Here is a 285,157-nt window from a genome sequence, read left to right on the forward strand (position 1 = left end):
TTGATGGAGAACTGTTGAAACCTCCACCAATCACATTACTGCCACTCCTCTATGACGTTTCCTGGTTGTTCACCTAAACCAGGCATGGGCAAACTTGGCTCTCCAGCAATCCCACAATGCATTGCAGGAGTCTGACAGTCATGACTCATAAAGGCAAATGCATTGCGGGAAATTCCGTAACAGCTGGAGGGCCGAGTTTGCCCATGCCTGACCTAAACCATAACACTAGTATGATACTAGTGCTGAATTAGGGATGGTCAATGAGATGCAAATGATTGAGTTGATGCAGGATTATGCAAATTTTGCATGCAAATTTATGCAGCTTGAAAATGGACCAATCGAATTTTACCTCAGCAGGATTTGATTGGTTCATATTCAAACTGCATACATTTGCATGATGCTACATCAACTCCAAATTATTTGCATCTCATTGACCATCCCCAGTTTGAACCCAGCATTTGATGTGGACACAGACATTCTGCTGGATGCAGCGTTGCCAAATCACCCCTTTGAACACTGACACATTTAAGTTATGCAGGTTCTGGGGCTACTTACAGGTGATCAGTGCCTAAACTGCATCTAGTTAGCCACAAGACCTGTATAATTCATATAGGTCAATAATTCGAGGAATGAGCTGACAACAGTGGCTGGATAATAGGGGGAGAAGCAGGAAGCGTATCCGCCTGATAGCTGGGATAATTAATGAGATGCAAATAATTCAGAGTTTATGCAGTATTATGCAAATTATGTGGGCAAATCAATGCAGCTTGAAAATGGACCAATTGAATTCCACTTTGTCAGAATCCATTTGATCCATTTTTAAGGTGCATACATTTGCATACAAAACGTGCATAATCCTGCATCAAGTCTGAAATCTGCTCCAAAAACCGCTTGCGTTTTGAGGATCTGCTAGCGGTTTTTGTGTGCACTGGGCCAAAGAGACAGAAGACCAGGTTTTCATTATATGCTATGCAAGACTGATTCCAGAAGAGACTATGGAGCAGCTGGTGTGGAACTGTACGTCCAATTGCAAGAAAACCGGTCGTGCCAACACTACAACCGTAATAAAGACTGACGCAGAACAGTGGTCATAAGGCTTTAATATATCTGATATGTACAGGATTTACAAGAGAGATCAAAGTGTTTTATTGTGCGATTTTTCTCATGATAGAGGCAACAAACAAAGGGTGTGCAGCATAAAATCTTTGTTCCATTAAGTGACAGACAGAGGGAAAGACATGAATAGTGATGCATGTCAGACAGAGATCTACCATAAGACAAACATATTAAGGGCTAGTGTACATGGACTTTTGTGTGCGTTTCAGTTGCCTTTCCAAAGCTCTCCAAATTAATCTGAAAGGCCAGTTCACATGGGCATGCAGCAGTAGTGGTGTTGGTCTCATGTGCTGTCCATTCAAATGAATGGAACCACTTTTTAAACTATGGTTATGGCTTTTTTGTGTCATTTGTGTAAATGCAGCGCTAGATCCAGAGGTCTCGTTCTGCTACCAGTTAAGTTCGCCCATTCTGTGTTGACACCTTAGGAGGCTCAAAACCAGGGCTGTGGAGTCAGAGTTGGAGCAATCTAGGGTACCTGGAATTGGAGTCGGAGGTTTCATAAACTGAGCAGTCGGAGTCAGATGATTTTTGTACAGACTCCACAGCCCTGCTCAAAACACAACGCAACATTGAAACCAATGACAAACGTTTTTCTCCTAGCTTGCAGTAAAAGCATTTAGCATTGGCTAAAAGAGACGCCCACAGAAGCCCATGTGCACTGGCCTTTAGAGTGCATACACACATCCATTTTTGATTGGTCAATCACTGGCCAATTTTACCACCCCCGTGTAGTATGAGTGCCAACAGATTTTTAATACTTTAATGTAGTATGAGAGCTTACCTACACAATCCCAAAGCGGTATAATTGGCCAATCAAAACTGGATGTGTGTACCAGGCTTTAGGGGGTTTTGATTGGCGAATGATTAGATCATTTTACCCCCCCCCCCCCATATAGTAAGAGGGCCAACAGATATTCGATACTATGAGCAGATTGTGTAGGTGAGCTCTTATACTACATGGAGGCGGTAAAATTGGCCAATCAAAATGGTTTGTATGTACACACCCTTCAACACAGTACTTGAACTGTAAATGAGATCTTAACCCTCCTGGCGGTCTATTAAAAACCGCCAGGGGGCAGCGCAGCAGTGTTTGTTTGTTTTTAAATCATGTACATGATAGCCGCTGTCCAGCGGCATCCCCCCACCCGCTTCGATCGCCTCCAGCAATCTGTGATTCCTGGAGGGCTTCCCCCGTCACCATGGCGACTGGCGGGATGACATCACCGATGTCGTGACGCCAAAGGGAGTCCCGATCCACCCCTCAGCGCTGCCTGGCTCTGATTGGCCAGGCAGCGCATGGGGTCTGGGGGAGGGGGGGCGGCGTGGCGGCTAATCGGCGCGGAGTGGCGGCGATTGGAGTGCACATGCAGCTAGCAAAGTGCTAGCTGCGTGTTGCAAAAAAAAAATAAAATTATGCAAATCGGCCCAGCAGGGCCTGAGAAATCCTCCTACGCGGCTTACCCTGAACGTTACCGCCAGGAGGGTTAAAGGACAACTGTAGTGAGAGGTATATGGAGGCTGCCATGTTTATTTCCTTTTAAGCAATACCAGTTGCCTGGCTGTCCTGCTGATCCTCTGCCTCTAATACTTTAAGCTTAAACCCATGAACAAGCATGCAGCAGAACAGGGGTTTCTGACATTTTTGTCAAATCTGACAAGATTAGCTGCATGCTTGTTACTGGTGTGATTTGGACACTACTGCAGGCAAATAGCTCAGCAGGATAGCCAGGCAACTGGTATTGCTTAAAAGGAAATCAATATGGCAGCTTCCATATACATCTCATTACAGTTGTCCTTTAAGGAGGAGTGTTTGCCTGAGCCTAAAATGCTTTTGGGGGTTGCATTTAGCATAAGTTGCTCCATTTCGAGTCTGTTCCTGATTGCATTTTGCGTACAAACATCCAACTTTAATTGGAAATTGTAGGACCTCTGTAGTATGAGGGCCTACAGACTTTGAATATTATGAACAGATTGTGTAGGTAAGTGTAGGTAAGCTCTCCTACTACATGGAGGTGGTAAAATTGGCCAATTAAAATTGTATGCGTGTATGCACCTTCAGAAAATCGTTTACAGGTTGGCTTAGATTAATAATTTCCTGTATGCATCCCCAATGTGATGCCTTTTGGAAACATTTGTGCTTTTATCACCACGCAACATAAAAAGCCAAACATACAACAAAGTTTGAGCACGGTTTTTACATACAGCTAACAGAACATTATTTGATGTGATTTGTGCGTTCATTTTTTTTTTCCAATTTCTAGAATGAAAAAGGAAATATACCAGAGGCACCAATTCATAGATAGACACCACATCCTCCTCCTCCTCAGCAGCCTCCTGATGCCTGAGCACACTCCTGTAGTAAGTATGAAGCCACACCTCTAAAGACTGACAACTGCAGAAAGGCGTGGCTTCATCTAAACTCTCCGCCCTACAGGACTATGTGACAGAGGGGGAGTGTTAAGACTGACTAGGTGTAAGCAGGCAGCGGTGGGTCTAGAAGGAAGAGAAGTCGATATATGAACTAATGTAGCAGGTATTTTGCTTGTTTATTTTGTGAAACATTTAACTTTTTTTGTACATAAACATTTTATAGATAATTAAGTTAAAAACACAGTTCTATGAAATGTCATATAAAAAAACTGCATCTAACTGGGGCTATAATTTGTCTGCCCACCTAAGATCTTACGGTGGCCAAACATCACGCCATTTTGACGGCTAAACGACTAAGAGACAGATCTCGCTCTGATCGAACCTGATTGGAGAGCGAGGTTGGCTGCTCATACACCGCAGGCCAATTCCTGTTCAATTTCACCATGAAATCTTTCAGGAATAGTCTTCTGACGCTTCCCCGTCACCTTGTTGACCCCTGGCCACTGTCCCCCTAATGTTAGCTTGACCCCCCCCCCCCCCCCAGTGCCCGTACATAATACTTTCCCTGTCTGCTATCCCCAGAGTGTCCGCACTCTCCTTCCTCATTGGTTCAAGTGGTTGCTGGCATATTGCACATGGGGTAAACCTTGGCGCCACATGGAGCGCTAATGAGGAAGAAGAGTGCAGAACCAGCAGCAGACACTCGGGGGAGGTTACGTGACACAAGTAAAGTATTCATGTACGGGAACCAGGGGGGGGGGGGGGATGTGGCTAGGGATTTGTGATTACCGCATGCCTTTACCTCCACACACCCAATCGAGCACGTGGGTCCATGATTTTCCAGCATGCCTGATAAGAACACGCAACCAATTTAGGCTTAAAATTGGTTGAATCGTCAATGGGGCATGCTCGGTGCAGCACCGATTTAGGCAGAGTTGTGTCTCCTGGCCGCCCATGTGATCCCTCCCGAATCCCTCAATTCTATAAAGCTTGCTGTCTTCCTGCTGCTCAGAGTTTTGTCTGAAATATCATTAGGACAGCATGACTCACTGGAAGGGGAGGAGCCTGTAAATCCACTAATGCAATAGTTGGATGTCACTGCAGTTTTGCTGGGGCTTTAACAAATGTAGGAAGTGATTATTGAGGAAAAAAACATAAACTAAGCTTTCATTACATATCAATTGGAGGTTATAATATCGGGTATCAAGGACAAAAAAAAAAAAAAAAAATCAACTAACAGTATAAATATTGTGACCTATTGTCGATCATTGACCGTCAAAAAGATGCCTTTAGAGAAGTCATGAATCTGACATTTAAGAATTTCAAAGATTCACATTCGCTCCGTATTATTGAACAGACTGGGCTCAGTTTACTAAGATACTCCTGGAGAACCATGAATGGGGAGCATTAGGGTCCAGCCAGCCTGGACTTTGTGGTAATAGGAGGCAAAAAGGAGGCATACTGAGAATGGATTGGCTAGAGGAACCGTTGTCACTCCCCTGGTCTTATAAGCTCTCCAGTAAATTCCAGCACCTGAGAACCTTAGCAAATAAGTCCCAATGGGTTGAATGATCATGCTGATGTTCTGCTCACTGTCATTTAAGGTTGGGGTAGAGGGGTAACACTGCTTGGATTGTGATCTTCACAAACATAATCTACATCTTGATGAATAAGGCTTACAAGTTCATCTTGAACGTGTGTTGGCTTGACCATACCCAGGATAGAAGGCTGAGCAGATCTAGGCACTGAGGCTTCCTATGGAGTAACAGTCGGTAGCAGAATCATGAATGAAGAATCAACAAGTTCTACAGAAATCATACAGGTGCAACATGACTGCAGCTTTCAGAATGCTGGGTAGAGCTCCTCCAGATTGTCCATATCCCACCACAAAAGGTATTCCAGAATAGCAGCGACTACATGTGCCAGGATCAGACCTGCTGTGACCACAGGAACCGTTCACATCTCTCCAGCATCGACTGAATTAAGGCTCTAAGGAAAAAAAAAAAAAGTAGGAACATTGTGTTAGGGCTGGTGCACACCGAGCGGCTTTTTGGGCGTTTTCAGATCCGCTTGCGGCTGCGGATCTGCTTGGTCAATGTATCTCAATGGGGTGGTGCACACCAGAGCGGGAGGCGTTTTGCAGAAACGAAAAATGCCTGGGTGAGGCATTTTTTGGATTGCGGATGCGTTTCTGCCTCAATGTTAAGTATAGGAAAAACGCAAACCGCTCTGAAAAACGGCACTTCAGAGCGGTTTGCCAGGCGGTTTTTGTTACAGTAGCTGTTCAGTAACAGCTTTACTGTAACAATACAGGAAATCTACTACACCAAAACCGCTAGACAAAACCGCAAAACGCTAGCTGAAACGCTACACAAAAAGAAGAAAAAGCGTTTCAAAATCTGCTAGCATTTTGCGGATCTGCTAGCGGGTTTTGGTGTGCACCAGCCCTTATTCAGGGCTGCATAAGTAGGTTTGATTCCCTCCAGAGATGTCGAACTCCAGTCCATGGTGACCCCAGTTTTCAATTAAAAGGTGGTCATTAAGTACAATTATTAGTGAACAATCCCAATTTCAATCAGAGAACTCTATAAACTATATATTATATAAGCACAAAGAAACTTGTGGGCCCATTTGATCCAAAATAATCGCATTATCAGTCATTTCCTTAAAGGAAACATCGGAGGTCACCACAAAAAATATTAGATCTACTTACCCGGGGCTTCCACCAGCCCCTGGCAGCTGACATGCCCCTTGCCGCAGTTCTTGTGTCCCGGGATTTCCTCAGTTTCAGATGGCGACCTCGCCAGGTCGGCCTTTACTGTGCCTGTGCGAACGCCGCTGTCAATCACTCTCACCTGGTCTGGAGTGTTCTGCGGAGTAACTCTGTGTGCAGGCGCAGTAGAGGCTGACCTGGCGAGGTCGCCATCTGAAAAGGAGATCCCGGGACACCCGGAGATGTGGCGAGGGACAGGTTTGCTGCCAGGGGCTGGAGGAAGCCCCGGGTAAATAGATTTAATTTTTTTTGCAATATCGGATGCTTCCTTTAAAGAAATGGTCAATCAGTGTGGCAGATTTCTCATAGATAGGATCGTAAATCGGTTTTGTTAATGCTGTGAATCAATTAACTACAATTCTTTTCTTTTCGATTAACTCATTGAAAATATGATCGTTGGCTAAAATTTGCACCATTTACAGACACCTTAAAGTGGGATGAAACTCCATATTAGCTGAAAACAGTAATCCAGTAAGAAATTCCTTATTTAGTTTACCTATCCTGTTTTTAGTGTTCACTGTCGGATGGGAGAAACGGGATATGAAAAAATAAATATTTTTCTACCGGTTTCTACCTTTATTGTTTACCTGCTGCCATAGCTTACTATCCCTCCCACAGTAATCATCACCTAGACAACAGGCTTACATCACTGAGTAAACTCTTCAGAGGGAGGGGGATTAAATTACCTTCTGGTCATAGTGTCCTTACCTTATCCAACATAGGAAGCTTTAGGTTATTTGCATGCTGAGATAAGCTTGTTTGTGTAGTTAAAAAAAACAAACAAGCAAACTACAAAGTTCTCAGAATCCAGCTGACACTGCACAGTTCCTGCAGTTAGGCAAAGGCCACCAGACCAGATAGAAAGAAAAACGGGTGGAACTATAGGGTGCTACTTTAGAAAAAAAAAAAGAAATAAAAAAAGAAGTTTACTGCATTTGCCGCCCTATAAGATGCACTTTTCTCCCCAAAAAATGGGCAGAAAAAGTCCCTGTATTTCATACGGCGAAAGCAGAGAATCCCCGACTTACGAACGCCCGCCGTTACAAACCGCCGGGGATTCCCTGCATAGTCTGCCTTCCCCTGCGTAGTCTGCCTTCTGTCCCTGTGTGTACGCTCTACCCTCAATCCCTCCTCTGTGTCTCTGTTTCCCCCCAGTCTCCTTCCAGTGTTTCTAACCCCCCCACCCCCGCTCTCTCCCGTGTCTCCCCCCCCCCCCCCCCCCCCGTGTACACAGTGCAGTGTAGCGGCATGTCTTACCTAATCCACCATGCCCTCAGGGATCGCCAACCTCTACACTTCCATGCGGCTCCCCCTAGTGGACAGCTTGTGCTGATCGCATCAGCAAAAGCCGTTCACTAGATTGAGTCACACAGAAGGGAAGAGGTCGGAGATCCCCGCCTAGTTCTCATGTGTAGTTAAAGCAGAAAGATAATAATAATGAAAATAAATGTGAGTAAGAGGGGGCACTATGCATTTCATTGACTTCCTCAGGAGCCCAGCGTGACTGCACAAGCATTACATACAGATCTTTAGTGTTGTAATATTTTTAAGTAGCTACGTCCCCCTATTTGGCAAAATTTAACTCATTTCCATTTTGGTGACCTGGACAGGATCTGCTGGCCATCCCTACCCCAGCATACCTTTGTCTTTTCTCTGCGACCTTCATCACTTCACAGATCTTGTTATATCGCTCACCGATGTTCTCAGTCAAGCCCAACTCCTCCAAGTATGGCAGAGCCCGATCAGGACCAATCACTCTGGCCAGGAGGAGAGCCACGTTCTCCACAGTAATGCAGGTCGTCCAATCAGAATGTCCATTGGTGAGGGCATCGCCATTGGTGACGCTGTGGTGCTGGTGGTCAGTGGAGCAGGTCTGCGCTAAAAGCAGAATACTCTTCCACTCCTCCATTGTCTTCGGCAACAAACCTGAAAAGTGACACAAGAAGCAGCTCTAGGTCTTGTTATACGGTGAGCACATGGTCAGACCCCCCTGGAATGAGGTAGGGTCTGGTTTTGTAGGCAAAGTCCAGACATTTTTTCTGATGCTCATCAGGTCAACATAAATAAGGAATGAAGCGCTTATTACTTTGGCTGATATCGTTGCTGGCACTGTAATTGGCCTGAGGAAGTGGGCTTGCACCCAGGGGTACTTTTACCATCTTGTCTGATTTATCCCTCACCTTTTTATGACAGCGCTTTTTGGGCTCCCGTTGGCTCATACATTTACTCTTCACTGGGGATGAGGTCATGGAGATTCAAATAATTGATGCATAATTATGCAAATTTTTGTACGTACAAATGTATGCAGTTTCAGAATAGACCAAACAAATCCCACCTTGACTTTTCATTGGTCCAAGTTCTGCATAAATATTCAGCATTAATTATTTGAACTTTACTGGCCATACCCAACAATCACTGCTAACCTCAGTTACAACACCTTCTAAGAGGTAAAAGAAAGAAAGTCATTCCAGTACATCCTAATTATTACTCCGCACTAAACAGCAGAGCAGAGAAAACTGAATACAGTTTATATCACTCTGGCCCCCTACCTTTCGTGTCTCTACCTCTCCTAGATTGTAAGCCATTGGGCAGGGTCCTCCTCCTTTTGTGTCCTACCTGATCATGCACCTCCATTACTGTGCACCCATGTTATGCATCTGAGTGAACCTAACTTGCCTGATCTCCATGCTCCCCTCCAGTGACTAAGCATTACCTTGTACTCATACTGTGCTGTGTGATCTCCATGCTCCCCTCCAGTGACTGAGCATTACCTTGTACTCATACTGTGCTGTGTGATCTCCATGCTCCCCTCCAGTGACTAAGCATTACCTTGTACTCATACTGTGCTGTGTGATCTCCATGCTCCCCTCCAGTGACTAAGCATTACCTTGTACTCATACTGTGCTGTGTGATCTCCATGCTCCCATCCAGTGACTGACTAAGCATTACCTTGTACTCATACTGTGCTGCGTGATCTCCATGCTCCCATCCAGTGACTAAGCATTACCTTGTACTCATACTGTGCTGTGTGATCTCCATGCTCCATCCAGTGACTAAGCATTACCTTGTACTCGTACTGTGCTGTGTGATCTCCATGCTCCATCCAGTGACTAAGCATTACCTTGTACTCGTACTGTGCTGTGTGATCTGGTCTTTCTTGTATTCCTGTATTGTCATATTGCTGTATGTCACCCCTAAATATTGTCTGTAACCTAAATTAATGTTCTGCACTGCGTAATATGTTGGCGCTTTATAAATACAATAGATAAAAATAATATCACAAATGCAGAAAGCTAAATGCATTTTATGCCATAAATTCCAACCCTTAGATCCGCAAAATCTAATAATATGGTCAATCCCCAAATCCACCTGAAAACCTTTGGTACTGAAGTCTTTAGTCATGCTGCTTCTAAATTAAGGAACTCCTTACCACACTTTCAGGACAGCTCATCCCTGGAGATGTTTAAATCCAAGACCAGTCTGGCATTTCCTGGAAAGTTCTTCTTCCCTTCATTCTGCCACTAAGCTGACACATGCTTTATAATTGAAGACCTCCGGCATCTAATGATACCAGAGGACTTCTACTGTATATGACATTTCCCCACATGACAGAGTAGAGACCAGGGCCCATATGCAAGTCACTTTTTCTCCTGAGTTTTCTCCTAGGTGATACATTCGAAACTTGTCATAAAAGCCTTTTAAGCCACCAGCAAGGTAGAAAATGCTCAAAATTTAGATAGTACTTTTTCACCAACTTTTGGGTATTTTTCACAATTTCACTTCCAAAGAAAATATTTATAATTTTTGGAATAAAGCGATTGCTTTGAGAATTTGCCTTCTTTATGGGATTATCTGGCTTTTAATGCCTTCTGTATAAACCAGCAGATCACAGAATAAGCAAATAGCCACATCGGCCCGATTTACTAACCCTTCTCCTCGTCAATCAGACCCATGTCATCCAGATAGACGATATTGGTCAGAGCTTCCATCCGTCGGTCCAGCTGCAGGCAAAGTGTGATATATCCTGGCCAGTATCTGCACCAGGAAACATACTAGGATTAGGACTAGACTTTATTTATTAAGTGACAACACCAGCAGAAATGAAAAATACAAAAATAGAGATGGCAATTATGTAAGCCTAAAAACAAATTCCTATAAACCCCTAGTCCTGCCTCCTGTAAATTCCTATATAGGCAGCACGGTGGCCTAGTGTGTAGCGCGCTCGCCTGGCAGCGCTGGGTCCCAGTTTTCAATCCCAGCCAGGGCACTATCTGCAAGGAGTTTGTATGTTCTTCCCGTGTATGAGTGGGTTTCCTCTGGGCACTCTGGTTTCCTCCCACATCCCGAAAACTTACATATGAGTTATAATTGGCTTCCTCCTAAAATTGGCCCTAGACTACAATACATGCACTACACGATACATACACTACATATGACTATAGTAGGGACTAGATTGTGAGCTCCTCTGAGGAACAGTTATGTGACAATACAATATACTCTGTACAGCGCTGTGGAAGATGTCAGCACTATATAAATACTAAATATATTATACAATTACTAGGTGACCTAAGCCCGTTTAAAAACGTGCTCTAGGTCTGTGTGGAATCCCCATCCCCTCTCCTCCCACCTCCCCTCTCCCCACCTCACACTGTCCGCCGCAGTGTCACCGCGCATGCACGCACCCGCTGCGCGCGCACGTGCACACACTGCGCAGGCCGCCCGATGACCCGCCGCAAACCCGGCTGCCCGCTGACCAGCCGCCCACTCGGCTCCCTGGTCCCACGCTATCTCTGTATAGCGTTGTCCGTGCTGCGCAGTGCGCACAACGGTTCAGTACGGAGGACAACGCTACACAGGGACAGCGCACAGACAGGGGTTTTATTATAGAGGATTTTATTATAAAAGCATTGATACTTACCTGGGGCTCCCTCTCCCCCGGGCCGCTCCGACCCTCTGCTAGCCGGCATGGTAACTTTGTTCAGGCTCTACTGCACATGTGGGGAGTATGGGGGACTGAATAAAGTTACAGGGTCGGCTAGTGGAGGATTGGAGCCCGGGAGGACTATGGGGGAGCCCACTGCTTACATGTTCAACTGAACCCAGCTGCTAAAAGTAATATATATACACACACACACACACACACACACACACACACACAATATATTCCTAAATCACACTTGAAGGGTCCAAGAAAAGTTCAGAAAACCTCTGTATGGGAGTGTACTCTTTCCTCTCCCCCTCACAGCTGCCTGTTCCCATTTCTGGGATGTGTTCATCAAATTTGACCTCTTGATCCACCCTGTTCCTTCATCAAGAGGATGGAAATTCTACAAGGGAAAAATGCTCCCCCTGACTGGATCACAGTATCACCTTTCTGGATCTAGTGATTATAGCTGTGCAAGTCCTTCAAAGTAAGGAAATCACCCAATCCACTTAATTGTAGATATACAGTTTGCCTCATGGTAGTTGCTTCTTGTGTAAAGATAATCCACATCTCATTCTTCCACCTGTTTAGAAAGATCCCCTTTGTGAGCATGACATAGAATCTCCTTTCCTCCATACACAATTCATATCCTCATGTGCTTTGTGCACACTTGGGATAAAAAGATTTTAGATTTCCCTTAGGTGTATTTATGCATATTAACCACTTAAGGACTGCAGTCATAAAACCCCTTAAGGACCAGAGCCTTTTTTTCCATTCGGACCACTGCAGCTTTCACGGTTTATTGCTCAGTCATACAACCTACCACCTAAATGAATTCTACCTCCTTTTCTTGTCACTAATACAGCTTTCTTTCGGTGCTATTTGATTGCTGCTGCGAGTTTTAGTTTTTATTATATTCATCAAAAAAGACATGAATTTTGTCAAAAAAATGACTTTAACTTTCTGTGCTGACATTTTTCAAATAAAGTAAAATTTCCTATACATTTGAGCGCGAAAGTTATTCTGCTACATGTCTTTGATAAAAAAAAACCCATTCAGTGTATATTTATTGGATTGGGTAAAAGTTATAGCGTTTACAAACTATGGTGCCAAAAGTGAATTTTCCCATTTTCAAGCATCTCTGACTTTTCTGCGCACCTGTCAGGTTTCATGAGGGGCTAAAATTCCAGGATAGTACAAATCCCCCCCCAAATGACCCCATTTTGGAAAGAAGACATCCCAAAGTATTCAGTGAGAGGCATGGTGAGTTCATAGAAGATTTTATTTTTTGTCACAAGTTAGCGGAAAATGACACTTTGTAACAAAAAAAAAAAAAAAAAGTTTCCATTTCTTCTAACTTGCGACAAAAAAAAAAATGAAATCTGCCACGGACTCACTATGCTACTCTCTGAATACCTTGAAGTGTCTACTTTCCAAAATGGGGTCATTTGTGGGGTGTGTTCACTGTCCTGGCATTTTGGGGGGTGCCTAATTGTAAGCACCCCTGTAAAGCCTAAAGATGCTCATTGGACTTTGGGCCCCTTAGCGCAGTTAGGCTGCAAAAAAGTGCCACACATGTGGTATTGCCGTACTCAGGAGAAGTAGTATAATGTGTTTTGGGGTGTATTTTTACACATACCCATGCTGGGTGGGAGAAATATCTCCGTAAATGACAATTGTTTTCTTTTTTTAACACACAATTGTCAATTTATAGAGATATTTCTCCCACTCAGCATGGGTATGTGGAAAAATACACCCCAAAACACATTATACTACTTCTCCTGAGTACGGCGATACCACGTGTGGCACTTTTTTGCACCCTAACTGCGCTAAGGGGCCCAAAGTCCAATGAGTACCTTTAGGATTTCACAGGTCATTTTGAGAAATTTCGTTTCAAGACTGCTCCTCACGGTTTAGGGCCCCTAAAATGCCAGGACAGTATAGGAATCCCACAAATTACCCCATTTTAGAAAGAAGACACCCCAAGGTATTCCATTAGGAGGATGGTGAGTTCATAGAAGATTTTTTTTTTTTTGTCACAAGTTAGCGGAAATTGATTTTAATTGTTTTTTTTCACAAAGTGTCATTTTCTGCTAACTTGTGACAAAAATAAAATCTTCTATGAACTCACCATACTCCTAACGGAATACCTTGGGGTGTCTTCTTTCTAAAATGGGGTCATTTGTGGGGTTCCTATACTGCCCTGGCATTTTAGGGGCCCTAAACCGTGAGGAGTAGTCTTGAAACCAAATGTCGCAAAATGACCTGTGAAATCCTAAAGGTACTCATTGGACTTTGGGCCCCTTAGCGCACTTAGGGTGCAAGAAAGTGCCACACATGTGGTACCGCCGTACTCAGGAGAAGTAGTATAATGTGTTTTGGGGTGTATTTTTACACATACAGATGCTAGGTGGGAGAAATATCTCTGTAAATGACAATTATTTGATTTTTTTTACACACAATTGTCCATTTACAGAGAGATTTCTCCCACCCAGCATGGGTATGTATAAAAATACACCTCAAAACACATTATACTACTTCTTCTGAGTACGGCGATACCACATGTGTGACACTTTTTTGCAACCTAGGTGCGCTAAGGGGCCTAACGTCCTATTCACAGGTCATTTTGAGGCATTTGGATTCTAGACTACTCCTCACGGTTTAGGGCCCCTAAAATGCAAGGGCAGTATAGGAACCCCACAAGTGACCCAATTTTAGAATGAAGACACCCCAAGGTATTCCGTTAGGGGTATGGTGAGTTCATAGAAGATTTTTTTTTTGTCACAAGTTAGCGGAAAATGACACTTTGTGAAAAAAAAAAAACAATACATATCAATTTCCGCTAACTTGTGACAAAAAATAAAATCTTCTATGAACTCACCATACTCCTAACGGAATACCTTGGGGTGTCTTCTTTCTAGAATGGGGTCATTTGTGGGGTTCCAATACTGCCCTGGCATTTTAGGGGCCCTAAATCGTGAGTAGTCGTCTTGAACCCAAATGTCTCAAAATGACCTGTGAAATCCTAAAGGTACTCATTGGACTTTGGGCCCCTTAGCACAGTTAGGCTGCAAAAAAGTGTCACACATGTGGTATCGCCGTACTCAGAAGAAGTAGTATAATGTGTTTTGTGGTGTATTTTTACATATAACCATGCTGGGTGGGAGAAATATCTCTGTAAATGACACATTTTTGATTTTTTTTACACACAATTGTCCATTTACAGAGAGATTTCTCCCACCCAGCATGGGTATGTGTAAAAATACACCACAAAACACATTATACTACTTCTCCTGAGTATGGCGATACTACATGTGTGACACTTTTTTGCAGCCTAGGTGCGCTAAGGGGCCTAACGTCCTATTCACAGGTCATTTTGAGGCATTTGTTTTCTAGACTACTCCCCACGGTTTAGGGCCCCTAAAATGCCAGGGCAGTATAGGAACCCCACAAGTGACCCCATTTTAGAAAGACGACACCCCAAGGTATTCCGTTAGGGGTATGGTGAGTTCATAGAAGATTTTATTTTTTGTCACAAGTTAGTGAAAAATGACACTTTGTGAAAAAAACAATAAAAATCCAATTTCCGCTAACTTTTGACAAAAAATAAAATCTTCTATGAACTCATCATACACCTAACAGAATACCTTGGGGTGTCTTCTTTCTAAAATGGGGTCACTTGTGGGGTTCCTATACTGCCCTGGCATTTTACGGGCCCAAAACTGTGAGTAGTCTGGAAACCAAATTTCTCAAAATGACTGTTCAGGGGTATAAGCATCTGCAAATTTTGATGACAGGTGGTCTATGAGAGGGCAAATTTTGTGGAAACGGTCATAAGCAGGGTGGCCTCTTAGATGACAGGATGTATTGGGCCTGATCTGATGGATAGGAGTGCTAGGGGGGTGACAGGAGGTGATTGATGGGTGTCTCAGGGGGCGGTTAGAGGGGAAAATAGATGCAATCAATGCACTGGGGAGGTGATCGGAAGGGGGTCTGAGGGGGATCTGAGGGTTTGGCCGAGTGATCAGGAGCCCACACGGGGCAAATTAGGGCCTGATCTGATGGGTAGGTGTGCTAGGGGGTGACAGGAGGTGATTTATGGGTGTCTCAAGGTGTGATTAGAGGGGGGAAATAGATGCAAGCAATGCACTAGCGAGGTGATCAGGGCTGGGGTCTGAGGGCGTTCTGAGGTGTGGGCGGGTGATTGGGTGCCCGCAAGGGGCAGATTAGGGTCTAATCTGATGGGTAACAGTGACAGGTGGTGATAGGGGGTGATTGATGGGTAATTAGTGGGTGTTTAGAGGAGAGAATAGATGTAAACGATGGATTTGGGAGGTGATCTGATGTCGGATCTGCGGGCGATCTATTGGTGTGGGTGGGTGATCAGATTGCCCGCAAGGGGCAGGTTAGGGGCTGATTGATGGGTGGCAGTGACAGGGGGTGATTGATGGGTGGCAGTGACAGGGGGTGATTGACAGGTGATCAGTGGGTTATTACAGGGAAGAACGGATGTAAATAATGCACTGGCGAATCGATAAGGGGGGGGTTGAGGGCAATCTGAGTGTGTGGGCGGGCGATTGGGTGCCCGCAAGGGTCTAATCTGATGGGTAACAGTGACAGGTGGTGATAGGGGGTGATTGATGGGTGATTGATGGGTAATTAGTGGGTGTTTAGAGGAGAGAATAGATGTAAACGATGGATTTGGGAGGTGATCTGATGTCGGATCTGCGGGCGATCTATTGGTGTGGGTGGGTGATCAGATTGCCCGCAAGGGGCAGGTTAGGGGCTGATTGATGGGTGGCAGTGACAGGGGGTGATTGACAGGTGATTGACAGGTGATTGACAGTTGATCAGGGGGGATAGATGCATACAGTACGCAGGGGGGGGGGGGGGGAGGGTCTGGGGGGGTCTGGGGAGAATCTGAGGGGTGGGGGGGGTGATCAGGAGGGAGCAGGGGGCAGTTTAGGGACTAAAAAAAAATATAGCGTTGACAGATAGTGACAGGGAGTGATTGATGGGTGATTAGGGGGGTGATTGTGTGCAAATGGTGGTCTGGGGGGTGGGCAGGGGGGGGTCTGAGGGGTACTGTGGGCGATCAGGGGGCAGGGGGGGGCAGATCAGTGTGTTTGGGTGCAGACTAGGGTGGCTGCAGCCTGCCCTGGTGGTCCCTCGGACACTGGGACCACCAGGGCAGGAGGCAGCCTGTATAATACACTTTGTATACATTACAAAGTGTATTATACACTTTGTAGCGGCGATCGCGGGGTTAACAACCCGCCGGCGCTGCCGATTGGCCGGCGGGTTGACGTCGCGGGTGGGCGGAGCCTATTGCCGGTGGATGCGCGCGCATCCCAGCGCGCGATCCCCGGCCAGAGAGTGCCCCAGGACCTGACGCCAATCTGCGTTACGTGGTCCTGAGGCTGCCACTTTGCCGCCGCCAATATGAAGTAGGCGGTCGGCAAGTGGTTAAAAGGAAACCTAAACTGAGAAGGATATGGATTTTTGCCCAACTCTCCTGCTGATCCGGTGTCTCTAATACTTTTAGCCACAGCCCCTGAACAAGCATGCAGATCAGGTGCTCTGACTGAAGTCAGACTGGATTAGCTGCATGCTTGTTTCAGATGTGTGATTCAGCCACTACTGCGGCCAAAGAGGTCAGCAAGACTGCCAAGCAACTGATATTGTTTAACCTTTTGGGGACCGTCGCAAGTAAATCCTACGCCGCATTTGTGGCTGTCCAACTCTGATGCGGTGTAGGATTTACGCCACCTGCTGCTTCTGCTCCGGACTCCATCGTGCGCACCCGAGAGGAGAGATTAAGCTTTCATATGACAGCTGACATCTCCCCTCAATGATCAGGAGCCATTGCGATTGGTTCCTGAGCACTACGATCTCTGGCCAATCGTAGTGATCACTACAAGAGCAGCGGCGGTAGGAGGGGAAGAAGAGGATCCACTCACCTTCTTGACGTTCCCTCGACGCTCCCCTCCGCTCTGGCCGGCATCCCCGCTCACTCTGCCTTAAAGAGAACCTGAACTGAAAATAAAAAGTGAAAATAACCTTACACAGGTCATACTTACCTCCTGTGTAGTCTACTCCTCAATCTCTTTCTCCTCTCCTGCATCCCATTTGTCCACTGTGATCAATGGAATTATCTGTCCTCAATTTTAAAAATGGCCATTACCCCATAACAGCTTCCTGTTCAGCACACTGTTAAACTGTAATATCACCCACTTGAGCCATAGGGAAACATGGACATTACCTTGCACATTCAGTTGTAACTGACAGCTGCTGATATACAACTGACAGCAACTGGTACATTTCAGTTCTGACAAAATATTGTCAGAACTGGAAGGGATCACTGTAAGAAGAAAATAGTGAGCTTCTGAGAGGAACTGACAGGTGAGGTTAGTATGTAATATTCATTTGCAGCTATGTCATGTGTTTATTTTAAATAATTTTACTCGCTTCAGATTCCCTTTTAGTGTCGGGTTCTGGCTTGATGACATCATCAAGCCGTGACCTGGAACTTAAAGGCAGTGCGAGCAGGGATGCTGGCCAGAGTGGAGGGCGCTAGAGCTGCTCATCGCTGGAGCCTTGGAGGGGAGTAAAGGCTGCTGGCAATACGGGAGACACCTGGCCACACTGGGGACACCATGCCTACCTAGCCATACTTAGGATTTGGCTGCCTGACCCCCCAAACGAAGGCCGCAATAGCAGCATAGGGGGAAATATTGTGGCTGGGAACGCGAAGAATCACTCGCGTTCCCAGCCCGTCGGGTCCTGACGGCGAAACCGGAAGTGGTCGCCGGCGGGGACGGGAGGATCAGAGAGACACGGCGAGGGCACCGATCAGCTGCAGGGGGCTGAGGGAAGCTCCAGGTGAGTAAAACTTTTTTTTTTTCTCACTTAAGTGCCTCTTTAAGAGGGGTTAGGCAGTCGGTCCCCAGAGGGTTAAAAGGAAACATCCATATCCCCCTCAGTTAAGGTTCCCTTTAAGGAGAACCCGAGGCGGGGTTCTGACAATGCAATCCACGTACAGAGGCTGGGTCTGCCTATACTGCCCAGCCTCTGTTGCTATTTAAATCCCCCCTAAGTTCCCCCTGTGCTCTGCAATCCCTCATAAATTACAGCCGCACTGTGCGGGCTGTGTTTACCTTTGTACTGTCAGTCTCGCTGCTCCCCCCGCCTCCTGCATAGCTCCGGTCCTGACAGCTTCCCTACCCTTCAATCAGCGGGGAGGGAAGGGACGCGGGCGGGGACCGGAGCTATGCAGGGGGGGGGGGGGGGGGGGGCAGACTGACAGTACAGAGGTAAACACAGCCCGCTGTGACACGCTGCGTGACGGCAGCGTGGCTGTGATTTATGGGTGATTGCAGAGCGCTGGGGGGGGCTTAGGGGGGATTGAAATAGCAACAGAGGTTGGGCAGTATAGGCAGACCCAGCCTCTGTATGTGGATTGCATTGTCAGAACCCCACCTCGGGTTCCCTTTAAGTAGATCACCTATGACCATCCAGGTTTTTTTTGCCCTGATCATCATGAAGTGATATTTAGGCTCTTACCGGCATGTGACCCCACCATTTCTCCTCACACATAAGCAGGCTCTAGACTTTCAGTGCTCACGTAGATGGCCATGTAGATATATATGTATACAGTATACCTCTGAAGAAGAGACCTTCTGTGGCCATGAAACGCATCAGCCCACGCTTGAACGATACCACCGTTACACATTGACTACTTGTCTTATACGTACACGGCCCATACCACTGCCACTCCTCCCTCTTTGTAGAACGATTTAGCATTTAGCAAAATCTATCCCATCCCTGGTATTATATTTTTTACTTGTTTTGTGAAAGAACAAAAAAACAGCAGAACACTGTCCCTTCTCCAGGGCCATTGTCCCACTTCCTGGTACGTTGCACGTCGCTCTGCCACGGACACAGCCAAGATACCTGGACTTATGTTGATCACTAGGGATGGTCAACGAGGTGCAAATAATAAAATAATAAGTTGATGCAGCAATTATGCAATTTTTTAAGCAAATGTACGCAGCTAGAACATGAACCAATCAAATCCTGCTGAGGTCAAATTCGTTTGGTCCTGCATAAATTTGCATTCAAACTTTGCAAAATCCTGCACCAACTCCAAATTATTTGCATCTCATTGACCATCCCTATTACATTTCAGGAGTCTGGTTGTAAGGCCACATTGCCATGTTCCTGTCTAGCCAGCAGCAAACGTTTCATTTAGCCACACAGAACACAGGTGACCCGGCTCCTTACCCAGCTGTCCTGCAGATATTCAGCATCTTCTCCTTAGTGGGGAAGTCAGATGGAAGTTTAATTAGAAGCATTATGAGATGTCCGTAGCCCCAAGTGAACAAATGTGAGCGAGGTCTGCAGGAAAAGGAAGACATAGAACATGGTCACAGCTCTACAGGGCTGGTTCTAGCTACAATGGACCCGAGGCAAAGGTAATTTGGGGGCCCCCCTAGCAATGCACCCCCCCAGTTTCCAAGTCGACTCCCAGGACCCATCCCACCACACTCCCAGCCACACAAAATCATTAGATGTTCATCACATGTCCCTAAAAGCCTTGATGGCGATCCCACTATTCCCCTCCTCTGTTCCCTTACAAATCCAGACTGTATACACATTGGGGTCTTACCTAATCCAGGCAGGACACAGGAAGTAGCACCGTGCTCTACTCTCTGGACTTCTCCCCACGGCGCCTCTCTTTATTGTTCCCCTGCAGGCATGTAAGGTGTTATCCTAGCTGGAGGGGCGGGGACACACATTGGGGTCTCACCTAATCCAGGCAGGACACATGAGGCAGCACCGTACTCTACACTCCGGACTTCTCCTCGCGGCACCTCTCTTCCTCGTTCCCTACAGGCATGTATGGGGTCACCATAGCTGGAGGGGCCACACATTGGGGTCTCACCTAATCCAGGCAGGACACAGGAGGCAGCACCGTACTCTACACTTCGGACTTCTTCTCACGGCGCCTCTCTTCCTCGTTCCCTACAGGCATGTATGGGGTCACCATGGCTGGAGGGAAGGGGGCACACACCTTGGGGGGCCCTACAGACTGGGGCAATTGCCCCACTTTGCCTCAACAGAAGCACCGGCCCTGCAGCTCTAAAATGCTAAAACAACACAGCGAAACAGGAAAATAATTTAGGGAGCTGTGCCCAGGGCTGTGGAGTTGGTACAAAAATTATCCAACTCCCGATTCCTCAGTTCATGAATCCAAAAACTCCGACTACAGGTGCCAAAAATTTCTCCAAACCTCTACTCCGACTTCTTAGTCTAATACTTACCAAGTTTGTGGAGTTGGTACAAAAATCACCCGACGCCTCAGTTTATGAAACCATTAGTTCTTCCATTAGTCAGAATGGAGCCAGCAGCTGCTGACAGGTGAAATCTGATTGGTTGCTGTATCTCAACACATATCACCCTCATTTTCCACTCAGTTTGATTGGCTAGTCTCAAGATAGCATGTCAAGAGGTCGTACCACTCACCTGGGTTTCCCATCTTTGTCAACTGTGCTTGAGGGGTGTGGTGCATCATGGGAGACTGCCAGTAGCAGCCAATCCAGTTTCAAGGACTCAGGTTGGGCGAGGGATTGAAGCATAGGTAACCTAAAATTACGAAACAGAGGATCCCACTTTGGTTTTATACAACCAGACAGGCAGACATCAGTATCTAAGTTAGTCTAACGCCATCCAAAATAGTTACACTCAACAGGATACTAGACAGTGAGAGGTGAAGAATTCTGTCTCGCATGCAAATTGAATGCAGCTTTAAATTGGGCCTATCAAATGCAGCAGGAAATGCATAGGGGTGGTCAATGAGATGCAAATAATTTCAAGTTGATGCAGGGTTATACAAATGTATGCAAATTTATGCAACTTGAAAATGGACCAATGAAATTGAACCTCAGCAGGGTTTGAGAGGTTCATTTTCAAGCTGCATAACATTTGCATACAAAATTTGCATAATGCTGCATCATCTCAAAATTCTTTGCATCTCATTGACCATCCCTAGAAATTGATTGGTCCATGTCCAAGCTGCATACAATCCTAAATAAATATACATGCATGGCAGCAGATTTTGCATCACACTGACTAAGGTGGCCATACATTAGGCGAGTGACTCCAGATCAACTGCCAGATCCCTCTCTCGATTAAATCTGATCAGAGAGGGATATATTGTCCTAGCGCTGCTGCCCTCCCCCCCCCCCCCCCCCGCCCCAGTGCTCATGGTGAGTGGTGCAGATTAATCTGCAATGACAGCGCCACTCCTTGCCTCCTCCGGTGCCGGCACCTTTTTGAATTGCCACTGGGAGCGTCTGAGCCATAGGACACAACCACATGTAGTGACGTCAGTACATGTACCCAAACAAGCCCTTGCAACTGAGATTTTCCACTAGGCCGATCCATCTTCTCAACCAGTTTTGCCCAGAAATCAATCAAAAGAATGATCAATATCTGCCAGATTCGATCATTATCATGGAAAAAGGCCAGATATCGATGTCAAAATGTCAATGTATGGGCACCTTTATTACGCAGACACTAAACCATTCCCATCAAACCCTGACCTAAGGATAATGTGCGGCACCAACAGGTCTGTTCCAAGATGGAGAGTAAGGGAAAAAAAATGGAAACCGCTGACCAGTCCAATCGGAGAAACACTTCCAGGTCTTCCACCTACCTGTGATTTTCAGGTTTGGTCTTGAGGAGGTTGTCCAGATAGGCCAGGAAGTGCTGTGGGTTACCCCGGCAGAGCTGGGCCACATCTGCGGGTAACACAGACGGGAAGAACCTGGAGAAGGACCTGGCAGCCAACTCACCGAACTTCTCATAAACCCTGCATGGAATCAACAGGACTTTAGGAAACCGCTGTCATTTACATCAACAATTAAAATGTATCCTATATAATAATTAGCAAGTGTCCCTGCGTCCTGTCTGTGTGTCAGTGCTTTTGCGCTACTGTGCATGTCCTACACTGACAGCCGTTGGGACAGGGCGCAGGACAGGGCCAGGTGGCACGCATGCGCGCTGTGATGCTGCGGCGAGGACTGACCTAGAGCCCGTTTTTAAACTGGCTTAGGTCACTAGTAAGCTATATATAGCCAGCAGGTCTGGATGTCTGTCTGGCTTTCAAGGGCAGAAAGAGATGATCTTCATATTCAGAAGTGATGCATCGTGGGAAACCACAGTTGCTCACTTAAAGCTAAATTATCTCAACTACCTTCTGTTCTAAGAAGGCAAAATTATATTTAGCATTATATTAACACTTAAGAGGCCCGATCCAATTCACTATTTCTTCTGCCATTTTACTACAGTGTTTCTCTAATATTTAAAATCTGTTGGCCCGCATACTACATGGAAGTGGTAAGATTGGCCAATTACGATTGGATGAGTGTACACACCTCATACACGAGTCGATTGCCCCACCAGATCGACCAGCAGATAGATCCCTCTGTGATCGAATCTGATCAATGAGAGATCTATTGGCTGCCTACAGTGCAAACAGATTATGAATGGAGTTCACTATGAAACCGATTCACAATCTGTGGAGCTGCCGCCCCCCTGCATACATTACCTGATCCGGTCGGCGCAAGTCCCCCAGTCTCCGCTGTCTCTTCTCCGCTCTGGCCTCCTCCAGGGTCGCAGCTTCACTTTACTTCCTGTCGGGGGAAGTTTAGACAGTAGAGGGCGCTCTACTGTTTAAATTTCCTGTCCAGACAGGAAGAAGTGAAGCCAGCCGGAGCCCAGCGGAAAAGGAGCATCAGTGACAGTGGGGATACGCGTCGGTGGAACAGGTTATGTATTGCCGCTAGCGTCAGTCGTCGGACATTCGAACGCCGCTATCGACGCACTCCCGGGCCCGCCGGTGATCAAGCAATATCTTCCTTGCGGACAGATAGATGGGAACGATCGATTTCGGACAGAAATTGATCGTTGGGTCATCGTTTGCGCAATGATTTCACAGCAGATTCGATCAGTGATCGAATCTGCTGTATATCAGCGAGAAATCGTGTAAGTTACTTGAAGAGATGAGAGCAGCTGGGCACATCCAGTAAAAAACACCTTTATTAGAACAAATTAAGATCAAACGTGAAGTTGTCAACAGCTGTTTCGCACTCAACTATAGAGTGCTTCCTCAGGACAAAAGAGCCCCCCGTAGTCACCCCTTAGTGTACTCACTTGTTTACAGATCGATGAGGGAGGACGCCAAACCCAGCACACCATCAAAACGCCGCTGTGACATCTTCACATGTTTTGTCCCTCTTTCTCAGAATCAGATTTTATTTCGCCAAGTGCAGCAGTTGCCACACTCGGAATTGTTTGTGGTACACATCAGCATAGAGCATAGTACATCAAAGCATGCAATGACGAGCAGACAAAGACATTAAACGAGGTAGTGCAAGAAACATGTGCGGTTCACAAGAATTAAGGTATGTTAAAGCAAAGACTACCTGCGGTACTCCACAGGATAAGTACATATTTATTTAGGCCTGGGTCCCAGATGTGCTATTTAGTTATTCTGTGTGTGAGATTTGAGTTCAGAAGGCTCACTGCTTGGGGGAAAAAGGAGTTCCTGTGCCTGGAGGTTTTGGTGGAAATAGCCCTGTAACGGTATTCTGAGCGCATGCGGTTGAAGAAGCGGCTGCCGGGATGGAGCCGGTCATTCGTGATCCTGTCTGCCCTTGTTCTCAGTCTGGATGCGTGGAGGAGGTCCAGAGGTGGCAGGGGGGAACCAATGATTTTTTCCGCTGTATTTATTACTCTTTGCAGTCTGTACCGGTCGCTAGACGTGGCTCCACCATACCACACGATGATAGAGGAGCACAGGATTGACTCGATGGTGGCAGTGTAGAAGCTAGACAGCAGCTCCTGCGGCATACCAAACTTCCTGAGTTGTCTTAGGAAGAACAGCCGTTGCTGCGCCTTCTTTTGGCATTTAATGGTGTTTACACTCCATCTCAAGTCGTTGGTGATAGTAGTGCCCAGAAACCGAACGCGAGATACTCTGGTGACTTCCGTGCCTTCAATGAGTACCGGGCTGAGTGTGTGTGGGGGGGGGAGGGGGCATTTCCTGAAGTCGATAACCAACTCAACATTCTTACCAGCGTTTAGGACAAGCATGTTGTCCTTGCACCCTTGCACCAGTTGCAGATCCGCTCGATCTAGCTGCGGTAGGTGCGTTCGTCCTCCTCACTGATGAGACCCAGGATGGTGGTGTCGTCCGCAAATGTAATTACCTTAACGCAGTCGGCAGTGGAGGTGCATCTGTTTGTATACAGGGAAAACAGGATCGGAGACAGTACACAGCCTTGGGGGGGGCGCCAGTATTTTTGGTCCTCAATTTGGAGAGGCAGCTGCCAAGTTTACAACCAAGCAGTCCACAGCGCTCAATCCACGAGGAAATATATGTTAGTTCTAGCCTCCAGTGCATGCAGCTCCAAAGTCTTGTGGGAAAAAACAAGCGTATGTCTAAAAAGTAAGCAAAAAGTAGGAGCGCTCTCTGGTGCATTAAACTTTTTAATCACTTCGCAAACGAGATAAAATCTACTTACAAAATAAAAATCACTTTCAGGCATATAACTGAGATCACCAAGGACTCCGACTCCTTTGGCACACCGATCGAGGAACCACCCACCCCCTGCCCAGACACCGCCGGCACACGGAGCATTAACCCTCGCTACTGGCCGCAGTGAGGTTGCAACGTGAGGTGACACTGCTATACGGAGGTTGGAGTCGGAATCCTTGGTGATCTCAGTTATATGCCTGAAAGTGATTTTATTTTGTAAGTAGATTTTATCTTGTTTGCGAAGTGATTAAAAAGTTTAATGCACCAGAGAGAGCTGCCAAGTTTAACCTGTTGCGTCCTGTTTGTGAGGAAGTCCTTGATCCAGTTGCAGAGATTTACGTCAAGCCCTATTTGCGCTAAGTTGTTATACAGGATGTTCGGGCAGATCGTATTTCTCCTGGTAGACTGATGCCGTTACTTGGAATTTGATTTTAATTTGTTCTAGTAAAGGCGTTTTTTACTGGATGTGCCCAGCTGCTCTCATCTCTTCAAGTAACTGGTCTGGTGGAACTATTTTTGGGCTTGGAGCACTCCGGGGAAGCCTGCTGTGGTTGGTCCTGTGCACCTTTTCTTCATAATACTGCTGGACATTGCATCTTGTCTCTTGGGTAGCACGGACATACCTTGGATTGCTACAAAATAGTGCATATCCATCGAATGGCACAGTCTGCTTTAAAGGAAGGCCGCCGGGATGTGGAAATTTTCCCCAAGGAGGATGATAATTTAGCCCCTTGTTCCCAGGAAATAAGAGGCCTGGAGAATAGTTTATACAACATTATGGAAAGAGAGGTTCGAAAGTATTGGACTATTGTAACTTTGAAAAAGTACAAACATGTGAAGAGAGCTCCGAGAGGAGTTAGATTTTATAAGCAACTGATACAAGCAAAAACACGTCCTTCTGCTAAAGAAAAATGTGACAATTTATTTAAGAATGTATTAGCATTCCTTGATGTTGTAATAGAAGAGAACGAAATTGACTATGCTGAAATCACTGATGAAATTGCTAAAGTGAAAGCTATCATCTCTGCTGTCTCCAGTGAGGAACATTTACAGGAAATGGTGGACTGTATTGAGCTAAAATTGGTTCCTATCCAAGAACGAGTGAAAAAAGAAAAAAATGAGAAATTTATTAGGGATCGCTTGGATTATGAGCAAGAAAAGGTTTTTGCATGGAGAAGTCGTTATGGAAATGGTGGTGAAGGTAACAAAAAGAGGAACAAGAGACGTAGACGTAATTCCAAAAATCATGGATCTTCAGATCCCGACACCTCAGTAGGCTCCGCAGGTGGGGCTTTGGCCTCAGGTAGAGAAACTCATAGCTCTTCTGATGATGAACTCCCTTTGGGAGAAGGAAAACAAGGAGGGGCAAGAAGAAGTACAAAAGGTATCCTCAAGCAGATCAGTTGGAACAAGGCTCAACTCAGGAGGTCCGAACGCAATCAGAAGAAATAAAAATTTATAATTTGTCTGGTGTCAATCTGGATCCAGCCTGTCTCTCTCTGTTGGCAAAAGGCATGACATTCTGTCCTTCTACGTCCTTTGAGATTATAAAATTTGAGCAAGAATTGTTCCTCAATGCAAGAAAGCTGACCCTTCATCGTTTCTTTCAAAGTAAAAAAAAAAACAGAGACCCAAAAGGCTCCCAATTTCATCACTGTGCCTCCTCTATTGGGAAATTCCTGGAATTATTGGGACACTGAGGCCCTGCAGAATTTGTGTGAACTAACTGATGAGGTGGAGCCCAATCGGGTTGATATTAATCGACCGGTGCCGTTTCATATAGGCACGCGTTCTGTGTTTAATCCACCCTCCATCCCAGGTGGTTCAGTGGAACTTTTTGTAAAGAGTGTGATGGAAGATTGCAGGGCATTGATTTACCCGACTGCTCCTAAGAATCTTTACGATTTGGAGACACAAGCCTTAAAATGATTAAAAGATAATAAAGATCTAACCATACGGGAAGCTGATAAGGGAGGGGGGGGGGGTGGCCATGGATACTAAGGACTATCAGGCTGAGTGCCTTAGACAATTAAATGATAGATCCACCTATACGAAATTGCCTTGTGACCCTACCCCCAATTACACTTTGGAACTTAAGAACCTCCTGTCAAAAGCAGTAATGAATGGGACCTTGGATAGGACTTTGGCCAATAAATTGGTACCACAACATCCTAGAAGTCCAGTGTGGTATGCCATCCCAAAAATTCACAAATCTACAGATAAACCGCCTGGGAGGCCAATCGTTTCTGCAATTGGCTCCCTGACGGAGTCCCTTTCCCAATTTTTGGACTTTAAATTAAGACCCCTCTTGAGATCGTTACCATAATATGTGGGGAATACTGTAGAGGTGTTGAACATTTTGAATTCTTTTGAATGGCACTCTTCATATCATTTAGCCACGATAGATGTTGTTGCATTGTATAGTAGGATCTGCCATGCAGATGGTCTTCAGGCCATATCACATTTTTCTTCCAGCTTTACAATATTCAGATGAAAAACAGTGGTTCCTTCTGGTGGATCTGGAGTTTGTCCTCACCAGGAATGCGTTCCTGTTTGACCGCCAGTGGTACCGTCAGGAGGTCGGCACAGCAATGGGGAGCCCGGTGGCCCCCACCTATGCCGGCCTCTTCATGGGCCACTGGGAGGTCAACCACATCTTTTCGATGGGGAACGCGTACCTGAGGAGGATCAAACTCTGGATCCGTTTCCTAGACGACATTCTACTCATATGGGATGGAGATGCTGGATCCTTTGAGGAATTTATGACGAGTATAAATGACAACGATGTTAATATGGCCTTTATTCATACCTAGGGTGAGGAATCCATTGAATTTTTAGATTTGAATATTGATGTCAGTAGGGGAGCATTGATCACTAAGACATACAGAAAGCCCACAGCGGTTAATTCAATTCTACATTCCTCCAGCTACCATCCCCCTTCCACTATCTGGTCTCTCCCTTTTGGCCAGTTCCTCCGACTTAGGAGGAACGCGAACACAATGGAAGACTTCCTGGAACAGGCGGAACAGCTGAGGGATAGACTCCAAGCCAGGGGTTACAAAGAGGAAATTATCTTTGAGGCCTTTCAAAAAGCTGCCAACAAGGATAAACAGTCATTGTTGATTCCCAAAATAAAAAGACAACAGAATAGATTCTTTATGCACTTTACCGATTCCCCCCTATTTGAGAAGATCAAGAAATCGATTAATAATAACTGGTGGATATTACAGGAGGACAAACTCCTTGAAGACCCCTTGTATATATTATAAAAAGGTTCCCAACCTTAAGGATCAGTTGTCCCATAGTGAATTTGTGAGCAGCAATACCTCTAATTGGCTGGGTGGAAGTAGACCTCCCGGTAATTACAGATGTAACTCCTGTTCCTGTTGAAATTTCCTAATCACTGGTAGACAATTTAGCAGATTTGGAAAAACAGTGAAATTTCGGCAGTTTATAAATTGTAAGACTAAGGGAATTATATATGCCCTGATCTGCCCCTGTGAATTTAAGTCAGGAGTGTGGAGGTAGATCTGTGCGTCATCTGCATACAGATGATAGATAAAACCCATGGAGGAGATATCCTCAATTGGCAAGGTTCTCTGTTGAGTGTATACGCCACTCGAGATCTGTAGGGGGCGGTTTCTAGTTTGGGCGGTCTTGGCCATTCACAAGGGCCGGAGCTTGGTATGCTCTGGACCCTCAGCTCTGATTGGTCTTCTGCTGCGGGTGACCACTTCCGGGGATGCCGCTTCCGCCTCCTGGAACGCAGTTTCTGTCCGGGAAGTGCTGGTGCGGCGTTTTGATGGTGTGCTGGGTTTGGCGTCCTCCCTCATCGATCTGTAAACAAGTGAGTACACTAAGGGGTGACTACGGGGGGCTCTTTTGTCCTGAGGAAGCACTCTATAGTTGAGTGCGAAACAGCTGTTGACATCTTCACATGTTTTGTCCCTCTTTCTCCTGGTAGACTGATGCCGTTACTTGGAATTTGATTTTAATTTGTTCTAATAAAGGCATTTTTTACTGGATGTGCCCAGCTGCTCTCATCTCTTCAAGTAACTGGTCTGGTGGAACTATTTTTGGGCTTAGAGCACTCCAGGGAAGCCTGCTGTGGTTGGTCCTGTGCACCTTTTCTTCATAATACTGCTAGAAATCGTGTAAGTGTATGGGCCCCTTTAGATTTACTAGGTGAATGTAACACTTTTTGAAAAAAATCTCTCGGGCCTCCCACGTTTTGATGCATATGATGTAAGCAATATTTAAATGTTTTGGGCATTGCATATGTGTAGTTTTTACAGTAAGTATTTATAAAGTACCTGGCTGACTGGCTTCTGTAACTAGGTTTCGTATATTTAGACAATTCTGTAATTTTACTGGAGAGAAATCTATGGAGACTCCTCTCCCTATTCCATCATCACTCGCTTGAGGTAGTCACGGGGCAGGGATGCTGGGAGGGGCCAGCAGTCAGCCTTTCCCTGTTAGCAGAGATCACCTGACCTCCTCTGAGCTCAGCTCTCTGCTGGTTAGATATTCTTTGCAGCCAGCACTTACAGCTGAGTAGATTCTGTGAGACTTTGCTGAACTGCAGTGCTGGCAACAAGGTGTTAATCTCTAAGCAGCAGAGGGAGGAGGTGGGCAGGATGAACATGCTTAGCAGAGAGAAGTAGTCTCTAGCTGAGAAATGCCCACTGTCTGGATGGTCATATGACTTCCCAAATAGTAACAGCAAAGTTCTTCTAATCAATGTGTGTGTGTGCGTGTGTAGGTGTGTGTGTGTAGGTGTATAAGTGTAGGTGTGTGTGTAGTTGTGTGTACGTGTGTGTGTAGGTGTGTGTGTGTGTGTGTGTGTGTAGGTGTGTGTGTGTGTGTGTAGGTGTGTGTGTGTGTGTAGGTGTGTGTGTGTGTGTAGGTGTGTGTGTGTGTGTGTGTGTAGGTGTGTAGGTGTAGGTGTGTAGGTGTAGGTGTGTGGGTGTAGGTGTAGGTGTGTAGGTGTGTGTGTAGTTGTGTGTACGTGTGTGTGGGTGTAGGTGTGTAGGTGTGTAGGTGTGTGTAGGTGTAGGTGTAGGTGTGTAGGTGTAGGTGTAGGTGTGTAGGTGTGTGTGTAGTTGTGTGTACGTGTGTGTGGGTGTAGGTGTGTAGGTGTGTAGGTGTGTGTAGGTGTAGGTGTAGGTGTGTAGGTGTAGGTGTGTAGGTGTGTGTGTAGTTGTGTGTACGTGTGTGTGTGTACGTGTATGTGTGTGTACGTGTATGTGTGTATGTGTGTGTAGGTGTGTGTGTGTAGGTGTAGGTGTGTAGGTGTAGGTGTGTGTGTGTAGGTGTGTGTAGGTGTAGGTGTGTGTGTGTAGGTGTGTGTGTGTAGGTGTAGGTGTGTAGGTGTAGGTGTGTAGGTGTAGGTGTGTAGGTGTGTAGGTGTAGGTGTGTAGGTGTAGGTGTAGGTGTGTAGGTGTAGGTGTGTGCGTGCGTGTATGGAGGTGTGTAGGTGTGTGTGTGTGTGTGTGTGTGTGTGTGTGTGTAGGTGTGTGTGTGTGTGTGTGTGTAGGTGTGTAGGTGTAGGTGTAGGTGTGTAGGTGTAGGTGTGTGGGTGTAGGTGTAGGTGTGTAGGTGTGTGTGTAGTTGTGTGTACGTGTGTGTGGGTGTAGGTGTGTAGGTGTGTGTAGGTGTAGGTGTAGGTGTGTAGGTGTAGGTGTAGGTGTGTAGGTGTGTGTGTAGTTGTGTGTACGTGTGTGTGGGTGTAGGTGTGTAGGTGTGTAGGTGTGTGTAGGTGTAGGTGTAGGTGTGTAGGTGTAGGTGTAGGTGTGTAGGTGTGTGTGTAGTTGTGTGTACGTGTGTGTGTGTACGTGTATGTGTGTGTACGTGTATGTGTGTATGTGTGTGTAGGTGTGTGTGTGTAGGTGTAGGTGTGTAGGTGTGTAGGTGTAGGTGTGTAGGTGTAGGTGTGTGCGTGCGTGCGTGTATGGAGGTGTGTGTGTGTGTGTGTGTGTGTGTGTGTGTGTGTGTGTGTGTGTGTGTGTGTGTGTGTGTGTGTGTAGGGGCGCAAAAACAGGACTTTAAACTAACTCCAGACCTAGACATAGGTCAGTAATTCTTTCCATGTAGAGATATTGAAATCCAATAATCTACTCAAACATTCTGCAAAAATAAAAGATACCTGTATTTAAATAAAACCTGAAATGAGAAGTACATGGAGGCATGTAATGTTAAACCATTGCAGTTGCCTGGCTGTCATGCTGATCCATTGCCTCTAATGATTTTAGTCATAAACCCTGAACAAGCATACAGCAGATCAGAGGTTTCTGGCAAAAATCTGACTGAATTAGCCACATGCTTGTTTCAGGTGTGTGATTCAGGCACTACTGCAGCCAAATTGATCAGTCAGCAGGATTGCCAGGCAACTGGTATTGTTTAGAAGGAAATAAATATGGCAGCCTCCATATACCTCTCGCTTCAGGTTCCCTAAAAGCTACAATTCTCAATTAAATGTTTTCTGCTTGGAATTTGAGAACAGCTGTAGGCATAGTGTACAGTATAATAAAGTTGTTGTAAAAAAAAGAAAAAGAAATTTTTTTAAAGGCTATGAAAATTAGTTATACCACATCGGGGCATACAAGGCGATACCTGGAGACGTAGGCGAGCAGCAGTGGGCTGTCCCATGGCTCCATATCGGTCAGTTTTTGTACAGCGTCCACCAGATCTCCTCGTTCTATTGCCGAAGCCACAGGACCCGGACCGGCCAGATCTGTGAGACAAGACCAGCTACAATCAGATTAAAGGATACCCGAAGTGACGTGTGACATGCTGATAGACATGTGAATGTACTGTGCCTAGCACACAAATAACTATGCCGTGTTCCTTTTTTTCTTTCTCTGCCTGAAAGAGTTAAATATCAGGTATGTAAGTGCCTGACTCAGTCCTGACTCAGACAGGAAGTGACTACAGTGTGAAACTCACTGATAAGAAATTCAACAATAAAACGCTTCCCTATCAGAAAATGGCTTCTGAGAGCAGGAAAGAAATAAAAAGGGTCAATAGTTCATAGATTTTAGCTCTGGCATACTTCAATGAATGGGTCATTGAGCAAAAACAATAAAACTGTTAAAACTTAAAAAATAGATATAAACATAAAATAAAACTGTGGAATATCTTAAAAAGTCATTTTTAGGAGAAGGAAGATAGATGCAACAGTTTATTTCATTCGTTTATTTTCGCTTTGGGTGTCCTTTAAAGAACATATTTAAAGGGACACTTAAAGAGAACCCGAGGTGGCATTGTATTACGTTAGTGGGGCACAGAGGCTGGTTGGTCACACTAACACCAGCCTCTGTTGCCCCATCGTGTGTCTCAAAGACCCCCCTGCTCGCCGCTATACCCCCACAGTGCTGGCGACACGCAGCGTGTCGCCAGCACAATGTTTACTCTAGCGCTGTCTGTCAGCGCCGCTCCGCCGCCTCCTCCGCATCGCCGCTACCCGCCCTCATCCCTTCCCTCCCGCTGATTGGAGGGAAGGGACGAGGGCGGGTAGCGGCGATGCGGAGGAGGCGGGGGAGCGGCGCTGACAGACAGCGCTAGAGTAAACATTGTGCTGGCGACACGCTGCGTGTCGCCAGCACTGCGGGGGTATAGCGGCGAGCAGGGGGGTCTTTGAGACACACGATGGGGCAACAGAGGCTGGTGTTAGTGTGACCAACCAGCCTCTGTGCCCCACTAACGTAATACAATGCCACCTCGGGTTCTCTTTAAGTCAAACAAAAAAAAAAAAATTAGTTTTACTCACCTGGGGCTTCCAATAGCCCCCTGCAGCTGTCCGGTGCCCTCGCCGTCTCCTTCCGATCCTCCTGGCTCCGCCGGCAGCCACTTCTCCGGCTCCCAAGGACTTCCGAAGTCCCCTCGGCGTGGGATGAGAACGGAGGAGCCAGCGCAGCACCGAGGGCACCGGGAGAGGAGAGGGAAGGCTCATTAGGACCCAGAGCTTTCCCTCTCCTTAGGTGAGTATCTGCCTTTTTTTTTTTTTAAAACAGGGGTTACATTAGCTTTAAAGCAAACCTGAAGTGAAAATAAACGTATGAAATAATGAACTGTATGTGTAGCACAGCTAAGAAATACAACACTAGTAGCACAGAAAACAGTCTGATATGGTTTCCAGTACAGGATTGTTAAGAAACTTCAGTTATCTTTGCAAAAGAGCTTCTTTGAGCAATTTGATCCACTGGGTGGAATACAGTCCTGTTTACTGAACCTCTTAAACAGCCAAGAAACAGCGAGAGACAGCTTGAGATAAGGTTTTACTGCAGGAAGGTTCAAAGGGTCATTATTTCTGCTTTGTTTTATAGCTGAAAAGACACGGTGTGGTTTTAAAATGGCAACTGTGACCGAATGATGCAATGTTCTAAAAAAAAAAAAATAAAAAAGAAAGCTATATAACTGATAATAAAAATATGAGAGTCTTTTCTTTGCTACTAATGTTCTATTCATTATTCCTACAAACACATACACAACATTTATTTAAAAGGTTTTTTTCACTTCAGGTTTGCTTTAAGGGAAACAAATGTCAACATTTATTCATTCAAAATTAAACTTTTAAAATAATTTTCGCATTTTAGAATGGAAGTCCAAACAGATTTGCGCCACCAGACAGCGATTTTCCACTTGTATTCCACGGCAAGAGGAGGCCTCTATCACACCCTTATAGTGGGACACTGATTGTCTTCTCACCCTTAGGAAAATGGGTCAATATACACTTTTGGGGCAGTTTTTAGGGTTTCCTGTCACCACTGGAATATTCTCTTTTCTCTATATAGGGTTCAAACAACAGCCAATCCTTATTGGACTGCAGTACACCTCAAGAAAACTACTATCTCCAAACAGTGTGAAATTCCATTTAATTCCAATTTAATTCCATTTAATTAAAATATTAAAAAGCAATTCCATAATTAAATGAAAAGTTTTTTTTTTTTTTTAAGAGCACAACCTCATTGTCTGTAATCTTAACTAATGTCCAGCGCTGTGTAATATGTTGGCGCTTTATAAATACAATAAATAATAAATACATTTGTTGGCTGCTGGCTGGCACTCGTAGACTTGCGTATGACCTCAGAGTGCTCTCAGGGTATGAAATGGTAGAGAAAAGCATCTCTATCCAGGACAGATCTCACCTTATGTAGTGTGGCTGTGCTTAGAGACCAGCCAGTAGACGCTTGTGTCCCTCTTAAAGAGGAACTCCAGTGAAAATAATGTAGTAAAAAAAGTGCTTAATTTTTTACCATAATTATGTATAAATGATTTAGTCAGTGTTTGCTCATTGTAAAATCTTTCCTCTCCCAGATTCACATTCTGACATGTATTACATGGTGACATTGTTACTGTGGGCAGGTTATGTAGCTGCTCCTAGCTGTTCTGGCTTTACAGACAGCTGTAAACAGCTAATTCCTGTCTGTGAACATTGTTACATTGTGGCAGTTTGCACAGAGTACCGCGATACTCAGAGCTTCTTGTGGGAGGGGTTTCAGCACAAAATCAGTCACACAGCGCCCCCTGATGGTCTGTTTGAGAAAATCATTATATTTCTCATGTAAAAGGGGGTATCAGCTACTGATTGGGATAAAGTTCAATTCTAGGTTGGAGTTTCTCTTTAATCCCCTTGGCGTTATGATTCTTACTGGATTATAGGGTCTAAAAACGGTGCAATTGTTTTGCACCCTTTCAGACCCTCAAACCTGGAAAAAAAAAATCATGCTGCCAGGGAGATCTGCAGCAGTTCTGCAATCACTCACCTCCCTTGCTGCAGTTATGCCTCCATCCTCCGGTTGGCGCTGCAACTCTAAAGTGAAATTGCTGGCTGTCGTCATGATGACAGCCGGCGAACTCACCAACTGGAAGCAGACCCTCGGAGGAGAGGAAGAAGAATGGCGGCCGACGTCAGGATCCCCCCAGAGGTAGGTAAAACCGCCCGCTGTACGCTATACTCTGCACACAGCCTCCGGCAGCTACCGCGAGCAGAGGTCGGGATTACCGCTCTTAGCTGCGGTTTTCTGCCCCGACCCTAGCTCGGGTTTACCGCCAAGGAGGTTAACGGCGGGGACCAGGCTCACGATCAGGAATGGAGTGCTGAGGCTTCCCAGGTGGTATCTCCAGGACAGGCGGTGATTTCTGAAGTTGTAGCAGCCATATGTTCTCCTCAGAGCCCACACACTGTCACACTACAGAAGTAAGCATAGGCACGAGGGAGGTGGATGCTGCTTTGCTGAAGAGCCACATCACAGCTAACTAGCTGTGCGATCAAGCAACCAAGCCGGCAAACAGCACGGGCAAGCAGGGAAGGTAAAGATCAAGTTATTTTATTCCAGACAACGAGTTTCTCGGAAGTCTCTGCTCCATTTCATCAGGCCACCTACCTTGTGCCTATGCTCCCTTCTGTAGCGGGAGAGTGTGTGGGCACTTCTGGAGATACCACCTGGGTAGCCTCAGCACTCTGGATCCACTAAAATGCAAAAAACACAATAAAAGAGCAACCATTCCTGGTCGTGAGCCTGGTCCCCGGCCGTTAAGAGGGACACAAACATCTACTTGCTGATCTCTAAGCGCAGCCACACTACATGTGTCCTTAGGGTCACAACCTAGGGAGAGTGGTCCTGATGCGCAGATCTTGTTGGGCTCTGAGAACAAACCCCCAGTGCACCAATTCACAGGAGAGTCCGACCCAAACCAAGTAAAAAGGGGGACTTACCAGCCCATAACATAAATCATAAGGTAATATAAACAACGAGTAAGCAGGTCCATAAGCCTCCAGATGGAGAACAGCTCAGATGGAAACAAATGAACAAACAGAGTAGCTCAGTGTAGGCTGCTGTAATGTGCAATTTTCCACAAACAAGTAAAAAATGTAATTAAATCACACTTACCTGACTATTTTGCACAGGGGATCCCGTGATACCAGTGTGCGAAACCGGTCGGGTAGGAGATGGGTGGCTCCTCTACCTATGTAATGTAATCTAGATACAGCATGGAGTGCGATTTTATTCCGGGAAACCCAAATGAATTGGCCCAGTATGTGAGTCCAATTTTATGACATTTTAAACTTGTTTTTGCAGAGAATTGCGAAAAACTATTCTCAGAGACTTATTCACCTTGCGCTGAATTTGTAGCTTACAATTTATTTTGGACTTTGGGATTTGTCTATATTAAAGCAGTGGTTACTATTCCAATCTGTTGGTTGGTGCCTATTCCTTTCTTTTAGCTTTCCTATAATGTATTTTTTGTGTCCTTAACCATTTCAGCCTGCGGGTATTTTTCACATTCTACATCTATGCAATTTTCACCTCCCATTCATTCGCTAATAACTTTATTACTAATTATCACAATAAATTGATCTATATCTTGTTTTTTTCCGCCACCAATTAGGCTTTCTGTGGGTGGTATATTTTGCTAAGAATTTTTTTTTTCCCCAATAAGTTTTTATTGTTTTTTTTTTAAATTTGACATAGAAACAGATTATCAAAGTTAAATGTATTATTCCAAGTACTGTTTGACATTAACAGACATTGCTTCTAGAAAGTATTATAGTCTAGACTCTAGATAATATCAATGAATTAGAAATCAGACATAGCAAGTATCTTCATTAACAGTGTAAAGGTGCATACACACATCAGACTATAGTCTTTGGAAAATGAAAGATCACAGACCAATCTTACCACCCTACATGTAGTATGAGAGCCATACTCTACACAGTCTATTCTATGGAGCTGAACTCCACATCAGAAAAAAAATCTTTGCAAGATGCTGCACACAAACATGCTGCACACATTAAAAAGATCAGTATCTGCAAAAGATCTGTTCCTGCCAAAAATCCATTCCTGCAAATTGCAATGATAGTCTATGATATCTGCAGATCATCATACACACATGATTTAACTGACATTCATCTGCAGATCAGATCCACCAGGATGGATTTTCAGATCTGCGGATGATTGCTTGATCTGCAGATGAAGGTCAGTTAAATCATGTGTGTATGATTATCTGCAGATCTCATAGACTATCATGGCAATTTGCAGGTATGGATTTTTGGCAGGAACAGATCTTTTGCAGATACTGATCTTTTGTGTCTGTACAGCATCTGTGTGTGCAGCATCTTGCAAAGATTTCTATCTGATGGGGAGTTCAGCTCCATAGAATAGACTGTGAAGGTATGGCTCTCATACTACATGGAAGGGGGTAAGATTGGTCTGTGATCTTTCATTTTCCAAAGACTATAGTCTGATGTGTGTATGAGCCTTTAGTATAGTTTGGGTATTGCTAGGTATGAGGACTACACCCAGTCAATTGCTAACCAAAAATTTTAACTGACTGGTTAGTGACTCAGTTCCTAGTTAATGTAATCGGTTGACGCAGTGGTCAGAATTATTTTTTTCTAAATGCATTTTCACGGGAATATTAAGAAAAAAAAATGGAAAAAATTCATTATTTCTGTTTTCGGTCATTATAGCTTTAAAATAATACATGCTACCATAATTAAAACCTATGCATTTTATTTGCCCATTTGTCTTGGTCATTTCACCATTTAAATTATGTCCCTATCACAATGTATGACACCAATATTTTATTTGGAAATAAAGGTGTATTTTTTCAGTTTTGCGTCCATCACTATTTACAAGCTTATAATTTAAAAAAATTTCATAATATAACCTCTTCACATGCGTATTAAAAAAGTTCAGACCCTTGGGTAAACTATTTATGGGGTTTTTTTTTATTGTAATTTTTTTTTTTCATTAAAAAATTTATTTGGGTAATTTTTGGTGTGGAAGTAAACCGTTAATTTGAAATGTTATGATGTGTATTTATTTCATAAAAAATGTATGTAGATGTAGTTTTACTATTTGGCCACAGTGAGTTTTTTTCCTCAAGTCCCGAAAGCGAGAGCTCACTTCCAGGAACTACAAGGAGGTCAGGAAACTTTTTTTCAGAAAGACCGCGGCCTCTGAAAAGAAGCCCTTGGTTTTTCTGCTGGAAACTTAGATCAATGAATGGGAAGTATGTTCCCATTCATTGATCTCCGGGCTAATGGGGGACACCACATGCGCGATCGTACATAGAAGCGCGCATCAGCCGCCTGGTCGGGATTGTCACGTCCAGGCGGCATAAATATTTAAAGGACCACTATCATGAAAAATTGTAAAAATGTAAAATGCGTGTAAACATATAGAAATAAGAATTATTTTTCTTGCAGAGTAAAATAAGCCATAAATTACTTTTCTCCTATGCTTCTGTCACTTACAGGAGGTAGTAGAAATCTGACAGAACCAACAGGTTTTGGACTAGTCCATCTCTTCATGATGGATTCTCAGCTAGGCTTTTATTCTATATAAAGACATTCCCTGAAAAGGATTAATACAATGATGCTGGCCAGCTTTCCTGCTCCCTTTTTTGGCAGTTGGACAGAACAACTGCCAACTACTAAGTGCATTTGAAAATAAACAAAACCCTGAGAATCCCCTATGAGGAGATAGGCTAGTCGAAAACCCGTTGGATCTGTCAGATTTCTACTACCTACTGTAAGTGACAGCAACATAGGAGAAAAGTAATTTAGGGCTCATTTTACTCTGGAATAAACATACTTCTTATTTGTATGCGTTCACATATATTTTAAATTTTACGATTTTAACGACAGTGGTTCTTTAAACTGGTTTATGTTTGGTTTTTTTTTTACAATTTTTATTGAAGAGGAAGCAAAACAAGCAAGTAACATATCAAATCACAATTACAATGAGAGGAAAGCAATCACACTGAACTAGTAACATAGTAACAGCAAGAAAATGATATCAACCAATAGACAAAAATGTAAACATTCTGAAAGGGACCATTAAAGGGATACTGTAGGGGGGGGGGGGGGGGGGTAAATGAGTTGAAGTTACCCGGGGCTTCTAATGGTCCCCCGCAGACATCCTGTGCCCGCGCAGGCACTCACCGAGGCTCCGCCCCGCCTCTGGTTCACTTCTGGAATTTCAGACTTTAAAGTCTGAAAACCACTGCGCCTGCGTTACCGTGGCCTCGCTTCCCCTGATGTCACCAGGAGTGCACGGGACGGCCACAGACCATACTGGGCCTGCGCAGTACACTCATGGTGACATCAGCGGGAGCGAGGACACGGCAACGCAGGCGCAGTGGTTTTCAGACTTTAAAGTCTGAAATCCCAGAAGTGAACCGGAGGCGGGGCCGGAGCATCAGTGAGCGGCTGCACGGGCACAGGATGCCTGCAGGGGACCATTAGAAGCCCCGGGTAACTTCAACTCATTTTCCCCTGACCCCCTAACAGTATTCCTTTAAGTGCAGCAATGCTAACTGCAAGTCCCATCAAGGAGTGGATAATTCAAATCTTTTGGTTTACAAAATGGTACTTAGAAAGAGACGTGCTGAATGACCCGCCTGTAATTATAAGAGAACCTATGTCCACCTGAAACTTGTTTGTGTTTTAATAAAGCTTGGCATTTTGAGATCTAGTTCCCCGGTTCCTCTCTCTAGGTTGTTGTGTTATGCAGAAATGTCGACCCCTATCTGCTATCTTACCTCACCTGTGAATGTTTGTGGTTTTCAGCAAAACATGCACTGTTGGGGCTACTTGAGGACCGAGTGGAGAAACACTGCTATACCTTTCAACCCTTTGATGTAAGTATCCCACACGCTGGCGTCGTCCTGGTAACGGAGCGCTAGGCATCGCTTTAACCTCTTTAGGTCCAGAAGAAAAAAGTACTTTTGGATGAAGCGACAGGTACTCAAGTTCCCATCTAGACAAGCCCGCTTGGAGAATACATTGAACTGGAGGCACGCCATGGCTAAATGAGTCAGATCCTGGTGCAGGCCTTCCTCTAGGAAACACGGTGCATGCAATCTGAAGACCGCCTCTTCCTCCACCTGACGACAGACAGCAACTCTTTCCTCAGCCTCCTGCGCTCTGAAAACCGCCACTTCCTCCACCTGGCAACAGACAGCCGTTCCTTCCTCAGTGTCCTCTGTGGTCTCTAGTCCTCCCTGACCAGAGTCTGACTCCCCTGAGGGGTCAGAGTGTCTTCCAGTGGTACTGGTGCGGTCCTGACGACTGAGTGTTCTCTCCAAGCAGGCCAGCCAATCTTGTAAGACCTTCTCCACTTTCTCTACATTACACACCACCTGAGGGTCCTGAAGTTTATGTCTAGAAAAAAAAAAAATCAGGATAAATAGACAACCTCAAATATTATAATTGATAAATATGCATATAAGTGGGTAAATGGTTCCACATCCTAATGCGCAAAAAAAAAAACGGTTTGAAGCCAGGGGTGTAACAACAGCCATAGCACATGGCAGCAGAACGTTATAATTACCTGCTCCTGGTGGCGATACAGATACTCTTCACCTCCCTTCAGTGTGTAAATTCCGTACAGCCAGCCAATCAATCAACCAACCAGCGGCTTCTGACCCCGATCACATGACATGGGAGTGGAGCTGTACATTGATTGGCTGCACGGCATTTGCAAATTGAATAGGAAGAGAAGAAGGACCTGTACCGCCGGGGGGAGTAGATAACACATATAGGGCCAGGACCAGGCCCCCTCAGCTCAAGCGTCCCCCCCATCCCGTGATGGAGGTTGGGGGGGGGGGGGTAGCCGATAGATCACTGCAGGGGGTTCGGTCCATGCAGTTAGACCCCTTATTGCAAGATAAAAAAAAAAAAAAAAAAAAAAACAATCGCCTCTAGGGTGCAGGGCTGCATCGGAACTGGATATAATCATGAACTCCATTGGCAAAGAAATATTTTTGTGCACACAGGAACTAATGTTGGCAGTATCAACAGAATTACCTAAACAACAGTATAGTAAAGAAACCACAAGATGTCACTGTGTATGTAAAGTGCTGCAATGATCTCTATGGTATTGTGATTTCCTGTATTCTCTCTGTGTTCCTCCCTGCTCTAAGTAAGCTGCATTTCCTGATGGTGGTGTATGATATCTCTGCAGGCTTTTCTTTAGTAAAGAGTTCTAACTTGTTATACTGGGCGCCTATCTGCGTGTACAGATCACTCTGTTCCATCAACTAATGCCTCTTGACCGTGTCCGCATGTGTTAAAAAGTTTGCATTCAAAAATGAATTCAAAAATGGCATTTCAGTGTATGTTCCACAAGTTGTTTTTAGAAACCCCAGTTTCTAAAATTCTAATATAATGCCATTTAAAGTGGACCTGAACTCTTGCACAGGACTGAAGATATACACAGAGAAATGCACCCTGTGTGTATTTAGAGAGTTTAGCCTGTTTAATTCCCCCTCATTTGTGTCTAATCACTAGTTGTCATCTGATCTCTCCCCGTGTCGCATGACTGGCATGGCAGAGATGGCAGATAAGGCCATTTGAAAACACTGGAGGTAAACCATATGTCTGCTTTCATGAATCAGAAAGTAGAAACAGTGCAGATTTAGTTCAGGATTTGTATCAGGTGTAACAAACCAAATATTTTAGTTTTAAAGGTTATTATGCTGTTGCGTATCTTTTAGAGCAGAGAGGACATTCTGAGTTCAGGTCCATTTTAAGCAGAAAGTACTAAGGAGAATTTTGGCAGTACGTTTCCACCTACGTTTTGGTACTATTTTTCATTTGCAGAGGGCTGTAAAGCTATTTTTTGAAAAGAAGATTAAAAATTATCTCCTAGGAGAAACTGTGATTTGAATAAGGGGGTGATTGTTACTTACAGTGCCTCTGAAGTAGCAGATTTCAGGTCTCCCAGGAGAAATTCCTCCACAGCTGGCTGCGGCGGGAGAGGTGAATCAGTCCTGCGGAATAGATTTATGGATTGTTAAAAGGACCACCACAATGAAAAAAAAAATCGTAAAAATACATATACAATGTATATTTCTCCCTGAGTAAAATGCACTGTAAATAACCCTTCTTCCTATGCTGTGGTCACTCACAGTGGGTAGTAAAGTTTTGACAGATCTGTCATTTTTGGACTAGTCCATCTTCTCATAGGAGATTCTCCGTTTTATTTTTATTCTTTACAATGGTTAAATAATGTGCTGGACAACACGAAGACAAACCCTGCCAGATTTTGGATAGGGTTTATTCAAGCACAATTAAATAAATTAATCATGCTTGAATAAATCCTTTCCAAACAAGGAAAACCCCCTTTGATGTTTTGTCACCTGGAGAGATAAGATACCTCTATTACCCTTTTGTTATATAGAATTTGCACACCTTGAGTTTTTGGGGCACCTCCATCTTCCCCTATGGGGAAAGAAGCCGTGAACAAGTGACTCCGCACTATTCTGCAGTAGCAGAGAGGAGAGGGGGCCGCAAGCAATATCTCACATCAATGTCAAACTTTGTAAAAGGGGTCCCAACACAGAAACATATGGGCTTTGGAAGACTAGGACCAGCCTGAGTCTTCCCCCTGCTATGGCAAGTAAACATATTTTCATTAAACTTCAGGTACCCTTTATTGTGTAATGTTGTCCAGTTTCTGGAGCTCTGCACATCCATGCACATAGATCATTCGGGTATAGCCTCTGTATGAAAGTGCTGCCATGTCTCCCGCTGTAAAAATTGAACCTAAGTATACCTGTGGCTAGCTGCATTCATTGCTTCAATCTGTATTCAAAATCTTTTAGATTAGAATTAGTACATAATTGCATCTGTTTTGCATTCAAGGCATGTACAGTATTTAGCCCCAGTGGGGCATTGCAGGCCTGTGTTGGTCTTCATTTCAGTTGCAGCCTTGAGCGCTGTCATTTGTCTGCCTGCTTTATCTTACCTGGTCCTCTCTTCTTCTGGTTGGGCAAAGCCAACCGCAGGAACCTCAGCAGGTCTTTCCTCCTCCCTGGTCTCCTGCTTCCTCCTGATCTCTGGGCTCATGTGCAGAGTTCCGATCTTCTCTGTGGTTTTTCTAACGAAACTTGAAACACTGGAACCAGACAACAATTAACAATGAATATTATATATACAGTAAAAAAAAAAAGAGAATATCTTGCATTTATTTCAGTAAATCAACTTAAAAGGTAAAACTAATATACGAAAAAGAGTAATTGCTTGCAAAGCGAGATATTTCAAGCTTTTATGTTATAATTTTGAGGATAATGGCTGTTGTAAACATTTGTGGCAGCAGACATGTTGTTACAGTATATATATATATTTTATAATTACATTGTATACTATACTATATGTACCATTGATATACGGACTGTGCCTACAATAATATGAAACTGATAAGGACAATTTTGGGGTATGTCCATTGACCTTTCAATATGTTTTTGGCACAGGAGAGGAAACCAGAGTACCCGAAGGAATTCCAAACAAACAATGTATTACAAAGTATAAGCCTTTCATAGAACATCCTCCACAGCTAATCAAGCATATAGTGGCAAAACGCAATGTAATGATTCTGTCTGCTGGTAGTGGTCTCAGATCTCTGATTCTGCTGCCTCTCCAGGGAATAACACACCGCCCACTACAACTGGGAGGGAGAAGGCGCCCCCAAAAATAGGTGGTAGTGGATGAACGGTATATCTATATTATGTGACTAAAAATAATAAAAAAAAAAAATTGCTTACCTCAAAAAGAAGGGGCAATTTAAAACAAAAGATTTATTATTCAGACACTATAAAATAGAACTCGTTTCGTGGAGCGCATTCAGCTTCCTCAGATCAAATACAAAACAGTGTCTTCACATTGTAGACAGTTTGGAGCGCCAAAACCCGAAGGAATCCCAAGCAAAACAGTGGGGAAAAAAAGTATTAGCATTTCACAGACCATCCCCCATAGCTAATCAAGTATATAATGGCAAAGTGCCATTAAAAGTCGATTCTGTCTGCAGGAGGCGGTCTCAGATCTCTTTGCCTCGTGTCTGGTGATTGTCCTGCCTCTCCGGAGGCTCATACACCACTCGCCAGCCTCGGACAGGCCCACCGAACCAACCGATGGTCCCATCGGTGGGCCCCGGCCGTCCCGCCTCCTGGGGGCCCCAGTGCTAAAAAGGAGGGGGGCTAAGCGCAGGAAGGGGGGACATTGTGCACAGATCGGCGGGGAGGGGCGGAAGCCTCCCCCCCCCTCCCTCACCTAGGGGCCCCCCTTCCGCGCTCCCCCCCTCTCCAGAATTGTAGCCAGCGGCAGCAGCGGGGATGAATCACTTAACGGCATGACACGGAGATCCATAGCTCTGCGTGCCGCTGGCTGGTCTGGTCTCTCTCTGGCTCCTGAACTGACTGTCCAATCACGCTCTCGCAGGAAGTACTGCGAGAGCGTGATTGGACAGTCAGTTCAGGAAACAGAGAGAGGCCAGACCAGCCAGCGGCACGCAGAGCTATGGATCTCCAGTCGTCATGCTGGTAAGTGATTCATCCCCGCTGCTGCCGCTGGCTACAATTCTGGAGGGGGGGCCCCTAGGTGAGGGAGGGGGGTTTCTGGTGCCTGCTGCCCACATTACGATTTTCAGGTGTCTGCTGCCCACATTACGATTTTCAGGTGTCTGCTGCCCACATTACGATTTTCAGGTGTCTGCTGCCCACATTACGATTTTCTGGTCACTGCTGCCCTCATTGCGATTTTCAGGTGTCTGCTGCCCACATTACGATTTTCTGGTCACTGCTGCCCACATTACGATTTTCTGATCACTGCTGCCCACATTGCGATTTTCTGATCACTGCTGCCCACATTGCGATTTTCTGGTGACTGCTGCCCACATTACGATTTTCAGGTGTCTGCTGCCCACATTGCGATTTTCAGGTGTCTGCTGCCCACATTACGATTTTCTGGTCACTGCTGCCCACATTACGATTTTCTGATCACTGCTGCCCACATTGCGATTTTCAGGTGTCTGCTGCCCACATTACGATTTTCTGGTCACTGCTGCCCACATTACGATTTCAGGTGTCTGCTGCCCACATTGCGATTTTCAGGTGTCTGCTGCCCACATTACGATTTTCTGGTCACTGCTGCCCACATTACGATTTTCTGATCACTGCTGCCCACATTGCGATTTTCAGGTGTCTGCTGCCCACATTACGATTTTCTGGTCACTGCTGCCCACATTACGATTTTCAGGGTGTCTGCTGCCCACATTGCGATTTTCAGGTGTCTGCTGCCCACATTGCGATTTTCAGGTGTCTGCTGCCCACATTACGATTTTCTGGTGACTGCTGCCCCACATTGCGATTTTCTGGTGCCTGCTGCCCACATTGCGATTTTCTGGTGCCTGCTGCCCACATTGCGATTTTCTGGTGTCTGCTGCCCACATTGCGATTTTCTGGTAACTGCTGCCCACATTGCGATTTTCTGGTGTCTGCTGCCCACATTGTGATTTTCAGGTGTCTGCTGCACACATTGTGATTTTCAGGTCTCTGCTGCCCACATTACGATTTTCTGGTCACTGCTGCCCACATTGCGATTTTCAGGTGTCTGCTGCCCACATTACGATTTTCTGGTCACTGCTGCCCACTTTTGGGGGGGGGGGTATCTGCCACCAACCTGATTGCATTTTGGGGGGGTATCTGCCGCCAATTTGATTGCATTTTGTGGGGGTATCTGCCGCCAACCTGATTGCATTTTGTGGGGGTATCTGCCGCCTACCTGATTGCATGTTGTGGGGGTATCTGCCGCCAACCTGATTGCATTTTGTCGGAAAATCTGCTGCGATTTGACTACTTGATGAATTATCATGAGGCATGTAACTACTTGAATATTTTATCTAAAATGTATCTGGTCGGACCTAATCTCTGTGAATAAACACCGCTACTTATGTTGTGTTTTTTTTTTTTTAAGTCTGCCCATGACTCATCGTGACCACGCCGATGTTCCAGTGCGTGGTGACACCCATTTACTTTCGCTGCGGCGCGCTGCGCGCGCCGCATGTGGACATATCCCTATTGGAGACTGTCCTCAGAAGTGCTCACAATCTTTTCCCTACCATAAACTCATGCAAAATTTCTAGAGTACATGTGTATGTGAGCCCAAAATGGGGGGGGGGGGGGGGGGGGGGGCGAGGAGGAGGGGATCGGGGGGGGGGGGGGGCCCCGGGCTGAAACTTCCTTGGTGGGCCCTTAGTGTCCCAGTCCGACCCTGCCACTCGCTGTGCTACAGATCAATAAACTATGCTCTATAAATAAATAATAATGCATTATATAAACAAGACAGGATGTTATCGATCAGAGGATTGGTTTATGACCCCCTTCAAAGGCAGCACCATTGCCAGATACCGGGCAGTGAGGACAAAAGATCTAGCAGAGATCTGCTTGTCACCTGCCAATATATGCTGGTGTGTTGTAGCTGTGGTGTCCTGCATAGGAGAAGCAGGCAATTTGGGCGTCAGTGGCACTGCGGTAAAAAGGGTCGCCATACACTGCAATGTTAATTGTGGTTATAGCGTCACCCACAGGTCAACGTGCCAGCAGCACCTCATAAATATCAGGATTAGGTAGTTGGCACCTGATAAACAGCAGAAGAGTAGGCAAATTTAACAGCGAGAATTTGAGCCCCAGGGAAGGGGGTGAAATGGATCGGCAAGGGACAGCATCAGTGTGAGTAGGTTAAGCAGCAGATATCAGTGAAAATTACAGTGTGTTTGTTGGGGGGGGGGGGGGGGGCGGGGGGAGGGAGGGTCAGTTAGGGATTGGTAGAGTGAGGGCTCATGTGAGAACAGGGTTAGAGCGGATCCGAGATAAGAAGCTAACTATAACAAGTAACTTGTCTATATATCTTATCTAAAGTTCAGATATTTTACAAAGCATATCTAGCTGCAAACAGCTTCAAAAGTTTATGATTATTTATTCCTGTGATACAATGAGGGCAGCCATATTCTGTTTGTCACATTGTCACAGGCTGAGGGCTGGAGATGCTATCAGCTTGCCTGTGTGTAAATTCAGTCCCCTCTCCTCCTCCCCTCTGCCTCTGAAATCAATGGCTAGTAACCTCCTCCTCCTGCCCAGACTGAGCTTCCATAAGTCCTTGCTACAGGCACTATGAAAACCTGTGGGCGTGGTTTGTTTAGTTTATAGGGAATTAGAGTATTTAAACAAAACAAGAAAAGTATTTGGCTTGAGGAATGCCCTATAAACTATATGAAAGGAACACAATTATGCAATGAGTAAAAGTTTATCTCAGATCCACTTTAACCACTTGCCAACCGCCCCCAGCCGATGGGCGGCGGCAAAGACTGGGCCTAAACGACCGCAATACGCCCATCGGCGGAGGCAGCGGCGGGCGTGGTTATGCGGCGATCGCGTCATTCGTGACGCGATCAGCCGCCGGTGACTGGCTCCGCCCCCTCACGCTGTAACCCGCCGGCCGTTCGGAAGCGCCCGGATTGCCGCATGGATTAGGGACCACCAGGGCAGGCTGCAGCCACCCTATGTCGCACCCAAGCACACTGATTTCCCCCCCCCCCTGCCCCCTGATTGCCCACAGCACCCCTCAGACCCCACCCTGCCCACCCCCCAGACCACTGTTTGCACCCAGTCACCCCCCTAATCACCCATCAATCACTCTCTGTCACCGCTATTTTTTTTTAACCCTAAACTGCCCCCTGCTCTCTCCTGATCACCCCCCACCCCTCAGATTCTCCCCAGACCCCCCCCCTCCAAATCCCCCCCCCCCCCCCCGTGTACTGTATGCCTCTATCCCCCCTGTAATAACCCACTGATCACCTGTCAATCACCTCTCAATCACCCCCTGTCACTGCAACCCATCAATCAGCCCCTAACCTGCCCCTTGCAGGCAATCTGATCACCCACCCACACCAATAGATCGCCCGCAGATCCGACATCAGATCACCTCCCAAGTGCAGTGTTTACATCTGTTCTCTCCTCTAAACACCCACTAATTACCCATCAATCATCCCCTACCACCACCTGTCACTGTTACCCATCAGATTAGACCCTAATCTGCCCCTAGGGCACCCAATCACCTGCCCACACCCTCAGAACGCCCTCAGACCCCAGCCCTGACCACCTCGCCAGTGCATTGCTTGCATCTATTTCCCCCCCTCTAATCACACCTTGTTGAGACACCCATCAATCACCTCCTGTCACCCCCTAGCACACCTACCCATTAGATCAGGCCCTAATTTGCCCCGTGTGGGCTCCTGATCACTCGGCCAAACCCTCAGATCCCCCTCAGACCCCCTTCTGATCACCTCCCCAGTGCATTCATTGCATCTATTTTCCCCTCTAACCACCCCCTGAGACACCCATCAATCACCTCCTGTCACCCCCCTAGCACTCCTATCCATCAGATCAGGCCCAATACAACCTGTCATCTAAGATGCCACCCTGCTTATGACCGGTTCCACAAAATTTGCCCCCTCATAGACCACCTGTCATCAAAATTTGCAGATGCTTATACCCCTGAACAGTCATTTTGAGAAATTTGGTTTCCAGACTACTCACGGTTTTGGGCCCGTAAAATGCCAGGGCGGTATAGGAACCCCACAAGTGACCCCATTTTAGAAAAAAAGACACCCAAGGTATTCTGTTAGGTGTATGACGAGTTCATAAAAGATTTTATTTTTTGTCAAAAGTTAGCGTAAATTAATTTTTATTGTTTTTTTCACAAAGTGTCATTTTTCACTAACTTGTGACAAAAAATAAAATCTTCTATGAACTCACCATACACCTAACAGAATACCTTGGGGTGTCTTCTTTCTAAAATGGGGTCACTTGTGGGGTTCCTATACTGCCCTGGCATTTTACGGGCCCTAAACCGTGAGGAGTAGTCTAGAAAACAAATGCCTCAAAATGACCTGTGAATAGGATGTTGAATCCTAAAGGTACTCATTGGACTTTGGGCCCCTTAGCGCACCTAGGCTGCAAAAAAGTGTCACACATGTGGTATCGCCGTACTCAAGAGAAGTAGTATAATGTGTTTTGTGGTGTATTTTTACAAATACCCATGCTGGGTGGGAGAAATCTCTCTGTAAATGGACAATTGTGTGTAAAAAAATCAAAAATGTGTCATTTACAGAGATATTTCTCCCACCAAGCATGGTTATATGTAAAAATACACCACAAAACACATTATACTACTTCTCCTGAGTACGGTGATACCACGTGTGACACTTTTTTGCACCCTAAGTGCGCTAAGGGGCCTAAAGTCCAATGAGTACCTTTAGGATTTCACAGGTCATTTTGCGACATTTTGTTTCAAGACTACTCCTCACGGTTTAGGGCCCCTAAAATTCCAGGACAGTATAGGAACCCCACAAATTACCCCATTCTAGAAAGAAGACACCCAAAGGTATTCCGTTAGGAGTATGGCGAGTTCATAGAAGATTTTATTTTTTGTCACAAGTTAGCAGAAAATGACACTTTGTGAAAAAAAACAATTAAAATCAATTTCCGCTAACTTGTGACAAAAAAAAAAAAAAAAAATCTTCTATGAACTCACCATACTCCTAACGGAATACCTTGGGGTGTCTTCTTTCTAAAATGGGGTCATTTGTGGGGTTCCTATACTGCCCTGGCATTTTAGGGGCCCTAAACCGTGAGAAGTAGTCTTGAAACCAAATGTCGCAAAATGACCCATGAAATCCTAAAGGTACTCATTGGACTTTGGGCCCCTTAGCGCAGTTAGGGTGCAAAAGAGTGCCACACATGTGGTATTGCCGTACTCAGGAGAAGTAGTATAATGTGTTTTGGGGTGTATTTTTACACATACCCATGCTGAGTGGGAGAAATATCTCTGTAAATAGACAATTGTGTGTAAAAAAAATAAAACAATTGTCATTTACGGAGATATTTCTCCCACCCAGCATGGGTATGTGTAAAAATACACCCCAAAACACATTATACTACTTCTCCTGAGTACGGCAATACCACATGTGTGGCACTTTTTTGCAGCCTAACTGCGCTAAGGGGCCCAAAGTCCAATGAGCATCTTTAGGCTTTACAGGGGTGCTTACAATTAGGCACCCCCCAAAATGCCAGGACAATGAACACACCCCACTAATGACCCCATTTTGGAAAGTAGACACTTCAAGGTATTCAGAGAGGAGCATAGTGAGTCCGTGGCAGATTTCATTTTTTTTTTGTCGCAAGTTAGAAGAAATGGAAACTTTTTTTTCTTGTCACAATCTGTCATTTTCCGCTAACTTGTGACAAAAAATAAAATCTTCTATGAACTCACCATGCCTCTTTGTGAATACTTTGGGATGTCTTCTTTACAAAATGGGGTCATTTGGGGGGTATTTATACTATCCTGGAATTTTAGCACCTCATGAAACATGACAGGTGGTCAGAAAGTCAGAGATTCTTCAAAATGGGAAAATTCACTTTTGGCACCACAGTTCGTAAACGCTATAACTTTTACCCAATCCAATAAATATACACTGAATGTTTTTTTTTTTTATCAAAGACATGTAGCAGAATAACTTTCGTGCTCAAATGTATAGGAAATTTTACTTTATTTGAAAAATGTCAGTACAGAAAGTTAAAAAAAGTTTTTTTGACAAAAGGCATGTCTTTTTTGATGAATATAATAAAAAGTAAAATTCGCAGCAGCAATCAAATAGCACCAAAAGAAAGCTGTATTAGTGACAAGAAAAGGAGGTAAAATTCATTTAGGTGGTAGGTTGTATGACCGAGCAATAAACCGTGAAAGCTGCAGTGGTCTGAATGGAAAAAAAGGCTCTGGTCCTTAAGGGGCGAAAAGACTGTGGTCCTCAAGTGGTTAACCCATTCGCGTTCCGTCGTTTTCACTTGAGAAATGTTCACCTCCCATTCATTAGCCTATATCTTTATCACTACTTATCACAATGAACTGATCTATAGCTTGTTTTTTCCGCCACCAATTAGGCTTTCTTTGGGGGGTACATTTTGCTAAGAGCCACTTTACTGTAAATGCATTTTAACAGGAAGAATAACAAAAAAAACGGAAAAAATTGATTATTTCTCAGTTTTCAGCCATTATAGTTTTAAAATAATACATGCCTCCATAATTAAAACTCACGTATTGTATTTGCCCATATGTCCCGGTTATTACACCGTTAAAATTATGTCCCTATCACAATGTATGGCGACAATATTTTATTTGGAAATAAAGGTGCATTTTTTCCGTTTTACATCTATCACTATTTACAAGTTTAAAATAAAAAAAAATATAGAAATATTTCATCTTTACACTGATATTTAAAAAGTTTAGACCCTTAGGTAAATTTTTACATGTTTTTTTTTTTATTGTAATTTTTTTTTTTTATAGTAAACATTTTATTTGGGTAGTTTTGGGAGGGTGGGAGGTAAACAATAGGTTTATAATGTAAATGTGTGTTGATTTTCATTTTTTTTTACTTTTAGTTGTAGTATTACTTTTTGGCTACAAGATGGCGGCCATGAGTTTGTTTACATGACGTCACTCTAAGCGTAACACACGCTTAGAGCGACGCATGGGGGAGGTAACAGCCAGAAAAGGCGCAGCTTCCGAGAGAAGCTGTCGCTTTTTCAGCGGGGGAGAGGAATCAGTGATCGGGCACCGTAGCCCGATTCACTGATTGCCTGGCTAACGAACCGCGGGCCGGGAGCGCGTGTGCACACGCAGGATCGGCCGCGGGAGCGCGCGGTAGCGCACATGGTTCCTGGACGTAGTTTCTACGTCCAGGAACCAAAATAGGTTAAGTTAGGTGTTAGTTACATATCTGTAAATAATTACCAATATTTTAGAGAATTAGACACTGACTAATGAGGAATATCAGTTTTAGTCAGTACTCTGTAAAGTGCTGCAGAAGATGTTGGTGCTGTATAAATACAGAATAATAATAATAATAATAATAATAATATGGTTGGACATTAAACTATGACCGTGGTAGGGACTAGATTGTAAACTCTTCTGAGGACAGTCAGTGACATGGCTAAGTACTCTGTAAAGTGCTGCAGAAGATGTCAGTGCTATATAAATATATAATAACATGATAGGACGTTAGACTATGACTATGGTAGGATTAGATTGTGAGCTCCTCTGAGGACAGTCAGTGACATGACTATGTACTCTGTAAAGTGCTGTGGAAGAGGTCACTGCTATTTACAATAAATACATAATAATGATAATAATATTATAGTAGCACATTACCCGTGGTAGGATTAGATTTTGTAAAAATCATTTGCGCTCCTCTGAGGACAGTCAGTGACATGGCTATGTATTCTGTAAAGTGCTGCAGAAGATGTCACTGCTATATTATAATAATAATAAAATGTATACTATGGTAGGACAGACTATGACTATGGTAGGATTAGACTGTAAACTCCTCTGAGGACGGTCAGTAACATGACTATGTACTCTGTAAAATGCTGCAGAAGATATCAGTGCTATATAAATACAGAATAATAATAATAATATGACAGGACATTAGCCTATGACTATGGTAGCATTAGATTGTGAGCTCCTCTGAGGACAGCCAGTGACATGACTATGTACTTTGTAAAGCACTGCGGAAGATATGGTGTTGTATAAGTACTCAATAATACTGCTGCACCAATATGTAGGGCTACTTGAATTACTTTTTGGCATGGTAATTACAGCAAGTCAGATTTCCTCCCCCCCAAATCATCCTGGCAGTATGAATCAGCTGTACGGGTGACTCTTTACCTCTCTTTGACGGCCTGCAGAGACACGCGGGGTGAGGTGGAGCGGAATGGCAGCGAGATGTTGAATGGGAGGATGGGCTCGGACCGGTCACTCTCCATCGTCCCAGAGGAATGAGAGATGGTGTCTGATGAGTACAATGCACATGATAAAATGTAAAGGAAAAAAGGGGAAATAAAATAAATGAATATGTAGAGGATGGTATAAAGGTACACATAACACACATTCACAGCACAGTGATAGCGGAGGGCATGGTACTGTGAGCAGCTGTTTCAGCTACCCACAATTCCCTGCAGGACATAGCATGCGACATCAGCTACCTACAATGCCCTGCAGGAAATAATATGTGACCTCATCTCCCATCTGTAGCCAAGAAAATTGCAAGCCAGGCAAGTTCTCTTGAATTTTTGGTCTAAGTGGGGGAAGGGATTTGTTTTAGTTCTGGGGCCCAGTAGAAATCGCAAAACGCAACCGCTAAGAGCTTTTGTGGCATTTTCTGAAGCGATTTCTGATAATTTTATGGTGCCTGGGACCCACCAGCGGCATTTTAAAGACATTTGTGTTTGCCAGCGATCAGGTAAGCGCTACACTTGGGAGGGGCTGCAACAGTGGGAGGGCATCCATAGCGCAAGTCGGTCGCTGTAATATCGAACACCATTACCAACGCACACTGAAACAAGCACTTTGAACTGAGATCTTCCAACCAATTGAAAGCAATACATTTGACAGATAACGACCGGAAATTGATCAAATCATCGATCAACCGGACACGTCCGCAAAATAACTTTTAAGCCGCCAGCATGAAAATATTCAGAATAATTTTGACAGTACCCTTTCCCATCTACTTTTTTGGCACTTTTTCAATTTCAGAGTGCTAAAACGTTATTGTAAACAGAAGATGAAGAATTATCTCCTAGGAGAAAACTTAGGAGAAAACGTATGAATTGAATGAGGACCCTTGTGTGGCTTTGAAACAACTGTCTGATTGTAGATGGAGCACATTATAAATAAACTAAACATTTGTATGTGAGACTGTGTGCTGACCCACTTGGACTTAACGGTGATCAGGGGAAACGCATCATCTGAAGCAATAGTAAAGGTACCCAAAAATCTTACAGGAATGACATTGCAGGGTCCTAACCTAATAGTGCTACTAGAGTAAAAGTAGCCATACATCTAGCAATGATGGGCAGATTCGACCAAGAGACTAATCTCTCTCAATCGAATCTGATTAGAGAGATCTGTTGTCTGCCCATACACCGCAGGCCGATTCCCGATTTCAGGGCGCATTTTGGACACTTAGGCCCGATTCACATTAGCGTTCTGAGCCAAAAGGATCCGGTGAGCGGATCCAGTCTCCGCTTCACCGGATCTGGGTGGCTCAGTCCATGGTCCATGGCAATGATTGATCGGATCAGTTTTATCTCAGCATATACATACCAAATTTTCAGTAGTAGCCGGTGGTAGAGGCTTCCTCTTCTTCCACTGTGACAATACAGCGCGTCATGTGACTAGTCACATGACACATAGTCACATGACACATAGTCACATGACGCGGAAGACGACGGAAGCCTCTGCCGCCGGCTACTACTGAAAATTAGGTATGTATTTATCCCTCCCTCACCCACCCGCCTGACTGCTGCACCCTCCCGTCGCTCAATTCGCGTCAGCACATGCCCCCATCCCCGTGGAACCCCATCCCCTAGTGTGAAAAAAAAGTTCAGTTTCCCATTGCCCCAATGCTGCAGTATTTTTTGTCCGGATCCGTTCCGCTGGGCAGAACGGTCTGGAAAATTAGGGCCTGCAGCATTTTTTATATCCATGGACCGGAACGTATCCATACCAACGGACGCATGTGAATGGATCCATAGGTTAACATTGGATCCATTAACATCCGTTCCGTTTGTACAGTACACGTTCCAGTTCCGATCCACAAAAAAACGCTAATTTGAACCGGGCCTAAAATAGGATTTCAATATATTGTAAATATACACCATTTGCTGTATACAGTGGGGAAGAGAAATATTAAATTCTGGAAACTCTCCATACTCTTAAATAGCCAGTAACCAGCTGCATTTGATGATCGCCAGGATTAGAATTAGTCTGGAGGTAGGCTGCATTTACTGAATCGATACACGTTAACCTCTCATGTTTAATTAGAGTCCGCATTTGATGTATTGATAGTCCCGCGGCCGGAGTATACAGCGTGCTGAGCAGTTACCGGGCTCCGGGTGCTCGTCCTCTGCAGGCGCTGACAGTTCCCGCAGCCTCTCGTCCTCGGACAGCGTCTGGCTGTGCAGGGATCCAGAGTCCTCGTCAGACTGGCTGTTCCTGCGACTGATCACTCTGTAGATGCCACCCTCCAGAACGCTGAAACTCTCCTGCAACACAACATGGTGGGGGGTGTTAGAATTTAAGTAGGCCTCAGTTATTTGGACTGAGTTAGTCAAAAAAGGCTTGGGGTGCAGACTTGCCCTTTAAGGGGATTTTCTCTTAGAGAGAAAAACTACAATTCTGTCAGCAGAACTAGGACATACCAAGAAGCTGTTCTATGGACAAGGCCACAGGTCTCACTGACCTCAACATGTACACCACAAGAACAGTAAACACAGCCATGTTTAATCAATATCAAATTCCTTGCAACTAGGGCAAGTGATTCATAGAATATTAATCAAGTAGGTGTGTATCATGACATCACAAGGGATCTGAACCAATCCTAGGTTTAGGGGGAGGGTTCAGATGATGACACAGTTAACTGTTTCCTGATCAGTATTAAAGGTCATGAGTTGCCAACGGAGGGCACTCTTGCTTTCTATCTACTGGCTAGAACCCTTTTCTTATATATATTTATTTATGTCTCGTTGGTTTATCTTGTATGCTGTATATATTTAGTTTAGACACAACTTAGTATAGAAAGAAGATAACCTGACTAACATTCAGGAGGAAGGTTAGTCAAGAGCTTGTAACGCAAATGCACTTAAAGAACGATTGCTTCGCTAAGATGTACTGACATGTAGAGATGAGTATCTGTATATCTGTGTACTTAACTCCATCAAACTTTGAAGACGCCTAAGAAAGTCTATCTCCTGCTTGCTGTGATGAGTCGTGTTTGCAACTCTTGCTGATGAGTTTGCTGGTGCCGGAGCAAAAGGTGATTTATAACAGGGGGAATCAGGCATTTGCCTATGGGCATCAAACACCCACTTAGCACCCTAACTCACACTCTTATGGTTTAAATGCATGGGACAGTAACATTCCATTAATTAGCAATACACACTGATTTGTGTGCTGCATGTTCTGTACATTCTGCAATAAATATACGTAAAATACCTGGCTGACTACATCATATCTTCACAACTGGAGGAAAAGGGATGTGTAGGCCCCTCCCACTGTGTAGCCCGCACAAAGCGCAGCACCCCTGCACGCGGTGTGCTGTAACACTTAGGAGGAACTATAAGCAGCGAGTAACGGGGGCAGAGAGAACAGGAAGAGAGGAGGAAGAACGGACACTTAAAAGGGACTCAGAGAAGTGCCCGAATTTAAAAGAATACACTTACCTGGGGCTTCTTCCAGCTCACTGTAGGCGGCGAGGTCCCCCGGGTGTCCTCCTGGCTCCTCTCCTTCAGCCTCCGCCGGCCCCAGTTACCGGCGTCACCCGAGCCGGGTGTCGAGCTGGCTCTTCCTGGTTAATGGCGCAATGCATCATCACGCCGGCCGGCATGCACGGAAAACTTGCACATGCGCAGACCTGTCACGCCGGCCGCCGGGATGACGCATTGCGTCATCAACCAGGAAGAACCCGGGTGTCGCCAGTAACGGAAGCAGGCGGGGGCTGAAGGAGAGGACGCATGGGGGACCTCGCCGCCTACCCTGAGCTGGAAGAACCCCCAGGTAAGCGTATTCTTTTACATTCGGGCACTTCTCGGAGTCCCTTTAAGCCCGTTCCCATCTGAGCGCTTAGCGGTTGATTCCCGCTAATCACTAAAGCACTAGCGCTTTTTAAAGAGCTAGTGCTATTTCACCCTATGGCAGTGATCTCACTGCCACGATTGATGGTGATCGCGGCCATTTTGCGATTAGCGCTAATCGCAAAATGCGTTACATGCAGCATGTTTACCGCGATTCTGGACCAATCGCGGTACAGTGCTTAATAAAGTGCTGATCGTGATTGCTCTAAATTCCAGAAGTGTCCAGTGATTTTACAATGCTAATATCACTTGCGCAAAACGTTTGCGCTTTTCAGATGTGAACGGGACCTCACTCCCTGCCTATCAACGAGCTCTGCATTACGGCTTAGCAGAGCGGGGGACACAGGGGGCGCTAAAGGGGAGGATGGTGCTGTCCTGTGACTCATGTCTCAGCACCACAAATAAAAAAGCATTAAAAATATAGGATTTAAAACAAGTTCAGAGCTACAATAAGGAGAAAGATAGGAACAAGCCAAAAAAAAAAAAAAAAGGGAAGACCTTGTAGTTTTGTAAAAATGCAAAGTTAAAACTATTTAAACTCAGAAAAATTACAGTTTAAAAAACAATTTTCCTTTGAATATTTAAAGAGACTCTGAAGCGAGAATAAAACTCGCTTCAGAGCTTATATTCAGCAGGGGCATGTGTGTCCCTGCTAAAACGCCACTATCCCGCGGCTGAACGGGGGTCCCTTACCCCCCAAACCCCCCTTGCAAAATCTACGACCAACTTGGTCGTAGATTTTGCTGCTGTTGAGGCAGGGCTAACAGCTGCAGCCCTGCCTCTCAGCGCCGTCTATCAGCGGTGGATCCTCGCCTCTCCCCCGCCCCTCTCAGTGAAGGAAGACTGAGAGGGGCGGGCGAGAGGCGGAGATACGCGCTGACAGACGCGTGTGAGGCAGGGCTGCGGCCATTAGCCCTGCCTCACCAGGAAGAGATCCCCGCAAAGAACAAAGGGGATTTGTGAGGTAAGGGACCCCCGTTCAGCGGCGGGGTAGCAGTGTTTTAGCAAGGGCACACATGCCCCTGCTAAATATAAGAGCTGAAGCGAGTTTTATTCTCGCTTCAGACTCTCTTTAAAATCAATTTTCTTTAAAACTACAAAGCCTTTTTGTAAAATTCTTCAGCCTTGTTCCCAACTCTTCATACAAAACAATTTTGGTGATCAAAAAATGTACGGGGGATATGCTATTGAACCGCTAAAGTCAGCAAAAATTATGCGAAAATTACTCAAAACTACGATTCCTGATTACGTTTACAAATGAAATTACTATTTTACCTGAAATTTTGCAAAATTATTGCAATTTTCAATGAGAAATTAAGTTTATGGGAAACTGGTGCTCATCGCTGGTAATCAGTAGTTTTATGTTCTGAGCTCTCCCTGCCCAATATTAACACCCCAGTAACAGCCATATTCTTGTCTGAGAAATGAAGGAGCTTTGATTGTTGCACTCAGTCCCAGGACTGACAGCTCGGGGCCAAGTGCCATACAGATGCATCGCTACACTACTGCGAGCAACCAAGGAAGTCCCGCTGCACCAAAAAGTAGGGTGAAGTAGAAAAAAAAAAAATCTTCATTCTTAAAGCGGATCCGAGATGAAAAACAAACTATAACAAGTAACTTGTCTATATATCTTATCTAAAGTTTAGATAGTTTACACAACAAATCTAGCTGCAAACAGCTTTAATAGAATATGATTATTTTTTCCTGTGATACAAAGACAGCAGCCATGTTGTTTGTAAACATTACACAGAGGCAGGCTTATCTGCTTCTTGAGCAAAAAAAAAACCTAACCCCCCCTCATCCTCCCTCCTCCCCTCTGCCTCTGAAATCTCTGGCTAGTAATACCTCCCCCTTCTCCTGCCCAGACTGAGCTCCCAAGAGCCCTTGCTACTGTCTGAAAGTGCCTTGGCTCTCTGAAAACCTGTGGGCGTCTTTAGTTTATAGGGAATTAGAGTATTAAAACAAAAACAAAAAAGTATTTGGCTTGAGGAATGCCCTATAAACAATAGGAAAGGAACAATTATGCAATGAGTAAAAGTTCATCTCGGATCCACTTTAATACATCATCATCATCATCAGTGTTACAGATACAAAAGATCACGCGTATCGGAGCGATAAATGGCTCCTTAATCATAGCTTACCAATACAGGTGTTATACAGGTTATATAGGATACAAGGCCACACCCCTAGAGGTGTGTCTTAGCCTTAAGGGTACATACATCATAGACTAAAAGTGGAGTGAACCACTGCAATACATATAAAAGATCCATTAAAAAAACACAGACTACTGCATCAGATTATAGCAACCTGTCATCCACAGACATAATAATGGCATAGAATATCTAGACAAAATAAATGACTGTTTATCTTGGAGGAAGCAAGGAAAGGAAACAGGGAAGAAGGGGGAAGAGGGAAAGGAAGGGAAGAGGGAGGGGAGGAATAAAAGGGAAGGGAGAGGAAGGGAAAGGAGGAAGGGGGAAAATGGATGAGGAAAAACAGGCCAGAATTAGGGACATATATAAGTGGCACAAAAGTACAGTTCCTTATTTATCATAAATATATGTAGATCTAGTCTGGAATGTAATCCTAAGGGGGAACAAGTCGCCAGTTTCCAGATCCAGAAGGCCTCCCGTTTCAGTAACTTATTATGTAAATCTCCTCCCCTTACTGCGTTGTGATGAATTCTGTTGCTATGAAGAGGGGGGGGGGGGTGATGGAACAGCGTATGTTTGAGGAAAACAGATGTGATGTTTGTTATGAATGGTTCGGGGGGCCTTTTAAGATACCCTAATAAATTAATCAAGGGGCAGCTGCACTGAGCCTTCCATCCAGGTCTAGCCGCAGACTAACAAGCCACCAGGGACAAGGAATATTATTTCCATCAACCTGTGCTGAGGATGTTGGGCAATTCATGTATGAGGATGGACAGCCAGAGACACCAACACAGAACTGATGATCAGCAGCAACCAAACTCTTCAGGGCTGTAAATCCCGGGAATGTACTCACATGTGAGGAGTTGCTGTTCCTTCTGCTGCTGCAGGCAGAATCCACCGGCTCCACCCGCGACAGGACCTCCTCCATCTCTCTGACGAGATCCGCCTGCAGAACCAGGTCCAGCTGAGACTTCACATGTTCCAGCTTCTCCAGAGGAAGCACTTTCCTCGCCTGGAAGACAGGTCAATGAAAAAAATACAGATTAAAATCCAACAACTATAAACACAAATTGTATACTTTTTTTTTCCATAATATTTTCAAAACGTTTTTTTCAAAATACTTTACAACAATTCAATACAATATCTCCATTAAGTCCAAATCTATATTATATTACCAGCAACAAAAAGGCCATCCAATAAAAAATGCTCAGTTTCTTTACCAGTCCAATACCCAGGTCAATAATTATCCCCAATCCATTGCATTTCCAATGGTCCACCAAAGTGACCATAGCATTATTGTAACCTAACCCACACACCCTACCAGACCCCTTACTCTTCAAAAATGCTGCCTTGTCTGATGCCCCCTCCCTTCTCACTCGTTTACTAAGAGAGGGCTCCAGGCTCTTAAACTCTGACAAAAGTCCATGATCAACCATCATTCTTACCCACTCACACCATTTATAAACAATCCCAGACAACCCCATCAGATGGCCACGAATCAAGGGAGAAAAACAAACAAAACAAAATAAAAAACACACAAGAAACACCCCCTCTCCCCCCTCCAGGATGTCCCAGTCCAAGTGATCTGTCCCCATGATTCACTCCTTTACAAGGAGAAAAAGGTTGGTCTATAAATCTACGAAGGTAATGGTAAGAGATACAATTTAGCGGGCAACTCCATACAGTTCTTGGCCTCATTCTATGATCTGGTTTATCTTTTGAGGCAGTGGTATCCCGGACAGCCTGAAGAAACCAATGCTGATTGTTGTATTATGTTTACCATCAAACCGTATATATTACAATATTTCAAGTCAGGTATACTTTAATGGAAAAAAAAAAAAAAAAAAAAAGAGTTATTATGCAACAAAACACGTTTCATGGACCAACTCCACTTCATCAGGTGATAGTGCCCATGCATAAAACACATGCATAGTGACAGGTAACCCCACTTCATAATAACAGAATGACTAACTATATATCTTTCTATCGATGTATGTAAAGAATCAGGATATGACGTTTTACTTTTTCACAAATTTCTTGTATTCATTGAATAGAAGTGTTATTTTTTATGACAGGCTGGCGGTACTGATAGTACAGTGGTCTACCTATACAATAGATAAATACAAATAAAAAACACAACTACAATAACTGCAGTTTAATAAAACCCATGAATCAAACATTACACCTTAAAATAAAATCCAGGTGTAAAAATGTAATTTAAAGTGAACCAGAGACGAAGCACCCTCATGTATTTTACCATATATACCAGTGGGAACATTAGAGAAAACACCTACCCTGCTCTCTGTTTCATTCTTCACTGCTCTGCTTGCTTATTAGCAGCCCTGATAAAAATCCCCGACTGAGCATTCCGTCTGGCTTTGCTCAGGAATCATTATAGCTGAGTCTGTCTTCTCTGATGTCTTTTCAAGCCCAAGCCTGCCCCCTTCTGGCTCTGCTATAATAATTCATGAGCATGACATCACACTGTGCGAGGGTTTTCACCACAACATCAGCCATACAGACCCCCCCCTGATGACTCGTTTGAGAAAAGGAAAATACTTCTCATGGGAAAGGGGGTATCGGCTACTGATTGGGATGAAGTTTAATCCTGGGTTAAAGTTACCGTTTTTTAGCAACATTGCATTCAACTCACTTTGGCAGAAACAATGACGTTCTGGAAAAGGTGACAGAGTTTTGCCGCCGGACCCCACAGACTTCGTTTAATCAGCCTCTCCACGCATCTGTCCACGGACAGCAAAGAGAAGTGTGAGATCCTTCCATCCACATGCAGACAGAACATCTCGTTCTTGTGTACGCACATGTCCTGGACTCCTGCGGAAACACAGAATAAGGGCGTCACCCTCCAGTCACCTGACCACAACCGCTACAGCTTCGGTAAACAAGGGCACCGACCTTTCACCGGATTCCAGAGCAGGTCCTGAGAGCCCTGAAGCATAAATACATAAATCCCTCTGTCTGTCCACGTCACAATGCTGTGTTCACTGATGGAGGAAGGAAATAAAAGCATTAATCGGATCTGCCTTCCTACATGGGACTCTACGGGAGGAAGAGAAAAACAGTTTCCTACCTGAAAAACAGAAGTTTCCCAAAGGCCAGAGATTGGGGTGGTCCGGGGTTTGGGTCGTACTGTGGCTCCGACCTACAGCAACAAATGCAAATTCTTCAGGGGATCAGCGTTTGATTATAGGGTAGTTTTCTTCAGAGAAAGAGTTGTACACCATACAGCAACTCAAGCTGCTGGACCAAAACTTCCTCAAGGCAAAGAATCCAAAGGTCCATGCGTGGTCAGTTTCGGGGCCACGGTGGGTCCCCTTTGTCAAGGCATAGAACAGAATTATGTCATTCTGTTCTATGCCTTGACAAAGGGTACCCGCCGTGGCCCCGAAATGGTCATTGGTGACTGGAATGGATACCTGGTGTGTTTTGTGAATAAACCAGGTTATACTTTCATGAAATGTGCGTACCTTTGGATTTTTTGCCTTGATTATAGGGTAGAACATTATGACTTGATGTTATGTGTAGTGCTCAAGTAAGAGATGGTCAATGTGATGCCAAGAGTCTTGAGCTAAAGGGTACCTGAACTGCCCAATGACATTCCTGCATACATCTACACTGTGTTCTTTTATTCCTTTTCCTCACTGTAAGGGTTAAGAATTAAGAATTCAGGCGTGCAAATAATGGTTTCTCTCTAGCCGGCACTACAGCATAACTCTCAATGATAACACATAACAAGCCATAAAACTGTTGCCTGGCATGTTTGAGTGCAGGGAATAGATTGAAAGAAAAAAAAATAGTTTGCTACCGGTAATTGTAGCACTGGAAACACTAAAAGACTGTCATTCAACTGAGAGAATAAAATTATGAATTTGAAGGAAAAAAAAAAAAAGGAAACAAACAAAAACGGTGGGATTCTAAAAAAAAAATAAATATATATATATATATATATAAAAAAATAAATAAAAAAAAAAGTCATATTTGGAGTAAAAGTGTAGTAGTTTACCTCAGTTTGTTTTTCAGTTCAGGTTTGCCAGAATGCGCATTTTATTTAGCCTGGAATATAATCATTGTCTGTTTCACATTTTAGTGTTTTATTTAAAAAGTATAGTACAAAAAAAATAAAATAAATAAATAAATCTTCAGTGAGTGCAGCTGCGCAGAACTAGGGCTCCTCCCACCGCGTCCTCGCTACAGGCTGTCTCCTGTGCGTAGATCGGGGGGGGGGGGGGGGGGGGGGGAGAGGAACTGCACTCGCATATATGTGGACTGCGCAGCCGCGGCAAGCGCCGGCGACCATTATACCTGTGGCATGAGAGCCCGACCCGAGCGGTGGGGTCGGGAGCCGCCCGGGGGTCTGGCAAAGAGCGGTGAACCCGGAGGAAGTAAATGGAGGGTGCGCATGGCATCCTCCGTGCATACAGAATAAAGACAGGTACTGAATTTTTATTTTTTTTTTTATTTTTTTTTACGAATGTCACCTCGTAAGTCTTTTAAGCAAATCAGGAGGTAAATAGATAAATGTACAGTTCTTGGAACAATAGTGCTATCTTAAAGGATACCTGAGGTGACATGATGAGATAGACATGGGTATGTACAGTGCTAGCACACAAATAACTAGGCTGTGTTCCTTTTTTCATTTCTCTGCCTGAAAGAGTTAAATATCAGATATGTAAGTGGCTGACTCAGTCCTGACTCAAACAGGAAGTGACTACAGTGTGACCCTCACTGATAAGAAATTCCAACATTAAACCATTTCCTAGCAGAAAATGGCTTCTGAGAGCAGGAAAGAGATAAAAATAGTTCATAGATTTTAGCTCTGGCATACTTCAATGAATGTGTCATTGAGCAAAAACAAAACAGTTAAAACTTAAAAAGAAGATTTAAACATAAAATAAAACTGTGGAATATATTAAACAGTCATTTTTAGCAGAAGAAAGATAGAAACAAATCGTTTATTTCATTAATTTTCGCCTCGGGTGTCCTTTAAAAAAAACATTGCTAACAATGCAGAGCTATAAAAATAAAATATCTTCTAAGAACAGCCTTTTAAACTCTCTCCACAGTACAGTTTGTCAGAACAAAGAAATGTATGTGGTACAGTCTTTCAAAGTTTATTATAACCAAAGGATAAAGGAATTCAAAAATGAACTGATGGAAGTACTGTGGGTGGATCCTGCTATCTGACACACCCTGGCAGAGCCGGGACAAGGTCCTCCAGCACCCAAGGCTGAGACACCAAAATGCGCCCCTCCATCCCTCCCACCCCAGCCGTCACACACTGATTGCTATTAGACTAAGAGGCCCCCATGGGCCCACAACCTCCCCAACACCTTAATATCTAGTTATCTGGCTTGCAGTCACTGCCATGTATCTCCTTTTCTTATTTCTTTCTGCTTCAAACACAATTAGGAATGGCAGCTGAATGAATTCTGCGCCCCCTCCTACACTGCGCCCTGAGGCTGGAGCCTCTCCAGCCTATGCCTCGGCCCGGCCCTGCACCCTGGAGTTGTCCTTTGAGGAACAGGAAGTAGACGCAGCCTACCTTGTGTTAATGATAGGTAGAGGTGGCTTGGACAGGAGCTGTTTGAACTGGTGTGTGCTCAGCACCTCTCCTTCAAAGTTCACCTCCCACATCCGGGACCCAGGACGGGAGCAGTAAATTAGCGGCTGCTGTGCGCCAGAGCTCCGCCCAGCTGGGAAGAAACAGGCACCGTATTCTCCATCTCTTTCCTTGTTACCAATTTTCCAAAACTTCTCCCTGGAAAGGGAGACCAGTAACATGGGAGGAAAAAAAAGGGTAGGGTGACAATTACATTACAGGATAAAAAGATGCTTAAAACTTTGTACAGGTACTTACTAAAGTAAAGTGCTGACAAGCATATCAAGGATTTATACTTCCTCCATCCCCAGCAGTGGATTCTGCTTTCCATCCGGGTTTCAGGCCATGGCATACGACGAATGCTCCCAGACACAGGTGCAATGCTGGGTGGGGAAGAGAGCTGGGACCACGCATGCACAGTGGCACACTGCAAGGGAACAGAGGAGGCCAGAGGGACATAGAGGGGGGGGGGCTGGAAGAAACCCCAGGTAAGTATAAATCCTTTTGATATATGTTTGTCTTAGGTACACTTATTTTCTAAAAAAATGAAAATCTTAAAGAAAAAACAAAAATCACTGTATTGTGTTAAAGTTATGTCTATACAGGGAGCGCAGAATTATTAGGCAAGTGGTATTTTTGAGGAATAATTTTATTATTGAACCACCATGTTCTCAATGAACCCAAAAAAACTCAATATCAAAGCTGAATATTTTTGAAAGTAGTTTTTAGTTTGTTTTTAGTTTTAGCTATTTTAGGGGGATATCTGTGTGTGCAGGTGACTATTACTGTGCATAATTATAAGGCAACTTAACAAAAACAAATATATACCCATTTCAATTATTTATTTTTACCAGTGAAACCAATATAACATCTCAACATTCACAAATATACATTTCTGACATTCAAAAACAAAACAAAAACAAATCTGTACCAATATAGCCACCTTTCTTTGCAAGGACACTCAAAAGCCTGCCATCCATGGATTCTGCCAGTGTTTTGATCTGTTCACCATTAACATTGCGTGCAGCAGCAACCACAGCCTCCCAGACACTGTTCAGAGAGGTGTACTGTTTTCCCTCCTTGTAAATCTCACACTTTATAATGGACAACAGGTTCTCAATGGGGTTCAGATCGGGTGAACAAGGAGGCCATGTAATTAGTTTTTCTTCTTTTATACCCTTTTTTGCCAGCCACGCTATGGAGTACTTGGACTCGTGTGATGGAGCATTGTCCTGCATGAAAATCATGTTTTTCTTGAAGGACGCAGACTTCTTCCTGTATCACTGCTTGAAGAAGGTGTCTTCCAGAAACTGGCAGTAGGACTGGGAGTTGAGCTTGACTCCATCCTCAATCCGAAAAGGCCCCACAAGCTCATCTTTGATGATACCAGCCCAAACCAGTACTCAGGCCCATCAAGACTCACTCTCATTTCATCAGTCCATAAAACCTTAGAAAAATCAGTCTTGAGATATGTCTTGGCCCAGTCTTGACGTTTCAGCTTGTGTGTCTTGTTCAGTGGTGGTCGTCTTTCAGCCTCTCTTACCTTGACCATGTCTCTGAGTATTGCACACCTTGTGCTTTTGGGTACTCCAGTGATGTTGCGGCTCTGAAATATGGCCAAACTGGTGGCAAGTGGCATCTTGGCACCTGCACGCTTGACTTTTCTCAGTTTATGGGCAGTTATTTTGCGCATTGGTTTTTCCACACGCTTCTTGCGACCCTGTTGACTATTTTGAATGAAACACTTGATTGTTCGATGATCACGCTTCAGAAGCTTTGCAATTTTAAGAGTGCTGCATCCCTCTGCAAGATATCTCACTCTTTTTGACTTTTCTGAGCATGTCAAGTCCTTCTTTTGACCCATTTTGCCAAAGGAAAGGAAGTTGCCTAATAATTATGCACACCTGATATAGGGTGTTGATGTCATTAGACCACACCCCTTCTCATTACAGAGATGCACATCACCTAATATGCTTAATTGGTAGTAGGCTTTCGAGCCTATACAGCTTGGAGTAAGACAACATGCATAAAGAGGATGATGTGGTCAAAATACTCATTTGCCTAATAATTCTGCACTCCCTGTAAGACCCTGCCCTACAATCATTTTTAGTTAATTGTTCAAGTGTACAAAACATTTTGCACTACATTTTATACTGGTTCTTTTTTTTGCCATTTCCGTTAGGGCTTGTTCACACCTAGAGCGTTTTGGTGATTTTTTTTTTTTAAGCGCCGGTGTTTTTGAAAATCGCCCTAAAAGCGCTTGTGCAATGATTCCCTATGTGAGTGTTCACATGTGAGCGGTTCGATTCCGATCCACTCACCAAAGCGCTGCCTGTACCATTTGTGGGGCAATTTGCCTATAATGGAAGGTACAGTGAGATCACAAAGTGCTTGAAAAAGCGCTTTGTGTAGCGATTATTTCCCAAGCGCTTTCATGAATAAATATTCACTATCGTATTTATTCATTTCCGGGTGAAAAAGAGTTCATTTCCTGACTGACGTCAGGAAGTGAAAAAAAAATCCCTCTGCAAAAGCGCTTACAAAAAGCGCTTTATACAGTGCAGGAAAAGGCAATTTTAAAAATCGAAAATAATTGCTCAGTGCTTGAAAAAGAGCTGTCGATTTATGAAGTGAACATGGCCTAAAGGCTGATATTACAGTCACTGCAGGTAGGAAGCAATCTCAAGCAGGGCCAACCTGATAGAATCTTATTTTAAAGGGACTCCGAGCAGTAACTAAAATCAAAATCTGAACTTACCTGGGGATTTCTCCAGCCCACCGTAGGTCGGGAGATACCTCGGCGTCCATCTGGCTCTTCTCCCAGGCCCTGGTCAGAAATGGCTCCCCGGCGGCTCCAGGCGGTTTAATCACGCATGTGCCGTACTGTCACGCCGGCCGCCGTGATGGCGCGAGGCGGCCGGAGTGGTGACGACTGACGTCACCTTTCAGGAAGGAGCCCGACACTCGGGCCCAGTGTCGCCGGGAGCCATTTCTGGCCAGGGCCTGGGAGAAGAGCCAGATGGACGCCGAGGAACCTCCCGACCTATGGTGGGCTGGAGAAAGCACCAGGTAAGTTCAGATTTTGATTTTAGTCACTGCTCGGAGTCCCTTTAAGGAGTCGGCAGGAATGGCCCCATTTTGTAGTTTGAAAACATCACCAATAAATACGCCGCTTCCTCCCTGCAGTGACTTTCTACAATACAGTATCTTATCAGCGTGCTTTGGATAACAGCCTCGTTGGCAAAGGCAAAAGAAAAAAAAAAAATACAGTATAATGCTAGGAACATACTCACTAAAGGGTGCTTAGTGTTAGCACGGCAGTGAAAAGCCGCTTTGCACTTGCAAACTACTTAGCACCCTAGTTAGCACGTGCAAAGCCTTTACACTCGAGTTAGGACATGCAAAGCCTTTACACGTGATAACTGAGTTATGTTTTAGTGAATCAAGCCCATTGATTTTAAGGCTTTGCACGTGCTAACTAGGGTGCTAAGTAGTTTGCACGTGCTAACTAGGGTGCTAAGTAGTTTGCACGTGCTAACTAGGGTGCTAAGTAGTTTGCACTCTAACAAATAATCGATCTTAGAGTAAATGTGACAGAAGATCAGATTTAAAAAAAAAAAAAAAAAAAAATGTATTGCAATGGTGGGACTTCTAGATATTACTTAACACAATAAAGCGTTTTTTAGGTTTTCACTTTTTTAGCGTGGTGTAAGAAAACTTATCAGTCTAAATAATGTAAAGCATTTGATTGGCTTTTGTAAATACTCCAATCCCCATCTTATTATATAATAAAAGGAGTGACTCTAGTCAAGGAGTACTTACCTTTCAGTGTCACACAAATAGGTGCGAGTGAGGGAGGAGATCAGAAGCCGCCCATCTATGTAGTCCAGTTGTACCACCCGGGAGTCCACGCTGGTGATTATCTGAACCGGGAACATTACAAAGGCAGCAGCAGCCTGCCACGGACAAAAAGTCAAGTACATTTACATTTATAGGCTAAGTGCCTCAACCTTCAAGCAAAAAGAAGAAGTAGCGCACTGCCCCCAGGGCCCGTCCAAGCAAAAAAGGGGCCGGGCCAAGCAAGAAAAAGCAGTATCGCCCTGCCCCCAGGGGCGGTCCTACACGTGGCGCCGAGCTGGAGGGGGTAGCGGGCAGGAAGGGGGTATTGCGCACCACACACACCTCTTCCGCGTTCCAGCGTGCATTCCACTTACAATACAGTGGGCGGCAGGAAGTGACGACAGTGGAATGCACGCTGGAACCCGGAAGAGGAGAGTCCTCCCCACCCATTGCCTCTTACTAATAGCGGTGGCTGCTGCTCACCTTAAACTAGATGGGGAGCGCAGATGGGGGACCCAGGTGAGGGAGGGGGGGGGTCCGAACCCCTCCCCGCCGCTGTGCCCAATACCCCCTTCCTGCCCGCTACCCGCTTATACGGCGTATGCTACGGTGCGGGTCAGCTAGTTCATTGTATTCAACTCATGACTGACTCGGGACACAGTAGAAGTGGACAGCGCCACCACTAGCAAAGGTTGCAAGAGGAACTGCAACTTACTCACTTGTGTCTGGAGGCTGCCATATAAGTTTGCTTGTAAACAATGCCAGTTGCCTGGCAGACCTGTTGACCTTTAGACATAAGTAGTATCTGAATCAAAACCCTGGAACACGCAAATGGCTAATCTAGTAAAACCTGAGTCAGAGCACCTAATCTGCTGCATGCCTGTTCAGGATCTACGGCTAAAGGTTTTAGAGACTTAGGATCAGCAGGCCTGCCAGGCAACTGATATGGTTTAAAAGGAAATAAATATGGCAGGCCTCCATATCCCTCTCACCTTGGGTTCCCTTTAAAAAGTGTACCAGAGACATAGAATAAGAAAGATTTGATACTTACCTGGGGCTTCCTCCAGCCCCATAAGCACTTCTGAGGGCACAGAAGATCCCGACTGACGCGACTGAGCCTGTTACCAGGGGCGGATTGTGGTTAAACGGCAGACCGCCTGAGGATGGCGATGGACTTGGACGTGCTCATGGGGCTGGAGGAAGCCCCGGGTAAGTATCAAATCTTTCTTTCATTACATCTCTGGTTTCCTTAGGACAACTGAAGTGAGAGGTATATGGAGTCTGCCATATTTATCTCCTTTTAAAGAGACTCTGTAACATCAAAAAGAACCCCTGGGGGTACTCACCTCGGGTGGGGGAAGCCTCCGGATCCTAATGAGGCTTCCCACGCCGTCCTCTGTCCCACAGGGGTCTCGCTGCAGCCCTCCGAACAGCCGGCGACAGACCCGACTGTCAGTTCAATATTTACCTTTGCAGGCTCCAGCGGGGGCGCTGTGGCTGCTCTCGGCTCCGAACTACACGGAAATACCCGATCTCAGTCGGGTCCGCTCTACTGCGCAGGCGCCGGAAACTTGCGCCTGCGCAGTAGAGCAGACCCGACGGCGATCGGGTATTTCCGCCTACTTCGGAGCCGACAGCCGTCAGAGCGCCTGCGCAGGAGCCAGGAAGGTAAATATTGACATCTTTCTCGGAGGGCTGCAGCAAGACCCCTGAGGGACGGAGGACGGCGTGGGAAGCCTCATTAGGATCCGGAGGCTTCCCCCACCCGAGGTGAGTACCCCCCAGGGGATATTTTGACGTTACAGATCCTCTTTAAACAATACCAGTTGCCTGGCAGCCCTGCTGCTCCTCTGCCTCTAATACTTAGTCATAGACCCTGAACAAGCATGCAGCAGATCAGACTGGATTAGCTGCATGCTTGTTTCAGATGTCTTTCAAGGAAACTCAAAAGATATATTACAAGCACCCCCCCCCTCCCCCGCCAAACAAAAGGAATGAAAAAAAAACTGGAGGGAGTAACTGAGAATGGAGGAGGCACCCAATAAAATGGTGTTTATTTCAAAATTGTCTGAGAGTAGAAGTAAGAACTCCTCTAAATAAGATAAGAAAAAAAACACCACATTCTTTTGTTGAATATCTTCACAGTTCCTTGCCTGGATCTTCAGGTCAACTAATCAGTGCCTTAAAGGGGCACTATGGCGAAAAACTGTAAAATTTAAAATATGTGCAAACATACAAATAAGAAGTACATTTTTTCCAGAGTATAATGAGCCATAAATTACTTTTTTCCTATGTTGCTGTCACTTACAGTAGGTAGTAGAAATCTGACAGAAGTGACAGGTTTTGGACTAGTCCATCTCTTCATAGGGGATTCTCAGGGAATTTATTTATTTTCAAAAGCACTTAGTGAATGGCAGTTGCTCTGTCCAACTGCCAAAAAACTGTGTAACGAGCAGGGAGGCTGGCCAGAATCATTGTTTATATACTTTTTTTAGGGAATATCTTTATAAAGAATAAAAGCCTTGCTGACAATCCCATATAAAGATATGGACTAGTCCAAAACCTGTCACTTCTGTCAGATTTCTACTACCTACTGTAAGTGACAGCAACATAGGAGAAAAGTAATTTATTGCTCATTTTACTCTGAAAAAACAAAAACAAAACAAACAAAAAAAAACACATACTTGTTTGTTTTCACATATTTTAAAATGTTTCGCCATTGTGCCCCTATAAGAAACAAACTCTGCAACTACGAGCGCCTGTAAAGAGGGATTATTTGACCTGAGGAAGAGGGCAGGGATCTGTAAAACACTTTGTCTTTGTAAGGTGAACATATTTAGATTTTTTTTTAAACATTTATAAGAACTATTCTTTCTACTCTCAGACAATTTTGAAGTAATTGAACCCAATTTTATGGGGGGGGGGGCGCCTTCTCCATACATTTGTAAAATAATCCAGTGCAAAAAAAAATAAATGGGATTGGAATGGTTCATTAGGCCTCCCTCAAGCATCTGCCTAGGTCACCCATGCTGGAAAAGGGGCCCGAACTAGCAAACTATCAGCCTGAGCTCTGCCACATCCAATTCCAAAGTCAAACTCTTACAATTTTAGACCAATCTCATTTTATATTCCAGCCACTTCCTTACCTTTCCTTGCTTAGAAGAGTTCAGTTTGATGGCAGAGACTTTGCCCATGTGATCCCCAACAAAGACCCGCAGTACTGTGGTGTCCCAGCAGAGGGCGGTCACCTTCTTGCCTTTGTGCTCGGAAGAGACGTAGATCCGCTCAGGCTTTCCCCTGCGCTCTTGGTGCAGTTCCCAGACCACGACTATGCCTTGGCTGCACAACACAGAATAACACATCACCAACAAGCAAGAGCAATAAGCTCAGAGATGGTCAAAGACATGAAACGCATGGAAGCAGAGGACTGCAACAACTATTGTCAGGGAAAGGGATTGATGAGGTAATAGGAGAAACATTAAAGAGGAACTCCAGTGAAAATAATGTAGTAAAAAAAGTGCTTCATTTTTTACCATAATTATGTATAAATGATTTAGTCAGTGTTTGCTCATTGTAAAATGTTTCCTCTCCCCGATTTACATTCTGACATTTATTACATGGTGACATTTTTACTGTGGGCAGGTTATGTAGCTGCTCCTAGCTGTTTTGGCTGTTAGAGACAGCTGTAAACAGCTAATTCCTGTCTGTGAACCTTGTTACATTGTGGCAGTTTGCCCAGAGTACCGCGGTCCCAGAGCTTCTTGTGGGAGGGGTTTCAGCACAAAATCAGTCATACAGCGCCCCCTGATGGTCTGTTTGTGAAAATCATTATATTTCTCATGTAAAAGGGGGCATCAGCTACTGATTGGGATAAAGTTCAATTCTAGGTTGGAGTTTCTCTTTAACAGCATAACCAGGGCTCGATTTCTGGAAAGGTCATATACCTGTTGATCTGTCACCAGATCGACCATCAGATTCCTCTTTGACTGAATCTACAGAGGAATCTATTGCCTACACACACAACTGCTTTTTGATACATTTCAGCACAAAATATTTTGGAAATAGTCCTAGCCTCCGCTTGCCCCCCAAGTGTACGTGTCCCCCCTCCAGGTCCGGGGTGGGTGTTGAAGGCTCACCTGTCACGCTGGCACAAATACTCGCTTCCTCCGGTGTCACCCCGAGCTCCATTACCATGCGTCACTGGTGCATGCATCAACGTTACGGCGCTGTCATGTGGTAGAGGCGCTCCCGGTGAACAGAATAACGCTGGACACCGAGGGAGGTGAGGACTACTGCCAGAGTGACAGGTGAGCACGCAACACTCACTAGGGATGGGAAGCGTACACTTTTTTTTTGGGGGGGGGGGGGGGGGGGAAGGGGGGGCATTGGGGGGTTGTGCAGCTCACCCAACTGAGCCGTGGCAAACCAAGATATTCCAACATCCCTGAATGATCCGTTCAACCAATTTCGATCAGAAATCGATCGGGAGGCCATGTTTCAGCATTGACATCTGCTAGATTCACAAGTGGGTAAGGGATGCACACAAAAAAAATTAAGATAAAAACGACTAAAATATAAAGGGAAGAGGTGACTTTCCTCAACAGATGACACTAGGTTAACCCTTTCACAGCCAATTTATTTAGAGGCTTGTAAGTGCTCCGGGCCAATTTAGTTTAGCACATTTTTTTTTATTTCTAATTTCTTACATTTCCCCGATTCTAATTAGTACTGCTGTAATGTGTATTTATGGAAACTTGTCACTAGGGGGCAGTGTGAGACAATAACACAGGGCTTCGGCTTTCAGTTTCTATATTTTCTGCTAGTAGAGAGAGGTCAAAGCATTCCAATAATTTACAGCACGAGTTCTGCTGAGTGGAAGTCTGAAGCAGTGCACCGTCTCAAATGAGATAACTCTATTGAAGCTGTTAATGGTTTAAAGACAAAGTCTATTAAACACTGGCGATGCATTTCGTTGCGCACTTCCTATAGCACCTAGGTTCTCAACGCGTGGTATGCGTACCCCAGGGGGTACTTCTGATGGTTTCAGGGGGTACTCAGGCTTAATATACTTAATCAAGCTGTAATGATCCGCTCAGCTGGCTGCACAGGCAGACAGCTGTTTGACCATTCCTCAAGACTGTGGGCTGCAGGTCTCTGGAAGAGAGACCTGTCTTCACTTTGCAAGTTTCAGACCTGCTCTGCTGCTGAACAATTTGCATACATTTGTCATGCAAATTATCTAGCCGCCTCCTTTGAAGGCTTGCAGCATAAATACCATCTGATCCCACAATCCTTTGCTGGTCATGATGGTTTGTTAATACACTCCTGGAGTGTCAGCCTTGCTATTGTTTGCTAAAGATTATCTTAGAGTATTACTGGGGACTGCACTAAGCATTCTCATTAGTGCAGTCAGGTTGTATTATCTGTATTGCCTGTCTTGTCCTTGCGATTGCACTGTCGCCAGCGGTTGGTGATGGTGAATCGTTTGGTCCAGTACCTGGATCGCACTTGCCCTAGCGGTAGTGGCAGTGGATCTCTGTAGTCTATGTCTTGGAGTTTTACCGTAGCTGCGGTTGCTACTGGTTACTCCTTCTGTCTGTCTTGCCATGTGGATCGCACTCGCTCTGGCGGTAAGAGCAGTGGATCCTGCTAACACTGTTGCTGTACTTGGATCACACTTGCTCTGGTGGAAAAGAGCAGTGAATCCTGCTAACTCTGTTGCTCTACTTGGATCACACTTGCTCTGGTGGAAAAGAGCAGTGGATCCTGCAAGCTCTGTTTCTCTACTTGGATCACACTTGCTCTAGTGGTAAAGAGCAGTGGATCCTGCTAGCTCTGTTTCTCTACTTGGATCACACTTGCTCTGGCGATAGGAGAAGTGGATCCTTTCTGTCCTATCCCTGAACCCGGATCGCACTCGCTCTGGCGGAAGAGCGGTGGATCTTATCTGACCTATTCCTGTTGACCGTTTGTCTATCTGTCTGGAGCAAACACTTGCGGTTGCCTGTGGTAAACAGTTTAGCAAGCGTTCCTGTTATTTGTTCATTTGTCTGTCATTGGTTAGTCAGGGTGGCGTGCTTGTCTCTGTTGCGCTTATCGTGCGGAGACCGCGCCGTAAACACGTTCGATGTTGCGAATGAGTGCGGTGTTCGCGTTTAGCTAGCGTCTGTTATTTTCTTCACCTTCTGATTGTTGCTTGCTGTGCCTTTGCTACTCTCGTGCTCTGTTCTGTTCTGCCTTGTGTCTCTTCTGGCAATCGCCTCTCTCCTGTGATTGCGTTCCCGCTTTGTTTCTGCGGATGTGTGTTCGCCATCGCCGTGTGGCGACTAGATTGGGGAACACACATTTTGTCTGTCTCTGTGCTCTCTCTCTTTAAGGGCTAACTTGTCCTGCTTTGCTGCCCCATTACGTACAATCATTTACTGGCATCTGTGGCTGTGCAGAGGTTCTGTTCCTCTGCACTCCACAGCTCCATCTGCCGGCAGGAATTCCCCCCTACAGGTGCATAGCACCATTGCTGGGTTCTCTCAGACTATACGCTTGTGGAGGATTTCCGCAGTGTCGGCGCGCATCCTGTGCGCTGACCACGGAAATAGTTACACAATCGTTACACAAGCATAACAAAATGTAGAGTTTTAGAAAATGATAAAACTTACTTCAACAAAACCAAATTAGTATTTTAGCTAATTAAAAACAATAGTAAATGCTTGGAAATTGTTTAGACAATTATCATGTACTACAATTAAATATATATATTTGTCAAGGGGTTCTTGTGATAATGTTTACTATGCTAGGGGGAACTTGGCAAGTACAGGGTTTTAAAAGGGGTACATACCAATAGAATGTTGAGAAACACTGCTGTAGCAGATCTATGTAAACTCAAAGTGCCTCTTCTCAATCTGCCAGATTCGTTCATTATGATAAAATATGAGTAATATATGGGCATCCTCACACAGGCCTGAGCATGTCCAACCGGGGAAGCATTGCAGGTTTCTTACCTGGTTGCCACGGCCACATAATCGTCATCGTGAGGACAGCAGGCCACCCTGGAAATGGCTCCCTCCTGTGGCCAAAATAAACGCCCAGGACACAAATTTAAAAATTGACTTTGGTTTTCAAATGGGGTGGATAAAAAAAAAAAAAAAGTAATCTTACCTTAAAATATATAAAAATTAAACTCAAACTCAGTGGACAGAGATGTAAGTAATAGAGGTGTAAATGTGTGTAATATGACTGCACAGTATGGCTGTAAAGAGTTATAAACACATTATGTAGACAGTATACACATGACATCCTAATTACTGCTCACATTTGTTTTGCCATTGATGCGAATAATACTTTGAATGGATGAAAGACTCCAAAATGAAGCCATTGTCCCCCTATTCTGGGCAGTGGAAATTACCACTTTAGCCAGATCTGCCAAGAAATTCCACAAATCTATCCTATCCTTGCGGCCCTTCCTCTCCAGCCCTGTATCCATAAAATATGGTGCGCCCCAGGGCACAAAATTATTCACTTTGCTGCTCACCATATACATGCTGCCACTTGGAAAAATCATCAAAAAAAAATGGCCTGACATACCACTGATGCTGATGACACCCAGCTATATTTATAAGTCAAACCTGGCATCAAAGACCCTACTCCACTAATAAACACATGCTTAGCAGAGTTTCAGTAGCGAATAAATGATAACTGGCTAAAATTAAATGCTAACAAAACTGAGGTTCTTGTTGTCGGAGGTCAGTGCTTAGCAGCAAAGCAGCTCCAGACTCAGTCAGCACCACTGAGGGTAGGAAGCTCGGACCTTAGTAGCTCTGACTCTGTGCACAGCTTGGGTGAACTGATTGACGGGGAATTAAACTTCAGAAATCAAATCTCAGCGGTTATGAAACATTCCTTCTTTCACCTAAGAAACATTGCAGAAATTAAGCACCTCATACCTCCAGCAGATCTTCCAACAAACCAGTTCATGCCATCATCAAATCGAGGCTGGACTACTGCAATGTTCTCTATATAGGCCTTACAAACAAAGACCTGCACCACCTGCAATTTGTACAGAATGCACCTGCAAGGCTGTTAAGCCAACCCCGCCATTGCCACATAAAACTGATCCTTCCGATAAAATGGAGAATTCTATACAAGATTTGTCCGATTTTCAAATAGTGAACAATTATCTAGAAGAGTTTATGGGTTTAATAAAAACATATATAAAATGTTCTTTATAGAATATAACCTTCTAGGATATTAGGAGTACATGATTTATATAAGATGCATGCACGATCTATTAAAAGGTTATAAGGAATAAGTATTTTTATTCTTGTTTTTTAAACAATTTAATGCTGAGTAGTCTGAATCAAGGAAATTTAGACTAATTACTATTTTGTTCAGAGAGGAGGGTTTGTATACCAGATAACTGATTCAGGTGTGTGTAACTACCGGTCACGATCTCTGCTGTAGCATGTTCTGTCGCTTGCAGTGGAGCTGCAACTGGGCAGTTCTGATTTATCTGCTTGCATTCGGTTGTGCATTCGCAATGAGCCTCATTGTCATTTGCGATCGCTCTGCAGTTCAGGGCAGCTTAGGATGCGGTCATCATTCCACCTATTGCTTGCTGCAGCTGAGCTGCGGCCGGATAGCCCTCGATTTCCTACATGCATGTTGTTACATAATACTGCATGTATTTCTTATGAAAGTCCTTTGCATTCACAGTCAGCTAGCAGATCAGACCAGCTCAGGATTGAGCGATTACCATTCAGCTGTGTGGGAATTTGCATGCCTGTACTTATTGGCTGAGGTCCACATAAAAAAGTTTGCCACCCATTTTAGACCCCACCCGACATAGCGGTCAGTACGCTGGTCTGCTGGGCACTTTGTTACTCTGTGTAGATTTGTTATTGTAGTTCAATGCGACCTTATTACTTGTGCTTTAGCTAGTTTCTTGATATATATATATATATATATATATATATATATATATATATATATATATATATATATATATATATATATATACACAGACTTGCTAATATATATATATATATATATATATATATATATATATATATATATATATATATATATATATATATATATATATATATATATATATATATATATATATATATATATATATATATATATATATATATATATATATATATATATATATATTTATCCGTTAGTTGAGGCCGTTTGTTATTTTTCTGTATTATTGTGTATTGCCTTGTTTCCATGCCTGATGGACGATCGCTGCATCCGCGGTGGGTCAGTGAAGTCCACTATCCTGATAGCTTGGATTCTGCCATCACCACGTTAGTGACTGGTAGTATTGCTGCTACTCTAGTTTCTGGGAACGTAACTATAGGCTGTGGTTGCTATTAGTTACATTTTTTCCTGTAGTCTTGCCTGTGTGGATGCTTGCTGGTGACTGGTTGTTAACCTGCTTGCTCTGCTTCTGTGGACGTGACTGTGAGCTGCGGTTGCTACTAGTTACACTCCAATCTATAGTCTTGTACCTGTCTGAATGCTTGCTATCGCTAGGGCAGCGCTTAGTTTTGCAAACATTGTCTGTCTTTCGGTTATCTGTCTCGTTACTTAGCCAGAGGCTCAGATGGCATCCACCCTGGGCAACAGTCAGTCAGTCTGTTCGTTCTTTGTCTGGTTACTCAGACCATAGGCAGCGCAACATCGCACTGCGCTGCCATTGTGTCTTATTTGTAGCGATATCAGAAGCCCAGAGCTGCAGTTGCTCTGGGCAACCTGTGTAGCTTCTTCCATTATTCAGCCACTAGCCTTGTTGCTCTGGGTGGTCAAAGTCAAAGTATAACCCCCAGGCATCACACTACCGTTAAATCTTAAAGGATTATATGATCCCAGTTGTTTTCAGTCCAAAGTATAAAGGACAGAATGTGCAGGCTGAATAGAGACAGCTTAAAGCTTGAATGTGATTAGAGGTATATTTCTTATATGAATTTTCTTTCATATTAAGACATTATACGGTACCTAGTGCGTCATATACAGTGATAGGATAACTTTATTTTCATTTACAGGTTTTTACAAGTTTTTTTTATATAGGTCTTTAACTCATGATGTTTACTGTGATAATTTGTGGCATAGCCCCTATGTATACTACATATAGTATTGTTGTTTTTTACAGTGCTCCTTGTTTTATATTGCCTGAGGAAGCGGGCTTGGACCCGTGAAACGCGTTGCAAAATTGTTGGAGTAAGAATAAAACTTGTTTTTGTTTTGACGGTACTATTGTGTCCTTATTGGGGAGGTAAGTCATCCATTGCCCCCCATTTTAGAAATTTTAAAGTATTTTATCCTGTTTGGCGCCTCTGTTATCCAAATTGATTCTATGTCCACTTGTTCGATGGGTGTGACCACCTTTTTCTGTTTACGGAGAGCGACATCTTAGCCTGAGTGGGGACAGGCCTAATATCCCCTCAAGTGTTACCAGTGGTTGCCTACAATCGGCAACCCATGTTTGTGAGTATATTTTTATACAATTTATAATACGCAATTGCCAATCAACAATAATACACTATTGGGGCTCTCGATTTTCTTTTCCTTTCTTCCAAAAACAGTACAAGGGCAGACAGTTTGTATATTACAAGTCAAGGACATTATAAGTATAGTGGCAGTAAGCAATGTGAGAATAGTTAATTTTCAGTTCTGTGCTGATTACTTTCAAGTCCTAGCAGCTCTAGCGTAGTTCAGCATTAAGTATGGCTACCGCTTGAGGAAAAAAGCTGTTCCTGTGTCTAGAGGTTTTGGTAGCGATTGACCGGAATCTTACTCCTGAAGGCATGCACTGGAAGATGGAGTGAGCTGGGTGAGAGGGGTCAGAGGCAATTTTGGTCACTCTCTTTCTGCACCTGCTAGCGTAAAGATCCTGCAGGGAAGGTAAGCTACAGCCAATTATCCTTTCCGCTGATCGGATGATGCGCTGCAGCCTCCCATTTTCTAATGCTGAGCAGGAGCCGAACCATACAGTCATAGATGAGGTTATGGTGGATTCGATGATTGCAGTGTAGAACTGCACCATTAGATTTTGAGGTAGGCCAAACTTTTTCAGCTGCCGTAGATGGTACATCATCTGTTGTGCTTTCTTGACAATAGTGGCAGTGTTGTCCCATTTTAGGTCGTTTGAGATCGTGGACCCAAGAAACTTGAATGATTCTACCTGGGTTATTGTGGATCCATTTATGGTTAAGGGGAGGTGCTTGGGGGGAGATCTCCTAAAGTCTATTATCATCTCCATAGTTTTGAGAGCGTTTATTTCCAAGTTGTTGCTGCTGCACCAGGAGGAAAGCTGTCCCACCACATGCTTGTATGCAGACTCGGCCCCGTTTTGTATGAGACCAACTACTGTTGTGTCGTCTGCAAACTTCAGAACCTTAACAGATGGATCTGTGGAGATGCAGTCATTGGTGTAAAGTGAGTAGAGCAGTGGGGAAAGCACACAGCCCTGGGGTGCACAAGTACTGACTGTCAGAGAGCTTGATGTGAGTTTACCAAGTCTAACACGCTGTCTTCTGTCGGTTAAGAAATTGGTTATCCATTCAGATGGATTCAGGTATGTGTAGCTGGGAGAGCTTGCTGTGCAGCAGTGATGGAATTATGGTATGAAATGCAGAGCTGAAATCTATAAATAAAAATCCTGGTGTAGGTTCCTGAGGTGTCTAGATGCTGTAGTACATAATGCATACACATGTATCAAAAATACGTGTAAATAGCCCAACAGATTGGCTAATTGACATTTAATTCCTTGCACAATCTGGGCCCTGGATACCTGAAGGATTTGTTGCAACGGCATCACATCCCCCCACAATCTTAGATCAAAAGGATCTTGGTCAATTCGAGAGTCCATCTCAAAAATTTTTAAGCCAGAGCCTTGTCATGCTGCCCCTACATTTTGGAACTCCCTGCCACACCTAATCAGGACATCTCCATCCTTTGAAGCATTTAAAGGGATACTGTGGGGATGGGGGGGGGGAAATGAGCTGAACTTCCCCGGGGCTTCTAATGGTCCCCCGCAGACATCCTGTGTTGGCGCAGCCACTCACTGATGCTCCGGCTCCGCCTCCAGTTCACTTCTGGAATTTCTGACTTGAAAGTCAGAAAACCACTGCGCCTGCACGCCCGTGTCCTCGCTCCCGCTGATGTCACCAGGAGTGTACTGCGCAGACACAGACCATACTGGGCCTGCGCTGTGCGCTCTTGACATCAGCGGGATCGAGGACACGGCAACGCAGGCGCAGTGGTTTTTAGACTTTAAAGTCTGAAATTCCAGAAGTGAACCGGAGGCGGGGCCGGAGCATCGATCAGTGGCTGCGCCAACACAGGATGTCTGCGGGGGAGCGTTAGAAGCCCCGGGTAAGTTCAACTCATTTTCCCCTGACCCCCCTACAGTATCCCTTTAAGTACAATTTGATTAGCCACCTGCTTAGCATGGAATTTATGAACACTTGAATATTTCCTCTGTAACGCAGTCCAGCCTGCAACCCTGTATTGATCTGAGACATACAGTGCTGCCCATAATTATTCATACCCCTGGCAAATTTTGACTTAAGTTACTTTTATTCAACAGCAAGTCATTTTTTGATGGGAAATGACATAGGTGTCTCCCAAAAGATAAAATAAGACGATGTACAAGAGGCATTATTGTGGGGGAAAAAAACATTAAAAAACATTTCTTGGCTTGTATTTACATTTGAGCAAAAAGTGTCCAGTCCAAATTTATTCAGACCTTTCTCAATAATCAATAGACAAGCCTCTATTGGCTATTACAGCAATCAAACGCTTCCTATAATTGCATGTCTCCACAGGTATTTTTGCCCATTCATAATTAGCAATGAGCTCCAAATCTTTCAGGTTGGAGGGTCTTCTTGCCATCACCCTGATCTTTAGCTCCCTCCACAGATTCTCAAATGGATTCAAGTGAAGACTCTAGCTGGGCCACTCCAAAACGTTAATGTTGTTGTCTGCTAACAATTTCTTCACCACTTTTGCTGTGTGTTTTGGGTCATTGTCATGTCCACTGGTGCCCAAGGCCAAGTTTCTCTGCAGACTGCCTGAAGTTGTCTTTGAGAATCATCATGCATTGCTCTTTTTTCATGGTACCATTTACTGTGATTAGGTTTCGTGGTCCATAGGCTGAAAAATATCACCAAAGCATTAGGTTCCCACCACCATGTTTGAATGTTTGACAGTGGAGATGGTGTTCTATGGTTTGAAGGCATCTCTCCTTCTCTGGAGAAGTGGCGTCCACCTTGGTCTGCATCCATGGAACCCAGCAGTGAACAGTGTCCATTGGATTGTCTGCCTTGACACATTGCCACCAGCAGAGCCCAGATTCACCAGCATGATCTTGGTGGTGATCCTTGGATTCTTTTTCACCTCTTTCACTATCCTCCTGGCCAGCACATGGGTCACTTTTGGCTTCCGACCACAGCCTCTGAGATCTTTCACAGTGCGGAACATCTTGTATTTTTTAATAATACTTTGCACTGTAGCCACTTGAACTTGAAAACATTTAGAAATGGCCTTGTAGCCCTTTCCTGACTTGTGAGCAGCCACAATGCGCAGCCGCAGGTCCTCACTGGAGCTCCTTTGTCTTAGCCATGACAGTCCACAAAACAACTGCAGAGAGCTGCTGTTTTTAACCTACTGAGTTGATGAAAACAGCTGTTCCCAATTAATCAGGGTAATTAGGATGCTTTAGAACAGCTTGGACTATTTGGAATGGTATAGAACTTTGGATTTTCCCACAGACTGTAACAGTTTGGGAAGGGTATGAATAATTTTGGACTGGACACCTTTTGCTCAAATGTAAATAAAAGCTGAGAAATGTTTTTTTCCCCCCACAATAATGCCTCTTGTACATCGTCTTATCTTTTGGGAGACACCTATGTCACTTCCCATCAAAAAAATTACTTGCTGGTTAAATAAAAGTAACTTTAAGTCAAAATTTACCAGGGATATGAATAATTATGGGCAGCACTGTATCTATGGGCTTTGAGTCCTATGTGAGATAAGAAGTTTGCAAATGTTAACGTATAGTATAAGTATTGACTTATTAGAAAATAATGGGAGCCATTTGTTACCAACGTGAAGCTGAATACAAGCAAGGTCTTCTGATTCACTAGGGCAAAACTTGTACTTATAATCTGGCCATCATTTTTTCTATCACATTTTAGGAGAAAAGTGGTGAAGGTTACCTTGTGTGTCAGGATGAGTCGGTGCTTCCAGCCATCTCTCTGGATGAGATTCAGACCCCCTCCAGAGCTGCCCAGCGCCAGCCATCTCCGAGAGACCCCCACACAGGTGCACTGAGGATACAAACAGCAATACAAATGATGTAAAACTGCATAAAGGGGGCTAATAATGATCACAGTTAAAGACTAAGTTAACTGATTAGGGACGGTAGGATCTGGCCCCACTTAAAGGTAACCTTAAGTCTCCCAAAAAAATGACTTTTACTCACCTGGGGCTTCCCTCAGCCCCCTGCAGCCGATCGGTGCAGTCGCCGTGTCTCAGAGATTCTCCCGTCCTCGACGGCGACCACTTCTGGTTTCACCGTCAGGACCCGACAGGCATGGAAACGCGAGTGATTCTTCACGTTCCCAGCCACAATATCGCCCCCTATGCTGCTGTTTACAGCTGTTTCCAACTGCCAAAAAAGCATGCAGCAACTACATCACCTGCCAACAGTAAAAATGTCCCCATGTAATAAATGTCAGAATGTAAATCAGGGATTTAAAAGATTTTACAATGGGCAAACACTGGCTAAATCATTTATACATAATTATTGTAAAAATAGAAGCACTTTTTTACTACATTATTTTCACTGGAGTTCCTCTTTAAGATCCCACTAAAGGGTAAAAATCAGGGCTGTGGAGTCGGCCCAAAAATCCACCGACTCCGACTCCTCAGTTTAGGATTCCACCGACTCCGACTCCTCGACTCCGACTCCTCTAATTTGCATATTACAATTTTGTTGATTAAAAGTATGTAACATGAAATTCGTCTCTTAACTGCCAACTGAAGTGAGAAGGATATGTAGACTACTATATTTATTCCCTTTAGACTAAAACTAGTCCTTCGTAAGAGTATTTGTAAAAGGTGCAAACTGGAACAAAGAACATCTATCAGGCCCTAGGCAATGTAAGTGTAGGTACATGTAAGAATGATGTGCAGGTACTCTACAGGGGAATGAGGAGATTGTAAACAGACAACACCTCTGTGTTCAATGTGCACAGCATTCTCAGTGGATTCCCTGCAGCTCTGTGGGGAGTGCATATGTAGAGTATAGTACTACTGTGTAACAAAGTAAACCTGAGACAGATGAAATTAAAGTTTTATACATACCTGGGGCTTCCTCCAGCCGCCTTCAGGATAATCAGTCCCTCGTTGTCCTCCTCCACCACCTGGATCTTCTGCTATGAGTCCAGGTACTTGAGCCAGTCGGGCATAGTGCGCATGCACACACTTCGCCGCCAGGAGCATACTACACCTGTGCAGCACTATTGCGCAGGTGCAGAATGTTCCTGGCTGTGGGAGCGGCATGCGGCCGGACAGCGCTGACTGGCTGAATTACCAGGACTCATAGCAGAAGATCCGGGTGGTGGAGGACAGCGAGGGACTGATTAGCCTAAAGGGGGCTGGAGGAAGCCCCAGGTATGTATAAAACTTTACTTTTCATCCGTCTCAGTTACCCTTTAATTTGTAGTCACCAAACCAAATTTTAACAACATATCAAATTATTTGATTTCATCAGCAAAGGGAGTGCATACATTTGCATAAATCAGCATCAATGCAGAATTATTTCCATCTCGTTGACCATCTCTATTAGTGACAAAGCTACACATCAGGCTTAATTCTTACAGCATAGATGTTGTTTAGTATATATAAGAGATTCCTGTGTACACATCATATATACAGTCACAATCAGATATGTATATCTGACCTTAAAAATACGGGGACTGCTTTATTGAAGCAGCACAAGTAACTAATTTTGATTGGTTTATTTCATTTTTGTGGACTAAGCACAGCTATTACTGTATATATACACATTATTTTTAATGACTATTATCTGAGAAATAGAACATTTTATCATATTTTCTATTTTGATTACAGTTACAAATTCATTAGGAGTCGGAGTCGGTGCATTTTTTTCCCGACTCCGAGCACCCAAAATTGCCCGACTCCACGACTCCGACTCCACAGCCCTGAAAACCCTGGAACCTGGAGAGGTTAAGGACTGGTATGGTCACCTAGTGTGTGTACGAGGCTCTAGAAGCAAAGCTGTAAATGTGAGTCAGTGTATAATAAAGCAGGAAGCCTACATACAGTAGATATGATTGGACAGCACATGGAACAAACCTTCAGCCTGCTGGAATCCAGGCGTAGTGCAGACAGCAACGGATCCAGGGAGTCAAACTCTGCCAGCACATGGGTGGAGGATTCGGGCAACACAGATGCCATGGAGGAAGAGGGAGGAGCCAGCTGCTATTTACATTTATATTACATCGCCTAGAAAGACAAGGGGCAGGAGAGATTAGTGCAGGGAAAGAAAAATTACAGACTAGAGATCAGCCACACGCCACTAAGTATGACGCAGGATAGGGCTGCACGATTTTGGGTAAAAATCGAAATTGCGATTTTTCTCTTTGAAATTGAGATTTCGATTTATTCACAATTTTTTTCTCAAAACAAGCTTTAGCGGGGGGCGGGGTCAGGAGCCTGGCGGGCTCTGTGTCAGAAAATTTTGATGAGAATTCGCATTGCATTTCAGGCAATGCACATTTGTAAAGCCTGAAGCCCTCTATGATGACCCCTCGGCTTAATGTGCGTGCGGTAGTACTAATGTGCGGCGTACGGGACTCTTATGAGCCGGGCAGCGAGGGGCGGATCCACTGACAGAAGCAGTGCATATTCATGAATGCTAATGAGCCGGGCGGCGAGTCCAGTCCGGAGCGGCACACACAGCTTCACCAATCACTGGATAGCGATGGTATGACGGCAGCGGCAGGCGGAGCTGTACAGAGCGCACAGCTCCGCCTACGTCATTCCATTGCTTTCCAGTGATTGGAGAAGCTCTGTGCCGCTCTGGACTGGACTCTCTCTCCCTCCCCCCCCCCCCCCCGGCTCATTAGCATTCATGAATATGCTCTGCTTCTGTCAGTGGATCCGCCCCTTGCTGCCCGGCTCATAAGAGTCCCGTACGCCGCACATTAGTACTACCGCACGCACATTGTTAAGCCCCCCCCCCCGGCTCATTAACATATGGAATATGCACTACGGCGTCTCTCCTCGGCGCGTAGCGGTAGGCGGACCATGCGGCCAAGCACGGGCACTAAACAACGAAAACCGCCGGACACTGACGATCCCCAGATCGTCTTCACAGGAACCGCGGTTTCGGTTTAAAACCGGAAAATCGTGCAGCCCTAACGCAGGAGTACAGAAAGCCAATCAGATACACAATGCAATACACTGCCTGATAAAAAGGCCACACACACAGTGTAGTGATGAAGATCTCACAATCTAATCCTACCATAGTCATAGTCTAATGTCCTACCATATTATTATTATGTATTTATATAGCGCTGACATCTCCTCCAGCACTTTACAGAGTACATAGTCACATCATTGACTGTCCTCAGAGGAGCTCACAATCTAATCCCTATTATAGTCAGTCTAATATCCTACTATACTATTACATATTTATATAGCACTGACATCTTCTGCAGCACTTTACAGAGGACATAGTCATGTCAAAGGAGCTCTAAATCTAATCCTACCATAGTCTCAAGGAGGCCACACGTTACAATTTTGTTATTTTTATTAGATTCAATGAAACTAATCCAATTTATCAATTTTTAAAATGAACAGTGGTGCTCATCCGAACTACCCAGATAAGCCAAACTTTTTCCACTATCCGAACCTTGAATAGCAATTAGGATATTTTTTTAAAATCTCAATAGCACTATCCGACAAACTCGGATTTCCCATCTGAAATCCGAAATCCGGGCGGATAGTTAGTTCAGATATCCGAGCAGAAGCCAAAATCACCTTCAATGGCAAAAATCCCTTTCGAAGGCATCCAGGGAGAGGGAGACCTCCGAAAGGGTTTTTTGCCATTTGAAGAGAGTGTTGGAATAATTTTAAGCCATTTTCAGGTCACTTCCGGTTTGCTATCCGGATATCCGAATCCGGACGGATATTGGGTTCGGATATTCGAATTTACTCGGATACCAAAAAGTTCGGATTTGGATATCCGGATCAATTCGGATTTTGAAAAGGGGTATCCGAGCAGCACTAAAAATGAATACCTTCTTCAATGTGGAGTTCTCAGATGTAACATCTCTGGACATCAATATCTCCTGCCATCATCATTCTTAGCATTACAATCACCACATTGCTACTTACAGGGGAATGTAACATCTCTGTACATCTATCCATATCTCCTGCTACATATACATATATACATACATACATATATACACACACATATACACACACACACACACACACACAGTGGGTTGCAAAAGTATTCGGCCCCCTTGAAGCTTTCCACATTTTGTCACATTACTGCCACAAACATGAATCAATGTTATTGGAATTCCACGTGAAAGACCAATACAAAGTGGTGTACACGTGAGAAATGGATCGAAAAATCATACATCATTCCAAACATTTTTTACAAATCAATAACTGCAAAGTGGGGTGTGCGTAATTATTCAGCCCCCTGTGCCAATACTTTGTACAACCACCTTTTTCTGAAATTACAGCTGCCAGTCTTTTAGGGTATGTCTAGGGTATGAAATCCTTGCCCATTCATCTTAGCAAAACAGCTCCAGCTCAGACAGATTAGATGGACAGCATTTGTGAACAGCAGTTTTCAGATCTTGCCACAGATTCTCGATTGGATTTAGATCTGGACTTTGACTGGGCCATTCTAACACATGGATATGTTTTGTTTTAAACCATTCCATTGTTGCCCTGGCTTTATGTTTAGGGTCATTGTCCTGCTGGAAGGTGAACCTACACCCCAGTCTCAAGTCTTTTGCAGTCTCCAAGAGGTTTTCTTCCAAGTTTGCCCTGTATTTGGCTCCATCCATCTTCACATCAACTCTGACCAGCTTCCCTGTCCCTGCTGAAGAGATGCACCCCCCGAGCATGATGCTGCCACCACCATATTTGACAGTGGGGATGGTGTGTTCAGAGTGATGTGCAGTGTTAGTTTTCTGCCACACATAGCGTTTTGCATTTTGGCCAAAACGTTCCATTTTGGTCTCATCTGACCAAAGCACCTTCTTCCACATGGTTGCTGTGTCCCCCACATGGCTTGTGGCAAACTGCAAATGGGACTTCTTATGCTTTCTGTCAACAATGGCTTTCTTCTTGCCACTCTTCCATAAAGGCCAACTTTGTGTAGTGCATGACTAATAGTTGTCCTACGGACAGAGTCTCCCACCTGAGCTGTAGATCTCTGCAGCTCGTCCAGAGTCACCATGGGACTCTTGACTGCATTTCTGATCAGCACTCTCCTTGTTCGGCCTGTGAGTTTAGGTACACGTCCTTGTCTTGGTAGGTTTACAGTTGTGCCATACTCCTATTTCTGAATGATCGCTTGAACAGTGCTCCGTGGGATGTTCAAGGCTTTGGAAATCTTTTTGTAGCCTAAAGCCCCATCTACACGATACGATTCTTTGTACGATTCAATTACGATTCTATTTACGATCCGATTAAATCCGACATGTCCGATCATGATTCGATTTGATTCAATTCGATTTGCCATTGTTTTGCAAAGGCAGATCGAATTGAATCGAATCATTATCGGACATGTCGGATTTAATCGAATCGTAAATAGAATCGTAATTGAATCGTACAAAGAATCGTATCGTGTAGATGGGGCTTTAAAGCCTGCTTTAAATTTCTCAATAACTTGATCCCTGACCTGTCTTGTGTGTTCTTTGGACTTCATGGTGTTGTTGCTCCCAATATTCTCTTAGACAACCTCTGAGGCCCTCACAGAGCAGCTGTATTTGTACTGACAGATTACACACAGGTGCACTCTATTTAGTCATTAGCACTCATCAGGCAATGTCTATAGGCAACTGACTGCACTCAGATCAAAGGGGGCCAAATAATTACGCACACACCACTTTGCGGTTATTTATTTGTAAAAAATGTTTGGAATCATGTATGACTTTCGTTCCACTTCTCATGTGTACACCACTTTGTGTTGGTCTTTCATGTGGAATTCCAATAAAATTGATTCATGTTTGTGGCAGTAATGTGACAAAATATGGAAAACTTCAAGGGGGCCGAATACTTTTGCAACCCACTGTATACACATATACACACTCTCTTTCATAGTGTTATCTTTTTTGTTGTTTATACCAACAATAAAGTTTGGTATGGACTGAATCGTTACATACAGTTTATTCAGGTTGAATGCACGCACGCACACACACACTGTATACACACACACACACACACACACACACACACACACACACACACACACACACACACACACACACACACACACACACACACACACACACACACACACACACACACACACACACACACACACACACACACACACACACACACACACACACACACACACACACACACACACACACACACACTCCTTGGGAAAGTTGGTCTGAATTCTCCGACACGTTCAATCTTGGAGGGGAAAATAACAAAAACACAACTTTCTTTCTTAAACAGAAAAATGTTACTCTCTCTGTGGCCACCTTTAGTCACCATACAATAAAACAATCTAATTTTACAGCAATTCTATAAAAACGATCTGTTGTATAGAAAAAAGAAAAAAAAAAGTTTTTTGTTGTTGTTGTTTTCCTTCATGCGTTTGAGAAATCTGATCGAATTTCCAGTTTTGGATAAAAGAAGATCAGGAGTGTTGGCTTTTCCGGATCAATTTGTATGAAAATTGAATGGTGTAGGGTAGATTTCTTGATGTACATACCCTAGCAATTTTTTTAAATCAATTATTTTTTTCATATTTGGGGAAAAATTGAAAAATACGTGCGTAGTACATTGGTCAGATTTTTTAAATGTTACAATCAGTCAAAAAATTGATTGCAATTCTTGAATTGAAGAGATTTTTAGATTTTTTAAAAATTGTATGGTGTGTAGCCACCTTAAAAGGTTCCCAGTAATGGTGCAATTTTTAGTGAACCATCGTATTCAATCGCCTCAGGCGTCATTTACCGTATTTAGCATCCGTAAAATGATCCATTAATGGCATCTTTCTACACAAGTTCCCCTGTGCCTCAGGTGGCCCTGACATCACCCTGCGCTGATAACCGCCCCCCCCCCCCCCCTCCTCCTCGTGTGGTTTCCACTAGAGCTTTGCCCAGCCACAAATGCTCCTGCTGTCTCCATACTGTCACTGGCCGGTCCCGGGAGATGCAGTCTCCGGCACATGAGAGAGGATGAGGTCTTACAGTAACGGCATCTCTCAGAGTCATGTTACCACTCCTCTCCTCTTCCAGTATTGATCTCAGGAAGAGACTCATCTTCTGAAGGTCATTAGTGAGAACACAACAGACGCCAATCTCAGCTATTCTCTCCTGTTTTCTGCATCTTCAGATTTCTGCAAACCTCGAGCAATTCTGGGGGATATTTAAAGCCTCATCTACACGCGTATGATGAGGCTCCGATGTGTGTTATCAATCGAGCTGCTGATGCGGCTCGATTGAAAAGATCCGACAGGTCGGATCTTGCTACCGCCGATTCCCTGCTCGTTCCCCGCGAGGGGACAATGGCAGGGAATCGAGTGGAAGATAAGCGGCGGGGACGAGCGGGTATCAAATCCGGCGAGGGCGAGCAGGGACGCGGAAGAGGCGATCCGGCGGCTAATCAAGCCGCCGGATCGGAGCCTCATCTACGTGTGTAGATGAGGCTTAAAGGGGGGCCCTAGTCTGATGAACAGCTGTCGATGGATGGTGGTACACACAAGCCAGTGCTTACTCACGATTGATGAGTGATCCACTCAAAATGACCAGATTGTCCATTGAGTGGAAGCAAACTTTTCAGCAGACCGATAGGAAACAAACAGTAAGGCCTTGAATAATTCTGCATTACAACTCACTGCCCATACAATTCTATGGGGCTGTTCACAGGGCCGCGTTGTAATGGATCGAGTTATTCTAACTTACTTCATGCAGGATTTGCAGTAATGTCTATGGCCAGTCTCCATTGCAGTTCACACATTATGCAACTGACCACTGTGAATCCACAATTGTATTCTTGCTCACTGATTGGACCCTCCTATAAATCTCAGTCAGTCTCATGCAAGTTGCTCTGTAGTCATGGTAGCCCAAGTGAACATCCTTGGAACAAAGGATTGGTTGGAAAGGCAATCATACATGTGGACGCTGTCTAGCTGTTTCAGCTGAACAACCACCAATTGGCAAAATCGAAAAAGGTTGCCCATGGAACGGCTTCATGCGTACCTCCCGATACACTACACTTGAACTGAGAGGGATAATGGAGGCTGCCATATTTATTTCCCTTTAAACAATACCAGTGGCCTGGCTGGCCTGCTGATCTCTTTGGCTGCAGTAATGTCTTAATCACACACCTGAAACAAGCATGCAGCTAATCCAGTCAGACATCAGTCAAACACCAGATCTGCTGCATGCTTGTTCAGGGGTTATGGCTAAAAGTATTAGAGGCAGAAGATCAGCAGGACAGCCAGGAAATCGGCAGGGTTAAAAAAGTAAATAAAATATATGTCAGCCTCCACTTATCAATCAGTTCATGGGCACCTTCTGCTAACTTTACAATTTTTCCATCAGACTCGATCCTTCAATGCTATTTTTATGATCAAATTGTACAGAAAACTACACCGTGTGTGGTGCAAATTGATGTGAAATGATTCTATTGGTTGATTTGAAAAGGAAAAAAATATTTATCCGAAAGTTGGATTTGATGATCAAATTGAAATATAAAAAAAACTTCTTAAATCGTTCCATTAATGGGAACAATCAATAATTGCCTTCTGATTAGTTTTGATCGTTCATCGATAAATCGAATCTGAAGGAAAAATTGTACCATTACTGGGCACCTTTTAAAAGGCACCATTCATTATGAAGGATCAATATCAGGTACTACCTGATAAAGAGAATTTATCAGCTTGTCACTTGATATTAGATTAGTTATCAACAGAGATAGGATGTAATCAGGGCTGTAGAGTCGGTACAAAAATTATCTGACTCCGACTCCTCAATTTATGAAACCACCAACTCTGACTCCAGGTACCCAAAATGTCTCCGACTCTGACTCCATAGTCTAATACTTACCAGGGCTGTGGATTTGGTACAAAAATCATCCGACTCCTCAGTTTATGCAATCACTGACTGACTCCAACTCCGACTCCAGGTACCCAAAATGGCTCCGACTCCTCGACTCAGACTCCAACTCCACAGCCCTGGATGTAATATTGAGTGGACTGCCACAGCTACTGTAGCTCTTTTCTACCCAAGGCAGTGCAAAGCAAACACACATGTCCATCATGTAGCCCTCCGCAGATATTAGTTACATGACAATATCCTGCCTCCAGCCTTGTAAATACGGTATGCTTGATGAATGTAGTGCGTGTATCCTGCTACACTCAGCTGACCGCAAGCCAAGACACTGTTCTTCTACTCACCCCTACATAGCAACAGAACAGGTCACTAGTCTGCAAGCTAGCATTGCATCTGTACAGCTCGTCCCTGAACTGTCACCAGAGGGAATGAGTCCCAATCCCTGATGGGCGATAGTCCTTGTACAAGATTTTCCCGTCTATAAGGGGGCACAGACTGAAAGCAGGAAGGACTACATCCTACAGTTACAGAAATCTGCATTTTAACCTCTTATATTTGTTTATATCAAATGATTTGCATTTTTAACCACTTCCCTTTATCACTACTTATCACACCTAAATGATTTATTTATTGTTTTTTAGCAGGACAATCTAGGCTTTCTTTGTGGTACTTTTTACTAAGAATTATTGTATTTTTAATGCATTTTACAGGGAATCAGAAAAAAAAATCATCACTGTATTTCTCAGTTTTCACCCATTATAGTTTGAAAATAAAAAGCACTACTGTAGATAAAACCCACACATTTTATTTGCCCTGGCTATAACAAAATTTAAATTATGTCCCTAGTATAATGTATGGAGACAATATTTTATTTGGAAATAAAGACTCATTTTTCCTGCTTTGTGTGTTTATACTATTTCACCACTGTTACCAGTGTTCTCCCCAGGCTCTTTTAGCCGGGTGCTCCACCCGGCTAATTTTGGTGACCACCCGGCTGTCATCGGCTCACCTCCTCCTATACTGTAAGCATAATTGCTCACAGAAGCACCAGCCCTGCATTTCTCATATTGCCCCACCCGGCTACTTTTTCATGCCACCCGGCTACTATTTCATGCCACCCAGCTGGAAAAAAATTCTGGGGAGAACACTGGTTACCATTAATAATTACAAGCTCTTATTTGCAAAAATAATGTGAAGTTTTCAGGGGTATATATATATATAAGATGCAGGGTTCCGGAACTTGTAAAGCACTTTAGATGGATCTTAACAGCAGTTGGATTTTTCAGTGAAAGCCGATCGAAAATATTGTTTCCGTACATTTGTATTCTGTCTGCCTTGCATTCTGTCTCTTCCAATCATAATCTGACCCGATCTTCTTTGCATAAACCCCTTCCCTGATTCTATTATATTCAGAGCTGCCCGAAAACAAATGGCTATTCATACCACAAATGAACTGTAAATGACCGTGTACACCAGCAGTAATACTTATGTATTCAGCAAATCAAAACATTACTCGATTTGTGCCATCGATCTCTGGCAGATTTGATCTTTATGATCAACTAGCCGACCCGCGTCGTAGCATACGCCGCATCTATCTATCTAATAGAGTACGTGCCTCAACCTTGAAGCAAGAAGAAGTAGGCTTTCCATGAGAAAATGTATGCGTGCTCAAACACCAAGTTTAACCCTAGCAAGTCTGGCTTTGCAAATCCGGCCTAATTGGCTATTCATGAGGCAATGCTCATGCAAATATGCATTTGCTTTCGCATGCCAAACTATGCAGGGTCCAAAAACCAATACCGCAAAGCGATCGCCCTGCGGGTATTAGTTCATGCTACATTAGCACTATCCAGGAGCGCCACGGGGAGGATTCTGAATGCCCCCATACAACCGGGGGACTGCGGGGTCCCAGGCTCTCTTACTGCCTGGGAACCACAGCGGCACCCCGGTGGGGGAGGCTGGGTGGCGCAGCTGCACCCCCCCCAAGTGTGGTCAGCGCCGGGGTGAGCCACCCGCACCCACCTCCCCATATTAAACACAGGCACTTACCTTAACGTCCATTGCGTTCTGCAACATGCACATTAACTTGGGGGCACCACATGAGAAAGGAGTGAAGCATGGGTCACCCCGAGCTTTAGAGCTCAGGGCTGGCTCACATACAACACTCCGGGGTGGGGGGAGGACAGGCGCAGACAACTCACTCCAGGGTTCACACCACCAGAGCAAGCCATCCACCACCTGCCTCCAAAGGATACAACTGCAAAAAATGCTTTCCATGAGAAAAATTTTGCGTGCTCAAACACCAAGTTTAACCCTAGCAAGTCTGGCTTTCCAAATCTGGCCTAATTGGCTATTCATGAGGCAATGCTCATGCAAATATGCATTTGCTTTCGCATGCCAAACTATGCAGGGTCAAAAAAACAATACTGCAAAGTGCTCTCTCGCTGCCTGGGAACCACAGCGGCACCCCGGAGTGGGAGGCTGGGTGGCGCAGCCGCCCCCCCCCCCCCCCCCCAAGCGTGGCCAGCGCTGGGGAGAGCCGTCCGCACCCACCTCCTAATATTAAAAACAGCCACTTACCTTAACGTCCATTGGGTTCTGCTACATGCGCATTCATTTTCTCATGGAAAGCATTTTGTGCAGTTTGTATCCTTTGGAGGCAGGTGGTGGATGGCTTGCTCCGGTGGTGTGAACCCTGGAGTGAGTGCGCCTGTCCTCCCCCCCCCCCCCCCCGGAGTGCTGTATGTGAGTCAGCCCTGAGCTCTAAAGCTCGGGGTGTCCCATGCTTCTCTCCTTTCTCATGTGGTGCCCCCAAATTAATGCGCATGTAGCAGAATGCAATGGACGTTAAGGTAAGTGCCTGTTTTTAATATTGGGAGGTGGGTGCAGACGGCTCTCCCCGGCGCTGGCCACACTTGGGGGGGGGGGGGGGGGGCGGGGGTCGTCCACGCCACCCAGCCTCCCCCTCCGGGGTGCCGCTGTGGTTTCCAGGCAGTGAGAGAGCCTGGGACCCTGCGGTCCCCCCAGTTGTATAAAAAGGGGGCATTGGGAATCCTCCCCGTGGTGCTTCTGGAGGCCTGGAGCACACCAAAAACTGCTAGCAGATCCGCAAAATGCTAGCAGATTTTGCTGTAGCATTTCACCTAGCATTTTGCGGTTTTGTAAAGCGTTTTTGGTGTAGTAGATTTCATATATTGTTACAGTAAAGCTGTTACTGAACAGCTTCTGTAACAAAAACGCCTGCAAAACCGCTCTGAACTGCCGTTTTTCAGAGCGGTTTGCGTTTTTCCTATACTTTACATTGGAGGCAGAAACGCCTCCGCAATCAAAAAAAATGCCTCACCTTCGGAGTATGCGTTTCAGCAAAACGCCTCCTGCTCTGGTGTGCACCAGCCCATTGAAATACATTACCTAAGCGTATCCGCAGCCGCAAGTGGATCGCAAAACGCTGCCGAACTTCTCTGGTGTGCACTAAGCCGGATAGTGCTAATGTAGCATGTAGCAGGGTGACTGCTTTGTGGTATTGGTTTGTGCATGCATTTGCATGAGCATTGCCTCATGAATAGCCAATTAGGCCAGATTTGCAATGTCAGACTTGCTAGGGTAAGGCCTCTTTTCCATGGACTGTGAATAGGCAGTGAAATGGCTCTCAAACTCTCACAACTGCTCGCTGCTTGCTGCCTGGTAACTGCTCGCTGCTTGCTGCCTGGTAACTGCTCGCTGCTTGCTGCCTGGTAACTGCTCGCTGCTTGCTGCCTGGTAACTGCTCGCTGCTTGCTGCCTGGTAACTGCTCGCTGCTTGCTGCCTGGTAACTGCTCGCTGCTTGCTGCCTGGTAACTGCTCGCTGCTTGCTGCCTGGTAACTGCTCGCTGCTTGCTGCCTGGTAACTGCTCGCTGCTTGCTGCCTGGTAACTGCTCGCTGCTCGCTGCCTGGTAACTGCTCGCTGCCTGGTAACTGCTCGCTGCCTGGTAACTGCTCGCTGCCTGGTAACTGCTCGCTGCCTGGTAACTGCTCGCTGCCTGGTAACTGCTCGCTGCCTGGTAACTGCTCGCTGCCTGGTAACTGCTTGCTGCCTGGTAACTGCTCGCTGCTTGCTGCCTGGTAACTGCTCGCTGCTTGCTGCCTGGTAACTGCTCGCTGCTTGCTGCCTGGTAACTGCTCGCTGCTTGCTGCCTGGTAACTGCTCGCTGCTTGCTGCCTGGTAACTGCTCGCTGCTTGCTGCCTGGTAACTGCTCGCTGCTTGCTGCCTGGTAACTGCTCGCTGCTTGCTGCCTGGTAACTGCTCGCTGCTTGCTGCCTGGTAACTGCTCGCTGCTTGCTGCCTGGTAACTGCTCGCTGCTTGCTGCCTGGTAACTGCTCGCTGCTTGCTGCCTGGTAACTGCTCGCTGCTTGCTGCCTGGTAACTGCTCGCTGCTGCCTGGTAACTGCTCGCTGCTGCCTGGTAACTGCTCGCTGCTGCCTGGTAACTGCTCGCTGCTGCCTGGTAACTGCTCGCTGCTGCCTGGTAACTGCTCGCTGCTGCCTGGTAACTGCTCGCTGCTGCCTGGTATCTGCTCGCTGCTGCCTGGTATCTGCTCGCTGCTGCCTAGTAACTGCTCGTTGCTGCCTGGTAACTGCTCGCTGCTGCCTGGTAACTGCTTGCTGCTGCCTGGTAACTGCTCGCTGCTGCCTGGTAACTGCTCGCTGCTGCCTGGTAACTGCTTGCTGCTGCCTGGTAACTGCTTGCTGCTGCCTGGTAACTGCTCGCTGCTGCCTGGTAACTGCTTGCTGCTGCCTGGTAACTGCTTGCTGCTGCCTGGTAACTGCTTGCTGCTGCCTGGTAACTGCTCACTGCTGCCTGGTAACTGCTTGCTGAGCACACAGCTCAACAGTCCGTGGAAAAGAGGCCTTAAACTTGGTGTTTGAGCACACATAAATTTTCTCATGCAAAGTACTTCTTCTTCTTGTTTGAAGGTTGAGGCACTTAGTCTAATATATATATATATACTGCAACGTGGCTGGCTGATAGTAACTTCAATCGTTTTTTTCTGTCCGAAAATCAATATTATCTACACGGCCTGTTGAAAAGAAGATCTGGCTCGAGAGTGGATGTTTGGGTGTGCGGTGATAGCGGGGTTCGATTTCTGGGTGACCTACAAACCCCCGGCTGGTCTCCCCCCTCCCATTTATAAGGTGCCCTCCCCGGGCTCGTGGTGAGTGTTCTAGCAAAGCTTACTCTCACCTGTCCGCCAGCGTGCTCCACCTATGTCCCCTCGCCAATTAATTTGATTGGCTCATTTTAAAACTACATACATGTGCGCTGCAGTCTATGCATTTCAGCAATGCTTATTTATTTATATAGCGCCGACATCTTCAGCAGCACTGTACAGAGTACAGTGTTCTCCCCAGGCTCTTTTAGGCGGGTGCTCCACCCGGCTATTTTTTATGACAACCCGGCTGTTATATGCTCACCTCCTCCTCTGCTGTAGGCAGAGAAGCACCAGCCCTGCATTCTCTCATCTCGCCCCACCTGGCTATTTTTTCATACCACCCGGCTGGAAAAAAATTCTGGGGAGAAAACCGGAGAATATTGTCTTGTCACTAACCGTCCCTCAGAGGGGCTCACAATCTAATCCCTACCACAGTCATAAGTCTATGTATGTGTCGTGTAGTGTATGTATCATAGTCTATGGCCAATTTAGGGGGAAGCCAATTAACGTATCTGTAAGCTTTTGGGGAAACCAGAGTGCCTGGGGACACCCATGCAGACCAGTAGAGAACATACAAACTCCTTGCAGATAGTGCCCTGGCTGGCTTTCGGACCTGCAAGGTGAGAGCAATAAAAACTATGCCACCATGCTTCCCACATATGCAAGATCAGAAGTGCATAGACTGCACTGTGTGACGTTCACACTTCATGCGTTGCTCTGCAGGACGCTGGGATATCACACTGCTGCATACATTTTTGGCAAATAACACAGCGCTGGCCCATTCATTGTAGTGAAAAGAATCAGCAGCCCAAGGGGCGGCAAAGCAGATGGTGTGCGATCACGAGTATCGCATTTGAAACAGGTGTGTAGTGTGAACAAGGCTGAGGGCGGTAGGTTTTCTAAATTTTAGTCCAGCAGAGCCGAGTTTCCTTTGAATGATAAAGTGAAATGCAACTTTAAAACCTGAGTTACGCAACCCTTTTCTAGCAGCCCAGCAGAGCGCAAACAGGAACATTAATGTCCTTACTCAACAGTTCCCAGAATCTCGAGTGTTTACCCTCTTCATACTCTCACTTTTTAAGGTCATTCTTAAAGAGTTTAATCATTTACATTCAAGTGTAGAAAGTCAAATCAGCGAAACACAAACACCGGAGCTACAATGAACACACACTAGATGTCTGTCACCTAAAGCAGCCAATCAACGGAGTGTGCCTACATATGTCCCTTCCCCCAACAACTGAAGCCCCCATCACGGTCATGTCTAGGAGAAGAGAATTCACGGAGAAGCATGTGATTGGTTTGATCAGCTGATAGATTTGCAAAGCTCTGGTTTGCTGTGAACACAATCCTGCTTTATCACATGATCATGACTAGCAAATCAGAGACTTACATATCTATCAACAAACCAAACTGATCACATGCTTCTCCATGAGTTCTCCTAGACATGACCTTCACTACCTATCAGTGGATTGCCGGCCACTATTGTATTCCCCACTGTGAGCTGCTTCAGTACGTCTTACCCCTCCCCTCTGCATAGAGCAGAACAGGTCACGTCTGTATGCTGGTTGGTGGAAGTAAACGGACGCTCCAAGTTTTCATGACTGTTCAATAAAAATGAAAATGAACACGGAGCAATAACATGTAAAAATCCCAGTAAGGCAGGATTTTGAAGATGGGCGATTCTATACTGCGCATGTGTGAGTGCGCGAGAGAGCATGCAGGCGCAGTACGGAGCCGTCTGTCTTCAGGAGCACTCAGGCTCCTGAACACTTCCGTAGCCTCCTGCGGTGGAAGAGAGCAGTCTCTGATCGGTTAGAGACTGCTAATGGGGGGACAGGAGAGGAATGCGAAGGCTCTATAGGACAGAGCCTTCCCTCTCCTAAGGAAAGTATCTGTTGTGGGTTTTTTTTTCCCCCTTTTACTTGACATTCACTTAAACAGGAAATAAATATGGCAGCCTCCATACCCCTCTTTCCTCAATTGTCCTGCAATCCTGTAAATAACACCATAAAGGAGTCATCAGGGGAAATATACTAAAATAAGTGGTACTTACCGGGGGCTTCCTCCAGCTTCCAGGACGTCCCTCGCCGCAGCTCTGCCTGCAGCCGTTCGCCGCAGGTCCGTCCCGGTCCCAGACGAAGTCAGAGCAACCTCCAGGTCGCTCTGTACTGCGCCTGCACAGGCGGCGCTATCACCGCCATGTGGGCCGAAGCGGACTGCAGTAGTACTGTGCCTACGCAGTTCAGATAATTCTGACAAGATTAGCGGACTGCGCTACGCCCTCTGTGCCGTTACGCCGGGTCCCCGCCGCTCAATAGCTCCCCCGAACGGCTCCCGACCGCACAAAGATGGCCGCGGCTGCGCAGCTCTAGGGCCAACCTCCCGATCCACGATACAGGAAATGCGGATCAGGGGTTGGCCCTAGAGCTGCGCAGCCACACTCGCAGCTATGCGGAGCAGCCGCGGCCAGCTCCGGCGGCCATCTTTATACAGTCAGGAGAGCCGACCCGGACCGTGCGGTCGGGAGCCATTCGGGGGAGCTATTGAGCGTGGGGACCCGGCGGAACGGCACGGAGGGAGCGGACGGCGACCTCCGTGTCTTCCAGACTGATGCAGGTATCTAACTTATTTTTTTTTTCTAAATTTGGCCTCGGAAGCCCTTTAAAAACCAGTACTAAAATAATCTAAAGGTGGCCATACACTGGTGAATTTGCCATCAGATCGACCAACAGATAGATCCCTTTCTGATCGAATCTGATCAGAGAGGGATCGTATGGCTGCCTTTACTGCAAACAGATTGTGAATCGATTTCAGCATGAAACCAATCACAATCTGTGGAGCTGGAGCTGCCGCCCCCCGCCAGCTATACATTACCTGATCCAGCCGGCGTGAGTCCCCCTCTGTCCCCGCTGCTCCTTCTCCTGCTGAGTTCCGGGTTCCGGCTGGCTTCACTTCTTTCTGTCCGGGGAAGTTTAACCTACCAGGCATTCAATTTTCCCAGGATTTCTGCGATAAAAAAATTTTTTAATTTTTTTTTCCTGTAACTTGCCAAAATGTGTCAAACAAAAGTCTAGTATACAGTGCAGGAGAGTATTGATGTGTATGCATGTTTATACTGTTCACAGCATGGTTTTATGGATGGATATATCTGTCCATACCGCTAGGGAGGTTAAACAGTAGAGGGCGCTCTACTGTTTAAACTTCCTGTCAGGACAGGAAGTAAGTGAAGCCAGCCGAAACTCGGAACTCAGCGGAAAAGGACACAGGGGGACTCGCGCCGGCCGGATCAGGTAATGTATTGCGTTGTTCAATCGGGCATTCGAACGCCGCTATTGACGCACTCCCGACCCTTCCGCACGGATCAACAGGCACGATTGATTTTGGATGAAAATTGATCATTCAGCGTTTGCGCAACGATTTCACAGCAGATTCGATCACAGTGATCAAATCTGCTGTATATCGGCGGGAAAAATCGTTAGGTGTATGGGCCGCTTAATGCTGGGTACAGACTAGGAGATTTGCTTTCCGATCGATTTCTGTGCACTTTAATAGGAAATCAATCGGAAATCGATCAGAAAGCAAATTGGATATGTTGGAAATAATCGATCTGACAGTAAATTGGCCAGAAAATCTCATAGTGTGTACCTAGCATAATGCTGGGCATACACGGCTCGATTTTGAGCCATTAACACGGCTCGATAGATAATTTCGGACACGTCCGATTTCCCGCCCGATCATTTCGCTGCTCGATTCCGCATTGAGGACAATGTAAAACGATAAGAAAAACGAGCGGAAGATAAGAGAATCGCCTGTGGAATCGAGCGGTAAAAATCGAGCTGTGTATGCCCAGCATTACAGAAAATCTAATGCTGGGAATACACGGTTCGTTTGTGAGGTGATTAGATGGCTCGATAGATCATTTCCGGCATGTCCGATCTTCCTTTCAATCCTTTCACTGCTCGATTTCTGATAGAAGTGAATAGAAAAAGATAAGAAAAACGAGCGGAAGATAAGAAAATCGACTGCAGAATCGAGCGGCAAAAACAATCGAGAGGAAAGTCGTGCGCCAGAAACAAACCGTGTATTCCCAGCATAAGAGAAAAATCTGACAGAAAAAAATTGTATGGTGTGTACTAGGCATTAAAGGCAGAGGATCAGCAGGACAGCCAGGCAACTGGTATTGCATAAAAGGAAATAAATATGGCAGACTCCATATCCCTCTCACTTCAAGTCCACCTTAAGCCGGCACTTGTAACTGAAGGACAGGGACGGATCTAGGGGGGGGGCAAGCGGGTCTCTTGCCCCAGGCGCAGTTTGTTGAATTCTTAAAGAGGCGGCAAAATTTGGATGGGGAATGGCAGTTTAGGCGCCAAAACCTGACCTTGCCCCAGGCGCAACTTGGGGCAACTTGATCTAGATCCGTCCCTGCTGAAGGATAACATTACATTCCCATAAAGGCTCGTGCAGCACAGATCTATGTATACAGCAGCCAGTGGAATCTCCCTTGAAGCGGGGAATAACGTACTCTTTGTACTCTTCTCTCATGCAGAAACGTCAGGAAAGTTGCATAACCGTTGCTAAACCACAATTATCAGTGCCCTATTTATGGATGTTCTACATTCCACGGTGAGGAGAGAGGCAGAATCTATCATCTCTCCCTGACACAGCAACCATTGCACAGACATGAACTCCAAGGCAGGGTCCGCACACATCTGACGGTAAACAAACATTTCAGATACGGTCAGATGTCTATACGTGTATGATGGGACAATAAACGGACATCTGACCATTAACCAACAATCGTTTTCCCTAGCCTTGACAAAGGGAACCAGAGAGTCCCTGAAACGATCGTCGGTTTACGGTCAGATGTCTGTATGTGTACAATGGGACAATAAACACTGTGCCTAAAGTAGGCCTTTGTGTGAACCCCCTCCTTCAATATGCCTTAGGGCAGTGGCGTAGCTAAGGAGCTGTGGGCCCAGATGCAAGTTTTACAATGGGACCCCCCAAGCACTCTATATATAACAATTGATGCGGCGCACCAAAACCTGCCAATGGTAACTACAATGTCAGAGGTGCAAGAAGGTGATGGGGAGCAGTGTGTTAATGATTACCACTATTCAAAGCATCTATAGAAGTCATTATTACCAGCACAGGACCAATAGAGAGCTAATAATGCAGTTGAGGGAGGGCCCCTCTGGCCCAAGGGCCCCGATGTGGTGGCTACCTCTGCAACCCCTATTGCTACGCCCCTGCCTTAGGGATCCAGCGCCAGCAACCACTCTCTATAGGTGTGCGATTCTTATTTGCATGGATTCAGAGGAGTAGCTAAGGAGTTTGGGGCCCCAGTGCAAGTTTTACATGGGGCCCCCAAGCACTCTATTGATATGGAGTCCCACAACATAATACGGACAGCTGCAGTGTCATAGAGGCGTATTTAGAGTAAGGAAACAGGATTACTACTATGCAATGCAAATATAGAGGTGTTTATTACCAGCAGAGCACCAATGAAAAGCTAATGAGATGGGTGAAGGAGGGCCCCTAGTGGGCCCCACTGGTCCAGGGGCCCCAGTGTGGTCTCAACCACTACATCCGCTATACAGCCGGGCGGATCGCTCAAACTCACTCTTATCAAGCGAACGACAGTCTGTACACACGCCCGATTTAGCGGGCGAACGACGGGACGTTCAAACGACCCGTCGTTCACGGAAATCCGACGTGTGTATGGGCCTTAATTCCCACAGCTTTTCATACTGTTTTTGCTTTCAGAGTTTGATATTTGCTTTCTGTAGTCTGATATGCAACTCTGGCTGTGCATTGAAGCAGACACCCCTTCTGCAATTGATTTGTCCCAATATAGCTAAATCCTACCCTCAGTAAATTACAGCTTTTGCCTCTGATATTTAACATGAAAAGTAGGAAAATGTTTACACAGCTACTTAGACATTATTTGCACACTGTCATTTTAGAACACTTGGATATCGATAGTATTCCTTTAAGGTGCGTACACACGTCCAACTTTTTTGAACAACTTGTCATCTGACTTGTCGTTTGAACTACTTGGAGTGCAAACAAGTCGTTCAGATGTCATGTGCACACTGACCAACAAAGCGGTTTATATGCTAATTTACATGTCATTTAATTAACTTGATAATGGACAAATAGACTGGATAGAACAATGGACTAGATGAAATGACTGATCAAACGACTTGTTGTTTGAACATCTATTAGTTGGACAAACGACTAAAGATGGCCATACACTGGTCGATTTGCCATCAGATTGACCAACAGATAGATCCCTCTCTGATCAGAGAGGGATCGTATGGCTGCCTTTACTGCAAACAGATTGTGAATCGATTTCAGCATGAAACCGATCACAATCTGTGGAGCTGCCACCCCCCCGCATACATACTGATCCGGCCGGCGCGTGTCGCCTGGTCTCCGCTGTCTTCTTCTCCGCTCTGGGCTCCGAGTCCGGCAGGCTTCACTGAACTTCCTGTCCGGGGGAAGTTTAACCTCCTGAGCGGTATGGACGAGCTCAGCTCGTCCATCACCGCCGGAGGCTGCCGCTCAGGCCCTGCTGGGCCAATTTGCACCAAATAAAGAGCAGCACACGCAGCCGGCACTTTGCCAGCCGCGTGTGCTGCCCGATCGCCGCCGCTCTGCGGCGATCCGCCGCGAGCAGCGGCGAAAGAGGGTCCCCCCAGCCGCCTGAGCCCAGCGTAGCCGGAACAAAAAGTTCCGGCCAGCGCTAAGGGCTGGATCGGAGGCGGCTGACGTCAGCACGTCGGCTGACGTCCATGACGTCACTCCGCTCGTCGCTATGGCGACGATCTAAGCAAAACAAGGAAGGCCGCTCATTGCGGCCTTCCTTGTTTATTCTGGGCGCCGGAGGCGATCGGAAGAACGCCTCCGGAGCGCCCTCTAGTGGGCTTTCATGCAGCCAACTTTCAGTTGGCTGCATGAAATAGTTTTTTTTTAATTAAAAAAAAACCCTCCCGCAGCCTCCCTGGCGATCTCAATAGAACGCCGGGGAGGTTAAACAGTAGAGGGCACTTTACTGTTTAAACTTCCTGCCGGGACAGGAAGTTCAGTGAAGCCTGCCGGACTTGGAGCCCAGCACAGAGAAGTGGACAGCGGAGAGAGCGGGGACTTGCGCCGCTGGAGCAGGTAATGTATTGCGTCGGGCATTTGAATGCCGCTATCGACGCACTCCCGACCCGCCGGCGATCGAGCAAAATCTTCTGCACGAACGGATCGACGGGAATGATTTCGGACGGAAATCGATCGTTCTGTCAGAGTTTGCGCAACGATTTCACAGCAGATTTGACCACAGTGATCGAATCTGCTGTATATCGGCGGTAAAATCGTGTATGGGCCCCTCAAGAGTCATTTGTACACATGTACGGACCTAACAGTCATTCGAAGGGCAGTTGGTCCAATGGATTGGGCAAACCAGCTGCGATCAGTTGCTCGTGAGCGCGTACACATGTCCAATTCGTCATTCAAACGACAAGTTGGACGTGCGTATGTACCTTTAAACAAGGGGTGTATGAGATCTGCAGATACTTCTTAACTTTTAAATGCACAGGCATTCGTGAAAAAGAAGGAATGAAATAGAATAGGAAAGCATATTGCAGAAACTGATGTTTTGCAGATACTGATCTTTTGTATGCGTTTAGCATCTTTAGAACAATCAGTCCTTCAACCCTCCCTGACGTGACAGATTAATTCCTCAGTTTGCAAAGATTTTTATCTGATGGGTGTACTCAGCTTAATAGGATAGACTGTGTAGGTGTGCTCTCATACTACATGGAGGGAGAACAATTGGCCTGAAGCCCCATACACACGCTCAACAGCGGTCTTTTATGCAGCACAATTGTTGAACAACTTTTGTTGTGAAACAAGTTGAAATCCAGCAGTTGGAGTGACTTCTTATCAGCTTTTTGAACAATAGCAAAATACTTTTTTTTTGCTGTTTCAACTTGTTTTACAACAAAAGTTGTTTGATAATTGTGCTGCATAAAAAAAACGCTCATGTAAGCCAAGGTGGATTGCTCAGCCCCTGGAGGGTCTTTTCTCTTACTTTTTTTTGCAGAACATGTAGCTAGCACTCTCGCGGGATCTCGGACGCGTAAGTATGGCCGGCGGGGATTGGGTGGGTGAATGCGGAGGACATGGCGTACTGCTGTAGCTAGCGTATTGCTTATGTACGCATTACCCAGAACGCCAGGGAGGTTAAAGGTGGGTACACACATCAGATAAAAGTCTTTGGAAAATGAAAGATCACAGACCAATTTTACCCCCTTCCATGTAGTATGAGAGCCATACTCTACACAGTCTATTCTATGGAGCTGAACTCCCCATCAGAAAGAAAAATCTTTGCAAGATGCTGCACACAAAGATGCTGTACACATTCAACAGATCAGTATCTGCAAAAGATCTGTTCCTGCAAAATGCATTCTTATGCTGAATTCACACGATGCGTTTTTGCGTTCGTTTTTGCGGTCGATTCGCATTGATTTGATTATTTCCAACATGCTCGATTCGGATTTCGATCGTTTTTGCCGTCGATTTGCATGTTAATGATGCCAAATCAACGGCAAAAACGATCGAAATCCGAATCGAGCATGTTGGAAATAATCGAATCGAACGCAAAAACGCATCGTGTGTATTCAGCAATAGTCTATTATATCTGCAGATCCTCATACACACCTTGTTTAACAGACATTCTCTGCAGATCCATCGATACATCCTGGTGGGTCTGATCTGCAGATGAATGTCTGTTAAACAAGGTGTGTATGTTGATCTGCAGATCTCATAGACTATGAATGCATTTTGCAGGAACGGATCTTTTGCAAGAAGTGATCTTCTGCAGATACTGATCTGTTGAATGTCTACAGCATCTGTGTGTGCAGCATCTTGCAAAGATTTCTGTCTGATGGAGAGTTCAGCTCCATAGAATAGACTGTGTAGAGCAGCCTTTCTCAACCATTTTACCATGGAGGAACCCTGCAAATAACTTTTGGATCTCAAGGAACCCCTGCAAACAATGTTTTGATCTCGAGGAACCCCTGCATTTATTTTGCTGAAGGCATGGTCTTTAAAAGTAGGTTAGGCTATTTATTTCACTACCCCCTATTACACTGCCACTCATTATACTGTCTCCTTACCCCCAATTTAGTGCTTCTTTTTACAGTACCACCTATTATAATGTGCTCTATTATACATCCCCCACAATGGGGGAAAATGCCAAGGAACCCCTACAGAGTTCTCAAGGAACCCTGGTTGAGAAAGCCTGGTGTAGAGTATGGCTCTCATACTACATGGAAGGGGGTAACATTGGTCTGTGATCTTTAATTCTCCAAAGACTTAATACCTCAGGGCTCTTTCACATTAGGGCAGATTTTCTGCGTTTCAACGCAAAGGATAAAGTTTGCGTTACCCAAGGTGAAATGAAAGTCCATAGACTTTCATTTTAGCTTTCACATATAACGCAGCCTTTTTGTGCGTTGCGTTCCACTGCACCCAGGCGCAGTTTTTCGGCCGACGCTAGCTTTATGCGTTACAATGTAAGTCAATGTAAAACGCACACTATGCGCGTTTTTAATCCGTTAACGCAGGCAATCAGTCCCAGAATGCAACAGAGGAACAATGTAGAAAGTTGAAAACTAAAAGAAAAAATAATTACCTGCGTTTTTCTATGTGCTGTAACGCATTGAAAACGGATTTAAAACGCACACTCACTGCAGTGCAACGCATATCAAAACGCATTAAAACGCATACAACAAAACGTATGCTTTGAGCGTTCTCCAACGCAAGCTCTGATGTGAAAGAGCCCTCATGTGTGTACCTAGCATTATGCTGCTCTTAAAAAGGTCCAATCCAGGGAAAAAAGTATGTCGTTAAAATCTGACAGAACCGCCAGGTTTTGGTCTAGTCCATCTCTGGTTAGCTCAGTTGGTGAGAGCGTGGTGCTAATAACACCAAGGTCAGGGGTTCGATCCCCGTACGGTCCGCAGGTGTGCGGTTAGACTTTCGGGCAGCACGGTGGCGTAGTGGTTAGTGCTCTCGCCTTGCAGCGCTGGATTCCCAGTTTGAATCCCAGCCAGATCAGATCAACATCTGCAAGGAGTTTGTATGCTCTCCCTGTGTCTGCGTGGGTTTCCTCCGGGTACTCCGGTTTCCTCCAACATCCCAAAAAAATACAGATAAGTTATTTGTCCCAAGTGTGAATGGCGATTTTTGGCATTAATCGCCAAAAATCGCCACAGCAAAACACTAGCAAAATCGCTGCTCGGTTATAGAATATGCTGTTTTACGGAGAGGGGAGAAAGCCGCTCGAGACGTTGAACTGGGCTCACTCACTTGTGATAAAACCAATAGATTAAATGATTTCTCAGCACTCAACAATTTCTGCAAATCACTTGTGTCTCCTAACAATACAAAAAGGATTCCAGAATAGTATTTGTTTTATGTTTGTAGGTGACACAGGTATTGCGCATACATTGTTCAGCAAAGAGGAGTACTTTATTTAGGGCAATTATGAGTATTTGAGATCAACCAACACACACAGCAGGATTGAACACAATTTAACCCCTTGCAGGAGAGACTGCACTGAAGTGCATTGGCCAATCGTTAGCATGTACAGGACTGATGTACTATGCCTAAAGCCTGCTACACATTTTCAATTAGGATTGGCAAATTACTGACCAATTCTACCATCTCCATGTAGTATGAGGGTCAACAGATAGTGAATACGATAAGCAAATTGTGTAGGTAAGCCCTCATACTACGGCATGGAAAGGATAAAATTGGTCAATCATAATTGAAAGTGTGTAGAAGTCTTTATAGACAAGTCTACATCTAATGAATCAAAACTCAATTCTCAGCCTAATGCTAGCTACACACTATGAGATTTTCTGGCAGATTTACTGTCAGATCGATTATTTCCAATGTGTCCAATCTGATTTCCGAATGTTTTCTGTTCACTCCTACCGTATCAGAAATCGATCGGAAATCAGATCAGACATGTTGGAAATAATCGAGCTGACAGTAAATCTGCCAGAAAAATCTCATAGGCCCCATTCACACTTGCAAAACGCTAGCGCTTTTGCTAGCGTTTTGGCGATTATTGCCATTCACACTTGGGGTGATTTGCCGCGATTGCGATTAGCGCTTCTTTAGCACTAACGCGATCGCTGGGAAAGTGCCTGAAAATGGTGCAGGATATAAATGCACCATTGTTTTTGGGCGATTTGCGTTAATCGCCAGCGATTAACGCAAATCGCCCAAGTGAGAACGGGCCCATAGGTTTCTATTGCACTAGTACTTTCAAAGGCACGAGTGTTTTGCCGAAATCGCCGGTACACTAGCATGAAGCCTGGTACACACTTTAGATTGGCTGATGGCTGACCAATTTTTCCACCTCCATGTAACATGAGGGCTGAGATTTAGAATACTTGCTACATATTGTTTAGGTAAGCTTTCATACTACATGGAAGAGGAAAATTGGCAATTAGCTAATTAAATTTGAAGGTATACCAGGCTTAACTAATCAATAACAGTTATACAGATAAGCAGAGTACCCAGATAGCTCATGGCATCCCAAACCCACTAGGCGACATCGCTAGTCTAGTTTCAGGGACCCAACAGGAAACTTCGTAAACAGTTCTCCAATCATCGCACCCTCCATAGCATAAAGCATTGTGATTGGCTAAATAGTGTGGCTGGAGTTTACTACAATCTTTTGGAAACCTGGCAGTTTGAGACGGTGCTGTCCACCCAATCACGTTAGCTGAATTTCCATATAAGGTTTTTCTGCTGGGTCCCCTAAAGTAGACTAGCACATAATGGGCTTACCAAAAAGCCTTCTTACTAAAAAAGCAACACTAAATATAATTTAAGAAGGCAAAATTATATTATACAGATAAGTTCATTGCTCAAATTGTATTTGAGACCGATTGGTCGAATACTGCTCTCTGCCACCGCAGGAGTCTTCGGGAGCCCATGTGCTCCCAAAGATGGGCGGCTCTGTACTGCGCCTGCGTGACCGCGCAAGAGAGCGTGCTCGCACAGGCGCAGTATGGAGCCGCACATCTTTGGGAGCTTTCCGAAGCCTCCCCCCTGGCGGCACAGAGCAGTATTACACCAGTCGGATACGGGAGAGGAATGGTAAGGCTCTATAGCACAATTGAGCCTTCTCCCTCTTTTTAAAGTGATCACATGCTGAAAGCTTGGAATCGAAATCAGATAGATACTTACCTTTGGAGAGGGAGGCCTCGGGATCCCATTGAGCCTTCCCTCACTACTCTGTTGTCTCCCGATTGCTGAGAGCCACATCGGTGCCACGCAGCTCCTCCTCCTGAAGCGTAGTGGCACAAGCCCGCCCACGCATGCACAGTACTATGGAGCCAGGGTTACTGCGCATGTGCGGGCATGCTCAATCGGCTATTGTGCGACCACACTGCAGGAAGAAGAGCTGCACAGCCCCAATATGATTAGCCACAATGCCTTGACGCTAATCTTCTGGGGGGCCGCGCTCAGCTACGGGAGACATCAGTGCAGAGAGGGAAGCCTCAATAGGATCCTGAGGCTTCCCTCTCTTCCGGTAAGTATCTAATTTTGTACCCGAGCTTCAGCTTGGGTACTCTTAACTACTATCAGACCGCTCCATGCCAATTGGCATGAACGGCCTTTTATAGGGCTAGCCGGAGATCGCGCGCGCTGATGGGAGATCGCCGTGATTGGCTGGCTGGGGGGGAGGGAGGGAGGGGTTTCAGGGGAAAAAATAAATAAATAAAATATTTATAAGGCTATATTTACAGTGGGACGTTCGTTTTTTTAATGCGACGTTAAAGTCATAACGTGTCTGCGTTAAGAGAAAATGCGCTGCAAGCAGTGAGTTACCACAACGCAACATTTTGTAATGCGACTTTAACGTTGTGAAAGGCCTATAGCATTAGCATTGCAGTGCGGTAAGCTGCGTTGTAAGGCTTTATAACGTGCAACCATAACGTCCCACTGTAAATGCGACCGACCTAAAATAAATAAACAAATAAAGCGATCAGACCCCACCAACAGAGAGCTCTGTTGGTGGGGAGAAAGGGGGGAAATCGCTTGTGTGCTGAGTTGTGCGGCCCTGCAGCGAGGCCTGAATGCTGCAGTGGCCTATTAACAGAAAAATGCCCTGGTCTTTTTTTTTTTTGGGGGGGGGGGGGGGGGGGTGTTTAACAATGCAGTCCTCAAGTGGTTAAAATAAGGTTTTTCTTTTTTCAATTTATATTGGCTTTAAGTGACTAACGCCGAAAGTAGATTGTGAGCCCTCTGGAGACTATATACTCTGTAAAACTGCTGACAAAGCTATTAGCACTATATAAATAATAATCATAATAATAACAACAAATCAGCACTTTTCCCTGACAACCAGATCCAATTATAGACAAAGAACTCTTTCAGCACAAAATAAACAAAAACACCAAAACAAATAAAAACAAGAAAATCACTCCCCCAATACAGCAGCTAATAGCAAATGTAGAGAGATTTGCCTACAATGCAGATCCCCCCCTGCAAGCTGCTCAGAGTCACCACATAAAGCAATCAGAGCTGTTAATTAAAGTACAAGTATGGAGAACTTCACAAACAGCCACCAAGCAGCCCTGATCCGCAGAGCTTGCACTCTAGCAGAGCAGAGAGCTGTACTTACTGTCAGATCTCTTCCTGGAAGTGGACTGGACACACTGTTACAATCACATCACAAGCTCAAGAACTCTGTCTGCTAGGAGGGAGGGAGAGAGAGAGGAGCTCCCTGATTGGCTGACAGGGAAGCTGCCGGAGTCATGCGGCCTGTGATTGGTTGGCTGGTGGGGCAGGGAGGGGCAGACATAATAGGAGTCTCACTGGTATGTCACATGCCTGTAGTTACTGCATGAGAGCAGCCTGTGTCACTCCTGTGTGCACCCAGGGGTGACAGGCAAATAACTCTACAGGAAAGTCCCTGCTTTCTGCTAGGGGGGTGCAGAGACCCACCCAGAGAAAAGTTTAAAAGTGCCAGAGAAGGGAGATAGGAGGAGAGCCTCCCACCCTCACAGTCACAGGAACCATTGCTCCTTCACCCTAAACTTAACCCTTGCTAGAACCATAAAGGCAATTACACCAAGCTTTGCTTTTTTAGTAGGAGGGCTTTTTGGTTCCTTTTATCCCCCTATACCTTCCTAGTAGTTTGGGTCACCCTGAGCTGCTTGGTTACTCTGTAGAACCATAAACTACTTTGGTTAGATACAGTCATATGTAGAGGGAAGGGTCTGACTGGCATAGCTCTCAACTGTCCCTATTTTGGAAGGAAAGTCCCTCTTTGGGAACCAAATCCTTCTGTAGGGGGCTGGTGCACACCAGAGCGGTTCTGGAGCGTTTTTTAAAAACGCTAGCGGTTTGAAAACTGCTTGGGTAATGTATTTCAATGGGCTTGTGCACACCAGAGCGATTCGTTTTTTCCACAAATGCAAACTCGGGGGCTGCAGCATTTTGCACGCCCCGTTCACACTGCACGCGTTTCGGGAAGGCGTGCAGGAGGCCGACACGCAGGACATCAGAAAGTGCATAGACTGCACTGTCTGATGTTCACACTGCATGCGTTCCAGTCCAGTGCGGTCCGGGAACGAATGCTGCACGCATTTTTTGCCAAAATGCTCGGTTGACCCATTCACTTCAGTGAATGGGATCAGTCACGCAACGCATAGAAACGCAGATGGCCATCCGTGTTTCATAATGTGAACGTGGCCTTGGATTTCTGAGGTGTTTCTGCCTCCATGTTAAAGTATAGGAAAGTGGAAAACCGCTCTGAAAAACGCTAGATCCGAGCGGTTTTCCAGGCGTTTCGTTACAGAAGCGGTTTGTAAGCGATTTCATGAGCGTTTTCAGTAGCGATTTTAAAAAGTGTCATCAATTTGTCAGCGGTTGTGTAGCGTTCTTAATTCTGATTGGTCCTTTCAATTAATTTTAATTTTGTTACAGTGTGCAGTAATGTAAAAACGCTAGCAAAATCACTCTGTGTAGGTTTTGACGAGCGATTACGCCGGCATTTATATACTTTACATTGCAGAAACATTAACGCTAACGCTCAAAAATGCTGCATGTCCTGCGTTTGCGATTTTGGTAATTGCAACCGCTCCAGTGGAATTTGGCCCATCCATTAACATTAGCTGAGCGTTTAGGGAAATCGCTAGCGGTTTGAATCGCTCTAGTGGGTTCCAGCCCTAAACATGCCTAGAATCGCCTTGAAAATCTGCTTCAAAAACCTCTAGCATTTTGCGAATCTGCTAGAGGTTTTTGGTGTGCGCTGGGCCGTACCTCTTTCCTCCTCAATCCCTCTTACAGGAGTCATGTTGCACAGATCTATGTAAATATATGTATTTTTCTACTGGAAAATGTGCTCAAACCTAAATAATAATAAAAAAAACACCCCTGCAGCTGACTGTGCCGCGATCCTCCAATCCCCGCAGCTCCCTTCTTTCGGCCAGGCGTCTTGGCGAGTTGACAGCCACTGAGCTGTATTTCAGTACGCTCCCGGTGATGTCAGCAGGAGTGATTACGTGGCTTGTGCAGGCACAGAGGTTTGTGACTTTAAAGGGACACTTAAGTCAAACAAAAAAATGAGTTTTACTCATCTAGGGCTTCCAATAGCCCCCTTTAGCTGTCCGGTGCCCTCGCCGCCTCCCTCCGATCCTCCTGGCCCCGCCGGCAGCCACTTCCTGTTTCGGTGACAGGAGCTGACAGGCTGGGGACGCGAGTGATTCTTCGCGTTCCCAGACACATTAGCACCCTCTATGCTGCTATATGGTATATGATATATGCTATAGCAGCATAGATGGCGCTATTGTGGCCAGGAACGCGAAGAATCACTCGCGTCCCCAGCCTGTCAGCTCCTGTCACCGAAACAGGAAGTGGCTGCCGGCGGGGACAGGGGGATCGGAGGGAGACGGTGAGGGCACCGGACAGCTGCAGGGGGCTATTGGAATCCCTAGGTGAGTATAACTAATTTTTTTTTGTTTGACTTAAGTGTCCCTTTAAAGTCGCAAATTCCAGATGTGAACCGGAGGCGGGGCCGGAGCATCGGTGAGTGGCTGCGAGGGCACAGGAGGTCTGAGGGGACCATTAGAAGCCACAGGTAACTTCAACTCTTTTTCTCCCTACCCCCTTACAGTATTCCTTTAAAGAGGAGCTGTAACTTAAAAAATTCCCCTGAAGGGTACTCACCTCGGGTGGGGGAAGCCTCCGGATCCTATCGAGGCTTCCCCTGTCCTCCTGTGTCCCCCGGTGGTCTCGCTGTGCCCCTCCGAACAGTGGGCATGTAAATATTTACCTTCCCGGCTCACGCGCAGTAGCAGCTCTCCGCTCGGAAATAGGCGGAAATAGCCGATCGCTGTCGGGCCGCTCTACTGTGCAGGCGCAAGTCTCCTGTGCCTGCGCAGTAGAGCGGACCCGACTGAAATCAGCTATTTCCGCCTATTTCCATGCCAAGAGCTGCAACAGCGCCCCCGCTGGAACAGGGAAGGTAAATATTGCACAGCCTGACAAATTGTCGGCTCTGCGTTCCGTGGGCTGCAGCGAGAGCACTGTGGGACACAGGAGGACGGGGGAAGCCTCGATAAACCAGAGGCGCGTACGAGAGAGTACGGCGCCGGAGACTTGGGCGCAGGACACAGCCGGAAACACTCGTCTGGAACTGAGTGACTTTTTAGTGACTGGGATTTTGAGAGGTTGTGTGGCAAGTGCAGTTTGTCCTCGTTTATAACATCTGAAGTCAGTGTGGGTTCTACAGGAAGGGGAAGTCATTGGGAGTGCTGGAGGAGGGAGGTCACTGGGGGTGTTGGAGGAGGGAGAGGTCAGTTTAGATGCTGAGGGAGGTCACTGCTGCTCAGGGAAGGAAGGGTGCCATTGGGAAAGGTCAATGTGAGTGCTGGGGAGGGAGAGGTTACTGTGGGTGCTGGGGGAGGCAGGACCACTGCACTGCTAATGCTGCCAAGGGAGAGGTCAGTATGGGTCCTAGGTGGAGGGAGAGGTCACTGTGGGTGCAAGGTTGAGGGAGAGGCAATTCTGAATTCTGGGGGAGGGAGAGGTCACTGCTTTCAGGGAGACACCATCTTACCTGCTCCCACACGGCTGTGGGAAGTTACACTATGAATCCTGTATAGGACCTCTCACTCCAAAGTGTCCCAGATGGGAGGAGCTTTCTGCATGTGGCAGGTGGGGCTTCTTTCACACAGTGGGCAGGATTATCTAAGTCAGGGCGGGGATTATTTTCTCAGCCAAAGGGGCCTTTTTATAGATATTTTAAAAGGGGGGGTTGTTTATGCACCCAGAGCCCCCCCCCCCCCCCCCCCCCCATCCTCTGCGCATGCCTGGCCATTGTAATGCCTTTTTTGTGAAACTGATTCAGGCCTGGTGCACACCAAAACCCGCTAGCAGATCCGCAAAATGCTAGCAGATTTTGAAACGCTTTTTCTTCTTTTTCCGTTGCGTTTCAGCTAGCGTTTTGCGTAGCAGTTTTGGTGTAGTAGATTTCATATATTGTTACAGTAAAGCTGTTACTGAACAGCTTCTGTAACAAAAACGCCGGCAAAACCGCTCTGAACAGGCGTTTTCTCAGAGCGGTTTGCATTTTTCCTATACTTAACATTGAGGCAGAAACGCATCCGAAATCCAAAAAATGCCTCACCCCGGGAGGATTTGTTTCTGCAAAACGCCTCCCGCTCTGGTGTGACCCACCCCATTGAGATACATTGACCAAGCGGATCCGCAGCCGCAAGCGGCTGCAGAAACGCTGAAAAAGCCGCTCGGTGTGCTCCAGCCCTCATTGAGTGTTTACTCATCCCTACCCATTTTTACACCGGCATGGAAGCCCTTTCCATAGCAAAAGTAGTGTTGGCTCCAGCTTCAGGGTCCAGTATCTGGTAGTGGAGTAATAGTGGGGCTCTTCTTCACAGTTTGATCGAGGATCCTTCTTAGTAGTGACAGGAAAGCCTGAGGGTTCAGCACGCTTGACATCAGGAGCTCACAATGAAGCCCCCATAATAGTCAGTCGTTGTTTTGTGTTCCTATCTCCAATACGACTAATTTCAGGCTGAAATTGGTTGAATGTATTGATCTGCAAGATGTAAGATGTAGAGCCAACATGCTTGATCGGGTGCGCGGCAGTAACAGCGTGATATCGGGACAAGCGATGAACATGAAAGAACCCTCGGGACAGTCCCACCTAGTGTAAAATGTGCCCCACGCATGCATACGTTACCTATCAGTGTTTGCTGCTAGCTCCAGGCTCTGTCCACATACACATGCCCCGCGTGGTTGGAGGGGGCAGCAGACGGAGTAGCGCGGAATGACATTGAGGGATCAGGAGGACTTCAATGGACTGGAAGAAACCCCAGGTAAGTTACACTGCCCACTTTTATTACACTTTAGGTTTCCTTTAAAATAACTTAGCAAAAAGTAGGTTAAAAATTACCGTCAAATTTATTCTTAGTATCTTCATGTTTGCTGGTAGCTTATCCACTTCTGTACCAGCAGTCTCTGCCCCCTTAAAGAGGAACTGTCACGAAAATCTTAAAATTTAAAACACATACAAATAAGAAGTACATTCTTTCCAGAGAAATATGAGCCATAAATTACTTCTCTCCTATGTTGCTGTCACTTACAGTAGGTAGGAGAAATCTGACATTACCGTCAGGTTTTCGGTTAGTCCATCTCTTTATGGGGGTTTCTCAGCATGGCCTTTATTCTTTATAAAGACATTCCTTGAAAAAGATTTATACAATGATGCTGGCCAGCCTCCCTGCTCACTTTACTCTTCTTTGGCAGTTGGACAGAGCAACTGCCATTCACTAAGCGCTTTTAAAAATAAAGAAAACCCTAAGAACCCCCTATGAGAAGATGGGCTAGTCCAAAATCTGTTGGTAATATCAGATTTCTACTACCTACTGTGAGTGACAGCAACATAGGAGAAAAGTCATTTATGGCTCATTTAACTCTAGAAGAAATGTACTTCTTATTTGTATATGTTAACATGTATTTTAAATTTTAAGATTTTCGCGAGAGGTCCTTTAAGGACCAGAGACTGCTGGTACCAAAAACCGCAGCTTACCGACGAATCGTCGAACATACCCGCCGCTCTTCTGCGCATGCATGGTGGGGCCAAGCATGCGCAGAAGAGCCGACTGGCACGATTGAGCAGGGTTACCGTGACCGATACCACGCGAACGGAGGTGCGAGGGAGGCCTGCGAGGGACGCATCGGTGCTCATGGGGCTGGAGGAAGCCCCAGGTGAGTATAAAATCTTTTTAATCGGAGATCTCAGGTTTACTTTAACCTCTTGAGGACCGCAGTGTTAAACCCCGCCTAAAGACCAGGCCAATTTTTGGTTAATTGGCCTCTGCAGCTTTAAGGCCTCGCTGCAGGGCCGCACAACTCACGAGTGATTTCCCCCCCATTTTGTACCCACCAACAGAGCTCTCTGTTGGTGGGGTCTGATCGCTCGCCCAATGTTTATTTTTTTTATACAAATATTTATTTTTATATTTATCTAATAAATGTCCCCTTTTTTTGTTTTTGTTTTTTTCCCCAGTCCCTCCCTCCCCCCACCAGCCTATCACTGTGATCGGCTGTCATAGGCTTCAGGCTGAGACTCTGGAGGGGACAGCCATGTCACATAGCTGTACCCAGTAAAGCGCTGCTGCAGAACGCAGAGCTATACACAGTAAATAGACGGCGGTTTCACTGTCTAACAGTCTCCTAGCGGCGATCGCCACTGGGAGACTGAAGGCGGAGCAGAGTTCCGCCATACAAGCAGGGATGCGCACACTCGATGCGCGCGCGGTCCCCTGCAGTCCTCGCCCCAAGGACCTTACGCCGATTGACGTTAGGCGGTCCTGGGGCTGCAGCCGCAGCCACTCCCAGAGGCGTGACACGGTCGGCAATAGGTTGAAAGGCATTTTATTGATTAGATGTGAAAATACCACCTAGAACAGGGTTGTCCAAACTTTTTAGGCCAAGGGCCATATTGCCATTCTTGAGAATACTAAGGGCCCCAAACTACAGAAATTAAACACAACTTTTGCTGATTGCTGTTAGGAACACTATAACAAGGCAGAGTGGCAACACAAGGTGGCCCCTGCATGTGGCATCGCAGCTATGGCCTTCGGGCCGCATGGAATTAACTACTGTAGAGATCTCTGAGGGCCACTCGGGCCAGACTTTGGACATGGGTGACCTAGGAGAAAGCTTAGGAGAAAAATGAATAAAGGGCCTTGAAGTGAGAAAACTAATTTCAGCTCCGATCAGTAGAGGGAAGGCTCTGGAGGGCATAGAACCTTCTCCTTCCTCCGTCCATCTGGTCATCCCAACGCAGTCTTATGCGACCTGCTGGCTCTTTGGAACTACTTGTGCCCCTGAGTAGATTATGAGGACGAGCAGATCCCTAGTGGGCATGTGTGGACCAAACTTGTGCATGCATCGTAAGGAAGTGCTTGTCCTCAGAACTACTCTGGACTACACACAGGGACAGCAATGGAACGACGGGCCAGACAGAGGTACAGGAAGGATCTATGCTATACAGAGCCTCCCCTCTACTAAGGAAAGTATCAAACCTGAAGTGTGTGGAATTTTCTTCATATCTCAGTTTTCATATGTGTCTGTGTGTAGAGCATACATGTAAAACTCTGGACCACAGCCAAAGTTGGCTCGCAGAGCCTTTACATTTTCATAAACCCCCCCAAGTGGTTTCCCCACTTGGCATTATGTTTGGCCCACTCTAGACCACCCGGGAAGCTATATCGGAGGTAGGTGAAGCCCTAAAACACCAGGGAAGCCATATGGAGGAGGGGGAAGCCTCTACATACTAGGAAACTGTATAGGGGGGGCACTAGACATCAGAAAACTATATAGGAGAGGTGGGCTGCAAGACACCAGGGGGAAGGAGGACCATTAAACACTAGGAGGGTGGAGGCATTAGATACCTGGGAACCATATAAAGGAGGGAGGGAGATTGGCCACTAGTCATCAGGGAACTGAATAGGGGAGATGGGGGGGGGGGGCAAGAGAAACCAGTGTAGGGGGGTGGGGGGCATAATAAGACACCAGGGAATTGTATAGGGGTGGGAGGAGGCCCAATAGACATTGAGGTTGGCCCGTGACTTAGTCCCAGTGTTTAATTTCGGCCCAGTTTGTGAGTTTGACACACCTGGCCTGGGGCTATTATTATCACTTCCTATCAAATTCCTCCCAACAGACAGTAGTAGAGATGGTCACCAAGATGTTAATAATTCCACCTCACATGCAAATCATACGCCGCTTGGTCTGAGGCCAGTCAAAGGCAGCAGGAAGTGCATTGGATTTCCCCATTTCCAACACTGCCTACAATGTGGATGCCAGGCAGAATGCGTTGCATCTCACTGACCCTCTGTGACAGCAATAGAAGAATTGGAACCATCAGGCTTATCAGTGATTCTGGCGCTGCATGAAAACTTCATTGTGGTGGATGAATTAGCATTTGAGCCTTGCCGCACACCGTTCTTTTTTCACTTCCTGTGCAGACAGGAAAGGGTGTGTTAAACAGCCCAATAGGAACCTCTAATAACAAATAAAGAGTTTTGTAGAGTAGGAAAACGTTAGAAGCTCTTAACGAGTAACTATCAGGCATAAGATCAAAAATCAATTTTATTATATATTTTTATCTGGTAAATAATAAGGATGCTAACCAGGCAATCCAAACGTTAAAAATCACTCTTATTTTTCTTCTCTCTAAAACCTCATTCCCCAGTATCCGTGGCTCATAAAGGAAGTTGCAGGGCATGCTGGGTTTTCTTTTTTTTCTTCTTTACTTTACCCTCAGACTTAACTAATGCAGCCTGATTGGCTGAAGCCTCTTTTACTCCTGTTTCCCCCTCCCACACCTCTGCTCCTCTCTGATTGGCCAATATTTATCAGTGCACTTTCCTCTGCAGAGCTGGGTGGGAGTCTGAAGACTTGGAGGGGGCAGGCAATGATACAAAGACAAAGAAAGGGCAAGTGCACACCAAAAAACGCTAGAGTAAAAGCAAATGCTTAGCGCTTTTTGAGATGATTTTTCTAGGCGATTCTAGGCATGTGCAGAGCGATTTTCTAAGCATGCCTAGTGATTTTGGCGTAGCACTTTTTATATTTTCCACAGGCATCGTGCTGGCCACATTATACTACTCACTACTGCTCTGACTCCTTCCAGCCAACACAATTTTATGCATGTAACACTTAAAATAGTACGCGTAAAAAGCCTGCACACTAAAAATTGTACGCATGAAAAAATTGCCACTTTGACGATTAGGAAATCGTTTTGACGCAAATCGTGAATCGTGATTTAAAAAATATATCGTGCAGCCCTACTACACCCTGTGAAAAGAGATGTAATTTGATCCAGGCAGGCAGGGGAGGGAGGGCACCAGGCCGAAGGGAAGGACACCATGCTGAGGGTGTAATTGCAAGGCATCAGCGTGAGGTGAAAGATGAAAGAGCTACTACAGATATCATTTTTAGACTGTTCTATTCACTACGAAGTGTCAGATGTAAACTTTTTATGTGCCTCTAACTGTACACAGTGCATAGACCATTCAAACCTTTTTTTTGACCGAAGCATCATTAAAAGGAGGATTCAAGCTAGAATAGGGTCAGGTTAGGCGATGTTTTACTATCAGAATTAGCTAGAGCCGAATAGCAAAATATTGGTAGTTTAAAGATGGTCTACTAGTGGCTATCCATTGCGCCCAAATTACCGGGGCATCCTTTTTCGATGTACTCTGCTAGACTTCGTCAGCATCAGTCCTGGTGTTTTTTTTTTTCTTTATTTTTAGCTTATGCCAATGTCGTAGATTTGCTTCTTCTGTAAAGGAGACAACAGGAAGCATTGGTGTGCAGGATAGGCATAAAAAAAAAAAATCTGTCACACTGGTGCCTCCACCAATAGGTACCTTATAACCTTCCACTGTCCTCAGGATCATATGCATATTGCAGATATATAAAGATATCCTGTGTATAGAAATGTTAATTCTGGTGTGATTAATACTATGCGGTCACATGTAAGGAACTGATCTATATGCACTGCAAGAGATGGAGCGCACAGAGCTGCACTGCTGGAGCACAGAGTTGCGCTCCATTTACCTCGGAAACATGGGTGTGGGTATCAGTTACTATGGCGACATCCAAGACGTCAGCAAGGTGGCGGCAACTACGCACTAAAATGCATAAGTTGGAGCGCATGGGGACCTGCCGGTAGAAACCGGAAGTTACCAGAGCAGCACTTGGGTGCCAGAGTGGACCGAGCAAATGAGGGAACAGTAAGTTATTTTAAAATTATTATAGAAGGGCCTTCGCTCCCTCACTCAGCACCCCTGATGAAGGCAGGATGCCGAAACCGGTTGAGCTGAGAGCGGTCATTACTGACTATTTGGATGACCTGTACTCTAGTTCCACTGACGTGAAAAGCGCTATTTGCCGGTGAGCCCTAAATGGTTTAGGATCCACCGAAGTGACAGTACCTTTTTTGTACTTTTAACTGCAATTCACTTTAAAGCACAAATGACTTTTATTCAACACTGAGGGAGTCCCTTTCTCTCCATAAATGCTTTGCATACCTTCCGAGCTTAAAGATATCTACACGAGAGGCAAGGGAGATGTCCTGAGGACAGTGGAAGGATATACTGTACCTAATGGTGGAGGCACCAGCGTGACAGATTGTGTGAAGAGACAGTGCATGGGATTTGGTCTTTCTGAATGTTGCTGTGGTGTTTTGATATTCCAATAGAGGGTGCCTGGACTCGTATATACTTCTGTTTTTTTGGGAACAGGGAGAAATTGGCAGGGGGCTCTGCACACCTCTGTTAATAGTCATTTCAAATACAGCCCGATTAGGAGTGCTGCTAATTTCTCCCAGTTTCCCCCCCAACAAAATGTGTACTCCATTTTATGGCCAACTTCCCCCAGGCTCACACTATGTTTTTTGTTAATTAGAGGTTAGGGTCTCTTCCACGAGAATACCTCGACGTGGTGGAGGAGTCTAGTATGGAACACTCTGTGCGTAAACTGTTTTCGGAAGCCAACATTCTCCAATTTGTTGCATCTGATTTGAATGCAAGTTGTGTAACCTGCCTATATTTAAGGAGACACTGAAGTCTCTTAAAAATCATCTTTTTATTATAAAATCCTGTGTAATATGATAGTCCTACCTTAACTGCTGCATCCCCACCGCTGAAATCTATCTAAATCCCCCCTAACTCCCCCGCAAAATCCACGACTTTCTTGGTCGTGGATTTTGCTGCCCTGTACACTTCCGTGTGCAGCTCATAGCTCTGCCTCCAAACGCGTCTGTCAGCGGCGGATCTCCGCCTCTCCCCGCCCCTCTCAGTGAAGGAAGACAGAGGAGCGGGGGACGGCGATCCGGGCTTACAGACGCTCTGAGAGGCAGAGCTGCCGCTCATAGCTCTGCCTCTCACGGAAGCGCTGCCCGGATTACCCCCCCCCCCCCCCCCGGGAGTTTGGGGGGATTTAGATAGATTACTGCGGCGGGGATGCGGCGGTTTAGGTAGGGCCATCATATTACACAGGATTTTATAATAAAAAAAAAGATGATTTTTTAAAAGACTTCAGAGTCTCTTTAGGCTCTGCACATATATGCAGTTGGTCATTCAGATGCAGCCTGTCTTTTGAAGCACGGCCACCTCCTCCTGCTGTATGCTTCTATCTGTGCAGGATAGGCATGTCTGTGCACAAAGAACATGTCCAATAAAACAAATATACATCTATATTTAGAAAAACCTCTTTTATAGTATTAACGAAAACAGAAGCCAAAGATATCTGTTGAAGTCCATCTCCACTTGTTACAACTGCATAGATAAAGCTTGTTGGAGAGATCGCAATATACAAACAGTTTTGCAACTATAAAACATTTTTTCTTTTCAGTTAAACTTTATCGCCTCTCCTGTAATACAAGACACAGTCTCCGAAATATGAACAGAATCAGTTTTATGGCACAGGTTCAGCAACAACCTCTAACCCACTCCTTTCTCATCGCGATCCTCGCTCGCAAATGATTATCCAGTCGCCAACTATACCCTAACAGTCAAAAGGAGAATGGAAAACTTTTTTTTTTTGTTTCCTCATAGACAGCACATTTAACGAGGAGAAACCTCTTTGACATCTATTTGCAAACTTCTCCCAACCGTCAACAGTGTAGCAGTTAGCGACATTTAAAATGCTCGCGATTCTGTCCGATAGGAAGTTTTTGAAAATATATTAAGAGTCCGCGGCAGTCCAGTGCAAATAATCCACTTCTCCTTGGGAGTTCAAGATACAGAGCAAAAAAAAAGAAAAAAAAAAAAAACACAAATTGTTTTGTTGAGTAATTTAAATAAAGTTCTACAGTTAAGAAGAGGGAAAAAAAAGGAGGGAAAAAAAAAAAAAGAGCGAGTGGATAGTAAAAGTTTTAAGTACAAATTAAACATTTGAGTTTCGGGTGAAATCGAGGACATATTCTATACCCTGTGCCACAAATATTTAAATGAAATATACAGAAGACATCGTTTAAAGGTTTTTTTCCTTTTCTGGTTGATTTCACGATCGTTAACGTCATAAGGATTCCAAGCAGCTTTTTGTAGACCGGGCAAAGGGGAATCAAGGCAGTTTCCCAAGGGACCCCCGATATGTTACAACGCCTGCCATTCTCTCCCCCTGCCGGCCATCACGTAGAATGTTTTGGCTCTGTCGCGAGTTCTTCTCGGCTGTAGAGTTTAGCATGACTTCTGCTGCTCGAGATCAGCGCCGCCAAGTACTGTTTTGGTGCTTCTGCCCATCACACACGCGCCCCATGTCTGCCAGGCCTCGCAGATTATGTTTTCCCATCCGCTTGCCCTTTCAGGGACTGCAAGTTGTGTGTGTGCGTTTCTTTTTTTTTTCTTTTTTAGTAAATAAGTGCTGGAGGGATGATCTCACGTTTTCTTCATGGAGCGGCGGGACTGCCACATCTGATACTTGTTGTAGGCTGTCTGCAGCATCTCCTCCAAGTGACTCGTGAGCTGCAATAAAAAAGCCAGATTCAGTAGGGCAACATTTGCTGAGGGGCTATGAACAATTGTTTCAGACAACAAAAGTCTAAGGAGTGTACAAGCCTTAAAGTGAAACTCCAGACTAAAAATCTACTCGGCAGCATTGAAAAGGCTTGGTTTAAAAGGCTTCTTTAACGGTTTCATAGCATCAGAACTTCTTACTCAAGCCTCATTTTTAGCTGCACAGAAGAAAACTGCCCGGGCATTTTTCCCCTGATGTTGTGCAAAGCATGATGGGATTTCTGATGTTGTTCTCCTTCTGCTGTTTTGGTGCAATTTTTTTTTAAATTTTTAATTTGAGATTTAAAGCCTAGTAGTGCGCACAACTGGGAGGGGTGATCAGGACACAGGACAGTTGGAACTGTGTCTCCTGCTCCTTGTCACCTCCTTTCAACCAAAAAGATGGCTGCCCCCATGACAAAGATGGCAGCCACCATGAATCACAAACATTTGCCTGTTCTTTTAAAACAGGGTGGGTAAGAGATTATATTACCTATCTATTCTAATTAACATAACTAATGTAACTTAATGACAGTATGTTTGTTTAGGCTGGAGTTCCCCTTTAAAGGATAAGTGAAGTGACAGAACTGCATTAAAGTTTTTATATTATCTGCTGCATAAGGCATCTGGGACAAGGACTGCGTCCTCTTCTTACCCCCGATTGCCTCCAACTGTTTGGACCAGGCTCCGGCCCTTCCCTGGGTCTCCATCCTTAACCCGGAAGCAGTACTGCACATTACACGCTGCACCTGCGCACTTAGGAACCCTTGGCTGCTGCACCCGTGCTCCCGGGGTTCTCCAGGATGTGAGCGTGCACATGGTGTCCTAGAGACTGCCGGAAGAGCGGATGTGGTGGCCGAGGGTTTCTAAGAGCACAAGCGGACACACACAGCCTGATGAACTGTGCAGGCGCGGTGTGTAATGCGCAATACTGCTTCCGAATAAAGGATGGCGACCGAATGAAGGATGGCGACCCGGGAAAGGTCGGGGCCGGTCCAGACAGCTGGAAACAATTGGGGCAAAAGGAGGAAGCAGTCTGCGTCCCAGATATCTTATGCAGCAGATATGGTAGAATAAAAATGTATGCAGCTCTGTCGCCTCCCTTATCCTTTAAGCTCCTTGCCGGTTATCCCGAGCTCAGCTCGGGGTAACCTGCGTAGGAGGATTTCTCAGGCCCCGCTGGGCCGATTTTCAAATTTTTTTTTTCCTACACGCAGCTAGCACTTTGCTAGCTGCGTGTGGCACGCGACCGCCGCCACCCGCCGTGCCCCGCCACCCTCCCCCCAGACCCTTGCGCAGCCTGGCCAATCAGTGCCAGGCAGCGCTGAGGGGTGAATCGGGATTCCCTCTGACGTCGGTGACGTCATCCTGCCCCGTCGCCATGGCGACCGGGGAAGCCTAGCAGGAAATTCCGTTCTGAACGGGATTTCCTGCTTACTCTGATCGCCGGAGGCGATCGGAGTGGGTGGGGGGATGCCGCTGCTTAGCGGCTATCATGTAGCGAGCCCTGGGCTCGCTACACGATTTTAAAAAAAAATAATAAGTGCTGCACTGCCCCCTTGCCGCGGGAATTGGACCGGCAAGGGGGTTAAAGAAAACCAGAAACGAATGGGGAGAAAAGATTTATACATACCTGGGGCTTCCTCCAGCCCCCTCCGCGCAGATCGCTCCCTTGCCGCCGTCCTCTGCCTCCTGGATGGTCCCATTGAACGGCAGTAACAGAGAAATACACAGCGACAGGCTGAAGATGCTACCTTAGCGAAACGGTCGTCAGGTGAGCCGTAGCTACCACAATGCCCTACAGCCCAACGTGAATCTCCATACGGGTACGTGCTTTTGAAACGTTTAAGACACTTTGAAGTATATTGTATCTGAAGAGAGCCGTGCATAATAAAGCTCTTTTTATTGGAAAGTGGACGCTGTGCCGGATCTCCGTATTCTGGTTTGGATATATGGTCCCAAAGAATCACGTTCCCTTTGGCCAGTCGGGCATACTACGCATGCGCGGCCCGGACACTCTTGCGCCCCAGTCAGGTGCCAGGAGAGTTCTGCGCCTGTGCTGACTGGCCGTAGATAAAGCGGCTTCTACGGGACCATCAAGGAGGCGGAGGACGGCTGCGTGGGAGCGTTCTGCGTGGAGGAGGCTGGAGGAAGCCCGAGGTATGTATAAAACTTTTCTCCCCTTTTGTCTCAGGTACACCTGCAAGTTTAAGAAGTTAGATACTCACCTTAGTAGAGGGAAGCCTCGCACAGAGCTGCTGATGCACAGCTTTCCCTTCTGAGCGGCTCCACGTTACTGCGCCTGTACAGTGTGCCTGTACTTACAAGTACAGGGACTGGAGGTCCCGGGGGCCGCAGGAGGACAGGAGAAGCCTCTGGGTCATCCAGGCGCTTCCTTCTAGCGAGGCAAGTATCTAACTTTTGTCTTTTTCAATCTCACAGGTTTACATTCAGAAGATCATACGCCAATAAATGTTTTTACTGTAAACCCAAAGCAGGAAATTAAGTAAACGTTAGATACCTACCTCAGTAGAGGGAAGTCTTTGGATAGTCCAGCGGCCTCCCTCATCCTCCTCGAGCCGACCGACCCAGCACCATGACCCTCTAAGCATATCCAACAAGGGCATGTAGGACGTGCTCAAGAGATCGCACTCCCTTCCATGTACAGTATTGTTATGCCATGTATTCTGTTGTACAGCGCCATGAGGCGCTATATAAATCAATAATAATATAATTAAAGCGCAATCCCTTACTTACATTTGTGCTCAGGTATTGCTTCTTTATTTTCTCCTGGAATGGATACAGTTTAGTAACCTGAAATCGTTCCAAGTTACTCCTCATTTTAGTAACCTGAAAAAAAGCAAAAAAACTCAGAGTGTTTACAGGAAGTGTGGGTAAGATTCTTCATAGATGGAACCCGGCACAGCTAAGACTGTGCGGCAGGAGATGGTCAGTGAAATGCTAATAAATCTGGCTTGCAAGCAAATCCAATCGGGGCATAGCAATAACACCGCAATAGCAGGGGGACCCCGGGGCCCAGGGTTTCCTCCCACTCACCTGAGTGAGCCAGCCCCCCTCCTCGCAAATGAGGACACGGAGTGGAGCCATATTTCCCCAATCCTGCCTTCATCACTTCCCCCCGCCACTCTAAGCCACGCACTGTTTTTTGCATACACGGGTTTTGGTCATGTGACATCAGGAGCAGTGTATGCAGAGAGAGTTTCTCAGGATGCCAGGAAGGGGTGTTTGCAGGAGAGTTCGGGCGTCCATTGTTATGTCCCAGAATCCAATGCAAACTGTACGCAACTTGGAACTGGGCCAACCAGTTCAGCTTCCTGTTGATTCTGATTGGCACAATTCCAAGTGGTATACAATACGGCGGACTGAGTGAACATGGTGACTACTGCCTTCCAATTGTTATCTTGGATGCTCTTTGTGGAAACATGGAGTTGAGGCTAGGCCAGTGATAGGCAAACTTGGCTCTCCAGCTGTTAAGGAACTACAAGTACCACAATGCATTGCAGGAGTCTGGCAGCCACAGTCATGATTCATAAATGCAAATGCATTGTGGGACTCGTAGTTGCTTAACAGCTGGAGAGCCATTTGCTTTAGTTTGCCTATCACTGGGCTAGGCAGTCACGTGACTAACCTGCAGGAGGGTAAAGTGACAGTTTGTTCAATTCTTCACAATCAGTATGAGACAATAGGAGTTCTGCCTTAAAGTGAACCTCCAGACTAAAAAGCTACTCAGCAACACTGAAAAGGCTTGGCGTTTCTTTAACAGGTACACAGCATCAGAACTTTGTTTTTCATATCCAAGCCTAATTTTTAGCTGCTTAGAAGCTAAGCTCTGCCCCATCAAAGAAAACTGCCCGGGCATTTTTCCAGATACTATGCAAAGCATGATGGGATTTCTGATGAGGATTTTCTCGTTGCCTAGCAACTGGGAGGGGTGATCAGGACAGTTGGAACAGGGTGGGTAGATTATATTAGCCATCTATTTTAATTAACATAACTAATGTAACTTAATCACAGTATGTTTGTTTAGGCTGAAGTTCCTCTTTAACCTCATATACCATGCTCAAGGTTCCGTGCACATCACCTAAACCATTTTACATTATTTATTATTCCTTTTTATTGTTACAGGGCTGGCTCTAGAGACACTGGGGCCCCGGCCAAAAGGTACCTGGGAGGCATCTCCCCAGACACTGCAATCCAGCCCCGCCCCAAAGGATTAGGGGTCCCTTTCTTCAGGCCAAATTGTCCCCTGGAGCCCATGAGCTGGCGGCCTTGACACCCTCCCTACTCCCAAACTGAACCGTAGTCCTCATGGCCCTGGCAATGTCTTCATCAGAGTAGTGTCTCAATTGTCCAGGTGGATGCACGGGACCATTGTATTTCTGTCATGCCACCCCTAGCAGTGCAACACTTGAGTTGCTGTACCATCCATCATAGTTCCTCCCTGTCTGTTTTTCCCATGATCCTTTGTTTATAAAGATTGGTCATGCCATCCACAATCATCTTAGGTAACTTTAAAACCCAGCCACAGGAAATCCGCCAATCTAGTGAGGACATCTCACCTTATCCTCCAGGAAGGGCGTATTGACAGGAAAGCAGGACCAGAAATGGCGCAGCAGCTCGCCCACCGCCACGTATAAGTGTTTCAGTTCAGACTGGATGTCGTTTGGCACCATCTCTGAAAGGGACAGGAAGCATGTCAGTGCAGTCACTCCGAAAACACTCACGTTCTCCTCATTCTCCGTTGCAAATACATTATATTCTCGTTACATTAAACTCTGGTACAGTAAACCATCTCTCCAGACCTCGGCCAATTTTCATTTTAAGTCTATGGGAGCAACGCCTGGTTTAGTAAACTCTAATATAATAAACCGTCTGTTATAGTAAACATGTTCTGGCCCCTACGGGACGCTGACTCTGGATATAGTAAACAGTGGGCGGGTGCCTGTGTCATGTCAGTGTGAAACCCATAGTCGGCTGCTCTCTTCAGGCTGATGCTGTAAGTCCCGCCCGCTGAGGTATCGGAGCCAAGCACAGGAAGGGAGTGGCTGCCTCTACTTAGTGACGGCTGCAATTTTTTAGCCCTGGATACTGTACCAGCAATACATTCAGCCTGGCTATGCAGCCCTAAGGTATACCCAACCTTGCAGTCCACCAAATGTGCAAATGCTTGTACTGTACCTCCGATGGGAGGACAGAGTTGGTCTTTTGCAGCAAAGAACGTACCAGGGCATTCTGGGCCATTTCTAGGACAATTTCTGATATAGTAAACCAGTTTTCCCAGTCCCTTGGAGTTTACTATAACGAGATTTTACTGTACAAACTAATTCACTCACACCTCTCCTCCTCCCTCTAGAAGAGCAAGTCGGAGTTTGGCTTTCTCTAATATACCGAGGGTGCTTTAACCCCTTCAGGACCGGCAGCATGTCCCCCATCCCCCCCATTAAGGACACAGGATCCATTTCCCTGGTGATCTAGTGGCCCCCCTCCCAATTTATATAATCCCTGGAATTCTAGGGCCCCACCCTCTTCCTGAAACATTCCCTGGTAGCCTAGGGTCCCCCCACACGCTCTTCTCCGAGAGCATAGAGCGCATAAAGTAATGGAAGGGGGCGGGGAGCGGCGAGGAGGAGCCAGTGAGAAGAGGAAGGGGGCGGGGAGAGGCGAGGAAGAACCAGTGAGAAGAAGAAGGGGGCAGGGAGAGGCGAGGAAAAGCCAGTGAGAAGAGGAAGGGGGCGGGGAGAGGCAAGGAAGAGCCAGTGAGAAGAGGAAGGGGGCAGGGGGAGGCGAGGAAGAGCCAGTGAGAAGCGGAAGAGGATGGGGAGAGGCGAGGAAGAGCCAGTGAGAAGCGGAAGAGGGCGGGGGAGAGGCGAGGAAGAGCCAGTGAGAAGCGGAAGAGGGCGGGGGAGAGGCAAGGAAGAGCCAGTGAGAAGCAGAAGAGGGCGGGGGAGAGGTGAGGAAGAGCCAGTGAGAAGCGGAAGAGGGCGGGGGAGAGGCGAGGAAGAGCCAGTGAGAAGCGGAAGAGGGCGGGGGAGAGGCGAGGAAGAGCCAGTGAGAAGCGGAAGAGGGCGGGGGAGAGGCGAGGAAGAGCCAGTGAGAAGCGGAAGAGGGCGGGGGAGAGGCGAGGAAGAGCCAGTAAGAAGCGGAAGAGGGCGGGGGAAAGGCAAGGAAGAGCCAGTGGGAAGGTTTTTAGAGGCGGGAAATATGCAATGTACAGGAGTACCTCTGCTGCTAAGGACGCCCCTCTTCCCCATTAATTAAGCCACAAGCTGCTTGTCAGTAGATTGTCGGCACAGAGGGGACACAGAGGCATGACCTTCAGATGAAAATATGCCTCTGTGTCCCATTAAGTCAAGAACTGCCTCGGCTACACTTTAAAGTAAACCTGAAGTGATATAAAAATTAAAGGTCAGATACTTAAAGTGAACCAGAGACGAAGCACCCTCATGTAATTTACCATATATATTAGTGGGAACATTAGAAAAAACACCTACCCTGCTCTCCATTTCATCCATCACTGCTCAGCCTGCTTGTTATCAGCCCTGATGTCTTTTCAAGCCCCCTTCTGGCTCTGCTATAATGACTCAGCTATAATGATTCCTGAGCAAAGCCAGACTGAATGCTCAGTCGGGATTTTTATCAGGGCTCTTAACAAGCAGGCTGAGCAGTAAAGGATGAAACAGAGAGCAAGGTAGGTGTTTTCTCTACTGTTCCCACTGATATATATGGTAAAATACATAAGGTTGCTTCGTCTTTGGTTCACTTTAAAGCAGACCTCTAGGGTAACCTTAAGGGCCCTTTTCCACCAGCGCGTTTGCGCTGGCTGAATCGCAAACCGCTAGCGATTTTACAATCGCTACGGTTTGCTTTTTAACATAGGAATCGCAGTAGGTCATTTCCACTACCGCGATTCGCTTTTGTCGGGAACGCGAACGCGCGGCGGAGCGATAATTGCCGCGATTTTGCTATGCAGTGCATAGCATAGCAAAATCGCGGCCGCAAACGTCGGGGGAATCGCCGGTTTTGCGATTCAGCAATCGCTAGCGTTCAGCGTGAACGCTAGCGATTGCAGGTGGAAAAGGGCCCTTAGTTAGTGTCAGGGACACTAACTTTATGTTATAACAAAATTATGATAGCCGCCATTTTCTTTACTAACCCACTCTACTTATGCTATGCCGGATAAGACCCATTACATTAGGGGGATTTGCTTGGTATTCAGTGTAGGAAAACCTGCTGAAATCTATTGGAAATCGGTGTGCAGTGTTTGGACAGACAATAGATCCTTCTCTCTGATCAGAATCAATCAAAGAGGGATCTATCTGATGATCGGTCTAGTGGCAGACCAAGAGATGAATGGATACCTTAAAGGGAACCGAGCACCATTTTTGTTTTTCTGGTTTCTAAAAGCTATAGGAGCTGCCAAATTCCCCCCCCCCCCACCCCCTCTCCATCTAGCTGTCTATTACTAATCCAGGGGAAGGTCTGAAGATTGCATCTGTGGCTTCTCTAAATTCTGATACACAGTGTCCTATCTCTCCTCCCTCTGCTGATGAAAGCTTTTGTTTGCTCTCTGCTAATGTGTGCAATAAAAATACTACATCAGTCCTTATCTGCCTGAAACGTATGCTGTTGGGCACACCTCAGAAGTAGGATAATAAAACCCTCTCCTAAACTTGAAGAGCCACATTGTTGGTATGCATATTTAATGTGCTATTGAGATGCCGTGAATGATAAAAATGGTGCTTGATTTACTTTAAGACTATCTCAGCTGTTGTAGAGACAGACTTACGATTTATGGCTTGCTGGGCCCCTCCCTGCATCAGAGCTCCCCCTGGTGAAAGGGCAGAGATGGTACTACTAGCAGCAGAGCTTGAAAGAACCTGAAGAACAAGACAGAACAAAACCAGTGATAAGAGAATAAACTTCCGGTCTAGATATGCACACAGGAAATGAGTTTATCTAAAAGTTATGGCAAATCCCAACTATTAAAAAAAAAGCTACACAGAATCCATGCTCCTCACCTCTAGCTAGGACATTTAAATACGTAATGAGGAAGTGCTAAAGGGGGTGTGGCAAAAATAAAACAGCAAAGTCTAGTAACCCTCTACACATTCGCATACAAATGCTTTCATAGATCAATAATCCACGTACCACTGCTATCCCCAAGTCAAAAGCCGGGGTATTCATTACAACAATAAGGTATTTAGTGTAGTCACATACACTGCGCAGAGGTTACCCATTGTTCAGGTGTCCTAACTCTAGCCCTGTAACATGCATAGTGCAGACATGCAAACATTCAGTGCATCAAATCTATCTAGGGATTAGGAGCACATATCCTGACGTCCTCTCCTGGGACAGATAGCGCATCAGACTAATCCCACAAGGGAGCTAACAGACATCCATGTGGAATATGCACACACCAGCATAAGCTGCGTGCATGCTGACAATGGTCACTTACTGATTATAATGTTTAAAGAGTACCTGAGCCAAAGCTTTGGTACACAACATCAGATACTTACCTAAAGAGAGGGAAGGGTCAGGATCCTATTGAGGCTTCCCTCCCTGTTGTGTTGTCCCCCGTCACTGAGCGCCCCCCCCGTTGCTATTCACATCAGGGCCGCGTACAGCTCTTCCTGCTCCAGTGTGGCCGCGTGATAAGTGACCCAGCCCTCCGTGGTACTGTGCAAACCCTAACCAGGAGAAAGAGCTGTGTGGCCCTGACGTGGAGAGGGGTCGCGCTCAACAACGGAGGGGCATAGATCAGCGAGGGAAGCCTCAGTAGAATCCTAAGACTTCTCTCTCTTAGGATATGCATGCGATTTTGATCCGAACTGACCGCATTAGCCGATAATCTGACGTGTGTACAACGGCCCCGATGAGCTACCACTCAGTATCAACTTAGCCAAGGCGACAGCCGATTTCTTTGTCTTCAGACTCGCCCACTCCGTGATGTCATGGCTGCGACGATCCAGCGGTCCTCTACCTCCCCGCATTGAAACCGAGCAGGTAGTCAGCCTACAGGCTGTACAATGTTCGCCCAGTGGAGCCCCTTATGGGTATCGGGTCCCATTCCCCGACAGGCAACATCAGTGTGTATGGGCCTTAACAGTTAATAAACAGAGAGTACTTAAAGGGAACCTTAACTGATGATAAAAGAAAATGTTTAAACTTACCTGGGGCTTCTCCCGGCCCCCTGCAGACTTCCTGTGTCCCCGCCGGGACAAACCATGCCTCCGGTCCCCCACAGCGAGATAGTTTCGTGTCTGGCCAGTTGGTGGCCACTGCACCTGTGCAGCCCTGGCCAGGTAAGATAAATTCTTTTTTTAATTATCAGCTAAAGTTCCCTTTAAAGACTTGCTAATAAAGATATATTTGCCACAATCCAGCCTGCTACAACCCTGGCAGACGCTGGTGAATTTCCTGTGCAGTACAGATGTCCTTTCTGCCTACCTGAGTTAGTCTTGGTACGTAGTTTTCCATCTGTTGTTTAATACTATTAAGAGAATTAAGAATATCCTGACTGGTTGCATATTGCTGGGATTGGACTGGGGTTGGACCATGGTAATACCTGAAAAATAAGACGCAAGAATGTAATGAACCAATCAGCATTTGCAGAAGAACGATAAAGTTAAGTCATTCAAGAGGAGGAAACAACCACAAACAGGAAGTGGCTTAATCTCCCAACCGGCTATCTATACCGAGGAAGGGGCTATCTAATAGTGGGGGCACATTTGGCTATCTATACCGGGAGAGGAGCTACCCAATACCATATGCCAGTGAATGTCCATGGTATAGCACATCTGGCTATTTACGCTGGGAAAGAGGGCTACCTGTTGCATTTGTTCCCCCTCCCCCAGCTTATACTCAAGTCAATCACTTTCTCCTGGTTTCTACTTGAGTACAGGTAGTCCCCAGTTAATAAACGAGACAGGGACTGTAGATTAGTTCTTCACCTGAATCTGTCCATATGCTGAAACACTGTGCCATTGTTGTCCCCTGTACCTCCTCTGTTCTCCCCTGTGCCTCCAGTGTCCCCCTCTGCCTTCACTGTGTCCCTCTATACCACCTTTGTGAGTGCATCTGTCTTAGTGATGATTGTAATGTGGTAATTTCCCTGCGCTCGTTCTTGAGCGGGAGTGCTTGGACCATGCAGGATCACTTACATACTTGTGAGATATCAGAGCCCAGGACAGCCTGAGGATATCAGGGTTTACCCATCTACAGGATGGACAGCTTTCTGCCAGCACTCAGCAAAGACAGAAGATTCCAATACAAACAAGAGCCGTTCCGTGAACTTTCAACGTACCGATCAGATTTCTTGAGATTAAGTGCTATTGGCTTTATACCGTTACTCTCTCCTAAATCTTCATAGTCTATGGCCTCCTGCAGCTTCACCTGCAAAACAAACACCTTTCATGTAAAAACTACTGCAGATCAGACTCATTTCTGCTGCACACCTAAAAAAAATAAATAAAAAGTCAGCAGACAGACAAAGCAATGACCTCACAAGGGAGGTTAGTAATGGTGTGTGCCACTGGGGGTGCAGGGAAGCTGGAGGGAGCACCATTACTTACCTCTCGGGTGTGGATCCTCTGGACTGGTCCATGCAGGATCCTCCATCACCGACACTGCTGCCACTGTTGCTTGGCACCACTGCACGGGACACTTACTGGTGTATAGACCAGAGCCCCAGCAGAAGCATCAAGTTCCCTTTGGAGTGACAAAAAGATGGATGGAGAGATATGTGTGTGTGGTTTTTTACTTTGGCACCCAAAAATCCCACAAGCTTGACGGTGGGCGGCGCAGTAGCGGTTTCAGCGCAGGGCAATATTTACCTATCAGTGCTCCTAGGTAGGCACAGTACAAGCTTCCCCTTGACCTAAGAAATAGCAGAGCTTGATCGGGTTCACTCTACTGCGTAGTCGGCTCGCACCTGCGCAGTAACGTGGACCCAATTGGGTTTGCCTATTTCCGCTGGAGCCCAAGGGGAAGCTTGTACTGTGTCTATGCAGTATCGCGGATAGATAAATATTGCCGTACACTGTTTGGGGGCTGTCAGCTCTGCATCCCCACGTCTGGAGAGGATGGGGGAAGCCTCATAAGGGAAACTAAGTCCCAGAGTGAAAAAAACATGAACTATTGACCTTTTTATCTTTTCCGCTTACAGCAAAAAGCCCTGGTATCTGCTTAGGAAAGTGTCTTATAGGTGTAATTTGTTATCAGTGAGCCAACTGGAGAAACACTGTCAGTTCCATAGCTACCTGCTTTAAATTTCTCAATAACTTTAGCCCTGACCTGTCTGGTGTGTTCTTTGGACTTCAGAGGTGCACTCTATTTAGTCATTAGCACTCATCAGGCAATGTCTATGGGCAACGGACTGCACTCAGACCAAAGGGGGCTGAATAATTACACACACCCCACTTTGCAGTTATTTATTTGTAAGAAATGTTTGGAATCATGTGTGATTTTCATTGCACATCACTTTGTATTGGTCTTTCACATGGAATTCCAATAAAATTGATTCAGGTTTTTGGCAGTTATATAACAAAATGTGGAAAACTTCAAGGGGGCCGAATACTTTTGCAAACCACTGTAATTATAAACTCTTTCAGGTAGGGAAAAAAGAAAAGGAGCACAGCCTAAGTGTCTGTAGGCTTACCACTATATACAGGATCTTCTCAAAAAATTAGCATATTGTGATAAAGTTCATTATTTTCTGTAATGTACTGATAAACAGACTTTCATATATTTTACATTCAAATACACACAACTGAAGTAGTTCAAGCCTTTTATTGTTTCAATATTGATGATTTTGGCATACAGCTCATGAAAACCCAAATTTCCTATCTCAAAAAATTAGCATATTTTATCCGACCAATAAAAGAAAAGTGTTTTTAAAACAAAAAAAGTCAACCTTCAAACAATTATGTTCAGTTATGCACTCAATACTTGGTCGGGAATCCTTTTGCAGAAATGACTGCTTCAATGCGGCGTGGCATGGAGGCAATCAGCCTGTGGCACTGCTCAGGTGTTATGGAGGTCCAGGATGATTCGATAGCAGGCTTAAGCTCATCCAGAGTGTTGGGTCTTGCGTCTCTCAACTTTCTCTTCACAATATCCCACAGATTCTCTATGGGGTTCAGGTCAGGAGAGTTGGCAGGCCAATTGAGCACAGTAATACCATGGTCAGTAAACTATTTACCAGTGGTTTTGGCACTGTGAGCAGGACGCAGGTCGTGCTGAAAAATGAAATCTTCATTTCCATAAAGCATTTCAGCAGATGGAAGCATGAAGTGCTCCAAAATCTCCTGATAGCTAGCTGCAGTGACCCTGCCCTTGATAAAACACAGTGGACCAACACCAGCAGCTGACATGGCACCCCAGACCATCACTGACTGTGGGTACTTGACACTGGACTTCAGGCAATTTGGCATTTCCCTCTCCCCAGTCCTTCTCCAGGCTCTGGCACCTTGATTTCCGAATGACATGTTAAAGTTGCTTTCATCCGAAAAAAGTACTTTGGACCACTGAGCAACAGTCCAGTGCTGCTTCTCTATAGCCCAGGTCAGGCGCTTCTGCCGCTGTTTCTGGTTCAAAAGTGAGTTCATGCTTCCATCTGCTGAAAAGCTTTATGGAGATGATTTCATTTTTCAGCACGACCTGGCACCTGCTCGCAGTGCCAAAACCACTGGTAAATGGTTTACTGACCATGGTATTACTGTGCTCAATTGACCTGCCAACTCTCCTGACCTGAACCCCATAGAGAATCTGTGGGATATTGTGAAGAGAAAGTTGAGAGACGCAAGACCCAACACTCTGGATGAGCTTAAGGCCGCTATCGAAGCATCCTGGGCCTCCATAACACCTGAGCAACGCCACAGGCTGATTGCCTCCATGCCACGCCGCATTGAAGCAGTCATTTCTGCAAAAGGATTCCCGACCAAGTATTGAGTGCATAACTGAACATAATTGTTTGAAGGTTGACTTTTTTTGTTTTAAAAACACTTCTTTTATTGGTCGGATAAAATATGCTAATTTTTTGAGATAGGAAATTTGGGTTTTCATGAGCTGTATGCCAAAATCATCAATATTGAAACAATAAAAGGCTTGAACTACTTCAGTTGTGTGTATTTGAATGTAAAATATATGAAAGTCTAATGTTTATCAGTACATTACAGAAAATAATGAACTTTATCACAATATGCTAATTTTTTGAGAAGATCCTGTATACACGTCTATCTCATCAGGTCACGTCATCTCTGGTACACTGTAAAGTAAAAGCCTGCATTTTCCTCACTTGTGCTGAGCGTACTACAGACACGGACGGAGATGGCACATTCTATAGACAGAGCAATAGCCTGCCAATAGTATCTCCATCAGGCAGGTGGCGGTGATAATCTGCTTATCGTGCTCTTATATGGAGACAAGCTGTCGCTAAGCCTGTGTGCAGCAGTCCGCTCTGTCATCTCACCTTCTTTACAGGCGGCTGAAAGAAATCAGAGTCCCGGGAATTCCCGTCTGTGCTACTCGTCTCGCTGCATTGGTCGTTTTGTGCTTCTCTGCAAAGACAACAAAGTGCGCTCAGTGTGATGCCACCTTGTGGGAAAACATACATACTACAGTATACAGGGAGGCTTCACATCAGAACTGCTGAATTATGGATGGACATACCCAAACCCAGTCACAATAAACAAGGGATCTGTCACTCCCTCCATTGTAAACCTACGGAGGGGGTGTGGTCTGGAGTGTCAGGGGTGTACACTATCCAGCCACAGCCTACCGCAGGGAAAACTGAAATTACCAACGTGTGCAGTAAATACCTCAAATGTAAATTCACAAAGATTAGAGCCTGTGGTAACACAAGTGAGATGTTTGGTATCTCCAGCCTGGAGCTGTCAGTAACTAACAAGCAAACCATTCAGAAGGTTACAGAATGGAGGAAAACAGAGCAGAGAAAAGGGGAAAACTAATTATACAATTCAGGAAAATAGTAAAGTTAAAGAGACTCTGAAGCGAGAATAAATCTCGCTTCAGACCTCCTAGATAGCAGGGGCACGTGTGCCCCTGCTAAACCGCCGCATACGCGCCGCTAAATGGGGGTCCCTTCACCCCCAAACCCCCCACTACGACACTTGGTCGCAGACTTGGTCGCTTCTGGAGGCAGGGCTAACGGCTGCAGTCCTGCCTCCAGTCGCGTCTATCAGCCGTGCATCGCCGCCTCTCCCCCGCCGTGCTCAGTGAAGGAAGACAGAGGGGCGGGGGAGAGGCGGAGATACGCGCTGACAGACGCGCGTGGGGCAGGGCTGCAGCGGTTAGCCCTGCCCCAACCAGGAAGCACTCCCCCGCTGCACGGAGGGGGATTTGGGGGTGAAGGGACCCCCATTAAGCCGCGGGATAGCGGCGGTTTAGCAGGGGCGCACGTGCCCCTGCTATCTAGGAGGTCTGAAGCGAGATTTATTCTCGCTTCAGACTCTCTTTAAAGGGAACCTAAACTGAGAAGGATATGGATTTTTTTCCTTTTAAAATAATACCAGTTGCCTGACTCTCCTGCTGATCCTGTGTCTCTAAAGGTGGCCATACACTGGTCGATTTGCCATCAGATCGACCAACAGATAGATCCCTCTCTGATCGAATCTGAACAGAGAGGGATCGTATGGCTGCCTTTACTGCAAACAGATTGTGAATCGATTTCACTATGAAACCGATCACAATCTGTGGAGCTGCCTCCCCTGCATACATTACCTGATCCGGTCGGCACGAGTCCCCTGGTCTCCGCTGTTTCTTCTCCGCTGGGTTCCGGACCGGCTGGCTTCACTTCACGTCCGGGGAAGTTTAAACAGTAGAGGGCGCTCTACTGTTTAAACTTCCTGCCGGGACAGGAAGTAGCCAGCCGGAACACAGCGGAGAAGAGACAGCGTAGAGAGCGGGGTCTTGCGCCGGCCGGAGTAGGTAATGTATTGTCGCTAGCAGCGGTCGTCGGGCATTCGAATGCCACTATCGACGCACTCCCGACCCGCCGGTGATCGAGGGAAATCTTCCGCACGGACGGCTCGAAGGGAATCGACGGGAACGATTGATTTCAGGCGGAAATTGATCGTTCTGTCAGCATTTGCGTAACGATTTCACAGCAGATTCGATCACAGTGATCGTTAGGTGTATGGGCCACTTAATACTTTTAGCCACAGCCCCTGAACTAACATGCAGATCAGGTGCTCTGACTGAAGTCAGACTGGATTAGCTGCATGCTTGTTTCAGGTGTGTAATTCAGCCACTACTGCAGCCAAAGAGATCAACAGGACTGCCAGGCAACTGGTATTGCTTAAAAGGAAACCTCCATATCCCTCTCAGTTTAGGTTCCCTTTAAAGTGGACCTGAACTCTTGCACAGGACAGAAAGAAAACCAAGAATGTACTTTGTATGTATAGCCCATTTCTGCCACTAATCACAAGTGTAATTTAATCTCTCAGCTTTGTCAGCTCAGGAATCTCAGCAACCTTGGCAGAGCAGCTAATTTGTAAACGCGGGATGTTATATCTTCTTCCATGAAATCAGGAAGTAGACATCGCAGATTTATTGCAGGATTTCTATCTGCTGTAACAAAGAAATGTTTTTCATAATAGGTTATTATGCTGTTGCTTAAAGAGGAACTTCAGCCTAAACAAACATACTGTCATTAAGTTACATTAGTTATGTTAATTAAAATAGAATGGTAATATAATCTCTTACCCACCCTGTTTTAAAAGAACAGGCAAATGTTTGATTTCATGGGGGCAGCCATCTTTTTGGTTGAAAGGAAGTGACAGGGAGCATGAGACACAGTTCCAACTGTCCTGTGTCCTGATCACCCCTCCCAGTTGCTAGGCAGCTTAATAACAACATAGGAAATCCGATCATGCTTTGCACAGAATCAGGGAAAAAAAGCCCGGGCAGTTTTCTTTGATGGGTGGAGCTTAGCTAAAAATTATGTTTTGGTAAGAAAAACAAAGTTCTGATGCTGTGAAACTGTTAAAGAAACACCAGGCCTTTTGAGTTCTGCTGAGTAGATTTTTAGTCCGGAGGTTCACTAACTTTTAGAGCAGAGAGGAAGTTAAGTTCAGGACCGCTTTAACAAACACAGATGGCTCTAATTTCACAATCTTATCTAGTAACTAAGAATACTAATGGTCCTGTGATCAGGTAAAGCTGCAGTGCCAGTACACGGCCGGGGGTGGGGTACACTTACTCTCTCCGCAGGTCCTGTGATCAGGTAAAGCTGCAGTGACAGTACACGGCCTAGGGGTGGGGTACACTTACTCTCTCCGCAGGTCCTGTGATCAGGTAAAGCTGCAGTGACAGTACACGGCCTGGGGGTGGGGTACACTTACTCTCTCCGCAGGTCCTGTGATCAGGTAAAGCTGCAGTGACAGTACACGGCCTGGGGGTGGGGTACACTTACTCTCTCCGCAGGTCCTGTGATCAGGTAAAGCTGCAGTGACAGTACACGGCCTGGGGGTGGGGTACACTTACTCTCTCCGCAGGTCCTGTGATCAGGTAAAGCTGCAGTGACAGTACACGGCCTGGGGGTGGGGTACACTTACTCTCTCCGCAGGTCCTGTGATCAGGTAAAGCTGCAGTGACAGTACACGGCCTGGGGGTGGGGTACACTTACTCTCTCCGCAGGTCCTGTGATCAGGTAAAGCTGCAGTGACAGTACACGGCCTGGGGGTGGGGTACACTTACTCTCTCCGCAGGTCCTGTGATCAGGTAAAGCTGCAGTGACAGTACACGGCCTGGGGGTGGGGTACACTTACTCTCTCCGCAGGTCCTGTGATCAGGTAAAGCTGCAGTGACAGTACACGGCCTGGGGGTGGGGTACACTTACTCTCTCCGCAGGTCCTGTGATCAGGTAAAGCTGCGGTGACAGTACACAGCCTGGGGGTGGGGTACACTTACTCTCTCCGCAGGTCCTGTGATCAGGTAAAGCTGCAGTGACAGTACACGGCCTGGGGGTGGGGTACACTTACTCTCTCCGCAGGTCCTGTGATCAGGTAAAGCTGCAGTGCCAGTACACGGCCTGGGGGTGGGGTACACTTACTCTCTCCGCAGGTCCTGTGATCAGGTAAAGCTGCAGTGCCAGTACACGGCCTGGGGGTGGGGTACACTTACTCTCTCCGCAGTCCCGCTGCCAGCACCATGGCACTGTGGTGATTGAATCGCTTGATGATGGCGGCGTTGCTGTTCTCTTTCACAGATTTTGCGTTGGACGTGGAGGGGGCGGAGCAGTTCCCGTATCCCTGAGAGGGAACACAACCTGTCACAAGGGAATCATCTGATAGTCGTAAAAGGCAGGACCCGCCCCCAGCGTTTACTTTCCTCAGTACATCTACCATATTTATTCATGCATAGGCTATAACTGTATTTTTTACCCACAATGCTTATATTACGGATAGTCACAGACATACAACTCATACTGAGTACATTTCATGCTAATTCTATGGAAATATATGCAACTTGAAAATGGGCCAATCAAGTGCAGCTGATTGGGGAACTGATTGGTCGATTTTCATGCTGCATATCTTTCCATAATATTAGCATTAACTCGGAATTAACTGCCTCTCATACACCATCCATAGCCCACATTACAATCTGTAGAGAGCTATAAATGATGCTGGCAAAATAAATCTAAACACACTCCCAGAGCAGCATGGTGTGCAGTTACACCTCTCGTCCAAAGTGGAAAAACCCTCAATGTTCAGGGCACGGTTTCTAAAGGCAATCTAGTAAGGAAATTCAAAAATAGCAAAAAGAGTTTGAGAGACTCTTGCAGCAAATCTTTCTCACCTTATTAGCACACATTTTCTTCAATAGACAAATATTCCCTTTTAAAAGAAATATCAGTCAATTTAAACAAAATGAGATCCACTTACCCGTGGCTTCCTTCAGCCCCTGGAAGGCTATGTGTCACTCACCGCAGCTCCACTGCAAGCTGGTGTCATGGGGTCCCCTGCGTACCAGCCCCCGACCCGGTGATGTCAGCGGCGGCCTCTGCACATACGCTAGCGTGCGCCGCTCACATAACCGGGAACAATCTGCGCAGGCACAGAAGTACCGCACCTGCGCACAACGCTCCTGGGGTTGTGAGTGCGATAACGAGCGGCATGGACATGCAGGGGCCACCGCTGACCTCGCCGGGTGAGCGGCTGGTACGGAGGGGACCCCGAGAGAGCGGCCTGGAGTGGAGCTTTGGGGAGGGACACATAGCCTTCCAGGGGCTGGAGGAAGCCCCAGGTAAGTAGATCTCATTTTGTTTAAATTGCCTAATATTTCCTTTAAGAGTAAAAAGGTACAATGGATTGCTTTTAATAGCTATGTACAAGTGGTCCCCTACTTACAAACGGCAGATTGTTTGTAAGTTGAGTCCTGTGTTAATCGTGAATAAATTATTTTCTTTCAGCCAGCTCTGAGTTGGAGTCGGATGATTTTTATACAAAGTCCACAGCCCTGGGTTTACTTATGGGTACCATTTCGGAATTACCACTGCTCAATAGTAGACTGGTCTTCTCAGTATTTCATACGCTCGAATATCCTCAACCAAAAACCCGGAAGGGATTCTTTTTGGATGAGGATCAGACGAGTATCAGGTAACCATGGTGACCTATCAGCAGCCAATGAAGGAACCGCATTAGCTGGCGCATTGGGATGCTACAGTATGAAGCAAGGCCAATGGGACTAGTTTCCTCTAGGCGGGCTTGCTACATGTCTGCATGGCAGCTCCTGAGTAAAGCCGCAGGATCATTGGCCTCCTTATTAGTAGACTGAAAGTCATCCAGTAAAAGTTTGTCATCCTCTAGTTCAAGAGAAACTCCGTAAATTAACCCCACTGGGTGTTACGGCTGCATAATTCCTTCTCAGTTCATGAGTCTCTGTAGGATTAAGAAGTGTATTTACAGCTTAACTAAGCCCAAGGGGAAAAAATATAACCTACAGACTTGTATGACTTGATATGGTTTCTTAAAGGACAACTGAACAAAGAGGGATATGAAGACTGCCATATTTATTTCCTTTTAAACAATACCAGTTGCCTGGCAGCCCTGCTGATCTATTTGGCTGCAGCAGTGCCTGAATAAAACCAGAAACAAGCATGCAGCTAATCTTGTCAGATCTGATAATATTGTCAGCACCCCTGATCTGCTGCATGCTTGTTCAGGGTCTATGGTTAAAAGTATTAGAGGCAGGATAGCCAGGCAACTGCTTAAAAGGAAATAAATATGGCAGCCTCCTCATCCATCTTCGTTCAATCGTCCCTTAAAGGAATACTGTAGGGGAGGGGGGGTCGGGGGAAAATGAGTTGAACTTACCCGGGGCTTCTAATGGTCCCCCGCAGACATCCTGTGCCCACGCAGCCTCTCACCGATGCTCCAGCCCCACCGCCAGTTCGCTTCTGGAATTTCAGACTTTTAAGTTTGAAAACACTGAGCCTGCGTTGCCGTGTCCTCGTTCCTGCTGATGTCACCAGGAGTGTATTGCACAGGCCCAGTATGGTCTGTGCCCGCGCAGTGCGCTCCTGGTGACATCAGCAGAAGTGAGAACACAGCAACACAATCTCACTCATGAGACGTCTTCTTCGCTCCGTGCCTCGGGCCTCCCACGCTGCGTTCCAATCCGCTGCCACATGACTATACACTTCCTCCTACAACCCGGAAAAAGGAAGTGTTTGTAATCACCTGACGTCGGATTGTAACGCAGCGTGGGAGGCGCCGAGGGACGGATCAAAGAAGGTGTCTCATGGGTAAGATTAACTCCACCCCCCCTTCCCGCCCACCAGTGTGCCTGCTCAGTAGAGCGGAGCCAGTCGGCTCAACTATTTCCTGTGTTTGAAGTATACAAGACATCACTGTGCACCACTCGCCTGGCTGTCTCTTCACCACTGATCTGAGGCCCGAAGTATGCCGCACAGTGAGGGGGAGCCAAACTTTGTGGATGAAAGACGGGACCAGGACAAGCGTCACGCAGGATATTAAGCGGCAGGCAAACACAGCGTGAACCACCTGGCCAACAGCAAAGTACCATCGGTGGTACGCGTACCACCAGTTGAAAAGCCCTGATTTAAATAAACTGGATGAATTCCGAATAAAACCTATTCGGATTTCCCCCGGTGATCATCACTGATAGAAAGCTGTTCATTTCTGAGGAATATGCAGCAATAAAGCGCTATTATATCAGCTAGCTCTGTGTTGAGGGGTTAGACTTCAGTACAGCGGCCTGTAAGGTCATCTCACCTCATCCAGGCTCTTGTCATCCAGTGACGTTAGATCTAGCATAGGATTCTTCACGCCTTGGGACACTAAAGATTTCAGACCTGCAAAGGAAATCTACATATTACTATGGATTTTCAATTCATTTCATTGTAAAATTGTCGTAGGTGCTCAAAGCCGCAATGGTAATGTCTTTGTGACAGTAATCTACATCCCTAACAAAAGGCCGCAGGGATGACTGGAGAGGACACACTATGCTCAATCAGATCAGGGTGGCCTCACCAGTGTATGGCGGGCCAGGCAGAGACACAGTTACCTTTATCGTCCAGCTTGGCGCACTCAGAAAACAAGTCTTTGGATCCGGTGTTGAGTCGGTCCCGGTGGAAATAATGCGACTGAAAGAACCGAGTCCAGAACTCCTTCTCAGTCATGTTGTGGGGAACGTTCTCATCATACTTTAGCTTCACTAGAAGAGACCATACAGGGAATGGTTACTCCTTATGCATCAGTACCAGTCTATAGCATCTTACAACTCTACAACCAACCTGTCAACAAACAGCAGCTCAGCCTACTGTCAGGGGTGTAACTAAAGACTGCCGGGCCTACCAGCAAAGATCTGCCATTCAGGCACTACATCTTCCAACCCTCTGTTAGTGGCCCAGGGCTAATGTAACCCGCTCCTGTCAGCAAAGCGTTATACATACATACAGAGGACAGGTGTCCTTTGCTCCCCATTTCAGCGTATCTCTGATACGCTGAGTCCTACAGAGTCAGCGCATTTTACTGTTTTCAGTACAGTGTAGGAACATAATAGACAGGAGTAAGTTTCCTGAGAACGGAAGCTGCGGGGGCACACTTCCTCTTTGGTACAGGTAGAAGCAGGAGAGAGATTGATGGTTAATCTGTCAGCCACAGGAAAGGATGGACTATTAACTATCTACAAGTATCTATAACTAGGAATGGTCAGAATTGTAAATTGTATTCTGGAAAAAAAAAAGTGCGAATGTAAAAACAAAAAAAAAACACCAAAAAAAAAAACGTTCACAATAGGTTAGAGCAAAAGAGGTTCAAGGGCTGTGAATGTGTAAATTCAAAGAGAAACAAGAGTTTGCTTTCGTAAAACAGAAAGAATTTGCGATAATTCAGGTTGTAGTGAGCTTGAGATGTCTCCCACAATGCATCACTGCTGAATATATGCAAATTAACCATTGTACCCTTAGAAGCTAAACACACCTCCAGAACCGCTGGAATGCAATGATGTGTCAGCTTGTTAATTTGTACAGAGTCATAATAATCCAACATCCATACAGACGGTTTCGGATTTTTTGATCCTCATCAGTGCATGGCATGGATTTATTTGGCTATATGGAGTAGGGCTTGTAACACAGAGAGGTACAGACTAACCAGCAAGCTCATGGTGACCCAGAACTCATTGGAGTGTGTAAGGGACTACAATGGTCCTAAAGGCCCCCTTACTAAGATGTTAAGAAAAACAAGAGAAAATGCTAAGCAAAATTCTTACAGAATTTACAACTTGCAGACTGATACCAAACTCAAAATTCTGTGGAATCTGTGTGCTCAGCCATGTCTATAACCCCCTCCCCCACTTTCCCTGTCCACATACTAGTCATGTCCAACTCCCCCCCACGCCAATAGGCAGAAAAGAGTTGGAGTGTTTGGCAAATGCACCACCCCTTCCATACCGATGGGCAACTACTGGAGGGCTGGGCGGCTCAATGAAGCAGCAGCTCTTCTCCAGAAGACACAGGGGCCCATGTGCAATACACTTTTTCTCCTGAGTTTTCTCCCAGGTGATATTTTCACAACTTGTCATAAAATGTATTTTAAGCCACCAGCAAGTAAGAAAATACTCAAAGCACTTTTGATGGTACTTTTTCACCTACTTTTGGGTACTTTTTCAATTGTACAATAGTGAAACTTTAGTTTAAAGAGAAGATGAAAATGATCCAGGGCCCACATGCCATTTACTTTTTCTCCTGAGTTTTCTCCTAGGTGAAATTTTTACACCCTAGAAATAAAATACCTTTTAAGCCACCAGCAAACCAGAAATTTTGACAGGACTTTTTTCACCTACTTTTGGGTACTTTTTCAACGGTAGAATGCTGAAAAGTTATTTTTAACAGAAGATGAAATATGATCTAAGAGAAAAAGTAAATTGCTTATGGCCCCATATCACCTTTTCTCCTAGGAGATAATGTTTTATATCCTGATTAAAACAACTTTGCTCTAGGAATTGGAAAAGTAAAAAAGTAGGTGAAAAAGATCTGTCCACAAATATTTATAGTATTTTCTTGCTTGCTAGTGGCTTAAAGTCAACGGGACCCCGATTAATACAAAAAAACAGTCAGCTACTTACCTAAGGAGAGGGAAGGCTCAGGGTCCTCATGAGCTTCCCCTCTCCCCTCCCGATGACCTTGTCACAGCGGCAGCTCCTACGTACAAATCCCCCGCCACAGGGGACTTTGGAAGTCTTCGTGAGCCGAGTCCTCCCGAAGACAGGCGGCTCCATACTGCGCATGTGCGAGTACACAATAGAGGGCGCTCGCGCGTGTGCAGTCTGGAGCGGCCCGTCTTCCGGAGCACTCGGGCTCCCAAATACTGCCGAAGCCTCCCTTCCACGGCATAAATAGCAGTATTTGACCAATTTAGTCAAATATTGCTACAGATGAGCCAGCGCTGGAACGGGCCCCAGGGGAGGAGAGGGAAGACTCATTAGGAGTCTGAGCCTTCCCTCTCCTTAGGTAAGTGTCTGGCTTTTCTTTTAATTAATCGGTTCCCCTTGACTTTAAAGCAGTAGGATCAGCCATACTATGCCAGGGAAAAAAAAAACACATATATAAGTAGATAAATACTTGACCTACTTACATAACACATGTATTGTACTGTCCACGTTTTGATTTCAGTGAATGTTATATAGTAAATGATGAGAATTCTGTTCCTGGTGGGGGCCATGTCTTTTGCCCACAGTTAAGGCTAACTCGTGATGTCATTTCTGCCCTTTACTTTTTTCTTGTCTCCTCCAATCGCTGAGTCGCCTCAGCCTTGCTTGTAAACAAGTGAGCAGAGGATCATGTTTCAGATAAGCAGCAGGCAGGGAAATAAAGGGAAGAGGAGGAATACATTATAGATAAAAAGAACCCCCAGCATGCAATTCTTTGGCACCGACTACTAAACGGCCAGTGCACCTAAAGTATGTGATAACTCCAAATCATAACAGCAGAAAACGTTTTGAATGCAGGATTAGCATCTTTATCACTTAATACACTCAGACCAGTTGCTGTTGAAATTTGATTTTTATGGTGACGATACCGCTTTAAAAGGCATTTTATTGACAAAGTACGAAAATACCACCTAGGAGAAAACTCGTTTCACTTTAAAACATACCCACAGTTCCATACAGAGCACGTGAACACCTACCAGCAGGATAAGTGCGGAATATGGACTCAATGATATCTGTGGTGAGGTTATACCTCAGACCGTTGCATCCGTCAGTTTGGGGACGAACATCCGCCTGAGGGAGGAAATGAAACGTTAAGTAAACAATACTACTGATGATGGCGTGGTGTTTGGGTGACTACACATGCACACCACAAAGCACGGCCTATTACTGTCTGTTAACCATGGATTTTCTAAATAAAGCCGTTTGGAAGAATAGAAAGAAGGAAACCTGCCACAGACAGTGCACGAGGATAATGCAGTCCTTTGCAATAGAGATCTGAAACTTGAGTTGTATGGGGAGTGCAATCATATGCACCAATACCTTGAGCTGATTTACATGGGCTGCCAGTACTAATGTGACTTCGTACTGCAGAAAACCATGTGATCCTCAAGTGTGAGCCCTGCACAACATAGCGCCCATAGTGCGAACGCGGCCTAAGCCATTACTGAAGTATTTGCCTGATTGGTGCGGAGTGACACTGCCAATCACTGATGGCCATACTCACCAGGAAGGCAGCAGAGATTCCCACTTCCTGCTTGCTGTTAGACATGCTGCTGTCTAAGGAGTTTAGATTAAGACGATTGGTCCAGAATTCCTCGGCGCTGATCACCTGACTAACAACAAGGTCCTTGTAGAGTTGGAACAAAACTGGGTCATCCTTCAACATCCTAAAAAGTTAAAAACAAAATCAGACTTTGAATTGAGAGTAAGAAACAAGGAACACACAATTACAGAGGTCTGTAACATATAAAATGCAACAACGACAAACAGATCCCTTCTATATCCATATTCAGTGGCAAATGAAACGCAAGTATCAAAAATAGCCAGATTCTTGTACTCTCCGTCCTCCCATACATAGTTTCCTTCAACCCCCATTTCTCTCTACTGCCCCCTGCCTACCTCTCTGATGCCTGCCTCCCTCTGCTAACACCCACTTTCTCTCTCCGGCTCTTGGGCCTCCCTGCCTTTCCTGCTGCCCCGTCTCCCTCTCTGCCACCTGGCCTCCCTCTCCTGCCACCCAGTTTCACTTTCCAGCTCTCATTCCGCCTCCACCTCTTCTGCTGCCGCGCCTCCCTCTCTGCCACTACTGCCACCTGGCCTCCCTCTCCTGCCACCCAGTTTCACCTTCCAGCTCTCATTCCGCCCCACCTCCCTCTCCACCTCTTCTGCCACGCCTCCCTCTCCGTCTACTCTGCTGTCCCGTCTCCCACTTTCCCTCACAGACTTTCGCATCGTCCTGCCTCCCTCTCCGGCTCTCCTGCCACTACGTCTCCCTCTCAGGCTTTCCTGCCACCCAGATTCCCTCTTTGCTTCTCTTTACCCTCAACTCTTGTCCCTCCACCAGTAAACCTTCTCCTCTAGCATCCCTCCATCTCTTCTCTACCTCCTTCAGTTTCCCTCTGCCCATCCTTACCGCCAGCGCCCTCTGCCTGCCCCTACCGCCAGCGCCCTCTGCCTGCCCCTACCGCCAGCGCCCTCTGCCTGCCCCTACCGCCAGCGCCCTCTGCCTGCCCCTACCGCCAGCGCCCTCTGCCTGCCCCTACCGCCAGCGCCCTCTGCCTGCCCCTACCGCCAGCGCCCTCTGCCTGCCCCTACCGCCAGCGCCCTCTGCCTGCCCCTACCGCCAGCGCCCTCTGCCTGCCCCTACCGCCAGCGCCCTCTGCCTGCCCCTACCGCCAGCGCCCTCTGCCTGCCCCTACCGCCAGCGCCCCCTGCCTGCCCCTACCGCCAGCGCCCCCTGCCTGCCCCTACCGCCAGCGCCCCCTGCCTGCCCCTACCGCCAGAGCCCTCTGCCTGCCCCTACCGCCAGAGCCTTCTGCCTGCCCCTACCGCCAGAGCCTTCTGCCTGCCCCTACCGCCAGAGCCTTCTGCCTGCCCCTACCGCCAGAGCCTTCTGCCTGCCCCTACCGCCAGAGCCTTCTGCCTGCCCCTACCGCCAGAGCCTTCTGCCTGCCCCTACCGCCAGAGCCTTCTGCCTGCCCCTACCGCCAGAGCCTTCTGCCTGCCCCTACCGCCAGAGCCTTCTGCCTGCCCCTACCGCCAGAGCCTTCTGCCTGCCCCTACCGCCAGAGCCCTCTGCCTGTCCCTACCGCCAGCGCCCTCTGCCTGCCCCTACCGCCAGCGCCCTCTGCCTGCCCCTACCGCCAGCGCCCTCTGCCTGCCCCTACCGCCAGCGCCCTCTGCCTGCCCCTACCGCCAGCGCCCTCTGCCTGCCCCTACCGCCAGCGCCCTCTGCCTGCCCCTACCGCCAGCGCCCTCTGCCTGCCCCTACCGCCAGCGCCCTCTGCCTGCCCCTACCGCCAGCGCCCTCTGCCTGCCCCTACCGCCAGCGCCCTCTGCCTGCCCCTACCGCCAGCGCCCTCTGCCTGCCCCTACCGCCAGCGCCCTCTGCCTGCCCCTACCGCCAGCGCCCTCTGCCTGCCCCTACCGCCAGCGCCCTCTGCCTGCCCCTACCGCCAGCGCCCTCTGCCTGCCCCTACCGCCAGCGCCCCCTGCCTGCCCCTACCGCCAGCGCCCCCTGCCTGCCCCTACCGCCAGAGCCCCCTGCCTGCCCCTACCGCCAGAGCCTTCTGCCTGCCCCTACCGCCAGAGCCTTCTGCCTGCCCCTACCGCCAGAGCCTTCTGCCTGCCCCTACCGCCAGAGCCCTCTGCCTGCCCCTACCGCCAGCGCCCTCTGCCTGCCCCTACCGCCAGCGCCCTCTGCCTGCCCCTACCGCCAGCGCCCTCTGCCTGCCCCTACCGCCAGCGCCCTCTGCCTGCCCCTACCGCCAGCCCCCTCTGGCTGCCCTTACCGCCAGCCCCCTCTGGCTGCCCTTACCGCCAGCCCCCTCTGGCTGCCCTTACCGCCGGCCCCCTCTGGCTGCCCTTACCGCCGGCCCCCTCTGCCTGCCCTTGCCGCCGGCCCCCTCTGCCTGCCCTTACCGCCAGCCCCCTCTGCCTGCCCTTACCGCCAGCCCCCTCTGCCTGCCCTTACCGCCAGCCCCCTCTGCCTGCCCTTACCGCCAGCCCCCTCTGCCTGCCCTTACCGCCAGCCCCCTCTGCCTGCCCTTACCGCCAGCCCCCTCTGCCTGCCCTTACCGCCAGCGCCCTCTGCCTGCCCTTACCGCCAGCGCCCTCTGCCTGCCCTTACCGCCAGCGCCCTCTGCCTGTTCTTCTCTTCCAGCGCCCTCTGCCTGTTCTCAGTAGCCCTGTACCTGTTCTTCTCTTCCAGCTCCTTGTTGGCCTTCCTCTTGAATTTGGGAAGCAGCTGCTGGAGAAGCTCTTTCACCGCATCCCTCTCTTTTATTGCTGTGCTTTCATTGGAGAAATGGAAGTTTGTCGTCTCTCCAGCGTGTAGAACAAGTTGCAGCTGGACTTTTGCTTTACCGTCAGGACTGATCTTCTGGCCTGGAGGCACACAAACAGAAAACGTCATTTGTCTCAAGTGAATGGATAGGCAACATTCTTAGTGATGTCACTAGTCTATAGTGAATGGATAGGCTGCATTCTCAGCGATGTTACTGGTCTCTAGTGAATGGATAGGCAACATTCTCAGTGATGTCACTGGTCTCTAGTGAATGGACAGGCTGCATTCCCAGTGATGTCACTGGTGTCTAGTGAATGGATAGGCTGCATTCTCAGTGATGTCACAGGTCTCTAGTGAATGGATAGGCTGCACTCTTAGTGAGGTCACTAGTCTCTAGTGAATGGATAGGCTGCATGGTCAGTGATGTCACTGGTCTCTAGTGAATGGATAGGCTGCATTCTCAGCGATGTCACTGGTCTCTAGTGAATGGATAGGCTGCATGGTCAGTGATGTCACTGGTCTCTAGTGAATGGATAGGCTGCATTCTCAGCGATGTCACTGGTCTCTAGTGAATGGATAGGCTGCATTCTTAGCGATGTTACTGGTCTCTAGTGAATGGATCGGCTGCACTCTTAGTGATGTCACTGGTCTCTAGTGAATGGATAGGCTGCACTCTTAGTGATGTCACTGGTCTCTAGTGAATGGATAGGCTGCATGGTCAGTGACGTCACTGGTCTCTAGTGATTGGACAGGCTGCATGGTCAGTGAGGTCACTGGTCTCTAGTGAATGGATAGGCTGCATTCTCAGTGATGTCACTGGTCTCTAGTGAATGGATAGGCTGCACGCTAAGGCCTCTTGCACACTGCAAGCAATTCCGATTCAGATTCCGCTTTTTAATCAGTTTTTACATCCGATTCAGATTCTGATTTGCAGTTTGCTCCTTGCACACTGCAAATCGGAATCTGAATCGGATGTAAAAACTGATTAAAAAGCGGAATCTGAATCGGAATCGCGTGCAGTGTGCAAGAGGCCTTAGCGATGTTACTGGTCTCTAGTGAATGAATAGGCTGCATTCTCAGGGATGTCACTGGTCTCTAGTGAACGGATAGGCTGCATTCTCAGCGATGTTACTGGTCTCTAATGAATGGATAGGCTGCATGGTCAGTGATGTCACTGGTCTCTAGTGAATGGATAGGATGCATTCTCAGTGATTTCACTGGTCTCTAGTGAATGGATAGGCTGCATTCTCAGCGATGTTACTGGTCTCTAGTGAATGGATAGGCTGCATTCTCAGCGATGTTACTGGTCTCTAGTGTATGGATAGGCTGCATTCTCAGTGATGTTACTGATCTCTAGTGAATGGATAGGCTGCATTCTCAGCGATGTTACTGGTCTCTAGTGAATGGATAAGGCTGCATTCTCAGCGATGTTACTGGTCTCTAGTGAATGGATAGGCTGCATTGTCAGTGATGTTACTGGTCTCTAGTGAATGGATAGGCTGCATTGTCAGTGATGTTACTGGTCTCTAGTGAATGGATAGGCTGCATTGTCAGTGATGTTACTGGTCTCTAGTGAATGGATAGGCTGCATTGTCAGTGATGTCACTGGTCTCTAGTGAAAGGATAGGCTGCATTCTCAGAGATGTCACTGGTCTCTAGTGAATGGATAGGCTGCATTCTCAGCGATGTTACCGGTCTCTAGTGAATGGATAGGCTGCATTCTCAGCGATGTTACTGGTCTCTAGTGAATGGATAGGCTGCATTCTCAGCGATGTTACTGGTCTCTAGTGAATGGATAGGCTGCATTGTCAGTGATGTCACTGGTCTCTAGTGAATGGATAGGCTGCACTCTTAGTGAGGTCACTGGTCTCTAGTGAATGGATAGGTTGCATTCTCAGCGATGTTACTGGTCTCTAGTGAATGGATAGGCTGCATTGTCAGTGATGTTACTGGTCTCTAGTGAATGGATAGGCTGCATTGTCAGTGATGTTACTGGTCTCTAGTGAATGGATAGGCTGCATTCTCAGCGATGTTACTGGTCTCTAGTGAATGGATAGGCTGCATTGTCAGTGATGTTACTGGTCTCTAGTGAATGGATAGGCTGCATGGTCAGTGATGTCACTGGTCTCTAGTGAATGGATAGGCTGCATTGTCAGTGATGTCACTGGTCTCTAGTGAATGGATAGGCTGCATTCTCAGCGATGTCACTGGTCTCTAGTGAATGGATAGGCTGCATCCTCAGTGATGTTACTGGTCTCTAGTGAATGGATAGGCTGCATTCTCAGCGATGTCACTGGTCTCTAGTGAATGGATAGGCTGCATCCTCAGTGATGTTACTGGTCTCTAGTGAATGGATAGGCTGCATTGTCAGTGATGTTACTGGTCTCTAGTGAATGGATAGGCTGCATTCTCAACGATGTTACTGGTCTCTAGTGAATGGATAGGCTGCATTGTCAGTGATGTTACTGGTCTCTAGTGAATGGATAGGCTGCATTCTCAGCGATGTCACTGGTCTCTAGTGAATGGATAGGCTGCATCCTCAGTGATATTACTGGTCTCTAGTGAATGGATAGGCTGCATTCTCAGTGATGTTACTGGTCTCTAGTGAATGGATAGGCTGCATTGTCAGTGATGTTACTGGTCTCTAGTGAATGGATAGGCTGCATCCTCAGTGATGTCACTGGTCTCTAGTGAATGGATAGGCTGCATCCTCAGTGATGTCACTGGTCTCTAGTGAATGGATAGGCTGCATCCTCAGTGATGTCACAGGTCTCTAGTGAATGGATAGGCTGCATTCTCAGCGATGTCACTGGTCTCTAGTGAATGGATAGGCTGCATCCTCAGTGATGTCACTGGTCTCTAGTGAATGGATAGGCTGCATTCTCTAGTAAATGGACAAAATTAATTTTCAGTGATGCAACTGAATAGGAGGATTGTGCTGCAGTCATGGACAGGATGCAAACTTTTTGTCCCAAAACTACAGCAGGCCACTGCCAGGTTTATTTTCTTGTAATGAATGTCAATTGCCTGGTTATCCTGCTGATCTATCTGTCTGCATTAGTGTCTAAATCCCACACCTGAAACAAGCATGCAGCTAATATGGCCATTATACATATTTGATCTGGGTCACTGGCTGAAAGTATTAGAGGCACAGGCTCAGCAAAACAATCTGGCAATTGACAGTTTAAAATGAAATAAATATGGCAGCTTTTATATCCTTCTCACTGCATTGTATCTTTAAAGAGACACTGAAGCGAAAAAAAATGATGATATTATGATTTGTATGTATAGTACAGCTAAGAAATAAAACATTAAGATCAGATACATCAGTGTAATTGTTTCCAGTACAGGAGGAGTTAAGAAACTCCAGTTGTTATCTCTATGCAAACAAGCCATTAAGCTCTCCGACTAAGTTAGTCGTGGAGAGGGCTGTTATCTGACTTTTATTATCTCAACTGTTCCTGGACTATTTACTTTTCCTCTGCCAGAGGAGAGGTCATTACTTCACAGACTGCTCTGAAAGACTCATTTTGAATGCTGAGTGTTGTGTAATCTGCACATATTATAGAATGATGCAATGTTAGAAAACACACTATATACCTGAAAATAAAAATATGAGAATATTTTCTTTGCTGCTAATCTTCTAGTAATTATTCATAGTACACAACCAATTCACTATATCATATATATTTTTTCGCTTCAGTGTCTCTTTAAAGAGACACTGAAGCGAAAAAAAATATATGATATAATGAATTGGTTGTATACTATGAATAATTACTAGAAGATTAGCATATATTTATCATTATCATTTATCATTAGCATATATTATATCATATATTTTTTTTTCGCTTCAGTGTCTCTTTAAGACAAATACTGTAAGATACCTCTGGATCCTAATGAGTCTTCCCCCATCCTCCTCAGCAGTCCCAATCCAGTGCTAGCACCACCGCAGAAACAGGAACCACAACATTGACATGCGTGTGCAGTAGCTGCTTTGCGCTCGGGCTCTGATGGAAACAGCCGAGCCCCATCAGGTCCGCTGTACTGTGCAGCAGAGCAGACCCAATCAGGTTGGCCATTTCCATCGGAGCCCGGGCAGAGAGCAGCTACTGCGCGAGGTGCACACTGAGGGACCCAGCGGTGGAATCAAGTCGAGCGCCTGCACAATTTTCCGGGGGTGAGAGGCGATAGCGCTGGATTATGTGTGCTAAGGAGGATGAGGGATCCAGAGGTTTCCACCTCCCAAGGCAAGTTTTTTTCCCACTACAGGTACTCTTTAAAGTAAACCTGAATTTTTTTTTTTACATACTTACGTCAGTAGGGGAAGCCTCTGCGACCCCGTCACTGCCGGCTGGGACAGTCTTCACCTTTGCAGCAGTGCTTCTTTCGGTGTATGAGTGTAGCCACACTGCGCAGGCGCCACAGGGTTCGCAATGTGTGCCACTGCTGTTGTGCTTTGCGCCTGCACAATGCTGCTGCACCACATACAAGTAAGGCCACAAGCAATCTTCTTTAATGTTAAAGGTTGTTTAGAGGGTCCCAGCACAGCGCAGTAGGGGCATAGATAGACTGGGGAAGCCCCTGAACCATCAAGAGGCTTCTCCCTACTGAGGTAAGGATCCTTTTTTTTTTTTTTTTTAAACAAGTACCCTTTAACCTTCTTGGGACCGCCTAACGCCGATGGGCGTGGCCGCAGCCCCAGGACCAATTAGTGTCAAGTCCTGGGGCTGCAGATTCCCAGGGAACGGCCGTGCACATGCGCGATCGCTCCCTGCCACTTCATGGAGCGGAGTTCCATGAATAGCCTGCTAGCCACCGATCGCGGCTAACAGGCTGTTTGTAAACGAAAGGGGAAAGAAATCCCCACGCTCATATAGGAAAGAAACCGCGACTAATTCCCTTTTGAGGGCGGACAGTTTTCACCCCACACATACGGTGAGGGGGATACCTGTCGGCCAATATTTACGTGTGAGACGCAATTGTTCTGATGATATCTCCTTCAAGGAGGAAGCTGGTATGTTAAAAAAGAGGTTTAGGGAGAGGGGATATCCGGAGGGCATTTAGGAGAGCGGATGCCAGCGCGCGGGCATCTTTACTCTTGGCCAATTCACGTACCAAACATGATAATGAACGCGCTGTGCGCTTTTGCACGAGATATTCAGCTCAGCATTCTCAGATTACACATATAGTTGAGAAACATTGGCATATTTTGGCTAATGATCCTAAGTTAAGACAATTTATTTCACCTAGACCCGTTTTCTTTCAGGCGGGCTCCTTCTCTGAGGGACAGGGTGGTGAACAGCCATTTCTCTGATCCTCTGTCAGTGGTAAACACTGCAAAGTAACAGGCACTTATACATGTGGGGGTAGCACTATGTGTATATACATACAGGTGCGCAGATCAGTTAGGCTTCCAGATGGACGGAATTGGGAATTGGCACATTATGTCAATTGCAATACGATTCTTGTGGTTTACCTTTTACTATGCCCATGTGGAGCATTTTATATAGGGAAAACAAAACGTGAGTTACGTTCACGGGTTTCTGATCACGTCACCAGTATCAAAAGAAAAATCCTTCCAACAGACATTTTAAAACCATGCATGCTGGTAATCCAACCAGGATGCGGTTTATTGGTCTTGATCGAATCCATGCCTCCACCAGAGGTGGAGACATGGACCGATTATTGTTACAAAGAGAGTCTCGATGGATTTTTGAATTAGAGGCCACGAGACCCCCTGGGCTAAACGAGCATACTAGCTATGTTTTCGTTTTTGCCCATCTGATGGGGTGCTGAGGTTTCTGGTGTCTCCTGTATAATGTGGGCCCTCGATGCTTGACTGGACTGCTGGGGAGGCCCTTTCCCGCACATTGCCAAATTTTGACATATACCAGATTATGGTTGATTTGATGGGTATACAATTACCCTAAGAGGGGGAGTGAACCTATGCTCTGTATTTGATGCAGGCGGGGTTCGATAATGTACCCCATGAATATGTGATGTTTGAATTGCATTAGATTATGCCATCTCCTTGATATGATTGGCTTAGTTACACATTATTGTGGGTTAATGTTGCATGGGAATATGGGTTTAAAGACAATATTATATTTATTTACTACTGACTGCTTTCCGATCGCTCTCCTTCTGGTGGTTTGCTGGGGATTGTGGTGCTTGTCCTTGCCCGCCCCCTCCGGCGGCGGTCGGGCGTGGGGGCGGGATTTGGCGGACGCATCGGGTGGGTCACTGAGGTGTCCTCCTGCTGTGTCTGCCCTCCCCACCCGTCGCCCGGCGGGCTATGTGGACGCACCGGGTGAGCTGCGTATTGACGCTTCCCTGCGGTGTCGGCTGGCCCCACCCCTCGCCCGGCGTCTGCCGCCGGGGAGGGCGGGCGTGGGCGGGCTCCTGCTCTTGGCTTACGTGGGTAGGGGGGTATAGTTTGGAAGCAGCACAGGAAGTTGTCATACCTCCAGAGGAAGCCGGAAGTCCAGCGAAACCGGTCGAGGGCGCATGTGCTGTGTCCCGACCTCCCTACTCCTCTCCATTCCGGACCTGCCTGGCTTTGAGCCTTCCACATTTCCATCTTGTGGACTTCTTGGACCTATTTGACCCTGCATCCATAGCCAGCCATCATACCTTAGTACCAATGGACAGCTTCAAACAACTACAGCACTAGACCTGGCGAACGTAAGCAGCCCTATGGGCACCTGTGTTTGATGTTGATGTGGACCCCACATGCTGAGTCTGAATGTGCTGAACTGTGCTGGACGCATTATATTAGGCATTGCTGCAGGGACACCGCTTTTCTGGCTTGTGAACTATACAAGGTGCTGCTTTACAGTTATGTCCACATCTGACATCTCTGCATGACCATGCTTTGGCTGTTTACCCTGGCTGATGCCTATGAGAGGCGCAACAGGACGGATCGCCGTCCTGTTCCAATTCAGATAACGGAGGGGAGGAGGGAAGGGGAGAGAGGAGGGAGGGAGAGAGAGCCTCAGAGGCTGAAGAAGAAAAAAAAAAAAAAAAAAAAACTGCTACAGCGATCGGACCCCTCCGGCAGCATGTCCCCAAAAAAAGGAGGTGAGTCCGATCGCTGGGTTCCATAGCTGGGCTCAGCCCAGTACAGCAAAAATGAGCCTGGTCGTTAGGGGGGGGGGGTTTAGCACTATGGTCATCAAGTTGTTAAGGTACCACAGTTTTATTACTGTATAGTGAAATTAATAGAGCGTAAGAAACATGCACCTGATCGTGAACAACGTTGAGAAAAGTTTAATTCACATGCAATAAAATGATTGCAATTACAAGAGGTTAAAAATGCATCTCAAGGGTAAAACCCTTTTTTGTACACCACAGGGTGGATCCTGTCTCCGTCATTATGGCCAGTAGTGGTCGGTCCCAGCTGGATGGCGGAAGGCAGGTTGGCACTCTGCTAGTGACGTCACAACGTGTTTTGGCTTTCGTCAGGTGAGTCCTCACAAGGACTCTGTACACTACAGGTGGATCCTCTCACCATCATTCTGGCCAAAGGGTTTTACCCTTCAGATGCGTTCTTAACGTCTATGTCTAGTAAGTGCAATGGTTTTACTGCATATGCATTAAACTTTTCTCAACGTATTTCACGATCAGGCGCTTTTTTCTTCCGCTCTATCAATTGCCCTTTAAGTTGCCTGACAGCCGGGCAAAAAAAGCTGCAGATGATCGTAAAAAATATACAGCCCTTGCTTATCCACCAGCACTGATAAGCGCAAGACTGCACATCTATTGTTTATTACTGTATAATACACGTCATTCATAACTTGTGCATCCATCAAGGCTGGGATTATTTCTGGTTGGCAGAGCTCTGGGTAACTGAGGTTCTACAGTTATTACTTTCAGGCAGACATGATTTCCATTGAGCACTAGCATCCCCCGAGTCCCAGTCAGGCGGTACTTACATTTGATGTCTGCATACATGTGGCTGACGGTAAACCGGTCCTTGCCTTCGGGGGCCCAGGCGATCCTCTCCGCCATCAGGTAAAGGGCCCCATCTTGCTTCTTCTGGCGCACCTTCTTCACAATCAGCAGCACTTCCTCGGAGGAGGTGGCCATGGCGGCGGCAATGCAGACGGCTGCTGAGGGAGGAAGGAGCGAGAGACCGCATGAGACGGTGATAACGGATGGGGAGTCGGTGATGAACAGAAGGGATGTATTAACTCAAGTAATGAAACAAAGATAATCTGATGAGTCATAACACAGCTAGAGGCCAGGCTGAGAATTGTGTCAGCTGCAATGCCGGATTAATGGATTGCTGTGTAGAGTATTGGGAAGGTGTTGTGTCCCCGTCAGACTGACTTCTACGACAACTATGGAAACTGTGGTGGCTGCAGTACGGTGTGACCTAAAGAGGAACTTTAGCCAAGAAATGAACTTCATTTCAAGCTTTGATATTTATTGACGTTGAAGAGCAAGACAGCACTGCGTTGGTTGCTATAGGAAAAACAGTTTTCTTAAAGTGTACCAGAGACAATTAATAGTAAAATATTTATACCGACCTAGGGTTTCCTACAGGCCCCTCCACACGATTGCTCCCACGCCATCTTCCTCCGCTTTCTACTTCTCCCATTACCCATCATCGGCTCCATAAGTTTGGCCAGTCGGATCGCACTGCGCCTGCACGGCCCGGCACCCCACCACGTACCTGTGGCTGGGAGCGCTCTGCGCCTGCACAGCACTACTGCCCAGGCACAGAAAGCTTCCAGCCACGGGAGCAAGGCGGAGAGCTGCGTGCAGCCGCACTGCGCATTCATTGGCTGGCCAAACTTATGGGGCTGACAATGGGAGGAGGAGGTAGACGGCGTGGGAGCGATCGGTGCGGAGGGGGCTGGAGGAAGCCCCAGGTCAATATAAATCTTTTACTATTAATTGTCTCTGGTACACTTTAAAGTGGCCATAGATCATTCAATATTGCGTTCCAATTGACCTTCCGATTCTATAATTTTATCCAATTGGACCATGGCCGCCCCAACAATCTTTTGCCTCCGATATTTAACATGAAAAGTAGAAAAATGCTTACACAGCTACTTAGACATTATTTGTACATTGTCGTTTTAGGGCATTAGGTTTGAGAGTGTTCCTGTAAATAATGCACATTGCCTGGCTATCCTGCTGATCTTTTGCCTCTAGTACATTTGGCCATAGAACCTGAACAAGCATGCAGATCAGAGGTTTATGACAAATCTGACAACAATAGTTGCATGCTTGTTTCAGGTGTGTGTTATATGCTGGGCATACACGAGTCGACCCGGCGGCTCGATTAGCCGCCGGATCGACTTCCGCTCGTCCCCGCGGGCGCTCCTTATCTTCCTCTAGATTCCCCGCTATTGTCCACCCGCGGGGATCAAGTGGGGAATCGATAAGGCGGGTCATCGGACCTGTCAGAAATGATCAATCGAGCCATCAGCGGCTTGATTGATAACGGCGCATGTATGCCCAGCATTAGACTCTAGAGATTGGAAAGATCAGCAGGGCTTCCAGGCAACGGATATTGTTTAAAAGGAAATAAATATGGCAGCTTCCATAGCTTCCTTTTAAATTCTCACCTATCCGCCGTAACGCCTGGCGTCCTCTGGTTTCTACTGTCACTACAAGCACCGATTCCACATGACACGTGTGACGTCACATGTGCCAACCCACGTGGTACCGACGCTTTCGATGACGTCAAACACTGGATGAGGCCAGGAGTCGCACCAGTGGACAGATGGGAGGGACGCGGACTGGCAGGTGGCGGCAAGGCGATTTGCAATTGCTATTTGCTAGGCAGTGAATGCAGGGCTGTGTAGTTGCAGCAATTTTGGATACCTGGAGTCGATGGTTTCAATAAACTGAGGAGTTGGATGTTTTTTGTACCAAATCCAAAGCCCTTAGTGTGCGACAGGCAATACATCCCTCTCTGATCAGATTCAACCAGAGAGGGACTTATCTAATGGACGGTCGGCCATATATCGAGTGATACATCGAGTGATGTATGGCCAGCTTTAGAATATTCCATTTAGAAGTCCATGCTGCAATGTGATCAGACCAGTTCCCCATTATGCCATTACTCCTGGCACCGGTCTGAACACACTCACCCCGAGGTGTTATGTGGAGAGCTGCAGGATGTCTACTTGTCTGTGGCCTTTTATTTGTTTTCTTAACATTTCACTCACAGTCAGCTGCTAATGGTAATCCAGGGAGAAAAAAATAAGCCTTTTACTAAATCTTGACCTGAGCAATAGAAAGTCTTTGGAATCTCCCTCCTCCACTACCTAGAAAATATTTCCTTAAGGTGGCCACTAACGGTCCAATTTCTAGCGAAAAATTGTTCGAGCGATCAGAAATTCTGATCGGATCGGTTGTAAATCTCCATTGATGGGCACGAACGACTTAAAAATAATCGTCCGATTTGGTTTTTGGTCAAACTAAAATTTGGATTTTCTTGTTGGTTGTGATAGATAGGAAGCAAAGATTGGTTCATTGATGGTGTAGTGAACGATTGTTCTTCCAATCAGAATTATCTAATTGCTTAAACCATTTTTCGCTAGAAATTGTATCGTTAGTGGCCACCATTAGTTTTTAAATACTTTACATTGTAAAGAGGTGCCCACACTTTTTTGGCTTGTGAGTTACTTTGAAAAATTAGCAAGTCAAAATGATCTACCTATGTACAATTTTAGGAGCCCCATTGTATATACAGAATGGAAAATGTAGTGGGGTCGGGATCTACCAAGAAGTCCTTCGCGATCTACCGGTAGATCGCGGTCTACCTAATGGGCACCCTTGCTTTTACAATCAATGATCCCTCCGGCAGCAGTATTGTGTGCTGGCTCTCCGTCAAACCAGCTAGTGAGGCAAGGCCCCGCCCCCTCCTAGCTCTAGATGAGTTAATGGGTTGCTCTATCAAACCTGGTACAATCTTCCCTCTAGAGCCAGGAGGTGGTGAAATAACAGTATCTTCTGCAGTCACATGACTATAGCAGGACTATAAAAAAAGGAAAACATAGCATCAGTGTGCAGGGGCGTAACCAGGGGACCAGCACCTGTGATTGCAGAGGGCCCAGAACAGTGGGGGGCCTCCAACTACTAACTTACCCTTCCTCTGACAGGGGATTACAGGGGTGTGAAGATCATGATGGCCTTATGAACCTTGTGAGATGGGCCCTCAGGCTGTGAAGGGTACCAAGGCAAGGGGTGTGAACATGGGGGCCCAATGAATTGTTACACCACTGTCAGTGTGGATAGTTTTGTTGAGCTAATGACTCATCTTTATAGCCATTTTTACATGATCTATTGTTGGTAGAATTAAAGGATACCCGAAGTGACATGTGATATGATGAGATAGACATGTGCATGTACAGTGCCTAGCACACAAATAACTATGATGTGTTCCTTTTTTTCTTTCTCTGTCTGAAAGAGTTAAAGAGAACCAGAGATGAAGCACCCTTTTGTATTTTACCTTATAAATCAGTGGGAACATGACAGTAAACACCTAATCTGCTCTTTGTTTCATTGTTCTCTGTGCAATCTGACTGTTATCACCTCTGATAAGAATCCCCGACTGAGAAGTCAGGCTGCTCCGTCTAGCTTTGCTACAGAAAGATTATAGCTAAGTCTGTCTTCTGTGGTGTTATTTCAAGCCCAAGCCTGCCCCCTTGTGGCTTTGCTATAATGACTCAGCAATAATTATTCCCAGCAAAGCCAGATTTAATTGCTCAGTCTGGGATTCTTGTGACTGCTGATAACGGACACTTTTAGCAGTGAGGATGAAACAGAGAGCATGGTAAGTGTTTTCTCTAATGTTCTTACTGATATACATGGTAAAATACACAAGGGTGCTTCGTCTCTGGTTCCCTTTAAATATCAGATATGTAAGTGGCTGACTCAGTCCTGACTCAGACAGGAAGTGACTACAGTGTGACCCTCACTGATAAGAAATTCCCCTTTTTTCTTGTTCTTAGAAGCCATTTACTTCTAGGAAAGTGTTTTATAGTTTGAATTGTTTTATAGTTTGAATTTCTCATCAGTGAGAGTCTCACTGTGGTCACTTTTAGTCAGGACTGAGTCAGCCACTTACATACCTGATATTTAACTGTTTCAGGCAGAGAAAGAAAAAAAAAGTAACACAGCATAGTTATTTGTGTGCTAGGAACTGTACCATACACATGTCTAACTCATCATGTCACATGTCACTTCGGGTATCCTTTAAGGAAACTTGTCACAGGAGTTTCTGAGGGGACCTATGTCAGTGGTGATCAACATGCTAATAAAGGGCATCCAGGGTGGCCTCCTGACACCAGCAAAGTACCGCACATTATAAACGGCTTACTCACTCACAGCTAGGACTCCTGCAGCTCTAAAAAAAAGTACTAGGGATGCAAATACTTCAGGTTCCCATGCAAATAGCTTGCAGTCTGGCCAAAGCAGATGTAAAGTTTCTTTGACTGACTTCCCAGCCGCATGCCATTTTGCATGCAAACCCAGAATATTTACACGTCGATGATAATTACTAATAAGGACCATTTAAAGAGGACCTGTAACCCAGGATTGAACTTCATTCCAATCCAATGATATTGTGGTAAAACCCCTCCCACGGTGTGATGTCATGACCCTGGTCATGACAGTTTGCTGTCTGTAAAATTTGTTGCATTGTGGGAAATAACAGCTGTCTCCAACTACTAAGCAACCAGTATCTCCTGTTGGCCTATCGCATTGTGTGGGGCTGTGGTTATAATGACAGTTGGTGCTGCCTAGTTTTTTCATGTCTGCTAGTAGTAAAGATGAAGACCTGCAGGCTCATTGTGGATCAAACAGCATCAACAAATTGCATGATGATTATTTATTGTACAGCGCTGCGTAATATGTTGGCGCTATATAAATCCAATTAATTATAATCATCTCGTCTATTTTTTTTAACTCTCACTTGTATTGTTGCATTTTTTGCCCTTTATTTTTTTGCTCAAGTTCCTCTTTAACCACTTCCACACCATGTTATTTTATGCTGATCTGTGCAGCGTGGGCTCTCCAGCCCACAGCACAGATCAGCTAGCAGCCAGGGCGATCAGACTTCCCCCCTTTTTTCCCCACTAGGGGGATGTCCTGCTGGGGGGGTCTGATCGCCGCCGGCTGCTTGCGCTTGCGGGGGGGGGGCTCTTCAAAGCCCCCCTCCGCAGCGCTTCCTGGCCTCCTTCCCCTTCCCTCCCTCTCCCTCCCCCTGTGAGCGGCGCAGGACGGAAATCCGTCCTGTGCCTGATGGGATAGGCTTTAGCCTATCAGATGCCGGTGATCCCCGGCCAATCAGAGGCCGGGGATCGCCGATCTCCTCTACGGCGCTGCTTTGCAGCAGCGCCTTATACATGTAAACACCGGGGAAGATCTTCCCCGTGTGTTTACATTTACCCTGCGAGCCGCCGATCGGCTCGCAGGGTGTTCACGGAGACACCCTCCATGAACTGACATGGAACGGCCGCTCATACGAGCGGCCGTTTCCATGGTATACACTTCTGGATTCAGGGGCGTGTATATACGCTCCGAGAATCCGGAAGTGGTTAAAACAACCCTGAAGCGACCTACAAAATAATAGCTGGATACTCACCTATGGAGAGGGGAAGCTCTGGATCACGTAGGGCGTTCCCGGTCCTCTCCGTTCCCTTGCTGTCCCCCACTCAAATGTGCTGCCTTTAGGAGTCCTCGAAAGGCTCGGTAGCACTTCCATCCCCGAGTGCTTCCGCAGATGGGCGCATACCATACTGCATCTGTGGTGTTACAGGTTTGGCTTGGACCCAGACTTGTACTAGGTTTTACTCCATTGATTGCCTGATGAAGAAGGATAGAACCTGCGAAACACGTTGCATTGTGGAGTACTTAAATAAACAGTATCTTCGTTGAAAATTATCAACAGTGTGTGTTTTACTTGTTGGAGTGGTAAGCCTACCACTGACACCCTTTTTACTCTATTCTGGCGCCTCTGTTCAAGCTTCTCTTCATATTGCTTCCACAGATGGGCGTATACCATACTGCGCTTGTGGTGTTACAACCGTTGCATTTAAATTGGCCCCGAATCGCACTGGCGGGCAGCAGAAAGGAAGCTGAAATGATCGGCCAACGCACAGTTCAGACGTCCATCTAAAGGAGGCCTAACCGAGTGACATGGAGGCTGACATTTTATTTCCTTTTAAACAATACCAGTTGTCTGGCAGTCCTGCTGACCCTCTGCCTCTAATTTTTTTAGCCATAGACCCTGAAGAAGTCCGATTGGATGAGCTGCATGCATGTTTCAGGTAGAACAAAGAAGGTACTGTGAGCCACAAGAACATGTTTGCTATAAAACAGTATTTCTTGCTATAAAACAGTCTCATACTACAGACTCCTAATGAAATAATGACAGTCAGCAGTGTGCAATGCGTCACAGAGCTGTGCAGAGAGAGTAAGGCACATGCAATGAGTAAGCTAGCAGCCTGTCTGCACACGGTCTATGCCTGGGGCTCCTGTGCTGACACACTTAAAGGGAAGGTCCAAGCAAAAAAAAAAAATGAGTTTAACTTACCTGGGGCTTCTACCAGCCCCATGTAGCCATCCTGTGCCCTCATAGTCACTCACTGCTGCTCCAGTCCCCCGCTGGCAGCTTTCTGACCTCGGAGGTCAGGGCCGCATTGTGTACATTTTTACGCATTCCCGCTAGTGCAGGAACATTAACATATACATTTTTACGCGTTAGTGGTGCAACGCATACATTTTTGTTCCTGCACTATCTGGAATGCGTAAAAATGTATGCAATGCGGCCCTGACCTCCGAGGTCAGAAAGCTGCCAGCGGGGGACTGGAGCAGCAGTGACTGACTACGAGGGCACAGGATGGCTACATGGGGCTGGTAGAAGCCCCAGGTAAGTGAAACTCATTTTTTTTTTTTGCTTGGACCTTCCCTTTAAGTCAGCAGTCTCCACTATTGCACAATATATCTGGGTATACAGGTGACCATGGCGGTCACAGAGTTTGTATAGGATGAATAAGGAAGCTACAAGCCTGCCCTGAAGTACCCCCTAAATCACAGGGCTGTGGAGTCGGAGTCGAGGCAATTTTAGGCACCCGGAGTAGGAGTCGTGATTTCATAAACTGAGGAGTCGGGGTCGGATGATTTTTGTACAAAATCCACAGCCCTGTTAAGTATTAGGCTAAGGAGTCAGAGTCATTTTGGGTACCCGGAGTCGGAGTCGTGGTTTCATAAACTGAGGAGTCGGAAGATTTTTGTCACGACTCCACAGCCCTGCTAAATCAGGGAATAAATACTGAATGAAGTCCATGCTGGGCTAGATTACTTCCTTCATCAAGTGTACGCTGGGGGCAGATGGGACACAGCGGCATGTTCCCTGCTCCATGCCATGTCTCTCCCCCCCGCCCCCAATGCTACAATCCCCCGAAACTAGCGACAAGGTGCTTGTTGGCAGCTATTAGGGGAAGAGGCACTCCAGCAAAACGCCCACTCTGACATTAGAGACGCCCAATCCCTTGCTTTGATTGGGTAGCTCTGCCTTTCTCCCCCGCCTCCCTGCTCTGTATTGAGACACACAGCGCACAGAACTACAGCATCATGACTCCAGGGGTGGGTCACAGACCTTTTTTTCCCGGTATGTCTGCGATTGCAGGATGTAGGAGCGGTAATTGATGGAACCAGATTCGGCTAGCTCCTCGGATCAGGTAGCATGTTTTGTTTTTTGGGTTTTTTTTTTAAATAAAATTCCGCCTCAGGTTAGCGTTAACTTGATGCCACACGCCAACGGGCGTGGCTGTGGCGGCAGCCCCAGGACCACCTGACGCCGACCTGAGTCCTGGGGCGGGGATTTGCAGCCGATCGTGCGCATCTCCGCCATCAGCCTCCCAGGGGCAGTCGCCGCTACGAGACCGTTAGACGACTCAGGGGTGATCCGCTGTCATAGGCTGAAGCCTATGACAGCCGAGCACAGTGATTGGCTGGCGGGGGTAGGGATAAAAAAAACAAAAATAGGCATATTTATTAGAAATTAAAACATCCTGGGAGCGATCAGAGCCCACCAACAAAAATCTATGTTGGTGGGCAGAAAATGGGTGAGGGGAGGGGGGGTGAATTGCTTGTGTGCTGAGTTGTGCGGCCCTGCAGCGAGGCCTTAAAGCTACAGTGGCCTAAATTGTGACAAATGGCCTGGTCTTTAGGGGGGGGGGGGGGGTTAAGCTTGTGGTCCTTAAGTGGTACACACCTTCAATTTTGATTGGCCAATCATTGACCAATTTTACCACCTTCATGCAGTGAGTGTACCTACAAAATCTGTTCATAGTATTCAAAATCTGTTGACCATCATACTACATGGAGATGGTAAAATTGGTCAGCGATTGGCCAATAAAAATTGCAGGCGAGTACCAGGCTTAATGCTGTCCACCCTGATTGGTCCCTCTCCATAGCAACAGAACATGCTGCTAAATTTCTATTCTATGGAAACAGCGCTCAACAACCCACCTATTAATACACAAGATTCCACATTTAAAAAAGTCCACGACACCCTCAATAGGTGTGATCCACAGGTATCCAGTTAATAGTCCAACCAATAATTCTTCATATACAGTTCATAGCAGTAATGATATATTCTCACAGGAACAATAGGCCAACCACTAACGATTAGCAATCGCGTTTTTGGACCATGCCAGCACACGAACTCCTCCACTGATATAGGACTCCTCAGATGTGTGTATACATGTCATATGAAAGAGAGACACAGCAATAGTGTGATACCGTTTACAGAGCATACACTGTCCAGCACCACCAGTGCTCCCACTCCACTCACGGGTCACCCTAAAGTGCCTCCACCAGCTATGCACTCAAGCCTCTCACCAGATAATATGGCCGACCCTTCACAGACCAGAAGCTCTAGCTTGTTGTGATGACTTTCTCTTGTGTCAGCAAAGAAATGATCTAGGGCTCAAACAGGTGTACCATAGCGTAATTCCATTTAATAAAATATATTAAAAAGAGCAAGTGCACTTACAAACATCCAGTTAAAATGCGCATATAAAACAATCCTCGAGGTGATCCAGCGTCTGACCGGCTCCTACAGCGCCGCCCGACTAGTTTCGTCACTTGGACTCATCAGGAGCTTAGCTAATAGGAGCCTGCAGACGCTTTTAAACAGTTTCCACATCACATGACCATATGATTCCGTGAGCGCCATTCGCTGAGCTCTTTAGCTCATTTCTAACCTCACTGTCTATTGGCTCTGCTTTGTGTGTTATCAGGGACTACATTACCCATCATTCCCTAGGATCAGATCTATCCCAGGCTCTCCAATTGGGTGGTTAGGGTCACAAGCCCCTCAGGGCTCCACCCCTCCAAATTCTGCCCTAAAATCCGGATTTCCGTAACTCCAATTCCGCATTAAAAAAAAAAAAAAAAAAAAAAGGAACTCCACATAAAAAACAGAACTCCGCCCAAAAAACGGACCTTCCAATTATAATTCCAATTATAATTATATGCGCATTTTAACTGGATGTTTGTAAGTGCACTTGCTCTTTTTAATATATTTTATTAAATGGAATTACGTTATGGTACACCTGTTTGAGCCCTAGATCATTTCTTTGCTGACACAAGAGAAAGTCATCACAACAAGCTAGAGCTGCTGGTCTGTGAAGGGTCGGCCATATTATCTGGTGAGAGGCTTGAGTGCATAGCTGGTGGAGGCACTTTAGGGTGACCCGTGAGTGGAGTGGGAGCACTGGTGGTGCTGGAGAGTGTATGCTCTGTAAACGGTATCACACTATTGCTGTGTCTCTCTTTCATTTGACATGTATACACACATCTGAGGAGTCCTATATCAGTGGAGGAGTTCGTGTGCTGGCATGGTCCAAAAACGCGATTGCTAATCGTTAGTGGTTGGCTTATTGTTCCGGTGAGAATATATCATTACTGCTATGAACTGTATATGAAGAATTATTGGTTGGACTATTAACTGGATACCTGTGGATCACACCTATTGAGGGTGTCGTGGACTTTTTTAAATGTGGAATCTTGTGTATTAATATGTGGGTTGTTGAGCGCTGTTTCCGTAGAATAGAAATTTTGTACGTAGTGTGACACACACATTTGAAAAATAGCGATCCGACCAGACAGAGATTTATTAACATTTAGAATATCTATTGAGGAGTGCACTGATCAAATATAGAATTTTTAGAACATGCTGCTAACCTACAGGCTAGCAACGTGTTCATACTGACTCGGCCCTGAAATGTCGTCCAAGGGATCAAGTCTTGATCCCTGCCTGGCGATGGACATCGTACATGTAAACAAGGTTTTTGTCTGGTCTTGGAAAATTGTACTATAATGCTTGGTACATCACAGCAAGGACTGAGAGCTGCATCTGGAAGTATGGAAGGTGTGTTATGCCGAACAAAGTATACCCAAGTAATATTAAAGGAGAACTCCACTCAGTCACATTAAACTGGAAAATAAATAGGAAAAACTGCTTGTAACTTGCAAATGTTAACCGCTTTGGTACTTCAGAAGTTATCAGCAGCAAAGCGTATGACTAGTGTCTAGACTTGTTGGCACTAGACTACTGTAGGGGACCCATCAGGAAATCTCATACAGAAAAGTTCTCCAATCAAAGCACCCTCTTACAGCACAAAGCGTTGTGATTGGCCAAATAGTGTGAGCGTAGTTTACCACAAACTATTGGAAGCCTAGCAGTTGAATTTCCCTATGAGGTTTTCCTGCTAGGTCCCCTAAAGTAGACTAGCACCGACTTGTCGATAGGCATACTTCAGCGCTAGTCTACTTGGAGTGGCCCAGGGGGATACCTCACAGGGAAATTCCACTAGCGTGATTGGGTGAACAGCACCCTTTCAAACATTAAGCCTGGCACACACCTTCACTTTTGATTGGCCCATTTTACTACTTCCATGTATTATGAGAGCCAGCAGATTTTGCATATTATGAACAGATTGTAGAATGTAAACAGAAAATAGTTAACCAGGGAACTGTTTACTGTTTACATTCTACTGTTCTTTGAGCCATGGGACTAGGCTCACCACATGGCAGCTGTTATTCAATTGTTGCCCACAACTTCTATGACAGCGTTAGGGAACCTTCGTTCACCAGCTGTGACAAAACTACAAATCCCAGCATGCATTTGCCTTTATCAATCATGACTGTGGCTGTCAAACTCCTGCAATGCATTGTGGGACTTGTAGTTCCTTAAAGTGGATCCGAGATGAACTTTTACTCATTGCATAATTGTGTTCCTTTCATATAATTTATAGGGCATTCCTCAAGTCAAATACTTGTTTGTTTTTGTTTTAATACTCTAATTCCCTATAAACTAAACAAGTGCAAGGGCTCATAGGAGCTCTGTCTGGGCAGGAGGAGGGGGAGGTTACTAACCAGAGATTTCAGAGGCAGAGGAGGGGATTAGGTTTTTTTCACAGGCTGAGTGCTGATAAGCTTGCCTGTGTGTAATGTTTACAAACAACATGGCTGCTGTCACATATCACAGGAAGAAATAATCATATTCTATTGAAGCTGTTTGCAGCAAGATTTGCTGTGTAAACTATCTAAACTTTAGATAAAATATATAGACAAGTTACTTGTTATAGCTAGTTTTTCATCTCGGATTCGCTTTAACAGCTGGAGAGCCAAGGTTCCCTACATCTGTTCTGTAGGTAAACTCTCATACTACATGGAGATGGGAATACTGGCCACTGATTGGCCAATCAAAATCAGATCTGTGTATCAGGCTTTAGATAGGTTGTAGTAATAACTTTTCGGCCAATTACGCTTCAAGTTGTAAAGGGTGCTGTCTTTGGAGAACTGTTCCCTATGAGGTTGGCACTATTGACGTGACCCAGAGAGAAAGTTCATAGGCAACACTCTTTCAATCACAGCAACGTCTACAACCTAAAGCGATCTAATTGGCAAAATGGTGTAGGTGTATTATTATTACAACCTATCTGAAATCTAGCAGTTAGGAAGAGTGCTCTCCCTATGGACTTTCATAGGGGGGCCCTCAAACCATACTAGCTCTATAAGGTTTCACCTGCTGAGTCACCTCAAGTGGACTAGTGCACAGAATATCAATGAATGCTTGTGACTTCACCTAAGATAAATAAGAGAAAAATGAATAGGTATAAGTAAAGTAAGTAAGGTAAAATAAAACCCGAGGTGGGAGACCTATGGAGGTTAACATATTGATTTCCTTTTAAAGAACAAGCAACACCCATGCTAACCTAGATATAAAAACACATATATAAGTAGATAAATACTACTTCTACTTACATAACAGATGTATTGTGCTATCCATGTAATGATTCCTGTGAATTTTATAAAGGAAAAGCAGAAAATCCTATTCTAGGCAGTGGCCATCTTGCCAAGCTAATGCTGACATATTCCCCCCTCCCTTCTCTTGCTCATTGTGTATTCATTAGCTGCCCTCCTCCCAGAGTCTTTTTTTATTTACACATCCAATCACTGAGTCACCTCAGCCTTGCTTGTAATGTGCAAGTGATCAGATGGAGTTTCTGATAAGAAGCTAGGCAGGGAAATAAATGGAAGAGCAGGAATATATTATAGATAAAAAGAACTCCCTGCAAGAGATCTCACTCGTGCACCACACAGCCGCCTCTCTTTCGGAGCACTCGGGGGGGGGGGGGTTGGTAGACAGCACTGGAAGTTGGGGACCAGGAGAGGAACGTGAAGGCTCTATACGACCCAGAGCCTTTCCCCTCCTTAGGTAAGTATCTTTTTTATTTATTTTAAAAACACTTTAAGTGTACTTAAAACAATTCCAGTTGCCTGGCTGTCATGCTGATCCACGGCCTCTTAATGCTTTTAGCCATAGCATGCAGAACAGATGCTTCTGAGTGAAGTCTGAGGCCCCGCATTGCACGCGTTGCCGTCCACGTTTCGGCAACGTGTGCGGGAGGCAGAAACACTCGACATCAGAAGTGCATAGACTGCACTGTCTGATGATCATGCTGTATGCGTTCCGGACCAGTGCAGTCCACGAAGGCATGCTGCACGCATTTTTTAACAAATGCGCAGCTTACCCATTCACTTTCAGTGAATGGGATCAACTACACAACGCATACAAACGCAGATAGCATGCGTTCATACGCGTTGCGTTCCAATCGCACAGCCATCTGCATTTGATGATGTGACCGTGGCCTTCCTGGATTTGCTACATGCTTGTTTCAGGTGTGTTATTCAGACACCACAGATACATGAAAGATCAGCAAAGCAACTGGTATAGTTTGAAGGGAAATAAATATGGCAAGCACCATATGTCTCTCACTACAGGTGTCCTTTTAAAGGCACCCTGAGGATTAATAGACTCTGCCTGGGGGAATGCTATGTTAGCATAGCATTTGTACCCCCCTCAATGCTCAGCTCTGGCAGTCAGTATAGGGTCTGGCCCTACATATAACCACACATGTACAATGATGGGTGAGTGATTTTATCTCTCAGAGCAGCCAATCACATGTCACCTGCCATGGCCACACTTCCCTATGAGGATGCATGGAGGGCTGTGATTGGTGGATGGGGTGGGCAGCAGCCACAGATCAGGCAGTGTAAGCTATGGAAGGGCTGTACAATACAATGAGGGTGACATGCAGGCGGTCACCGGGCTCCTCTATCAGGACCCCCTGCAGTGATACAGAGCTGGGGAAGCCAGTACGGGGCGGCGTGAGGGACACACATACCGCTCGGGTCAGGCGCGCACACAGAGGGGCTCCATCTTCCCAGGCGGCCTCGCTCGCCGCTTCCTCTCCTCTCTACCTACGGAGCGCCGCACTGCCCAAGCCACCCCCACTCACAACAGCCCAGCCCGCATTGGCGCACGACACCCACGTGACTCCCTCTGACAGCCAGCTGAGGGAACCGCCTGCCTATTGGCCGCTGTGGCTGGGAGGCGGTCACCGGACGCTGAGGGGCGGAGCAGGCGCAGCTGTCGCTCTTTACCCACCAACAAAATGGCTTCCCTATTATATCACCATGTAGTATGTACACATATCAGTTTATATAATCTGAACAGGAAACATAGCTCCCAACTGTTCCTCTTTGGGAGCCCTGTCCCTCTTTCCTCCTTATTTGTCCCTCTTTCGTGACTTTGTCCCTCTTTCTATGTAAATATATGTATTTCTCTACTAAAAATATGTTTGACTCTAAACTTTATTATTCCCATCCTTTAAATTGATATATTACTAATTTTAAAATTTTAATATAACGGAAAATGAACCTGGATAGAAAGGGCCAGTGTGGTATGAATTATAAAACAACATATTTTTCTTATGAAATCTTTATTGTATGCGTGGCTAGGGGTGTGATTGGGGTGTGGCAGGGGCGTGGCTTCAGTGTTCCTCTTTCTCATCTCAAAAAGTTGGGAGGTATGTATCAGTTTATATAATCTGGACGTTAAACATAACTCCCAACTGTCCCTCTTTTGGAGGGACAGTCCCTCTTTGGGATCCAAATCCCCCTGTCCCTCTTTCCTCCTCATTTGTCCCTCTTTCTGGACTGATGTAGGGAATTAAGTAAATGTATGTACTTCCAGGGCCATAGCAATAGCTATAACTGCTATGGGGCCCTGGAGCACAGGCCCCCTGTGACTCCACAGCCCTGGGTGGTATGCGCAGGACATGGCCAGTTTTACGCATGCGCTGTGACTCCCTCCGTCTCTCTGGCGCCTGCCTTAGGCCCCGTTCACACTTGCGGTTGTTTGCCAAACGGACCGGATGACCTGACCGGATCCGGATCGGAACCGTACGGTTCTGATCCGGATCCGATCCGGATCCGGTCAGGTTGCATCAGGTGTCCATCAGGATGCGATCCGGATCCGTTTGGCAAAAGTAACGTTAAAAACAAAAAAAATGTTGGGGTCTGGGAGGTCAGCAGAAGGGGGATCTGTGGAATCAGGCCCTCTGCTGTTTAGCACTCACCTCCACCTGCGACATGCTGCCAACATCTCCGGATCTGGATCCAGCTGTGCTGCTCCACTCCAAAATGCTTGCCCATGTGTCCCCATCCAATATCGCCGCAACAATCCCCATAGGAAGTGGGGTAGAACATCCGGATTTCTCAGCCAGTGTGTTGTGCGCTCTCCGGTTCCCATTGGTTTGTATTGGCCGGATGGTGCAGTCCGGCTCCGCCCCGGATACGGCTGCCGGAGGAGCCGGATGAAAAAATAGCGCATGTTGGAACGGAGGCCGGAGTCCGGATCCGGCCCGGATCCGGTCCGGCTCCGGTTCGGCAGAACGGACGCATGTGAACGGACGCATAGGCTTTCATTGCTATGCCGTGCGTCCGTTCCGTCCGTTCTGCAAGCGGTGCGGCTCCGGCACGGCGATTCCGGAGGGCCACCGCAAGTGTGAACCGGGCCTTACACAAGTGCCTGCACAGTATGGAGGGAGCGCACTGCACTTGCTCAGACTGGCCGAAGTGACGGGACCTGGTACCGACGATAGAGAAGGCTGAGGATGGCGGCGTGGGAGCGATCCAGGCGGATGGGGCTGGAGGAAGCCCCAAGTATGTATAAATCTATTCTATTACTTCATATCTGGGTCTCTAAAGGAAACAAAAAATGAATTTAAAAAAAAACACGTATGTTAATTCAAAATCTATGCAGGATTGTCTAATTTATCCGGCGCAAGTGGGGATTACCTCTACCCAATCCCCAATGAAAGGCAGAGTAGCGCACTGGTGCACGCAGGGGGAGGTTACCGATGCCCAGAATACCCCCGGCTATCCAGCGACCCCACCCCACCTCCTGTGTCCTGGCCGGCTGGGCAGTGGAGGAAAAAAATTATCATGCCACCCAGGGCTGTGGAGTCGGTACAAAAATCCGCTGACTCCGACTCATCAGGTTAGGATTCTACCAACTCCGACTCCTCTGATTTGCATATTACAATTTTGTTGATTGAGGCTGGTTTCACAGTGGGACGTTACAGGCGCACGTTAGAGCAGCCTGTAACGCAGCCCACCGCACAGTAATGAAAAATCAATGGGGCTGTTCACAGTGCGGACGTTGCGTTACATTGTAACGCTGCGTCACAAGACAACGTACTACATGCAGTACTTTGGACGCGGCTGAGCCGCGTTAGACTGCTTGCACATGCTCAGTAATGTTGGGGAGGAGCGGAGAGCGGCCAGGCACATGGCTAATTAATATGCACTGCACGTTATGACGTGCAGTGTTTACTTCCTGGAGCAGCTGCTCTGTGCGGCGATTGGCCGGCGGGACCACGTGATGCCGCATGCGCACAAAAGTGCGCATCACGGCATCACTGACGCCAGAGTGAGCTGCACAACGCGGCTCACTCTGACGTCCAGATCCAGCACCACCAGGCGTTGAGTTAGGAAGAACGTTATGCGACCTTAACGCCCCCTCTAACGCAACGTCCTGGTGTGAAATTAGCCTGAAAGTATGTAACATGAAATGCATCTCTTAACTGCCAACGCTTAGGGATTTTAAAAACACAAGTGAAGTGAGAGGGAGATGGAGGCTGCCATATTTATTCCCTTTTAAACAATACCAGTTACCTGGCTAGCCGGCTGATCTTCTGCCTTTTATACTTTTAGTCATAGACTAAATCTAGTGCTTGGTAAGAGTACTTGTAGAAGACAGGAACAAAGAACATCTATCAGGCCCTAGGCAATGTAACTGTGTGGGTACATGTAAGAGTGTTGTGCAGGTACTCTGCAGGGGAATGAGGGGATTCTTCCTCTATTACACATTCTTCATGCACAATCTGAACCAGGTTTATGGGTGATAGAAAACACCTCTGTGTTCAATGTGCACAACATTCTCAGTGGATTCCCTGCAGCTCTGTGGGGAGTGCATATGTAGAGTATAGTACTACTGTGTAACAAAGTAAACCTGAGACAGATGAAATTAAAGTTTTATACATACTTGGGGCTTCCTCCAGCCCCCTTCAAGCTAATCAGTCCCTCGCTGTCCTCCTCCGCCACCTGGATCTTCTGCTATGAGTCCAGGTACTTGAGCCAGTCTGGCATAGTGCGCATGCACACACTGCACCGCTGGGAGCGTACTACACCTGTGCAGCACTATTGTGCAGGTGCAGAACGCTCCTGGCTGTGGGAGTGGCATGTGGCCGGACTGCTCTGACTGGCTGAATTATCGGGACTCATAGCAGAAGATCCAGGTGGCGGAGGAGGACAGCGACTGGATTAGCCTGAAGGGGGCTGGAGGAAGCCCCAGGTATGTATAAAACTTTTCTTTTCATCCGTCTCAGGTACCCTTTAATTCGTAGTCACCAAACCAAATTTTAACAACATATCAAATTATTTGATTTTGCATAAACCAGCATCAATGCAGAATTATTTCCATCTCATTGACCATCTCTATTAGTGACGCAGCTACACATCAGGCTTTATGCTTACAGCATAGATGTTATTTAGTATATATGTTACAGGCAAAGTACGAAATTCATGCATTCTATAGAATGCCTATAAAATGCCTGACCATTTTAGGCAAAGTACGAAATGTCTATTTTTGTTACGTACTTTGCCTAGGCATTTTATAGAATGCATAAGACAGGTTCGGCAAAGTGCGAAATGTCAGTTTTTTGTTACGTACTTTGTCTCTCTCCTCTCCGGTTATGTCTCTTCCTTACTTTAGTTTTTCAGTAGTGCTCTCTTGTCTGTGCCTCTGCTTTGCTTTGTCAGGCTCACCAATGGCTGGTCTCTTCTTTAGTCTCTGCCTCTATTTTCTCACAAAAAAATCATGCTTATTTCTTGCTGCAAGTAGAGCATTCTATCATGACTCTAAACATATTTTTTTTTTTGCTGCATCATGGCTTTTCAGGCCCCTCCCCCTCACTAGCCTTCAACTGCCAAAACCCAACTGCCCCCCCCCCCCTCCCCCTGCACATGATGTCCAGCTTTTCTCTCTCTCCTCTTTCCTGCTCATGGGCTCCCCTCTGGCAGCACCTGAAGGCTCCTTCACAGCAGCACTTTCCACAAACATTAAATATCAGCATGCATGCACCCATCATCATCACTAGCCTCCTCACTTACAGCATAGGTATTGCAGCGGTTACAGTCAACGTGTGAAAAAAAAAGAAAAACAGGCATTCTATAGAGAACTGGGTATTCTACACTTTGCCTGAACAACTTCAGGCATTTTATCGAATGCCTAGGCAAAGTACGTAACGAACAAGGGGGTAGCAATAGGGGGTGCAGAGGTAGCGACCGCATCGGGGCCCTTGGGCCAGAGGGGCCCCAAAGGGCCCTCCCTCAACTACAGTATTAGCTCTCTATTGGTCCTGTGATCATAATATTCACTTCTATAGATAATTTGAATAGTGGTAATCATTAACAAACTGTTCCCTGTCCCCTTCTTGTACCTCTAACACTGTAGTTGCCATTGGCAGGTTTTGGTGCGCTGTATCAATTGTTATGTATAGAGTGCTTGGGGGGCCCCATTGTAAAACTTGCATCAGGGCCCACAGCTCCTTAGCTACGCCACTGGTAACGAAACAGACATTTTGTACTTTGCCTAATCGCTTCAGGCATTCTACTGTTACATTACTTTGCCTGTAACATATACAGTATACCTGTATAAAAGATTCCTGTGTACACATCATATATACAGTCACAATCAGATGTGTATATCGGACTTTAAAAATACGGGGACTGCTTTACTGAAGCAGCACAAGTAACTATTTTTTGATTGGTTTATTTCATTTTTGTGGACCACAGCTATTACTGTATATATAAATTATTTTTGATGACTATTATCTGAAAAATAAAACATTTTATCATATTTTCCTTTTTAATTAAAGTTTAAATTCATTAGGAGTTGGAGTCAGTGCATTTTCTCCCGACTCCAGGTACCCAAAAATTGCCCCGACTCCAACTCCACAGCCCTGATGCCACCATCTCTGAAGTGTAATGCGGGGAGGCCGATATCATCCCTCCCTCCCTCTCCATCAAGTGCCCCCTCCCGAGTCCCCTTGCAGAGAATGTGCAGCGGGCGTTTAGTTTACCGGTTTGTGCACTCCGGCTAGTTTCATTCTATTTCCTGTTTCCCATGACGCGAAACAGGAAATAGAAAGAAGAAGCCAGCCGGAGTGCACAGACAGGTAAACTAAACGCCCGCTGCGCATTCTCTGCAAGGGGACTCGGGAGGGGGCACTTGATGGAGAGGGAGGGAGGGGTGATATCGGCCTCCCTCACCGCATTACACTTCGGCGGCTGGTGCCCCAAGCTTTTCTTCTCTCCCCACTGGCACCCTCCAGTGCCACCCTCCTCACCCCCCAGAGTGGCACCCTTCTCCCACCCAAAGTGGCACCCTACCACCCACCCATGTTGGCACCCTCCCCTCCGCCCAGTGTTGGCAACCTCGGAAATACATTTTTACTGACAATGCATAAAAAATGTACTGACAGAACACTTTTTTTACTGACATCTAATATTACTGAAATTAAATGAAAGATATCACACATGCGCCCCACGTGCAATGCACCAGCAACCACGTGGGGCGCGAAGAAGAATGCAGTGGCGGACACCGGACAGGTGAAGTATTAACGCACTGCATCTAAGGGGGGGGGGGGGGGGAGCGGGGGACACTTTGATACATTTACATTTGGGGGATGCGACCGGGGGTTTCCATCATCTTTGTTCTCCGTTATCGCAGCAGAGGCGTAGCTAGGGTTTTCAGCGCCCGGGGACAAAGACTATTAATGCGCCCCCTAAGGTGAAGGGTCGTGACCAAATGTGGGCGTGGTTATGGGTACTCCACATTTGGTCACGCCCCTTCAAATGTACATGGAGGTTAGCAGGCTCACGCTCACCCACCCTCCCTCAGTATGTACCTTCCAGCATGTTCCAAGACAAATTCAGCAACCATGAGCCCCCCACCCCCATCAAGACAAATTCCGCAATCATGAGCAAACATGAGGCCCCCAACAAGACAAATTTAGCAATCCTGAGGCCCCCAACAAGACAAATTCAGCAATCATGAGGCCCCTAACAAGACAAATTCAGCAATCATGAGGCCCCTAACAAGACAAATTCAGCGATCTTGAGGCCCCCAACAAATCATGAGGCCCCCAACAAGACAAATTCAGTAACCATGAGGCCCCCAACAAGACAAATTCAGCAGTCATGAGGCACATAAATAGACAGCATTTCACATAAATAGGCAGAATGTCCCCTTAATATGGTAGACACCTCTCACCTTGCAGCAGTTCCCCAAAATACACTCAATCTGACAGCAATGCTTGCCCAAAAATAGGTAGCCCCAGGTCTATAGGTGTCCCCAGAATAGGTGGCCAGCAGTATAGATGTCCCCAGAACAGGTAGCCAGGGGTAGAGATGTCCACAGAACAGGTAGCCAGGGGTATATGTGCCCAGTATATGTAGGCAGGGGTATGTGTCCCCAGTATATGTAGCCAGAGGTATATGTGCCCAGTATATGTAGCCAGGGGTATAAATGCCCAGTATATGTAGCCAGGGGTATATGTACCCAGTATATGTAGTTAGGGGTATATGTGCCCAGTATATGTAGGCAGGGGTATATGTGCCCAGAGTAGGTAGCCAGGGGTATATGTGCCCAGAGTAGGTAGCCAGGGGTATATGTGCCCAGAGTAGGTAGCCAGGGGTATATGCCCAGTATATGTAGGCAGGGGTATATGTGCCCAGAGTAGGTAGCCAGGGGTATATGTGCCCAGAGTAGGTAGCCAGGGGTATATGTGCCCAGAGTAGGTAGCCAGGGGTATATGCCCAGTATATGTAGGCAGGGGTATATGTGCCCAGAGTAGGTAGCCAGGGGTATCAGAGGCGTAGCTAGGGTTTTCAGCGCCCGGGGACAAAGACTATTAATGCGCCCCCCCGCCAAAAAGGGGCGTGGTCACATAATAAATGTGGGCGTGGTTATGGGTGGAGCCAAATGTATATGGAGGTTAGCAGGCTCACGCTCACCCACCCTCCCTCAGTATGTACCTTCCAGCATGTTCCAAGACAAATTCAGCAATCATGAGCCCCCCCTATCAAGACAAATTCAGCAATCATGAGACCCCCAACATAACCAACTCAGCAATCATGAGGCCCCCAACAAGACAAATTTAGCAATCATGAGGCCCCCAACAAGACAAATTCAGCAATCATGAGGCCCCCAACAAGACAAATTCAGCGATCTTGAGGCCCCCAACAAATCATGAGGCCCCCAACAAGACAAATTCAGTAACCATGAGGCCCCCAACAAGACAAATTCAGCAGTCATGAGTCACATAAATAGACAGCATTTCACATAAATAGGTTGAATGCCCCCTTAATATGGTAGACACCTCTCACCTGGCAGCAGTTCTCCAAAATACACTCAATCTGACGTGGTTCCCCAAAAATAGGTAGCCCCAGGTCTATAGTTGTCCCCAGAATAGGTGGCCAGCAGTATAGATGTCCCCAGAATAGGTGGCCAGCGGTATAGATGTCCCCAGAATAGGTGGCCAGCGGTATAGATGTCCCCAGAACAGGTAGCCAGGGGTAGAGATGTCCACAGAACAGGTAGCCAGGGGTATATGTGTCCAGTATATGTAGGCAGGGATATGTGTGCCCAGTATATGTAGCCAGAGGTATATGTGCCCAGTATATGTAGCCAGGGGTATATATGCCCAGTATATGTAGCCAGGAGAATAATATGTGCCCAGTATATATAGTCAGGCGTATATGTGCCCAGTATATGTAGCCAGGGGTATATATGCCCAGTCCATGTAGCCAGGGGGTATATATGCCCAGTATATGTAGCCAGGGGGTATATATGCCCAGTATATGTAGCCAGGGGGTATATATGCCCAGTATATGTAGCCAGGGGGTATATATGCCCAGTATATGTAGCCAGGGGTATATATGCCCAGAGTAGGTAGCCAGGGGTATATATGCCCAGTATATGTAGCCAGGGGGTATATATGCCCAGTCCATGTAGCCAGGGGGTATATATGCCCAGTATATGTAGCCAGGGGTATATATGCCCAGTATATGTAGCCAGGGGTATATATGCCCAGTATATGTAGCCAGGGGGTATATATGCCCAGTCCATGTAGCCAGGGGGTATATATGCCCAGTATATGTAGCCAGGGGTATATATGCCCAGTATATGTAGCCAGGGGGTATATATGCCCAGTCCATGTAGCCAGGGGGTATATATGCCCAGTATATGTAGCCAGGGGTATATATGCCCAGTATATGTAGTCAGGGGTATATATGCCCAGTATATGTAGCCAGGGGGTATATATGCCCAGTATATGTAGCCAGGGGGTATATATGCCCAGTATATGTAGCCAGGGGGTATATATGCCCAGTATATGTAGCCAGGGGGTATATATGCCCAGTAGATGTAGCCAGGGGTATATATGCCCAGTAGATGTAGCCAGGGGTATATATGCCCAGTAGATATAGCCAGGGGGTATATATGCCCAGTAGATGTAGCCAGGGGGTATATATTCCCAGTATATGTAGCCAGGGGGTATATATGCCCAGTATATGTAGCCAGGGGGTATATATGCCCAGTAGATGTAGCCAGGGGGTATATATGCCCAGTAGATGTAGCCAGGGGTATATATGCCCAGTAGATGTAGCCAGGGGTATATATGCCCAGTAGATGTAGCCAGGGGGTATATATGCCCAGTAGATGTAGCCAGGGGGTATATATGCCCAGTAGATGTAGCCAGGGGTATATATGCCCAGTAGATGTAGCCAGGGGTATATATGCCCAGTAGATGTAGCCAGGGGTATATATGCCCAGTAGATGTAGCCAGGGGTATATATGCCCAGTAGATGTAGCCAGGGGGTATATATGCCCAGTAGATGTAGCCAGGGGTATATATGCCCAGTAGATGTAGCCAGGGGGTATATATGCCCAGTAGATGTAGCCAGGGGTATATATGCCCAGTAGATGTAGCCAGGGGTATATATGCCCAGTAGATGTAGCCAGGGGTATATATGCCCAGTAGATGTAGCCAGGGGTATATGTGCCCAGTAGATGTAGCCAGGGGTATATGTGCCCAGTAGATGTAGCCAGGGGTATATGTGCCCAGTAGATGTAGCCAGGGGTATATATGCCCAGTAGATGTAGCCAGGGGTATATATGCCCAGTAGATGTAGCCAGGGGGTATATATGCCCAGTAGATGTAGCCAGGGGTATATATGCCCAGAGTAGGTAGCCAGGTGTCCCCCTCCCTGCCTCCCCAGCAGGAGGGGAGCAGCGCAGAGAAGAGGGAGAGCTGCTCTCTCTCCCTCGCTGTCCCCTCCATTAATGTCCGGGTGCTGGCAGCGGCGGGCGGAACTTACCTCCGTCTCGTCGCAGCGCGGATGGATCTGCTGCTACTCTGGTCTAGTCCAGACCAGAGCAGCGGCTGCGGGATCCGAACTTCCGGCCGGCGCTGGAGCGAGACGGAGGTGAGTCCCGCCCGCTGCGCCAGCACCCGGACAATAACGGAGGGGACAGCGATGGAGGGAGGGAGAGCCCTAAGGTGAGAGAAGGGGGGAGATGGCCCCCTTCTCCACCGTCCGCATAGCTCTCCCTCTTCTCTTCTCTGCGCTGCTCCCCTCCGCAGAAAAAAAAAAAAAAAAAAAAAAATCAGCTCAGCTGGGCGCCCTTAGGGACCCGGCGCCCGGGGGCACTTGACCTACCCCGACCCCCCCTAGCTCCGCGCCTGAGGGGTATATGTGCCCAGAGTAGGTAGCCAGGGGTATATGTGCCCAGAGTAGGTAGCCAGGGGTATATGTGCCCAGAGTAGGTAGCCAGGGGTATATGCCCAGTATATGTAGGCAGGGGTATATGTGCCCAGAGTAGGTAGCCAGGGGTATATGTGCCCAGAGTAGGTAGCCAGGGGTATATGCCCAGTATATGTAGGCAGGGGTATATATGCCCAGAGTAGGTAGCCAGGGGTATATGTGCCCAGAGTAGGTAGCCAGGGGTATATGTGCCCAGAGTAGGTAGCCAGGGGTATATGTGCCCAGAGTAGGTAGCCAGGGGTATATGCCCAGTATATGTAGGCAGGGGTATATGTGCCCAGAGTAGGTAGCCAGGGGTATATGTGCCCAGAGTAGGTAGCCAGGGGTATATGTGCCCAGAGTAGGTAGCCAGGGGTATATGTGCCCAGAGTAGGTAGCCAGGGATATATGTCCAGTATATGTAGCCAGGGGTATATGTGCCCAGAGTAGGTAGCCAGGTCAGGTGTCCCCCTCCCCAGCAGGAGGGGAGCAGCGCAGAGAAGAGCTGCTCTCCCTTCCTCGCTGTCCCCTCCAATGTCCGGGTGGCTCAGGCTGGCAGCGGCGGGCGGAACTTACCTCCGTCTCGTCGCAGCGCCGGATGGATCTGCCACTACTCTGGTCTGGTCCAGACCAGAGCAGCGGCTGCGCACTCGAACTTCCGGCCGGCGCTGGAGCGAGACGGAGGTGAGTTCCGCCCGCCGCTGCCAGGCCAGCCACCCGGACATTGGAGGGGACAGCGAGGGAGAGAGAGAGCACCTAAGGTGAGGGAAGGAGGGGGGATATGGCCCCCCTTCCCCACCGTCCGCACAGCTCTCCCTCTTCTCTGCGCTGCTCCCCTCCCCCGCAAAAAAAAACAAAAACCCCGCAGCTCAGCCAGGCTGAGGGCACCCTCGGGGACCAGGCGCCCCGGGGCACTTGTCCTACCCCGACCCCCCCTAGCTCCGCGCCTGTATCGCAGCCCTTGCCGCTGCATGCTCCCGATCAAGCCAGCATGTCCGATTGATACATGCGATCGCTACATGCAACATGCAACCAATTGCAACCCCGAAATGGGTTTGATTGTATAGACATGCTCTTGGTGGCACCAATTTTTATAATATCAATAATAATTGTCTTATCTGACGGTCGATCGGCCACCAAGTCTACAGATGTATGGCCACCTTTAGCTAGAGCAGTGTACATTCCAGAGTGATATGTGAACTGATAAGCAGTAAGTGCTGTGATCTTTTGAGAGAGAGAGGGTTTTTTTACTGACACCACAAAGTTTTTTATGGACTTTACTGACAGCCCAGATTTGTTGACTTTTTTTACTGACTGTCAGTAAATTTACTGACGGTTGGCAACACTGCCTCCGCCCAGAGTGGCACCCTCCTCCCACCCAAAGTTGCACTCTACCACCCACCCATGTTGGCACCCTCCTCTCCCCCACAATGGCACCCTCCTACCCACCCAAAGTGGCACCCTCCACTCCCCCCAGAGTGGCACCCTTCTCCCACCCAAAGTGGCACCCTACCACCCACCCATGTTGGCACCCTCCTCTCCTCCCAGATTGACGCCCTCCTCCCACCCAAAGTGGCACCCTACCACCCTACCACCCACCCATGTTGGCACCCTCCTCTCCCCCCACAATGGCACCCTCCTACCCACCCACTCCTACCCATCCAGAGTGGCACCCTCCTCCCTCCTCTCCCCCCAGAGTGGCACCCTTTTGTGGGCAAACGCATGCGCGGTAGTGTGCGGCTTGCCGAAAGAGACCTTTCAGTAATCCCCACCTTGAAAATCCTGGGTTTGCTCCTGCAGCGTACACTACTTATGAATCCTCCAGGCGCCAGTCTGCGTCAGCCCTGCAGCTCCCAGCAGCTTTTCTACATCCTCTGAGCAAGGCTCTGATTTGTCATGTGACACTATGTGGGTTAGGTGACATGTAAGCCACACCAGGATGTAGTAAAACAGTCATGCCACACCAGGACACCAGGATGCAGTAAAGCAGTCATGCCACACCAGGAGGCTAGCCACACCAGGACACCAGCCACACCAGGATGCAGTAAAGCAGTCATGCCGGTTAGTTCAGACTGACAGATGCTTGAGTTCCAGTCAAGCAGGGCTTTACTGTGTTTAATTTAATTGTTTGTTATTCCACAGCACGAAAAAATGTAAAATATTATTAATAGAGTGCCATGGGGGGGGGGGGGTTTGAGAGGCTGGTCACCATCTCCCTTGGTACTCAGGGGCGGTTCTGTCATGAGTCGGGGTGAGGAGCAAATAATTAGGGGCGGCATCTTACTGAATGCCCACCCACCCGAAATCCGCTTATATGCTAGGATTGCCCTGAAACCACCTGGTGCCCTCAGCTGACGCATAGCTGCATGCCTCCGTCGCGACCAGGGAGAGATGTGAATGCTGTACAATGCTGGCTGGCCAGATCACTGCATCAGCAATCAGTGCAGCAAGTGACGAGTGAGTCTTAGCACCGCTGTTGCCCATGAGACCGGGGCGCCGCTGGGGCAGAGCACGTGGCCGCTCCATGGACAGGAGAGGTATGACTGCGCCGATCTTCCAGCTGCTTTAGGGGCCACTCCACCGCTGCATCTGTGGAAAGACAGATGCAGCTGCTTTACCTGTCGGCCTGCTGCTGCATGGACCTCCCCCCCAGCCAAGTCACCACTCCATGACGGACGGGCAAACCATTGGCCACACACCCGACCAGCCTGCCTGCCTCCGATTCCACAGACAGCCCCTGGACTCCAGCAGCTCGGCAAGTCGCGGGGGTAGGGGTCTCAGGGTTTGATTTGTCGGCAGTGCCAGGATGGTTGGTGGTGGTGGAGGGGCACATCCTCACAAGTTTGTCTCAGACGGCAAAGAGTCTACAACCGGCCCTGTTGGTACTGGATTGGAAAAGCAATTTTGCAGCGATCCTATTATTTAGTATTTATGTAGCGCCGACATCTTCCGCAGCATTGTACAGAGTATATTGTCTTGTCACTAACTGTCCCTCAGAGGGGCTCACAATCTAATACCAACCATAGTCATATGTCTAGTGTAGTGTGTGTATTGTAGTCTAGGGCCAATTTTGGGGGGGAAGCCAATTAACCTATCTGTATATTTTTGGGGATGTGGGAGGAAACCTGAGTACCCAGAGGAAACCCACACAGACACAGGGAGAACATACAAACTCATTGCAGATGTTGACCTGGCTGGGATTTGAACCGGGGACTCAGCACTTGCAAGGCAAGAGCGCTAACCACTACGCCACCGTGCTGCCTCCTATTCTTTGCATCAAAGTGCAATTGCTCCAGATATGCTGCAGGTACCAAGACTGAGGTTTCAGGAAATCACAATTGCTGCTGTGGAATCACTGCCGTTGACCTTCATCACCTTTTATGCTTTTGCAAACACTGGTGATTCTAAAACACTGCTGGAGGCTGACTTGTGGGCCCCAGGCTGATGCAAATTGATATCTGAAATTGCCCACTAGGTGGCAGGCTACATTCACTTTACATCGTGACTGTTCCACTTGATGCCTATACAGAAAACAGTAACTGAAAGTATTGCTGTTTTAGGCAGAGGTCACACTTGAGCCCACTGAAAAACACGAATCTGCACTGTAGACCGACAGCCAGCTGAGAGCAGCTGACTAACAGCAATAGGGAATCAAACGCAATGTGAGGAAGGGGGGGAAAAAAAGCGGCAGTGCCTGTGTTTTTTTAATGCTGTGGTGAAACTCAGATTGCTCCCACTGCACCGCGATTGCGCATAAGGAAGCATTATGTGGGTTTTCAGATACTGGAAAAAGCACACAATGTTTGGCAAGTGTGACCCCTGCCTTAGGCTTCATTCACACAAGCTTTAGCCTATTGCCGACCGCCTAACGCAGATTGGCGTAAAGTCCTGGGGCTTCGTTTTGCAGGAGATCGCACACTGCGCAGAGACTGGAAGGTGCTGCTCGGAGACTGTTAGACGGCGAAACCGCAGTCTAATTAGCATGTACAGCGCTGCGATCTACAGCAGCGCTGTACTGGGGACAGCCATGTGACACGGCTGTCCCCTCCAGAAGCAGGGAAGCTGAAGCCTTTGACAGCCGATCACGCTGATTGGCTGGCGGGGGGAGGGGGGAATGTACAAATAAAAAAAACAACAACAGGGAAATGTATTAACTGCTTTCGGACCGGCGCAGTTTAAATCTACGTCGGGCAGGGGGCGCTGCAGTTCTGACTGGACGTAAACTCTACGTCCCATTCACCGCGCGTCCCCGCCCGTTCCTGCCGCTCTCTGCTGCCCTGCCGCCTCTATGACGGCAGAGCGCTGTGCGCCGGTCAGGAGCCGTTTTCATTGGCTCCTGGCCGTGTCATTACTGTAAGCCGTTCCCATTGGCTTACATTGAGTGACAGGGTCAGGAACCAATGAAAGCGGCTCCTGACCGGCACACAGTGCTCTACCATCATAGACACGACAGAGAGAGCAGCCTGCGGCGGGGACAGAGCGTCGTGACCAGCGGGAGCGACAGATTATTGCGGCGATTTGTCAGTATGCGCGGTTTAGCGTTTTAGAGGCTGCTGGTACCGAAGTGGTTAAAAAATAAACAACTATTAATAAATAAATAAACATCCGGGGGGGGGGGGGGGAGGGAGGAGATCTGACCCCACCAACAGAGAGCTCTGTTGGTGGATGAGAGAAGAGGGGGATCACTTGTGTGCTGAGTTGTGCGGCCCTGCAGCTTGGCCTTAAAGCTGCAGTGGCCTATTTTACAAAAAAATGGCCTAGTCTTTAGGGGGGGTTTAACACTGTGGTCCTCAAGAGGTTAAAGGGGTTCTGTGTATCGTTAAAAAACCCACAAAAACTGACACTTACCTGGGGCTTCTATCGGCCCCCTGTAGCTGTCATGTCCCGCGCCGTCCTCCTACGATCCTCCGTTCCCTGCCGCCGGCACTGGTCTATTATTCGTCTAACTAGACGAATACTGCTCGCTCCTAGGAGCTTACTGCGCATGCGCAATACAAGGTTTTCTCGTACTGCGTCTGCCTAGTAATTACCCGATGACGCAGCGGGAGCGAGCACGAGCACGGCCACGCAGCCGCAGTTGATCGCCTGGATCAATTAGACTGGGACCGGCGGCGGGGAACGGAGGATCGTAGGAGGACGGCGCGGGACATGACAGCTGCAGGGGGCCGATAGAAGCCCCAGGTAAGTGTCAGTTTTTTGGGGGTTTTTTATGATCCACAGAACCCCTTTAAAAGAAGATCTGAACTCTTGCACAGGACAGAAGGAAAACAGAGAGAAATGCACCCTGTATGTATTTAGAGAGTTTAGCCTGTCTAATGCCCCCTCATCTGTGACCAATCACAGCTGTAATTTGATCTCTCAGCACTGTCAGGTGATTGCCTCGGCAGAGGCTGCAGTAGTGTCTGAATCACACCCGAAACAAGCATGCAGCTAATCTTGTCAGATCTGACACCTGATCTGCTGCATGCTTCTTCAGGGTCTATGGCTCAAAAGGATTAGAGGCAGAGGATCATCAGCACAGCCAGGCAATGTGCATTGTTTAAAAGAAAATAAATATGGCAGCCTCCATATCCCTCTGCTTCAAGTGTCCTTTATGTTTTTTGTGCGTTATTGGCTGGGCTTTCAATGTAGCAACCTTCTTCCAATATAAGTAATGCCAAATAGAAACAGTATTTCTGCAGTGCAAATGAATTTATTGGATTAACAGGAAATGCCATGGAAGTATACATCATATCACAAATAGACAGGTGCATGACTTTGGGCATCCCAACTGAGATATGAAATATACTTATATTCAAAAAAAGAGAAAGAAAGTCCAGGAGCAACTCGCCATATTAAAGCTTTAAAGAGGCACTTAAGTCATACAAAAAATAAGTTTTACTCACCTGGGGCTTCCCTCAGCCCGTATACGTAGGCGAGCCACGGGTCGTTTCCTGACATTATGTCAGGAACCGACCCATGGCACGCCTGCGTATACGGTTCCCGACTGCGGGTTTGACCAGATCGAGAGGGGAAGCAGCCTTAGTCGAGCTACCACAAGGCTGTGACCCCTCAAACACTTCTCACTGCCACCACTAGCTGTTGCTAGACACGTCCACTCTGCTGTCGAGTGCTCAGCACGCAATCCGCATTTTCGTATTCGGGTCAGCTTTGCGCTTTAGGCTGAATACGGGAACGCCACACACACACACACACACACACACACACACACACACACACACACACACACACACACACACACACACACACACACACACACACACACACACACACACACACACACACACACACACACACACACACACACACACACACACACACACACACACACACACACACACACACACACTTGCAATCTTACACTGTAGTGAAGCAAAACCACTAACAGTCGTTCCGAACGATACTGTTAGCTACTCCGAGACTTCCCACTATGCTGTCGAGCACGAAAGTGCCCATACACACAATGCAATTACAATCTTATACGGTAGTGTTGCTAAATCATACAATCAGGCATGGACTTATACACCGTTACACTTCAGTCTCCTCTACTAGGCTAAGAGTTTTAGTTTAGTACAGCAGAAGTCAAACTTATTAAATAACGATTTAATATTCCAGGAAAAAAGTGGAACAATGCAGAAAATAATATATACAAAAGATTTACAAAAACAAAGTAAAAAGTTACAAAATAAAAGTTTACCAGGATACAAGTACAAAGATACACACAAGGCTATTTGCTTACCAAAATAAACAGAGATCAAGATAGAAGAACCTTGGACTTGGTTTTGTGGATGGACACAGTTCTGGTTGGACCAGGAGCCCACTTAGCTTGGACCGGGAGTCCACCTAGCTTCAGCTACCATCAGGAGCGGACTGATTTTAGGTATCTGCCCCTGCCTTTTATGCTGGGAGATTTGCCTTGAGGCTGCAAGCCCGTTTGGACGGGCGAACTAGTTTTAATTAAATCTCCAGACATAATTTAATTCCCTGATTGTTCAGTTTGTCATATCCTTTCTGTGATATGCAAACTTCCCAGGTTTTTCCTGTACACTTTTGATCTTTACAGAGATTTCCCATCTCCAGGTGACAGGTGACAACTTGAGCAAGGCTTTCAACATTCCAGCAGGCTGTCATATGTAAATTCCTGGCTCAGGCTGGTGTGGTCTGCAGCCAGTCTAGGTGACACATCTGAGACAGTATTTCACAGCAGATCACAGCAGATCAAAGGTGGGGACTTGACTGCTCTTGGCATAATAAGCCATTTCCTGGTCAGAGGCTAGTTAGCCAATTAGCAGTTCCTGCTCCTGTTCACAATCGTTCACGTTCAGATGCAAATGTAGTTGTCATTGACATATGGACAATCACCTTAACAGCTTCCTTGAGCCAGGTGACAATATTTTCACAAGCCAGCTGCCCGACTGGCCTCTTAACATACATACACATCTGAGGTAGTACCCAGTAGACAGAAAAATGAAAGAAATATGTTCCTCTATTATCCTTAACATCATCAGCACCCCAATATATCACCACAGGCAGCATTTCAACAGAAAATAATCACAATGTGGGCAGCATTTCAATAGAAAATAATCACACAGTGGGCAGCATTTCAACAGAAAATAATCAAAATGTGGGCAGCATTTCAACAGAAAATAATCACGCAGTGGGCAGCATTTCAGCAGAAAATAATCACAATGTGGGCAGCATTTCAACTGAAAATAATCACAATGTGGGCAGCATTTCAGCAGACAATAATCGCAATGTGGGCAGCATAACACCACAAAATAATAGGTGTCCCCAGTGTAGGTAGTAGTTCTAATTGTCCCTAGTTTAGGTAATAGGTCTATAGGTGTCCCCAGTTTAGGTAGTAGGTCTATAGGTGTCCCCAGTTTAGGTAGTAGGTCTATAGGTGTCCACAGTTCAGGTAGTAGGTGTATAGGTGTCCCCAGTTCAGGTAGTAGATACAGTATATAGGTGTCCCCAGTTTAGGTAGTAGGTATATAGGTGTCCCCAGTTTAGGTAGTAGGTATATAGGTGTCCCCAGTTTAGGTAGTAGATATACTGTATAGGTGTCCCCAGTTTAGGTAGTAGGTATATAGGTGTCCCTAATTTAGGTAGTAGGTCTGTAGATGTCCCCCAGTTTAGGTAGTAGGTCTAGGTGTCCCCAGTTTAGGTAGCCTGGAAAGGGGAGTAGGCACACACAGCAGCAGGGGAAGGGGGGACGTTCCCCCCCCTTACCTGGGACTCCCGCTCCCCCTTCCTAGCTTACCTGTTTCAGGCACGCGAGGGAAACTCTGCATGCCGCTGCCTGGTCTAGTGATGTCACTAGACCACATCAGCGGCATGCAGAGTTTCCCTCAGCATCTGGAAATAGTAAAATCACCAGCGCTGCCACTCTGCTGGGGGGGGGGGGGGGGAGCGAGTTCCCCTCCATGTGTGTGTGCTCTCTGCCCGCTCTTTTTTTTTCCTAATAAAATTTATAAAAGAAAAAAAAGAAATAATAAAAAAAGCAGCCAATAGGTGGCCACCGCCCCCCGAGGGGCTGCCCATGGCACCGGCCCACGGGTGCCTCTTAATAGATATGGTCTTGGTGGACCCCCTCCCATGCTACCACTGGCCTCCCATTGAGGCACCACAACTCCCAGCATGCCCCCATAGAAGAACCACAGTTTCCTGCATGCCCCCATAAAGGCATCACAGCACCCTGTATGTTCCCATAGAGGCACCACAGCTCCCAGCACGCCCGCCATTGAGGCACCACAGCTCACTCTGCCTGGGGAACATCCGGGGCACCCCAGAATAGATCCGGGGCACGTGCCACTGGTCTTTGGGGCTAGCAATGCCCCTGCCTATAGCCTTTGATGAGTGTCTGGACTCTGGATGGGGTACATTTGACCGGTATTCCATACAAAATCTCTCCAATTCAGATAAAGGTGATGGCTGCCTCAACATGGACAACCTGCTTTAAATCATTCCATAAACTTTTGATGATATTCAGATCAGAGGACTGTGATAACCATCCCAGAACTTTGTGCTTCACCTCTGCATGAATGCCTTTGCAGATTTTGAACTGCCTTTTGGGTAATTATCTTGTTGGAATGCCCAACTCCTCACAACTTCAACCTTGTGACTGACGCTTTAACACAGGGCTTGTTTTACCATTATGCACTGTAGGCACGTGCCTACAGGCGCCTGATAAGGGAAGGGAGTGGCAGCTGGGATAGCCAGCACACTTTAGGTGCAGTTTGATGGGAGCATGTAGGTTTATGAAGGGAGAAGTCTAAGGTGCCAGGATGTCTGTGCCTATAGGCTCCTGTCTGTGAGGTATATTTGGGCCTGCTTGAACATTATACTGCAGGATCAGGGGTGCAGATAGGGCCTGGCAAACCAAACAGCAGCTTAGGGCCTCCCATGCTGCCAGGGCCGCTCTGCCTGTGATTTGTGTGGCCTCCACTGCCTTCCCGTAACTCACACACAGACCTCAGATCAGTGGCAACTTGAACAGGCGAGAGCAGCGCAGTGACCACAGAGTAGACGTCAGATGTGGAAGTGAGGTCATTGCTCATTTCCTGTATTAGAAGTGTGCTAGATGGCTACTGTGGGCTGCACTCCTCTCTTTGGGTTGCTGCTGATCTGCAGGTCTGTGAGTGTTGGGGATAGGGAGGCAGCAGGTAGCTACACACCCCCTTTGACACCATTGCCCTATAAGCGGAGGACATTTTTGGCTACCTATACTGGGAGTGGTATACTGGGCGGATACCTTGGTGGAAGCAGGACATTTGGGAGCCTGCGGCTAATGGACAATTGGATCAGCTATTGGATGTCAAAAGTAGAAATGTTGGGGCCTGATAAATAGTGATGCTGGGCCTGTCAAACTAAAATGTTTCATTTTTGAAAATTATCATTTTAAAATTTTACATTTAGGGTTTTTCAAATCTATCATTTTTTAAATGTATTGTTTTTTGAAATTCTTTGTTTTTTGTATTTATGTAATCGCACCTCTATTTCATGCATGCCACCTCGGCTACCTATACTGGGGACAATTTTAATACCTATACTGGGGGGTGCACCTTTGGCCACCTACCTATACTTTATGGTTACCTATTTTTTGAGGGGGGAAATACCTTTGGCTACCTATTATAATGGGAAAAGGGGCCTAGACTGGGGGGATGCACGAATGTGGTGCCGTTTGGGGCCACAAAAACCTTAGCAGCATGCCTTGCAGGATTTTTGATGACCCTTGACTTTAGCAAGAACCCCAGACCCTGAACAGACCCTGAACTAACCCCACAGCATCATGGAACCGCCACCAAATTTCACACACAGTAGGTAGCAGGTGTTTGTCTTGTTCTTCCACCATGTGCAGCACTGTTTGTGCTGACCTAATAACTCCATATTTGTCTCATCAGTCCAAAGCACTTTGTGCCAAAATGAATCTGGCTTGTCTAAATGTGCTTTTGCATACTCTGTGGCATGATTGCAGATAGGACTTCTTTCTCATCACCCAGCCATACAGATGTTGGAGGCAAATTGTGCTGAATTGTAGAACGATGCACAGTTACACCATCTGCTGCAACAAGATATTCTTGCAGGTCTTTGGAGGTGATCAGTGGATTGTCTGTAATTCTCACAATCCTCTGCATATTCTGTTTGTGTATTTTTCCTGGCCTGCCAGAACTGAACTTAAAGCAGAGCTGAAGAGATTACAAAAAAAAGAGTTTCACTTACCTGGGGCCTCTGCCAGCCCCCTGCAGCCGTCCTGTGCCCACGAAGTGGGCACAGGTCGGCTTCAGGGGCTGGCAGAAGTCCCAGGAAACCTCTTCAGATCCGCTTTAACAACTGTGCCTGCAGCCTTCCATTCCCTAATTACGTTCCTCACAGTTGACGCTGGCAGTTTACATTTCTGAGATAGCTTTTTGCGGCCTTACCCTAAACCCAGGGTGCCCAATAGGTCGATTGCGATATACTGGTAGACTGCAACCGCCTATTTGGTAGATCGAGGGCATATGGCCGCATCCCATTAAATTGGCCAATTGGAAGGCAGGGGAGGAGAGAGGCAGCATGGCTGAAGAGGAGAGGCCAGGGGAGGTTCTGCTAATGATGCAACGTCATGGTTGGGGGTGGTGCTGGGCACAACACATGCAAACACTCACTTACTCACGCTGCGCGCCGGAGCGCTCCCTCAGCCGCCGACATGCTTATCTGCCCTGCAGCCAGCCGCGGCTGAAAGAGGGGAGACCAGGACGAGCCCCAGGTACGCCGATGGAGCTGGAGGGAGGTAAGTGATTATGTTAATGGAACCTGGGCACCTATCCCTATCTACCTGTACTGGAGGCACCTATACCCAGCTACCTATACTGAAGGCACCTATACCTTGCTACCTATACTGAAGGCACCTATACCTTGCTACCTATACTGAAGGCACCTATACCGAGCAAAGGCACCTATAGATACCTATACTGGAGGCACCTATACCCAGCTACTTATACTGAAGGCACCTATACCAAGCAAAAGGCACCTATACCTAGTTACCTATACTGAAGGCACTTATACCTAGCTACCTATAATGAAGGCACCTATACCTAGTGAAGGCACCTATACCTATACTGGAGACACCTATACTTGGCTTTTTGGGGGGCAATTATATTTGGCTACCTATATTGGAGGCACCCATGCTTCGCTACCTATACCGGAGGCAACTATACTTGGTTACCTATATAGGAGGCACCTATACTTGGCTACCTATACCAGAGGCAACTATACTTAGCTACCTATACTGGAGGCACCTATGCCTTGCTACCTATACAGGGGGCACTGATACTTAGCTACCTATACTGGAGGCACCTATGCCTTGCTACCTATACAGGGGGCACTGATACTTAGCTACCTATACTGGAGGCACCCATGCCTTGTTACCTATACAGGGGGCACTGATACTTAGCTACCTATACTGGAGGCACCCATGCCTTGCTACCTATACAGGGGGCACTGATACTTAGCTACCTATACTGGAGGCACCCATGCCTTGCTACCTATACAGGGGGCACTGATACTTAGCTACCTATACTGGAGGCACCCATGCCTTGCTACCTATACAGGGGGCACTGATACTTAGCTACCTATACTGGAGGCACCCATGCCTTGCTACCTATACAGGGGCACTGATACTTAGCTACCTATACTGGAGGCACCCATGCCTTGCTACCTATACAGGGGGCACTGATACTTAGCTACCTATACTGGAGGCACCTATGCCTTGCTACCTATACAGGGGGCACTGATACTTAGCTACCTATACTGGAGGCACCCATGCCTTGCTACCTATACAGGGGGCACTGATACTTAGCTACCTATACTGGAGGCACCCATGCCTTGCTACCTATACAGGGGGCACTGATACTTAGCTACCTATACTGGAGGCACCCATGCCTTGCTACCTATACAGGGGGCACTGATACTTAGCTACCTATACTGGAGGCACCCATGCCTTGCTACCTATACAGGGGGCACTGATACTTAGCTACCTATACTGGAGGCACCCATCCCTTGCTACCTATACAGGGGGCACTGATACTTAGCTACCTATACTGGAGGCACCCATGCCTTGCTACCTATACAGGGGGCACTGATACTTAGCTACCTATACTGGAGGCACCCATGCCTTGCTACCTATACAGGGGGCACTGATACTTAGCTACCTATACTGGAGGCACCCATGCCTTGCTACCTATACAGGGGGCACTGATACTTAGCTACCTATACTGGAGGCACCTATGCCTTGCTACCTATACAGGGGGCACTGATACTGAGCTACCTATACTGGAGGCACCTATGCCTTGCTACCTATACAGGGGGCACTGATACTGAGCTACCTATACTGGAGGCACCTATGCCTTGCTACCTACACAGGGGGCACTGATACTTAGCTACCTATACTGGAGGCACCTATGCCTTGCTACCTATACAGGGGGCACTGATACTGAGCTACCTATACTGGAGGCACCTATGCCTTGCTACCTATACAGGGGGCACTGATACTTAGCTACCTATACTGGAGGCACCTATGCCTTGCTACCTATACAGGGGGCACTGATACTTAGCTACCTATACTGAAGGCACCCATGCCTTGCTACCTATACAGGGGGCACTGATACTTAGCTACCTATACTGGAGGCACCTATGCCTTGCTACCTATACAGGGGGCACTGATACTTAGCTACCTATACTGGAGGCACCCATGCCTTGCTACCTATACAGGGGGCACTGATACTTAGCTACCTATACTGGAGGCACCCATGCCTTGCTACCTATACAGGGGGCACTGATACTTAGCTACCTATACTGGAGGCACCCATGCCTTGCTACCTATACAGGGGGCACTGATACTTAGCTACCTATACTGGAGGCACCTATGCCTTGCTACCTATACAGGGGGCACTGATACTGAGCTACCTATACTGGAGGCACCTATGCCTTGCTACCTATACAGGGGGCACTGATACTTAGCTACCTATACTGGAGTCACCTGTGCCTTGCTACCTATACAGGGGGCACTGATACTGAGCTACCTATACTGGAGTCACCTATGCCTTGCTACCTATACAGGGGGCACTGATACTGAGCTACCTATACTGGAGGCACCTATGCCTTGCTACCTATACAGGGGGCACTGATACTTAGCTACCTATGCTGGAGGCACCCATGCCTTGCTACCTATACAGGGGGCACTGATACTTAGCTACCTATACTGGAGGCACCCATGCCTTGCTACCTATACAGGGGGCACTGATACTTAGCTACCTATACTGAAGGCACCCATGCCTTGCTACCTATACAGGGGGCACTGATACTTAGCTACCTATACTGGAGGCACCCATGCCTTGCTACCTATACAGGGGGCACTGATACTTAGCTACCTATACTGGAGGCACCTATGCCTTGCTACCTATACAGGGGGCACTGATACTTAGCTACCTATACTGGAGGCACCTATGCCTTGCTACCTATACAGGGGGCACTGATACTTAGCTACCTATACTGGAGGCACCTATGCCTTGCTACCTATACAAGGGGCACTGATACTTAGCTACCTATACTGGAGGCACCTATGCCTTGCTACCTATACAAGGGGCACTGATACTTAGCTACCTATACTGAAGGCACCTATGCCTTGCTACCTATACAGGGGGCACTGATACTTAGCTACCTATACTGGAGGCACCTATGCCTGGCTACCTATACTGGAGGCACCTGTACCTGGCTGGGGGCTGTTCATGACAATGTGGGGAATGTTGGTAGATCTCCTGGACTCTGCAATTTTTAAAGTAGCTCACGAGCCGAAAAAGTGATGGCACCCCAGCCCTAAACCATGACACTGCACAAACTGAGTTGCTTTGAGGATCTGATGTTGTCACTCTTCAGAGGAGAGTCAAAGAGAAGCACAACTTGCAATTGGCCACCTTACATGCCTTTTCTCATGATTGGATACACCTGTCTATGGAGTTTAAAACCTAACAAACCAATCCAGACAATGGCCCATATGCAATTCAATTCTCTCCTGAGTTTTCTCCTAGTGATATTTTTTACACTTTGTCATAAAATGCATTTTAAACCACCATCAAGGAGGAAAATACTCCAAATATTTTTTTCAACAACTTTTGGGTACTTTTCTAACTGAATCATGCTGAAAAGTTATTTTAAAGAGAAGATGAAAATTATCTCCTGGGAGGAAACTCAGGAGTAAACGTTAATTGCATATGGGCCGAGATGGTGTGCCAAGCAATCAACAGTGAGCCCTTACATGCATTTAAATCAGCAAAATTTGATTTGATTTCATACTACTAAATATCGCTTCACCAAAAATATTTGGAAAACACCACAGTACACATGTTCCTGGGGGATAAAAGTCACGCCACTGTTATGTTTGTTGACAGTAGAGTAAATTGTTATGCAGGCTGAGAGGGTTTCCGGAACTTCTTTCCTTTTCTCAGGCTAGCTGGAGAGGGCTCTAGACACGCAGAGCAGCTGTCCTGTCTCTGTACACAAAGAACAGACAGCATGACACATCAGAAGGGAGGAGGGAGAGAGGGTGGGCAGAGCTGTAGATTATGCTATGGTCGAATATCACATACAGTTTTCAGCTTGCTGGATTACGAAGAAGAAAAAGCAAAAGCCATACGCACCGGTAATTACGATTTGGACATTCAATTGATTTCAGGTAATCCATTCATAATTTTGTGTAATTTTCGCCTAAGTTTGTGCCAAATTTAGCAGTTAAAGAGACTCTGTAACATCAAAAACATCCCCTGGGGGGTACTCACCTCGGGTAGGGGAAGCCTCCGGATCTTAATGAGGCTTCCCACGCCGTCCTGCGTCCCACGGGGGTCTCGCTGCAGCCCTCCGAACAGCCGGCGACAGACCCGACTGTCAATTCAATATTTACCTGTGCTGGCTCCAGCGGGGGTGCTGTGGCTGCTTTCTGCTCCGAAGTAGACGGAAATACCCAATCTCAGTCGGGTCCGCTCTACTGTGCAGGCGCCAGAAACTTGCGCCTGCGCAGTAGAGCAGACCTGACGGCGATCGGGTATTTCCGCCTACTTCGGAGCCGACAGCCGTCAGAGCGCCTGCGCAGGAGCCGGGAAGGTAAATATTGACGTCATCTTCCACGGAGGGCTGCAGCGAGACCCCTGAGGGACGGAGCACGGCGTGGGAAGCCTCATTAGGATCCGGAGGCTTCCCCCACCCGAGGAGAGTACCCCCAGGGGACGTTTTGACGTTACAGATCTTCTTTAATAGCACAGTCTCCATACATGCCATTGGCAGGGGCGTAGCAATAGGGGTTGCAGAGGTTGCAACCACATCGGGACCCTTGGGCCAGAGGGGCCCCGAAGGCCCTTCCTCAACTACAGTATTAGCTCTCTATTGGTCCTGTGCTCATAATAATCACGTCTATATATGCTTTAAATAGGGGAGATCATTAACAAACTGTTCCCCATCCCCTTCTGGCACCTCTGACACTGTAGTTGCCATTGGCAGGTTTTGGTGCACCGTATCAATTGTTATGTATAGAGTGCTTGGGGGGCCCCATTGTAAAACTTGCAGCTTCTTAGCTACGCTACTGGCACTAAAATTGCTACTTATGTTAAGGAGAATAGTGGGAATAAGGTAAACAGGGAATTTGTTTAAAAGACTTTGTAGTTTTTGAGAAAATCGATTTTAAATATGCAAAGGAAAAAATGTTTTTTAAATTGTAACTTTTCTGAGTTTAAAAAATTTAATTTTTCTTTTGCATTTTTAAAATCAATTTTCTCAAAAACGACAAGGTCTTTTTGAAAAAATTATTTTATTGACTTATTCCCACTCTTCTCTTTAATTTATGTAGCAATTTTGGTGACAATGGCATTTATTGGGGCTCAGCTATTAACCGCTAGAGTCGGCACAAGACTGCGATAATTACGCAAAATTGCAGTTGCTGATTACGTTTACAAACAAAATGAATTACGATTTTACCTGAAATTTTGCATTATGAATTCTCACCGTAATTGAAATTACGATATGAAATTATGATTATGCGAAATTTGCGGTCATCACTCCTGTTGAACAGCCTCTAAGGACGTTAAAAGCTTAGCTGAAAACAAATGGCGTTTATGTTCAGAAAAACCACAGCATTCAAACGAGGCGCTGAGCAGATGCCCGTCTGAACCAGCCCTTAACCTCCTTGGCGGTAACCCCGTGTGTGACACGGGGTAAGCCGCCAGAGGGTGCCGCTCAGGCCCTGCTGGGCCGATTTACATACATTTTTTTTCCAACACGCAGCAAGCACTTTGCTAGCTGCGTGTTTGCTCTGATCGCCGCCGCCCGCCGCCGATGCGCCGCTACCCGCCGCGGAAACAGGCCCCCCTGCATACCCCTTGCGCAGCCTGGCCAATCGCCGCCAGGCTGCGCTATGGGGTGGATCGGGACTCCCTGTGACGTCACGACGTCCGTGACGTTGATGACGTCACTCCATTCGTCGCCATGGCGACGGGGGAAGCCCTCAAGGAAATCCCGTTCAGAACGGGATTTCCTTATGGGCAAGCGGCGGCGATCGGAGGGGACGGGCGGACGCCGCAGGGAGGGGGGAAGCAAGTAGCTAGCGCTAGGCTAGCTACATGCTAAAAAAAAAAATGGCTAAAAAAACTATACCGCCAGGGGGGTTAAAGCAGCAGGGACAGCCATGCTATCCCAGGAAAAAAAATAACATATAGAAGTAGATAAATACTTGTTCTACTTACAGAACAGATGTATTGTGCTGTCCTGTCTATGTTTTGATTTCAGTGAATTTTATATAGTACATAGAGAGAATTATGTTCCTGGCATTTGCCATCTACAGTATATTCCCTCTGACTGAAGCAAATCCTGATGTCATTTCCTCCCTTAATTTTTTTCCTCCTAGAAACTACACTGATAGAAAAGCGCTTCATGCATACTGGCTCTACATACCCTGGCACTCTTATTGGCCCGAGGAAGCAGTCTTAGACCTGTGAAACGCGTTGCCTGTGCAAAAATCAAATTCTCTTTTTTCCTATGAGAATGTCCTTATTGAGGTAAGCCACCTCGTTTATCGTTTTTACTGTTGTTTTTAACTCAGTTTTATAAACCCCTGGGTGCTTCTTTACTCTCACTGTACACTGTCATATACTGTAGCTAGCTTGCTTTGTAAACACATGCTCGCTAAACTGCCCTCAGCCAGTGAGAAGCAGGAATGTGGGAGGGGTGATGACAAGCTTCCTCCTTTTGGCAATGGCAAAAATAGAGCCAGTCTGACTGAGATAAGATTTATTACAGCAGAAACATTTCTGAATAGATTGGAGTGCTTGCAATGCAGGGTAAGGCCCCATTCACACTTGCGTTTTGGCAAGTAAACGGACCGGATCCTGACCTGATCCTGATCAGAACCGTACGGTTCGATCCGGATCCGGTTCGTTTGCATCAGGCATGCATCAGGCTGCCATCCGGATCCGTGGGCAAAAAATAGTTAAATATAAATTAAAAAATGTTGGGGTCAGCAGAAGGTGCACCTGTACAATCAGGTTCCTCCGCTGTAGGCCTCACCTCCACCTCCGACATTCTGCCAAACAGCTCCAGCACGTCTGTCACTGCTGCTCCACTCCTGACATGCTTGGCCCATGTGTCCCCATCCGAAATGGCCGCTTGGATACGCATAGGAAGTGGGGTAGAACGTCAGGTTTTTGTAGGCAGTGTGTTCTGTGCCTTCTGTTTCCCATTGGTTTCTGTGTTCCAGATGGTGCTGTCAGGCTCAGGTCCGGCTCCGGTCAGGATGCGTGGGCCGGAGATCCGGACCCAAAAAATAGTGCATGTTGGAAAAGAGTCCGGATCCGGTCCGGCTCTGTACTGTACGGAACGTACGTATGTGAACGTCCGCATAGCCTTTGCATTGCTATGCGGAACGTACGTTCCGTTTGTACAGTATGCGGTCCGGATCAGATCCGGAAAATCCGGATAGCGAACACTAACGTGAACCGGGCCTTAGGTTGCAGGCTGCATATTAAACACAGAGCAGGGGGTAAATGGAATTTCATTTTGTGGCTCACAGTCCCTAATGTTATGTTTTGGCGGTAGCTACTATCCTGATTACTTATGCAGACTTTTAGTTGCCTCTCATTAGCAGAAGCAGGGACACCTCTGTGGCAAGCGGAGCCTGGCAGAGGACTGCAAGATAAGCAATGTACAGCCACCCTAAATCCCCTACACTTGTTATTTTTCTCCTTCACTGGAGTCGCAAAGATGGCATTCCTGAGTAAATCCTTACAATGCCGAGGAATGGACAGCGGGTGAATCTGAGAAAACGCCCAGCCATGCGTCAAATCTTATTATCTCTGCGATTAGACACAGCAGGGTCTCTGCGGCTGCCATGCCTCACTGAGCTGCAGCCATCTACCACTGCTAGGGTCTTATATGGGCATCCTTACAATGCAGGATACACCAGAGCATTATGGGAGAATGGAGAATCTCATTGAGGGCTGGTGCACACCAAAACCCGCTAGCAGATCCGCAAAACGCTAGCAGATTTTTAAACGCTTTTTTTTATTTTTATGAGGCGTTTTGCTAGCGTTTTGCGGATTGCTGCTGCGGTTTTCAGTATAGTAGATTTCATATATTGTTACAGTAAAGCTGTTACTGAACAGCTTCTGTAACAAAAACGCCTGCAAAACCGCTCTGAAGTGCCGTTTTTCAGAGCGGTTTGCGTTTTTCCTATACTTAACATTGAGGCAGAAACGCACCCGCAATCCAAAAAATGCCTCACCTCGGGAGTATGCGTTTCAGCAAAACGCCCCCCGCTCTGGTGTGCACCACCCCATTGAGATACATTGACCAAGCAGATCCGCAGCCGCAAGCGGATCTGAAAACGCCCAAAAAGCCGCTCGGTGTGCACCAGCCCTGAATTACCATCCTTAGCTCTTAAAGGATACCCGAAGTGACATGTGACCTGATGAGATAGACATGTGTATGTACAGTGCCTAGCATACAAATAGCTATGCCGTGTTCCTTTTTTTTTCTTTCTCTGCCTGAAAGAGTTAAAAATCAGGTATGGTAAGTCCTGACTCAGACAGGAAGTGGCTACAGTGTGACCTTCACTGATGAGAAATTCCAACTATAAAACATTTTCCTAGCAGGAAATGGCTTCTGAGAGCAAGAAAGAGGTAAAAAAGGGGAATTTCTTATCAGTGAGGGTCACACTGTAGTCACTTCCTGTCTGAGTCAGGACTGAGTCAGCCACTTACATACCTGATGTTTAACTCTTTCAGGCAGAGAAAGAAAAAAAAGGGACACAGCCTAGTTATTTGTGTGCTTGGCACTGTACATACACATGTCTATCTCATCATGTCACATGTCACTTCGGGTAACCTTTAAGGCTCCTACACACTATTAAGCTGGTCATCTATCAGGCGGCCGATTCAACAATTATTATCGAATCAGATAAAAATCGGTGCCACCAAGAGCATGCCCGATGTAAACAATTTCGTGCCAAAATTGGTCATATGTATCAATGGGACATGCTGTAAGATGTAGGGCCGATTTTCTTGATCAGGTGCACAGCGTTAGAGTGGACAGAAGCTGTCCATTTACAGCTCTACTGTAACAAAAAATTAAAAACGCTCCAAACATCGCTAGGCATAATTAGAAAATCGCTAGGCACAATTAGAAAATCGCTAGGCATGAATGAATGTTTGCGATTACACTAGCGCTTTTTGGTGTGCACTGGCCCTTAGACAGATTGCAGCAGAATTATAAGTACAACAGGCACTTCCCTGCCAATGTTTAGAGATCACAAGAGATCTCTTTATCAGGACAACAAAAGTGGAGCACCATCAGGGAAATACCAATGGTCATGTTTTACTGATGGTGTTCTGTACGACTAAAGAAAGCCATACATTTATCAATGTTTCCCTATGATCAAATCTGTTAGGAATTGATGCCGCAAATGATACCCGATTGATCGTTTTGTGGCCGAAATCAATCGAGTTGGTTGATCACACTGGACGGATGATATCACTCAATCAGCAGCAGGTCAGCAATGTGATGGTAGCAGCATTTGATTATGGGATGACCAATGTGCAGTGTTGGCAGCAAAGCTTAAAGGATACCCGAAGTGACATGATGAGATAGACATGTGTAGTATGTACAGTGCCAAGTAGGGATGCTGAAATACGATCCGGATGAAATCCGGATAGTAGCTATCCGGATTTCTCCCAGTAAACCTGTGCGGGGTGGGCGGGGGGGTTAATCTTTCCTATCATGACGTCTTTTTTGTCCGTCCCTCGGCGCCTCCCACGATGCGTTCCAATCCGGCGTCAAGTGACTAAAAACACTTCCTCCTTCCGAGTTGAAGGAGGAAGTGTATAGTCACGTGACACCGGATTGGAGCGCATTGTGGGAGGCACCCGAGGGACGGACAAAGAAGACGTCATGATAGGTAAGATTAAACCCCCCGCCCACCCCGCACAGGTTTACTGGGAGAAATCCGGATAGCTACTATCTGGATCGGATTTCAGCATCCCTGGTGCCAAGCACACAAATAACTAGGCTGTGTTCCTTTTTTTCTTTCTCTGCCTGGAAGAGTTAAATATCAGGTATGTAAGTGGCTGACTCAGTCCTGACTCAGACAGGAAGTGACTACAGTGTGACCCTCACTGATAAGAAATTCCATCTATAAAACACTTTCCGAGCAGAAAATGGCTTCTGAGAGCAGGAAAGGGATAAAAAAAGTTCAATAGTTCATAGATTTTAGCTCTGGCATACTTCAATGAATGAGCAAAAACAATAAAACAGTTAAACATAAAAAGTAGATTTAAACATAAAATAAAACTGTGGAATATCTTAAAAAGTCATTTTTAGGAGAAGGAAGATAGATACAATTGTTTATTTCATTTGTTTATTTTTGCCTCGTCCTTTAAACTCACCTGTCCATCCACGTGTGTCTTCTCTCCACCAACGTATAACACCTGTGTCCTGTGTCAAACGCTAGAGGCCTCTAGTGTTCACGTAAGGTACATACCACGGTGCCTCTAGTGTTCTGCCTCCGGTGCTTATCATGTGACACAGGCCTCCGGGAGAGAAGACACAGGGAGGATCGCCCAGCAGTGATGGATAAAAAGACATGCGCTGGCGGACAGTAGAGTGTGAGCTCTGCTGCCTACTCTCTGTACGGCCTGGGGGGGTGTTACACATTGATGGGGAGACCTAGGGGAATATGTTAGATGGTGCGCAGCTCCACAGATATTCCACAGAAAACCTATGCCCTAGTGTCACAGTGTATGCGAGATATGTATACCTATAAAGATTGCAGCAGAAATCTCATTAAATATCTATCATACCGACGCAGCGGCTACAGGTATCTAACTGAAAGTATTAGAGACACAGGGTCAGCAGGGCTGCCAGGCAACTGGTATTGTTTAAGGCTACTTTCCCACAAGGACGTTGCGTTTAGGGGACGTTATAGGGCGCATAACGTGCCCCTAACGCAACGCCTGGTGGTGTTTGAGCAGGACGCTGCCAAGAGCCGCGATACAAGCAGCTCTTGGTGCGCCTGCTCTGTCGGAGGTGCTGCGGAGACCAAGTGAGCGGAGCTCTCCGCATCACGTGGTCCCGCCAGCCAATCAGCAGCCGCTTCTGGAAGTAAACACTGCAAGTGCAGTGAATATAAAGTAGCCATGCGCCTGGCTACGTAGCGGCCTCTCCCTGCCTCCTCTCCGCCCACAAAAAAAACCCCATACTGAGCATGTGCAAACAGTGTAACGCGGCTTAAGCCGCAAGAACGCACGGTATGCTGCACTTCAAACGAAAGTGCAGCGTTACTGTGTAACGCAACGTGGGCACTGTGAACAGCCCATTGATTTTTCATTGCTGTGGGGTGGGGGTGCGTTACAGGCTGCTCTAACCTTGCGCCTGTAACGTCCAACTGTGAAAGCAGCCTAAAGGAAATAAATATGGCAGCCTCAATATCACTCTCACCTCAGGTGCCCTTTAAAGCAGGAGGATTAGCCATGCTATGCCAGGGGAAAAAAACACATATATAAGTAGCTAAATACTTGATCTACTCACATAACACATGTATTGTACTGTCCATGTTTTGATTTCAGTGATTTTTATATAGTAAAATGAGGAGAATTTTGTTCCTGGTGGGAACCATGTCTTTTTCCCACAGTTTGAGGCTAAATACTGATGTCATTTCTTCCCTTAACTTTTTTTCCTTTTCTCCTCCAATCGCTGTCCCCTCAGCCTTGCTTGTAAACACAAGTGAGCAGAGGATCATGTTTCAGCTAAGCAGCTAGGCAGGGAAATAAAGGGAAGAGGAGGAATATATTATAAATAAAAAGAACTCCCAACAACTGAATGGCAATAGCTATTAAAGGGCCAGTGCTCCTAAGGTATGTGATAACTCCAAACCATAGCAGCATAAAAAGTTTTGAATGCAGGATTAGCATCTTTATCACTTAATACACTCAAACCAGTTGCTGTTGAAATTTGATTTTTATGGTGACAATCCCGCTTTAAGTCCAGACTGAAACGCCACCTGTTAGTCTGGCATTTATGAACAACTGGCTATTTCCTCTGTAATATCGTCCAGTCTGCAACCCTGTATTGATCTGAGACATATTATTATTTTTTAGTGTTTATATAGCGTCGACATCTTCTGCAGCGCTGTACAGAGTATATTGTCTTGTCACTTAACTGTCCCATAGATGGGCTCACAATCTAATCACACGCCATACAATTTTTTACAAATCTGTTAAATTTAAGAATTGCAATCAATTTTTCTGACTGATTGTAACATTTCAAAAATACGACCAATGTACCACACACCTGTGTTCAATATTTCACCAATTATGATAAAAATGATTGGAAACTCTGAGAAAATTGCTAGGGGGTGTATATTAATAAATAGACAATCTAACACACACCATACAATCTTTAGAAAGATTGAAGAAAAATATCTGGCATTACGGATCGATAAAAATCGAAGAAAACGGGAAATCCAATCTGATTTTTCAGTCGAATGAAAAAAAGCTTTCGAGTTTCGACTTTTGGGGAGATCCGATCGTTTTTATCGAATTGCCATAAAATCGGATCATTTTATTGTATCGTGTGTGTGTGTGGCCACCTTTATGTATATATCAAGTATTGTAGTCTAGGGCCAATTTTTTGGGGGAAGCCAATTAACTTATCTGTGTGTTTTTGGGATGTGGGAGGAAATAGGAGTGCCCGGAGGAAACCCACGCAGACACGGGGAGAACATACAAACTCCATGCAGATAGTGCCATGGCTCTTCAAGGCAAGAGCCCTATCCACTACACCACTGTGCTGCTACATATCTTTGTGTTTTAAGTACTATGGGAGAAAAGCGCTTTAGAAATGCTATTGTATATTAGCATATCACTGAACATCTCTATTTATAACTGCAGTATAGTTGTGTGGTCTATCAATAAGACAGCAGGGGGAGTGGGAGCCCACCGGAGGGGGGAGTGGGAACCCACCAGAATACTGTGACCGATATACAGCTCTGAGGACATGAGATCCCGCCTCCAGAGTACATAGGCAATGTTAGAACGCACCGGTTTACCTCTCCAGCAACCCCCCCCCCCCCAACAAAAATAAGTGATCAGCTCTGGGTACGCTGACCTCCTAGGTGGGAAAACATTCTGTCTGGCACAGGCTGTGCCTAGTTCTGCTACAATACGTAACCTTTGGAACTGTTGCTTTGATGCACTGAATGGCCGGGGGGCAAAGTTCACTTTAAAAGTTGAATATAAGCCAACTGTGATACTGTAACTAAAACCAGTAGGTTGTCCTGAAAAAAATATGATGATTGAAGGTGAACACCGTTTATGCTGACCAATCACTCGACACAGTCCCCAGTGTGTCTGCCCCCCCTTTTTTGGGAAGAAAAAGTGCATCTTGTATGCGGAAAAATACAGCAGTTCTTCAAGCACCACTATCACGAAAGGTTGTTTATAATAAGTATATTCTGTACAGCATCTATAAAAACCCTTCCCTATAACTGCTACTGAAAATGTCCCAATGTGAATACTCTCGCCATTAATTCGCAAAGCCGCTGGTGCACCGAGGGAAAAACTGTACACGAGCAACTCCCTGCTACTGCACAGCCGCAGCTGTTACCTGGGTGTTGGGGAGAAGCGAACATTGTATTAATGAAGAGGACTACAAACGGGCAACAAGATGCCAACTTTTCTGGCTTGTATGCAAATTTTATGCAGCTTGGAATTGGATTACTCAGAATCCCCAGGGACTGCATTTCATTGGCCCAGTTCCAAGATACATACAATTTGCATTAAAATGCTTGCGCTTTATCTGCATAAAAATTGAAAATTGTAACTGATCTGCACCCTTAAAGGGAACTTGAGATGAGAAGCGTCTCAGGTTCTATACTTACCTGGGGCTCGTCCCTCGCCGTCTCCCCGGGTGGCTCCAGGCCTCACATGTGCGACGAAGCGTGACTCGGCCAGGCTTTCAGGCTGAATTGCAAGTGACAGGGGCCACCTGGGGAGACGGCGAGGGACGAGCGGCCTTAAGGGGCTTAATGAAGCCCCAGGTAAGTGTGGAACCTGAGACACTTCTCATCTCAGGCACACTTTAAAGGATACCACAACCGAATGGTTGTGGTAAAATTGATTGCCGCACTGTGTAGGGGGTGATGAGCGCATGCCTGCATTTCCTCCCGCCCCTCTCCGTCTGCCGCCGTTCATACTCTATACACTCCGGTGTGCGGCGACTTGCTTGACCTCTGCCCCGGACATACTGCGCCCTGTGTGCTCAATATGTCCTTCCCCCTTCGCTTCTGGCCGGCACATAGTGCCAGGCTCAGAAGCACGCTGTCCCCTTTTTGCTGTGTGTGCGCTCCATTACACCGAGCATCACATGCTAATCATGTGATGCTCGGTGTAATGGAGCACACACGCAGCAAAAAGGGGACAGCGTGCTTCTGAGCCTGGCACTATGCGCCGGCCAGAAGCGAAGGGGGAAGGACATACTGCGCACACAGGGCGCAGTATGTCCGGGGCAGAGGTCAAGCAAGTCGCCGCACATCGGAGTGTATAGAGTATGAACGGCGGCAGACGGAGGGGGGCGGGAGGAAATGCAGGTATGCGCTCATCACCCCCTACACAGTGCGGCAATCAATTTTACCACAACCATTCGGTTGTGGTATCCTTTAAAGGGAAGGTCTAAGCAAAATAAAAAATGAGTTTCACTTACCCGGGGCTTCTACCAGCCCCATGCAGCCATCCTGTGCCCTCGTAGTCACTCACTGCTGCTCCAGTCCCCCGCTGGCAGCATGCCGACCTCGGAGATCAGCGGGTCGCATTGCGTACATTTTTACGCATTCCCGCTAGTGCAGGAACATTAACACATACATTTTTACGCGTTAGTGGTTCAATGCGTACATTTTTACGCATTGAACCACTAACGGGTAAAAATTTATAAGTTAATGTTCCTGCACTAGCGGGAATGCGTAAAAATGTACGCAATGCGACCCGCTGACCTCCGAGGTCGGCATGCTGCCAGCGGGGGACTGGAGCAGCAGTGAGTGACTACGAGGGCACAGGATGGCTGCATGGGGCTGGTAGAAGCCCCAGGTAAGTGAAACTCATTTTTTTTATTTTGCTTGGACCTTCCCTTTAAAGAGGAACTGTAACCAAAGATTGAACTTTATTCCAATCAGTAGCTGATACCCCCTTTCCCATGAGAAATCTCTATCTTTTCTCAAATAGATCATCAGGAACATCTGTACAGCTGATATTATGGTAAAACCCCTCCCACAGTGTGATGTCATGGCCATGGTCCTGACAGTTTGATGTCTGTGATCCTCATTGCATTGTGGGAAATAACAGCTTTTTCCAACTGCCAAGCAACCAGTATCTTCCTCTGTGCATATGATTATGTATAAAAAATAACCTTTTAGTTTATCACATTGTTAGTGGGTGTGATTAGAGATAATGGCAATTGGTGCTGTTTTTTTTTTCATGTCTGCCAGTAGTAAAGATGATTATGTTTAGGCTGATTGTGGATCAAACAATAAAAAAAACACCATTGATACATTTTAGAATGTAAATCAGGGAGAGGAAAGATTTTACAATGGGCAAACACTGACTAAATATTTAATAAATGAACATTGTAAAAAAATAAGCAGTTTTATTTATTATGTTATTTTCACTACAGTCCCTCTTTAAATTATAAAATATTCCAGCCTAGCAGGCAGCCCTCCAACAGCGGCACCTCTAGGCATGTGCCTACTGTGCCCAATGGGAACTCAGGCCCTGGCAGCCACTAGGTCCATCACTTGTGTCAGCTGCAGTAGCATCGTGGCATGATCTGACCAGAGCAGAGCATGCTGGGCCGTGTGGTAATATAGCAGAAAAAGCAACAGGTTGCAGAATGTACTGTATGGTTACCATGGATACAGCAGCAGCCACACCAATGTCTTGTCAGCCCCCTCTCCTCTATCTTACAGCTAAGCTCAGTGAATAATGGATGAGGACTGCCTTGTTTACAGCACAGATTGGATTGTGGCTCTGTCCCCTGGTTCCAATCTGTGACAACTGCACAGAGATGTGCAGTAAGAAGTGGCTGGTAAGAATGCCACGTCATGCCAGAGGATGATGGTAGTTTGATGCCACTTCAGGGCTTACATAAGACTGCTTGGCAAGGATGTCGTTTCTTCCAAGCAGTCAGAGTGGAATCCTGACTATGGCAGATTTATTTCTGTCACTGACCTACTACAAGGTCTGTTTGGACAGATGTAGCCCCGTTCAGGGTTATGTGACTCGCCCTCCTCACCACAATCCAGGAGAAAGGTCTGTTCTGTTCATAGACAGCATTTTTTTTATTAAGGGTGCTATGCAGGTCCTGGATCCAGTGCTGGGAAGCTGTCAACCAGCGGCAAAAAAATGGGCATGCCCATGCACTGTAAAGTGGGTGTGGTAATGACAGGTCATGGGCAGGGCAAATGAGCTTAGCTGCTGTGTAATTCACAGACAGTGGACATCAATCGCACTATGTAGCCAGATGTAGGCACCCCCACCCCCAGTATAGGTAGCTAGAAGTCCCATAGGTATAAGTCCATTCCCTAGGATTGGTGGTCAGATGTGCCCCCAGTATAGGAAGTCAGGTATTGTTGCCCCCAGTATACACTCACCTAAAGGATTATTAGGAACACCATACTAATACGGTGTTTGACCCCCTTTTGCCTTCAGAACGGCCTTAATTCTATGTGGCATTGATTCAACAAGGTGCTGAAAGCTTTCTTAAGAAATGTTGGCCCATATTGATAGGATAGCATCTTGCAGTTGATGGAGATTTGTGGGATGCACACCCAGGGCATGAAGCTCCCGTTCCATCACATCCCAAAGATGCTCTATTAATATGGGTAGAGAAAGAAAGCCCATAATACAGCACCACTCAAGATATATTCAAAAATGTAACAATTTATTTCACATAATAATAATTGACATAATGGGAGATTCAAGTATGAATAAAAACAGTTAAAAAAGACCTCATAGTCTTAAATGACCAGCTGCAATAATTCATATATTCAATGCATAAGTTGATGATAATACATATGTAGCAAATAATCTACTAATAAATAGCAAAGATAAACCAAACTGGTGGGCAACAATTTAGAGCCCACCAGTGGTAGAACCCGGGTTCAGTAATTGTAAAGTGCTTAGTGATAAAAATTGCATATAAATCTAAAACTGTGCAATAATGATACAAAAAACAAAAAACAAACTGCATATACCAACTGTAACAATATGAGCAGCCTAATAGGTAAAGTGCATATGAGCAAAGGGTGAGAAGTGAAAAAAGAGAAGGATACTTAGCCCAGGATACTAATAATAAAGGCAGCTGGAAAAGACTGGGATCCCCTCAGACATTCCACCAGGTTCGCGGGCGTCACCCCGCTTTGACAGGAGGAGAGGACACCGTGTTCGTGAACGCCAAGCCGGCGTTTAAATGGAGAAAGAGGGCGTGCATCGGAGAAGCAGGCGTCAACCGGATGTGACGTCACCGCTATCCGGAAGAGAGGAGGGGGAAAGAGGAAGGCGGAAAAGACCACGCTGGAGCGCAGCATAGAAAGCTGAGAGGTGAGTAACCAAGGCAACCAGCACCCAGCAGTAGCCCAGAAGATGCGGAGATTGAGAACGCAGCCAGACTGCCAATCTAAAGTCTGAATACATATACATATACATATGTCCAGCACCCAAGTCACAGCACAGTGCATATAATACATACACATATCTATATATATAAACAGCACGACAGCATATCAATAAACAACCCTATTTAAAGGGGGCATATAAATGTCCAAGGTGAAACCATACATCACCCCGACATCCTTGAGAACAAAAAGGGGGGGGGGGCGGGGGCCCGGAGGCACACCCAGATCCACCGAGGAATCCTGAATAATTGTCCAAAAACACCAGTAAGGAAAAATCCGGAATAAATGTCCTTCAACAGAAGAGGGGAGGCCTGTGTAGACCAATGCGAATGGGGTCCCATGGTGCACATAAAGTCCCAGAAGTTCATGTCCCATCTCGGATAGCAGGATAACAGAGTCCACACACTTGTCCATGTACCACATTCACATACATACGGTTCGGCGAGTATAAGATCATATGCAATTAAATCTGTACATACAGAGAAGAAAGGAACAGATGTAAGTATACAAAAAATACATAATTGAACCAAAATATACGACTGCATATAAATCGAAAAAATGCAAAAGATACATCTGTATGACAGATGCATAAGATTGCAGGAGCACATTATCCCAAATATCCAGACCAATCGATTTCTTCATTAATCCCACATGGTGACATACTGTCCAACTGATAAATCCATCTAGCCTCCCGCCTCAATAGAGCTCTGGAAACATCACCACCCCTCATACCTAATTTAATCTGATCTAGACCATGTACCTTGAGACCAGCTGTGGAACCCCTATGCATGGACAAAAAATGGGAGGCCACTGATGTTAATGTCTCCCCATTGTCCAGATCACGTTGGGCCAGTCTGATTTTAGACAGATGTTGTTGGATCCTAGTTTTCAACATGTTTTTAGTCTGTCCCACATATATTTTACCACAAGGGCAGGTGATCGCATATATGACCCCCCTGCTTTTGCAGTTAAGGTACCCATTGATCCTATATTGTTTGGTACCTTTGGTGTCATAGATCATATTTTGGGGCTGCATATACATACAAATGTTACAGTCACCACAAGGATAGCTGCCTCTGAGTGGACCTCTACATCTCCTTCTTCCTTCAACATAAAGGGCCTGATTCACAAAGCGGTGCAAACTTTTTCGCGGACTTTTGTGCGCGCAATTTGCCGCGATTCGCGCGATCGCGGACTTTTGCACGCGCAATTTGCCCAAACGAATCGCGGCAAATTGCGCGCGCAAAAGTCCGCGATCGCGCGAATCGTCGCAAATTGCGCGCGCAAAAGTCCGCGAAAAAGTTTGCACCGCTTTGTGAATCAGGCCCAATAACTTGAGCATAATCTGTCTTTGAGGCTCGGACATCTTTTGGCTGAAATAGATGCATTTGGAGTAATTGTGCAATAGTCGTATCTGACAATAAAGTTGGCCAAGATCCATTAAGTATGCGATACAAATCCCTCCATTGATTGTTGTAAACTGTACTGAATCTTACCAGTTGACTAGTGGTTCTTGATGTCTGATGTAACAATTGGGACCTGTTCGCACCCTTGGCTCTTTGGTAGGCCTGCGAGATCACCCGCCTGGGGTAACCCCTATCTTTAAATCGATCTGATAATTCCCGTGCCTGTGAAAAGAAATCATTGGTATCAGAACAGATACGGCGTACTCTCAGAAATTGTCCAGTGGGAATATTATTGCGTAAAGGTCTGGTATGTGCACTCTGATAATGTAATAAAGAATTAACCGAGGTGGGTTTTACGAAACAAATCCGTACTGAGATGGCCATCCGTATCAACTTTGATCTTGATGTCCAGAAAATCAATGTCTGTGGAGGAAACATGCCTGGTTAGATGAATATTCATGTTGTTATTATTTAAGGCACTCAAAAATCTGTCACAGTCTTCCATGGACCCCCCCCAAAGCATAAACACATCGTCAATAAATCTGCGCCAGCCCATAATGTAGGGCTGAAACTCTTCCAGAAGTGGCCCAAAAACGATTTCTCGTTCCCAATAGCCCAAAAATAGATTAGCTATTGAGGGGGCACATTTCGCGCCCATGGCTACTCCACACACCTGTTTATAGAAAACTCCATTAAATAAAAAGTAATTATGACTCAAAATGAAATCAGCCAACCTCAAAATTAATTGTTTAAGATCCTCCTGATGATTGCTCTCCATGTTTAGGAAGTAGGAAATGGCTTTGAGGGCCCATTCATGTGAGATATTAGTATATAAAGATTCTACATCAAACGACACCAAAAGGGTACCTGATGGGACTGTGAGATCCTCCAAAGTTTTCAACAAGTCAGAGCTGTCTCTCAAGTAGGATTCCAGACTGGTCACATGTCTTTGTAGAAAGAAATCTATAAATTCACAGGAAGGAGCAGTTAGACTTCCTATTCCAGCTACAATTGGTCTACCAGGTGGACAAGTAGCATTTTTATGCACCTTAGGCAATAGATAGAGGGTCGGTATCACTGGATGTTTAACTGAAAGAAACTCAAACTCTTTTTTAGAGATAATACCTGCATTTCTGGCCATCACCAGAATATCATCTAGTAATGCCTTGTAATACTCTGTCGGATTTCCCGGCAATGGTATATAATTGTTGGTGTTCTTGAGTTGTCTGTATGCTTCCTTTAAATACATCTCCTTCGGCCATAACACAACATTCCCTCCTTTGTCCGATTCCTTGATTAGAAAAGAGTCATTATCAGATAAACTTTTTATAGCTTTTTGTTCTTCTTTACTCAAATTCTGACCCTGATTAGGGATAACTGGTAAACGTTCAATCTCTTTCCAAACTGTTTCAAAAAAGATTTTGACCACCGGGCAAGAGCCAAAGGGTATAGTGTACTTTGATCGAGGCCTGAAAAGCCGCGATCGATTACTCACCAAGTCATTCTGTTGGCTCTCTTGTAATAATGCCATCAAGTCTTCAAACACCTGTCTATCCAGGGACTCCATGTGTGGGGATGCCTCCGTACCTCCCTCAAAATATTTCTTGAATACAAGTTTCCTACAGAAAAGATACACATCTTTTAAGACTTCAAATTTGTCTAAACCTTTGGTGGGTGAAAATGTGAGTCCCCTTGTAAGTACACTTTGCTCGGCCATTGTTAGTTCATAGTTCGTGAGATTGATTACTTTTAATTCATGTGTTGTTGCTCCCTCAGGCGTTTCACTCGTGGAGTTGAAGGATCCCTGTGCGATCCCGTACTTATGCCTCCTACCACCCCTCCTTGTTCGCTTTCTGCGTCTATATCGCTGTCCGATAAAAAATCGCTGTTGGAGGCTGTGTCACTGGGTGCTGGGCCCCTAGGATTGTGTCCATTATGTGGTGGCTGTTGGGGACCTCCCTGGGGTGTGGGCTTGCTGGGTTTGGGATACCTCCTCCGTCTCCTCCCATTACCCCTATGCCTCCACCTATAGGCTGCTCCATTATCATAATCCTGACGATCTCTCATCAGTTTTTTGCGTTTGCCCTCTATGATAAATTTTTCAAAATTGTCCATATCAATTTTCAACTGATTAAGAAAGGGCTGAACAGTGATGCTCCTGTTAGATCCCATTAGTGTGGTCTCAAGTGCCTTGAGCTCCACTTTTTTCATTGCCATTAATCTCTCATCATGTTCTATCAGCATGTCAATCACAATTGCTGAGCATTTAGCCAGGCCCTCCTCCCAGGTGGTCCTGTAACTATCAGTGACCTCCCAGGCAGGAAAGATCTGGACTCTAATGCCCCTGAGATAGATCCCTTCCTCTTTGTATTGTTTCAAACTATGTACATTCCACCACAATTTGAGATATGCTTTGTTCAAATCTTTGAATGTTCTACATAATTGTTTCATCTCGTCAGGTGCACCACTGCCCCCTTGAGGGCCCGCCCCAGCAAAGGCTGTTTCAAACCTCCTATTCCAACCTGTCTCTAAAGTGTCAATAAAACCCTCCATATTGAATACACCCAATGTCAAAAAAGATAGGGGAAATTATTGTGCAAAGAAACACACTGAATTACAGTAATTAAATTAAATTTGTAAGGTGCTGGACCGAGGGGGTGGTATAAGGACAGAACCACCCCTGGTTATAGGATAGCAAAAAATTGCGTCCGCAACACTAACAAAACATGAGAGCGTGCTAAGGGCCCAACTAGAAGCAATATGGGTAGAGAAAGAAAGCCCATAATACAGCACCACTCAAGATATATTAAAAAATGTAACAATTTATTTCACATAATAATAATTGACATAATGGGAGATTCAAGTATGAATAAAAACAGTTAAAAAAGACCTCATAGTCTTAAATGACCAGCTGCAATAATTCATATATTCAATGCATAAGTTGATGATAATACATATGTAGCAAATAATCTACTAATAAATAGCAAAGATAAACCAAACTGGTGGGCAACAATTTAGAGCCCACCAGTGGTAGAACCCGGGTTCAGTAATTGTAAAGTGCTTAGTGATAAAAATTGCATATAAATCTAAAACTGTGCAATAATGATACAAAAAACAAAAAACAAACTGCATATACCAACTGTAACAATATGAGCAGCCTAATAGGTAAAGTGCATATGAGCAAAGGGTGAGAAGTGAAAAAAGAGAAGGATACTTAGCCCAGGATACTAATAATAAAGGCAGCTGGAAAAGACTGGGATCCCCTCAGACATTCCACCAGGTTCGCGGGCGTCACCCCGCTTTGACAGGAGGAGAGGACACCGTGTTCGTGAACGCCAAGCCGGCGTTTAAATGGAGAAAGAGGGCGTGCATCGGAGAAGCAGGCGTCAACCGGATGTGACGTCACCGCTATCCGGAAGAGAGGAGGGGGAAAGGGGAAGGCGGAAAAGACCACGCTGGAGCGCAGCATAGAAAGCTGAGAGGTGAGTAACCAAGGCAACCAGCACCCAGCAGTAGCCCAGAAGATGCGGAGATTGAGAACGCAGCCAGACTGCCAATCTAAAGTCTGAATACATATACATATACATATGTCCAGCACCCAAGTCACAGCACAGTGCATATAATACATACACATATCTATATATATAAACAGCACGACAGCATATCAATAAACAACCCTATTTAAAGGGGGCATATAAATGTCCAAGGTGAAACCATACATCACCCCGACATCCTTGAGAACAAAAAGGGGGGGGGGGGGCGGGGGCCCGGAGGCACACCCAGATCCACCGAGGAATCCTGAATAATTGTCCAAAAACACCAGTAAGGAAAAATCCGGAATAAATGTCCTTCAACAGAAGAGGGGAGGCCTGTGTAGACCAATGCGAATGGGGTCCCATGGTGCACATAAAGTCCCAGAAGTTCATGTCCCATCTCGGATAGCAGGATAACAGAGTCCACACACTTGTCCATGTACCACATTCACATACATACGGTTCGGCGAGTATAAGATCATATGCAATTAAATCTGTACATACAGAGAAGAAAGGAACAGATGTAAGTATACAAAAAATACATAATTGAACCAAAATATACGACTGCATATAAATCGAAAAAATGCAAAAGATACATCTGTATGACAGATGCATAAGATTGCAGGAGCACATTATCCCAAATATCCAGACCAATCGATTTCTTCATTAATCCCACATGGTGACATACTGTCCAACTGATAAATCCATCTAGCCTCCCGCCTCAATAGAGCTCTGGAAACATCACCACCCCTCATACCTAATTTAATCTGATCTAGACCATGTACCTTGAGACCAGCTGTGGAACCCCTATGCATGGACAAAAAATGGGAGGCCACTGATGTTAATGTCTCCCCATTGTCCAGATCACGTTGGGCCAGTCTGATTTTAGACAGATGTTGTTGGATCCTAGTTTTCAACATGTTTTTAGTCTGTCCCACATATATTTTACCACAAGGGCAGGTGATCGCATATATGACCCCCCTGCTTTTGCAGTTAAGGTACCCATTGATCCTATATTGTTTGGTACCTTTGGTGTCATAGATCATATTTTGGGGCTGCATATACATACAAATGTTACAGTCACCACAAGGATAGCTGCCTCTGAGTGGACCTCTACATCTCCTTCTTCCTTCAACATAATAACTTGAGCATAATCTGTCTTTGAGGCTCGGACATCTTTTGGCTGAAATAGATGCATTTGGAGTAATGAATTGTGCAATAGTCGTATCTGACAATAAAGTTGGCCAAGATCCATTAAGTATGCGATACAAATCCCTCCATTGATTGTTGTAAACTGTACTGAATCTTACCAGTTGACTAGTGGTTCTTGATGTCTGATGTAACAATTGGGACCTGTTCGCACCCTTGGCTCTTTGGTAGGCCTGCCTGGGGTAACCCCTATCTTTAAATCGATCTGATAATTCCCGTGCCTGTGAAAAGAAATCATTGGTATCAGAACAGATACGGCGTACTCTCAGAAATTGTCCAGTGGGAATATTATTGCGTAAAGGTCTGGTATGTGCACTCTGATAATGTAATAAAGAATTAACCGAGGTGGGTTTACGAAACAAATCCGTACTGAGATGGCCATCCGTATCAACTTTGATCTTGATGTCCAGAAAATCAATGTCTGTGGAGGAAACATGCCTGGTTAGATGAATATTCATGTTGTTATTATTTAAGGCACTCAAAAATCTGTCACAGTCTTCCATGGACCCCCCCCCAAAGCATAAACACATCGTCAATAAATCTGCGCCAGCCCATAATGTAGGGCTGAAACTCTTCCAGAAGTGGCCCAAAAACGATTTCTCGTTCCCAATAGCCCAAAAATAGATTAGCTATTGAGGGGGCACATCTCTTCCGGATAGCGGTGACGTCACATCCGGTTGACGCCTGCTTCTCCGATGCACGCCCTCTTTCTCCATTTAAACGCCGGCTTGGCGTTCACGAACACGGTGTCCTCTCCTCCTGTCAAAGCGGGGTGACGCCCGCGAACCTGGTGGAATGTCTGAGGGGATCCCAGTCTTTTCCAGCTGCCTTTATTATTAGTATCCTGGGCTAAGTATCCTTCTCTTTTTTCACTTCTCACCCTTTGCTCATATGCACTTTACCTATTAGGCTGCTCATATTGTTACAGTTGGTATATGCAGTTTGTTTTTTGTATCATTATTGCACAGTTTTAGATTTATATGCAATTTTTATCACTAAGCACTTTACAATTACTGAACCCGGGTTCTACCACTGGTGGGCTCTAAATTGTTGCCCACCAGTTTGGTTTATCTTTGCTATTTATTAGTAGATTATTTGCTACATATGTATTATCATCAACTTATGCATTGAATATATGAATTATTGCAGCTGGTCATTTAAGACTATGAGGTCTTTTTTAACTGTTTTTATTCATACTTGAATCTCCCATTATGTCAATTATTATTATGTGAAATAAATTGTTACATTTTTGAATATATCTTGAGTGGTGCTGTATTATGGGCTTTCTTTCTCTACCCATATTGCTTCTAGTTGGGCCCTTAGCACGCTCTCATGTTTTGTTAGTGTTGCGGACGCAATTTTTTGCTAAAGATGCTCTATTGGGTTGAGATCTGGTGACTGTGGGGGCCATTTTAGTACAGTGAACTCATTGTCATGGTCAAGAAACCAATTTGAAATGATTCAAGGTTTGTGACATGGTGCATTATCCTGCTGGAAGTAGCTATCAGAGGATGGGTACATGGTGGTCATGAAGGTATGGACATGGTCAGAAACAATGCTCAGGTAGCCTGTGGCATTTAAACGATGCCTAATTAGCACTAAGGGGCCTAAAGTGTGCCAAGAAAACATCCCCCACACCATTACACCACCAGCAGCCTGCACAGTGGTAACAAGGCATGATGGATCCATGTTCTCATTCTATTTTTGCCAAATTCTGACTCGAGATGAGTGGTACCCGGTGTGGTCTTCTGCGGTTGTAGCCCATCCACCTCAAGGTTGTGCATGTTGTGGCTTCACAAATGCTTGCTGCATACCTCGTTTCTAACAAGTGGTTATTTCAGTCAACTTTGCTCTTCTATCAGCTTGAATCAGTCGGCCCATTCTCCTCTGACCTCTGGCATCGACAAGGCATTTTCGCCCACAGGACTGCCGCATATGGGATGTTTTTCCCTTTCCACCCCATTCTTTGTAAATCCTAGAAATGGTTGTACGTGAAAATCCCAGTAACAGCAGATTGTGAAATACTCACACCCGGCCCGTCTGGCAGCAACAATCATGCCTCTCTCAAAATTGCTTAAATCACCTTTCTTTCCCATTCTGACAGTTTGGAGTTTAGGAGATTGTCTTGACCAGGACCACACCCCTAAATGCATTGAAGCAACTGCCATGTGATTGATTAGATAATTGCATTCATTAGAAATTGAACAGGTGTTCCTAATAATTCTTTAGGTGAGTGTAGCTACCTACACTCACCTAAAGAATTATTAGGAACACCTGTTCAATTTTGCCTGGGGTGCCCCCAGTATAGGTAGCTAGGCATAGGTGCCCCCAGTTTAGTTACCGCAGTATAGATTGCCTGGTATAGGTGCCCCCAGATAGATAGCCAGGTATACATGCCCCCAGTATAGGGAGCCAAGTATAGGTGCACCCAGTACAGTAAGTACATGCGGTGTCGGATCACAGCAACATAAGTATTTTAGTGCCTGACACCCACCTCCATACCGCACACCCTTCCTGCTAGTGACACGTAAGCGATGCCTGGCATCATACCCACGCCATGTTGACTTGAACTATGTCATGTTTTGGATGTCTGTACATATTTTTGAATAGCCACTTTGCAAGTAAATTTTGAGTTGGAAGGTGCACGCTTATTGCTTTTTCTTGCTTTGAGAAACTTAAAGGGGAACTGAAGAGAGAGGTATATGGAGGCTGTCATGTTTATTTCCTTTTAGACAATACCAGTTGCCTAGCAGCCCTGCTGATCCTCTGCCTCTAATACTATTAGCCATAGCCCCTGAACAAGCATGCAGCAGATCAGGTGTTTCAGTGGTTCAGACTTATAAGTCTGATCTGACAAGACTAGCTGCATGCTTGTTTCTGGTTTTAATCAGATACTACTGCAGAGAAATAGACCTGCAGGGCTGCCAGGCAACTGGTATTGATTAAAAGGAAATAAACATGACAGCCTCCATATAGCTCTCTCTTCAGTTCCCCTTTAAGTATTTTAACCTGCTCTCGCTCTGCATGCGCCAGTGGCCCCATGTCACCCGTCCAGATATTAACACCCTAATAGCTATCAGGGTGCTAATGAGAATTTAGGGGGTGCTAAAGCCCTCACAAGCCAAGCTCACCCCTGGTGCCGCCATTTTCCAGACAACCCAGGAGAATGGCCTATGTTCTGTTCATAGAGAGACTATTTCAAATTGTCACTGATCATTCCGATGCTGACACTTAGCTGTTACATAACCAATGTTGGCCCTATGAAGGGTTATCTGATGGGAGGGGTTCATTTTGGTGCCAGCATTCAGCTATTGCATAATGGAAGTGTTGGCTTTCAAGCTTTTGGCTCACAGGGCCTGGACTTGGCACTTGGGGTAAAGGCAACAGAATCTGAGTATACAGCCAAGCATTCTACAGTATTGGTGGGTTATTTAGTATTAGGGATTAATTCCTCTACACACTGCAAAAATAGAATCGTGGGAACAGACAGATAAATGATTGTTCCACAATCAAATCCAAAAGACCTTGGCTCCTCCCAGCAGACCTTCCTCTAGCTTGGTCACCTCCTCTTACTCCGGCATCCAGGACTTCTCACGAGCATCACCTCTCCTTTGGAGCAAGCACTCCATCCTGCATGTCATGCTTCAAGCCAGGAAACCTTCAAATGCACTCTAAACGAATTGGCTAATTTCGGCGCAGAGCTGCACCGCCGGCATAGGCCATAATGACAATTACAGCTATAGCAGCACTGAAATACGTATTCCCCGCGAGTTGTGACAACTTTGGCGGAAAATCTTTTAGTATTTACAGAACTTCTATTCGGCAGCAGATTACATGAGTCAGTGCAAAGTTTACAATGTAATGTGAAATTCCAGTATGTTATATGAATAAAATGCTGTAGTATTTTCATGCATGGAGGGGGACGGGGTGTGCTGGCAGTACTATACAGCAGAGCATAGCGTACGGTAAGTGCAGCAATGACTTCCTCATCCTTTAAGAATTCCGTTTAGCGAAGGGTTAAATTCCACAGTTCACGGAGAAGGACAGGAGGCCAATGGGTGACATTTAGGAGTTCATATTTGGCATGGCAGCCTCCTGCTTGACTTTATACTTCTGACCTCCATGTGACCTTCAGCTGGCGGATCTACAGTGCTGCTGCCAGTGTCCTCACTGCAAAATGTAGACACCTCTTAATGGTACCCATACACCATACATTAAAAACGTTCGATTTTTCCCATTTATTCAACTAAAACGATCAAATCGAATAAAAGTTTAAAATAATCTTTTTTTTTTGATCAAGAAAAAAGAACCAATTACCTATTTTTTTTTTCAATAAAAATCTGATTGGACATGTTGGAAAAATCGTAATATTCGATCTTAAGGAATAATCGAACAAAATTATCTAATCGTAATGAAAAAATTTTTTTGAACCATGTATGGGCACCATTAGAGGCCTCAAAGTGTACCCAAAGTGATACTGTATAGTAGTAGGAGAACAGAGGTGCCAGCAGGATAAAAGTGGATAAAAACTTTAAAATTTGCTGGGAGGAAGCGGTGGACTTACCTCCATAAAGCAGACACGAAAGATTGTCTGAATAGTAGCAATCACATTCATTAAATAGCACCCCAAAAAAGTGCAACGCGTTTGGCAGGCCCAGCCCGCTTCATTAGGCAATAAACATGGGGACAAAAACAGAATTTCGGCAATAGCAGGTGTAGCACCTCCATATTGCCTGCTTTATGGAGGTAAGTCCACCACTTCCTCCCAGCAAATTTTAACGTTTTTATCCACTTTTACCCTGCTGGTGCCTCTGTTCTCCTACTGCTATACCGTGTCCACCCCTGGTGGAGGGGTGATCTACCCCCTTTCGCATCTACAGAGAGCGACTTCTTATCCCTGAGTGAGGACAGGTCTAATCTCCTCACCTGCCTATACAGTGGTTGCCTTTGTGGTAACCCACGTTTGTGAGTATTATCTTCTCACGATAACCTTTACTTCATTTATGCTTAACATACTACACTATATTGGGCTCTTGGTTTCTCTCTGATACTTTGGTCTGATACTTTGGTCTCCAGTTTAACTTACCTGGAGCTTCTTCCAGCCCCCTGTAGTCATTCTGGCCCCTCACCATCCACACGGCTCTATTTAGCTTCTCTCCCTCTCCAAAATCTGGCCAACTCAGCCAGTCGCGAGCGAATGAGCGGCCCCAGGCCATGTGCGCCACAATCGCACTCCCCTGGCCAGGAGCATTCTTAGCAAGTGCAACTTTTTCAAATTGCACAGGAGCAAAACACGCCCAGACACCGAAGCGCGATCCACATGCCCACAGCCAGGGGCCACGCCTGCAGCTCTTGGATGGGCAAAGCAGCTAAAGGGAGAAGAGCAGAAAAGTAGCTCCCGGGATGTTGTACCATCAGGGGCTACTATAAAGCAAATGCTGCCTTATATTAAAAATTGTTTACCATTGAAAATCCCTGTTCAAGTAAAACTGAAGGCAGCCACCTAAAAAACTGAAGGCAGCCACCTGTCTTTCTCTGTGCCCTCGGTCCACCGCTGTCAAGCCCCCCTCCCCCGCTGTTTGCGCCAAAGCCTGAGCATTTTTGGAATACTACGCATGCACCAGTTGTCGACTACTGTCGACAAGCTATTTTTCGGGGATCTCAGTGCTGGAACGGGGCAGTCCTGCCTCTGCAGGATTCGGCCGAGAATCTTGCGTGTGTACAAGTGCCCCCTGATCTCGGTCAAAGATCTAAAAGGCTGGATCTGTAAAAGGCAATGACCCCCAACTGTTCTTCTCCTTTCCCTGCCTGCCAGATAGCAACAATACATTACAACTCTCGTATACCACAGTGATTCTCTGTACAGCGTTTTTCCCCCACTGTGTGGCTTGTAGAATCTGACAGGAACACTATTGTTCTGCAAGCACATTTAAAGGATACCCGAAGTGACATGTGACATGATGAGATAGACATGGGTATGTACAGTGCCTAGCACACAAATAACTATGCTTTTTTTCTTTTTCTGCCTGAAAGAGTTAAATATCAGGTATGTAAGTGGCTGACCTAGTCCTGACTCAGACAGGAAGTAACTACAGTGTGACCCTAACTGATAAGAAATTCCCCTTTTTATCTCTTTCTTGCTCTCAGAAGCCATTTTCTGCTAGAAACATGTTTTATAGTTGGAATTTCTTATCAGTGAGGGTCACACTGTAGTCACTTCCTGTCTGAGTCAGGACTGAGTCAGCCACTTACGTACCTGATATTTAACTCTTTCAGGCAGAGAAAGAAAAAAAGGAACACAGCATAGTTATTTGTGTGCTAGGCACTGTACATACCCATGTCTATCTCATCATGTCACATGTCACTTCGGGTATCCTTTAAAGTGCCTACACATCAGGCAATGTTGTGGGCTGATCAACCTTCCAATTCAATAATTTTATCAAATTGGAGAAAAAATGGTGCAGCAACATGTCCGCCCGATCAATGTTTCCATCAATTTTGGGCCAAAGTTGCTCAAACGGATCAATCGAACATGCCGAAAAATCTCGATGCCCGTTTGGGTATGTGGCAACCTACTTAATGGACCCCCCAAATGTAAAGTGCCTCCCCCCCCCTCACCCCTGGTTGCAGCATCTTAAATGTCATCTGACGACCAGTGCGACTCCTGGCCTCCTCTGCTGCGTCTGCCATCACCGTGATAGCCTGTACCACGAGGCCTGTCCCTTGTGGCACCATGCCTGTGTGTGACATTACACATGTGCCTGGTGCCACGTGATACAGGCTATCACGGTGACGGACAGGAATTGCGTTGGTGGACAGGTGAGAATTTGGGGGTGGACAGGCAGGCCTGTTTCATGCTGAAATCTATCGGAAATCGGTGGTGTATGGGCAGACAACAGATCCCTCTGTGATCAGATTCAATCAGAGAGAGATTTGTGTCATGGTCGGTCTACCCATACATAGCCTGATGAATTGGCAACTTAAAGAGGACCAGTAGTGAAAATAACATAATGAATACAATTGCTTATTTTTTACAATTTTCATTTATAGATTTAGTGTTAGCCCATTGTAAAATCTTTCCTCTTCCTGATTTACATTCTGAAATGTATCACTGGTGGGGACATCTTTAGTTCTACCAGGTGATTTCTACAGAATGTTTGTTACTGAGAGTTCTACGCACAGAGGGAGATGCTGCTTGCTTGGCAGTTGGAAAAAGCCGTTATTTCCCACAATGCAATGAGGATCACAGACAGCAAACTGTCAGGGCCATGGCCATGATATCACACTGTGGGAGGGGTTTCACCACAATATCAGCCATGCAGACCCCTCCATGACGATCTGTTTGAGAAAAGGAAAAGATTTCTCATGGGAAAGGGGGTATCAGCTACTGAATGGGATGAAGTTCAATCCTTGGTCACAATTCCAAAGTGTCGGACTGGGAGCTGGAAAAGCTGAGGAAATCCCCTTGCTGGCCGAACAGCAGTAATCAGATGGTGAAGACTTGCTACAGGTTTCTATTGGGAGTGATAACACAGGGTTACTGCTGCTTGGCCAGCAGGTGGATTTCCTCAGTTTTTCCACCTCCCAGTCTGACACTGCAGTTCCTCTTTAAAGGACACCCAAAGCGAAAATAAAGTAATGAAATAAATGATTGTATTTATCTTCCTTCTCCTAAAAATGACTTTTTACGATACTCCACAATTTCATTTTATGTTTAACCTCCTTGCCGGTCTAAAAAATCCGGCAAGGAGGCAGCGCCGCACATTTTTTTTTTTTTTAAATCATGTAGCGAGCCAAGGGCTCGCTACATGATAGCCGCTAAGCGGCGGCATCCCCCCACCCACTCCGATCACCTTCGGCGATCAGAGTATGCAGGGAATCCCGTTGAGAACGGGATTTCCTGCAGGGCTTCCCCGGTCGCCATGGCGACGGGGCGGGATGACTTCACCGACGTCATGGACGTCGGGACGTCATAGGGAATCCCGATCCGCCCCTCAACGCTGCCTGGCACTGATTGGCCAGGCAGCGCAGGGCTCTGAGGCGGGGGGGAGCGACTCGGCGCGGCGGATTGCGGCGGATCAGCGGCGAGCGGCGGCGATCGGAAGTTACAAGCAGCTAGCAAAGTGCTAGCTGCTTGTAACAAAAAAAAAAATTATGCAAATCGGCCCAGCGGGGCCTGAGATATCCTCCTGCGCAGGTTACCCCGAGCTGAGCTTGGGATAACCGGCAAGGAGGTTAAATCTACTTTTTAAATTTTAACTATTTTATTGTTTTTGCTTAATGACACATTCATTGAAGTATGCCAGAGCTAAAATCTATGAACTATTGACCCTTTTTATCTCTTTCCTGCTCTCAGAAGCCATTTTCTGCTAGAAAAGTGTTTTATAGTTGGAATTTCTTATCAGTGAGGGTCACACTGTAGTCACTTCCTGTCTGAGTCAGCCACTTACATACCTGATATTTAACTCTTTCAGGCAGAGAAAGAAAAAAAGGAACACAGCATAGTTATTAGTGTGCTAGGCACTGTACATACACATGTCTATCTCATCATGTCACATGTCACTTCGGGTATCCTTTAAGTGTCAAGCACGATGAACAGCAATGCGGTCTGCTCTCTCCATAAAGAATTGTAGCCGTCAGGATTGTCCATTGTGGAAACGCAACGGTCCAAACAGACATGTCAGTAGCAGACTGGTGTGATCATCCCACAGGAAGTTATTGTCGGTTTCATCACACCTCTATTTTCCCTGCTGCCCGTTCTGACAAAATAGCAAAATACAGTAAACAGGTGGAGGAGTACCCCATGTACTCCAGCAAAGGAAGAGGTGCGTAGATGCTGACAGTGATGTCACACTGAACCTTGCTCTACTAGGAGAGGGCAGCTGTGACACTGTGCGGCCATGTCACACCACCCACTCCCCAACTGGTGGAACGTTCACTAGCAACACATTATTTGTTTACATTTATTAATGGAACCGGACTTTATAACAAAATGCTCTGACTGTCACTACCCGTCTCCCCCAAAAATAATACCTACCCCAAAAAATTAGCCCTAGCAGGATTTTTCAAATTTTTTGTGGATGCTCGAAACATAAGCCCTGCTCCAAAAATAAGCCCTAGTTACAGATCATAAAAAAGCCAATGTAAACAGTGGGCAGCTATCTGTGTAAAAAAGTAAAAGCAGTTGGCAATAGGATGCAGTAGAACAGATTTAGGGCTAGTTTACACTGGGCAATTTTTCAGCGATTTGCTAAATACTGCTGCTAACGCAAGTCAATGGTAGTGTTCACACTGTAGTGATCACCAGTGATTAGCCATTTGCTGATGGTGCAGGCAGCATTTGTGGAGTGATTTTGGAGCGATTGCATTTCAATGTTATATAATCACAAAACGCAATCACTCCTAAATCGCTTTCCTGTACCGGGAAAAACAGCTTTTTGCTGATCACCGGCGATCAGCAAAACGCTACCAAAGCGCCCAGTGTGAACTAGCCCATACCCTTCCCCAAGGAAAGAAGACACCACCAAAAGAATCAGGGCCCATTTCCACTATCGCGAATTTGCATGCGTTTGCCGCATGCGAATTCGCATAGCCAATACAAGTGGATGGGACTGTTTCCACTTGTCAGGATTTCTGAGCGTTTTCGTCCGCGGTAAAAATTTGCATGGCAGAGCCATCAGAATTCGCATACCGCTAAGCGGGTGTATGCGAATTTTCAAATCAATGGAAAAGCACACAGGCACTGCCATGGTTAAATTCGCATACAGCATCATTCATGCGAATTCGCATGAAAATTCGCATACACCCGCATGCGAAATTCACATCCGCATGCAAATTTTTACCGCGCAAGTGGAAACGGGCCCTCGCACTCAAAAGACCCCACCAGACCCAAAATAATAAGGGCCTGGTCACATCAAGGGGCGTTTTTGGCCTTCTTTCAAGCGCAGGCGATTTTCAAATTCGCCCACAACACGCTGGATGATTCTCTATGAGAAGGTGCATATCAGAGCAGAGCGCAAAACGGTGCCTGGACCATTTTTGGGGCGATTTTGTGCTAATGGACGGTATAGGAAGAGCGCTAAACATGCTTTTTTTAAGAATGAATACATTGTATTTATTCTTTTCCGGGTTAAAGAGTTCACTTCCTGACGTAAGAAAAAAACGGAATCGCTCTGCAAAAGCGCTTACAAAAGTGTTTTGCACAAAATCGTAGCACGCAGCAGAGCACCAAGGGGGGGGAAAAAGTGAAAAAAATTGCTTGCGTTTGCGATTTCGATGTGAACAAAGCCTATCTGTGCGCTTCTGTCCGCTTTTCAGCAACATGTATCACTCTGTAACATTGATGTGCTGATAAAAAGCGGACAGAAGCGCACGGATGGAAACAAGGCTGGCAAGTGCCGGTCTCAATGCAAACAAAAGGAAAAGATGTTCCGCTGCACCGTAGGTTGGGTATAAAGCAATCTTCAGTTTATTGACACATCAGTAGATACACATATGGCTCACGCGTATCGGAGCTCACACTGGCTCCTTAATCATAGCCTGGGCACTGCTGATGGTCACCTGGCTTTTTTTTTCCAGGAACATTTGGTGGGGGCTAACATGCACCAGGCCCCTAGACTCTCTCCAGGCCCTAGGGAGTTGCCTAGAATTGCCTTATGGATAACCAGGCTCTGGATTCAGGGTTTAGAGACTTATGATGAATTTTCAACATGTGACGACATGACTATATTTGAATAAATGTTGTTTTTTCGATAAATGTAGATTGTTGTTTATGGAAAAATAAGACCTCCCCTGAAAATAAGCCCTAACACATCTTTTGGAGGAAAAATGAATGCAAGACCCTGTCTTATTTTCAGGAAAACACAGTAGCTGTCATTATAATTATGTATTTATATAGCACTGACATCTTCTGCAGCACATTACAGCGTACATAGTCATGTCACTTACTGTCCTCAGAGGAGCTCACAATCTAATCTCACCATAGTAATAGTCTAATGTCCTACCTTATTATTATGTATTTATATAGCACTGACATCTTCTGCAGCACTTTACAGAGTACATAGTCATGTCACTGACTGTCTTCAGAGGAGCTCACAATCTAATCTCACCATAGTCATAGTCTAATTTCCTACCTTATTATTATTATATATTTATATAGCACTGACATCTTCTGCAGCACTTTACAGAGTGCATAGTCATGTCACTAACTGTCCTTAGAGGAGCTCACAATCTAATCCTACTATAGTCATAGTCAAAAGTCTTACCATATTATTATATATTTATACAGCACTGACATCTTCTGCAGCACTTTATAGAGCACATAGTCATGTCACTAACTATCCTAAGAGGAGCTCACAATCTGATCTCTACCATAGTCCTATTCTAAAATCCTACCATAATATGTCATAACTGTCCTGAAAGGAGCTTGCAACTTATCGCGACCATATGCATAGTCTAATTTCGTACCATGATTGTGTATTTATATATAGCACTGCCATCTTCTGTAGCACTTTATAGAGTACATAGTCATGTCACTGACTATCCTCAGAGGAGATTACAATCTAATCCTACCATAGTCACTGTCAGGTAATGATGTGTACACACTTGAAAGATAAATGAAAGATATCAGACCAATTTTACCACCTTCCATGTAGTATGAGAGCCATACTCTACACCAGGCACGGGCAAACTTGGCCCTCCAGCTGTTAAGGAACTACAAGTCGCACAATGCATTGCAGGAGTCTGACAGCCACAGTCCTGACTCATAAAGGCAAATGCATTGTGGCACTTGTAGTTTCGTAACAGCTGGAGGGCCGAGTTTGCCCATGCCTGCTCTACACAGTCTTTTCTATGGAGCTGAACTCCCCATCAGATAACACTCCTTGCAAGATGCTGCACACACAGATGCTGTACACATTCAAAAAATCAGTATCTGCAAAAGATCTGTTCCTGCAAAAGATCCGTTCCTGCAAAATGCAATCATAGTCTATGATATCTGCAGATCTCATATACACCTTGTTTAACAGGCATTCATCTGCATATCTGACAATCCATCCTGGTGGATCTGATCTGCAGATGAATGTCTGTTAAACAAGGTGCAGGGCCGGCCCTAGACTATTTGCCGCCTGAGGCAAAAAAAAAATTCCCCCCCCCCCCCCCCCGGTGGGGGGCGCGCTCTGGGGGGCCGCCGAGCTGGAGGGGTAGCTGGCAGGACGGGGGTATTGGGCCTAGCGGCGGGGAGGGGGTCGTACCCCCCCCTCCCTCGCCTGGGTCCCCCGTGCTCCGCTCCCCTCCAGCCTTAAATACAAGCAGCCGCTATGTGTAAGACGCACGGGCGGGGAGGACTCACCTCTTCCCAGCGTGCGCTCCACTGACATCACTTCCTGCAACGCTGCAGGAAGTGACGTCAGTGGAGCGCACGCTTGGAACGAGGAAGAGGTGAGTCCTACCCGCCCGTGCCTCTTACACATAGCGGCTGCTTGTATTTAAGGCTGGAGGGGAGCGGAGCACGGGGGACCCAGGCGAGGGAGGGGGGGTTTCGACCCCCTCCCCGCCGCTAGGCCCAATACCCCCGTCCTGCCAGCTACCCCTCCAGCTCGGCGGTCGGCTCCCCGCACCCACGGACGGGCGGGTGCCGCCCCTGGAATTTTGCCGCCTGAGGCAAAAGTTTCACCCCGCCTCATGAGCGGGCCGGCCCTGACAAGGTGTATATGAGATCTGCAGATATCATAGACTATGAATGCATTTTGCAGGAACTGAATTTTTGCAGATACTAATCTTTTGAATGTGTACAGCATCTGTGTGTGCAGCATCTTGCAAAGAGTTTTATCTGATGGGCAGTTCAGCTCCATAGAATAGACTGTGTAGGTATGGCTCTCATACTACATGGAAGGGGGTAACATTGGTCTGATATCTTTCATTTATCTTTTAAGTGTGTACACACCATTAGTTACACTCACGTATCTGAATCTTCGGATACCGAGACGTGGAGGGCAGCTTCTCTTGCAGATGAATGCCGATTGCCCCTGGAGTTGAGACAGGAAGCGCAGGGCAGCGAATGGCAGGAGAGCTGGACATGCAGATGGCGCGTCTTGTACTTCAGTAGCTGGTGAAATATATTCCTGATGGAGGAACAGCAGGCTGACTGAACCAGGACCAGGAGGTCAGAGCAGCAGGCCACCAGAGCAACTCTCGGTCGAGTAATTTAGCAGAGGTCGGCAACAGATCGGGAACTCGAACAAGGCAGGAGTCGGCAGCGGATTGGATCCTCAAACAAGCCAAAGTCGGTACCAGAGCGGGAAGTCAGAGAGAGCAGAGGTCGGCAGCAAATCGGGTAGTCATACAAGCCAGGATCAGCAACAGGATACAGAAATCAGGGCAGGTAACAACCAGGTCACGGAACAACACTAGCTGCAATACTACAGCGAGTTGCTAGTGCTGACTCTCGGCTTAAATAGGCCTTTAGGCGCCAATTTGGTGTATGCATGCGCATACATGCTTACTCGACCTAATGCGGATCTTTATACGCTTGCGCCCCGCGCCAACACGCCCCCCGGAAGAGGAACTTGCCGGTACACACATGCGCACCTGACCCTCATGAGTACCTGCCGCCAGACTGAGGTTTTTTTTTTTTTTTTAGCTTTTCTTGGCTCCTGTTGCAAGCAACAGGAGTCCCGGGTAAGCAAGGCTATTAGCCCCGTGCACGGAAAAAGCGTGAGAGCCCTAAAGCACCCCCACAAAACGTGCATGAGTAGCCACAGGCCCCACAATACAGCAGGGCCCTTCCGGTGTTCCCCGAAGGGAACATATCCCCCTTTGCCATCGGCGCAGGGGGTACTAAGCATCCTCCGACCCGAGGGTTGGAGGACACTGGCGGCTTCCTCCAACACCCGAAGGGCTTGAGGACCCTGGACTGCCCTGTGGTTACCCACAGGGCCTGGCCATGTGGCATCCCACATGGTCGTTAGCTCCCCCGAGAGGGAGCCAGGTGGGGACCGAAGTCCCCTGGGGACAAGTCCCCGGTGCCAGCAAGCTGGCCCCGACCTTGCGGCCGGAGTGATAAAAAATCCGCACTCTCCCTAGCCAAAAGGCCGGGGAGCTGTGTTAGTTGGCTATGCATATGGGCAGTACAGACCAAAGCACCCTACTTCCGCCTGAGATCTGCCACATCTCAGGTTTTTTCAGGTGCACCTGGAGCGCCACTGCAGTACGCCTAAGCAAAGCCCTCAGCCATCAGCTTCGACCATGGTATAGATCCATTCAATCAGCCTCTGGGAAGTTACGACAAGAAGGGACACCCTGCCACAGTGCCATCCCTCCAGGTCCCCCCAAAAACCTCAAGAACAGATACTACTGACCGAGGTTAGTGACCGTGACAGTCTAATGTCCTACTGTGTTATTATTATGTATTTATATAGCAGAGACATCTCCTGCAGCACCGTACAGAGCACATAGTGATGTCACTGACTGTCCTCAGAGGAGCTCACAATCTAATCGCTATTATAGTCATAGTCTAATGTCCTAACACAGTGATGGCTAACCTTGGCACTTCAGCTGTGGTGGAACTACAAGTCCCATGAGGCATTGCAATACTCTGACAACCCTAAGCATAACTTGGGGAGGCAGAGGCATGATGGGATGTGTAGTTTTGTCACAGCTGGAGTGCGAAGGTTAGCCATCACTGTCCTAGCATATTATTATTATGTATTTATAGAAAGACACAATGAGGGACTGCTGTACACACATTCAATGGGCCAAGAGCTGAGAAGATCGTCTGAGAAGCATCTAGCATGTGTATGAGGCTTAAGCGTTTGACAACCCTACAACCTGCTAAACAGAGTAATCATGTAATGCTGATGTTATGGTCCTCTTGCTAGATGTGCTGGGACATGTAGTTCCACACCTGCCCTAGAGTCAGGGATGATGGTCCATGTAGCACATAGAGCAGCTGGAGACACAATAACAATATTTTGATAAAATGACTCATCAGAGCTGTTGCATTATTCATGAAGGGGGAAGACTCCGTAGTCACATGGTCACGTATGCCACGCCCCTCCATAATTCATGGCACAGATAAAAGCCTCCGCAGCTCATCAGGATCTAGCATTGATATTCATGGACCTCAATGCCCATCACCCCTCTGTTCAGTATATATAATCTCTCTATACTGCCCCGATGTATTTATAGCAGCCTTCCAAGAAAGAGCTCATAAAATTACCTTTTTATAACAGGATTCCATGGAGGATAATCCCTTCCTTTTTAAAAGAATTAGCACCAATTTCATCAGACGCTTTGCCTCCCCCGCTGCCGCCTGTTACAACCGCTGATCCTGTTACCTTCCTAAAGAGGAATTGTCACGAATATACAAATAAGAGGTACATTTCTCCCGGCGTAAAATGAGAGATAAATTACTTTTCTCCTATGTTGCTGTCACTCAGGGCCCTTTTCCACTAGCGGCGATTGCGTTGCTGAATCGCAAAATCGCTAGTGATTTTTAAATCGCTACGGTTTGCATATTAAAACAGGAATCGCGGTAGGTAATTTCCACTACAGCGATTCGTTTTTCACTAAAGTACGATCGCGCCGTGGAGCGATTTTTGCCGCGATTTTTCTATGCAGTGCATTGCATAGCAAAATCGCAATCGGGAAAATGTAAGACTTTGCTGAATCGCAATCGCTAGCGTTTAGCGCAAACACTAGTGATTGCTTGTGGAAAAGGGCCCTCATAGTAAGTAGTAGAAATCTGACATTACCGACAGATTTTGGACTAGCCCATCTTCTCATAGGGGGGTTCTCAGGGTTTTCTTTATTTTTATAAGCACTGAGGGCTGGTGCACACCGAGCGGGTTTTATTGCGTTTTTACAGCCGCTTGTGGTTGCGGATCCGCTAGGGTAATGTATCTCAATGGGCTGGTGCACACCAGAGCGGGAGGCGTTTTGCAGAAACGCATACTCCCGGGGTGAGGCATTTTTTGGATTTCTGAGGCGTTTCTGCCTCCAATGTAAAGTATAGGAAAAACGCAAACCGTTATGAAAAACGCCTGTTCAGAGCAGTTTTGCGGGCGTTTTTGTTACAGAAGCTGTTCAGTAACAGCTTTACTGTAACAATATATGAAATCTACTACACAAAAAACGCTACCCAAAAATGCAAAACACTAGCTGAAACGCTTCATAAAAATAAGAAAAAGCGTTTCAAAATCCGCTAGCGTTTTGCGGATCTGCTAGCGGTTTTTGGTGTGCACCAGGCCTTAGTGAATGGCAGTTGCTCTGTCCAACTGTCAAAAAGGTGTGCAGCGAGCAGGGAGGCCGGCCAGCATCTCTATATTAATCATTTTCAGGGAATGTCTTTATAAAGATAAAGGCCATGCTGAGAATCCCCCATTAAGAGATGGACTAACCCAAAACCTGTTGGTAATGTCAGATTTCTACTACTTACTGTAAGGGCTCATTTCCACTATCGCGAATTCGCATGCGTTTTTCGCATGCAAATTCGCATAGCAATACAAGTGAAACAAAAACAAAAGTTTGCTTTCCTAAAACAGAAAGAATTTGCGATAATTCAGGTTGGAGTGAGCTCGAGATGTCTCCCAGGCACCACTGCTGAATATATGAAAATTAACCATTGTACCCTTACAAGTGAATGGGACTGTTTCCACTTGTCAGGATTCCTTTGCGTTTTTCTGTGCAGAAAAAATTCGCATGGCAGAGCCATCAGAATCCGCATACCGCTATGCGAATCGCATACAATGTATTTAATAGGAAATTCGCATGAGGTTTGGGTATGCGAATTTTCATGCAAATTCGCATAGAAACAATGGAAAAGCACACCAGCAGTGCCATGGTTAAATTCGCATACATCGTCATCCATGCGAATTTGCATGCGAATTTGCATGAAGATTCGCATGGAACCGCATGCGGATGCGGAATTTTTACCGCGGCGATTCGCACCGCACAAGTGGAAATGCAGCCTAAGTCACAGCAACATAGGAGAAAAGTAATTTATGGCTCATTTTACTCTGGGAGAAATGTACTTCTTATTTGTATGTGTTCGGCGGAAAGAATCATTGGAAGACCGCTCCTCTCACTTGCCCGCCTCCACTACTCCAGACTACTCGCCAGAGCACTGAGGATTGCCGGCGACCCCTCACACCCTGGTCACCGCTATTTCAGCAGGCTCCCCTCAGGCCGGAGGTTTCGAGCCATCTACTCCAAAACCTCGAGGCATAGTAACTCCTTTTTCCCCTCTGCAGTCAACCTCATGAACTCGCTGGTCTGAACTACCAAGCATAACTCTATGTTGACTCTTTACACTGCTCACTAAACTTTAATCCACTTTGTACTCCTGTCTTTGTAATTGCATTTACTTTGCACTATTGATTTGAACTCCTGTTTCTATGTGTTCTGTTATTTTGTTATTCTGTATTTTGTACTTCTTGTGTCGGCTACGAGCAATCTGTAAGGTGCCAAACCCAATTCCGGGCATGACCCAGTCGTGCTTGGCGAATAAATTCTTTCTGATTCTGATAGTAGTACGGCTGCGCTGGCCAGGCGGTGCGCGTCTTTGATCACGCGCCTGTTGCCGGGCACTTTCTGCGCATGTGTGTGACGTCACGCTCATGCGCAGAGATTGCCCGGCAACAGGCGTGCCATCAAGGATGCGTACTGCCGGGCCAGCGCAGCCGTACCACTACGGGTCATAGCGACCCGGAAGTAGTACTGGCCCATAGAGATTCGCTGGCGAACTGTTCGCCAGCATTTCTACTCTTAAGGAGTCGCAAGGCAAGGCTGTTTCTGTCCATTTTGGAGCACCAGGAGAAGGCACGTTTTCGATCCTCCCTATCCCGTGAATGGGAAGATTGTAGCATAGACAGTACAGTCCCCGGTAAGCAGCTCCGGGGGGATTGCCTGATGCTGCATACATGTGCTTGAGCAACCAACCTTAAAAGCACAAACCTTCCCCCCAGCATAAAATGCTCACCGAGCGTTCAGCGGCATCCAGCAGGTTCTAGCGTGGTCCTGGTGCCGCGCGCTATGCTTTTTCCATCGAAGCCCGAACAGGTCCACTTTAGTATTTTTTCTAAATCTACCCCATCTATTTAAGTATAATAATAATAAAATAAAGAATATGTTGCATTATCTATATAGAAAAAAACATCCTAAAATGGGGGTTTACCTGCCTCTAACCCACTTACCGTGATTTGGGGCGCATTTTCGAGAACATAGTGCTGCGTAATCCGCAGGGACTTCAGAAGTGCGTAGAATGTCCCCATCCACGTGTTGCGATTCACTGCGGAGTTACAGCTCATGGTTGCTGCTGATTTCTAACATTGTAATGAATGGAAATTGCAACCGCTTCCGGATGAATCGAATCGAAACGCAAGTGTCGTGCATTGCAACGGCACATGCGTTTCCCAAAATTTGCGCCAAACAGATTTTAATGCGAATTGCAGTCTTTCACCTGAACCATACACGCAGGCCTTGTTCACATCTACAAAGGAAAACGCAAGCATTTTTCTGCGTTTTTCTGCGCTCCACTACACGCTGCGTTTTTGTTAAAAGTGCTTTTCTAAGCGCTTTTCCAGAGCAGTTTTTTCATTCACTCCCTGACCCGAAAAAGAATACAATGTATTTATTCTTAAAAACGCGAATGCAATCGCCGCACAAAGCGATTTTGTGAGCGCTCATTATACGAAAATTGCCCCAAAATGGTACAGGCACGCTACGTGCTGATATGAACCTTCTCATAGAGATTCATTGCACAAGCGTTTTGTGGGCGATTTTGAAAAATCGCCTGCGCTGGGAAAAAGGCCGAAAACGCCCCTAGTGTCAACTAGCCCTCAGAAAAGGATTAAGTGTGTGTGAAGCCTGCTTCATTGTATACTGCATTTTTCTGACACATAACACGCATGCATCTGCATAATAACGCATTATATACAGGCACATAGGGGCTTGCAACAAAAAATGCACAGCTACTATTAGATGTTAAAACCCTATTGATATACATAGGCTGTCAGTTCAATGCATGACAGAAAAACGCAAAAAAATAAAATTAAAAAAATCCCTGATTCTCGGTTGACATTGTCATCGTTTCTGTGGGGGTGCGAGTTATAACAAGTGCGCTCCCTGCCTTATTGCATTTATGCTCATGTAAACTACAACCCTGATCAATCAGCACCTCTTTATTATAAGACTCTGTACTCCCTGCACCCCAATATTTACTAGCTGTCTATACAATGCTGCTCTCTATGCCCCACCCTTACAACAACCCCAGACTCACTACACCCCCTTTACAGATACAGCTGTGCTCCCTGCACCCCAAGATTTAGCATTATATAGTATTGTTACCTGCACCTCTAAACTCAGTACTCTCCTCATAATACAGTATACAGCTGTGCTCTCTGCACCCCAAAACAGGCGTTCTCATTATACAGCATTGAATCCTGCACTACCTGCACCCCAACACAGTTACCTGCACCCCCACACTCACTACACCCCCTTTATAGATACAGCTGTGCTCTCTGCACCGTAAAATATGTGTTCCCTTATAAAGCATTGCATTGTGGACTACCTGCCTGCCAACACCGCTACCTGCACCTCCAGACTCACTGCCCCATGTATAGCTACAGCTGTGCTCCCTACACCCCAAAATATACATTCCCATTATATAGCAATGCATTCTGCACCCCAACACAGGTACCTGCACCTACAAACTCACTACACCCCTTTATAGCTACAGCTGTGCTCCCTACACCCCAAAATATGCATTATCACTATACAACAATGCATTCTGGACCCCAACACAGTTACCTGCACCTCCAGGCTCACTGCTCCCATTTATAGCTACAGCTGTGCTCCCTACACCCCAAAATATGCATTATCATTATACCATGCATTCTGCACTACCTGCACCCCAACACAGTTACCTGCACCTCCAAACTCACTGCCCCCATATTTAGCTACAGCTGTGCTCCCTACACCCCAAAATATGCATTCCCATTATACAGCAATGCATTCTGGACCCCAACACAGTTACCTGCACCTCCAGGCTCACTGCTCCCATTTATAGCTACAGCTGTGCTCCCTACACCCCAAAATATGCATTATCATTATACCATGCATTCTGCACTATCTGCACCCCAACACTATTACCTGCACCTCCAAACTCACTGCCGCCCCTTTATAGATACAGCTGTGCTCTCTGCACCCCAAAATATACATTCCCATTATACAGCAATTCATTCTGCACCCCAACACAGTTACCTGCACCTCCAGGCTCACTGCTCCCATTTAAAGCTACAGCTGTGCTCCCTACACCCCAAAATATGCATTATCATTATACAATGCATTCTGCACTACCTGCACCCCAACACTATTACCTGCACCTCCAAACTCACTGCCGCCCCTTTATAGATGCAGCTGTGCTCTCTGCACCCCAAAAATATGCATTATCATTATACAACATTGCATTCTGCACTACCTGCACGCCAACACTATTACCTGCACCTCCAAACTCACTACACCCCTTTATAGATACAGCTGTGCTCTCTGCACCCCAAAATATACATTCCCATTATACAGCAATGCATTCTGCACCCCAACACAGTTACCTGCACCTCCAGACTCACTACCCCCTCCTTTATAGATACAGCTGTGCTCCCTACACCCAAAATATGCATTATCATTATACAACGCATTCTGCACTACCTGCACCCCAACACTATTACCTGCACCTCCAAACTCACTGCCGCACCTTTATAGATGCAGCTATGCTCTCTGCACCCCAAAATATACATTCCCATTATACAGCAATGCATTCTGCACTACCTGCACGCCAACACTAATATTACCTGCACCCCCCACACCCCTTTATAGATACAGCTGTGTTCCCTACACCCCAAAATATGCATTCTCCTTATTCAGCATTGCATTTTGCACCCCAACACTATTACCTGCATCCCCAGACTCACTACAACCCCTTTATAAATACAACTGTGCTCCTGCGCCCCAAAATATGCATTCCCATTATAAAGCATTGCATTCTGCTTTACCTGGCTGTACCCCAACACTGTCACCTGCACCCCCACACTTACTACACCCCCTTTATAGTTAGAGCTGTGCCACAGTACAGCAGCACCCCAGTATATATCACTGCTCCCTGCATCCTATTCTCTTGCAGACAGTTCTTCTTGCAAAGCAAGTGCAACCCCCAGTCACACACAGCAGATACATCTCCACCAGGCAGTCTCATCACCGCACCCATCCCTGGCAAATCCCTCCGCCAGCCAGCCGCAGAGCTGATGCCAGGCACGTCCGCCGCTCTATGCTAATGAGGCCGTGACGTAGTACAGCTGACGAGTATAAATGTATCCCTCCACCGGGGACTTCTCTGCGGAGCGCAGCATCTTTCCAGAGCAGAGGAGCCGTGTGACAGCCAGGTGAGGGGGGAGGGGAGACCCCAGCTATCCCAGCACACACCCACCTGCTGCATCCTGCATTGCATGGCATCATCATCATTATCATCATAATTACTACAGTTATCTTACATGCTATACATCCACACTGGGATGATTGCAGATATAATACAATATATATATTCTTACAATCACACCCACATTATGAATATGCACAGTAACATAACACTGCACACTATATATTTCATTTATATATAGATTTGCATTGCAGTATATATATTTTATACACTGTACCTCTATGATATATAGAGATATTGCATTTATTATGCAGGGTCCTATTGGAGGTATAGGTAGATATATTGTCATTCATTGTACATTGCTGTAGCACAATGCTGCATGCAGGGGGCAGGTGAAGTAATCTTCAATATTTTACACATTGATGAATTGAAGCATGTTGAACTAAGCACCTGCCTATAAATGTGTAATGTTAATAAAGTATATATATATATATATATATATATATATATATATATATATATATATATATATATATATATATATATATATATATATATATATATATATATATATATATATATATATACATCTGCATTCATCATAGAGTTAAGCTGAGGCATGTCACCTATAGCATTGGAGGAAATAATACTATACTTATAATATTTATACTTATTTTACTTTCTGTAGCATATATTTCTCAAGCCTATACAGAGTAGGTTGGACAGTTCATGCAATAGATAGACCATTGATGTAGCAATAGGGGATTATAGAGGTTATGATCGCACCAGGGTCCCCTAACCCTCTGGCCACCCACGGGCCCTCTGTCATCTGCATATTATCTTCTCATTGGTTATACTGTAGTAATGATAAGCGGTGGATGTGTTTTCCATAGCGGTAATCATTAACATGCTGTCCCCCTCCCCCAGCACCCACCTCCCGCACACTGCAGCTGTTTTTAGCATATTTTGGCATTCGGTATCATGCGATTATCCAATATGAAGGTCCAGCGTTAAGCTGCATACACACAGGAGATAAAAGTTCTTGCAAATCAAGAGATCAATGATCGATCTGCCGATAATTGCTATAATAGAGTTTGCAAAAGACCTCACAAGATAGCAATTAAAGATATTTGTCTCTGAATCTTTCAAACCTGTCTCGGCAGGTCTGGTCTGGCGGGGATCATTCATAAACCGAGGGGTGTTTGAGATCGCCAGATACCGTATTTCTTAACGTTTGCGTGCACAGCACATGCATGAAAGAAAAAAAAAAGCAGTATTTGTATAGCGCCTTTCTCCTGTCGGACTCAAAGCGCTTGCGAGGCAGCCACTAGAACGCACTCAGTAGGCAGTAGCAGTGTTAAGGAGACTTGCCCAAGAAACTCCTTACTGAAATAGGTGTTGGCTTACTGGACAGGCAGAGCCGAGATTTGAAACCAGGTCTCCTGTGTCAGAGGCAGAGCCCTTAACCATTACACAATCCAGCCACACTGAGAAGGAAGTAAATAGACATCAAATGCATTTCTTGGGTCTTTTGCATGAACTGATTGTTTGTGTGCAGCCTGGTTAGAAAGATCCATCAATCAAACCTTCCTGACAAACCTATGCGACAGATTGATTCCTTGGTTTGCAAAGACTTTAATCTTTCATGTTTAGCCAGCTTAATAAATCTGAGATGGGGGGGGGGGGGGGGGGAGTGGCGGGGGAATATACATACCTGGGGCTTCTCCAGCCCCCACCTGACCGATCGCTCCCTCGCTGTCCTGTTCTGCCTCCTGAACTTTTCTAAAATAGGCCCTGTAAGACCCCCAGACCGCCATCTAATGTTCACTTTAAGATTTGTGCTGGGGCATGTTGCTGTGTAGCGGTGATACCAACTGCCACCGACTGTCCCTCGTAGTAGACTGTCCCTGTCACAATCTAGGACCAAATTCGGGGGAATTATAATGACTTTCTATCAGGGCTGTGGAGTTGGAGTTGAGGAGTCGGGGCAATTTTGGGCACCTGGAGTTGGAGTCGGAGTCGTGATTTCATAAAGTGAGGAGTCGGAGTCGGGTGATTTTTTTTTTTTTTTTTTTTTTTTTTTTTTTTTTTTTTTTTAATACAAAATCCACAGCCCTGTTAAATATTAGACTAAGGAGTCAGAGTCGAGGAGTCGGATTTGGGTCCATTTTGGTTACCCGGAGTCTGAGTTGGAGTCGGAGTCGGTGGTTTCATAAACTGAGCAGTCGGAGTCTGAAGATTTTTGTACCGACTCCACAGCCCTGCTTTCTATCATCCTATACAATAAAACCCCTGTGTCCCCTGTCCCTGTGTTCGTTCCTTTTTGCCAGCGAGCATGCGCAGCACGCTGACGACCGCGTGACACTACGGGAGGATGGGGCAGGGGGCAGGCGTGTGTGCGCGAGTACACGTTACGGCCGTTGTGAATGTATGCGCGCTGACCATGTGCATCGATACGGGGGTGGTTGGGGGGATGTGTGGGGTGTAGCCGCCGAGGCCTAGCGCCCGTTATTGTAATGGGCCTAAGGTCTAGTTGATTTATAAAGCTCTAAGTGCTAACATATTCCGTGGTGCTGTACGGAGTGAGAAACAAATGTGGGGAACATAATAATACAGTCAATGGTGTACTCAACATCTAGAAATTAGTACATAATACAGAATTGTTAGATATCATTGTAATTACAGTGAAAAACGTAACATGAACAGTGTACAGGCTCATTCTCAATTTGCGCTTCTACCATAAATTTTCATGTTACCGTTCACAGTAAAGTGTGTCTTATGATAAAATGCAGCTAGGCCGCCAACACCAGTGTTTATAACGCATTGTGACGTGCATCTGATGTGCGTCAGTAAAGCGTGCATGAAATCGCATTTGTGCATGCGATGTATGGGGTTAATAAGCACTAAATGATATCATTTTAAGTTGGCCATTGATGGTACAGTATTTTCATCAGATGCGATCTTTCGACGCAGTATTTGCAATCAAATTGTACAGAAAACAGCCCAGGGTTTTGTGAAAATCGTTGTGAAACGATTCTTTGGTCAATTGGAACTGAAAATTCCCTTGATCCGAAATTGTTGGATTTTACAATCACTTCTGAAAAGCGAAAATGCCCTAATCGACCTTATGGGAACAATCGAGAATTACCTTCAGATTACTCGCGATTGTAAAAAGTGCGTCGAAAGATTACATCTGATGAAAAAATTGTACCGTTAATGGGCACCTTAATATACATTTATCATTAGATGTATGGCTTCCTATATGTTATCCCTATACAGGATATTGGCAGGGGGAAGTCTCGTATAGCTCTATGCCAGATGGTGCCTATATGTTATCCCTATACAGGATAGTGGCAGGGGGAAGTCTCGTATAGCTCTTTGCCAGATGGTGCCTATATGCTATCCCTATACAGGATATTGGCAGGGGGGAGGCTTGCATAGCTCTGTGCCAGATGGTTATATTAATAGCTGGGATTTTACACTCTGAGGCGTCTGCGATATAATATAACAAGTGCATTTGGCAGGCCTGGCAGCCCTGTCGTGACCTCTGGGGCATCAGTCGCTGGGAGTTCATTTCTCTAGAACTAAGCTGCTGCCAAATCTCTCAGGGCCGGGGCACTACAAGTCTCAGCATGCCCTGTTGGCCTGCAGCCAAGCTGATGATGGTAGCCTGAGCCTCTATAGATATTTAAAGTATTATTTTGTAACCCTGTGCAGCATTATGTTCTACATATGGCCGGTGGAGGGTAAATTACCTCACAGCCCCACGGGAATAAGGCCTAAGCCTGTCTGAGCCCAGATGATTAAAGGCCAACGTTAAAATTCACTAATATGGCCGACTGGCATGGAGATCCTAGCATAAGGCTATCTATGTCATATGACATCTTGTTTTTATTTAAAAAACAAAAACAAGTAAAAAATGTATAGCAGGCACAGCGCAAATTGCGTAGTATTTCTGGCAAGGATATTGCACAGCATGAGAAGGTCGCAGCATTTGACCTCACAGCATTAAACACTGCAGCTTTTATATCGCTTGCCTTCTACGTTGGCTTATAAAAATGAGAGTGATCTATTTTTTTTTCGAACTGCATTGCTGCCATCAAATCTAATTACTTTTCATTGCAATGAATCATTTTCTGGTTCAGTGGGCGGCCATTTTATCCTGTGTCACATTCATGTATGTTCCATAGGCTGTGTGGCGCCCCCTCCCTGTGACAGAGGTGGGCTGGACCACACATCCTTGCATCAATTTGTCCTTGAAGACGATTCTGCTCTCCTTCTGAACAGGCGTTATGTCATTTCTCATCACTTAACTCCCCATCGATCGGCTGATTACCTCCTGAGGAGAGCTTGGCCAATAACACCATTACTGCATTAGTTTCTCCAGTCACATTGAATAGTCAGATGTAGGAGACGAAGGTCGCACCGCATCCTTGTAACCTGTAAATATAAAAAATCCTTTATAATAAAACCCCTGTCTCTGCGTCCTTCTGTGTCTGTGCGTTCGGTCCTGACAGTTTGCTGTCTGTGAACCTCATTGCATTGTGGGAAATAACTGCTTTTTCCAACTGCCAAGCAAGCAGCATCTCCCTCTGTGCACAGAACTCTCAGTAACGAACATTCCGTACAGATCACCTGACAGAATTAAAGATGTCGCCACCTGCATTGACTTGCATTAGATGTGCGTGAACACGGATTTGTAAAAACGCAAATTGCATGCAAATTCTGTTATATGTGAAAGTGGCACTGCAATGACAGTAGAATGCAGTCAATTATTCAGGATAACCACTTTTAGGGCTCATTCACATTGCGTTCCGCTTGCGTTATTGTTCACGCCGGGGTGTTTTTGTCACAATTTTTTTTTCGATTCCCGGCGCTTGGGTGGGCATTCCGTTTGTGTGAAAAGCACTTTTTCCGAGCATATTTTGGTTAATTCACTCCCTGAAGCAAGTCAGGAAGTGAACTCTTTGACCCGGAAAACAATACAATGTATTTATTCTTTAAAACGCGAACGCAATCGCCCCTCAAAGTGATTTTGTGAGCGTTCTTCCTATACCTTCCATTATAGCAAAATTGCCCCAAAAATGGTCCAGGCACCGCTTTGCTGAACCATGCTGATATGAACCTTCTCATAGACATTCATTGCACCAGCGTTTTGGGGGCGATTAAAAATCGCCTGCGTTTAAAAAAAGGCCTCTCGTGTGGACGAGCCCATATGGTAATTTTCTGGTTTCAGCATCAGAAACACTTCCAGTATCTATAGATAATAAAATATATAGATTGCTGTATATTGCTATATAGCCCCGCCCTCCCAGTGATGCTTAGCCTAGGCTGTTTAGCTATGCAGAACTCTCCTCCCATAGGGACATCAGGCATTATTTTCACGAGCTTTGGAATTTTCAGAAACAAATGCTCCAGAGAGATCACCTGACAGGACTAAAGGTGGCCACACATTTCTCAACTTGGCAGCCGATTGACCATCCAATTTGATCATTCTTATCGAATCGGAGGAAAATTGGTGCCTCCAAGAGCATGCTAATCGACGAAGCAACAAATTTCGGACCATTTCGCAGGTATCAGTCAGACATACTGCAAGATGTCGGGCCATTGTCGATTGGGTGCGCGGTGGTAATGGTGAATGATATCGAGACGAGTGACAAAACCCCGGTGCTGCCCCCCTAGTGTATAAATGTACCCCCTCATGTGTGCATCGTACATTACCTGTCCTGTGTCGCCCACCGCACAATGCCCATCCGTCTTCCGGTTCATCCTCCTCTATTTGTGCCTCACGCATTATATGCTGGTGCTGTGTGAGGCGCAAATGGAAGAGGAAGAACCAGAAGACGGAGGGACATCACTCAGTGGGCAACACAGGACAGGTAACGTATAATTGCACACACGGGCACATTTATACACTAGGGGGGCAGCGGTCGACTTGGCTGATTTCCCGAGAGATTTTATGCTGAAATCAATCTGGAATCGGCCTGCGGTGTATGGACAGCTGACAGATCTCTCTCCAAGCAAATTCGATCAGAGAGAGATTTGTCTCTTGGTCGAATCTGCCCATCTTCGCTAGTTGTATGGCCACCTCTAAGATGTGGCCACCATTGATAAATTTCAGAATGTAAATCAATGTGAGGAAAGATTTTACAATGGGCCAACACTGGCTAAATGCTCGTTCACACTATGAGCATTTGGCGATTTTGCAAATCTCCCTAAAAGTGCTTGTTCAACGATTTCCTTTGAAAGTGTTCACATGTAAGCATTTTGATTTTCTGGAAAAAAAATCGCAACATGTACCATTTTGTTAGTGCTTTGGCTCAATGGAAGGTATAGGGAAATCGCAAAGCGCTTTGTACAGCGATTTCCCCGCGCTTTTATAAATAAATATATTGTATTTATTCATTTCCGGCTACAAGAGTTCACTTCCTGACTGATGTCAAAAAATGAAAAAAATCATCATTGAGCAAAAGCGCTTAGAAAAGCGCTCTTCTAAGAGCAAATCGCAGGGAAAAGAGCTTTAAAGGAAACCATCCAAGTTAAAAAAAACCCCAAAGATCCACTTACCTGGGGCTTCCTCTAGCCCGTGGCAGCCGTCCTGTGCTCTCGCTGCAGCTCCGGAGGCTCCCGATCTTCTACCCTGGCTCATCCGACCTCGCCAGGTCGGGTTCCGAGTCGGCGTCTTCTGCGCTCCACCGCGCGGGTCACGTGGCCCGGCCGACGTCATCAGGACGGTACTGCGCAGGCGCAGTACTACTACGGCGCAGTACCGTCCTGGTGACGTTGGCCGAACCACGTGACCCGCGCGGTGGAGCGCAGAAGACGCCGACCCGGAACCCGACCTGGCGAGGTCGGCTGCGCCAAGGGAGAAGACCGGGAGCCTCCGGAGCTGCAGCGAGAGCACAGGACGGCTGCCACGGGCTGGAGGAAGCCCCAGGTAAGTGGATCTTTGTTTTTGTTTTTTACCTTGGACACTCCCTTTAAAAAAAGCTCAATAAATCGCTCAGTGCTTGTGATAGCGCTGGCGATTTATAATGTGACCAAGGCCTAAATCCTTTATAAAGGAATTATGTAAAAAAATAAGCAGTTTTATTAATTACGTTATTTTCTCTACAGTTCCTCTTTAAAACACAGTAAGGCCTTGTTCACATTGCGTTCGGCTCGCTTGTCCGTCCGCGGTGGGCTTTTTTTTTTTTCCACGTTTTTTTCAAATAGTTTTCAGGCGATTTTCTGCGCGTTCGCTCATTTTTATGGGTGTTTTTGTAAGCGCTTTTGCAGAGTTTGATCCGGAAACAATAAATACAATGTACAAAAAGCTCACGCAATTGCTTGCCAAAGCGATTTTGTGAGCGTTTTGCGTTTTTTCCTATACCTTCCATTGAGGCAAATTGCCTCAAAATGGCCCAAGCACCGCTTTTCTAAGCGGATCACAAACGAACAGCTCTGATATGAACTCTCTCATAGAGAATCATTACACAAGCTCTTTCAGAGCGATTTTGAAAATCGCCCGCGCTTAAAATTGTACAAAAACGTCTATAATGTGAACAAGGCCTCAAAGAAAATAAATCAATAACGCTGCTCTGATGAAGCTGGTAGCCTAAGCTGGCTGATAGAGCTCTGCATTCCCAGTTTTCTCAGTATTCCGTCGCCTCCAGAGGTTGGCGTTCTATTTCTGGTGTGGTTGCTGTGTGGAGTTATCTCCATGGAGCTGAGATGTGTAATACTTTCCAAGGAACCTATAGAAAAACCTTGTCTATGATTGCAGCATCCCTGGTAAATAGATCAGTGAGAGGATAGCGATTCCCGCTTGTTTATTTTGTTAATTATCGCTATAACTATTGTATTGTTTACCATTTCTGTATTGTCTGCGTATTTATGTATACCAATGTCTGTATTTTTGTGTTTGACTTTCTTTAGGCTCCATGGCACGCAGCATAGGTTTCATGTCGATTTACAAAATGTGTGTGTTTGGCGGGGGCGCCGTGATTAACGTAACATTCGCAGTACCCTTTTATTGCTGGTGCACTCTGATTTTCATCCAAACTCACACGTGGTGCCTGCAGCATTTCTCCTACATTGGCGTTTGGTTTGAGTCTGTGAGAGCGCAAGAATATCGCAAAGCAAAACGCTGTGTTTTGTGATTTTACTGCAATTTTCCTGAGATGGGGTACCTACCGCCACAAAAAAGGAGAAGAGGCGCCCAGGGATATATGAAACTAAGTTAAAAACACTAAAATTGAAAGAGGAGGAGGTGTCTTACCTCAATAACGACAGTCACATATGTCAAAATATTTATTAAGTATAGGCAACGAGTTTTGCAAGTCTAAGCCCGCTTCTCCAGGCCAGTACAGTGCCAAAGGGAAAATAAGCCAGGCTATTGAGAGGCGCTCAGTACCCTGGCTTATTTTTCCTTTGGCACTGTACTGGCCTGAAGAAGCGGGCTTAGACTTGCAAAACTCGTTGCCTGTACTTAATAAATATTTTTACATACGTGACTGTTATTATTGAGGTAAGACACCTCCTCCTTTTTCTATTTTAGTGTTTTTAACTTAGTTTTATATATCACTGGGCGCCTCTTCTCCTTTGTTGTGCTGTTTATACCCCCCGACCCTTGAGGTCTGGAGGGGAACTGTCTCAGCCCCATATGGTCTAGAGAGCGACCACATCCAGTCCAGATCAGACTGAAGTCGGGTCTAACATCTCCACCTGCTATTAGTGGTTGGTTGCCCCTCTATGCAACCCTCCTTTGTGAGTAACATTCCACTACACCTGCAGTTACACCCCGTTTGTTTGCACTATATGGGCTCCTGTTGCCTGTTTTTTTTTTTTTTTTTTCAAGGTGCCAAGACACCCAACTTTCCAATAATTGTATCTGCCTGGGACTTCTTCCAGGCCCCTTAGCCTTACAAGTCATTTGGATCTCTCCTGGTTCACGGCGCTGTGCCCCTCCATAAGATCGCCTGTCGTGGGCAACAGCACATGCCACTGGTGCATATTAAAGAGTGGGGATGGCAATGCCCGGAGAGCTCATGGAGAGGCATATGACCAGTTTGATCAGCTGATATATTTGCAAGGCTCTGATTTGCTGGTTATGATCATGTGTTAAACCAGGAAGTCGTCACAGCAAATCAGAACCTTACAAATCGATCAGCTGACCAAGCTGATCACATGCTTTTTATTTATTTTTTCTTAAAAATCTTTTTATTATTTTTTCAACAACACAACACAAACGATTACTTGACAGTGCAGAATGGTGACATGATATACATATCAAAAAGAATATAGTTTCCATAGGGTTATTGTCAATGAAGATAATGAAATTTATAGGCACAATAATACATTTCCATCAATAGAACAACAATCAATACATTTAAAGAAGGCATATTTATATAATATCAATAACATGAGGTGTAATATCCATATTATCGCTGACTGAGCCAACACATCGAAGCCACACACCCCATACTTTAGTCAATTTAGAATTAGACCCTCTTATCAGCCAAGTTAGCTGGTAAAATGGAAGTGCCAAGTTTATCAATTGTTTCCACGTTGACACTGGAGGTTCAGAAGATTTTTTTTCCATCACATGCTTTTTGATGAGTTCTCCCAAGCATTGCCATCTGTAAGGCTTGGTGATATAACTCTCGGAGTCAGCGTGTATGCCCCAGGCTAGAGGTCTCGCTCTTCACCTCGCTGTCCCTGCCTGGCACACCACTAGCTGGCCCTAATTAGGACTTAGGCGAGCAAAGCATACAAGCTGATGTAGAAGGCAGACATACCACCAAGAGCCACTAAGACTATGCAGCTTGGTGATATTAGGTAGTAGAGCGGATGCTATTGTGGAGGAAGTTACACTGATCACACTTGGAGCTATGGACAAGGGAGCAAGATTGCTCAGAGAGACCGTCATTCTGAGCTTCCAGTAACCGCCACAAATAAACAAGACATAATAGTTGCACAGTGCGACCGCAGCACTGAGCATCTGATGCCCACCATACTGAATAACAAGGACAGACGACAGACAGATGGAATGCTTGCCAATCTAATCGCTGCCCCAGCGATACCAAACATCCACACTGACAAGACAAACAAGTAGGAGCGTAACTAATAGCAACCGCAGCTTATAGTTACGTCCACAGGGACAGGACTAGCAGCAACAGACAGACAGGACTGTGTAACGATTGTGGAATTCTCTCTGTGATCAGTGCACAAGACGTGCGCTGACACTGCGGAAATCCTCCAAGCGTATAATTTGCGGGAACCCAGCAAAAGGTGCAATGCACCTGTAGAGGGAAATTCCTGTCGACAGGGGGAGCTGTGGAGTGCAGAGGAACAGCTTCTCTGCCCTGCCACAGACGCCAGACAGGAATTGTACGAAGGGAAGAAACGCAGGAAGCGACAGAGGGTATGCGTGTTCACCAAACTAGTCGCCACCCTGCGACGATGAACACACAACCATGAAGACAAAGTGAGAAGGCAATCGCCAGAGATGGCGATTGCTAACAGAGACACAAGACCGAATAAGCACAGATGAGGAATGTATGTATGTCCACCAATCTAGCCGCCACCTGCGACGGCAGACACACAACAAGGAAACCGAGTGAGAACGCAATCGCCTGAGAAGCGAATGAGATTGAGCAAAGGGACAGATTGTATGTGTGTGCACCAAACTAGTCGTCAACCCGCGACAGTGCATACACAACAGCAGATATAAAGTAGGAACGCAATCACGAGAGAGGCGATTGCCAGAGGTGACACAAGGCTACAGCAAGGCAGAACACGAGAGTAGCAAAGGCACAGCAAATCATACAATGAGAAGATAAGGAAAATAACAAACGTTAGCTAAACGCGAACACCGCACTCATTCGCAACAGTGCACTCGTTTATGCGCGGTCTCCACGTGATAAGCACAATAGAGACAAGCACGCCTAACTAACCACCGACAGACAAACATGAAACAGAGGACGCGAGCGGTTGCTTAACGGTTACCGAGCCTCCAGCAAGCGTTCGTACCAGACAAGACAGACACACGACAACAGGAATACGTAAGAGATACGATCCACTGCTCTTTCCGTCAGAGTGAGTGCGATCCAAGTAAGGCAACAACAGAACAGACAATACAAATAATGCAATCCTAACTGCACTAGGGAAACCTGCCTAGTGCAGTCCCAGGAATTACTCTAAGCTAATCTTCAAACAATGAGCAAGGCTGACACTCTCCGGAGTGTTTCACAGGAACTAACCCTTAAGACCAGCAAAGGACTCTGGGAAACATAGCTCTTTATATAGCAAGCCTACAAAGGATGTGGCTAGGCAATTTGCATGACAAACGCATGCAAATTCCTCAGCAGCAGCAAGCTGCAGAACTGACAAAAGGTCTCTCTTCCAGAGACCTGCAGAATGCAGACCTGAACAGTGGTCAAAAGGCTGCTTGCCTGCGCAGGCAGCCGCGCGGATCCTCACAGACTGTTTGCCAATCTAATTGCTGCCCCAGCAATAGCAAACATCCACACTGTCATGTACAAGACAAACAAGGAGCGTAACTAATAGCAACCGCAGCTTATAGTTATGTCCACAGGAACAGGACTAGCAGGAATACTACCAGTCACCAATGTGGTGATGGCAGAATCCAAGCTATCAGGATAGGTAGGACTTCACTGTACCCCCGCGGGTACAGTGAACGTCCAAGCAGGAAAAAGAAGGTTAAACAATGCAATGCAACCAGCTAAGGCAGAGCTGAAAGCTATGACAGGCAAGATCTGAAAGGAGGACATCAGCCAATGAGGGCAGACATGCAAATTTCCACACAGCTGAATGGTAATCACTCAATCCTGTGCTAGTCTGATTGAAGGCTGCAAGCTGGCAGCAGAAAGAAAGGATTCTCATTACAAATGCAAGCAATATTATGCAACCATATGCATGCAGGAAATTCAAAACTGCCTGATTGCAGTGGAACTGCAACCAACAGGGCAGGCTACAGAACGCATACCTCCCAACTTTTTGAGATGAGAAAGAGGGACACTTAAGCCACGCCCCTGCCACACCCCTGATCACAACCCCGCCACACCCCTAGTCACGCATACTATAAAGATTTCATGAGAAAAATATCTTGTTTTATAACTCAAACCACACTGGTCCTTTCTATCCTGGTTCATTTTCCTCCATATTAACATTTTCAAATTAGTAATATATCAATTTAAAGAATGGTAATAAAGTTTAGAGTCAATTAAACACATTTTTTTAGTAGATAAGCCTATATATTTACATAGAAAGAGGGACAAAGTCCTGAAAGAGGGACAAATGAGGAGGAAAGAGGGACAGTTGGGAGCTATGAGAACGGATCCTGACATCATCCTTGAGGTGCATATGTGCAGTAGTCCCGTGGCTGGTACAGTCAGCGAGCTTTTGGAGAGGCACCAGGATCTAGGCAGTCTGCACCCCAAACGGAGCACTGTCACTACGGTTGCACAAAAGTACAATTTGTAGTTTTCCGACACTTTAGGAAACTGTTGCCTGACTATCAATTGAAATGGAAAAATCAGGGCTGACAACATCAGAGTACAAAGGTAATGTAAACTAGTACAGTGCAGGTGTATGCTTATGGGAATTTTACAGTAAAGGGGAAATGTCCTTTTAAACTGATCATACACAGCTGGCCCCATAGGACCAAGGAGCAATACTTCTCCATTAAAATACTGATCGGAAACCATTGATCAATCTTCCACTCTGATGACCTCAGCCTTGGATGGATTCAAGTCAATTTCCACTCGAATCTCAATTAGTTCTGGGATTATAGATCACTGATGGCAGTCATGTTTTTTTTGTAGCGATTTTATTTTATTGGTAGCGATTTGTGATTAGCGATTTGCAGTCGTGAAGTTCTGCAAGGGATTTTGGGTAAGCTGATGGTTTCTGGGAAGTACAAGAGCTGAAAAATTGCTTTGAAATTGCTATGCATAGTGTTTGAAAGGGGAGTTTGTAGTGATCCCATACTTGAAGTGTATTTAAACATACGTGGGGCTTCCTCCAGCCCCCTCCGGACTGATCGCTCCCACAGCATCTTTCTCCGCCTTCCCGTTCTCCTACTAGAAGCCCCATTTTGCCAGTCGGGTCAGTCAGTGCGTGCGCAGTGCGGCTGTGTGCCGCCCCCCCCACCTGTCTTGCTCCCGCGCCTGGGAGCGTTCTGCATCTGCACAGTAGTACTGCATGGACGCATGTCTTTTTTCAACCCAAATAACTATGTAACTACGTCCCCGTCGTCTCAGGTTCACTCTAAAGTGAGTCTGGAGACAAATTAAAAAAAAAAAAAAAGATACTTACCTAAGTAGAGGGAAGGGTCAAGGGTTAAATCAAGGGTTAAATAGTGACGGATAGCGTCAGAGCATCTCAAGAACGGCAGGTCTTGTGGAGGAGTGTTCCCAGAACTCAGTGGTTGCCTACCATGAACAGTCCAAGGATGGACAAGTGGTGAACCGGTTACAGGATCATGAATGCCCAAGACTTGCCTGCCTGGTCCGATCCCTGCAACACAATGCTGGCCATTAGAGAAGCTGACAGAACATATTGTATGGGGGGCTGTATAGCTGCCAAGTGCCCATGTGACTCCTGTCCAATGCTGAAAGCACCTGCAAAGATCATATGTGCATTGGACCCTGTGGAAATGAAAGAAGGTCACCTGGTTTGAGGAATCAGCATCAGGCTTCGAGTTCCACAGATTTCAGTGCATTCGAGCATCTGCAGAATGTGCTAGAAAAACGTGTCCATTCCACCTTACTACTCTCAGGACTTGAATGATCTGCTGGTGGCCTCTTGGTATTGGATACCACAGGATACCTTCAGGACTGGGACCTACTACAGATCGCTGATCAGTCTCAAATGCTCAGCGTTTTGCTCAGGGCTGTGGAGTCGGGACAAAAATCTTCCGACTCCGACTCCTCAGTTTATGAAACCACGACTCCAACACCGACTCCGGGTACCCAAAATGGCTCCGACTCCTCGACTCCGACTCCTTAGCCTAATATGTAACCGGGCTGTGGATTTTGTACAAAAATCAACCGACTCCTGACTCCTCAGTTTATGAAATCAACGACTCTGACTCTGGGTGCCCAAAATTGCCCCGACTCCAACTCCGACTCCACAGCCCTGGTTTTGCTAGTGTTTTGTAGTGATTCAGCAATGATTTCCAGCGGTTTTTGTAGTCGATTTTATTTATTTGCTATCGATTGCAAAAGCGATTGTGATTAGTGATTTTAAAGCATATCTGAACTGAACTCAAAACTGACTTTTACTAACCATGGGCTTCTTCAAGCCCCGGTAGTCCGTGAGGTCCCTTGGTGTCCTCTGGGTCCCCTCCGTATTCCCAATAGCAGGTCCGTTAGACCTGGAACTGGAACTCCACTGCAACTGGTTCATTCGGTTGAGAACCACACTAGTTCAGAACCCTCCCGGCTCTGGAAGTATGATCGAGACGGGCATGAAGATGGGGTCGCGCATGCGCAGGTGGTGTTTCAGTTGCAGATCTTACGGAACTGCCAGGGGTAGAATGGAGGAGACCCAGAGGACGCCAAGGGACCTCACGGACTACGGGGGCTGGAAGAAGCACCAGGTAAGTAAAAGATAACCATTTTACATCTAGTTCCGGTATGCTTTAAGTTTTTAAGTTCTGCAAAGGATTTTGGGTGAGCTTGTGGTTCCTGGGTAGTACAAGAGTGCTTTGAAATTGCTATGTATGTCGATTTGAAAATAGATTTTGCAGCAATCCTATACTTAGCATTGAATCAAGATCGCTAGCAAAATGGTGCAGGCAGGGGAATTTGGCCAAATCACAATCGCTCAAGCGTAGCGTTGGGATCCTTTGAGGTCTGGCAGATGAATTTCAGGCTTGGAAACCCAGATACCCGTAAGAAAAGGAGACACAAAGAGCACCAGGAGCGCCAATAGTGTAGCATTTCTGGGAAATGGGAATTGTAAAGGAATAGCTACTACTCACAAATATGGGTTGTTATAGGCAACCTTAATTTTAGGAATGGGGAGGAATTCCGTCTCCACGCAGAAATGATGACTCAATTGGGTCAATGTGTGTTGCGTTCCAGAAAAAAAAAGGACCACTGGGTGTCGTTGCAGTGGTATTCCCTGAGACAGGGGAGGAGACAATGCAAGATGGGAGGAGGCACCCCAATTGTGATACAGTATGTAGTGAGTGGAGGTAAGTCATAGGAACAGGAAGATTTTGTTAGGCACCAATAAAAAGACAACGCGTTTTACAGGACCGGCCCGCTTCCTCAGCTCAATACGAGAAAAAAAATGGAGCTCTGAAATGGAGATACATAGCTAAGACACAGTCTTGTATTGATCTGAGGAAGCGGGCAGTTCTCGTGAAACGCGTCTTTTTATTGGCTCCACTCACTACATATTAGATTACAATTAGGGCGCCTCCTCTCGTCATGCACATTTTTGGGATCATCTGTGATCCCAAAGCCCTGCTGAAAGCGCTCTTGTGGGTCCTAGGCTGCAGAGGTCCTGAGGGGACTGTGCCTCAAGGAGTCAGAACTGTTTTGGTGGCACAAGGGGACAACACTATATCAGGCAGGTGGTGATAATGCGTTTGCTGATCTTTATACATTCATGTGTAAAAGAAACTACTGCAGTGTGTTTGACAAAGGAAAACCACAAAAAACAAAATGCATTGACAAATGTTCTCCTCAGCCGTCTGGTAGCCATGCCATAGCATACCATACTGTCTAATACAGCTTATCTGTGAGTCCAGGGAGTCATGTGACTGCCGCCTCATGTCACCCTGGCTTATCCTGGTCCGCTGCTACGTTCTTAGTGCATCCTGTTTACAAACAAGGGAGAGAATGTATGGAACTGTACGTGTGTCCTTTACCACAACGCTGACATTCCCCTGTGCTTATTCCAGACCAGCAAGATGTCCACCAAGGAGAAGCTTATCCAGAACCTGCTGAGCGATGCCCCAGCCTCCCAAAACAAGGTCACCATTGTGGGCGTCGGCGCCGTGGGCATGGCTTGTGCCATCAGCGTCCTGCAGAAGGTGAGTGTGATTGGCTGTGTGAATAGGCTAAATCATGTGGTCGCAGGGAGCACCACTATCACTTTAAAGGTGGCCTAACATCTACCAATTTTTACATCCCGATCAACCATCCGTTTTCCGATTTCCGCTCGGAGGACTGTTAGACGGCGAAACCACCGTCTTTTCACTAAGTACAGTGCTGCGATCAGCAGCAGCGCTGTACTGGGGACAGCCGTGTGACACGGCTGACCCCCTGGGGGACAAGAGAGCGATCAGCTCTCCTAGACAGAAGCCTATGACAGCCGATCACCAGGATTGGCCGGCTGGGGGGAGGGAGGGGTTTAAAAAAAAAAAAAAAAGACAAATAGTAAAAAAAAAAACCACAAATATTTATTAAATAAAAAAACAACAACCCCACCAACAGAGAGCTCTGTTGGTGGGGGGAAAAGGGGGGGAATCACTCGTGTGCTCTGTTGTGTGGCCCTGCAGCTTGGCCTTAAAGCTACAGTAGCCATTTTAGTAAAAATGAGCCTAGTCTTTAGGGGGTTTACCACTGTGGTCCTCAAGTGGTTAAACTGCTCAGTTAATGGGAACGATTAGTTTTGATTGTTCAGATCGCGTCAAAAGATTAAATCTAAAGGAAAAATTTAGGTTAATAGAGACCTTAAAGCATTGATCAGACATGCTGGAAAATCTTGAACGCACATGCTCAATTAGGGGCGCGGTAATGGCATACGATATCGCAACGACCATCGTATGTGACGGAACCCCGGCCAATGTCCCCGAATTGTCAAATGAGCGCCCACCTCTGTCCGATTTCAGGCATGCAGATTACAAGGCATGCGTGGAAAGGCAGCCCAAGGCCGGTTTCACACTGCTAACCAGCGCAACGCCAAAAAACAGCCTTTTGGGTATTTCTGCATTGATGTGCGGTAATGCCCTTCTGGCTGCCAACCAAGCAGGGAGTGAGGATCTCTAGCACTCACTTCCTGTGGCCGAAGAAACAAATCGTGCCGAAAGTGTATTGACAAAATACGCTTCCGCGCATGCGCCCCGCAACTCCACCGTGCCGATTTGTAAAAATATACACGTCGCCATAGCTTACATGGCTTCAGGTCCGCTGCACGCTGCCGCGCAAGTAGCCCACCAACATAGGAATGCGCTTGCGTCGGGGGTTGCGGCGAATTATGTCACTTCCGCCCCATCACATCAGTCTGAAAGGCCCTATAGACTTACATTGGCGTAGTGTTGGCCTGCAGTAAGACTTCCAACGCACTGCGAAAGAGTGAAAGGGGCCTCAAGCATAGCACGATTTTTCTGTTAAATGTGATCAACTTACACTTTGATGGTGCAGAAATGGCTGTAAACCTGTTTTGGGGCTATTTTCGTGGTGTTTATTGCAGGGCTGGGCCGAGGCAGAGGCGAGAGAGGCTCCGGTCTCGGGGCGCAGTGTAGGAGGGTGCACACAACTCACTCAGCTATCATTCCCCTATTGTGTTTGAAGCAGAGAGAAATAAGAGAAGGGGATACATGGCAGAGACTGCAAGCCACATAACTAGAGATTAAGGTGTTGGGGGTGGTTTCGGGGACCCTCTTAGTCTAGTAGCAATCAGTGTGTGACAGATGGGGTGGGAGGGATGTAGGGGCGCACTTAGTGTTTCAGCCTTGGGTGCTGGAGGACCTCGTCCTGGCTCTGGTTTATTGTACCGTGTATGTCCAGCAATACAAGCAGACAGGTTAGCGCTGTATCCATGAATGAGTGACCCTCTGTAATCTGCTGTATCCTTACCGCTGGCAGGAACTGGCTGATGAACTGGCTCTGGTTGATGTGATTGAGGACAAGCTGAAGGGAGAGATGATGGACCTCCAACACGGCAGCCTCTTCCTGAAGACCCCAAAGATCGTCTCAGGAAAAGGTCTGTACATAAAGGCGTAATTATCACTGTTTTATGGTCTCACCAAAATTCAGCACAACTCAGCCAAAGCAATACTGGAAGTGATCGGAGCTCTCAGCAGCAGTGTTTGCCTAATGTTTATCACCGGTCTCTTCTCTGACTTGAAGGACAACTGAAGTCAGAGCGATGTGGAGGCTGCCATATTTATTTCCTTTTAAGCAATACCAGTTGCCTGGCAGTCCTGCTGATCCTGTCTCTAATACTTTTAGCCATAGACCCCGAACAAGCATGCAGCAGATCAGGTGTTTCTGACATTATTATCAGATCTGACAAGATTAGCTGCATGCTTGTTTCTGGTGTGTGATTCAGACACTACTGCAGCCAAACAGATCAGCAGGGCAGCCAGGCAACTGGCAATGGTTCTGCTCTCCCCTACTGCGCTACTATCCAGGGGGCACCAATACCTAGCTATCTATACTGGGAAACTTATACTTAGCTACCTATTCTAGGGGCACCTATACCTGTCTACCTATACCTGGATACTTATACTGGGGGCACCTATACTAGGAGCACTTATATCTGGCTACCAACACTGGGGGAACCTATACCTTGCTACCTATACTAGGGGCACCTATAACTTGCTACCTATACTGGGGGCACCTATACCTGGCTACATATACTAGGGGCACGTATACCTGGCTACCTATACTGGGGGCACCTATACCAGGCTACCTATACTGGGGGCACCTATACCTGGCTACCTATACTAGGGGTAGCTATACCAGGCTACCTATACTGGAGGCACCTATACTGGCTACCTATATTGGGGGCACCTGTAACAGGCTACCTATACCAGCCCACCTATTCTGGGGGCATCTATACCAGGCTACTTATACTATGGGGCACATATACCAGGCTACCTATACTGGGGGCACCTATACAGGGGACACCTATTCTGGGGGCACCTATACCAGGCTACCTATACTATGGGGCACATATACCAGGCTACCTATACTGGGGGCACCTATACCTGGCTACCTGTATTGGAGCACCTATACCAGGCTACCTATACTATGGGGCACATATACCAGGCTACCTATACTGGGAGCACCTATTCCTGCCTAACCTATACTTGGGGTGGGGGGGGGGGGGGGGGGGGTGGGGGGGGGGGGCTACATCTGGCTACCTAATACTGAGATCCATCACTGGCTAACCAACACTGGGGGCTGCAAAATAGCATACCTGAGCCTATGGGGGCGCACACAATTTTTACACATTTGCCCTGGGAAAAATATAGCCTGGAATCTGCCCTGCTCCCATGCTCCCAAACGCCACACTTCAGCACCGAACAAAAGGAGAGGATCAGGGGGAGTTTCACGTTGCGTTTTACGTGACTCTGCTGCTTCTTCCTTCCAAAGCCGGAAGGAGGAATTAGCGGGATTCACATGAAGCACAAGTAACTGACCTTCCCCTGACCCTGTCCACTTGTTCGGTGCTGAAGAGTGGCCTTGGGGAGTATTTGGGTATTCCAAACTTGATTTGGCAAAATCAAAGATTGACACTAGTTTGATCACGTCTTATGTGACTGCCATTTGAGCTGCCTATATACAGTGCTTGTGAAATACTCTTTTTATTCCAGATTACAGCGTCACAGCCAACTCCAAGCTGGTGGTGGTGACAGCCGGAGCCCGCCAGCAGGAAGGAGAGAGCCGCCTGAACCTGGTGCAGCGCAACGTCAATATCTTCAAGTTTATCATTCCCAATATTGTAAAATACAGTCCAAACGCAATCCTGCTGGTCGTCTCCAACCCTGGTGAGTTCTGTGCAAAAAAATAAATGTGATACAGTAGAATCCCTTTACGGTAAACTTCAATGGACCGGGGAAAGTAGTTTATTGTATCATTTAGTTTCCTATAGCAGAAGTATACTATAACAGAAATGGTCACACTCAAGCACATAAAGTATACTATAGTACTGGATCTTAGTTCAGTCAATAATTGGGAGTCATTTTTTTTTCTTTTCAGTGCTTCAGCAAGCAAACACAGAGAGTGTCTAAGCTAGATCACAATGCATAGTGCTCAATATGCCGGTATTTGCATGCAATAATCATGCAACAGGTTGCACAGGAAGCATAGATCTCACCAGTTAATGCAGTTACAGTACTTATAGTGTGCTCCTCTGTCCAAATTTCTGTACAGCCTGGATGATACTGTAGCATTGCAGCCATGCACAAGCAAGTCACAGATGAGAGGCAATTCCCTCAGTAATCAGTCAGCAGCTTACACAGGAAGCATAGGTCTCACCAGCTAATGCAGGTACAATACTGTTAGTGTGCTTCTCTGCACGTTTCTGTGCAGCCTGGATGATATTGCAGTCTTGCAGCAATGCACAAGCAAGTCACAGAGGATAGGCAAATCCATCAGGCAACAGCTTACACAGGAAGTAGGCTTTTAGGTAATCCACGCAGGCCCAGAGTAGTATGCAGATAGCGAGCAGCCTACAAGTGGCTGCCAGCCCGACCTGGACTCATGGGCTTCTGACTGACATCTGATGCAAGTTCCCGCCCACTTTCCACTATACAGAATACTGAAAGGGCCAAAAAACACTTTTCCTATAACAGAAATGCTATTATATTAGAGTTTACTATACCCAGCATTACTCCCATAGACTTATAATGGTGTTTGGAGGGGACCTGGACACTCAGTTTACTCTACCCAAATGTTTACTATAGCAGAGCTAACGATAACTAGATTAAACTGTTATCTCAGATTAGGAAGATGTAAAGCCCAATTAAATGTAAGCGCGAACAAGGCAAACTCTAACAGCAAATGGGATGGACAAACTATATTTCATGGGCCAAACACGACCGTTAATTTCCTCTTCACTCCATCTACTTGGGCGTGTCAATCAAGTTTGACTATGTAGAAGCCAGACTACATTTCTCAGCATCCCTGCATTACAGGGAAAAAATGTGTGTACATGAGGAGGCAGGACTTGTAGTTCACAGGAAGTAGGTGGGGCAAAATAGTATGACCTCAATGTGTTAAAGGACACCCGAGGCGCAAATAAACTAATTAAATAATCTATTGTATGTATCTTCCTTCTCCTAAAAATGACTTTTTAAGATATTCCACAGTTTTATTTTATATTTAAATCTACTTTTTAAGTTTTAACTGTTTTATTGTTTTTGCTCAATGACACATTCATTAAAGTATGCCAGAGCTAAAATGTATGAACAATTCACCCTTTTTATCTCTTTCCTGCTCTCAGAAGCCATTTTCTGCCAGGAAAGCGTGTTATAGTTGGAATTTCTTACCAGTGAGGGATCACACTGTAGTCACTTCCTGTCTGAGTCAGGGCTGAGTCAGCCACTTACATACCTGATATTTAACTCTTCCAGGCAGAGAAAGAAAAAAGGAACACAGCACAGTTATTTGTGTGCTTGGCACTGTACATACACATGTCTATCTCATCATGTCACATGTCACCTCGGTTATCCTTTAAGAGAAAACTAGCCAGACATGATAAGTTTTAAAGGAGTCCAGAAATGAAGGCTGCCATATTTATTTCCTTTCAGCAATGCACATTACCTGACTCAAGTTGATGCTTGTAGAGAAATTAAATTATATTCTATGGATTCTTACAATACAATACAATAACGTTTGTAACATGCTTTTCTCCCATAGGACTCAAAGAGCATAGATATGTCTCAGATCAGTACAAGTTTGCAGCCTGGACTGCGTTACAGAATAAACAGTGAGGTGTTCATAAATGCCAGACTAAACAGGCGGCTTTTTAGTATGGGCTTAAAGAGACACTGAAGCGAAAAAAAAATGATGATATTATGATTTGTATGTGTAGCACAGCTAAGAAATAAAACATTAAGATCAGATACATCAGTCTAATTGTTTCCAGTACAGGAAGAGTTGAGAAACTCCAGTTGTTATCTCTATGCAAACAAGCCATTAAGCTCTCCGACCAAGTTAGTCGTGGAGAGGGCTGTTATCTGACTTTTATTATCTCAACTGTAATTGAACTGTTTACTTTTCCTCTGCTAGAGGAGATGTCATTACTTCACAGACTGCTCTGAAAGACTCATTTTGAATGCTGAGTGTTGTGTAATCTGCACATATTATAGAATAATGCAATGTTAGAAAAAACACTATATACCTGAAAATAAAAGTATGAGAATATTTTCTTTGCTGCTAATCTTCTAGTAATTATTCATAGTACACAACCAATTCACTATATCATATTTTTTTTTTCGCTTCAGTGTCTCTTTAAAGGGATACTGTAGGGGGGTCGGGGGAAAATGAGCTGAACTTACCCGGGGCTTCTAATGGTCCCCCGCAGACATTCTGTGTTGGCGCAGCCACTCACCGATGCTACGGCCCCGCCTCCAGTTCACTTCTGGAATTTCTGACTTTAAAGTCAGAAAACCACTGTGCCTGCACGCCCGTGTCCTCGCTCCCGCTGATGTCACCAGGAGTGTACTGCGCAGACACAGACCATACTGGGCCTGCGCTGTGCGCTCTTGATGACATCAGCGGGATCGAGGACACGGCAACGCAGGCGCAGTGGTTTTCTGACTTTAAAGTCAGAAATTCCAAAAGTGAACTGGAGGCGGGGCCGAGCATCGGTGAGTGGCTGCGCCAACACAGGATGTCTGTGGGGGACCGTTAGAAGCCCCGGGTAAGTTCAACTCATTTTCCCCTGACCCCCCTACAGTATCCCTTTAAAGAGAACTGTAGTGAAAATAACATCATAAATAAAATTACGTATTTATTACAATATTAATTTATAGATTATTTAGTCAGTGTTGGCCCACTCTCCCCGATTTACATTTTGAGATTTATCACTGGTGGTGACATCTTTAGTTCTGCCAGGAGATCTGTACGGAATGTTCGTTACTGAGAGTTCTATGCTAGTGTTGGGCGAACATCTAGATGTTCGGCCCGAACAGGCCGAACATGGTCGCGATGTTCGGGTGTTCGAGCCGAACTCCGAACATAATGGAAGTCAATGGGGACCCGAACTTTCGTGCTTTGTAAAGCCTCCTTACATGCTACATACCCCAAATTTACAGGGTATGTGCACCTTGGGAGTGGGTACAAGAGGGAAAAATTTTTAGCAAAAAGAGCTTATAGTTTTTGAGAAAATCAATTTTAAAGTTTCAAAGGGAAAACTGTCTTTTAAATGCGGGAAATGTCTGTTTTCTTTGCACAGGTAACATGCTTTTTGTCGGCATGCAGTCATAAATGTAATACATATAAGAGGTTCCAGGAAAAGGGACCGGTAACGCTAACCCAGCAGCAGCACACGTGATGGAACAGGAGGAGGGTGGCGCAGGAGGAGAAGGCCACGCTTTGAGACACAACAACCCAGGCCTTGCATGAGGACAAGAAGCGTGCGGATAGCAATTTGCATTTTGTCGCCATGCAGTCATAAATGTAATACAGATGAGAGGTTCAATAAACAGGGACCGGAAACGCTAACCCATCACAGATGCTCATTGTTCATGTTACTTGGTTGGGGTCCCGGGAGTGTTGCGTAGTCGTTTCCAATCCAGGATTGATTCATTTTAATTTGAGTCAGACGGTCTGCATTTTCTGTGGAGAGGCGGATACGCCGATCTGTGACGATGCCTCCGGCAGCACTGAAACAGCGTTCCGACATAACGCTGGCTGCCGGGCAAGCCAGCACCTCTATTGCGTACATTGCCAGTTCGTGCCAGGTATCTAGCTTCGATACCCAATAGTTGAAGAGTGCAGATGGATTGTTTAACACAGCTATGCCATCTGACATGTAGTCCTTGACCATCTTCTCCAGGCGATCGGTGTTGGAGGTGGATCTGCACGCTTGCTGTTCTGTGTGCTGCTGCATGGGTGTCAGAAAATGTTCCCACTCCAAGGACACTGCCGATACCATTCCCTTTTGGGCACTAGCTGCGGCTTGTGTTGTTTGCTGCCCTCCTGGTCGTCCTGGGTTTGCGGAAGTCAGTCTGTCGGCGTACAACTGGCTAGAGGAGGGGGAGGATGTCAATCTCCTCTCTAAAGTCTCCACAAGGGCCTGCTGGTATTCTTCCTTTTTGACCTGTCTGACTCTTTCTTCAAGCAGTTTTGGAACATTGTGTTTGTACCGTGGATCCAGAAGGGTATAAACCCAGTAATTGGTGTTGTCCAGAATGCGCACAATGCGTGGGTCGCGTTCAATGCAGTCCTAAGCCGAAGAGGTCATAGCCTAGGGTCACAAAAACCTGTTTATTTGGGCAATTTCAATGGTGGCGAGTCTGACGTACATAAATCGCAGCAATGGCCGTTAGCAACGTCTGAATCTCACGAAATGTCTCATGCAGGTAGAAGACATATTGTTAGACTTGGGCTCCAAAGATGGGTTCCCTACATCTCTGCAAACCAGAGTTACAGGGCTCCAAATTTGGTAAAATCCCCCATAGGCTTTCATTGGGCCTCCTATTTACAGTTCCAAAATCTCACATCTTTTCAAAGGGCAATTGCTCAGCAGTGGCAAATTTTCTAGCATTGTAGGGACCCTTAGGGGGAACATGACTGGTGAGTTTCGGGCCCCTAGGCCAAAGAGGTCATAGCCTAGGGTCACAAAAACCTGTTTATTTGGGCTATTTCAATGGTAGTGATACTGACGTACATAAATCTCAGCCATGGCCGTTAGCAACGTCTGAATCTCACGAAATGTCTCATGCAGGTAGAAGACATATTGTTAGACTTGGATTCCAAAGATGGGGTCCCTACATCTCTGCAAACCAGAGTTACAGGGGTGCAAAATTGGTAAAATCCCCCATAGGCTTTCATTGCCTCCCTATTTCACTTTCCAAAATCTCACATCTTTTCAAAGGGCAATTGCTCAGCAGTGGCAAATTTTCTAGCATTGTAGGAAACCTTAGGGGGAACATGACTGGTGAGTTTTGGGCCCCTAGGCCGAAGAGGTCATAGCCTAGGGTCACAAAAACCTGTTTATTTGGGCAATTTCAATGGTAGTTATGCTGACGTACATAAATCTCAGCCATGGCCGTTAGCAACGTCTGAATTTCACGAAATGTCTCATGCAGGTAGAAGACATATTGTTAGACTTGGATTCCAAAGATGGGGTCCCTACATCTCTGCAAACCAGAGTTACAGGGGTCCAAAATTGGTAACATCCCCCATAGGCTTTCATTGCCTCCCTATTTCACTTTCCAAAATCTCACATCTTTTCAAAGGGCAATTGCTCAGCAGTGGCAAATTTTCTAGCATTGTAGGGACCCTTAGGGGGAACATGACTGGTGAGTTGCGGGCCCCTAGGCCGAAGAGGTCATAGCCTAGGGTCACAAAAACCTGTTTATTTGGGCAATTTCAATGGTGGCGAGTCTGACGTACATAAATCGCAGCAATGGCCGTTAGCAACGTCTGAATCTCACGAAATGTCTCATGCAGGTAGAAGACATATTGTTAGACTTGGATTCCAAAGATGGGGTCTCTACATCTCTGCAAACCAGAGTTACAGGGCTCCAAAATTGGTAAAAATCCCCCATAGGCTTTCATTGGGCCTACTATTTACCGTTCCAAAATCTCACACCATTTCAAAGGGCAATGGCTCAGCAGTGGCAAAACTCACCAGTCATGATCCCCCCTAAGAGTCCCTACAATGCTATAAAATTTGGTACTGCTGAGCCATTGCCCTTTGAAAAGATGTGAGATTTTGGAAAGTGAAATAGGGAGGCAATGAAAGCCTATGGGGGATTTTACCAATTTTGGAGCCCTGTAACTCTGGTTTGCAGAGATGTAGGGACCCCATCTTTGGAATCCAAGTCTAACAATATGTCTTCTACCTGCATGAGACATTTCGTGAAATTCAGACGTTGCTAACGGCCATGGCTGAGATTTATGTACGTCAGCATAACTACCATTGAAATTGCCCAAATAAACAGGTTTTTGTGACCCTAGGCTATGACCTCTTCGGCCTAGGGGCCCGAAACTCACCAGTCATGTTCCCCCTAAGGGTCCCTACAATGCTAGAAAATTTGCCACTGCTGAGCAATTGCCCTTTGAAAAGATGTGAGATTTTGGAACTGTAAATAGGAGGCCCAATGAAAGCCTATGGGGGATTTTACCAAATTTGGAGCCCTGTAACTCTGGTTTGCAGAGATGTAGGGAACCCATCTTTGGAGCCCAAGTCTAACAATATGTCTTCTACCTGCATGAGACATTTCGTGAGATTCAGACGTTGCTAACGGCCATTGCTGCGATTTATGTACGTCAGACTCGCCACCATTGAAATTGCCCAAATAAACAGGTTTTTGTGACCCTAGGCTATGACCTCTTCGGCCTAGGACTGCATTGAACGCGACCCACGCATTGTGCGCATTCTGGACAACACCAATTACTGGGTTTATACCCTTCTGGATCCACGGTACAAACACAATGTTCCAAAACTGCCTGAAGAAAGAGTCAGACAGGTCAAAACGGAAGAATACCAGCAGGCCCTTGTGGAGACTTTAGAGAGGAGATTGACATCCTCCCCCTCCTCTAGCCAGTTGTACGCCGACAGACTGACTTCCGCAAACCCAGGACGACCAGGAGGGCAGCAAACAACACAAGCTGCATCTAGTGCCCAAAAGGGAATGGTATCGGCAGTGTCCTTGGAGTGGGAAAATTTTCTGACACCCATGCAGCAGCACACAGAACAGCAAGCGTGCAGATCCACCTCCAACACCGATCGCCTGGAGAAGATGGTCAAGGACTACATGTCAGATGGCATAGCTGTGTTGAACAATCCATCTGCACCCTTCAACTATTGGGTATCGAAGCTAGATACCTGGCACGAACTGGCAATGTACGCAATAGAGGTGCTGGCTTGCCCGGCAGCCAGCGTTATGTCGGAACGCTGTTTCAGTGCTGCCGGAGGCATCGTCACAGATCGGCGTATCCGCCTCTCCACAGAAAATGCAGACCGTCTGACTCAAATTAAAATGAATCAATCCTGGATTGGAAACGACTACGCAACACTCCCGGGACCCCAACCAAGTAACATGAACAATGAACATCTGTGATGGGTTAGCGTTTCCGGTCCCTGTTTATTGAACCTCTCATCTGTATTACATTTATGACTGCATGGCGACAAAATGCAAATTGCTATCCGCACGCTTCTTGTCCTCATGCAAGGCCTGGGTTGTTGTGTCTCAAAGCGTGGCCTTCTCCTCCTGCGCCACCCTCCTCCTGTTCCATCACGTGTGGTGCTGCTGCTGGGTTAGCGTTACCGGTCCCTTTTCCTGGAACCTCTTATCTGTATTACATTTATGACTGCATGCCGACAAAAAGCATGTTACCTGTGCAAAGAAAACAGACATTTCCCGCATTTAAAAGACAGTTTTCCCTTTGAAATTTTAAAATCCATTTTCTCAAACTATAAGCTCTTTTTGCTAAATTTTTTTTCCTCTTGTACCCACTCCCAAGGTGCACATACCCTGTAAATTTGGGGTATGTAGCATGTAAGGAGGCTTTACAAAGCACGAAAGTTCGGGTCCCCATTGACTTCCATTATGTTCGGAGTTCGGCTCGAACACCCCGAACATCGCGACCATGTTCGGCCCGAACATCTAGATGTTCGCCCAACACTACACGTGACCCGTTCGGCCAATCACAGCGCTAGCCGAACGTTCGGGGAACGTTCGGCCATGCGCTCTTAGTTCGGCCATATGGCCGAACAGTTTGGCCGAACACCATCAGATGTTCAGCCGAACTCGAACATCACCCGAACAGGGTGATGTTCTGCAGAACCCGAACAGTGGCGAACACTGTTCGCCCAACACTATTCTATGCACAGAGGGAGATACTGGTTGCATGGCAATTTGAAAAAAGCTGTTATTTCCCACAATGCAACAAGGTTCCCAGACAGGAATCTGTCAGTACCTTGGTGATGACATCACACTGTGGGAGGGGTTTTACAACAATATCAGCCATACAGACCCCCCTCCTTCCTCAATCATCTATTTGAGAAATGTAAAGCTTTCATGTGGGAAAGGGGGTATCGGCTACTCCTTGGTTAAAGTTCCTCATGCTTCTAGGGATGGAGATGTCCTGATTGGGTGTGGCAGGGAGTTCCAAAGTGTAGGGGCAGCATGACAGAAGGCTCTGTCTCCAAAGGCTTTTAGGTGGACTCTGGGGGTGACCAAGCTAGTAGATTATTTTGGTCTAAGATGAGGGAGATGTGATGCAGTTGTATCACTTAGGAACGCCTCAGTAGAGATGTCGCGAACATAGAATTTTCCGTTGGCGAACACAAACTTCCGCAAATGTTTGCAAACAGGCAAATCTGGCAAACTGCCATAGACTTCAATGGGCAGGCGAATTTAAAAACCTACAAAGACTGTTTCTGGCCATAAAAGTGATGGAAAAAATTGTTTCAAGGGGTCTAACACCTGGACAGGGGCATGCCGGAGGGTGATCCATGCAAAAGTCCCACCAAAAATTACGGAGTAGATGCAAAGTCAGGCTTTAATCCCTAAAGGGTAGAAATCACATTATGCACAGCTCTGGGTGTCGGTGAGCTTTGGAGTGCCACACGCAAAAAAAAAAACACAGGAGCCCGATGTGCTAGCCCTCAATAGAGCTATTTGGGGTGCTTTCACAGCAATTGAGGAACAAGAGCACAGGCCTAGCTAATGCTTTCCCTACCTATCTGCAGCAAGTCTGACCCTGCTCTCACTAAGGCCTGGTGCACACCAAAACACGCTAGCAGATCCGCAAAATGCTAGCAGATTTTGAAACGCGTTTTCTTATTTTTCTGTAGCGTTTCAGCTAGCATTTTGTGGTTTTGTGTAGCGGTTTTGGTGTAGTAGATTTCAGATATTGTTACAGTAAAGCTGTTACTGAACATCTTCTGTAACAAAAGCGCCTGCAAAACCGCTCTGAACTGCCGTTTTTCAGAGCGGTTTGCGTTTTTTCCTCTACTTAACATTGAGGCAGAAACGCATCCACAATCCAAAAAATGCCTCACCCCGGGAGTATGCGTTTCTGCAAAACGCCTCCCGCTCTGGTGTGAACCACCCCATTGAGATACATTGACCAAGCGTATCCGCAGCCGCAAGCGGCTGCAGAAACGCTGAAAAAGCCGCTCGGTGTGCACCAGCCCTGACAGTCATCAACCAGCAGAGAATGCATCTAATATGGCCACCGCAACTGCTTTTTGATAGAGGGGTCGGGGGTCCAGGAAGGTGTGCTAGCAGATTGGCTGGCATGTGTCCGCTGACTGTGAGGTAAGGGATCAAAGTATAGCTCAATGATGATGTATAGGGGGGAATCGAACTCGCCAAATGTTCACTGTTTGCCGCAAATGCGAACAGCTGATGTTCGCAGAATACTGCTCGCTGGTGAACTGTTGGGGCCATCGCTATTCCTCAGATAGTTTGCACACAACTGATGTTCCAGCATCAGGAACTTCAATTTTTTATTTTCTTCCCTGCACACAAGTGTAGGTTGCAGCCTCTTGATATCAGTGGGTTATGGCATCACGTCTGAATTTGTGTGCGGGGGAAAAGGACAGGTATCGCAATGGTGGAAACATGCATGTAATGTCACATGTGCAGTTTTGTAATGTCACCTGTCCACATTTTAATCACTTTCTTTGTTTCCCACGCAGTGGATATTCTGACCTACGTGGCCTGGAAGATCAGCGGCTTCCCCAAAAACCGCGTCATCGGCAGCGGCTGCAACCTGGACTCCGCCCGATTCCGCTACCTCATGGGAGAGAAGCTGGGTATCCACTCTCTGAGCTGCCACGCCTGGGTGATCGGTGAACATGGAGACTCCAGCGGTGAGTGTCCTCTGCTTAGGAGCAAATTATATACACGCTGAGTGTCCACTGCTCGGGGGGGGGGGGGGGGGGGGGGGTTGGAAGGATATATACGCCGCACCTCAAGTAATCTAAGATCCCCTCTATATTTATCCTGAGGGAAAGGTCAGCAGTGTAACACAAGTAGGTCACGCTGGCCGGCCTTCACCCCACAGGGCCTGGAAAGGTCACATTACTGTAAGACAGTTGCTGTCTGAATGTCAAATCTCTTTACTCTAATTCAGCTTTAAACTCCACTTCTCAGTTCTATTTACATGCATTTGAAGTGACCCAGAAGCCAAAAAAAAGCCCCCAAAGGTAAATAACCCCCCCCCCCTCAACAGCCCACACTACATACAGGTCCGTTTTACGTTTTTAGTAAATCACTCCAGATCATTAAAGGACAGCTGTAGTGAGAGCTATATGGAGGCTGCCATATTTATTTATTTTTAAACCATACCAGTTGCTGAGCTATTTGGCTGCAGTGGTGTCTGAATCCCACCAGAAACAAGCATGCAGGTAATCTTGTCAGATCTGACAATAATGTCAGAAACATCTGATCTGCTGCATGCTTATTCAGGGGCTATGGCTAAAAGTATTAGGCAGAGGATCAGTAGGGCAGCCAGGCAACTGGTATTGCTTAAAGGGAACCAGAGACGAAGCACCCTCATGTTATATATATCAGTGGGAACATTGAAGAAAACACCTACCCTGCTCTCTGTTTCATTATTTACTGTTCAGATTGCTTCTTATCAGCCCTGATAAAATCCCTGACTGAGCATTCAGTTTGGCTTTGTTCAGGAATCTTTATAGCTGAGTCTGTCTTCTGTGCTGTCTTTTCAAGCCCAAGCCTGCCCCCTTGTGGCTCTGCTCTGGAATCATTATAGTTGAGTCATAGCAAAGCCACACTGAATGCTCAGTCCAGGATTTTATCAGGGCTGATAAGAAGCAGGCTGAGCAGTGAAGGATGAAACAGAGAGCAGGGTAGGTGTTTTCTCTAATGTACCCACTGATCTATATGGTAAAATGAGGGTGCTTCGTCTCTGGTTCACTTTAAGAGGAAATAAATATGGCAGCCTCCATATAACACTCACTTCAGGTGTGCTTTTAGGAACAGTAATCCCTGAGCATTAGAAACCACTCTGTCATACGCAGCACTTCATCCCTTCCCCCCTCCATAGCTACAGAGGTGTCACTCTGCAATAGCATAGCAGGGAATCTGTACAGTGCTTGGCCACCAAACCGTCAGCCAAAAGATCAGTTGTGACTTTGATAAACTGTGATAGGATTATTAAATTATGACTATGGTAGGATTAGCTTGTGAGCTCCTCTGAGGACAGTAAGTGGCATGACTATGTTCTCTGTAATGTGCTGCAGGAGATGTCAGTGCTATATACAGTGGGATGCGAAAGTTTGGGCAACCTTATCGTCATGATTTTCCTGTATAAATCGTTGGTTGTTACGATAAAACATGTCAGTTAAATATATCATATAGGAGACAAACAGTGATATTTGAGAAGTGAAATGAAGTTTATTGGATTTACACAAAGTGTGCAATAATTATTTAAACAAAATTGGGCAGGTGCATACATTTTGGCACCACAAAAAATAAAATTAATATTTAGTAGATCCTCCTCTTGCAGAAATTACAGCCTCTAAACGCTTCCTGTAGGTTCCAATGAGAGTCTGGATTCTGGTTGAAGGTATTTTGAACCATTCCTCTTTACAAAACAGCTCTAGTTCATTCAGGTTTGATGGTTTCTGAGCATGGACAGCTCTCTTTAACTCACACCACAGATTTTCAATTATATTCAGGTCTGGGGACTGAGATGGCCATTCCAGAACGTTGTACTTGTTCCTCTGCATGACTGCCTTAGTGGATTTTGAGCAGTGTTTAGGGTCGTTATCTTGTTGAAAGATCCAGCCCCGGCGCAGCTTCAGCTTTGTCGCTGATTCCTGTACATTGGTCTCCAGAATCTGCTGAAACTGAGTGGAATTCATGCGTTCCTCAACTGTGACAAGATTCCCAGTCCCTGCACTGGCCACACAGCCCCACAGCATGATGAAAGCACCACCCGATTTTACTGTCGGTAGCAGGTGTTTTTCTTGGCATGCTGTGTTCTTTTTCCTCTATGCATAACGCTCCTTGTTATGCCCAAATAACTCAATTTTAGTTTCCAAAATGTGCTTTAGCGTCTCTGTTTGTGCTGTGGGTGGAGAAAAGGCTTCCTCTGCATCACTCTCGCATACAGCATCTCCTTGTGTAAAGTGTGCCGAATGGTTAAACAATGCACAGTGACTCCATCTGCAGCAAGATGATGTTGTAGGTCTTTGGTGCTGGTCTGTGGGTTGACTCTGACTGTTCTTACCATTTGTCGCGCCTGTCTATCCAAGATTTTTCTTGGTCTGCCACTTCAAGCCTTAACTTAAACTGATTCTGTGATCTTCCATTTCCTCAATATGTTCCTAATTGTGGAAACAGACAGCTGAAATCTCTGAGACCGCTTTCTGTATCCTTCCCCTACACCATGATGGTGAACAATCTTTGTCTTCAGGTCATTTGAGAGTTGTTGTTTTTTTTTTATATATATATATTTTTTATTCAGTTTCATAGCATATCACAGGATAAGAAGACATTTTGATGAAAAGACAACTGTTTGACATAAAAATGAAAAGAATGTTGACATTGAAATGATTGCAATACAAATAATTCCATATTGATACAGCTTATAGATATACTTTTTGCTATGAAGCTTAATTTAACACTATAAACTCTAATTACTACAACATCTGATATGTGGTGTCTAGATATTGTGACACATGTAAGCATAGCTGCGTAGCCGTCATGATATATGGAGACATTCACATTTTGTCATTTACCCACTTGTATCTTCCTGAAATCATATGACGCTTATTCAATTATGTAACGGGTTAGTGGGGAGGATAGGGGTGGAATACCAGGGCTACTAGTTTAACATAACAATTAACTTGCTCACTATAGCATAAGAAGAGAAATGATAACATGGGTTGAGACCTCGTCTGTTAGCACCTATTATATTGAGGCTGTAGTGTTGCCTTGGATAAATAATATTGATAGATATTGATAAGTATTGGTCCCGATCTGGGTGTTGTGTAATGGTTGTGGGTGTTACTACATTAGGGTTGGTGACACTCTCATGTGTTCTTTACATGGCCAATCTGGGCATAACACCTGAGAGTGTCAACAAGAGTACTGGACGAACGCAGAACCATTTGAGAGTTGTTTTGAGACCCCCATGTTGCTACTCCAGAGAAAATTTAAAGAGGAAGGAAACTTACAATTGACCCCCTTAAATACTCTTATTATTGGATTCACCTGTGTATGTAGGTCAGGGGTCACTGAGCTTACAATGCCAATTTGAGTTCCAATAATTAGTTCTAAAAGTTTTGGAATCAATAAAATGACAGCAGTGCCCAAATGTATGCACCTGCCTAATTTATTTAAACAATTATTGCACACTTTCTGTAAATCCAATAAACTTCATTTCACTTCTCAAATGTCACTGTGTGTGTCTCCTATATGATATATTTAACAGAAATGTTTTATCATAACAACCAATCATTTATACAGGAAAATCATGACGAATAAACAAGGTTGCCCAAACTTTCGCATCCCACTGTAAATAAATAATAATAGGGAAGGACATTAGACAATGACTATGGTAGGGATTAGATTGTGAGCTCCTCTGAGGACAGCCAGTGAGATGACTATGTACTCTGTAAAGTGCTGCAGAAGGTGTCAGTGCTATACAGGTATAAATACACAATAATAATATGGTAGAACATTAGACTATGACTTTGGTAGGATTAGATTGCGAGCTCCTCTGCAGACAGTCAGTGACATGACTATGTACTCTATATAACACTGACATCTTCTGCAGCACTTTACAACACATAATAATAGTATGGTAGGACATTAGACTATGACTATGGTAGGATTGGATTGTGAGCTCCTCTGCAGACAGTCAGTGACATGACTATGTACTCTGTAAAGTGCTGCAGAAGATGTCAGTGCTATATAAACACATAATAATAATAATAATAATAATAATGTATACTGACAGTGGTTCTTCTCTTTCAGTGCCGGTATGGAGCGGAGTGAATGTGGCTGGAGTCAGTCTGAAGTCTCTCAATCCAGACATGGGAACAGATGCCGACAAGGAGAACTGGAAGGAGGTTCACAAGCAGGTGGTGGACAGGTACGCCTGACACACAATGTCACACACAGACGTAGCCAATCAGATGGTAATCATTTCTGGCTTGCATGCAGACAGAATGCAAATTGTAACGACTTGGAATTGTGTCAATCCGATGCACTTGGATTTGGGCTGATCAAAATCAACATTTGATTTGCCTAATTCCAGGCAGCATAAAATTTGCATTTTGTTTTTCATGCAACCAAAAATTACTTACATTTCTTTGACCATCTCTGCTCAGAAATGCAGTCACAATGAAACCACAAATTCCTCCAATACTCATGCTATGTAAATGGCAGCTGTCTGGCTCATTCACAGACCTGGACAGTCGACTAGACAGAAGGACCATGGGATATTTTTAAGGTGATAGTTTTTAAAGTGGGATTGTCAGCCTTAAAATCAAATTATGTTCTGTGTTTACTATGCAGTCTACATCCTGGCCCTGCATTACAAGCATTCCAACATAATCATAAATGTTTCTGCTGTAATGAATCTTATCTCGGTCAGCCTGGCTCTTTTCTGGTACATTGACGGGTAGAGGGAAGCTTTTTATCTCCCCTCCCACATTCCTGCTCCTCACTGATTGGCTGAGGGCAGTCCACTGTGACATGAGGCTGAGAAGGGAAATACACCCCACCCCTCTGCAGAAATACCATGTCTGCTGTGTTCACGTGTGTTTAAAAAGCAAGCTAGACATGACAGTGCAGTTTCTAGTACAGAGCTCAGTGGTGAGGAGGGCTGGCAATGCATACACCCATACATCAGTTCAGGCATGAGAAGGGAAAAAAGATTAAGGGAGGAAATGACATCAGGATTGGCTTCAGTCAGAGGCAGTAAAGATGGAAAATGCCTGGAACAGTTTTCTCTTTATTTACTGCATAAAATTCACTGAAATCAAAATGTGGACAGTACAATACATATGTAAGTAGAACAAGTATTTATCAACTTATGTGGTGGGTTTTTTTTTTTTGTTTTTTTGCTGGGATAGTATGGCTGACCCTGCTGCTTTAAGAGGCCCACTGAGAGCAGTGCTTTGTGTAGTGGTTTTGGCCATGTTTTCTTTGCAATCAAAGTAGCTTTGATTGCAAGCACTGTACAACTTACTGCCTGTGATTTTTCAGCGATTGCGCTTTGCTTTTTTTTTTTTTTTTTTTACTTTTTGAAATAAAGTTTAAACTATCTCCCAAGGTCCTTGTCTGCCGTCTTCTGGTTCATAGCCCTGCCCCCTTCCACAAAAGGTCACCTGTGCTTTTCTATCTCCAAATAAAGAAGCGCCAATGAACTTTCGTGCAAGGGGGCAGGGCTACACACTGGAAGGTGGCAGGCACGAAGGTTCAGAGACCCGGCAGGTAGTTCAAACTTTTTTTTAAAACTGGAAAATCACTCACAAAATTGCTGTAAAATCGGTTTTGAACTGCAATTCAAAAGCGTTTATGCAGCGTTCCTATACTTTTTAAATGCTCCAATACTGGTGCAGAACTTGTGTTGATTCCTATTTATTGTATTTATAAAGCGCCAACATATTACGCAGCACTAGACAATAAATATATGCAATGATACAAAGGTTGACTGTTTTAACAAGGTTATACAACATAGGACAAAGCTATATAATGCAAGCAGGGTACCAAATACATGATCATGTGATTTGGGCAGGGCTGTGAAGTCGGCACAAAAGTCATCCGATGCCTCAGTTTATGAAACCACCGACTCCAGCTCCGACACCAGGTACCCAAAATGGCTCTGACTCCTCAGTCTAATACTTACCAGGGCTGTAGATTTTGTACAAAAATCATTTGACTCCTCAATTTATGAAACCACCGACTCCAGGTACCCAATATTGCACCGACTCCTCAACTCCACAGCCCTGGATTTGGGGTTGGTTAGGTAGGCCTAGTAATACAAGTACGAGAAGGAAAGGGGCACGCAATCATGCAGAATACACTAAGGAAGGGAGGACCCTGCCAAAGGCTTACAATCTAAGGGGAGGGGAGATGGGCAAACTAGGTAGGGCTGTAGAATAAGTATTGAGTAGAGAGTCACTGTGTGGTAGGGGTGGGTAGGTCATCTTGAAGAGGTGGGATTTGAGGACTTGCTTCAATGTATTAATGGAGGGGGCACGTCTGATGGGTGGTGAAAGGAAGTTCCAGAGGGTGGGGTGGCTATTGAGAAATTCTGCAGGCACGTATGAGAGTGGGAAATGCATGGGGCAGTTAGGGGAAGGTTGGGGGACCGGAGGAAGCGGTGTTTGGGATTTGGCAAAATCGCAATCACTCCTGTAGGTTCGCTTGCATCCACTTTCATCAGCTTAGCACTTTTGGGCTGTCACTGGTGATCCCAAAGCACAGCTGAAATCACTCTGGTGGGCCTAAGGAAGGTTGCAGGGCGATTGTACAAGTCATGTGCGAATCTGAGAACTTGTTTTCGTCTTGCTTGCAGTGCTTATGAAGTGATCAAGCTGAAGGGCTACACTTCCTGGGCCATCGGCCTCTCTGTCGCTGACCTGGCGGAGAGTATACTGAAGAACCTCAGGCGTGTGCACCCCGTCTCTACAATGATCAAGGTGAGTGCCCCCTGCTGGCTGTGTACTGCCGGTACTGCAAGGATGATGTACACTCCATACATCCCCTCCATTCGTGGATAGCATATAAATATGCTACAGTTCACTCACACAGCTCCAAGCATGCTAATCTTTTAAAAAAGCCCCCGCTTTGCTCTGATTTTACCCAGGTGAGGGTTACAAATCACACCCAGCTAATAGCAGATGATTTTTAATCAAGTCAGGGCAGAGTTTTTAAATCACATATTCTCATGTATAGTCTTTAGTATAGAGAGCCTTAAAGAAAACCTGTACTGAAAAAAGTTGCCCTAGGGGGTACTCACCTCAGTAGGGGGAAGCCTCTGGACCCTATTGAGGCTTCCCCCGTCCTCCTGTGTCCCACGGGGGTCTCGCTGCAGCCCCCGGAACGCACAGGCGACAAATCAGACAGCCTGTGCAATATTTACCTTTCCAGGTTCCAGCGGAGGCGCTGTTGCGGCTCCTTCCCACGGAGATAGGCGAAAAAAGCCGATCTCCGTCGGGTCCGCTCTACTGCGCAGGAGCAGGAGACTTGCGCCTGCGCAGTAGAGCGGCCCAGCGGAGATCGGCTAGTTTCGCCTATCTCCGTGGGAAGGAGCGGCTACTGCGCTGGAGCCAGGGAAGGTAAATATTTACATCGCCGCCGCTCCTGGAGGATTTTCGCTGCCGCCGTGGGACACAGGAGGACGGGGAAAGCCTCAATAGGATCCGGAGGCTTCCCCCACCCGAGGTGAGTACCCCCAGGGGAGGTTTTTCTTTAAGAGAACCTTTTCAAAGAAATAGCAGTGGTTATTTTATTAGTTAATATGCTGCAAAGTGAGAAGTTAAAAAATAGAAGATAGATTAAAAAAAAGATTGATATTTGCCATGTATTTCGTCTATGTTTGATCCACAATAAGCCTGTGTGTCATCTTTACTACTGGCAGACAGGAAAAAAACTAGATAGCACCAACTGCTCAAAGGTTATATATGCACAGAGGGAGATACCGGTTGCTTGGCATTTGGAAACAGACGTTATTTCCCACAATGCAAGGTTTACAGACAGGAAACTGTCATGGTCCTGACATCACACTGTGGGAGGGGTTTCACCACAATATCAGCCATACAGATCCCCTGAAGATCTATTTGAGAAAAGGTAAAGATTTCTCATGGGAAAGGGGGTATCCGCTACTGATTGGGATGAAGTTCAGTCCTGGGTTATAGTTCCTTTTTAGGTCCAGTATACGCAGACCTTTGAGATCAATTCCCGAGCTGAGTCTGAATATGAAATCTGATATCTGTGTACACCTGGAAAAGCTAAGCGGCCGACCTACTGCAGTTGACCTGAACTTAACCTACATTGCAATGTTAAACGGACACCTGGTCTGAAGTCAAAGGTCTGTGTACACTACAACTTGAGAGGCACTTTGTTTGAAAAAGTAAGTAATTTTATTCACCACATTATTTTCACTAATTTTCATGTATAGATTATTTAGTCAGTGTTTGCCCATTGTAAAATCTTTCCTCTCCCTGATTTACATTCTGACATTTATCACATGGTGACATTTGTAGTCCTGTCAGGTGATCTCTGCGGAATATAAACCGTGTAGTGAAGGCAGCTGCCAGGCTCATTCGCTCCTCCTGCTGCTCCTTTTCAGCTGCCCATTTTCACATTGTAATTCACTGTCCTCCTCAGAATTACAATTATACTGCTCTGCCTGGCATACGAATCGATCTACCTTACCCCCCCCCCCCCCCCAAACATCTCTAATCTCATCCAGATATACTCCCCATCCCTGCTGTCTTCCAAAACTCTACGGATGTCCACCCCTCGCATCACTTGCTCTCCTGGAACGTGAGGTTCCAGGACTTTTCCAGAGCAACCCCTACTCTATGATACACCCCCCCCCCCCCATCCCATCAGGCTCATCCCCCACCTTCAACTCATTCAAGCAGGCCTTAAAGTGAACCTGAGGTGAGAGTTATATGGAGGCTGATATATTTATTTTCTTTTGCACAATACCAATTGCCTGGCAGACCTGCTGATCTCTCCGGCTGCAGTAGTGTCTGAATCACACCAGAAACAAGCATGCAGCTAATCCAGTCAGATCTGACGATCTTGTCTTAAACAGCTGATATGCTGCATGCTTGTTCAGGGCCTATGGTTAAAAGTATTAGAGGCAGAGGATCAGCAGGATAGCCAGGCAACTGGTATTGCTTAAAAGGAAATAAATATGGCAGCCTCCATATAACTCTCATCTCCGGTTCACTTTAAAGACCTGTTCACCATTGCTTACCCGCCATCTTCATAGCTCCAAACCCCCTTTATGTGTCCCTCTCCCCCACACCTTAGATTGTATTCCTGTGTGGCAGGGCTTCCTCCCAGTGTGATCTTCTCCCTCACCATATGGACTCAGCGACTTGTCTGCTATACTTATCCCTACGTTGATACATCACTATTTTGTGTGCCGTTGTTGAATGCTATAACCTCCCTGTGTAACTGTTTAAAGTGGTAATGTCTCCACTATTGTACAGCGATGTGTAATATGTTAGCGCTAAAATTGAATAATACAGTAATATCATTGTGCTATTTCATCATATTGCAGGGCATGTATGGTGTGAATGACGAGGTCTTCCTCAGCGTGCCATCCGTCCTGGGTAACCAGGGCATCACTGACGTCGTACACATGACCCTGAAAAAGGATGAAGAGGACCGCCTTAAGAACAGCGCCGGAACGCTTTGGGGAATCCAGAAGGAGCTGCAGTTTTAAGCTGTCCGATATCCACACGTGTCCGTTGTCTCCTCCATATTTTTTTAATGTTATTTTTATGTTGCACTTTTCAAAGTAGGTCAAATCCATTGTGTTGTAATTTTCTGTATTTGTGACATCACCGGTGCCACTCTTATCTCCATCTTGGCAATCGGTGATGATTTAGGGCTGTACAGGGTTAATGTTCATGAACGAAAAAAAAACAGTCATTATTTACATGTCACTTTAAGGACCTCAAGGAAAGCCTGACAGAAAAAAGTCACACGTATTGTACGCCGACGCCCCCGGGCGGAAGGGAAGCCATTTTGAAGTGAACCTGTCTGAGGAGCCAGGATGTTGTCAGTAGTATCGGATGCACCTATCCTGCTCAAAAAATGGCTGGCTTGGATTTGTGGCGGCCCTGAGGACCTGTCCCTCACCCACTGACCAATGCTTTCACAATTCATGTGGCCTGTAATAATAAAATCACTTGTAAAGTCTAGTTGGGCGTTCTGAAGACCAAATATATCTAAAGGGAATTTAGCATATTGGTGGGTGTAACTTTTATATGGACAACATCTAAGGCCAATTTTTTTTTTTTTTTTTAAACTTCAAACTTTTTCAGAATTTTGATGATTTCTTATTTCATTTTTCTTCCTTTTCAAAAGATAAGACCAGTTCCCAATTTCTTCTATTCCCTATGTTATATATTTTTTGTTTTCACTACTGTCGAATTTTGGCATTGAATAAAAAAAGATGCCATTCGTACATCTACAAATGTAAACATTGAAAGTTTGTCACCAGATCCATGTATGGTCACAACACCTTCATGGGCAATTTCAATCCCTAGAGATCAAGAAAGCACCTTCTTTTCAATGGCATTGTATTTGCACCTAATTATATAACACTCCTTATTCAATACACTTTTTATCCTAGGAGATAATTTGTCATCTTCTGTTTCAGATAATGTTTAAGAAGCACTCTGCAAAATTCAAAAAGTATCAAAAAGGTGGCTAAAAGTACTGCTAAAATTATTCTGAGTATTTTATTGCTTGCTGGTGGCTTAAAGGGTATTTTATCGATTAAGGTGTAAAAATATCTCCTAGGAGAAAAAGTGAATTGGATAAGGGCCTGAATGTCTTGATCTTGGGTGGCTAAAATAGCCTGTGGGTTACGGTTGCAAGTCCACGCCTACTATGATGTCATCATAGGGCGCCACATCTACCAATAGCCTACGTACATCATAAGCTGTCTCTTCCTGTTCCCCCAAGTCCTTACCACCATGTGCTAATGGTTAACAGGTACACTTTAAAAAAAAATAGAATTATTTATATTTTGAGACTCAGATTAAAGGTTTAAAACATATATTTTATTTAAATCTATCTAGAGGAATAATGTATTGTTTATCCTGTAAATAAATTATTATTCCTAAGCACTTTCATGATAAAGTCCCCATCTCGCCCGCAGAGTCCCAATCTATGGAAAGAAACCTATATGGATATATATAAATATATATATGACGTTGATGTCGTGATGTTTGTTGTCTGTATACATGGAAGGTAGGACTTGTTTTACGATGGAGAATGTTCGAATGGCTGATACTAAAACGAAAGACAACAAGATTTTGGCACTAATAAAAAAAAACTCATAAAAATTCAAAATGTGTTTTTTCTGGTGGTTATTACAGATGGGTAAAGGAATTCTGAAGAGGGGAAAAAAGCAGTTTAAGTTACCTGGGGCTTCTTGCAGCCCTCGGGAGTAATCTGGTGCCTGCGCTGTCCTTACGGCCAGCAGTAGTGAGCCCCCTCAAAGCCATGCACCTCCACATCGCGCCCCGTGCACAGCAGCATTCTGCACATGCGCCGTACGGTAAAACCGTTCCTGTGCATAAAACTCCTGGCGACAAAAGCACGATCAACGTGCTCGGGGCTGCACATGCGCGGTAGCCTCCGATTGGCCATGAACAGCCAGTTTTGAGAGGGTTGCCGCTGCTGGCTGGAGAGATGCGGAAGGACGGTGCGGGCACACTATGACTCCAGAGGGTTGCAAGAAGCCCCAGGTAAGTTAAACCACGTTTTTTTCCTTCGCTTACATAACCCTTTAAATGTGATCTTAGTTTATTACGAATGCATCCGGCCCAATTGTGGTCAATCATCAATGCATTTGATGGGTCCAATTCCAAGCTGCATTAAGATAAAGGGAACCTGAACTGAGAGGAATATGGAGGCTGCCATCTTCATTCCCCTATAAACAATGCTGGTTACCTGACTTCGGTGCTGATGCTTCTCTAATACTTTGAAGTGAACCTGAGATCAGTTTAATTGAAAAAAAAAAGTTAGCGGTACATACTTACCTCAGTAGAGGGAGCCAACTCCTTAGCTAAGTATGGGTGCCAGCTATACGTGCCCCAGTATAGGATAGCCAGCTACAGTTGCCTGAATATAGGTTAGCCAGCTATAGGTGTCCCAGTATAGGTTAGCCAGCCATAGGTGTCCCAGTATAAGTTAGCCAGCCATAGGTGTCTCAGTATACGTTAGCCAGCTATAGGTGCCCCAGTATAGGTTAGCCAGCCATAGGTGTCCCAGTATAGTTAGCCAGCCATAGGTGTCCCAGTATAAGTTAGCCAGCCATAGGTGTCTCAGTATACGTTAGCCAGCCATAGGTGTCCCAATATACGTTAGCCAGCTATAGGTGCCCCAGTATAGGTTAGCCAGCTATAGGTGTCCCAGTATAGTTTAGCCAGCTATAGTTGCCTGAGTATAGGTTAGCCAGTTATAGGTGTCCCAGTATAGGTTAGCCAGCTATAGGTGCCCCAGTATAGTTAGCCAGCCATAGGTGTCCCAGTATAAGTTAGCCAGCCATAGGTGTCCCAGTATAAGTTAGCCAGCCATAGGTGTCCCAGTATAGGTTAGCCAGCTATAGGTGCCCGAGTATAGGTTAGCCAGCCATAGGTGCCCCAGTATAGGTTAGCCAGGTATAGTTGCCCGAGTATAGGTTAGCCAGCTATAGTTGCCCGAGTATAGGTTAGCCAGCTATAGTTGCCCGAGTATAGGTTAGCCAGCTATAGTTGACCGAGTATAGGTTAGCCAGCTATAGTTGCCCGAGTATAGGTTAGCCAGCTATGGGTGCCCCAGTATAGGTTAGCCAGCCATAGGTGTCCCAGTATAGGTTAGCCAGCCATAGGTGCCCCAGAATAGGTTAGCCAGCTATAGTTGCCCCAGTATAGTTAGCCAGCTATAGTTGCCCCAGTATAGTTAGCCAGCTATAGTTGCCCCATCATAGGTAAGCCAGTTATAGGTACCCCAGTATAGTTAGCCAGCCATAGGTGCCCCAGAGTGAGAAGGATATCTGCCCAGGGAGGGAGGAGAATCGCTGCATGGAAGCCGCTGCAACTTCTCTGCTCTGCCAAGTCTGCATGTATTTATATGGGAATCGCAACGCTAGGATGGCTAGATGGATGTTTGCCAGTAGCACAGATCGTACCCACAGTGTGCCGACATGCATTCAGCCAACCTAGGGAATCCCGCACAAGTAAGAAAAAAAGTAGAGCAGAGAAGTTTTAAAGAGAACCTGAGGTGTGTTTGAAGAATGCTGTTAGGACACAGAGGCTGGTTCTGCATACTATCACCAGCCCCTGTGTCCGTATATTGTTCCCCCAGGCCCCCCCCTGCGCTCTGCTATCCCCCATTAAAAAAAACCGCCATGCTAGCAACATGCAGCTTGTCGCTAGCTGGCTGTTTACCTTAATGCTGCCAGTTACCGCCGCTCCCCGCCTGCGTGTCCCTTCCCTCCAATCAGCTTACAGAGGCGAGGGAGGGAAGGGACGCAGGCCAGGAGGCAGGGCAGTGTCGGTAACTGGCAGCATTAAGGTAAACAGCCAGCTAGCCACAAGGTGGAGAGCGCAGGGGGGCTGGAGGGACACAGTACAGACACAGGCTGGGCATTGTATGCAGAAGCAGTCTCTGTGTCCTAATGGCATTCTTCAAACCCACCTCGGGTTCTCGTTAAATGTACCTCATGGCATGGACAAGCCTGAGTCGTCCTTACCACTTGCAGCATCTTTTAGCTGGAAGAGTCAGGCTAGTCCTTACCGCTAGGGAGGTTAAGGTCAATTGAAGTGAGAGGGCTGGGCTATGGAGGCTGCCATGTTTATTTCCTTTTAAACAATACCAGTTGCCTGGCAGCCCTGCTGCCTCTCTGCCTCTAGCACTTTTAGCCATAGACCCTGAACAAGCATGCAGCAGATCAGGTGTTTCTATCATTACTCTCAGCTCTGATAAGATTAGCTGCATGCTTGTTTCAGGCGTTATTCACACATTGCTGCAGCCATATAGATCAGCATGGCTGCTGGGCAACTGGTATTATTTAAAGGACAACTGAAGTAAGAACACTGGAGGCTGCCTTGTTTATTGCCTGTTAAACAATACCAGTTGCCAGGCAGTCCTGCTGGTCTGTTTGGCTAGAGAAGTGTCTAAATCACACCAGAAACAAGCATGCAGCTAATCTGTCAGATCTGACAATAATGTCAGAAACACCTGATCTGCTGCATGCTTGTTCAGGGGCTATGACTGAAAGTATTAGAAGCAGAGGGGCAGCAGGGCTTAAAAGGAAATAAATATGGCAGCCCCCATATCCCTTTCAGTTCAGTTGTCCTTCAAGTTCCTTCTAAGTTTTAGCTGGACTTAAAGTGAGAGGTATGTGGAGGCTTCCATCGGCATTTCTTTATAAATAATACCAATTGCCTGGCTGTCGTGTTGAGTTTTTCTTTAAAGATTGGCAAGGTCTCCTACAACAGGGCAAAAAAAAGCAGATCCTGTATCCACATAAAAAAAGGATTATTTTCAAACCTGTGGAGCAATCCTCTAATCCAAAAATATATCGAACCATTAAAGGTGTTCACTGATATGCTGATCATTTCAAGCTGGTGCTCACTTTAAACTGAACAGGACAAATTCAGAATGAAATCCTGTAGACTGGGGTGAATTATAAACATTACTTTTGGAACCATCCTACTCTAGTTGTGAAATCCCTCGTGTAGCAGTTTGTCAGTAGCTGCACCATGCAGGGTGTCAGAATAGATTTGTGGGAGCCAGTCTTGGATTTATAATTTCTATAAATACCAATATCATTTCCAGATGTGACATCAGCAGAAACTGCATGGGACGAAGCCTGCAGAACAGACAAGGGCGGGCAGGCAGGTGACAAAGCATTTGTGTGACATCACACATGCGTCCACGTTACTCCGGCAACCACGTGGGGCGCATGTATGGACATAGCCCGGAGCCAGCGGCAGACACGGACAGGTCATGTATAATGCTGTGGGCACCGAGGGATGAGTGTGTGTGGAATGACAGCATCGTGGCGGCAGATGTGGCATCAAAAGGCCAATTCCAGCATGAAATTAATTGGGAATCAGCCTGCGGTGTATATGCAGCTCTCTCGAATGATCAGAATCTATAAGAGAGATTTGTCTCTTTGTCGAATCTGCCCATCATCGATAGATGTATGTCTACCTTTAAGATGTCGCCACCTGTGATAAATATCAGAATAAATTTCAGCGGACATCAGGGTGAGGAAAGGTTTTACAATGGGATAACATTATAAATGAATATTGTAAAAAAAAATAATATATATTCATTATGTTATTTTCAGTTCCTCGTTAAAGCGGATCCGAGATGAGAAACTAACTATAACAAGTAACTAATCTATATATCTTATGTAAAGTTTAGATAGTTTAAACAGCAAATCTAGCTGCAAACAGCTTCAACAGAATATGATTATGTCTTCCTGTGATACAATGACAGCAGCCATGTTGTTTGTAAACATTACATAGAGGCAGGCTTATCTGCATCATCCGCACTCAGACTGAAAAAAACCTAATCCCCATCTCCCTCCTCCCCTCTGCAATCGCTGGCTAGAAATACCTCCCCCTCCTCCTGCCCAGACTGAGCTCCCATGAGCCCTTGCTACTGCCAAGGCTCTGTGAAAAATTGGGTGGGGCTTGTTTAGTTTATAGGGAATTAGCGTATTAAAACAAAAAAGTATTTGGTTCGAGGAATGCCCTATAAACAATAGGAAAGGAACACAATTATGTCATGCGTAAAAGTTAATCTCGGATCCACTTTAAAGTGGACCTGAACTCTTGCACAGGACAGAAGGAAAACAGAGAAATACACCCTGTATGTATTTAGAGAGTTTAGCCTGTCTAATCCCCCCCTCATCTGTGACTAATCACAACTGTAATTTGATCACTCAGCTCCATTAGCTGTCTACCATGGCATAGCAGCTAATTTGTAAACACGATGCTAACCCTATGTCTGCTTCCATAAACGCTGGAAGTAGACACAATGGAAATTTACTGCAGGATTTGTGTCGGATGTAATAAATTAGCTGGGGAGAGGGAATGGGTAAATGCTTTGTTACACACTTTGCAGAAAGATAAGACGCTGCTGAGCTGTAGCGATAAACACAAAAAGTTAAGGGGCTCATACACTGGTCTATTTCAGCCATCAATCGATCGATTCCATAGAATCGATTGTATCAAATCTATCGATCAATATGTGGCCGATTTCAATCGATTTGATCTTACAGGATGGAAAATCTAGGTCAATCTGCTGCTGGTAGCAGATCGATGGCCCATAAAGTTGCATTGGATCTAATAGTCCAATAATGCATTTAGATCGATTTCCAATAGATAGATTCCTGTCAGAATCGACTTGACAGGCATCTGACAGAAATCTATCTGATGGTCGAATCTGCTGCAAATCTATAAGTGTATGGCCACCTTAACTCGCTCAGCAGCAGAGGGAGAAGGTGGGCGGGAACAGGTAACTGACTGCATTCACAAGGAAAAACATTTTAATGTAAGGGTGGTTTGTGTGCAGTGCATATAATAATCTATCCCATACAATACACCTAAAAATATCATGAACTTCAATTAGAGCTTTAATCACTGCATTGTATAGGGCTAAGCTGAACCCCAAATGATCCAGCCAGAGGCAAACAGGAGCTGTAGTTCTCCAGGAAGCATACACGCACAAGACCTCCAAGGTAAAGGCTGTGTTTTTAAACCATAAAGTCTTAAAGGTTAAAAAAAAAATCATCATATATAGATCTCCCAAATTCCTTCTAAAGCTCCTGGAGTGTAGACACATTAAAAGGCTCACAATTCCCCTGATGAAGCAGACACGCGAAACCAGTCGGGCAGGATGGACAGTGAGAGGTAACAGTATTTGATACAGGCGTATTTTATGTATGGGGGCTGTTTCACAAGGACCCGGGTGTTTGCTGATCCCCTTTAAGAATAAAGTAACAATTTAACCGGTCAACACTTAGAGGAATTTACACTTTTTTATTTGGTGCTTGTGCACCATTTTTGGGTGAATAGTGAGCTCTTAAAAGCGGATCCGAGATGAAAAATGAACTATAACAAGTAACTTGTCTATATATCTTATCTAAAGTTTGGATTACACAGCAAATCTAGCTGCAAACATCTTCAATAGAATATGATTCTTTCTTCCTGTGATACGACAGCAGCCATGTTGTTGGTAAACATTACACAGCGGCAAGCTTATCTGCATCTTGAGCACTCAGCCTGTGAAAAAAAAAATCCCCCTCCTCCTCCCCTCTGAAATCTCTGGCTAGTAATACCTCCCCCTCCTCCTGCCCAGACTGAGCTCCCATGAGCCCTTGCTACTGTCTGAAAATGCCTTGGCTCTCTGAAAAACTGTTGGCGGGGCTTGTTTAGTTTATAGGGAAATAGAGATTTAAAACAAAAAAGTATTTGGCTTGAGGAATGCCCTATAAACAATAGGAAAGGAACACAATTATGCAATGAGTAAAAGTTCATCTCGGATCCACTTTAAAGCATCTAGACTCCAGGAGTTTTAGGCTGGTCCACAGGACTTATTTAACGGTCTGCAGAGCGGACGGATGCACACCTCGATTCAGACCTGATAACTTGGGTCTCCAAAGCGAAGTAGGTAAAAAGGGCGCGGGAGTCCTTATGGGAAAAATGGTGCCAGCATAGGCGCCTATGATAAAAGCCGCATTTAGCAGCATTAGGGGGACATTTGGGCACATGGCGGCCATTAGCGGGCGCCTCAGGTATGTCACAAACTGCAGCTTCGTAAAACCGCTATTGCGGCTATGAATGTAAATTGTGCGTCAGAGGCTCGGCGCCTG

At 46.1% G+C, this 285,157-nt stretch overlaps 3 protein-coding genes across 6 annotated transcripts; 1 reads left to right on the forward strand and 2 right to left on the reverse strand.

Moving 5' to 3' along the window:
• Positions 1-2,884: 2,884 nt before the first annotated feature.
• Positions 2,885-110,262, reverse strand: HPS5 (HPS5 biogenesis of lysosomal organelles complex 2 subunit 2). 2 transcript variants are annotated; one of them, XM_068261448.1, is made up of 24 exons: positions 110,191-110,210; positions 99,360-99,491; positions 84,322-84,471; positions 82,158-82,268; positions 74,931-74,995; positions 71,079-71,271; positions 67,915-68,048; positions 64,036-64,251; positions 61,564-61,635; positions 61,389-61,477; positions 61,129-61,307; positions 59,329-59,487; positions 54,576-54,735; positions 52,358-52,481; positions 42,549-42,698; positions 41,491-41,571; positions 39,423-39,961; positions 31,402-31,522; positions 21,904-22,059; positions 20,712-20,831; positions 19,470-19,583; positions 10,191-10,297; positions 7,903-8,188; positions 2,885-5,478 (listed from the first exon to the last, which is right to left on the reverse strand). In XM_068261448.1, exons 3-24 carry the CDS (start codon positions 84,421-84,423, stop codon positions 5,418-5,420), a joined length of 3,339 nt encoding a protein of 1,112 aa, XP_068117549.1. In that variant the 5' UTR covers positions 84,424-84,471; positions 99,360-99,491; positions 110,191-110,210; the 3' UTR covers positions 2,885-5,417. The 2 variants fall into 2 exon arrangements, with proteins under 2 accessions (XP_068117549.1, XP_068117548.1); XM_068261447.1 differs by lacking the exon at positions 99,360-99,491 and having other exon boundaries at positions 110,191-110,262.
• Positions 110,263-121,308: 11,046 nt separating this feature from the next.
• GTF2H1 (general transcription factor IIH subunit 1) lies at positions 121,309-175,412 on the reverse strand. Of its 3 annotated transcripts, none has more exons than XM_068261451.1 (15): positions 175,222-175,412; positions 157,538-157,714; positions 149,512-149,704; positions 146,823-146,985; positions 146,296-146,389; positions 143,174-143,323; positions 142,882-142,961; positions 139,769-139,896; positions 136,095-136,182; positions 132,930-133,018; positions 132,074-132,191; positions 130,413-130,503; positions 127,186-127,301; positions 125,363-125,455; positions 121,309-122,575 (listed from the first exon to the last, which is right to left on the reverse strand). In XM_068261451.1, exons 2-15 carry the CDS (start codon positions 157,689-157,691, stop codon positions 122,489-122,491), a joined length of 1,644 nt encoding a protein of 547 aa, XP_068117552.1. In that variant the 5' UTR covers positions 157,692-157,714; positions 175,222-175,412; the 3' UTR covers positions 121,309-122,488. The 3 variants fall into 3 exon arrangements, with proteins under 3 accessions (XP_068117552.1, XP_068117550.1, XP_068117551.1); XM_068261449.1 differs by lacking the exon at positions 175,222-175,412 and adding an exon at positions 171,329-171,436; XM_068261450.1 differs by lacking the exon at positions 175,222-175,412 and adding an exon at positions 171,329-171,433 and having other exon boundaries at positions 157,538-157,711.
• Positions 175,413-237,577: 62,165 nt separating this feature from the next.
• LOC137538993 (L-lactate dehydrogenase A chain) lies at positions 237,578-278,634 on the forward strand. The gene is made up of 8 exons (XM_068261452.1): positions 237,578-237,672; positions 253,585-253,716; positions 255,494-255,611; positions 257,230-257,403; positions 267,243-267,416; positions 271,555-271,672; positions 274,106-274,229; positions 276,830-278,634. Exons 2-8 carry the CDS (start codon positions 253,594-253,596, stop codon positions 276,992-276,994), a joined length of 996 nt encoding a protein of 331 aa, XP_068117553.1. The 5' UTR covers positions 237,578-237,672; positions 253,585-253,593; the 3' UTR covers positions 276,995-278,634.
• The last annotated feature ends 6,523 nt before the right edge of the window (positions 278,635-285,157 follow it).

The sequence above is a fragment of the Hyperolius riggenbachi genome, chromosome 11 (assembly GCF_040937935.1).
Source record: "Hyperolius riggenbachi isolate aHypRig1 chromosome 11, aHypRig1.pri, whole genome shotgun sequence".
Taxonomy (NCBI): Eukaryota; Metazoa; Chordata; class Amphibia; order Anura; family Hyperoliidae; genus Hyperolius; species Hyperolius riggenbachi.

Bases quoted from the DNA above. Each gene is read 5' to 3' on its own strand.
- HPS5 (XM_068261447.1), bottom strand. From the start codon at position 84,423: ATGGCATCTGTGTTGCCCGAATCCTCCACCCATGTGCTGGCAGAGTTT. The intron at 61,478-61,563 runs GTAGGAAACTGT...TTCCTCCATCAG, and splicing joins GGGAAACTTCTGTTTTTCAG to TGAACACAGCATTGTGACGT. The intron at 10,298-19,469 runs GTAAGGAGCCGG...TTCCTGGTGCAG, and splicing joins AATATCTGCAGGACAGCTGG to ATACTGGCCAGGATATATCA.
- LOC137538993 (XM_068261452.1), top strand. From the start codon at position 253,594: ATGTCCACCAAGGAGAAGCTTATCCAGAACCTGCTGAGCGATGCCCCA. The intron at 267,417-271,554 runs GTGAGTGTCCTC...CTTCTCTTTCAG, and splicing joins TGAACATGGAGACTCCAGCG to TGCCGGTATGGAGCGGAGTG. The intron at 274,230-276,829 runs GTGAGTGCCCCC...ATCATATTGCAG, and splicing joins CCGTCTCTACAATGATCAAG to GGCATGTATGGTGTGAATGA.
- GTF2H1 (XM_068261451.1), bottom strand. From the start codon at position 157,691: ATGGCCACCTCCTCCGAGGAAGTGCTGCTGATTGTGAAGAAGGTGCGC. The intron at 133,019-136,094 runs GTGAGATGACAG...TTTGTTTTGCAG, and splicing joins TTCAGCCGCCTGTAAAGAAG to GTGAAGCTGCAGGAGGCCAT. The intron at 130,504-132,073 runs GTAGGCAGAAAG...CTTGTTCTTCAG, and splicing joins ACGTACCAAGACTAACTCAG to GTTCTTTCAAGCTCTGCTGC.